This window comes from Osmerus mordax, chromosome 25 (assembly GCF_038355195.1).
Source record: "Osmerus mordax isolate fOsmMor3 chromosome 25, fOsmMor3.pri, whole genome shotgun sequence".
Classification (NCBI taxonomy): domain Eukaryota; kingdom Metazoa; phylum Chordata; class Actinopteri; order Osmeriformes; family Osmeridae; genus Osmerus; species Osmerus mordax.
The window spans coordinates 7,382,098-7,670,455 of NC_090074.1; the positions used below are offsets into that span (position 1 = coordinate 7,382,098).

General features: G+C 45.5%; 7 protein-coding genes across 19 annotated transcripts; 5 read left to right on the forward strand and 2 right to left on the reverse strand.

The window, feature by feature from the left end:
* Positions 1-661: 661 nt before the first annotated feature.
* On the reverse strand, positions 662-6,590 carry hnrnph1l (heterogeneous nuclear ribonucleoprotein H1, like). Of its 5 annotated transcripts, none has more exons than XM_067229353.1 (11): positions 6,520-6,590; positions 5,843-5,939; positions 5,567-5,722; positions 5,321-5,464; positions 4,610-4,748; positions 2,982-3,169; positions 2,669-2,778; positions 2,311-2,446; positions 2,019-2,102; positions 1,821-1,916; positions 662-1,377 (listed from the first exon to the last, which is right to left on the reverse strand). In XM_067229353.1, exons 2-11 carry the CDS (start codon positions 5,925-5,927, stop codon positions 1,280-1,282), a joined length of 1,236 nt encoding a protein of 411 aa, XP_067085454.1. In that variant the 5' UTR covers positions 5,928-5,939; positions 6,520-6,590; the 3' UTR covers positions 662-1,279. The 5 variants fall into 5 exon arrangements, with proteins under 5 accessions (XP_067085454.1, XP_067085455.1, XP_067085453.1 ...); XM_067229354.1 differs by having other exon boundaries at positions 2,040-2,102; positions 2,973-3,169; XM_067229352.1 differs by having other exon boundaries at positions 2,973-3,169.
* Positions 6,591-6,896: 306 nt separating this feature from the next.
* zgc:110540 (deoxynucleoside kinase) lies at positions 6,897-16,273 on the forward strand. The gene is made up of 7 exons (XM_067228992.1): positions 6,897-7,027; positions 7,391-7,506; positions 7,821-8,014; positions 10,497-10,644; positions 11,254-11,369; positions 15,091-15,190; positions 15,472-16,273. Exons 1-7 carry the CDS (start codon positions 6,940-6,942, stop codon positions 15,496-15,498), a joined length of 789 nt encoding a protein of 262 aa, XP_067085093.1. The 5' UTR covers positions 6,897-6,939; the 3' UTR covers positions 15,499-16,273.
* A 698-nt stretch (positions 16,274-16,971) lies between these two features.
* ankhd1 (ankyrin repeat and KH domain containing 1) lies at positions 16,972-56,177 on the forward strand. 7 transcript variants are annotated; one of them, XM_067229332.1, is made up of 35 exons: positions 16,972-17,357; positions 21,520-21,673; positions 23,120-23,276; positions 25,795-25,957; positions 26,123-26,270; positions 31,719-31,952; positions 32,140-32,234; positions 35,621-35,858; positions 36,224-36,415; positions 36,649-36,758; positions 36,839-36,926; positions 37,068-37,195; positions 37,607-37,750; positions 38,680-38,782; positions 38,897-39,159; positions 39,427-40,132; positions 40,252-40,379; positions 40,476-40,587; positions 40,899-41,044; positions 41,232-41,374; positions 41,556-41,769; positions 41,886-42,061; positions 42,245-42,407; positions 46,588-46,683; positions 46,900-47,016; positions 47,191-47,601; positions 47,939-48,270; positions 48,385-48,540; positions 48,739-48,888; positions 49,622-51,216; positions 52,087-52,263; positions 52,373-52,627; positions 54,871-55,115; positions 55,321-55,482; positions 55,605-56,177. In XM_067229332.1, the coding sequence occupies exons 1-35, from the start codon at positions 17,082-17,084 to the stop codon at positions 55,662-55,664; spliced, it is 8,037 nt and encodes a 2,678-aa protein (XP_067085433.1). In that variant the 5' UTR covers positions 16,972-17,081; the 3' UTR covers positions 55,665-56,177. The 7 variants fall into 7 exon arrangements, with proteins under 7 accessions (XP_067085433.1, XP_067085438.1, XP_067085434.1 ...); XM_067229337.1 differs by having other exon boundaries at positions 54,904-55,115; XM_067229333.1 differs by having other exon boundaries at positions 38,897-39,153.
* A 246-nt stretch (positions 56,178-56,423) lies between these two features.
* eif4ebp3 (eukaryotic translation initiation factor 4E binding protein 3) lies at positions 56,424-59,591 on the forward strand. Of its 2 annotated transcripts, none has more exons than XM_067229364.1 (3): positions 56,424-56,852; positions 58,119-58,274; positions 59,136-59,591. In XM_067229364.1, the coding sequence occupies exons 1-3, from the start codon at positions 56,720-56,722 to the stop codon at positions 59,162-59,164; spliced, it is 318 nt and encodes a 105-aa protein (XP_067085465.1). In that variant the 5' UTR covers positions 56,424-56,719; the 3' UTR covers positions 59,165-59,591. The 2 variants fall into 2 exon arrangements, with proteins under 2 accessions (XP_067085465.1, XP_067085464.1); XM_067229363.1 differs by having other exon boundaries at positions 56,427-56,852; positions 59,133-59,591.
* An 11,020-nt stretch (positions 59,592-70,611) lies between these two features.
* On the forward strand, positions 70,612-78,389 carry mat2b (methionine adenosyltransferase 2 non-catalytic beta subunit methionine). 2 transcript variants are annotated; one of them, XM_067229012.1, is made up of 7 exons: positions 70,612-70,751; positions 72,182-72,376; positions 72,584-72,698; positions 73,196-73,351; positions 77,349-77,542; positions 77,715-77,828; positions 78,006-78,389. In XM_067229012.1, exons 1-7 carry the CDS (start codon positions 70,722-70,724, stop codon positions 78,180-78,182), a joined length of 981 nt encoding a protein of 326 aa, XP_067085113.1. In that variant the 5' UTR covers positions 70,612-70,721; the 3' UTR covers positions 78,183-78,389. The 2 variants fall into 2 exon arrangements, with proteins under 2 accessions (XP_067085113.1, XP_067085112.1); XM_067229011.1 differs by lacking the exon at positions 70,612-70,751 and adding an exon at positions 71,044-71,202.
* A 2,460-nt stretch (positions 78,390-80,849) lies between these two features.
* On the forward strand, positions 80,850-83,768 carry LOC136933635 (cysteine-rich and transmembrane domain-containing protein 1-like). Its single transcript, XM_067229106.1, has 3 exons — positions 80,850-81,330; positions 82,247-82,574; positions 83,074-83,768. The coding sequence occupies exons 2-3, from the start codon at positions 82,247-82,249 to the stop codon at positions 83,196-83,198; spliced, it is 453 nt and encodes a 150-aa protein (XP_067085207.1). The 5' UTR covers positions 80,850-81,330; the 3' UTR covers positions 83,199-83,768.
* Positions 83,769-86,831: 3,063 nt separating this feature from the next.
* tenm2b (teneurin transmembrane protein 2b) lies at positions 86,832-212,153 on the reverse strand. Its single transcript, XM_067229340.1, has 35 exons — positions 211,877-212,153; positions 201,121-201,165; positions 199,685-199,957; positions 128,476-128,701; positions 117,850-118,088; positions 111,409-111,531; positions 109,686-109,891; positions 109,262-109,457; positions 107,988-108,089; positions 107,669-107,863; positions 106,075-106,275; positions 105,805-105,990; positions 100,990-101,136; positions 100,399-100,609; positions 100,146-100,265; positions 99,217-99,478; positions 98,802-99,069; positions 97,787-97,927; positions 96,834-97,086; positions 96,651-96,671; positions 96,252-96,493; positions 95,722-95,876; positions 94,971-95,246; positions 94,315-94,716; positions 93,944-94,140; positions 93,194-93,369; positions 91,959-92,194; positions 91,457-91,753; positions 90,831-91,078; positions 90,378-90,516; positions 89,907-90,191; positions 88,734-89,303; positions 88,228-88,606; positions 87,671-87,798; positions 86,832-87,572 (listed from the first exon to the last, which is right to left on the reverse strand). The coding sequence occupies exons 1-35, from the start codon at positions 212,151-212,153 to the stop codon at positions 86,832-86,834; spliced, it is 8,163 nt and encodes a 2,720-aa protein (XP_067085441.1).
* Positions 212,154-288,358: the final 76,205 nt, after the last annotated feature.

Consider the following 288,358-nt stretch of genomic DNA (forward strand, 5'->3'; position numbering starts at 1 on the left):
CATCACTCCATTAATCAGAATATGGTGGCAACAGCCAGTGAAGAAAATCCTTTGCAAATTGGGCGGCAGACCGTATTCTTGCTCAGGTTCTCCGCATCACCCACATAGTCTGTGGGACTGTGAGCGCACGGCTTCGATGTGTCGCATTGGCAACATACGGCTCAAGAAGCTGGCAAAGATACGCAATTCCCTCTGCTGTGAATCTATATATTTCATAAAGAGACTCATGTGGGAATGCTAAAGGGTTTTATCGGTCTCTAAATGTTCTGGCTCTTCTGAGCGCACCTCTCACTATCAGCGCACCAAGCTCCACAGGATCTTCTATGAACGGTGACGGCATTATCCTCAAGAATGCGTTAATGGGCGGGGCTTTTATACCGGTTGATCTCTGATCTCCAATTTAACCTGCTCCCGACCAGGTTAGCCATTCAGCATGTGTTACCATGGCAATCTACCCCGGTAACAAGTGATCCACCGTCGTAGTACAGAAAACCCTGGGTTGAACCTGAAGTTACCTCGCTAACGCCAAATCTTGATTCGTAGTAAAGGCCCCTGGTCAAAAGGTTGTGCACTACTGTCGATTGTTACTCACTAATGCCAAAAAATATTTTTTTGTATTTTAGCATTGGCAGCATCTGTAAATAAACGAAAATTGACAGAGTTCTGTGAACAAGTTTATTTAGAACACCTGTAAGCAGAATCGAAACGAAGATTGTGGGACAGGGTCATACGACTATTACAACAGGAGATTTTAAAACACTTAACAGTTCGTAGTCAGTCAACCAAAACATCCGTTTATTTAAAAAAATGCCTTTTTCACATGCTCTTTCACATTATAAAAACCCTTCTTCATACCAAACATACAGAACTTACGGGGCAAAAGAAAAAAAAAAACAAGAAGCTGAAAATGTTCCCTGACTCTGAAGGAGTCTCACAAACTGACATGATATTTACAAAAAGCACCCCTGGCTTATTCTCCAATCCCCATCCAGTCAATCAGGTGCATGAATTCTACCTGTTTAGAAGTGGGGGAGGGGGTTAATAACCCCTGCTCCCTGTAATGTACTGGATTGACAAACAAAAACAAAACAAGTAACATCAACATAACACACTGACTCCAGTGTCAAAGGTCAGGAAACTTGATCACTCCCCTCTCCTCTCAGACCAACCACAGACTGAGACTGGTAACCTTATCCAAACAGAACATCTTACCCCCTCCCACCAGCCAAAAGGCAGTACAGAAGTTGTTTAGCCCCTGTGGCGCCCCCCTTTGTTGCCCCTACATGCCCCACCCCCCTCCCATACTCATGCTGCCGTTCATGCCCACAGAGCCTCTGCTGTTGCCGTAGTAACTGCTGCTCATCCCGCTCTGGTTACCTGACAGGAAAGAGGAATATCAACGTCAGGATCAGCGACACACACACGCAACAAGAATAGACACGCACAGGTGAAAACTGCAGCAAGAGCACACTCTAGTGGCACAAAAGTGCCACTAGTGTGACTGTTTCCTGACTGGAAAAAGAGATAGTTATTTGCAACAATACCCCAACTGGAAGCCTACCTGAGCGAGTTGGCTGAACATGCTACCGGGTCCCAAAAATATTTCAAATATGCCTACCAGTCCATAGTCCAAAAAAGGTTGGGAACCTTTACACATGTTGACGTGTGGGAGTCGGTTATGTGATTATTCAACAGACATCAACGCAGCGATCACAGAGCTGAATGGATGATCACGTGATTCATCACCAGCTCTACGACCGCAACTCCAGTTTTTGGACCACGTGAGGCAAGGGTGACTGGGTGGTAGAGCTGAGACTCACTGTAATCGTTGTAGCCCCCCATGCTGGAGCTGCTGCTGTAGCCTCCAGAGTAGCCCCCGCCCATCTGCTGGCTACCCCCGTACGAAGACTGGTTACCTGGGGAACAAGGAGCACCGTCAGTCACACGCTCACTTCACCAGGAAAGGGAATGCCCTTGGGGGACTGTACTTGTGTGTGGATGGGTGGGTGGGGCCTCACCCATGGACCCCATCATCTGACCTCCGTAGCCACCGTTGCTGCCTCCCGATGTCGAGTTGAGGAACAGCTCCACGTAGCGGTGCTCTGGAGGGAGAGAAGAGGTGAGGTCAAACAGGTGCTAGGGGCCATGCTATAGAGCTCCATACTGACCTGCTCTGAGGGAGGGGGGGACACAGACAGGGAGACGGACAAAGAGGCTGACAGACATACATACGGGAGACAGACAGACGGAGACAAACAAAGGGAGACAGAGTAGAGAGAAAGAGTGTCGGGGCAGACGTTTAGGACTCACGCATGTTGGCCTTGTCTTTAGACATGGCGGCCACGGCGTCCTCGTGGGTGGCGAACTCCACATCTGCCTCCCCCGTCACCCTGCCGTCCGGCCCCACCTCAATGTGCACACGCACCGGGTTCAGAGGAGAGAAGAACTACGCACACACACAGTCAGGAGTATGTCTGGACAATCCCAGATTGATATTACATTGACTGAAGCATATATAGAATGTAAATGAGTAATAATTATTATTTAGCAGACACTTGTATCCAAAGCGATGCACAATACAGGGGGGGGGGGGGGATCTGAGTCTGCACTCCTTAAAATCAAATGCTCTACCGCTGAGCTACAGCGTTTGTGGGGGGGCAGGACTCACGCTGTAGATGTCGGTCTCTGTGGCGCGGTATGGCAGACCCCTCATGTGAACACAGTGGCCTGTTGTGCTCTGGAAGCTGGAGCCCCCGTCGCCATAGCGATCAGAGCCCCCTGGGGACCAGACAGACACGTCAGAGAGATGGAGGGGGAAAGAGATGGATGGAGGGGGGAAGAGAAACAGCAAGAGAGATGGAGACAGAGGGAGGGACAGGCAAAGAGAGGGAGGGGGAGAGGCAGATAGAGAGAGGAGACACAGAAAGTCACCCAGGGGAGGAGACCGATCACGGCGGGTTGTCTATCCTCACCATTCTCACCTCCTCCGTAGCCACCCCGGCGCATACGATCGAACGAGCCTCCGCGGCCCCCCATGCCGTTGTAGCCGCGGCCCCCGCCGCCCCCGGGCCGGTCGTAGGGCCCCGGGCGCTGCATGCCCATGGGCTTCCTGGGGGGCTCGTAGTTGGTCCTGACCTCCGCACGGCTGCTCTTGAATATCTCTATGTACCTACAGGCACACACACACGCATCAGACAGGGCCCCGGTATGGCGGGGGTAGACCACTACGGGGGTGTGTGTCTGTGATGGAGATATGGGCAGGGCTAAGGACAGCTATGACTGTAGCATGGGGGTCCTACAGCCATGCATGGCCATCTGAGTTTCTGCTAGCCTGGCTAAGTGCTGCCTCGTGGTCATGATGGTAGCTGGGACTGGGAGAGCTCAGACGGGCCCAACTGCTTGGAGGTTACAGAGCCCCAGGTGTGCTAGGACAACGTGGCCGTAGCTAAGACAACTACACTAAACTATCCAGGCACATACACAGTGCAGGACTCGTGAACAACTTGATTTGTGTGGAGGTTATACTGAGAGGAGCCAGAGATGGTCTGGTTAGGGGGGGCAATGTTGAGCCCAGCCAGAGAGCTTTCCTTGGGTCAGCCAGGCAGACACAGGGGCAGGCAGCTGGTTCCATGGTCCAAGGAAGACTGGTTCTGGGGCTCCTCTATGACAGCCTGCTGGGGTGTAGTGCTGAGAGATGTCTGGCGTTATGGTACCTCCACACTACGGACACTGCTTTTTGCCTTCCACAGGGAATTTATATAAATAGATGCCCGATTTGCAAAATGTAAGTGGAATAATGTACCATAGTGTCTGTAAAAGCAACACTTAAAATCTGATCATTTCGGTTATGAAGTTCATAGGATTTTCCAGACCTCTTTGGACAAGAAGTATACCCATAGCTTCCTTTTACAACCAGAAAGTCCCTCAGCACTACTGCCCACTAAAAGAGATATCTGAGGACTCTACCAGGGCTGAAGGCCACGATGATCTGATGTGTGCTAGCTACATGTACGATGCATGTCCTGGTAGCACGTGCTAGCTACATGTATAATGCATATCCTGGTAGTGTGTTAGCTACATGTCTGATGTGTGTCCTGGTAGCTTGTGCCATCTACATGTGAAGCGTGTTCTGGTAGTGTGCTGTCATGTTCCAGTTGTGTGTGCTGGCTACATGTATGATGCATGTCCTTGTAGCATGTGCTAGCTACATGTATAATGCATGTCCTGGAAGCATGTGCTAGCTACATGTCCTGGTAGTGCACACTAATTACATGTATGATGCATGTCCTGGTAGCGTGTGCTAGCTACATGTATGATGCATGTCCTGGTAGCATGTGCTAGCTACATGTATGATGCATGTCCTGGTAGCATGTGCTAGCTACATGTATGATGCATGTCCTGGTAGTGTGCGCTAGCTACATGTATAATGCATGTCCTGGTAGCATGTACAGAGATGGTCAGAGCCTGGCAAACGGTTACCACAGTAACAGACCAGACGCTGGTTTTGTGATCATTTGAACGTGGTGAATCAATCAAATCATAAAATCAATCAATCAGTACCAATGATATCTGAAAAGCAGCTTGAAGCCAGCCAACCATCCATCCCCACCTGTGCCCTATTCTTTCCTTGTGTTTCTTTAGAGCCTTTTCAGCTATATCCTGTGAAGCAAACTGCACGAAGGCCTCCCCCGTACTCCTCCCCTGGAAGTCCACCGGCAATGTTATCCCATTTGGCACGATTTCCAACCCTTCAACCCAAGGACAGATAACCCCAGCGGGGGACACATTAAATCACATGCCCACATGATGTCACTTCACGTTACAAACACTCCACTCTTCTCTTAAAAAAATTAATTAAAAAGGTTAAAAAAAATAAAAAACACAACAGGTCAAGAGCACGTTTTATAAACAGCGTACCAGAAAAAAGTGTCGAATGTTTTATTTATTTACTGATGTGGGAATATAGCATGATTTTATTAAGATGAATAGAAGCATTAAAGATGCGTAACTGGGTATCTTACGATAAACCGAGTCAAAAATGTGTTTAGATCGAGTCAAATATAAAAAGTTGGTCTGAATGTTGAACCGATTACCCATTAGTCGATCTGGGTTCCAACAATATTTACAGTTAGAAATAGGATAACTGTTAGCCATCCCTCATAATCAAGAGTTCACAGATAATATACCCTGATACTATTCAAGAGTGGTCCGTGTTGACTTCTCCACCCTACGAACCTGTGTGTCTACATCTGCTTACAGCAGGGTGGTGTTGAGGAGGAGAGCAAAGGAGCATGGTGAGGAGGGAGGTGGGAGGGCTTACCTGAGAAGAACTGGACGATCTCCTCCTTGCTGCAGCCAAAGGGCAAGCCTCGCAGGCGGACCAGGCCGTCCCCCTCTGTCTCTGGGCAGTTGGGGCCTGTGTGCTTCATCACCCAGTCCATCTCCACATTGTTGGACTTGAAGACTGTCACAGCAAATATGGGATTTTTTTATATAAACCACAACAACAAAGTGTGTAGGACAAACTTAAAACATGCCCTTCCCTCCCACACAAAGTGACCTGTACCTTCCACATATCTGTGTCCCAGGGTCTCTCTGTCCTTCTTAACTGCGATCTTCAGGTCTTCCTCGGTCTCCAGCTCCACAAAGGCCTCCCCGCTTGGCCGCCCCTCCCGTGTGTAGGTGAAGTGGATGCTTGTCCCATTGTTCGCAACTTTACAATCTGGAGAACCGAGAGCATTGAACGGTTTACTGCAACTACATCTGAATAGATAGCAATTTCGCAACAAGGCCTCGGCCCGGGCCTCGTGTGCTGTGGAGTTTGGAAGCCCGGTCAACCCACCTGAGAAAAACCGTGACACCTCGTCTACGGCGCAGGACCACGGCAGGCCGCGCACTCTCACCACGTATCCTTCACCGTCAGCCATGGTCGGTCAGCCCTAACACACACACACACACACACACGCGCGCTGGTAAGATGGGTTTTAACAAAAAATAGGTGCCTTCTGAGGGTCTAAGGCTATATTTCAACATTTGTGGAACACAAACTGGACAGTTCATTATAAAGTTTTTGGCGGAACAAAAAAGGCGTGCGTAAAAGCAATGAGGTCTGGCTAACGCAACCAAACCAGGCGCCATTTCAGAGTCTACGCATACAGCTAACTAAGCTAGCTAGCTAGCTAGTAAAACAATCAGATCAAATTAAGATCCATACAAATCAATTTGAAGTTAAACTGCCAAATTAGAATTAATAAAACCGCACTTATATTTGTCGACTTTCTAATATGTCTCATTCATTGTTTGTCTGAAACGAATAAGACAGCAGCTGGCTGGCTATCCTGACAAAGCATAGCCGCACGCAGACAAAGGCGCAGGCCTCTCCTGAATACAATACTTAAGACAAAAGAGGTTTGGCTAAAAAACATAAATTCGTGTGTGTATTTATTGGATTATGCATCTTTACAATAGCATACCCCACCAAATTGAATATAACCAAATTGCTTTAAAATATAGAATTACCTTTATTTTTCCTTCTCAAATAATCACGTATTCGGCGTGGTTGCTCACGAATTTGTTCCCCCAGGCCGGTTCTTAAATGTGCATGCGCAATGGCGCACTTTAGCTGTAGGGTTGCCAAGTTTCTTTACACGGTTTAGCTACGGAGGTGCCTAAAACCCCATTATGCAATTTTTTTAAGACGTCCTGTATTTCACCGATGTTTTAAAACAAATGATACAATATCATATCAATTATTTATAAGGCTAAAATCAGGACATTAAAACCGTTTTTACGACTATAGGTTTCAATATAAAATAACACAGAGGGGTGTTCTTGACAACATGGCAACCCGAGGTATAGTCCTGCCCTCGGAAAAAAACTGCAAGTTGAATTTCTGATCTCGCGTGCCTTTTTCAGATATTTGTCTAACTGTCCGTCAGAATGGCAACCCCCCCTAAAAGAGTATGTTCAAGCTTAAACAATAGCTTTGAGAAGAGAACCAAGAAAATATCAATTGAAGGAAATATTGGTGAGTTTCTAAACTTCACAACCATCTGTCTTGTGTCATATCTAAAGTTGACCAACGTTGATCGATATACAAGAAACAGTTCATGTTAACAACAATTAACAACTAAAGTTAATGTTATCTAGCTGGCTGACCTCTCCTTCTTAGTTGTGTGTGTAGGTGCTTCGGGAAGGTGTCAAACTTCATCTGCTAATTTCCCTCCATATCAGCGTTGGCGCCAAATCTGTTGTAACCATGTATTTCCGACAGCTGCACTGACAACAACCCAAGTGCTTTGATAACTTGTCATTTATGTCAGTTTTTAAATAAACTATTGGGAAAATCTATACACCTAGAAGCATGAATGTGCATTTGTGTGTATTTTAGCTGCGGGAAAGTCAACCTTCGTGCGGCTGTTAGAGAAAGCCTCCGAGGAGTGGGGGGTGATTCCGGAGCCGATTGGAAAATGGTGCAACGTTCAGAATACCAAAAACGATTACGAGGTACTAAACTCTGCATCATGCAGACTGCAGACCCTTGTACTGAAGACTGCATATATATTATTATTTTTTTTTTTTATTGATTCTGTTTGACTATGCATATAGTCTGTGTGTATGAATGCTGTGTTCATGTATGCAGTGTGTGTGGTGTGCGTGTGTATGTCTGATGTGCGTGTGTATGCCTGTTGTGTGTGTCTAGTGCGTACGTGTGTCTGGTCTGTGTGCGCTTGGTGTGTGTGTATGTGTCTGGTGTACGTCTGGTGTGTGTATGCTCGAGACCCAGCCCCTGACCACCATGTCTTCCTCATCTCCCGCAGGAGCTGAGCACCTCTCAGAAGAGCGGAGGCAACCTGCTCCAGATGCTGTACGACAAGCCCAGCCGCTGGTCCTACACCTTCCAGAGCTACGCCTGCCTCAGCCGGGTCCGCTCCCAACTGCAGGCCCCCTCCTCCAAGCTGCTCCAGGCGGAGAGCCCCGTGCAGTTCTTTGAACGCTCCGTCTATAGCGACAGGTGCGGTCAAGTCCGGCATTGCTGCTCCCATCACCGTACATCACTCTGCAGCTACCTGAGCTGTAGCTGTCACTGCTCTCACTGTTACTCTAGCACGTGTTTGTGTGTGTGTGTGTGTAATATATATATATATATATATTACAGTTAGGTCCATAAATATTTGGAGAGTGACACCATTGTCATAATTTTGGCTTTGTATGCCACCACAATGGATTTAAGATTAAAGAACAGAGATGCAATTAAAGTACAGACTTTCAGATTTAATTCAGGTCAGAATCAGAATGAAGTTTAATTGCCAAGTAAGTGTACACAAACAAGTAATTTACTTTGGTGGGCAGATGCATAGAGTAAACATATAAGAATCTTAAAGGGGTTGAACACAAATATTGTATGAAATGTTTAGGAATTGCAACCCTTTTTATACACATTCCCCTTATTTCAGGGGCTCAAAAGTAATTGGATAAATGATCTTAACCATGAATACAATTTTACTTTTTAATACTTTGTTGAGAATCCTTTACAGGTAACGACTGCTTGAAGTATGGAATGGAAGGAGTTTCCTCCTTTGTGATGCTTTGTCAGGCCTTTACATTTAGTCATTTAGCAGGCGCTCTTATCCAGAGCGACTTACAGTAAGTACAGGGGCATTCCCCCGGGGGAAGGTAGGGTGAAGTTCCTTGCCCAAGGACATAATGTAATTTTTCACGGCCAGGAATCGAATCGGCAACCTTCCGATTACTAGCCCGATTCCCTAACCGCTCAGCCACCTGGCTCCCTATTTTTACTGCTGTCTTCCGTTGTTGTTAGTTTGTGGGTCTTTCTGCCTGAAGTTTTGTCTTCAGCAAGTGAAATGCATGCTTGATCGGGTTGAGATCTGGTGATTGACTTGGCCAATGCAGAATATTCCACTTCTTTGCCTTAAGAACAACTCCTGGGTGTTTTGGGTCATTGTCCATCTGTAAAGTGAAGTCATCCAGTCAACCTTGCTGAATCTCTGCATACAATATATCTCCATACACCAGGCCGCGTTCTAGCCCACTTTAGCAGGGGGGGTGCAAATGAGACATTTTTGGGGGGCAAAGAAAAGTTTTTTTATTTGATTTTTTATGCGTTTTAGCAGTTCAAAGCTTCAATTTGGTGCAATCTGAGGGAAACTTTGATCTGCTAAAACCAGCGTGGCGACCAGAACAAGCTAGCAAATGGATTTTAAAACAAAAAATGTCAAATGCAACTCTTTTCTCCTTGTTTCGTTCAAAGACTCAAAACACAATTTAGCTAGCTAACCACCAGATGTGACAAGAAGCTGTCAACTGTCCAGAAACTTCGCAGCGCACCTCTCTCACTGCGGTCCTTGACTTTTATTACACCCAACTAACCAATCAGCATTTCGTAAAAGTGTTATTTTTAACAAGACATTTATATGATTGGAATATAAAGGAAACAAAATTCATTTTGGTAAGGGTGCACAAGGAACATCTGGGGGGCAGTGTCCCCCTCAGCCCCCCTTGAAGTCTTCTCTTTATGGTAGACTTGGATAATGATATGCCTACATCCTGGAGAGTGTTCTTCACTTGGCTGGATGTTGTGAAGGGTTTTTTCTTCACAATGGAAAGGATCCTGCGATCATCCACCACTGTTGCCTTACTTGGACGTCCAGGCCTTTTTAATTGCCAAGCACACCAGTGCATTCTTTTTCTCAGAATGTACCAAACTGTAGATTTGGCCACTCCTAATTTTCCTGCAATCTCTATGAAGGATTTGTATTTTTTTAGCAGCCTAATGATGGCCTGTTTTACTTGCATTAAGTGCTCCTTCGACCGCATGTTGTGATTTCACAGCAACAGCTTCCAAATGCAAATACCACACCTGGAATCAACTCCAGACCTTTTACCTGCTTAATTTATTAAGAAATAACAAAGAAAAGCCCACACCTGTCCATGAAACAGCTTGTGTGTCAATTGTCCGATTACTTTTGGTCCCTTGAAAAACGGGGCTAGAGCTGTAATTCATAAACCCTCCAATTTGGATATGAATACCCTCAAATTGAATCTGAGAGACTGCACTTGAAGCCCATTTTCATTATAATAAAAAAGAACATTAATTGTGTAACTGTCCAAATATTTATGGACCTAACTGTATACTTTCAGTATATAAATACAGTATATTATTTATTTTAGATTTTGCTAGTTTTTAAAGATTAAATCACATACTACGAGTGTGTGTACACACTGTGTCAAGCCACAAAGACTCAGGGATGAGACCCCAGAACCCACCAAAATCAAAATAGAATATAAAACTTTATTGTCCATCCAGGATAGAGTTTTCTTTATTTGGCATTGCCTTCCATTAAAAAGACAGACATACAGTATATTGTCCATACACTAAATAAATGATGTTCATTCTGTATATTCACTAACAACTTAAAAGACACAAAATGATCAAATATATCATGTCTGTTGGTGGCTACCTCTTGTCTCCATAGGTATGTGTTTGCCTCCAACCTGTTTGAGTGTGGGGACCTGAATGAGACAGAGTGGGCCGTCTACCAGGACTGGCATGGCTGGCTGCTGGCCCAGTTTGAGAGCCAGATCGAGCTGGATGCCATGATCTATCTGAGGGCGGACCCCCAGGTGAGCCCCCTGCAGGGAGCCCTGTCCCCGGAGGGTATACGTCCAGGTTGAGACCACAAGAATGTTCTGATTTCAGTGGGACCCTAAGTCGGCTAAACGCTAACTGTTGCTTCTTAAAATATGTGATTGATCTTAAAACCTAGTTATCATAATTCGTTATAGAAAGTTTTTTATTCTAGTGAAGTTATAAATGATGACAACCAGTGATGTTAATCGTTTGCCAGAGCTGGCACCATGTTAGTGTGCATGAGCAGTTTACCGCCGCATAATATGCAAAGGCTCATGGGTAATCAGTCGACTTGTCTCCTTGATGTATCGTTCCCATCACTGTCCTGAGTCAGACCTTCTGGACCTCCTTCCCTGTCATGCACTTGTGGAGAACTGTCTAGATGCAGTGCCTCAGTTAAAGCTGCTATCTTGCTTTGACCTCTCGAATACCACATAACATTTGCCAATATGCCAATTAGCCTTGTGCTTGACTTCTGTCTCTCCGTTTTCTCAATTGTGTGTCTGTGTGCTTGCACACGTGTGTGTACCTGTATGCGTGCGTTTGTGTGGGCGTGTGTCTCTGTACACGTGTGTGCGTGCCTGTCTGTACACATGTATCAGAGGTGCATGCAGAGGCTGCACCTGCGAGGACGAGAAGAGGAGCAGGGGATTCCATTGGAATACCTGGAGCAGCTCCACTACAAACACGAGTGCTGGCTCCACCATCGCACCACACAGTACGTATCCCCAGTGTCTTCACAGTAAGAGTCTGTCTCCACACAGTAATAATCTCTCTCTCCACAGTAATAGTTCCTGTCTCCACAGTAATAGTCCCTGTCTCCACAGTAATAGTCCCTGTCTCCACACAGTAAGGGTCCCTGTTTCCTGAGTAATAGTCCCTGTCTCCACAGTAATAGTCCCTGTCTCCACAGTAATAGTCCCTGTCTCCACACAGTAAGGGTCCCTGTCTCCACAGGAATAGTCCCTGTCTCCACACAGTAAGGGTCCCTGTCCACACTGTAACTCCCTGTCTCCACAGTCAGAGTATCTTACTCCACACAGTAAGAGTCCCTGTCTCCTCAGTAAGAGCCCCTGTCTCCACAGTAAGAGTCCCTGTCTCCTCAGTAATAGTCCCTGTCTCCTCAGTAATAGTCCCTGTCTCCTCAGTAATAGTCCCTGTCTCCTCAGTAATAGTCCCTGTCTCCTCAGTAATAGTCCCTGTCTCCTCAGTAATAGTCCCTGTCTCCTCAGGAATAGTCCCTGTCTCCACAGTAATAGTCCCTGTCTCCTCAGTAATAGTCCCTGTCTCCTCTGTAATCAAATCAAATCAAATTTATTTGTATAGCCCTTTTTACACGCACTGTCACACATGTCACAGAGGGCTTCACATATGCCCATAGAACTGCCCCTCAACCAACCTAAACCCTCAAGGAAGACAAGGAAAAACTCCCAAAAAAACTCTCAACAGGAGAAAAATGGAAGAAACCTTGGGAGGAGCAATTCAGAGAGGGATCCCCTCCTCCAGAGACGGTTGGTGAGAGAGAGGAGCAGAACACAGGCTAAACATAGTCATACAGTGTCGGTGGGTTTTTAAAACACCAAAATCCATTGTTCAACTTTATAGATGTAGGACAGGACCGGGAGACTCGCGACCAGGTCCAGCGTTGGCTGACCGACGACCAGGCAGGTGCTGACAACTCAAACCCCCCACACCACAAGGGATGTGTGTGGGGGGGGACAGAGAGAGGAGAGCAGGGATTAGAGGATGCCAGGAGCAGATAACAGTTACAGTCATAATAGAATGAGATCCCCACCGGTCAAGTGTGGACTGGTGCAGCAATTTAACAGAGCAAAAAAGGGGAATTTGATGCAACCCCACACACCAAGACAGCGACAGCCCCCCCCATTTGGAACATGAAATCTGTTCCAGGGGAAGAGAACTCTAAAATAAGTTATACTTATAGAATAAGGATGGAAGCAACCCGTCCCCCATTGCCTCCAACTAGTAACATACTTACCTTTAACAGTCGTAGAATTGACTAAACAATAACGTTTTTAACCTAATTTTAAATGTCGAAACAGTATCAGACTCCTTAATTGAGACGGGTAATTTGTTCCAGAGAAGAGGTGCTCTATATGAGAACGCCCTACCTCCAGCTGTCTTTTTCTTAACTTTGGGAACCACCAGATAGCCGGCATCTTGAGATCTAAGTGTCCTTGCGGGGCAATAGGGTGCAAGGAGACCGGAGAGGTACAGTGGTGCCAATCCATGCAGAGATTTGTATGTTAGTAGTAGAACTTTGAAGTCAGCTCTGGCTTGGATAGGGAGCCAGTGTAGAGAGATAAGAGTAGATGTTATGTGATCAAACTTTCTTGATCTGGTCAATAGTCTAGCAGCAGCATTTTGCACCCGCTGTAAATTTTTTAGGTGGGTAATTGGGAGGCCAGAGAACAACACATTGCAATAGTCCAATCGGGACGTAACAAATGCATGTATTAGTTTTTCGGCATCATCCTTTGAGAGAAATCTTCGTATTTTGGCAATATTACGTAGATGGAAAAATGCAGTTCTGGTAATTTGCTTAATATGGTACTCAAACGAAAGGTCTGGGTCCATTGTGACTCCTAAATTTTTTACTAGCTGGCTTTGAGAGACTTTGACGCCGTCTAGGTCTAAGGTCAGATTGGGAAAATTATTTCTATATTTTTTAGGACCGAAAATTTGAACCTCGGTTTTATCCGAATTTAGAAGAAGGAAATTTGCAGTCATCCAAGCTCTCAACCTAGAAACACATTTTTCCATAGCATGTGGAAATTCTCCAGACTTTATAGACATATATAGCTGAGTATCATCTGCATAACAGTGAAAATTTACCCCAGAGCTTCTAATTATGTTTCCTAAAGGCAGCATATAGAGAGAGAATAACAGAGGGCCTAGAACTGAACCCTGTGGTACTCCGTATTTTACAGTGGAGCTCCTGGATGAGCAGCCATCATAGTGGACATATTGTAATCTATCAGATAGATACGATCTAAACCACTGAAGTGACGTACCAGAAATCCCAACATAGTTCTCCATACGTTCCAAGAGAATCTCATGATCCACCGTGTCAAAAGCTGCACTTAGGTCTAAAAGAACCAGGACAGAGATAGAACCCGCGTCAGAAGCTAACAGTAGATCATTGACTACCCTGGCTAATGCAGTTTCAGTGCTGTGGTGGAGACGAAATCCAGACTGGAGAGGTTCATAAAGCTGATTTGAGGAGAGGTGCTCAGTGAGCTGTTGTGCCACAGCCTTCTCTAAAATTTTTGAGAGAAATGGCAAATTTGAAATTGGCCTGTAGTTGCTAAGACAACCTGGATCCAGGTTTTTTTTTTTTTAGAAGGGGCTTAATAATAGCTTGTTTGAAATTGATGGGGACTTGGCCAATTACAATAGATTAATTAATAATACTAAGCATGGGTGGTCCAATAATAGGGAGAAGTTCCCTACAGAGTTTAGCAGGGAGGGGATCGAGAAGGCAGCTAGTGGGTTTCGAGGAGTCTATCAGCTTGATGAACGCTTCCATAGAAATAGGGTTAAAGTGAGTGAGAGCCTCAACATGCAGCATGCTTGGTATAGGGGAAAGTTCAGTGTTGATAGCCACTCCTCCAGGACTAGTCTGTAGTTTGTCCATTATTGCATAGATTTTTTGGTCAAAGAAATCTAAAAAATCATTGGGAGAGAAATCTGAACTAACACAGAGTGTACTTTTCTTAGTGAGACTTGCAACAGTATCAAATAGGAACTTAGTGTTGTGTTTGTTCTTACTAATCAACCTAGAGAAATAATCAGATCTGGACCTGATGAGGACATGCTTGTACTCCATTAGGCTGTCCTTCCAGGCCAGGCGGAAAACCTCCAATTTAGTGGTACGCCACTTATGTTCTAGTTTTCTAGTGGACCTCTTAAGAGTGCGGGTTTCCTCTGAATACCATGGAGCCAGTTTCTTGTCCTTTCTTTTCCTTGGTTTGAGAGGGGCAACAGAGTCTATAGTCTAATAGTCCCTGTCTCCACAGTAATAGTCCCTTTCTCCACACAGTAAGGCTCACTGTCTCCACAGTAATAGATCCTGAAGCTGCTTCTGCTGTTACAGCTATCATGTACGGAACATTTCATGTGTGGGAGGTTGCACTGAACTGGTCTTTCACCCAGGTAGTCAGGACTGGCTCCTTGGTTAGTGTGACACTGGAGCAGCTAACATGCTACCTCCTCTCTCTGGGTCTATGTCCAGGATGGAGCAGCTAACATGCTACCTCCTCTCTCTGGATCTGTGTCCAGGTTGGAGCAGATAACATGCTACTTCCTCTCTCTGGATCTGTGTCCAGGGTGGAGCAGCTAACATGCTACCTCCTCTCTCTGGGTCTGTGTCCAGGGTGGAACAGCTAACATGTTGCCTCCCCCGTCTGTCTCCCCAGGGTGGACTTTGAGTACCTGAAGGACATCCCCATCCTGATCCTGGATGTGAACGAGGACTTCAAGAACGATCACATCAAGCAGGAGGCTACCATAGATAAGGTTAGTGGTGGAGGAGGTGGAGGAAGAAGGGGGGGGGGTGGAGGCGGGAAGAGGTTGAGGAGTAGAGAAATAGGAGTGTGAGGGTGGGGAGAGGGAGAGGAGTGTGAAAGTGAGGGAGGTTGGTGGTGAAAGAGGAAGGTGGGGCAGGAGCAGGGTTGACGTCCAAACGTATAAATGACCAAGGGAGGCCCCAGGTTATTCACTCCATAACCAGCATGTACCAGCTCCTGCTGGGTTGTCAGGTACTCACCACCATGTTGTTTTCCTGTGTCTGTTCACAGGTCAAGGAGTTCCTGAGTACTTTGTGACCTGGGGCAAAGAGACACTATCAAACCCAGTGAGAACGCCACCTCCATCTTCACCTCCACCCAATGAGACTGTTCCATCTTCACCTCCACCTAAAAATAACCCTCCATCTTCACCTCCACCCAATGAGACTGTTCCATCTTCACCTCCACCCAATGAGACCGCTCCATCTTCACCTCCATACAATGAGACAACACCACCTCATCTGTTGACATGCTGACCTAACTAAACCTGTGGTTGACAACTGTCACAAAACACGTGATGAAGCTCCCTATCACCACTCTATTAACACCCTTTTCCCCTTTGGCCATCACATCTTGTTACATAGACTATCCCACATTCCAACCTTATAGCACAACCTTGTCTCTCCTCTCAGACTACCTCCCTCACCCTCCATAAATGTGGAGCAAACTGCGTTCGCAGGTCTACTTGAAGTAAAGTAATTTTGGTGAAATGTCAGGTTTAAGTGGGGGATTGCAAAGTTTCCTGACTAGTTATTATAACATGACATTGTATATGTTATCAATAGAGGTTGGAATTGTACTTAGTCTAGACTTTTAAAATATAAACATGAAATGTGTTTTATTTTAGAAATTTGTTTTTCGGCTGGGATACAGATTCTTTTTAAATGTAAGCCCAATTTTTTTTATTTAATTTAATTTTTGTACAGAATTTAATAGTTATGATCTTGTGGGAATGGACATGTTCACAGACTGTGTCCAGAGCAGAAAAACAATGCTTGATATTGAGTCCTGAAAATCACAGTTGAACAATAAACCATGGTATTTCATAAATCAGAATCAGAATTCGGTTTATTCGCCATGTATGTTATACAAACACAGAATTTACTGTGGCAGGGAGGTGCAAACACTAAACATATACGAATCTTAAATTAGGTGAAGCGTTCCTCTAAGCACAAGTTGATCATGCCATGTTCTTTCATTACAGCCATACGTTCTTTTGTATGTCAACCAGTTTAGTTGTACAGTTTTATTTGTCACATCATGGCCTTGGGGATCTTTTAAATTGCTATTACCACATTGCTTGAAAACTTACCAACTAATCTTGGCTCATAATCATAGTGCCGGCATAGAGATATTGTGTGTAAGGTTGTTTTCAAACACCAACCCCTAACGTCTATTGATCTTCTACCTAATTCTACGTAACATTTTTATGGGTAAATACAGGCGTTATCTTAGGGGTGGGACTTCACTTCATGACAGGCAGGCAAGGGCCCAATCATCAACTCGCCAACCATTAATCGCCAAGCCCTCTCGTAAACCTATCTTGACGTCGCTTGCCTTGGCTTGACACGCATTCATTCAGGCCAACCGTTTTTCACTGTTCGGATGCTCTGTCCAATAGCGTGTATAGAAACCAAATAGAGGTGGGTAATCGGAGAACTGGGACGAAGTAAGTTAGGTTGTTAGAAAGTTAATGGCTTGGGGGAAAGAGAAGCTCTTCTCGCTTCAGGAGAGTTACAGGATTTTTCTGAAGTGTAAATATAATATCTAAATACAGTCCAACCTCAAAGAAAGTTAACGACAACATTGAGACTATTGGTACACAATTTAGACAGTGAAGTATGCAGGATGCAGTAGCCGGGACAGCAATGCTGACGGACGGTTTCGAGGACGAGATTGACTCGGTGACTCCGCGTTCCCCTGCCGTAGGAATGGGGGTCGGGGCCACATCAGGATCCGGACTCGGGGGCCTAGGTATCGGAGTCGGTGGAAAGAAAGTCCGCTTGTTCGGCGAGGCTGGTGGACCCGTAGCAGACAGACTCGATTTTAAACTCGCTGCGGCCGCAGTACTTTCCTCCGGACATGGATCTGGTAGCGACGAAGACGAGGTATCTGAGGTGAGCCTTTCAGACAACTAGTACTAGTAGCTACGACTCGAGTACTACGAGACTAGCCCGTGTAGCTTCATGCTATCCTAGCTAACCACTGGCAACGAGCGGGCTAGCTAGTTCAGCTAACAGTTAATAGCTAATGTTAATATTGCCTAAGATCGTCTCCTTCGACGATAACACGAACTGTTCAAAACATAATGTTATCAGAATACTAAGTAATTATCCGATCTTAAACATTTCCCGTATAGCTGGTAGGCACACCTGGGGCTTAAGTAAGGGGTTTATTACGCAATTTGGCTTAAGAACAACAGTATTTTGCAAGCTAGCCAAGTTAGCTTGCTATGCTAGCTCTGTCGGAGGCTTCTATCCCAGGCCTAGCCAGCTAATGTTAGCAATTTAGTAAGCTAGCTAGCCTAGCTAGACTGGCAAGTGCACGTCGCAGTTCACTTACTGATATTTAGTTAGCAAGGGAAGCCACAAGTTTCAGCCGGTGCATGGCATAGCCGTGAATATCTTAAATATAGATGTATAACGTGGAAAGCAAATGCAATTTATCAAGAAAATACTTAAAATGGTAATGTGGTTATCAACTTAATTAATGTGCACACTTGGTATGTCAGCGTACTCATTAGTGCCCACGTCCTCATTAAAACGGCAGTCAGTCCAGTTTGTCATTCAGCTTCAGCTGTCATTACAGACTCGCCCAGATTACACGGCTAAGTAGCCAGAACGCCATCGATGGACTTCACACGCAGTTCATGTAACCAACGGCCAGTAACCCAGAAGCATTCAAGAGTTCTTTGAGAAAATACGTTGTGTTAAAAATCTAGTTTTTATCAAATGTAGGCACAGCAGCGATGTTCTGCTTGTTTATGTTGGAGAGACCTGGAGATGTTGACACTGAGAGACCAGCGTGTATGGGCTTCACACTGACCTGCCTTATTCAGCCTTTCCTGACCAGACACCAGAGAACTTCCTAGACTACAGTCTGCCTTCACACCCTCTGCTGCTGCTACACTTGTGTGTGTGTGTCTGTGTGTCTAAGGCTTCAGGTGCTCAGGAGACGGTTGCTACTACTCAATAATAGAAGTGCTGGTGTGTTGGAAACACAGCGGCTTGTGGCTGTCTTCAGGTTCAACCTCATTGTTATTAATGTGGACTCTGACTCTGTTCAGCCTCCTAGCCAATCACAGGACACCATGTTGATGTTTTCCTCGGTTAAGTACAGTGGAGGGAAGTGTGCTATTGAGATTAGATGGCACAGGTGAGCACTGGAACAGCAGCATCACGCTAGGGTGACCACACTAGCGCAAGGGTGTGGGAGGCGTGCCAATATTTGGACTTTTTGGACAGGGTCTGCAGAGATCTTTAAACAACCATAGCTAATGAGTAAAGCTGGATGGAAAGTCTGTTTAGGTGTGGAATGCCATTGTTGTTCCATGTGCTCCTCAGGGAAAAGAGAGATGTTTTAAAAGAAGCTGCTCCAGAGGCATGGTCTAGTAGAGAACTAACTGGAATGTGACAGAACTGTCTCGTTTTAGGTAGTATCTGGTGTAGGGTCAAGTCTATAACTTGAATGTACTCTCCCTCTCTCACGCACACCCACTCTCTCTCTCTCACACACACACACACACACACACACCCATTGAGACACATGGATGAAGTAATGAGAGTCACTTGTTTTCACATCTGCTGCGCCACACTTTCTGTTTCAATCCAGCTTCTGTGTCAAGTCTCCCTCTCCCAGCCTTAACCCCAGCCCTAGTCTCCCTCCCAGGCTCAGCCCCAACCTCAGCCCCAACCTCAGCCCCAACCTCAGCCCCAACCTCAGCCTCAGGCCCAGCCTCAGGCCCAGCCTCAGGCCCAGCCTCAGGCCCAGCCTCAGGCCCAGCCTCAGGCCCAGCCTCACCAGCCTCATTCAATCCCCAGCCCCACTTTCAGCCTCTGCCCCAGCTTCACTCCCAGCCTCCAGCCTGGTTTTCACCCTGCTGCATGCTCTCCAACAACGTTTCAATATGGTTTCAATTACACTCACCACCGCATTCGTTTCATTCTTTTTTTCTCTCCAAAGAGATTTTTGTGAAAGAAAAATGAACATGGGAGAATTGCTGTTGTTGACCACACCCTTCTTCTTTCTCTCACTCTCTCCCTCACACTCTTTCTCCTCTCTCATTACTTCCCTCCTGTCGTTCCTGGGGTCAGTTCATGATGGGAATACTCGGAGGGGGGGTGGGGGGGGGTAGTAGATCAGTGACATCATCCAGCTGGGGTCCAAGACCCGTCTGATCTTCTCTGCATTCAAGATCAAGTCTCGTGTTGAGATGTCTGGCAGTCCTGTGTTTTTGTGCGTGAACAGATTGTGATACTTAAACTCAAGTCTACTCCTGTGGTCTCACACGCGCACACACACACATTGTTCCCGGCAAGGAGGCTGCTGTCGGTCTGCCGCTGACACGAGCCTCCCCATCCTGAGAAGCAGCAGGGTACCGCCCCCTTCTCTTTACCTAAAAGGCTCAAGACGCACTTGTTCCGGGAGTACAACGGTACTTAGGAATGGTTCGCTTGACCCGATGTTAGTTTCCTCAAGGATCACAATGACTCTTGCTTAGAGACTTGTTGCTCTTTTGGTTAGTGGTAACTGACTAAAATTTTTGTACTCGCTGTGATATATTGTTTTTATTATTGTTGCTTGTTTTTTTCTAGGTACACTTGCACTTATAGCGGTTCATGTTGTTTAATTGTAACTTGTTTAACTACATGCTCTTATGGTTCTTCCCTTTGGCACTTACTTTGGTTGTTCACAATGTGTGCTTCATGTTTTGGCTACGTTTGGCAATGTTTTTGTGGCTATCTTGTTGTTATTATCAGTGACCTATGCACTTTGTAAAGCTCTCTCTTGGAAGTCGCTTTGGATAAAAGTGTCTGCTAAATGAATAAATGTAAATGTACCTTCAAGCACTTTAGGTGGTCTCGATTTAGAATCTTTTCAAAGGCAGGGTGGGCAGAGAGGTGAAGGGCTTTAATCTTGGGAAGCCAGATCCAGTGCACTTAAAGTAAGCCTTTGTAATGTAAAAGCCCTGTCTACTTGTGGTGTGTGCTTGTCCATGTTTGGTGTCCCTGTCCAGCAGGAGTAATAGAGGGCTGGACTGCCCTTTCAGCAACAGGTGGATGCAGGTCAAGGTCACACTGGCAGAGGTGGAGAGAGGGGGATGAGATTGATGGAGAGCTGGAGAGGGAAGGACAGGTGGAAACGGAGAGAGGGGGAACGTTAAGTGAAAAGTGAGGGAGGAGGAAAGACAGAGAGGGGAAAAGAGAGAAGGAACGAGAGAGCGAGCGGGTTGAGCTGAGCTGCTCATCTTGGTGCTTAGCGACTGCAAATCCACCCAGGCTCAGGCCCTAAGCACCACTACGTCTCCTGGCAACCACCAGGGGGGTGGGGCAGGGGGCGTGGCACGGGAGCTGTTAGAACTTTGTGGTTGGTGCCCTGGTGGGACAATTATCTCACCTTTGGCCTGCTAATGTGCTTGTAGATCCATTTCTCTGATTCGGTGAAGTAAGTTACTCGTCATAGTACTGTACTGTACTGTACGCCCTTGACTGCTGTAACTTCACTAGAGTTAGTATTTGGTGTAGAAACAAAACACAAGTGGTTTTGTAACTTATGCATTATGATGTTTGTTGAAGAAGTATGTGTTTTAATTTGGTACAAATATTAATCAAATGGCATGGTGAGTGCTCATTTCTGTAAGTAGTCTGTTGGCTGAGTGAGGGAATCGGGCTAGTAATCCGAAGGTTGCCAGTTCGATTCCCGGTCATGCCAACTGACGTTGTGTCCTTGGGCAAGGCACTTCACCCTACTTGCCTCGGGGGAATGTCCCTGTACTTTCTGTAAGTCGCTCTGGATAAGAGCGTCTGCTAAATGACTAAATGTAAAATGTAAATGTAAGTAGTGACTGAGCCAACTGTTCTCGTCCACATTTCTGTTTCGGGTCCTTACACATGTTGGCTTTCACTTATTACATTTGGTAGTCGGCAGTGCTCTTCTAAATACTAGCTAGCCTGGCACTAGCTGACCAGTTCCTGGTAAAGATAATAAACAGGTTTTCAAAACATCACCTGACAGTTTTTTTTCGATTTCCTTCCTCCTGTTGTTCCTCCCATCCACCAGGTGGAGTCGTTCATCCTGGACCAGGACGACCTGGACAACCCCATGCTGAAGACAGCCTCTGAACTCCTGCTGTCCAGCGCCACGGATGGAGCCGACCTCAGGACGGTGGATCCAGAAACACAGGCCCGCCTGGATGCCCTGCTGGAGGCCGCCGGTACTGAACGCACACACTCACATACACACACACGCACACACGCGTGTTGCTAGCACTCCTGTCAGTCAAGGAAGGGAGTGTCTTTAGCCTAGCAGAGCCACAGTGTATAGACTTGGCTTGCATACAGAGTGAAATACCTTTTTATATGGAAAGCTTGTGCTCAGAATAGACCCCCAAATCCCTGCTGGCCAGGGTTATTTTTACTGGCCCTACATCCTTTTGTGTTTTGGTGATGGAAGGTCACTTGCTTCCTGGTCTGTCTGTCAGTAGCCCACTGACCAGTAGATGATCAATAACAATCCCAGTTATAGTCAGGCCTGGTGACCAGTATAACAGTAGAACTCAGGATTGGTGACCAGTTGAACGAAAAGACTCAGGGCTGGTGACCAGTATACCAGTCAGAATGATCAGAAGAGCATGGTTTATGCCTGTGTGACATGGTTCATCTGCATGTTGTGGATGCTGGTTTGGTGTGGAACGGCATGGTGAGCTTATGAGTTAGCCAGCCTTGAAATGGCTAGTGTAACACAGCTAACCTGTTGCCTAGCTAAGGGTTAGCAGAGGCTAGGTTAGCACATCATTTTCTCAGTGATAAGTGTAATTTAGCCTCCATGCTCCTATCAGGCTAGCCCATATCAGTATAATGTATATGGGTGTGTTAGCTAGCCGCTAACACGCTAGCCCCGCCTAATCCACATGACACTGGTGGAAGCTAGCTTGCTAGGGCACCGGCAGGGAGATTAGTATCAACAATGGATTTCCATATAGGATCAGCAGCTCCCATCATGACTCAGCAGTGGCCTTTAGTACACCCTGTGTGTGTGTGTGTGTGTGTGTGTGGGAGACTACCCTGTCTCTGTGTTTACACTGTACGTCTGTAATATTGTCTGCGTGTGCTTTTGTTTAGACTACTTCTGAGCTAAGAGTGTCACACACTGGCTAATCCTGCCGACTGTTTCCCTAGTTCACCCGCCTCTCTGTCATGGTCGGAATGATGAAAACAGTCAGTTAACTCTGTTTCGTCAGAGAACTCTCCTCCGATATCTATGTCCACGTTGGGTTTAGAGTTCAGACTGAGGTCAGGACTGGAAGGGGAAGTGGTGTAGTGTGATCATGGCTAATCTATGCTTGCGTGTGTGTTTTCTGTGTGTTTACTGCATGTGTTTACTGTGTGTGTTTTGCGTGTGTGTTTACTGTATGTGTTTCCTCTGGCCTGGTCCTAACTCTGGCACTATAATGTGCCGTGGTACCCGTATGCCTGTCCGTCTGTCTGTCTGCCCACCTGTCTGTCTGCCCGCCTGTCTGTCTGCCCGCCTGTCTGTCTGCCCGTCTGTCTGTCTGCCCACCTGTCTGTGGCTATCTGTCTGCCCTCCTGCCTGCCTGGCTGCCTGTTTTCCCACCTGTCTGTCTACCTGGCGACCCGTCTGTGTGTGTGTGGTGCTGAAGGGATAGGTAAACTGTCCACTGCCGATGGTAAAGCGTTCGCAGACCCTGAGGTCCTCCGCCGCCTCACCTCCTCTGTGAGCTGTGCCCTGGACGAGGCTGCCGCCGCACTCACACGCATGAGGGCCGAGAACACGCTCAACGCCAGCCAGGCCGACAAGTATGTTTCTCTGCTCGCACGCACACACACACACACACACACACACACACAAAGGCGATCTCTGTCACACACACACAGGTAATTTCACACACCACACACATCCACACACACACAGGGTCTCACACAGACACACACACAGGGTCTCTCTCACACACACATTCAGATACTGATACAGTGTTGTGGGTTTGGTAGCTTATGTTGTTTGCCTTTTTCTGTCTTTTCCTTTCTCTCTCTCTGTCTCCCCCCACTTTCTCTCACTTTTTCTCTCAATTTCTCTCTCACTTTCTCTCTCTCTCCTTTCTCGTTCACTCACTTTCTCGTTCTCTCCCTCTCACTTTATCTCTCTCTCCACTTTCTCTCACTTTCCACTTTATCTCTCTCTCACTTTCTCTCTCTTCCACTTTCTCTCACTTTCTGTCTCACTTTCTCTCAATTTTCTCTAACTTTCTGGTTCTCTCACTTTCTGGTTCTCTCTCCACTTTCTCTCTTTCTCTCCACTTTCTCTCTTTCTCTCCACTTTCTCTCTTTCTCTCCACTTTGTCTCTCTCTCTCTCTCTCTCTCTCTCTCTCTCTCTCTCTCTCTCTCTCTCTCTCTTCTCTCTCTCTCTCTCTCTCTCTCTCCACTTTCTCTCTCTCTCCACTTTCTCTCTCTCTCCACTTTCTCTCTCTCTCAAATAGAAGTCGTAACATCAGTAAACAAAGTATCTAAAATGGTGTTTATTCAACCAAAGCTTGTATGACAGGGAGGATGAGTGTGAGTCTGAGAGTATATCAGCTTCAGAACTTAGCTATCATTGGAAAAAATATATTACTCATCAGATCTTGTTGGTCTCCTCTGTCCTGTCTTTTGGAATGCCTTTAATCCTTGTGCTGCCTTCGGGTCACATGACCCAAAGGTTCACAACGAACCATCGTTGTGTTTACCCAATTTTACCCAATACAAAAACAAATAAATAGCATTTTCTTTTAACCTTCGCAATGTGGGGGGTCTGAGACAGCCCGACGGTTAAAAGAAAATTCCTCACTTTGTTTTTGTATGCGGTAAAGTTGTCGCAATACAGTGGCTCACAATGACTGATGGATCAGAATGACCCGAAGATAACACAAGTTAACATTTAGTCAGTTGGTGTGGTGTGTAATACAGCAGGTGTCTGTATTAATTTCGTGTATTTTCCTTAAACGATAGTTGAACACGTTAACAATCGATAATTGATTAATAATTAATAAGATACAGAAAGCATATGTGAAGCATTGATTCACAAAGCACAAACAATTTAAACGAACAGAATAATAAAACAAGGCTCTATAAAAATGGCAGCTCTAGTCCTCTATCCTTATTCAACTAATGGATCCTTCAAACGGAACAATGTGAAAAGGGGCCGGTGCAATTAGCATATTATTTGAAAAATTAGCCGCAAGTCACACCCCACCAGAATTGGAGCTTTGTGTTTATAAATCTGAGTATAAACCACACTGAAATATAGGCCGCACTTGATAAGGGAAGAATGATACCAAGCAATGCACGAGTATAGGCAATCTTACAGCATGCCGTTGTGTAAAGGCCGATTTATACTACTACGTTTTCACGGAGACGGACACAGGGAACGCCCTCCGAGCACCTCCTGATTTTCCTGACTATCCGACCGCTAGTCCGTCATTTTATGGATACCCCTTGGCTGTGATTGGTCCGCAATTGGTTCCACACACAGACGTCATGTGGCAGGCGTCAAAAACGTTGCTCCACCTACTTTTCTGGCGGTGAATTGTTTTCAGCACCTACAGCCTTCAGTGTACTATAAATTCAACGAATCCGTCCGACTCCGTCCGTCTGTCTGTCCATAACCGAGTTGGAGTAGTATAATTTGGCCTTAACACGCTTCGAAAAACGAAAATAAGTGCGTAATGTATGTTTGCTATTGCCTGGGAATTAACTAATTATTTACCTTTAGACGCGTGAGTTCTAAATATTTCCGACGGCCCCCAAAGCTTAAGTTATTTTTCCCAAAAAGGTAGCTAGCTAGCTTTAGTTAGCTTCTGGGCTAAGTTAGCTAGCATAATACTTGTTGAATACTACTACCATGCTAGTGTTACTTGTAAAGGCCGATATATGCTTCTTCGTTTTCCAAAAAACGGACACATGGGAACGCCTTACGGGGAACGCCCACCCCGGAGAGCTCGACGTGCACCTCCTGAATTTTCTAACTATCCGTCGTAATTTCGGATAGTTACGGATACCCTCTTGGCTGTGATTGGTCAGTATTAAGAACCGCTTGCATCAGGGGCGGGGTTGCCGTGATAAACAGGACAAACGGAATCCTTTGAACGCCATTGCTGTAAGTTTTTACACCAAAAAAACTTACACAACTTGATTAAGGATTAATGATTAACATCCCTACTCTGTGTGTATTTGTGTGTGGTTGTTTGTGTACTGCAGGCAGGTGTGTTTGTGTACTGTAGCTGTGTCCACACTGTGTGGCTGTGGTGGTCTGTCCTGCTACAATGCCAGTAACTGTAGCAGTCTGGTTGTTTTCAGCCGGAGCTTGGCGGAGGCGTGCTCGGATGGCGACGTGAACGCCGTCAGGAAGCTGCTGGACGAGGGCCGCAGCGTCAACGAGCACACGGAGGAGGGAGAAAGTCTGCTCAGCCTGGCCTGCTCCGCTGGATACTACGAGCTAGCACAGGTAACACACACACTCACTCAATCACACACTCACACACACACTTTGAGCTAGCATAGGTAACACATACACACTATGAGATAGCACAGGTAACACATGCACACTATGAACAAGCACAGGTAGAACACAGACACACACAGCGGTTGAGGGCGTAGTGTTGTCCTGCAGGTGCTGCTGGCCATGCACGCTAACGTGGAGGACCGGGGCATCAAGGGTGACATCACGCCTCTGATGGCGGCTGCCAGCGGAGGCTACGTAGACATTGTCAAGTTGCTGCTGGTGCACGGAGCTGACGTCAACGCACAGTCCTCCACAGGTACGCAGACTCATATACACACACAGTCCTCCACAGGTGCTCATACACTCACACACACACACAGTCCTCCACAGGTGCTCATACACACACACACACTCTTCACAGTCCTCCACAGGTAATCACACAGTCATATACACACACATACAGTCCTCCACAGGTATGCACACTCGTGTACACACACAGTCCTCCACAGGTACTCATATATACACACACATACCGGTTATTGAACCCATGTGAGGACCTTGACTCAGACCCCACGAAGTGAGGTCCACCCTATTTGGAGGAGCAGGGAGCCTGCAAAAATATATTTCAGCGCTAGGTGGCTCCCACGAGGCCAGAAGTCACCTCAAAATCACGATGCACTCTTTAGAAAAAATATGTCCACAGACCCGTGTTAGTGGGGACCACTGGTTACCACTCGGTTACTCGGCAGATTTTAGATCACATAACTTTTTTTTATCCACCGGATCTCGATTTTTGATTTATGCCGCTCAAATACAGACTATGGCTTTTACTTTAGTTGTCGACAAACCAAATTTAAATTAAACTGTTTAGTGTAAAAGCAGATTGTGGTATATGAGTTTTAATTGACTTATTTTGATAATGTATTTGTACTACCGAACTATTACAGATGCGTTAGCAATTTTGGCATGAAATTATTTAGGTCACGTACGCGCACAAAGATTATTTCAACAATGCAGAATGCAAATGTATTTATCTACTTATATAATGAAGCAGATTAATACCGTAAAGTCACTCACAAAATCCAATACTGAGCACTTTTCTAAGGGCTAAAATGAATTATATGTTTGCCTATCAAATGCCACACAGACCTTTCTCAGTTCAGAGCCACCAACGCAACCTTGTTTCTGTTCATCATACAAAAAATCACAAAGAAATAATTTAATGTACGTTAATGTATCTGTTGATAACTGATAGCTAAAAGATATTGAGTGATAGCTAAAAAGACATTGACTAATTACGACAGGCTCATTTCTTATGTTGGCAAACTTCTTTAATACCTCGCTGTTTAAGTCTTGTAGAGAGCTAAACAGCAAAAAAAGGAGCCTCACATAAGCCCACATGTTTTTACATTATTTTGTAAACCTGGTTTATTCCAATGGGGATTTTTTTTGTCCACGCAATTTGCACAAACCATATTTATTAATTATGCTACTGACATTCAATAGCATAATGCAAAAGCATTCATTATAATCAGAATCCAGTTTATTGCCAAGTATGTTTTCACATACAATTAATTCTCTTTGGTGATGTTGGTGCAGACAAAGTTATATAAAGATTGATAAATATTGCCAAGTACTAGGCATACATATGCATCCAGACCCCCCAGCACTACAGCCTGACTCCTGTTTGAAAATTCTAGGCATTGGAACACCCTAAACATCCCAGCAAACATTCTTGCTGGGAAACACACCACCAACTTCCACTAGGGGTGGAACGGTACATGTATTAGTACCGAACCGTAGGGTACGGGCGTCACAGTTCGGTGCATGAAATTACACGGAGAATACACGGTATAAAAATAAATAAAACTTGCGTGCAAATTAATTAATGTAATGCGGAACTACTGTTAGATACTCGTGTTCTTTAGGGACATCTAATCTGTAGCTCTGATTAGCGCCGCCGTGAGTCAGAGATAGGCTAGCTAGCAGCACTAAGGACGAGTATAGCGACCCACGAGAGATAGAGGACCCGCCGGCCTTTTTAAGATTGCAAGTTTGGGAAAACTTCGATTTCCCATTCAGTTACAGTAGTACAGGTGAGAGAGTGGTGGATATGACAAGCACTGTGTGTCGGCGTTGTTCAGCAGTTGTGGGCAGTGACGTGCAGTCTGGGTAGGCAAGGTAGGCACTGCCTACCCTGCCAAAATTCAAACGTAAACATTTTTAAATCATTTTATTTAATAAATTTGTATTTTTACTGTTTATTCTTGTGATTTATATATGCAATGTGTGTTATTCCAATTGTTTGGACGTTACGATGACGAATGTCGCAGTTACGCATAATCAAATACAAAAAAAATGGTAGAATAAGCAGTGCTTTTACTGTCCGTTCACTGCGGACGACAAGCGAAAAACTCACTTGCGCACTTCAATTCTGTATTCTTCAACATGTATAGTACCAGTCAAAAGTTTGGACACATTTTCCCATTCAAGTGCTTAGCCTCTTACTGACATCACCGCACGTCACTGGTGGTGGGGTATGTGAGTGGAAATATATCTAACATGCTAACGCATATAACGCATCTGGCGTTTGCTAAATGACAAAAAATATCCGACGCCATCACCCAGGTGTGCCAATCAGTGGAACGAGACAAAAAAAATAATAATCTACTTCTCCCTACAGTGCTTAACCAAATAGGGCCAACAAAATTACTGACACAATCGGAATTTACATGTCATCTTCAATGCGCCGTATTCACTCGTACAGGAACCTGGTTTGTTTTGCTTTTCCCTCTGTTGTACTAAACTCGTACCGAACCGTGATGTATGAACCGAACCGTGACTTCAGTGTACCGTTCCACCCCTAGCTTCCACCTAGATGACCAAATGACCCTGTGGATAATGGACTTTACCAACTAGTCAGAGTGCTGGTCCACACCTTCTTTGACCTCCAACACACTTGACCCGTTTCCCCAAAGGGCTGTGTCCTCTCACCCCTGCAGTTCATTCTCTGCACTGTTGACAGCAGGTGCACACAGACAGTTCAGAGATCCCAAGGAATCTTAAGGCATGCCGTGTGCTCAGTCTTTCCTGGCTGTCCTTGTCATGTATATGTATAATATATATTAGGAAGGTTACTGTTTCAGTTGCCAAACTTTACCTTTATTAGAATTTTCTCAACTTGTCACATATGCCCAAAGCTTGGATGAACAGGGGGACCACATTTAATGAACAGAACTTGATCAGTAGTCAACATATAAAACAGAACAATGAACCCCAATGCTCCCCATCCCCTTACTAACCATCTGTAGCCCTATAACTTTAACCATCACCAGACATCTCATCTATTGTCCTGCTTCATCACAAGCCATTTTTTTCTTCATGCTTTGAATGGAATTGTGAATGACATTTTTTTACATATTTCCAATAACTTCTGTGGAGGGTAGGCTCCTTCTTGAGGCATGCCATGCACTCCGTCTTCCCTGTTACTCTTTGCAAAGTAATGTATTTCCCCAAGTGCTGAAAAACTGCATCCTTTTCTTCTGGTCTCCAGGGCATCTTTTGACCTTTCACAGCTCCTACAGAAGGGACAACAAAAATGAATACAAAGTCAATTCTTTACATGATTAATGGTGTGCTTAGCCCCTTTACAACTCTCACTATGGATGTCTCGAAATTGCCTTAAACTTACCGGGCTCTTCATTTGCGACAGTGCATGAAGTTCTGGGTTGTTTCTTTGGTGGAACAGCACTCTTTGGATTCAGCTTACTCTCTGTGTCTGAAAAACATTCAAGCACACAATTATTATTGAACTATTTGATGGTGTGCTTAGCCCCTTTACACTAAGGATGTCTCGAAATTGCCTCAAAACCCACCACAATTTAAAGGACCCTAAATATGCAGAGAGTAATACGGAATGCAGTGCATTAGGATATTTGCCAGATGAAAGCACTTCGGAGGACTCGTGCATCCCCCTTTGAAAAAGCTTGCCTGTGCCTCAAAGCAGCCAGCCAGCCAGCGCCTAAAAGAAGTCTGCCTGCACCTCAAAGAAGTCTGCCTGCGCCTCAAAGAAGTCTGCCTGCGCCTCAAAGAAGTCTGCCTGCGCCTCAAAGAAGTCTGCCTGCGCGCTTGAAAGCAGCCAGCCAGCGCCGTAAAGCAGCCAGCCGCCGCCTCAAAGCATGCTGGTGTGGACCTCCATCAAAACAACAACTGATCACTCTGCTACTCCCTAACTGGCCACACAGGTTTGACCAGGAGAGCACAAGACCACAAGTAACTGACTATTAGGATCTTAGTTTGTTGCATGGGCTGATTCACTTAACTATAAAGTAATTAAAACAAAATAATAATATATCTTAAAGTGACCAAAACACATTTTCCATCAACAATCCTTAAAACAGTTTTCCTCCCTAAATTGGCCTCTCCCCTTTTGAGTCCTCTGACTTACACACACCACTGACCACCTGTCATAAACATCACTTGAACCAGCTATGCCACTCAGAACCTAGTGGGGGAGGGGTGAGTGAGATGTGCTGGAAGCCAAATAAAATGTATCAAACTGCCACTTACCAACCTCTCCCAAGGCCGTCTCAGGTTTTGGGATAAGACTTTGCGGAACATCAACTAACCTACCGCCAAAATCAAACATTGACCCATGCCTACTTAAGAATTTAGTTTGTTTGTTTAGAATTGTATTTGGGTGCAAAATACAGTTGAGTTTTTTGTTTTTATGTACACACACACACACACACACGAGACACATGTGATGTGTACTTAGGGACACATCTGTGGAATATGGAAAGATAAGGCACCAACTAAGCATAGATGGGCCAAACGTCTTGCGACGTTTGGAACGGCCGTGTTAGACTGCAGTTTCTGTCATCAAGATGACGGCCAAATGTGTCATCTTAACACAAACCGTAAATTGCAGGTTTTGGGATAAGACTTTGCGGAACATCACATAACACAAAATCAAACATTGACCCATGCCTACTTGAGAATTTTGTTTGTTTAGAATTTGATTTTTTTTACATTTAGTCATTTAGCAGACACTCTTATCCAGAGCGCCTTACAGTAAGTACAGGGACATTCCCCCCAAAGCAAGTAGGGTGAAGTGCCTTGCCCAAGGACACAACGTCATTTTTGCAGGGCGGGGAATCGAACTGGCAACCTTCAGATTACTAGCCCGACTCCCTCACCACTCAGCCATCTGACTCCCTACATATTTGGGTGCAAAATACAGTTGTTTTTTGTTTGTTTTATGTAACTTAAACATTACATTGGACTCGTATTGTTATTCTATGCAGTCAGACATGAATTTGTTTGTTACATGTCTGGTTTGCTTACTGTGCAATTCAGTGTGGGAGTGATCCTCATCATGGCTCAAACAAAATTATTTATATACAGTCTATGCTCAAACCTTGCCAACTTTGCAAGGGTTAGCTAGCAAGCTAGCTATGACCAAAAAAAACTATACTGTGTTGGCGCATACCTCTTGTGAAATGTGGGACTTGAATTTTTAAAGGGGTCAAATAGATTACGGTAGCTTGTAATCTTAAGTCGCACACTGCTCGTGAAAAGAAATTCCGGTTCGCACATATCTATTTTTAGGGGCAAATGCGAGTGAAATACTTGCATTTTAGAGCCCTGCATATATACACACAGTCCTCCACAGGTACGCACACTCGTATGCATGCATATATACACACACCTCAGAATCCTCGACAGGTTCACACTCACATCCGTGTCCGTCCCGGTGCTCCAGGTAACACGGCCCTGACGTACGCTTGTGCGGGAGGCTTCCTGGACGTGGTGCGCGTCTTGCTGAAGGAGGGCGCCAATATCGAGGACCACAATGAGAACGGACACACGCCGCTGATGGAGGCGGCGAGCGCCGGCCACGTAGACGTGGCACGTGTGCTGCTCGAGTACGGAGCCGGCATCAACACGCACTCCAACGAGTTCAAGGAAAGTGCACTTACCCTGGCTTGCTACAAAGGTATGACCATGCTAGCTTTCATTTGACAGCAATTCATTTACATGACATTTTTTCCCCATTTTGTAGAGAGAACCTTGTGATGGTTAGCTACCCCTGCTAGCATTGTCCCTCAAAGCCCTACTATCATTAGCATGGTAAACCTTGTTCCTTTTAGCATTAGCATGCTAAGCCCTGTTATTCTCCCCAGGGCACCTGGACATGGTGCGCTTCCTGCTGGAAGCCGGGGCCGACCAGGAACACAAGACAGACGAGATGCACACAGCGCTCATGGAGGCCTGTATGGTGAGTAAACTCACACTTAACCACTAGACACCTAGCCTGGTCCTAACCAGACTCTCGTACATTGCATTTGTACAGAGAGTCTGGCCTCGCTCCATTGACAAGCGTTGAGTTCCTTGAAGGCAGGTACTATGTTGAAGTTTAAAACTATTGGATCTGCCCAGAGCCACTCTGGATCTTCCATAACCAATCGCTAGCGTTCGCCTTAGCCAACTCCTTCACCACGGAGCTAGCTGCCGTAGCTGGAAAATCAAACTTTTCCCGAACCCCGTGGGGAGGAGGGCCACAACATCATGACCACCAACAAAACTCAGCAAGGATTGTTCTTACTCCGGCTTTAACTTATGGATATTCGGCAGCGTTGCCACAACCGCAGAATAGCTTCGCTCGCATTTTTCTCCGCCGCCATTACTGAACTACAACTCAAACTAGTGCACGACATCAACGTCATCGTTCTCAGCCACTCCCTCTGTTCGCTGATTTGCCGGTATAAAATCAACTTGAAAAATCTGGCTTACATACCTCATGGCCAAACCTATGTACAGAAGCAAAAATAAAATTGAGCGGAAGTACGTAGGAGGGCAGAGCCAGGCTACTAGACACCACCACAACAGCTTCTTTACATAGTGTCACATTAGTCTTCATAACCGCTTATAGCATCCTCAGGGCTCTAGTGTGACCAATTTGGTCGCACATGCAACCAAAATTTGTAAGGGTGCGACTAAAAACGTTCTTGCATCCGCTGCCTCTCCACGAACGAAGCGTTTGTTCTCCTTTGACGGAACTCACACTCATGGTTGGATCATATCGTGGTCTGAAGTTTAGACCACGATATGATACTCTAAACCAATCAGACAGAGATGGGGTGGGTCTTTGCCTCTGATTGGCTGTGGTCCAGATATTTCTGTAGGCCTACACCGCTCCGTGCTGTGCGATTGAAAGTTACGGCAATCAACATCATCAAAATAAACGCAAGAAAAAACAGACGACGAACAATGAAAAGAAACATAATTTTTTTTCTGAAAAGTAGGCATGCCTGTTCCCCCCCAACACTCTCCCCGGTCAATGCTCCGACAACAGCCCAGACATGGAGCTTCTTCAGCCACCAGTCTCCCCAGTCCCTGGTAAGATGCCAAGCCCTGGTCCTTCGTCGGAGATGGCATCCGACTTGGAGTTAGGGCCTACCGAGCCTGAGCTAGAGACTCAAATTAAAAAGGGAAAAACATACATTTCGTAAAGACTGGTTAGACCAGTTTCCCTGGTTAAGGTTTAATAAGAAAGAGAACGTAATGCACTGCATTTATTGTACAGTATGTGGCCAGAGCATGGCAGGGAACAGTGCATTTGTAAGCGGATCAACAACGTTTTGAATCGAAACACTGAAAAAGCACAATATTTAAAAAAATAATCATGCTGAGATGTGTGTGACTAAAGTGGCCCCTCTCCGGGCTGCATTTCAGCGGCAGACAGCTGCTATCAGGTCCTCAGAACAATCAGAGATGATAATAAAATTCAACGTCGTTTATAACATCGCAAAAGAAGAGCTGCCATTCCCAAAATTCGAAAATTCTTCTGATGAAGAAAAATGGATTAGATGGGAACGCGACGTACAGCTATGATGTTGCATGTGCCCAATTTATTTGGGTAATAGCCCAATAAATGTTTTCTTTTGCTTAAAATGTTTTAGTCTGGCAGCTCAGTGAAGCACTTAAAACATTTTTTGTTTTTGTTTAGTTTTTTGTGCTACAAATAATTTTTTTTATTTACCTACAACTTATTCTTGTTTAAAATCATTTACATAATATATATGAATGTATATGGAGCGTGATAAAAAGGTGACCTTGAAATTGTGGCGTTAAAGGCGATGCGAGAAACAATTTGGGTGCACCAAAATTTTGTTCTGGTGCACCTAAATAAAACATTTTGCCGCACCAGTACAACCAAGGCAAAAAGTTAGTCTGGAGCCCTGATCCTATAACAGTCCATGACCGATGACTTAATAAGTTTAAGGCTGCCTATAATTTTTTTATCTCTTGTAACAGTTTATAACAGAACCTGTAGCAGCTGTCTGCCGCTGAACAGTATATAGTGGCTCCTAAGAGCTTATAGGTTTTCTTTGGCTCTCGACGAAGGCGGTCGCATTTTTCTCTCCTCCCCTCCCTGACCTTTCCTGCTTGGCTGTGTCTTGTGTCTTGTCTTGTCTCAAGATACTCTCTCATCATCACTCTACGAAACTAGAAGCATGGAATTAATTAGCTGGTCTCTCAATGCTATTGACACCATCTTCTCGAAGAGAAGCTCGGGTTCGGGGGAACCCAACTGTCGGGACGGGAGAGTTGGCTACACGATGGACGCGTGGGAGAATTGGCGTGTCGTGTGTCTAGCGGCGCTTTCCGTGGAGGACGTTGAAGATTCATATTCGGAACCATGATTACAGGCTTTCTGCTGTTTGGAATAGGCGCTGGCTTTGTATATCGGAAAATTAAGGAAACGGTTGCAGCCATCAAAAGCCCCGTTAGGCTGCCCAATATGATTATCCACTTTCGGCCCCGTAACCAGCACAGGCCCTGGCCAAGGCCGTCGCTGGAAAACAACTCCCCTGGAGAGTGCTGAAGCAAGACTATCTTGCTCCTCCCCCCCCCCCCCCCCCCCCCCCCCCCCCCCCCCGACATCTGTGGTTTGGTCTCTGCCCGGGTCATGACCAAGGATGTCTCCTGGCCAACACAATCTGCATAGGGAGAATCGGACTGATTGTGGCCTCGGTCGAGGGCCTACTCACACATTAACTTTCACCTACTACAGATATCCCCACCCCCATCCAACGCCTTCGCCTGCTTGTTTCCCCAGGGTGGCTGGCGGGTCTGTGTCCAGCGCCTACCATGGCTGCAGGTCCAGATGCTGCTTGTCTACCCCCCCCCCCCCCCCCCCCCACTCCCCGTTGCAAGTCACGTGTTTTTGTAAATGTTGTTGTGCTTATGTGCTGAGGTTTTTGTCTGTTCCCACACTGTACTCCTCTAGGAGCATTGTCTGGATGTTGCCTTTTTCTCTCCTCCTCTCTCCTCATGTTATGCTGTAACTTTCTAGTTGGCGCCGAAAATGGCTGCCTAGGTAGGCTCTCCTGCCAAAGTAAATTCCTTGTCTGTGCAAACTTTCATGGCGAATAAAAACCCATTCTGATTCTGATAACAGTTCATGACCGATGACACATAATACGTTTTATAGCTGTCTGTAATGGGTTGAGTGATTGCAGCAGCTTATAACAAACAGCATAACCGTTTCTAACGGCTAATACAAGCTTTTAAGGGTTCAAGAAAGAAGACAGATAATAACCCTTAACAGTTTATTACAACTATTAGCGTTGCCAGCTGGTAACCCTTGTCCCCCTGCAGGACGGCCATGTGGAGGTGGCACGGCTGCTCCTGGACAGTGGGGCGCAGGTCAACATGCCGGCTGACTCCTTCGAGTCACCGCTGACCCTGGCGGCGTGCGGGGGCCACGTGGAACTGGCGGCGCTGCTGATCGAGCGCGGCGCCAACCTGGAGGAGGTGAACGACGAAGGCTACACACCCCTCATGGAAGCCGCCAGGGAGGGACACGAGGAGATGGTAGCCCTGCTGCTGGCACAAGGTAGCGCCGGTCCACATCCTGTCTCTCGGCTCTTTTCCTTTACCACTTCCTGTCTCTCTTCTCCCTCTTCCTGTCCTGTTGTTCTTCCAGGTTTTTTTTCATTTACCCTTCTCCCACTTGCTGTCTGTCTTCCTGTCACTGTATTTATTTACTTTAACTGGGTTGGTCCTGTGGACAGCAGTACGTTTTGTAAACACTTTAGATGTGTAAGTTAATTTCTTGTGACCACTGTTACCTTGTCGCTTTCCCCTCTCCTTTTCTCTTCCCCTGCGTTTGTCCCCTCCTTCCCCCCCCCCCTTCCTGCTCTTCCTTCTGCTCCTCCTCCTGTCGTCTCCTCCTTCTCTGACCTCCTTCTCCTCCCCCAGGAGCGAATATCAATGCCCAGACAGAGGAGACTCAGGAGACGGCTCTGACGCTGGCGTGCTGCGGGGGCTTCCTGGAGGTGGCTGACTTCCTGATCAAGGCGGGGGCGGACATCGAGCTGGGCTGTTCCACGCCGCTCATGGAGGCAGCCCAGGAGGGCCACCTGGAGCTGGTCAAGTACCTACTGGCTGCAGGTGAGGAGGAGGGGGGGGGGGGTTGTGAGAAGGAGGGAGAGCGGCGGAGGAGCAAGAGAGGGCAGGAGGGAGTAAATGTAGTATTAGTAGCAGGAGGAGGGGCAGGTACCTGCTACCCATAAGAGAGGAGAGTAGGGGACCAGAGGGTAGAGAGGGGAAGAGGGGGAGGAAAGGAGGAGTAGGGCCACCTGGTCGTGTTAAGGGTTGTTCAACTGTGACCCCACCCCCCCAAGGAGCCAACGTCCACGCTACCACGGCAACCGGGGACACGGCACTGACGTACGCGTGTGAGAACGGACACACTGATGTAGGAGACGTGCTGCTGCAGACTGGAGCTGACCTGGTGAGAACTGACCCCTGACCCCTGACCCCTGATGGACACAAGCTGTCACTGACTATCTCTCTCTGTGTGTGCGCGCGCAGGAGCATGAGTCAGAGGGAGGCAGGACTCCTCTGATGAAGGCAGCCAGGGCAGGTCACCTGTGTACCGTCCAGTTCCTCATCAGCAAAGGTATGACCCCACTCTGCTCCCTGGCTGTCCAGTGACTGCGTAGAGAGTAGGACTGAAGGCTGTATAACAACAAGGACTTTGACTGTCTCCCTCTCCTCCTCCTCTTCTTCCTCCATCTCCTCCCCTCCCTCTCCCTCGCAGGTGCGAACGTGAACAGAGCCACTGCTAACAACGACCACACCGTTGTCTCACTGGCTTGCGCCGGTGGTCACCTGGCAGTGGTGGAGCTCCTATTGGCTCACGGGTCTGACCCAACCCATAGGCTCAAGGTCAGCTCATCTGTCCAGGAAAACACATCCTGATTGGCTAACAAGAGTCAGACCAACACAAAATACTATGTAACAAAAAACGATGTACTGTACAGTAGAATAGAACTATGTACAGTAGAGCCACATGTTTCTACTGTACAAAGTAGAATAGAATAAGTTAATAAAATATTTTCTTCAGTCATGGCAGAGCATTTGGTGTTTGGCCTCAGTTATCTATTATCTCACACATAGAAGACGACGTATGAGAATGGAAAGATTTACGAATCGTCTGTTGATCACAATGTGCACCACTCAGCTGACTGATAAAGTGGTACCTAGACAGAAGCCACTCTGTTGGTGAATCATTTAGTTAGTCATGGCTGCAGTTTGTAGTTGGTGAGCCTGACACTGTGTTTACCTGTCCCCCCACAGGACGGCTCGACCATGCTGATAGAGGCAGCCAAGGGGGGGCACACCATCGTGGTGTCCTACCTGCTGGACTACCCCAACAACATCCTGTCAGTGCCCCCCCCTGACTTGGCACAGCTCACCCCCCCCTCGCACGACAACTCCCAGGCATGGAGCACACGCACATGCACACACGCACAAACACACATTGATTTCTCTATTTGTCAACTTTTTTGGGGCCTGCGCCCCGCTATCCATTCTCCAAGTCCCTTGCCGCCCCCTATCCTTAAAAAACAAAGAAACATTTTTATTGAATGCCAAATATCATATTTGATTTAGCTAGACAGTTGGACTATGATTAAAATCCATTTCCCAGGAAGCAAAAAATGCCACGTGAATAGAAATTATATTTATTGGTGTTAAACAAATGCAACAATTAGAAAATTTACATTCAAACTTTAATTCTGACTCGTTATTGAGCAGAAACGGCAGCCAATCTGAAAGCTAATTTGGTGTCTGTGACCAAGCTAAAAGCAAACGAGAGCAGCCTACCTAGGAAAACGTATTTGCTTACTGGGGGGAAACGCAGAAGGATATTTAGGCTATCCTATATTAAAAAGCCAATTTATCTAATCTTTTGGAGTAAATTAGCTAAATTGCTCTGAAAGTTGGTGTGAGCCCTGTGCCCATGTTTGTCTGCCAGTTTCTTCACAGTGGGTTGCAGAGAAGTTAGTTTGAACCTGGAAACGAGCATTGCATGTTAGATTGATACTAGGGGTGGACCAGTACACTGAAGTCAAGATTTGGTTCATACCGCGGTTCAGACATCACGGTTCGGTACGAGTTCGGTACAATGGAGGAAAAAGCAAAACAAACCAGGTTCCTCTACGAGTGAATACGGGCGCATTGACATGAAAATGTGTAAAAAAAATACTAACACACACACACACGTTGCATCCGGTACTCCTTGATGTACTCTGAACCCCCCCTTGGGGGTGGTACTGCCCCCGTTGAGAAACGATGATTTAAAGGAATGTTTATTATATGAACATGTTTCACACGTGTGTGTGTGTGTGTCCCCAACCCCCCCACTCCAGGCTCCCAGAGTCCCCTTCCAGGCGCTGGCCATGGTGGTGCCCCCCCAGGAGCCCGACAGAGCCCCCTCCAGCCTCGTCGCCCCCCCTCCAGTCATTGGCAAAGGTTTGTTCACCCTGCCTGACTAGCTGGGTCCTCATGTTAACTAGCATCCCAACTAACTAGTGAACGTGTGAGTTAGAAACTTTGCTAGCCAGTGTTATACTTCTCCCTCCCCAGGTGTGTCCAAGCAGCGTCTTGGCCCCCTGCAGGCCAGCCCCGGTACCGCGGCCAGCCCCGAAGGGGACCCTCTGCCCCCCTTCCACCCGTACCAGCCCCTGGAGTGCATCGTGGAGGAGACGGAGGGCAAGTTGAATGAGCTGGGCCAGAGGATCAGCGCCATCGAGAAGGCTCAACTGCAGTCCCTGGAGCTGATCCAGGGGGAGCCGCTCACCAAAGACAAGATCGAGGAGCTGAAGAAGAGCAGGGAGGAACAGGTGAGGGTGAGGAACGTCAATCTTAGGGGAGATGGGGGGGGGGGTGACACTCAAGGCATTACAGATACACCGTGTACACATATGTATGTATGTATATACACACACAAATGCTCTTAAACTTGAATTACAGACACTTAACACTGATTTAGGTGTGATGGGAGTATGGGGGTTCCATACAGGACTGATGGGATGGGTTTTGTGAGCTAAACTATCAGATAAATGGCTATCGAAGTGTGCAGGTAGCTGTAGTGATTGTGCTCCCTACCCCCCCAGGTGCAGAAGAAGAAGAAGATCTTGAAAGAGCTGCAGAAGGTGGAGCGGCAGCTGCAGCTGAAGACCCAGCAGCAGTTCACCAAAGAGTACATGGAGGCCAAGGGGCTGAAGGATGACCCAGGGCAACCCGCAGGGGTGGGGCAGCCCGCAGGGATGGAGTCACCCGCTGCCGGCCCGGCCAATCACCCGCACACCGGGCCCCTGCCCAGCGACCGCGAACAGGAGGTGGAGGGTTGTTGTGACGACGAGGACGGCCCTCCCCGCTCTCCAGCGGGGGAGGAGGGGGAAGAGGAGGAGGATTTTGATGATGATGAGGAGGAAGAGCTGGACTTTACTAAGCTGCCACAGGTGGACACCATCCTACACAGGGAGGCCCAGCTACAACCCCCCCCCCCACCCCTGCCCTCCCACACCCCGCAGTCCCACCAGAGCCCCCCTCCACCACCCCTCCAGCCCAGCTTCCCCCCCCTCCAGCCTCTCGCCTCCCAGCAGCAGTCTACAGACTTCGGCTCGGCGGGCTACTCCGACCCTGGGCCAGGGCCAGAGGGCTTCGGTTCCAGCCCCGAGCTGCAGAGGGCGCTGTTGAGCCAGCAGCAGATGCTGTGTCAGCAGGCAGGGGGGTTCGTCACTCACACCGCCCCTGCTGGGCTCCTGGTGGCCACGCCCGCGCAGACACTCACAGACACGCTGGACGACATCATGGCAGGTGTGTGTGTGGGTGTGTGTGTCGGAGAACTTATGTCGGTAATCATAGCTCTTTTTTCTTGTTGTTCTTGATGTTCTTACTAAAGTTGTTTTATGAACTCCTGTCTCTCTGGACTACAGCAGTGAGCAGCAGAGTACCTATGATGAACACTACCACGTCCCCCCAGCCACCCTCCCAGAGTCCCCCCACCTCGTCTACACCCCCTTCCATGCTCCCCCTCTACCCCACTGTGGACATTGACGCTCACGTGAGTCTACTCTACTCTCCCCTCTACTGTACTCACCTCATTTGCTCTACTTACCCATCTACAGATTAACTAGTGTCCCTGTCTTTGATTGGCCAGACGGAGAGTAACCACGACACGGCGCTGACTCTGGCATGTGCTGGAGGACATGAGGAGCTGGTGTCTGTCCTCATTGCACGAGGAGCCAACATAGAGCACCGCGATAAGAAAGGTAGGGAACAGGACGCACACACACATATTTACATTTTAGTCATTTAGCAGACGTTCTTATCCAGAGCGACTTACAGTAAGTACAGGGACATTCCCCCCAAGGCAAGTAGGGTCCTTGCCCAAGGACACAACGTCTTTTGACACGGCCGGGAATCGACCCAGCAACCTTCTGATTACTAGCCCGATTCCCTAACCGCTCGGCCACCTGACTCCCTATAACATATACACAGACACACACGCAGTGGTATTAGATGGTGATGAAAAGCCTGCCCCTCACCACCACCTCTCCTCTCTCCTCTCTGTCCACTCCAGGCTTCACTCCTCTCATCCTGGCTGCCACCGCTGGCCACGTAGGTGTGGTGGAGATCCTATTGGACAAAGGAGGAGACATCGAGGCCCAATCAGAGCGGACCAAAGACACGCCCCTCTCCCTGGCCTGCTCCGGGGGCAGGCAGGAGGTGAGTTCAACTGTGTGTGCGTGTCAGAGTATGTGTATGCTTGGGAGTGTGTGCAAGAGTGTTTGTAAGTACTAGCTCGGCATGACTCCGATTTTAGTGTGAAGTGACAGTCAAATGGTGCTCTGTTGTACCGAGGTGTCCTGTGCTCTATCCTGCTACTCTGAGCTGCTGTTCCCCTCCCTGCCAGGTGGTGGAGCTGTTGCTGCTGAGGGGGGCTAACAAGGAGCACCGTAACGTATCCGACTATACGCCCCTCAGCCTGGCCGCGTCCGGGGGCTACGTCAACATAATTAAGATCCTCCTCAATGCCGGCGCTGAGATCAACTCAAGGTGGCCCCCCAATTTCTCCTTGCTGTGTCTGGTAGCTTTTTCTCCTCACTTTGCCTTCCCTCGCTGTCTCTCCCCTCACTTTGTCTTTCTCCTAGCTATGTCTCCTCACTGTATCTCCTAACTGTGTTTCCTCGCTGTCTCTCTTTGTAACTCATCTCACCCTGCACGTCTTGTCCTCCAGGACGGGCAGTAAGCTGGGGATCTCTCCCCTCATGCTGGCGGCCATGAACGGCCACGTCCCTGCTGTCATGCTGTTGTTGGACATGGGCTCTGACATCAACGCGCAGATCGAGACCAATCGCAACACGGCGCTGACGCTGGCGTGCTTCCAGGGGCGTGCTGAGGTGGTTGGTCTGCTGCTCAACCGCAGGGCCAACGTGGAGCACCGCGCCAAGGTAACCCCCCCCCCACCCTCACACACACACACACCTACAGAACAACCCCCTTACCAGACACTGACCCAGTCACACGCCAGTGACTCCTGTTTGACATTTGACCCTGTGTATGTCAGACGGGGCTCACCCCTCTGATGGAGGCGGCATCTGGGGGCTATGCTGAGGTGGGTCGTGTCCTGATGGACCGCTGTGCCGACGTCAACGCCCCCCCGGTCCCCTCGTCCAGAGACACCGCCCTCACCATCGCTGCCGACAAAGGACACCACAGGTTCTGTGAGCTGCTGATCATCAGGTAGGAGATACTATGTCATAACTGTACCTTACCTCTGATGCCATAACCGTACCTAAGCTATGATGTCATAATCATACCTGCAACTTTGCTGTAATCTTATTTGCGTTATGATGTTGTACCTGCAACTATGATGTCAGAATTCAACATAACGTCAAACCTACTCTCTGATGTCCTGCCCACCAGGGGTGCACACATCGACGTACGGAACAAGAAAGGGAACACGCCACTCTGGCTTGCAGCGAACGGTGGCCATTTCGACGTGGTCCAGCTGCTGGTGCAGGCCGGAGCTGACGTGGATGCCGCTGACAACCGCAAGATCACCCCGCTCATGGCCGCCTTCCGGAAGGTACTCTGTCACTCTCACTCACAACTAGGGGTGCAAAACCGAACCGCAATTTTTTTTTGTTTGTTTAAAACACAAACCACGGTTCGTTTTTTGTACATGTAAACCACGGTTTTTCGGCTTTACGAGAAAACACAACCTAACACCCTTTGTCCAATGAACTGTCAGTATATCAGTGACAAGTCACGTAGGGAACTGGAGAGCAGTGTTGCCAACTTAGCGACTTTCTCGCTATATCTGGTGACTTTCCAAACCCTCCTGGCGACTTTTATTGTCAAAAGCGACTACCGACAAATCTAGCGACTTTTTTCGGTGTTGTTGGGGACTTGCTGGTGTTTTAGAGACTCTGACATGAAAGCACGGACCGTTTTGCAGTACTGTCCTTAACGAGCAGTGATTGCTGCCGTCCCAAAACACTCACAGGCCGTCAGTCGCGCAGCACTGCTACTTTCCTTACTGAGGAGTTGGCAAAACTGGAGAGAGGCAAATCATACGAAGCTAGGCACGTGTAAAGTATGCCAATGGTAATACATCTAACACAATGGTTCTCAAACTTTTTACACCCCGTACCACCTCAGAAAATCTTTGACTCTCCAAGTACCACCATTATGACCAACGTTAAAATACAGAAGCCTACCCTATTGAGCTACACACAGTTCACGCAGGATGTTTGCATGCGCCACTACCCAGGAACAGTCAGGTAGTAGCGCGTGCCAACATTTATTTTTGTTTTGAAACAAAAATATTATAGGAAAGACAAAACTTTTTTTAAATCACATTTTAATGATATCATTTTAATTATTTCTTTTTTGTAGAAAAAGAAAGCAACAATAATATAATTCACAGCGAGTACAAGAAGTTAAATCAGTTACAACTAAAGGCCCCGTCACACCATAAGGTTCTGGTCGACGTTCTATGACGTTAAAAGAAACGTTGATAATCGTCCATGGTCGCTGGTATAGCGCTGGTATAGCGCCAGAAGAGCGTTGTGTGGACGCTGGTAATCGTAGGTGATCGGCGTTTCATTTAACGTTTAATCAACGTTTCATCAACGTTTAATTTAAAATACTGGATAACGCTGAAGAACGTTTGTGGAACGTTTGACTAACGTTGCACACGTTTGGCTATCGTTAATTCATGTATCACAGTCGTTACCCTAGCGTTACTTGGTTGTTATTCATAGTTTGCTTTGAAGTGAACAACTGACTCGCTAGTAGCAGAAGCCCCCCTCGCACCCTTATGTCGTCTAGGCGGCATGATGTTTACTGTTCGGAACAACTGAATCCACTGATTTTCCAGTGTTTTATACCCGTTTAGTCATAAAACCCACACACCAGCAAAACGTTACTCTGTCGTTATTCACACGTTGTGTCCACCTCGCCCTAGAACGCTCGAAATTGAACGATTAGAACGTTCAGAGAACTTTGACCAGAACGTTATGGAGTGACGGGGCCTTAACCAACAAGAGCAACAAGTCCCTCAATAAGAGTCATTGTGTTCCTGGAGGAAACTAACATCAGGTCCAGCAAATCATTCCTAAGTACCGTTGTACTCCCGGAACAATCAGAATCCAAATGGGTTTTAATCGGCATGAAAGTTTGCACAGACATGGAATTTGCTTTGGCAGGAAGGTGCATACATTAAACATATAGGGATCTTAAAAATTAAATATGAGGTCCAACTATACTAAGGGTACATAAACTATCAGTACTACGTGGATTTAGAATTAAAATAAGAACAAAATAAAATATAAGTTGCCGTAATTTACAATTTAAAAATACAAATATTACAAAATATACAAATGGCTGAAGAGATACAATTTTGGAATGCAGTGCAAAATGCAATGTGTTTAAGACATTAAAGTTAATTGAAGTCAGTGTGAACCCTTGGCCTTGTTGAAGAGGCCAACAGCGGATGGGAAGAAACTGTTTTTGTGGCGTGTGGTATCGGTCTTGATGGACCGCAGCCTTCTGCTGGAGGGGAGTGACTGAAACAGGGAGTGTCCAGGTTACATTTACATTTAGTCATTTAGCAGACGTTCTTATCCAGAGCGACTTACAGTAAGTACAGGGACATTCCCCCGAGGCAAGTAGGGTGAAGTGGGCACTTCAAGTAGGGTGAAGTGGGCACTTCAAGTAGGGTGAAGTGCCTTGCCAACTGACACAACGTCAGTTGGCATGACCGGGAATCGAACTGGCAACCTTCGGATTACTAGCCCGATTCCCTCACCGCTCAGCCACCTGACTCCCTGAGGTTGGGAAGAGTCGGCCACAATCTTCCTCCCGATTGCAAGTGCGTCTTAAGCCTTTTCTTGAAGGTAGGGAGACAGTCAGTGTCTCTGATGGAGGTGGGGAGTCTATTCCACCATTGGGAGGCCAGACAGGAGAAGAGCTTGGGTTGGGAGCGGGCGCTCTTGAGAGGTGGGACCACCAGACGGTTGTCAGAAGAAGACCGTAGGTGGCGGGTGGGGGTGTAAGGCTGGAGGAGAGACTTGATGAAGTCGGGTGCAGTCCCGTTCACCGCTTGGAAGATCAGTACCAGGGTCTTGAATCTGATACGGGCCATGATGGGAAGCCAGTGGCGGGAGATGAGGAGTGGGGTAACATGGGAGCGTCTGGGTAGATTGAAGACCAGGCGGGCTGCTGCGTTCTGAATCCTCTGGAGAGGGCGGGTTGCGCATGTCTGTGAGGCAGGCCTCGATCCTAGCTGAGATCCCCGGATCAGTCAGGGGGGGGAACGAGAGGTACAGCTTTGTGACGTCAACCTAGCAGTGGTAGGAGAAGCCATGGGAGGTGATGATGGGTCCAAGTGAGGTGGTGTACAGGGAGAAGATGAGGGGTCCAAGGACAGAGCCCTGTGGGACACCAGTGGAGAGCTGGCGAGGGCCTGACACTTTGCCTCCCCAGGAGACCTGGTAGGATCTTCTCGACGGGTAGGATGAAATCCACTGAAGTGCAGTGCCAGTGATGCCCATATCAGAAAGTCTAGCGAGCAGGATCTGATGGTTAACCATATCAAACGCTGCAGAAAGGTCCAGCAGAATGATGACCGATGACCTTGAAGCTGCTCTGGCAGACTGGAGGGCAGTTGTGACTGACAGGAAGACGGTTTCTGTGGGGTGGCCAGTCTTGAAGCCTGATTGGTTGGGGTCAAACAGGTTGTTCTGAGAGAGAAAGTTTGACAGTTGGTTGGATACAGCACGTACAATTGTTTTTGAAAAGAAGGGTAGCAGTGATACTGGTCTGTAGTTCTGGAGGATGACAGGGTTAAGGGAGGGTTTTTTGAGTAGAGGGGTATCTCTGGCCTGTTTGAAGGCAGAGGGGAAGATGCCGGAAGTAAGAGAGGAGTTAAGGACATGGAGAATAAAAGTTATGATGGAGGGAGAGACGGTTTGAAAGAGAGGAGAGGGGACTGGATCAAGGGGACAGGAGGTGGGGCGATGAGAGAGAATGTCAGAGATCTCTGCCTCGGACAGGGGAGAGAAAGAGTTTAGACATTTAGTTAGTTCAGTCATAGAGGGTGAGTGGGTAGGAATGGTGGGCACAGGGAACTGGCTGCTAATGTCAGCAACCTTTTCCTCAAAGGAAGAGAAGTCGTCTGCCGTCAGGGAGGAGGAGGGGGTGGGGGGGTTAAGAAGAGTGGAGAAAGGTTTGAGGGAGTTAATTTTGTTCAGGGAGTAGTGGGTTTTAACACCAGTTATGTGAGCGGAGAAGGATACTTATCAAGGTCCAGACCGTTTTTGGACTTGCGCCATCTCCTCTCAGCTGCCCGTAGGGTGGACCGTTCTTCACGAATAACATCCGTGAGCCACGGGCAGGAGGGACAAGATCGTGCAGGCCTGGTTGACAGGGGACAGAGAGTGTCAAGTGATGCAGTTAATATGGATAATAGGGTGTTGGTGGAAGTGTCAATGGGGTGGGACGTGAACTCGTCAATGGGAGGGAGGATGTTACAATGGAGGGGAAATGGGAAGGGGATAGGGACAGGAGGTTGCGATGGAAAGTTTCGAGGGATGGGGAGACAGGAGGAGTTGGGGGGGAGAGAGACAGAGAACTGGATAAAGAAGTGCTCCAGAGAAACATACCGCCCCTCTACCACACGTCCTCTCGTGATGCCAAAACACACGCACACACACAGAGACACTGATAGGGTCCCAGATTGATCTCTGACCTCTGTTCTCCAGGGTCATGTGAAGGTGGTTCAGTACCTGGTGAAGGAGGTCAACCAGTTTCCCTCTGACATCGAGTGTATGAGATACATTGCCACCATCACTGACAAGGTGAGAACACACACACACATACATCCACCCTTGATCACATTAGGCATTGAAACAGGACGTGTCTTCAGTGACTGTTATAGGTGTAGATGAGGGGTTGCTAGTTATTTAAGCAGCTTATAGGTAGAAAAGAAACTTACTTGCCTATGTCAGAGTTCCAACTGAAGTCTCTTGTATTGAATAATAATCCTCATAATAATAATAATGTGCTGTCCTCAGGACCTGCTGAAGAAGTGCCACCAGTGCATGGAGACCATCGTCAAGGCTAAGGATCAGCAGGCAGCAGAGGCCAACAAGAACGCCAGCATCCTGCTGAAGGAGCTGGACCTGGAGAAGGTAGGGCTTCCTATATGGACTTAGGGCTTCCTGTATGGACGTAGGGCTTGCTGTATGGACGTAGGGCTTGCTGTATGGACGTAGGGCTTGCTGTATCGACGTAGGGCTTACTGTATGGACGTAGGGCTTGCTTAATGGGTGAGCCTGGTCCTAAGCCCTCGGTTTGCTGTCCAGTCTAGGGAGGAGAGCAAGAAGCAGGCCCTGGCTGCTAAGAGGGAGAAGAGGAAGGAGAAGAGGAAGAAGAAGAAGGAGGAGCAGAAGAGAAAGCAGGAGGAGGAAGAGGAGGAGGAGGAGGAGGAGGCCAAGGGGAAGGAGGTTTCTCCTGAGAGCCAGGAGCAGGACAAGGACTCAGACTCCGAGGGGGAGGAGGACCCCAGCTCAGAACCGGAGGTTCCCATCGACCCCCCCAGCGCCACGACCACCACCACCATCGGCATCTCAGCCACCTCGGCCACCTTCACCAGCGCCTTCGGCAAGAAACGCCAGGCCGCCGCGGCAAACACACCCAACGCCAACCGCAAGAACAAAAAGAACAAGACCAAGGACCCCTCGGTCAGCCAGCCAATAATACTCCAGGATTCCCAGGTAGGCCCATCTGTTGGGTACAGTCATGTTGCTTGTTGATGTTTTAGTAGTAAATTTACATAAGTGCTTTCAATTATTTATTTTCATGAAGCTTCTTCCTCCCTGCCTTTTTCTCCCCTCCTTTCCTCCTTCCTATCTCCCTCCTGTCTCCTCCCTCCTGTCTCCTCCCTCCTGTCTCCTCCCTCCTGTCTCTCCTCCTTCCTTTCTCTCCTCCTGTCTGTCTGTCTCCCTCCTGTCTGTCTCCCTCCTGTCTGTCTCCCTCCTGTCTGTCTCCCTCCTGTCTCTTTCCTGTCTCCCTCCACCCTCCTACCATCCTTCCCTGCCTCCCATCCTGCAGGTGGCACTGGCGCAGCAGCGGGCTGACAAGAACAAGATCCAGGGGGAGCCCCGGGGTGGGGGGGCCCCTGGAGGGGGCAGCGACTCGGACCCCCTGGACAGCACCGACTGTACCAGTGAGAGCAGCGGGAGCGGGGGTGGGGGCGGCCGCAGCCAGGACCTGGCCTTCCTCCCCGACCTGCCCTGCTTCTCCTCCTCTTCCTCCTCTTCCTCCTCGTCCTCTGCCCCTCAGACTCTGCAGAAGGCCCCCGTACCGGAGAAGAGGCAGTGCACCTCGCTGCATGGTTTCCGTGACGACAAGCCCCTGGTCAACGTCTCCAAGCCACACCAGAAGTAAGAGGACGTAGAGAGCACGGTTTAGTAGAACAGAGAAGAATGGAGTAAAAGCAAAGCTCTCAAACGGAATGTGTGTGTGTGCACACGTGTGTTACACTCTTATTCTCCCAGGCTTCATGACATGCTGAGTGAGCGCCCCCCCAGCATGCTGGCGACCCAGCTCAAGGCCATGGCCCTGCCAGGGTGCTCCCCCAGCAGCAAGCCCAGCCTCACCAGCCCCAAGAGGGGCCAGCGCAGGGAGGATGGCTGGAAGGAGGTGGTGCGCAGGTGGGTCCCCATGCTGGCACCCTGGGACATGAGACTTCCTGTATGGATGTACAGCTTCCTGTATGGGTGTAGGACTTCCTGTATGGATGTAGGACTTGGACACACCTAGGAGATGGGGGGTGAGACAATCTGTATGTGCAGCAATTTTAATTATGTGTGTGTGTGTGTACGTACGTGGTGTGTGTCCACTGCCCCCAGGTCTAAGAAGCTATCCGTCCCGGCCTCCGTGGTGTCCCGTATCATGGGGCGCGGTGGCTGCAACATCACCGCGATCCAGGACGTGACAGGGGCGCACATAGACGTGGACAAGCAGAAGGACAAGAACGGAGAGAGGATGATCACTATCAGGTACACCTCACGCCTCCCTAAAGGCCGCAATATGCTTCTCCGACTCCGTTTACGGATGGGCGGGCTTATGGATACGGACGGATACGGATGGATAGACTGCGTTTATGGTATCCGTAGGCTGTGGGTGCTGAAAACAATTCACTGCCAGAAGAGTAGGTGGCGCAACGGTTTTCTGTAAGTCGTCGTCGAGTGTTTATTTACCTAGGTTATCGAGAAGTCGGAGCAGATTTACAACAATTTTCATCATTAAAATACGCACATTTTCAGCAACTACACTGCCCATTTCTCGTCCCATTTCAGTTCAGATGCTGATTTACATGTACTGTTTAGCTGGAATATGAATTGTAAAAACTTATAGCAATGACGTTCAAAGGATTCTGTTCGTCCTGTTTATCACGGCAACCCCGCCCCTGACGCAAGCGGTTCTTAATACTGACCAATCACAGCCAAGGGGGTATAACTAACTATCCGAAATTACGACGGATAGTTAAAAATTCAGGAGATGCACGTCGAGCTCTCCGAGGGCTCTCGGAGAGGGCGTTCCCCGTAGAGGAGGGCGTTCCCCGTAGAGGAGGGCGTTCCCATGTGTTTGTAAAACCGAGAAGCATATATCATCCTTAACCCTACCCAACACAACCTAGTATACAATGGGTTGCTGTGACAGGATTTCAGTGGCTCGCCTTGTTCCAGAAGTGTTTGAGAACTGGGGTATTAACGTCCTCCCATCCTGCAGGGGTGGTACCGAGTCGACCCGCCACGCGGTGCAGCTGATCAACGCTCTGATCCAGGACCCGGCCAAGGAGCTGGAGGACCTCATCCCCCGGACTCACATCAGGGCCCCGGGGGGCTCCTCCTGCAAGCTGGGCCCCACCTTCCCTCCTACCGCTGGGGCCCTGGCCTCCACAGCCTCCTTGGGCCCCAAGAGCCTGGCCCCTGCCGGCCCCTCCTCCTCTATCCCCTTCCAGACCTCCAGCAGCCAGCCGGGGATGAAGCCAGGGAAGGGGCCGGGTGCTGGGGTGAGGCCCCCTTTCGTTTCCCTGCCCCTGGCCTACACCAACCCCCATCTGGCCCTCTTAGCGGCCCAGACCATGCACCAGATCCGGCACCCCCGCCTGCCCATGGCCCAGTTTGGGGGCACGTTCTCCCCCTCCTCCAGCACCTGGGGGCCCTTCCCGGTGCGGCCGGTCAGCCCCGGCAGCTCGAACGGCTCCCCCAAACACAACGGCAGCGTGGCTCCCAGACCGTCGCCCGCCTCCTCCACCCCCGCTCTCCAAGATCACATAATCACCGCATCCCCGGCAACGCCCTCCTCGTCAGGCCCTGCCCCTGGCCCTGCCCCTTCCTCCGCCAGGAAGCAGCTGTTCCCCGAACCAAAGACTACAAACATGGCCGCCCTTGTTTCAGTAGTTGGCTCTGGCCCAGCCCCTCAGTCCATCCCAGCCCCCCTTAATGCAGCCCCGATCACCACTGCCTCCCCATCCCCCCCGGCGCCCTTTGCCCCCCCAGCCCAGCTGCCCGTCTCCAGAACGGACCCCCCCAGCTCCTCCGCTGCCCCTCCATTGAGAGAGAAGCCCTCCCTCGACACTGCCGCCCCTCTTATTGGTGGAGCCAACGAAAGCCCCGCCCCCATGCACTTCTCGGCCCCTCCCCCAACCGCCCCCCCCTCCCAGCCAGATCCCCAGAGGAAGCAGCTGCCCCTCCCCTTTCCCCCCAGCGCTGACCCCGCCCCACTCTCTGCCCCGCCCCCCAGCTCCCGGCCACAGCCAGCAGGGGGCAGCCCAGCCAGCGCCTCCACACCTCACTACCCCCCCTCGCCCCAGGGAGCTGGAACCCGCATGCCACCCTTCTATCCCCCCATGACACACCCCCAGGACCTTCCATCTGTGTATTCTCCCCCCTCGCAGGAACACCCTCTCAAACATCAACAACAGCATCACCATCACCACCTTCACCATCATCATCATCAACAACAGCAGCAACAATCAACACAAGCCCAACAGCACTCAGCGCTACAGATGCCCCCCCCCTCCATGATGAATGGCACCCAGATGCCCCCCCATGGGCCTAAACCCCAGATGGCCCCACCCAGCTACGGCCACTCCCACTCCTCCGCCGCGCTCTTCAACCACATCAGCAGCATGTTCGACTCCGCCCAGGGGGGCAGTAGCCAGGTGTGGGGCTCCTGCCATCTGCCCCCTCGTGCCCCCCCTGAGCAGCCCTACAGTGCCCCCTACCTGGGGGGGCAGGGGGAGAACGGGATGGGCCCGGACGGCTCCAAGGCCCCTGGGTACCGCTGCCCCTCTCAGAGGATGGTCCACAGCCCCATCGGTAAGGACACACACAATATATTTATTTACGTACTAGGGAATTGGAATCCTTTGGTATCTCACGATTCGATTCTAATCGATTCTTGGGGTCACGAATCGATTAAAAATCAAAACGATTTTTTGCTGTTGTTAATTAACAAAAAATACATGTATACCAAAAAAAGAATTTTTACATTTGTGAATCGCTAGAAGACTGAATCGAGATTCAAATGTGAATCGATTTTTTCCCCCCACCCCTAATATATACAATACTGTGCAGAAATCTAACTAAAGATTTGACATGACATTTGTCTTTTGACATTTTCTTCTGTGCAGTAGTACAGAAATGCAATTTCATAAAAAAAATATTGTTTTGTCTTTTATTTTTTCTTGCAGCATTTTTGCTTAACTTTTTACATTTATTTCATTGTTCCTAAGACTTTTGCATATTACTTAATATCCCAACAGACATGCAAGCATACAGATATACAGCCGGGCCAAAAGTATTGAGAGCGACATACATTTTGTGTTTGCAAAGCTTGCTGGGCCTTGGCATAAAATGACTGCTAACATAATTTCAGTAAGTCATATCTTAAGCACAGCGGAAAGTGTAAACTAGTTCTAGCCAGGTGAAATCACTATCATTCTGATTGGATTTTAAGAGCAGTTTGACTGCTGTAAAAGAGGGGACTATTTGCATATATTTAAAAAAGCTTTATAAAATATGAAATGTGCCTAATTGTATTCCAGTATTCTATAGAAACATGTGAAAACATTTTCCTCTAATACTGAACCAGCAAACTTAGCAAAACACAACATTTGTCTTTGCCAAAACTTATGGCCACGACTGTACAGACACATCAGTAACGTCCAGTCCCCTCTGTGTTTCCAGGTTTGCACTCTCTGGACCCCTCTTTGAGCTCCATGTCGTCCTCTGGACCGTCTCTGACCAGTTTCTCTTCCTCCATACCTGGCAACCCAGTCTACCTGCAAGGACACGCCCCCCTGGGAACACCTGCCTTCAGCAGACAGCACTTCTCCCCCCACCCCTGGAGTGCTGCTTCCTCCTGTAAGCACACACACACATACAGCCTCAACACAAACACATCACAGATACAGGTTTGCATAATCATTGTTATACTTTCTTCTTCTCCTCATTTCTTCCTCCCATCCCCCAGGTGAGTCTCCAGTTCTCTCCGTGTCATCTGGTAACTCCTCCCCTCTCTGCGCGTCTGCGGTAACTGCAACCATGGGCCAATCCAAGCCCAGTGGGGGTGGGCAGCAGCCCGACCGGAAGGTTCCTCCACCGATCGGGACAGAGCGTCTGGCTCGTATCAGGCAGACGGGCGCAGGCAGCCAGATGATGCACAGCAGCTACACCCCGTCGGTGGGGCAGGGGGGCATCTGGTCGTTCAGCCTGGGGGGTGGATCTGGTGAGGACCCTGCTCCACCTGGCCCCTGTCCATCTTTAGGACAGTTGTAGAGGTTGTAGGTTGTAGAGCCTTGCAGAAGTATTCACACCCCTGCGTCGGCTAGGCCTTTTTCCTATTTTAAATTTACATTTAACAGATGCTCTTATACAGAGCGACTTACAGTAAGTACAGGGACATTCCCCTGAGGAAGGGTAGGGTGAAGTGCCTTGCCCAAGGACACAATGTCATTTTTGCACATCCGGGAATCAAACTGGCAACCTTCTGATTAATAGCCCATACTAATAGCCATCTGACTCCTGTCAGATTAATAGTTACTAATTACTAGTGCAGTGCCTGTGATGCAACCTGTGTGACTAAGTTGTTGGTTAGTTGATTTGGTGATATACAGATGAACACAAACGCAGATTCCTGGAATTACAGTATGATGGTGTCAGTGATGCAGCAGGGGATTCATGGGGTGAATAGCATGCTCAAGTTTGGTTTGTTTTACGATCAAATATATTTTGCTTCTTCAAAGTGATAGACATGTAAATCAAATGATACAAACCTCCCCAAAATATATTTAAATTACAGATTGTAATGCAAACTAAATAGGAAAAATCTTAAGGGTCAATGTATCACACAATGTATATGGAAGCAGTAAACCAGAATAGGGTGTGATGTACAGTCGTGGCCATAAGTTTTGGCAAAGACAAATGTTGTGTTTTTCTAAGTTTGCTGGTTCAGTATTTGAGGATTTTTTTTCACGTTTCTATAGAATACTGGAAGACAATAAGGCGCATTTCATATTTTTTAAAGCTTTTTTGGGTGAAGATTTTCAATATATGCAAATAGGCCCCTCTTTTACAGCAGTCAATCTGCTCTTAAAATCCAATCAGAATGATAGTGATTTCACCTGGCTAGAACTAGTTCACACTTTCCCCTGTGCTTAAGATATGACTTACTGAAATTATGTTAGCAGTCATTTTATGCCAAGGCCCAGCAAGCTTAGCAAACACAAAATGTATGTCGCTCCAAATACTTTTGGCTATGGCTGTATGTCAAATGTACCTGGGGTTGTACTGGGGACATACATGAGTGCTGTCTACCACCACCCATGATTTAGTTGTGATGCATCATATGCTCTCATGGTTTATTGCCAGTCACGTCATCTGGATTTTTGTTTATTTAGGATTTTTGTTTTTTATAATGAACGTTTGTGTGTTTAGCATTGATTTTCTTGAACTCCAAACAAAAATATCGTGCAGTTAGCTTTGGGTCAACTTGTCCCTTTTATCGTTATCAAATGAGGATTATAATTCCTGGAGAGCAAACGATGCCATCCAATAGCTAACATGGATTTGTTACAGAACTTGTAATTGAACATACATACGACAATATAAAGTGGATATACTTTCAGAATAGATCAGTGAATTTTGTTACATAAATTAGTGTTTACTGATGTCAGAACTGCCAGCATATTGGAAATCTACATGCTAAGTGCTGTACGGTGAATTAGGCCTACAATTATGACAACTGTCTCAGTCATTGTGCATGTAATGACTTCTGTTATCAACTAAATGTTGAGATGTTTGTGGTAGTAAGACAATTTAACAGAGAACCAAGATAGTACATTTTGATCGACATAACCTAAGCAATTTATTACGTAGGAAACAGCAGACAAATGAAGGCTACATAATCATTTGCCTGAATGTAGGCTACCACAGCATTGGCAATTTGACTAGAATAAATGTGGAGGTTGAACAAGAACTTCAGAGATTACAGTGAATTTTAATTGAGATCTGAGAGATATAGGTACCAAAACCACTGAGAAGAACTGTCATCACCAGCTGCATCACGGGCACTGCACTATCAATCTATAATTCCAGACGCGTGAGTCACCGACATAGTCACAGGCAGTTTGCACTATCCATAGTTCAAGGAATCTGTATTTGTGTGTTTCATTGACATTGTAATCACCGACTGCATCATGGGCACTATGCACTAGTTTTATTAATTCTACAGGATAGTACAGTAGAAGACCAAGGATCATAAGTTTATAGTTCTACAGTATTACGATGGCCAGAGTCAAGGAACATATACCATCCCTTTTTGTGATATATATATAATCAGTCTGTTTGTATAGACGCTGTCCTAGTTGTTGCTGTCTTGTGTGTAGGCTGTTGTGGGTTGTGTGTATGTGGTGTGCTTGCATGCGCTGTTCCGTGTTTGAGTCGATACTAACTGGCCTCGGCCCGTCTCAGTCCGCCCCTCCTCTTACCCTCCTCCCCCTCCAGAGTCCATCTCCGGCTGGGCCCCGCCCCTCATGGCCGGACACGTCATGCACCCCCACCACCACCAGGGGGAGCCCTCCGCCTTCTCCCAGCACCAGGCCCTGGAGAGGGACGACAGCGGCATGGTGACCCCTGCCAACAGCTTCCACCAAGGGCAGCACCAGCACCAGGCCCAGCTCCAGCCCATCCCCTCTGGCTTCATGGACTTCCCCAAGGTGAGGGAGACTGACCATAACACCTGGGGGAGTATTCTAGACAGTAAATCAAATCAAATTTATTTGTATAGCCCTTTTTACACGCAAGCATGTCACAGAGGGCTTCACATATGCCCATAAAACTGCCCCTCAACAGACAGTACTGTGGAGAGGCCCACACTAGCATGTAAACAAACTTTGCTGTGACGTGTGTGTGCGTGTGCAGGGTCTGCCCATGTCCCTGTACGGGGGTGCGATGCTGCCCCCCCACCCCCCCCTGGGGGACGGTCCTGGGGGGCCGGTGTACAACGGCCTCCACGCTGCTGACCCCTCCTGGAGCCCTGTCCTCAAGGTCGTCTCCAACACAGACAGCACCGACCCCCAGCAGGTAGTGCGGGTGTTTGTTTTCTGTTATTGAGGTGTTCTGGGTGTTTGTCTTTTTGTGTTTGTGATTTGAGTTTGTCGTGTGTGTGTATTTGTATTCTAACTCCTGTTCCTCTCTCTCTCCAGGTGTGGCCAGGGACTTGGGCTCCTCATATTGGCAACGTACATCTGAACCACGTCAACTAAACACACACACACAAACACACACACACCTGGTGCTGTAGTGGACCGATCACAGTACCAGTAACACAGATAATAATATAGAGATATTAACCTAGACATGTCCCTGACCTGAGAGAGAGAGGGGGGACACCATGCTGATGTGCCTAACACAGGGAGGGATAGAGGGCTGCAGCACTCTGTCCACCTGTTCAACAGGATCCTGTCTGCCTAGCTAGCGTAAGCATAACCATGACGACCACTTCTAAACCTTCCCCTTAAGTTCTCCTCCCCGGCCCTCTGGGGTCCACAGTAGGGTCTGCTACTGTGCTATTTATCCCAGCCTAGGCACGACTTGGTGATAACCGATACAGAGAGAAATCTGAACCTTTTAGAGTGGTATAAACATGTATAATTGTTTACATACTAAAAAAAGGGTTCAAATGAGAGTAAATTTCATGTTGTGTAGTGGCTCTACTTCACGTAGGCTGTATCCATGTGAAATATCTACCTTAATATTCAATAAAAATATTAAACTGGATCAAATTGTCTTGTACAATCACTTTTCTCGTCGGGAGTTGTATAGTACACAGCATTTGGCTGGGACACGCTAGTCATATTTGGGGCAATGACGTTTATTGTTTACAAGTATGACGTTAAACGATGTGAAACCAAACACCTTTGAGCGGCTTAAGCCGCTCATCTCTGATAGGCGATGATGTAGTCTGTCATGGTGCTGATTGGTTGGTTTGATGCGCAAAGACGCATGAAGGAAAGTAAACAACTGGAGAAGACAACCTAGCAGTGTGCACGTCAGTGTCTTAAATTGAGATTGTGATAAAAAATATGCCACTCCCACCAGCTGCCTGTACATAAACATGTGCACGTGGCTGTCAGTATTCGTCGTGCAACTTCAATCTCGAGACTGAACGGTCGACTAGCAATCCTTTGCTGCCCCGCTTCAGCTTTGGTCTTGGTTTTACTGCAACCATATCAGAAACAGAGCGTGCAAACTTTTCTATTTTTACGAGCGAGTATTTTATCCCCAAACTAGTCATATCACTTCTGTGTAAATTGCAAGTATGTCTGTTAACTGCCAGCAGAGCAGCAGCTGTCCTATTCCCAGCCGCTTCGGTAACTCAAAGGACTGGCCCCTGCTCCCAGACTCCTACAGCCAGACTCCCGAGGGAACGTTCTTCTCCACCACGCCCGGAGGTGAGCTACGCTACCGCTACCGCTGCAGTTACATACTATGCGCCGGTTGTGTTTTTGTATTTTAATGCTGTTAACGATACCAGAAATAAGCGTTTGAATCGCTTCTTCGGTGCATGGTACAAAAACCGTAGTGGAGCGCATTGCGTACACGTGCGTAATGGCTGTTCCAGCCAGGATAGGGTGACCATATCCTGGCTTTCTAAAAAGAGGACACCTTTTCTCTCGTCGTGGGGGGGATGATGGGGTTCTAAACAGTGTTAGCGATAAATGCAAACTTTAAGCAGTAAATATATATATATTTGCATAACATAAATATTGAATATGGTTTGGGCACTGTTTCAACTCAGCTGTCATTTGCTGCAGGCAGGAATTTGGTCAGTAGTTGCTACAAGCCTCTTATCTACCAATTGGTGTGAGAGAAGGCGAGACTTCTAAAGAGGTGTTTAATTAAAAGCAATGCAAATATGCGCACGCACACAATGAAGTATTAGACCAGATGCACATCATAATATAACTAAAACCGAAATTCCGAAAATGAGGACAAATGGTCACTGTATTCCAGTTTCTTTGGGTCTTGTGTGGGGAGAGAGGCCATTAAGGGGGGAGACAGTAAAAGTGAGAGGCCAGTCTCGGGGGAGTAAAGTTGGAGCACCAGTTTGGGGGTGAGAGAGGGGAGGAACTGCCTGTCCTATGGTAAGAGGGGGGAGGGTGTCTGGGAATGAGGGTGTTTTCAGTGAAGTGAGGAAAGGAGAGGGAAGTGAGGAGATGAGGAGGGAGCATGGACATGACAGCTGCTGTAACCTAAGGAAACAGTGGTCTGAACTGCAGAAGTAGGTCAGCCTTGTAGTCCCATGGTGACAACTCCATATGATGTGTTCATTAAACAGACGCCTTCACCTCTTGATCCGCAGGTCAAATGCTCTGTCACTGACGACACAGACTAGCTCACACACAGACACACACCCTCATTCACAAACACATTCACAGATGTTGCTTTAGTTGTTTTTGCTAATTCGTATATGCTTTAGTTGTTTTTGCTAATTCGTATATGCCTTGAAGGAAGCTGTAACACGCAGCTTTTTGTGCCTCTGAAACACACACACACACACACAAAACCGTAAGTCAATATTGTGTCCCTCGTGACTAAAGTTGTCTTAATCCTGCTCTTCATGCGAGGTGCTCACCTGATATGCTTGCAGCTAGTTTAGTGTGCAGTCCTTTTTACTTCAGTGACATCACAGGAAATCCCCCCCTCCTTCGTTCCAGGAACTAAGATAATCTACGACAGGAAGTTCTTGCTGGAATGTCGTAACTCTCCCATTGCCCGTACCCCCCCCTGCTGCCTCCCCCACATCCCCGGAGTGACTGTGCCCCCCCTGGGAAAGTTTCCTGAGGGGATGGAGAATAGCCCCCACCTGGCAGGTGATTCTTTACCCCCGAGACCTAACACCTGAGTCTGGGTCAAGCGTCTTAACTGTAGCCCTCATGCTGTTTCTCTGTGTCTACATTTCTCTCATCTATAACTTCCCTTCCTATACACCCCCACTGCCTGCCTGTTTCCATATTCCCTCTCTCCCTCTTTATCTTTTTCTTTCTCTCTCCCTCCATATCTCCCTTTCACCTACTAACCCAAACACATGACACTGTTCTCACATGGCTGCAGGTGTGTTTAGCTTGTCACGTTCAGCTCTCCCTCTCCTCCCCCTCTTCCTCTTTCTCTCTTCCTTCTCTGTATCTCCTCCCCTCCACATCGTCCTCCTCGTCCAGGAGGAATCTTTGCTTTGTCCTCGTCCAACCCTAGTGAGAGACAGCACTGCCAGGGCCGAGCCATTCAGGGCTACCCAGGCACATTCTCTCATTCTCAAGGCAGATGTTCTATGCTGAGCAAGCAAGCTGAAAACAAACAGTATGTTACCAGTTACCTCAGGGCATAGGATCAGGGACTATGATAGTACCAGGACTAGGACCAGGAGCAGACTGACCTGCAGATCACATGCTGCATTACTCAGCCCTATCACGGATGTTGACTTCTGGAGGTTTAGAATGAAAAAAATGTTTGCTTTTTTGGGGGGGGAAGTAGAAAGCACACTTTAGTGCACACACACACACACACACACACACACACACACAGGATGGGCAGGTTCAGTGAGTTCAATTTGCTCAAGGGCACAACAACAGTGAATGTTGCAGCAACCTACAGTCTAATCCCCTTCTCCCTCCTGTCATTCAACCTTTCCTGTCTCCTTGCTTCCTGGGGTATAACATCTCCTCTCCTCACAGCAGATGATGACCAGTTTATGATCGACATCTGACCCTCCAGACCTTCTCCATGGTCGAGGTTTGGTAAAGGTTGACCACGGCGGTTGACGGTCTCTACAGGGCCTGCAGACACCCCTCCAGCATTTTAATTCCCATGATTCTAGAATTTACCGTTAGAACCCTCAGAGAAACACGGTTCTCTGAGGTGGAACAGTGGCAGTTTTCTGTGAGAGCCCAGAGAGCGGGAAGGAGGGAGGGTGATACAGACTGTTCATCTGCCTTTATCTTGATGTTCTTTGTCTTTAGTACATTTGGTACTAGGCCTTGCCCTTTTCCCAAGATAAAGAAATGTATGGTTTCTCATTGTGGGTGGTCAGAATGTGTACGAGTTTTTCTATATGTCTAACTGCAGGCTGAGTTCCAGGCCAGTGTCTGCCAGTGAGAGCAATACAATAAAATAAAGTGACGTTTGTTATTAAAGCTCTCTGCAGTGGTCTTCTTTTAAAGTGTGTGTGTGTTTGGGTAATCCACTAAGTATTCCGGTTTAAAGGTCAAAGCCCTATACCATAAAGCAAGTTCAACATGCCTGGGATAAATTCTCTCACTAGCTTCACTAACCCTAACAACCGCAATCGCGGAAAACGGTATCACGATGGTGGTTATTAACTCCTTAACTCAACCCAGGTTTCCCCACTTGAGCGATGAACGTGTTCACATAAAAAGGGGCTTGTTTGCCAAAAATGACCAATTACAAACATGGACATGTCTAGAGGTCTGTACTTCACACAAGAAGAGCAAACATACATTTTAAACAAATTCAAAGAGTTTAAGAACATAATTCAAGTGAAAAGCAACACTGTTGCTACTGAAGACGTCTTAGATAATACCCAATTGCTCTAAAAGTACCAAGTCAATGAAGGGAATATTTCGGGTTCGGGGGAACCCAACTGTCCGGACGGGACGTTCGCAGCTGGCTACACGATGGACGCGTGGGAGAATTGGCGTGTCGTGTGTCTAGCGGCGCTTTCCGTGGAGGACGTTGAAGACATCTTCATATTCGGAACCATTATTACAGGCTTTCTGCTGTTTGGAATAGGCGCTGGCTTTGTATATCGGAAAATTAAGGAAACGGCTGCAGCCATCAAAAGCCCCGTTAGGCTGCCCGATATGATTGATGCGGTGGGCAGAGTTGTTGGAGCTCAGACTGTGAACTTACAACGCAGCATTGATTACAACAGGGATAAGTTTGCGGCTCTGCAAAGGAAGATGGAGGACATGGAGACCTTCCTGAAGGGTGGACGTGAAAATTGAGTTGCGGCTACTCGTCAAAACAACTACCCCAATCTTATCCACTTTCGGCCCCGTAACCAGCACAGGCCTTGGCTAAGGCCTTGGCTGGAAAACAACTCCCCTGGAGAGCGCTGAAGCGAGACTATCTTGCTCCCCCCCCCCCCCCCCCCCCCCCCACCGACATCTGTGGTTTGGTCTCTGCCCGGGTCATGACCAAGGATGTCTCCTGGCCAACACAATCTGCATAGGGAGAATCGGACTGATTGTGGCCTAGGTCGAGGGCGCCAACCCAGACCTACTCACACATTAACTTTCACCTACTACAGATATCACCACCCCCCCACCCCCATCCAACGCCTTTGCCTGCTTGTTTCCCCAGGGTGGCTGGCGGGTCTGTGTCCAGCGCCTACCATGGCTGCAGGTGCAGATGCTGCTTGTCTACCCCCCCCACTCCCCGTTGCAAGTCACGCGTTTTTGTAAATGTTGTTGTGCTTATGTGCTGAGGTTTTTGTCTGTTCCCACACTGTACTCCTCTAGGAGCATTGTCTGGGTGTTGCCTTTTTCTCTCCTCCTCTCTCCTCATGTTATGCTGTAACTTTCTAGTCTCGTCCTGTCTACCCCCTTGTCATGTTTGTGTATTAGAAACTGCAAGTGGCAGCTCGGATCTAAGATGGATTCGAAAGACCGCAGATAGAGTGCGGCTAGTTTGGTTAAACGTTTTAGATCAACACTTGTATTATTGTTTTTGTTGATTTTATGTAAAGCACTTTGAGCTGCAATTCTTGTATGAAAAGTGCTATATAAATAAAGTCTTACTTACTTACTTACTTAAGACAAGTTCAAGACAAAATCAACGTATTTATTACACATATGTAAGGTGCAGGTGTCTGTGACACTCAAGTTGAGTATCACAGAAGACTGGTCAATGGATACAGGAAATCAAGGGAGTATATGGTATCACAATATGGGAGGCTTCAAGATGATTAGCATAGCCTTTGCATGCACTGAAAAAGGACACTGTATGCTAGATAGCTTGTGTTTAGGTCTTTAGATAGGGCTACTACAAAATGGCCTTGTCGCTCCTTTTTTCCTCATTCAAAGTTGCTTGGCATTATACACTTATATTGTGACCTCTGACTTACATTAGTGACACAGGCCTTTCCTAGTCGCACCTTACAAAGAACTAACTTATGGCTATGCAGGCATAAGAAAACAGCATAATGACAGTTTATCAATGATACAAGAAACTAATTAATAGATATAGGGTTATGTGCTCATGAACTTAATATAGCAAGGTATAGATCAAACATTGTTTATTATATTAAGAACATTTTAAACTGTATACGGGAGTACAACGGTACTTAGGAATGATTTGCTGGACCTGATGTTAGTTTCCTCCACGAAAACAATGACTCTTATTGAGGGCTGTTGCTCTTGTTGGTTAGTTGTAACTGATTTAACTTCTTGTACTCGCTGTGAATTATATTATTGGGTGTGCTCAAGCCTTCGGCGAGAGCACAACCTTTGTTCTCTCACATATATATTATTATTATTATTATTTTTATTTTTATTTCTTTTTGCCCCCCTAAAACTCAGTCAATATTTGGCCTACATAGACAACGTAGGTGTCAAAAGTTTCGTCTTGGTAGCGATTGAGTTGCTTCTATTGGAATTTACGTTCCGTTGCATGGTTTAAGCTTCAGTTAAGTTTTTGTGGCGAAAAGTGAAGCTAACGGTGGCTAATTTGCTAACCACAGTCACTGACGTTACTAACGTCACTGCGTCACTAACGTCACGAAAACACGCGTGACTACCTTTGCCAGAACATTCGTTTAGCATCTGTTAACTTGGGGATAGCTAGGCTAACTATAGCTTTACTGCAAGGCAGCTGCAGAAACGCCACAAGAAAAGAGGCCAGGGTGATAACTATTTACTCATTTTACTTTTTGATATGACACACAATTGTGATGTGTAATGTACAATATAAGCTGATATTATTAAGGAAGTACATCTACTTTCGGAAACAGTAGTCTACTATTTCACTGAAGTATTAGCATCATGACATTAGCCTGTGTTTCCCGGGCAACACATACTACAGTGGTCTATGATGTAGCGTTATCTGTTTTCAATCCTTAAAATAAACATTCCTCACATATACATTTTCGTTGTAGGATTTATTCTGACATTAGAAAACGATTTGTTGGTGAAATTACCATTACCTGTGGTTTCAAACCAGTGTAGCTCACTGCAACGCTGTAGCTTACGCGAGACACACTACAAAAACATCTAGCTACAGTACACAGCTGTTTAGGAAGTCAAACGGCGACAGAAAATGTTCGGCACTCCCCTTACTTAAATCAAAAGTCTAACTACTAACCTGAACTTCATTGCCACAGCCTAAACGTTGTCAATCTGTTCATGAAAATAATTAATTTCAGCCTAAACCGTACAACGGAACGTTAAATCCAATTCAACCAACGCAATCGCTACCAAGACGAACACAGCGGTAGTCTAGTACTGTACCGTAGTAGTACAATTTACCGGGGCAGCTTCTCCACACAGGGCTATATCGCATTTTGCGTTGTTACTGACAATGATCGCTACCAGTGAGCTTTTTATGAATGAGCAATTTTCCACTAAATAAATGTCAAGCTTATTTACGTTTTGGGGGGCATATTTTCAGTTAGCAGATGGTACCGTTTGAATCGCGATTCCATCTTCTACTGCCGGGTAACGTCGTAGAATAATCTTCAAAGGGGTTGTTTATTCATGAATGAATGCAATATGAGTAGGCTAAATGCCTGAAAATATCATGAGAAGGGAAAAACTTAAAATGACGTTTAAATCATAGAGATTAGGTCAATTTTTACACCGTTCTGCACTAATGTCACGAAAACACGCGTGACTACCTTTGGCAGAACATTCGTTTCGCATCTGTTAACTTGGGGGATAGCTAGGCTAACTATAGCTTTACTGCAAGGCAGCTGCAGAAACGCCACAAGAAAAGAGGCCAGGGTGATAACTATTTACTCATTTTACTTTGTGATATGACACACAATTGTGATGTGTAATGTACAATATAAGCTGATATTATTAAGGAAGTACATCTACTTTCGGAAACAGTAGTCTACTATTTCACTGAAGTATTAGCATCATGACATTAGCCTGTGTTGCCCGGGCAACACATACTACAGTGGTCTATGATGTATCTGTTTTCAATCGTTAAAATAAACATTCCTCACATATACATTTTCGTTATATGATTTATTCTGACATTAGTAAACGATTTGTTGGTGAAATTACCATTACCTGTGGTTTCAAACCAGTGTAGCTCACTGCAACGCTGTAGCCTACCCGAGACACTAGTCTGAGTAGCTAACAAAAACTCCTCAGCTGTTCAAGTCAAACGGTGACAAAACATGTTCGGCACTCCCCTTACTCAAAAGTCTTTCAATAGTTGAAACAATCTGACTACTAACCTGAACTTCATTGCCACAACCTAAACTTTGTCAATCTGTTCATGAAAATAATTAATTTCAGCCTAAACCGTACAACGGAACGTTAAATCGAATTCAACCAACGCAATCGCTACCAAGACGAACACAGCAGTAGTCTAGTACTGTACTGTAGTAGTAGAATTTACCGGGGCAGCTTCTCCACACAGGGCTATATCGCATTTTGCGTTGTTACTGACAATGATCGCTACCAGTGAGATTTTTATGAATGAGCGATTTTCCACTAAATAAATGTCAAGCTTATTTACGTTTTTGGGGGCATATTTTCAGTTAGCAGATGGTACTGTTTGAATCGCGATTCTATCTTCTGCCGGTAAAGTCGTAGAATAATCTTCAAATGGGGTTCTTTATTAATGAATGAATGCAATATGAGTAGGCTAAATGCCTGAAAATATCACGAGAAGGGACAACTTAAAAGGACGTTTAAATCATAGAGATTAGGTCAATTTTTACACCGGTCTGCCAAATGTATTCGTTTTGATTCAGCCTGTCAGCTGCCTCTTGCAGGGGAAATGAGAAGACATCATATTTCATTCGACACTTCACTCGTATTTTGAGTTGTAAATGAGCAGCAAAAAAAAGATGCTTTTAAATCTATGTAATCTTTATAAATAATAAGTAGGCCCGATGCATTTTTATATAAAATATACAGACCCCTGTGCAACCGACGCAAGCAAGCACACCCTACAATTTCCCCAGAAATTGTATCCTCTCTAGTTGTTGCTTGCTTTCCTACAGGTACACTCTTGCACTTTTGAGGTTCATGTTCTTTAATTGTAACTTGTTTAACTACATGCTCTTATGTTTCTTCCCATTGGCACTTATTTGCTTTTCACAATGTATGCTTCATGTTTTGGCTACCCACAATGTTTTTGGGGCTCGTTGTATATGATCATTGACCTGTGCACTTTTGTAAAGCTCTTTCTTGGAAGTCGCTTTGGATATAAGCGTCTGCTAAGTGAATAAATGTAAATGTAATGTATACAATAAAGTAATTATTATCTTTAATTGTTGTTAACTGATCAGTGGTTTAAGGACAGACCTCTTCACTACTTCCAAGAAAAGAAAGGATTGTTGGGAAAAGGAAAGGAATCAGGAAATGTGGCCAAAACCAAACCCAGGCCCCTGCGGTAAGGCTTTAGCCTTTGTGGTATGTGCTCTATCCGGTGAGCCTCTTACGATTGCTTAAAGAATATTCAGGTGTATTGTTACTAGTCTGTGTGGTATTATTGTTAGATTACATTGTCATGGATTTGCCTGGGCACTCATCAGAGAAACCAGGACAGGAAATGAACAAGTATTTTTCTGCTTAGTAATTATAGTCACTCATTCCACATGCTGGCTTACTGAGCTGTAACTGACTAGGAGAGACACAGCATCAGGATTGGTACTCTAAACTGTCTCTCAACCCTCCCCCTGACCTATTCTGGGAGAGGTGGACCCTCTGGCATATTCAGTAGAAACGCAGGGGCAGAGAGAGGTAGAAGGTTTGGCAGAGTGGGACTAAAGTCCAGCAGCAGGATTCATCACATCACCTGACTCCTGGATGGCTTTTCCTTCTCCTCTCTAGTTATCTAGATACTGCTCCTCTCTAGTTATCTACAATACTGCCTCTCTAGTTATATAGAACACTGCTCCTCTCTAGTAAACTAAAAAGGGGCAGTATTTTAGTTCTCTAGAATACCGCTCCTCTCCAGTTATAATACAGTCAATGATCCACTAGGTATCAGAAAACATTCTGTGCATCAAATCTGTGAACCAACCCGACCCTAAATTTGCTACACAGACCTTACCTTAATGACTTATATAATAAGTTATATAATTCTGACTTGCAGTCATGCCACATGTACAATGTTCATGTGAACCATGTGACTTGACTTCATTCAGAGAGCTGGTTGTTACACAACCTCTAGTGGCCCCTCAATACTTTGCCTGTCCATGACTGTGTATATATACCTGTCTATGTATATATCCCTGTCTGTGTCTGTCTATATATTCATGACTGTGTATTGTGGCAACCAAGAGACGTAGACAGGGGCGAACAGCACAGCACTACGCGAAAGCAAGATTGTTGTTCTAAATAGCAGATTATTATAAACGACCCAAAAAAACACAAAAGAAATGTGGTTCTTCCTCGGTTGAGGGAACGGTCTGGACTGGTCCGGCTGGGCTGTTTGGACCCGCACTCCTTGCTGAAAAACCACACACAGTAGGAGTTGGTTAGACTACGGCCGTCAGCATGTGTTGGAGTCCAGCTCCTACTCACTTCTAGCGATCTTCCCCCTCCGGCAGGGCTGGCCTGCCTTTTATGGTGTGGCCGCCCTCCAATCCACTCATGAGCCACACCTGGGCAGCTCGTTGTCTCCCTTGGGAGCGGCACCCAGACATACATGCCTCCGATCACCTGACCCTGGGCTTGCCGGTGACGCGGTCTATGTTGCTTCACCCCTGGGTTGCCACAATATATGTCCATGTCTGTGTATATATCCCTGTCTGTGGATATATCCATGTTTGTGTCTGTGTATATATCCATCTGTGACTGGATAAGCCTGTCTGGGTCTGTGTATATACCTAATGATCCAAGATGGTTCCGCAGGTCGATTTGTTTTCTGTCACTAACTCACGCATAAAGTACTGAGCGTTACATTAATGCTCCTCTGGCACATAGCCTTACTGCACTCTTTTACTTCATATTTTGTTTTATATTTTATAGTATTGTTAGTATTTTTCTGTAAATTTATTTCATTTCTTACTTTTATATATATTTAACCCTTGTGTTATCTTCGGGTCATTGTGACCCTGCAGTCTTTGTGACCCCCCCACGTGTTGCCACAACTTTACCTCATACAAAAATAAAGTGAAGCATTTTCTTTTAACCGTCTGGCTGTCTCATACCCTCCACAGCGTGAATGTTAAAATAAAATGCTTTTTATTTGTTTTTGTATTGGGTAAAGTTGTCGCAGCACAACGATGGGTCGTTGTGAACCTTCGGGTCATTGTGACTCGAAGGCAGCACAAGGGTTAAGGACCACTTTAATATTTTTAAGATTCTTATATGTTTACTGTATGCACCTGCCCACCAAAGTAAATTGCTTGTTGTAGAAACTAACTTTATTCTGATTCTGGTCTGTAACTCTGTGGATATACCTGTCTTTGTCTGTGGTTATAGCTGTGACATTGTCTGTGGTTATAGCTGTCTGTGACATGTCTGTGGATATACCTGTCTGTGGTTATAGCTGTGACATTGTCTGTGATGTGTCTGTGGATATACAGTTAGGTCCATAAATATTTGGACATTGACACAATTTTCATCAGTTTGGCTCTGTATACCACCACAATGGATTTGAAATGAAACAATCAAGATGTGCTTTAAGTGCAGACTTTCAGCTTTAATTTCAGGGTATTTACATCCAAATTAGGTGAACGGTGTAGGAATTACAACACATTTGATATGTGCCCCCCCCCCCTTTTTAAGGGACCAAAAGTAATTGGACAATTGGCTGCTCAGCTGTTCCATGGCCAGGTGTATGTTATTCCCTCATGGGAGTATTTCATTGACAAGGAGCAGATAAAAGGTCTAGAGTTCATTTCAAGTATGGTATTTGTGTTTGGAATCTGTTGCTGTCAACTCTCAATATGAAGTCCAAAGAGCTGTCACCATCAGTGAAGCAAGCCATCGTTAGGCTGAAAAATCTAAACAAACCTATCAGAAAGATAGCAAAAACATTAGGTGTGGCCAAATCAACTGTTTGGTACATTCTTAAAAAGAAAGAACGCACTGGTGAGCTCAGCAACACAAAGACCCGGAAGACCACGGAAAACAACTGTGGTGGATGACAGAAGAATTCTTTCCCTGGTGAAGAAAAACCCCTTCACATCAGTTGGCCAGATCAAGAACACTCTCCGTCGTAAGGGTTGAAGCTAAGTTAATCAATTGTCCCTTGAGCCCGTTAACATTAGCGAGATGAGTGAGAACAGCAAATATCGGTTCGTCAACGGCTGATCCGCATCCAAATCTGTGGTTAATTTCAATCAGGCTAAACTTATCAGGGAAATTGCACGTGCACGTCCTACTTCGAAAGGCAGGAAAGGTCGATCACCAAAACCGTAATTTTTTAACGGTATGATGGCGGAAAAGACCAAAGAGAGAGCGGTGATAGGCTATTGTCGCCATCCGAGCAAACTATTATAATGAGTCAGGGGAGTCAGGGGAGTCAGGTGGCTGAGCGGTTAGGGAAGCGGGCTTGTAATCAGAAGGTTGCCAGTTCGATTCCCGGCTGTGCCAGATGACGTTGTGTCCTTGGGCAAGGCACTTCACCCTACTTGCCTCTGGGGAATGTCCCTGTACTTACTGTAAGTCGCTCTGGATAAGAGCGTCTGCTAAATGACTAAATGTAAATGTAATGTAATAATGAGTCTCTAAGAAGACAATAAGCATATTGTCATGGCTAAGTCAAACACCGCCACCGCTGCCAGAGCAAGACAAGCAGCTTGGCAAAAAAATTGCCGATAAGCTAAATGCGAAAGTTTTGGGGAAATGTATAGGCTCATCTTAAGTGCCTCATTACCCCAATCAATCAGATCACATTTCTTTAAATGTGCCTGCTGGTATAGACTTAATGGAAATTAATAATCGAATGAGATCTTGCTAGCGAAAATAATGATCTCAACTCTTTCAGAATAAGTAGGCTAGATAAAAACAAGGCCAACGAGTATCTAATTGATACGAATTCATAGACAATTATGAGGATATATGTAGGCTACTGCGCTTATATCATGTACTATATGTGTATATGCATGTAGGCCAATGTGTAAATCCCTCTTTGATTTCATTGACTGGGACATGGCCAGGGAATATGATTAATTGATTCATCAGCTGGTTAAGCGCCAAGTACACTTTTCTTACAGCAACGCATGCTGCGGCTTTGCCAATGTTTTCTGCATCGCCTATACTGTATAAAAATGTAGCCTATAGCCTACCTGACGCAAAAAAACTCAAGGCTATGCAATCTGAAGCACAGTTAAAGTGTCAAGTAGCTTTATTGTCAATTTCTTCACATGTCAAGACATAAAAAGGAATCGATATGACGTTTCCCACTCTCCCACAGTGAAACATATAAAAAGCACAGGCACAACAGATAAGACAAGACATTTCGTAAAACAGCGTTACATATTCACATACAGCAGCACAAGCTCATAATAAAGCATAAAGCTTGCTGCGGCGTGTGATATATTTGCAATGTACGGCCCGAGAAGGTCTTGCAAATAAATGAGTCCTTGTCGGCTGAATCGATATCGCTCAAACAAGAACTCATCCGTGTGAAATAAAGGATCTTGGCAATCGCAAAGAACTCTATTGGTATGGAAAGCTAATCGAACTAAAATATAGCTCCTTGGTCAACTGGGTCTCTCAAAAAGGGAGCTGCCATGTTATTTTCCGGGGGTGTGGCAAGCTTATCCAGCTACACTTAAGTTAGCCTGCTCTGGAGCAGGTTAGTGCTAATTGATATGTTACTATAGTGATTTATCGAAAGTTGCTTCCACGAACCAAAAAGAGGGGCGTTTTTTATCTTAGCCTGAAAATTAGCTCGCTAAACCGCTTAGCGAGCTACGACGAATACTCCCCAGGAGGTAGGCGTATCTGTGTCAAAGTCAACAATTAAGAGAAGACTTCACCAGAGTAAATACAGAGGGCCTTCACTCCCTCCTGTTAACTTGACTCACCAATGGCTCACTCCCAAATCAACACCACAGCATTTAAATCCCGGATTGTCATCCACTCATCAGCAGTTTGTTGAATCACTGACCTCACGTTCGTGATCTTGGCTCTTTGTTGTATTCCTAGTTTCCTGTTACGTGTGTACTAACGCTTGTCTCCATCTGCCTTCAGGTCAACGCTCCCTAACCTCTGTTTCTCTGCTACCGGTACCCATCAACCAGAAGACACCATCTTAACCACCTGCTCTCTCACCAATAAAAGGGGCTTCAGCCCAAGATCAGACGTGTGTGCGTGTTGTGCGTTTGGGTCTTACAGTTATACATATAAATGTGTACATCGAAAGTAGTATGGAAGTATGTACTAAGTATACTTGAATTAAGTGTACTTCAGCATACTTTTCCCTCTGAGTAATTATATTTGAATTACATTTACAATGTATTTTTACACATTTTAATTGAATTACTAATACATTTCTTATACATTATAAGTATTTACAGTAATATGAAAACCCTCTTGAAATATACTTTAAAAGGTAAAGGTATCGTAAAAAAGTATATTTAAAAAAAGTACAGCATTAGTTTAAAAGTATATTTAAAAGTAATATTTAAGTATATTCAAGTGCTTCTTAATGGTGTCTCCAAATAGTACAGTCAAGTATATTTAAGTGTATTTAAGTTTGTCATTAGTAGTAGGCTACTAATGATATATGATTAGTATATTAAGTACATTGTTAGAACAGCGACAATAGTACACTTTAGTATAATAAGTATACTTATTACCATTTTTTTACCTGGGTTTATCCATGTCTGGCAAACCGGGCCATAAACCTCTTGATTGATCAAAGCTTTCTGGTTCATCATAGCGCGGGCCCTGGCGCCATCTAGTGGCAATGTTTTATACATTTGAAGTAGCTCAGTAAGGCAACAACCTCCCCTTTAAGAATTTATCTTGTTTATTTGACGGACAAATATTCAAATAAAGTCTCTTTCAGGACTAGCTGGCTAGTTGCTCCTGGTGGTTATTGTGGTGGTCAGCAAACTAACAGACAATTGTATTTATTTTAACGTTAGTTAATTCCTAAAGAAGATGCCAGGATTTGACTATGGCGATTATGAGGTAAGATATCTAGCTTGTCAAATTAGATAATGTAATTCCTTGAGTCTTTACGAAGTCCATTGAAGTAGTAGCCTTGTCTTCTGATTATTGACGCAGTCCAAGCCAACCTAACGGTGCGTGTATATCATTCGAGAATGAGATGGCATTATTGATGCATTTTGGACACTAAGATGGTAGACATTTGTGTTCTACTAGTGCATGATTTAGCTTTGTTTCAATTAATTGGCGCTGTAACGGTGATGTTTCATTGTGCGACAATTGTGCATGCTTTACGGCAAAGCTGCAGGAACCATCTGCTAATGAGGAACAAACAGAAGTTGCGCATCTAGATAGACAGTTGCAGCGACAGAATGAGCATATTCGACGCATAATCTATATTGGCGTAGAAATGACCTATAGGGAAAAAGAATTTAAAATCAATTTCACCCCAGGACACGTGGAGCTGGTGGAGGTAATTTAAGGAGCGAGAACGTGCCTTTTTCAATGACTGAAAGCATCATTTGCTAGACATTTAGCGACTAACAATTTAAGTAAATACACAATATAAGTAAATTCGAGGATAGCCGGATGACTAACACCTGTATATGTATAGTTAATTGTGTATTTTGACGAACTAGTCGAGTACCTTTGCTGTAAGCGGTTTAGGCTCGTGTTAAGGACACCCATTTTGTCTTTGGTCGTTATCATGTATATGCCCGACAGCCGTGTTAAAAATACGATTATAACAATCTAAAATGATTCATGGAACAAGTTGAAAAGTAACGCAATGCATGTAGACGACAGAATACTCGTGTTTCCTAACCTCTTTGCTTTGGTAGGATTACATTTAGCACGTATGATGGTAGGATTACATAATAACTACTGTTCTTACATTGACCTGGATTTGACAGGTTTGTGTTGGGATGAATGCATGCTTGGTGCACGGTGTTGCTGGAATAAGTTGAAGATGGTGATCAATTAACTAACATGGTCTACTCGTCATATTCTGATGTGGCTGATGTGAATTTCCGGGAAGGAAGTGATCAGAATGAGGAGGAACTGAATTTGTTGATGGGGAACAGAATATGAGATAAGGGGACAATAACATTGTCCAACTTACTGCAAGTTTCTCTTCTCTGCTTTCATTACCCCGGACCGTCCCCTTGATAGATGTATTGATCAACAGGTTTATAGACTGATCTACATTTGTTAATTTAGCAGATGCTTTTATCAAAAGTGACATACAATAGGTGCAAATAGAAAAGAGCAGAAGATCACGGATCACAGGTGCATAGTTCTAACCTTATTTCACTGGTCAGAGTCTAGGAACAGTCTATACCAGGCAGTGTTCAAAATATCATCTCAGCTACCAGGCATGGTGCAACAGTAATCTACTGATCTACAGAGTGAGAGATGAATTGATTGTCGGGTATGTTGGGCTGTTCCCCCAGGAGGATGTGTCCATCCCCTACCGTCGTGTTCTGGTGACGGGCGCCACAGGCCTTCTGGGCCGGGCCGTGTACAGAGAGTTCCAGAAGAATGCGTGGCAGGCGCTGGGCTGTGGCTACAACCGCGCCCTTCCTCGCTTCCTCCGCTGCAACCTGCTGGACGAGGACGCCGTCAGGACCGTCATACTGGACTTTCAGGTGTGGTGCGGGCGTGTCTAGGGAGCCATGTACTGGATCTGTGGCTAGATTAGCTGTACTTTGCAGCCTGATGTGATAAGTCTCTCCCCAGCCTGATGTGATGGGTCTCTCCCCAGCTTGATGTGATGGGTCTCTCTCCCCCAGTTTGATGTGATGGGTCTCTCCCCCCCTCCCCCCAGTCTAATGTGATAGTTCTCTCTCCCTCAGCCTGATGTGATAGTTCACTGTGCAGCGGAGCGGAGACCAGACGTGGTGGAGAGACACACGGAGGCGGCAATCAACCTCAATGTCCACGCCACGGGGAACTTGGCCAAGGAAGCAGGTAGGAGGCCCACAGTCTGCTGATGTAGAGGTGAAGACAGGGAGATGTTGCAGGGATACACTGAAGACAGGGCGATGTTACAGGGATACACTCTGGTGAAGACAGGGAGATGTTACAGGTACACTGGTGAAGACGGGGAGATGTTACAGGTACATTCTGGTGAAGACAGGGAGATGTTACAGGGATACACTCTGGTGAAGATAGGGAGGTGTTGCAGTGACACTGGTGAAGACAGGGAGATGTTACAGGTACACTCTGGTGAAGACAGGGAGATGTTACAGGTACACTCTGGTGAAGACGGGGAGATGTTACAGGGATACACTCTGGTGAAGACAGGGAGATGTTGCAGGTACAAGCTCCAAGGTTACTACAACTACATCTAGTGGTAGTTGTGTGTATTACAGTAAGACTGACTCAAAATGTGAAATGTTGTCTATGGGAACTGTGCGAGTTTGCGTCAATGCTCAGTGTGTATGTGTGTTTGCGTGCGTGAATAGCATCCAACCAGGGCATCTTCCTGATCTACATCAGCACAGACTATGTGTTTGACGGGAGGAACCCCCCCTACGGAGAGAATGACACCCCTAACCCTCTCAACCTGTATGGCAGGTCCAAACTGGAGGGAGAGAGGGAGGTTCTCCGACACAACCCAGGTAACATACACACCTTTACCTACCTGTACCCAGGCAGGGATCTACGCTAACTTTTTTTTGCTGGAGCACATGTGCCCCAAAGTGACAAACCAAAGTTTAGGGGCACAGTCAGTTTCTGTTTTTAAAAACTTTAAACATTACATCATTATTAGACTATTAAATGAATTACACAAAATTTACCGGAGATAGGATAGGTTACTTATTCATTCATTACATATTCATTTATTACTTTTTCTATTCATGGTAACATTGTTTCAAATTGAATGGCTTGGCCAAGCTTTGTAGCATGGGAGTCTTGATCTTTTTTCAGCTGACAGCCAGATTTCAGCACATTTAGAGGCATCAAACATTTCCAGGGAGGGCGCCTCTGTACTGATCCGAATGAGGGCCTCTGTGGTGGATGGGTTCAAACTTCTCATTATTGGGAAATTTAGTTTTTATGTTGTATTTGCACCGGTGTTCATGTAGGGTCGCAACTGCGCTCTTGGTTTTCAGCATGGCTTGCTGTATAGAAGGGGACTCATTTGGGGGGTTAATTTTGTTGACGGAAGCATTGTTTAAATTTCTATTGTTAAACTCGTGTTTATTTTGGTATGTGTCGTGTTGGAAGTTAGTTTGCTTAGTTCTATTCACACTGAGTGTGAATGTCAGCTAGCTATATCGCTAGCCAGGCTGTTACAGCGCAGGACAGATGCAGTAGGCTATCGCAGGACGCAGCCTATGAGGTTTATCCGAGTCACAATTATTAGTAGTTGAAATCTCTCTTAAAAAGAGGAATAATCGTTTCCTGTTTGCATGTTTGACCATTTTCGGGTTCCATCATCTCTTTTCACGTAACTGGCAGCTGCAATAGGTTAAAAACATACACTGTATGTCTATGGTTAAAACTCGCTCGCACCCGTGCGCCCAAATACTTTAACATGCTTGCACACGTATTTTTACTCACTGTAGAGCCCTGAGTGGTGGCTTATTTAGTAGTTTATTGATGTTGTTGTGGTGGCAGTTATAGCAGTTTTTGACGTCAACTTGTCTTTCTCTCAGTCTCTGGAAGGTAGCTTTGTCTTCCGATTTATTTATTCATCTTTTGTGTGATTTCTCCTAAAAGGCTTACGCCTGGGACACACTGACTGTGATTAGCTGCGATCTGCTGCGAAGGGCCTGGAAGCGCCGCCTTTTTTTCTTTCGGCGTCCATGTTATCAAATGGGACCCGAAAAAATTCGACCAGCTGCCGAAACGATCGCTGCAGATCGCAGGCAATCGCGCGCCAGCTGCCGAAACGATCTGCAGCGGTCGTTTCGGCAGCTGGTCGAATTTTTGCGCGAGACGCTTACGAAATCGGCTTCAGGATGATAAAATACACCATATTAGTTGATATATTTGAACAAAATAACATTTTATTAAGATTTTACTACATTATTGTAGACTACGGTAAACATTTGTAAAGTTGTAGACTTTAAAATAATGTTTTTAATATTACTTGAGGCCTACGTACTTTACCAATATTCACCCTATATTAAACCTAACTACACAATGTTGTTAACAAAGGCCTTTCCATGTGTTTACCCTAATGAAAACGAATGAAAATAAACGGATTGATCTGTTGAGCTAGCATGCCCGTAGTTGTTTTGTTTGTTTGAGAGAAACGAGTTGTCACGCGTTCAGTGGCGGATATAGAACATTTTACATGGGGTGGTAAAGGGGTGGCAAGAGGTCTTGGCAGGGTGGCATGGGTAAACAGTACGTGGGAATCCCTATATGTGAATGGCTTTAACAAAAATACTTTTAAACTACGGTAGTTATTGTTTAATCATGCCCGTATACACTACAAGTGTTTTTAATTCACAACAGGAATAATCCCAGTCAGGGCCGGAGTGGGACCCATTTTCAGCCCGGAAGTGTAATGGCCCAAACCAGCCCATCCCCACCAGGGGCAGAGCCATACGTTGAACATTCGGGGCTTAACCCGAACCTAGGACCTAGGCAAGGTTTTGATGTCATTTAAAATCGGAACTTCACATTAAAGCGCGCATAGCGCTCCTTTTTTTAGGAAAGCTTAAGGCGACGGTTGTTGTGCTTTGCAGCACCGAGGTGAAGTTAGTTTCATATTCGACATTCGTCTCACATTCAGAAGACGCCACTTTGCAGCGTCAAGTTAGGGACCGGGTCAAAATTACCCATACAATTTTGAAAAAGTATGACTTTTATAATGATTTTATGACTATAAAACCTCAAACAAACAGCAGAGTATTCCAAAAATGTCTGGTATACTTCCACAGCCTTTACTTTTTCAATAAAGTTTTGAATAAAATTCCAATAAATCGCTAATCTCTGAAAATAGCATTAAATCTTCACTAATCTCAATAACCTTTTCAGATTTGTGTCAAAAAATCTCAAATATAGACCACATTATTCTAATAATGTCTGGCCTACTTCCACACCCTTTACTTTTCCAATAAAGTTTTGAATAAAATTCAAATTAATCGCTAATCTATGAAAATAGCATGAAATCCTTGCTAATCTCAATATATTTTTCAAACTTGTTTCAAAAAATCTCAAATACACCAGATTATTCTAATAATGTCTGGCCTACTTCCACACCCTTTACTTTTTCAATAATGTTTTTAAAAGAGTTATAGAAAATCACTAATCTCTGAAAATAGCATGAAATCCACGCTAATCTGGTGTATATTTGAGATTTTTTGACACAAATTTGAAAAAGATAATGATATTAGCAAGGATTTCATGCTATTTTGCATAAGAGCGTCTGCTAAATTACTAAATGTTAAGTATAAAATAGCTATAATGTTCAATATAAAAAAATAGAGTGTTTAGTGCAAATATGACCATGGTTGCAAAAATGGCAAGGGTGCAATATATGACAATGGTTTAAAGTCTGTGTGAACCCTTGGCCTTGTTGAAGAGGCCAGTGGTAGATGGAAAGAAACTGTTCTTGTGGCGTGAGGTTGTGGTCCTGATGGACCGTAGCTTTCTGCCGGAGGGGAGTGGCTGGAACAGAGTGTGTCCAGGGTGGGAGGAGTCGGCCACAATCTTCCTCGCTTCAGGGTCCTTGAGGTGTGCAGGTCCTCGAGGGTAGGCAGATTGCAGCCAATCCAGCCAGCAGTGCGGATGATGCGCTGCAGTCTGCTCTTGTCTTTGGCAGTGGCATAATTATCCTTGACTATTTTAGTCTAGTTTTAGTCGATGAAAACTGATGACATTTAGTATAGTTTTATTAAATGAAAACTGTATTTTAGTCTCTTTTTTTTATCAAAACAGAAGTAGTCTAAGCAGTAGTCTCGGGAGGCATGTTAATGCCAATAGCCTACCATTTGTTTAAATGTATGTATTGGTCTAGAATAAGGTATTCAAAGTCATGTTGTTAATGCCAAATTCAGTTCAGTGTGATTGCTATGTGAATAACAAAACTAGCTACAGTATTTGGCCAACAAGGGATGCTTAGAACACATGCAGTCACTCAGATAGGAACTAAGAACCCACTTTACACTTTCTTACACAAACAAATACACACACACACACACAGTACACATCACAGATGTTAACCCACTTTATACTCTCACAAACATACACACACACACACGCTAGTCACACACGTTTGTCTGTCGTTTTCAGCTCCAGTGGCTAACATTTAAAGCTAACGTCTAAAGCTAACAGACACATTAACCACAGCCTCATAAGTTGGCTAATAATAATAACGTGACTAAACAAGACGAAATAACTTTATAACATTTCATCTTGTCTCGTTTTGGTCAACGAAAATAGAGACATTTTAGCATAGTTTTTATTTTGTAAATCACATTTAGTCTCGCTTTTATTTGTCAACAATATTGCATTATACATTTAGTTATAGTCATCGTCACATGACCAGCATTTATGTTGCGTCTCGTTTTCGTCACATGATAAAGGTTCGTTGACAACGATATTTAGTCATAATTTTCATTGACGAAAGCAACACCAGTGAACACCCCACCCCCCCAGAAGCTGCAATTCTGCGCGTGCCCATCCTGTTCGGGGAGGTGGAGCGCGTGGACGAGAGCGCCGTGACGGTGCTGTGGGACAAGGTGCAGGAAGGGGCGGAGAGCTGCACCCTGGACCACTGCCAGCAGCGCTACCCCACATATGTTAACGACGTGGCCCGCGTCTGCAGAAACATGGCCGAGAGGAGGATGCAGGTGTGTGTGTGTTGGGTTAGGAGCATAGGAGAATGATACCATCCATTGAAATGAAAAAAACAATAATGTAATTGTGCTGAACTGTTATGTGTTGTCCTATTCTGTTGTGGCTGTGTTTCTAGTCTTGGTCTAATTCCGTTCTGTTATTTTCTGTTGTCATGTTCTCCCCCAGGACCCATCCATACGAGGGATCTTCCACTACTCGGCCAAGGAACAGATGACCAAGTATGAGATGGCGTGTTCCATCGCTGAGGCCTTCAGCCTGCCCAGCGGACACCTCATCCCGGTGGGTTCACATGACACGTTGTCACACAGTCTGACACTTCCCTCTGCCTCCTAACTCAACCCTTCTCTCCTCTCTCCCTTTCTTCCTTCCCCTCAATCTCTCTCCTCCCCCCTCCCTCTCTCCTCTTCTACTGCTACTGCTCCCTTCTCTCCTGCCCCCCTCCCCCCTCCTCTCCAGCTAACAGAGCAGCCTGCAGGTTCGGGGGCCCAAAGGCCCCAGAATGCTCAGCTGGATTGCTCTCGTCTGGATCTACTAGGCCTCAGCACCGAGCCCCACCCCTTCAAGATGGCTGTCCGAGACTGCCTCTGGCCTTTCCTGTACGACAAGCGCTGGAGGCAGACCGTCTTCCACTGATCACACCCCCACCAAGCCACGCACCCCACACCAGTGACCACACCCCCTGATCCCAGCCTAGCCACACACCCCACACCAGTGACCACACCCCTGATCCTACCTAACCACACCCACACCACTGACCTAGCTGTAAAAACAACATACAAATACACCTGTGTTCTGGTCACATTCCATGTCATCTGGAATAAACCATGTTGTCACGTACTAGACCATCTTCTGGAAGATTGCGAGTTAATTGTCTTGTCCTGGTGGCTTCTGTGTGCACAAAATTGTGATTGCTCGCCACATCAACTTCTGGTTCTTTCCTTCCAACATTCCCCTGTTCTGCTGTTTCAGTGGAAAGATTAGGAACCAGTAGTCTGGTTGATATGACAGTGAGTGAGGTTGCCATGACAACAAAATGGCATCATTTAATTTCAGTCCAGAACATCCTGGTCCATGGACCTCTTCTTCTCTGGACTGTGTCCACAGAGGAGGGAATTCCCATTTATTTCTGTCTGGAATGAAGAAATAAGAAATTGAATTTGATTGTGATAAAAGTAATTAATTTAATGAACAAGATACATAATTTCTTCTGGTATGTCAATTACTCTACTACTGAAAGCACAGGAAAATTAGTTTATAGGTTACGTTAATTAGGTCATGTGTGCTCATTTGGGAACTTAAACCTTTTATGCATGTTAAAGGTAAATTAAGAAGCACTTAATTCAATAACTTGCATAAAATATCCAGACTTAAAACGTGCACTGTAGGCCAATAGAGACTGTTGTAAAGTATTTTTTTGATTATCTGTTTTAGCTAGCTAACTGTGACAATCGATGAAAGTATTGGTGGCATAACAATGTTGCCATGTTAATCAGTGACTGTAAGTTAGAAGAAGATTGAATGCATTAAACTAGTGTGCAACTGCACTTTGCAACTGCACTTAAATAAAACCTCTGGTCTCCTATCCCTCTGGAAAACCTTGAAACAATTTGTGATTCCTTATGTGAAATCATGATCTGGTAGTAACTCACCTTTATTAATAAGAAAATGTTGTAGCGACAGAAAACCTTCCAATGGAGTTAATGCTGCTGATGATCTGCATTAGTTATTGATGGTCTATGTCCTACAGACCGGGAAATGATCTGGAACGCTTTAGTGAGCGTCATTTTGTTACAAACCGCACATTGTTTTTCCCCACGCAAAGATAGGTAGGTATGATAAAGGGATTTAACCACTTGTTATGAAACGATTCACAATAACATAAATCTGCTTACACCTATGGCAGAAGCGTTGTTAGACATAAAACTACTGGGGCGCAGGCCCTTATTCATATCCCTTTTTTTCCAAGTTTGCCGCGCACAATGCACTAGGATATAGAAACTCCCCTTGCTTAACCCACTAAAGAGTTCAGGGACCCAAGTTTGATATCAGCTTTGGCAGGGACATCAATAGTTAATGCTTGCCCGCACATTTCTTGGCATTCATTTGAGCGCTTCAAGTAATTTCGTTTTTATGTTTTAGTCAAAATAATATGATCGGTAGGCCTATTTAGAAACTATCTTTAGTTTTGTAATGTTTTCTTAGCCTACCTCAATTCTGACTTGTGTGCCGAGTCTGACACCTGGGGCCTCGTAAACGTTGCGTACGCACAAAAAGCTTGCGTACGCTGGTTTTCACGCACACGGTGTGATGTTTAAAGATTTACTTGACGTGAGAATGTGCGGGCCGTCACGGAAACTTTAGAGCAGACGTGAGAATGTGCGGACCGTCCGCAAAGTCTTGTCTGGCTCTGTAACATGGCGAATTCTAACTGTGTCGAAACTCACCAAACATTACAAAATAAAGTTTCCACTACAGTTTCTGTAATACGTAGGCATAACGTTAGTTATTCAAAAAAAATATTTGGGCTACCTAATACAAGTTTGATCATTAATGTGGATGATCACATCAAAATGCCAAAACGGGAAATGCTATATAGCCTTCTGTTTAATCCGCCACCACTTAATAACTTCTGTTAAACTTTAGGGTGTCAAACGAACGACAAAATCACTCTGGAAATGCATGTCACGCTAACCCTATAGTTGCCATGCTGTTACGATGCACCACCACTCGTTTCTTAATTTAAAGTTTTACAGTTTTGCTCTGGATAAGAGCGTCTGCTAAATGACTAAATGTTACATCGGACCATTTCTTCTTAATTTCTGCCATGGTCCTTGGACTTTGCGGACGGTCCGCACATTCTCACGTCTGCTCAAAAGTTTCCGTGACGGCCCGCACATTCTCACTTCAAGTAAATCTTTATACATCACAAAGTGTGCGTGAAAACCAGCATACGCAAGTTTTTTGTGCGTACAACGTTTATACACGAGGCCCCTGGACTTCTGTGTGCGTGCTGCAGTGACTATTTGCAAGCTCAAAAGAGCGCTCTGACATGGAATTCTGCATGCATCGGTTTGTGTTTTCGGTTAAACACTTTGTACAAGCGATGATTGGGATACTGCGTTAATTTTTTCAGGGATTCTCAATATAAATGAATGCACTGACTAATAAAGTAAATTGTTAAAACTCAAACTTTTGATTTTACTGGGGCACGTGCCCCAGTATAACGACGCCCCTGACCTATGGTTTAATCATTCGTGAAGGATGAGGGCGTGAGGTAGGCTAACGGGAGTCAAAAGGCCACGAGGTGCAAATTTAAAACTAAGTCAGGTGACAGAGGCCTGACACGGCGTCCGGTACATTCACTTCGGTTTTCTCTTCTGTTGAGTTGAGCTAGTCCTCATTATCGTTTGTTTAATTGAATGATAAACTTTGTTACTATACATCAGTAGACCAGTAGGCTGGGCTACAATTTACACCTGACCGGTTGAACCGGAAAGAGCAGCGGAAGAAACGCTACTTTTGCGAGTGTTCGGACGGAGTCTGTCGTTTGTCTATCAACTTCTTTCCCACCGTCGCGGATCAGCTGTCTCTCCGTCGTCGAGTTACCGATCAGCAAGTTACGGCAACAGAACTCCCCTGAGCGACTGGGATTAAAAAACGCAGTCACCTGTCTTCTGGAAATGTTTATTTTTATATAATTCAAATCAAGAAGAGTAAAAAAGGTTATCTTGTCTTCAGTCGGAACGAGGGGACACCCCAATTCAGTTCTCCAGCCCCTAAGGTAAATTGTGATTTATTTATTTATTTATGCATTAGCCTATGTATTTTTATAGACAACTAAACTAGGTTGTTTCCAACCTATCGGCCGTGTAGGCCAACTTATGTGATTGGTTTTGAGTGGTGTTTTAACAATCGGGAGATGGGGTTAAAGTAATAGGAAATATCTATCCATGATGATAAGTTCTCATTTATGGCAGTGAACATGAGAATCAGATGCCATATGGAGAGCCACTGAAACAGTCGCAAAATTTCTAGCGGAGCCGCTGCTGTAATTTTACACATGTTCGGTCGAATTAGAAGCAGGAATGTGTTCTGTTTATCCTCCTCTCTCTCTCTTGTCCTTTCTCACACATACACTCACAGTGTTGGTCACAAGGCAGAGCAGGCAGTCTCTGTCTTGGCCTCCACAAGGCGTCCATTCAGACCGTTTGCAGCCGTCAGCAGAGGCGCTCAGCTTATACACATCCAGCCCAACGACTCCTAGTGACAATAAACCATACAGATTTACTCCTGAATGACTGTGGTGAGCAGATAGAAGATTCCGTCAAGCTCCAGTAGTTATCTCTGTCACCAGATAAAGTAATTCCATTTAAAGGCCTGGTTGTGACCAGTGTTCCAGTCTCATGGTGTTTCTGGCACATGACAGAGATTATGGACACTGTGCCTTGACTCATCACATTTATGTCTGCTGTCTGTCTGTATGCCTGTCTATCTGCATATTTTTGGTGCCCAGAACAATATGTAGATGCAAGACTCCTGACGGTGACTCCATGAATGAGAGAGAGAGAGAGAAGAGGGCCAGAGAAAGAGGGAGTGAAGGATGCAAACAAAATATTTACCTGCTTGTTTTATAAATGAAGGCTGAGAAATTCCCCCCTTGTTTCAACTACTCTTCCTCCACATCCCTCCCTCCCCAGATGAACTACGAGCAGCCCCCCCCCTACGGGGGTATGCCGCCCCCCACCGCCCCGGGCTACCCTGGCCCCATGGCCCCAGCCTACCAAACCCAGCCAGGGTACCCAGACCCAGCTTACGCCCCCCAGCCACAGGCCTACCCCACCCAGGGATACCAGACCCAGGCCTATCCAGCCGGCTCCTTCCCCCCCGGGCCCCCAGGAGTCTACCAGGCCCAGCCGGGGTACCAGGGGTACCAGGTGCCCCCCCCAGGGCCCCCCCACCCCCAGTACGGCTGGCAGGATGGCTCCCCTGGGGCTCCCATGTACGGAGACCCTGCTAAGAACACAGGTGAGCAGAATGCCTGGAGGATGAACGAATGGACAGATGAGAGGAGAGATGGCGAAAAAAGAGAGATGGAGTATTAGGAATAAAAAAGACAGGGTAGAGAGAGGAAGAGGAGGAAGGGCAGAGAGAGGAACAGGTAGAGGGAGGGGAGAGTTGAGCCAGGGGCTGGGGAGACGAACAAATGAGAGGACAAGATGTACTGAAGAGAATAAATTAGAGGGGAGGAGAGAGAAGCGAGAGATGGAGGGATATAAGTAAACAGGAAAGAGGGCAACAGAGAGAGAGACAGAGAGAGAGACAGAGAGAGAGACAGAGAGAGAGACAGAGAGACAGAGAGAGAGACAGAGAGAGAGACAGAGAGAGAGAGAGAGAGACAGAGGGAGAGAGAGAGAGCGAGAGGAAGCAGGAGCCAGGGAAGAGAGAGGAGAGGAGGATGAGAGGAGTCCCAGATGTGTGAGGTAGGAAGCGGTAGAATATTCCTGTCCTCCTTTGTGTTCCCCAGTGTACGTGGTGGAGGACAGGCGGTCAGAGGGAAGAGGAGGAGGAGGAGGAGGGGGGGGGGAGGCGTGTCTCACCGCCTGCTGGACAGCCCTCTGCTGCTGCTGTCTCTGGGATATGATGACCTGAGATACCATGACCCCTGACCCCCACCAAGACCATTGACTCCTGTCATGACCCTACCATTAACCCTGACCCCTGAAACCTGACCCCCACCAAGACCCTAAGATTTTACCATGACCCCTGACCCGACCCCCACCAAGACCCTAGACTCCTATCATGACCCTATCATAAACCCTGGCCCCTACCATGACCCCTGAACCTTGACTTGAACCATGAACCATCACCCTTGAACCCTGACACCATCATGATGCACCATCATGCACCTTGAAGAGTTTACAAGATGGATTTCCTGAATGGTCCATTACCGTGACCCCTGACTCCAACCCTCAACAAGCCATCCGTTCTCAAGTGTCCGTTCTTTCCTTTTTATTGTGACTCACATAGAGACCTGTTGACCTCTCAGACCTGTTGAATGTGTGAGATCTTACATGTGATAATGTTAACAAATTGTCCATCTAGATTTTAACACCTCATATTGATGTATTTCTGTTTTCATGTAAGAGGTGTGTTTGAATTATAACATTGTGAGATGTTTTATGGTTTTCTGCCAGTAATAAAAAATATTGTTTCTCCCTCCATGGAATCTAGTTTACAGTTGTAAGTATAGAGAACTTAACAGTACATGGGCAGCCATGTTAAAAGAGTGGGGTCAGTACTGACAGTGTATTAGACTTATCAGTTAGACTGGGAGGTTTGTGCTGAGTTTGTCCAGCAGCTAATTTTGGTCTGTAAATTCTGCCCCCCTCTTCCTCTCCCTCAGAGACTAGCTTATACAAGAGGGAGGGGGGGGGGGGGGGTTAGGATGTTTGGTGGTGGGAGGGCCCGGTTTCTATTTCTGAAAGGTCAGATGTGTGTAGCAGCAGCAGATCTACTAGTGGGAAACAGCTGCTGTCTTACCATACCGACAACAAGGCTCTGCTAACACAAGTTTGGACAGACAGACGGGTAGACAAACAAACAGGTAGAGAGAGACAGGCCTTGCCAACACACAGGTAGACAGGTCCTGTAGACACACAGGTTCTGCTAACACAGGTCCTGCTAACACACAGGTAGGCAGACAGACAGGTAGACAGACAGACATGTCCTTCTAACACACAGGTAGAGACAGGTAGACAGAAAGACAGGTCCTGCTAACACAGAGGTAGAAAGACAGACAGGTTAGTCTGTCTAGTGCTGCTAGAACAGGTAGACAGGAACCTTTTTCCTCTCTACCTCCTCTCCCTTTTCCTGCTGACACCAGATAAACACATGCTAATACGTTCCTCCAGTCATGGACCTTGTTATCCAGGCTGGTTCAAGGTCCTAGGTGGGTACAGCTCTCTTAGAGCATTTAACTGCAGATCAAGAGGTTGTACGTTCAAATCCCCTTCTGTACGTCTCTTTGGATAAAAGTGTCTGCTAAATGAACACATTATGAATATATTATTAACCTGCCTCACTTTACACTTCCCAAGGAGCAGGTGTTATAGCCGCCCAGCCTGCCGTGTGTCTACAGGGGTCGGAGGTCAGAGATGTCGCTAGCAGATGCTAATTACGCTAGTAAAAATAAACCTGACTGCCATGACGACCGTGTGCATTTATCACAGATGGGATCCTCTAAACAGAGAGGACAGCACCTCTCACAGTCTCTCAACACCAGCCCACCCGGAACACAATCACCACTTGTTTAGGTCAAAATAACAATAAGAATTATTCCCATAGGCTACATAGGTGGTTTGGTTTCATATTTCAGCTGTAGGGGGGCGGGAGAGAGTAGAGGTGACGAGAGAGTAGAGGGCAGGGCGAGAGTAGAGGGCAGGAGGAGAGAGGAGAGGGAAGGAGGAGAGGAGAGAGTAGAGGGCAGGAGGAGAGTAGAAGGCAGGAGAGAAGAGAGTAGAGGACAGGAAGAAAAGAGATAGGGCAGGAGGAGAGAGGGCAGAAGGAGAGAGTAGAGGGCAAAAGAGGAGAGACTAGAGGGCAGAAGAGTAGAGGGCAAACGAGAGTAGATGGCAGAAGAGGAGAGAGTAGAGGGCAGAAGAGGAGAGAGGGCAGGGGGACATTTACATTTTGTCACTTAGCAGACGCTCTTATCCAGAGAGACTGACTTACATTAAGTACAGGGACATTCCCCCAAGGCAAGTAGGGTACAACGTCATTTTTGGCACGGCCGGGAATCGAACCAACAACCTTCTGATTAATAACCCGACTCCCTAACCGCTCAGCCATCTGACTCCCTAGAGTAGAGGGCAAGGGGGAGAGAGAATAGGGCAGGAAGAGAGGAGAGAGTAGAGGGCAGGAGGCGAGAGGAGAGGGCAGGGGGGGAGAGGAGAGAGTAGAGGGCTGGAGGAGAGAGGAGAGAGTAGAGGGCTGGAGGAGAGGGTAAGGGGGAGAGTAGAGGGAGGAGGAAAGTGGAGGGAGGAGGAAAGCGTAGAGGGCAGAAGAGGAGAGAGGGCAGTAGAAGAAAAACACGACCAGAGCATCATGGAAAAAAAGTTTATTCAGAATAAACTTCCCACAAAGTCCTCTTCACCCTAGACTGAAGAATCGTCATGACAACAGCAGGTATCATCATTATTATCATCATGTACATATGGATGCATGGACCGACCGAGGACACTGGACAGACTTTATACACAGATGAGCAGTTACACTCATACACAACTAGAGGGAGCAAGAGGATCAAACAATGTCCTCTTCACAAGGTGATGAATGAGTGAAGAACAAGTGGTCAGTTACGGATGCCTGATTACAGACGCCCTGGGACCAAGTCACACAGGAGAAAGGTTGCTTCTTTTGAGAAAGTTGGACAGTGTTTTACATTTATATTTAGTCATTTTTTTGTAGACATTTGCAGACATTTGTAGACAGTGCTTCATGTTTCTGAGTTATGTATGGTGAAGGTTAAAGCCACATTAGAACTTGGTCTTGAAAGGACCAGGAAATATATAAACAATATCAAAGCACGACACATTGGTTTTACATTAATTTTCAATATCTGTACAGTAAATTAAAGTCAATAAAAAAAACCTTGAGATCACTTTTAGAAGAGAGTATTTTACAAAAAGAAAATTTGTCATATATACAAACTGTTCATGATTGTCGTTTAGTGCAAACTAAGAGAACAACTACAATAACCTTGGAGTCCATTCACTCGTTTTTTTCTTCCTTCTAATTAGTCAGAGTTTGTAGGAGTCTTCTGCAGGAACATTATGTACATGCTATCCCCACCCTCACCCACCTGGTCACAGCTGGACAGACACCTGCAGGTCTCCAAAGGAGTTCTAGAACCTTCCAAGATTCTTTCTGAAGTCATTTGGATTTGAAGGGGAGGGGGCCGCCAAGTTTAAGTGAGGAGGGTGGGTGGCACTTACCTTCACCATTTTCAAGAATGATCCCTCCAGAACAAAACAGAAAAACCGAGTGAAAAATTATTTTGAAAGTTTCAAAACGCCATATAGTCAATAGTAAATTCAGTAGTAGACAGCAGTAGAGGAATTCCCCCCTCCATAAGAGTTTCCATCTGTCAGGATAGTCGTCTCAACATGACATCACGTCTCTGACACGCTCAGTCCTCCCAGGATCCCCTATTCCCCTCCAGGTGTCCCAGTACTGAGCCCAGAGCCAGCCAGGCCTCAGGGGGTGCTGTGGGCCCTGGCCCTGTTACCTCCTGCCCATCTCGTTCTGCCTGAGGAACTGGATGTTGTTGCTGCTGTCTGCCAGCTCAGGGTACTGTTCCACCGGCAGGATGTAGTAGCCATCGTACCCCGGCACCCTGCCTGTGGCCAGCAGCTGCTGCCTCTCCCCCTCCGCCCACACTCTCCCCCCCTCCCTCCCCTCCCGTGCTTGCGTCTGCTCCCTCCCCCATGCCCCCGCCAGCGCCCTCTGGTGGGCGGCCTCCAGGAGGCGCACACGCTCCTTCTCCAGCACCTCCCCTGCCAGCCCGTAGCGCACGCTTAGTGACATGGCCGGCGTGTGGATCTCCACGGTGACGCCACGGCGGGAGCGGCCGCTCACCGTCACATTGACGCCATTGTCCAGCGTCTTGCGGCCGCTGCTCAGCCCCAGCGCTTGCAAGTCTCCCTCTGCCGTGCCCAACTTCACCAGATGGTGGCAGTCACGTCCATCCAGCGTGTAGTGCAGCCCTTGCAGGTAGAGAGCGCCGTTGAGAACCTGCGCCAGCTTGCGGCTGTCCTCCCCCGCCAGTGCCGACACGGCCGCAGTCACGTGACCCTCTCGGACGGCCAGCTGCTGGCCCCGCCCTATGATGGCGGGGGCCCGGGAGCCGAAGCTGAACCCAGGTTTGTCTCTTCCGGAGGAGAGCTGCTTCTCCAGAACACGGCCCTCCAACGCCATGAAGGCCTGGTTGAGACGCTCCACAGCATACTGGACCCCCGTCTGGGCCTGCACACACACACACAAGACGAGTGTGGGACGTATGTGTTGTGTGTATGTGTGGTGTGTGTGTGTGTAAGTGTACGTGGAGTGAGTGTGTGACCTACCTGTACGGACTCATGCTGGGTGGCCAGCAGCTCGTAGGGAGGGTCGGAGAAGTAGAGCGGTTGCCGTGGGAACCCTGGGATGATGTTGCTCAGCTGAAACCCGAACATCACCAGCCAGCTCTTCACATCTGCAACACACAAACACACACACAAAATCATGTACATCAACTATGCACAGACAAGCTATGTGATGATGATATGTGATATAGCTGTTTGCTTTATATGCTTTTCATTTCAACATTTCATCATGTTGATTTGCTGTTTAAACCAGCTCATGTAACTGACAGAGCAGTAAACAGGACAAGGCTGGCACAACAGGAAACAGGAAGAGCTACGAAAAATGAAACAAAAAGAGCTGCGAAACAGAAGTGCTGGGAAACTGGAAACCGGAAGTGCTGTGAAACAGGAAACACAAAGTCCTGTGAAACAGGAAACAGAAAGAGCTGCAAAACAGGAAGTGCTGTGAAACAGGAAAAAGGAAGTGCTGTGAAACAGGAAAAAGGAAGTGCTGTGAAACAGGAAACAGGAAGTGCTGTGAAACAGGAAACAGAACATACCCGTGACGTAGCTGCGCATGTCCGCCGGGTCACTGAGCGGGTTGTTGTTCTTAAACATGTACAGGTTGAAGGGGGCGGGGTCTCGGCCCACCTTGGGCAGAAGGGCGTGGTCGGGGGCAGTCCAGCGGCCCGCCAGCACGTCGTAGTCCCGGCGGGAGAAGTGTACCAGCTTGGTGAGTGGGTCGTACAGGCCGCCATGGAAACCGATGACCAGGGGGAAGTCCGGGTTGGAATCGTGGAACAGCTCCCCGTACGCCGTGTACTGCAGCTGCTTTACCATCTGCCCGTTACTGCTGAAGATGGCGAGCGGCGTGCCCGTGTTGTCTGAGGCAATGTAGTACTCCTCGCCACCTGTCACCTCCATGGCAAACAGGTGACCCTGGAAGGGGGGGGGGGGTGACAGTGTTAGTTTATACATCTGGATGGGTAGATAGAGAGAGAGAGCGAGAGAGAGGGAGAGAAATGAAGATAAATAACCAACCAGCTAACCAGCCAGCCAGTCCTACCTGCAAGTCGTAGTAGAAGGCCGTGATCTCCCCTCCAGAGTGGTTGTACAGGTGAGTGATGCATGCTGGATAGTTGAGGTCGGCGTAGAAGAACTGCATGTGCTCCCCGTCCGCGGTCCTCCGCGCCACCCTCCTCCCCAGGCCGTCGTAGCGGTAGCGGACGCTCCACCCCCCCGCTGCCCGACTGTACGCCCGCTCCAGCAGGCCGTTGGAGTTGTAGTCAAACACATCGGCGCCCCTCTGACTCAGCACGCCGTCCTCATCCAATCGGTACTGGACGTCGCCCAGCCGCGTGATGCGGTCACGCAGGTCGTAGCGGAGGGGGAGGAGCCTGGCACTGTTGCCTGGGTTGAGCAGGTGTAGGTTGCCGTTGAGATCGTAGCTGTAGCGCCAGGTGGACCAATCGTTGACCTTGACGCTGACCAGCTGTCCATCTCCGTCGTACTCGTAGCGATACTGCGTGGTGTTGGCGTACGGGCCAATCTTCAACTCCCTCTTGATGACCCGGCCCATGCTGTCATACTGCACCGTCATCCAGTACATCAGAGAACGGAATATCTCATACTGCACCTTTAACGAGGAAGGAGACCACGCAGAGGGGGTTACACAGCAAAACTCGCAACCGGCCTTGATATTTCTTTCTTGCCTGAAGTAAATTTCATTTGTTATTTGTTTAGACTGTTGTTTTGTTTTGTACTCTCCAGTGGGGGTTGACATTTATTGATTCATGGATGGGTTGCTAGGCTACCTACATACTCGTCTATCAGTCATCTTTAATTTCCTTCTGGATTAATAAACTGACTTTAATTGAACATTGAACTGATCTGTCATTGGGACCAGCAGTTGTAGAACACATGGCGTCTGGTAAAGCTCCCGTCTAAAGGGAGAGTCCGTCAATAATTACACCATAAATAAACCAAGAGGGACAGCAACACCATGTGGCCAATTATGTAAAGTTTCAAATACAAGGAGCGCTAAACATTTCTATGGTAACAGTGTCTTATATTGTCCTCCTCTCCAGCCACGTCTGTCCTTCCTCTTCTCCTTCTTCTTCATATTCATGTTTATCCTTCCTCTCCTCCATATCTATCCTTCCTTTCTTCTCTCCTCCATATCTATCATTCCTTCCTTCCTCCATATCTATCCTTTCCTCTCCTTTTCTTCTCCCCTCACCTCCTTGATCCTCCCGTGGGCGTCAAAGTGTTTGGACAGCGTCATGACGGCCGTGGTGATGATCTGATTGACGTCGTAGTAGATGATGCCGAACTTCCCAAAGTGCTCCACTTTCCCAGAGATGTCATCGTAGCGATAGAGGTCGACAGGAAGTGATGTCTCTCCAATGACGGGCTTGAGGCTGGCCACGCGGAAGCTGCTGTCATGGTAGGTGTAGTCAAAACGAGCGTTCACCATGCCCTCCTCTGAGAAGCGATACATCTGTTTGTCCACCAGTGGACCCACCTGACGAGGAGAGCAGGACCTGTTAGTGGTCAGCCAGTCAGCCAGCAAGCCAGTCAGCCATCCAGACTGAAAGTCAGCAGCTAGACAGACAGCCAAACAGCCAGCTAGCCAGCCAGCCAGCTTTGTGGTGTCTACAGTAACAGTGTGTTAACCACGGGGGATATCCATGGTGATGGGTATCCGTACCTTACGATAGCGGATGGTGCAGGAGAAACCCCCGCTCTGCAAGTTGACCATCTTTAGCAAGCCTGACGTCTCATCGTAACCAAGGGTGACCGCTGTCCCATCATATAATATCTCTGTAAGCTTCGACAGTTTCCCATACCTGGAGGACAGGAAAGGAGGATGAGTGGAAGATAGGAGAGGATGGAGGAAAAAGAGAGGAGAAAAGAGGGGAGGGATGAGGAAAGGTGGGAAGACGGGAGGAGAAGAGTGAAGGACAGGAGGGATAGGAGATAAGGAAGAAAAGAGGAGTTGAGGAGAGGAGGAGGGAGAGGAGATAAGGAGGAAAAGAGGAGTTGAGGAGAGGGGAAAACCGGACAGGAGAGGAGGAGGGAGAGGAGATGTGGTGTCATACATACACATATTTATTAATATAATTGGATGGATTTTATCATCCAGATAATCCAGGCATCTCACCTGTAGAGGACCCGTCGACCGGTGCCCAGGTAGAGGGTGGCGCAAGGCCGTCCATCCTGGATGAAGTCATGGATAATGGTGGCGTTGCTCTCCGGGGGATTGTAGGTGTTGCGGATGAAGCCCAGAGACACGTGTGTGGACATGGTGTGACGCGCCATGCTGGGGACGGTTACCGAGGTGACACGCCCCAATGGGTCAAACTCAAACACGTACTGCCTCTGACTCTGCTGGAGGAGCAGGACCATGGACTGGAGAGAGGGGGGGCAAGGGGGTAGAGAAAGAAAGATACATTTTGTCACAGTGTTTGGTATTGTGTGTAGCTGGTTTTGCTGGACATCAGTTTATTTGTTTAGTCTTTTAGCCAAAGCATAAACCAATAGTGCTTAGATAGTACAGCTTATAATCAAACATCAAAACATAATTGTAAAAGTAGTTCAGGGGTCAGAGTCAGGGAACAGTCTGTATTTACCAGGCACAGTGCAGAATAACCACATCTCAGCTACCAGGCAGAGTACACAATATCTCAGCTACAATTGAACAACTAAAGGATGGATTTCCATCCTTGACCCCAGGTGGCTCAGGGTTTGATTGACAGATGAGGCTACCAGTCACATACTCTATCTCACCTTGTCCAGGTAGCTGAATTTCCAGACCTTTCCGTCTACGAAGGAGCGTGAGACGATGCGTCCGAACGTATCAAACTCGCTTCTCTGGCTCATGCTGCCGCGCTGTAGACCAATCAGACGGCCTGTAGAGGAGTATGACACATTCACCACCGCCAGGCTGCTGCTAGGCAACCAGGTGACGGGGCGCCCCTGGGCATCGTAGATGATCCTGAGGGTGAACTTCCTGTGATCGTCGTAGATCTTCTCTGTCCTGGTGGTTCGGTCAAAGTCCACTGACAGCAGGTTCCTCCCATGGGCCTGGGGGGGGGATAGGAAAGGGGTAGCAATGACAGAAATTATTAACAAACTGCAGGTGAGCACAGTCTTAGTCTCTATATCTCTCCATCCCATACCTCCCTCCATCCATCCATCCATCCATCCATCCATCCATCCATCCATACACCCACCACCCCCTCTAAACCCCTCCCCCCTTTCCCACTCCCCATCCTCCCCCCAGCCTCACCCTGAGCTTTCGTCCGAACACGGTGACCTTGTTCTGGACCAGCTCTTTCCGCGTGCGCCACTCCAGGGCGTTGAGGCCACTGTCGGTGGGCAGCGAGATGTTCCGGCGGCCCACGCTGGAGCCCAGCGGCCCTGCCACCACGTGGGGCTCCATGTGGAAGCTCAGACCCATCCCACTGGCGTACGACACACGCACGCTGCCGTTTGAGAACATCTGGTAGGTGTTCCTCACCTGGTCTAGGGGGGGGGAGGGTGATAGGAGCCAGAGGGGAGGAAGAAAAAAAAAAAAAAAAAAAAGGAGAAAAAGAATAAGGTGTATAGGAAAGATTATTATAGGTAAAGAAAGGGAGATTAATAAAGAAAGATTAAGAGAGATAAATAAAGAGAGAAAGAGAGAGATTTAAATAAATTGAGTGAGATAAGGAGGAAGTGAAAGTGTGTGGGAGAGATTATTATAAAGACAGAGTAATAAAGAGAGATTAAGAGCAATATTAATAAAGAGATATAGATTGAAAGTGATGGAAGGAGAGGGAGGGGGGAGAGAAGGAGAGTGATATTGGACAGTTTTCTACACAAGAGAACAACTACAAAGAGATTAAATTAGAACATTCGACCTGATGGAATGTAGCAGTGCATTAGGGGAGAAGAGATGGATATACGTAGTTTGAAACAATACCAGTTTCCTCGGACAGACTGGGAGAATTAGAGGGCTTTAAACACCGAACAAGAACTTCATATCACATTAGCATCCCATAATGAGATCAGGTACTCCATTCTGAGGGAGAAAGGTATCTCCCAACCAAATAATGAACCAATCTGAATCTCCGTAGAAGGTTCCGGAAGAAATTTAACAAGAGGGGAGTAGTCAGCTCCCCGTTCCTGCGTTTCTCAAACTGGTTTATCTGTATGAAACTGGAGAGGCCAGTCCTGCCAGACAGATTTACTTATAGGGGGAGGGCTTTCTGAGTCAAACCCCCCACATTAGAGGAAATAAAGTGCTCATTTGGAGCGAGCCAAGCTCGTTCAGGAGACCCCAGGGCAGCTTTCTAGATAAATCTACCCAATATTCACTTTCACTCCATCCTCTATTCTCCATCCTCCACTGCTTTTCATCCTCCCCTTCCCTCTCCTCCCCTCTCCTGTATTTCAGATCAGAGAGCGGTTCCTACAGACACACTCTTGACCAGTTACAGCTGGGCGTGGATGTCACGACTATCCCGCGGCCACCGTAGTTACCTTGCACCAGGGTGTATGAAGACTCGGTGGAGGAGAGGTTGGTGATGAGCGTGATATCATCGTCGCGGCCCGAGCTCTCCATGTCGATGCTGGTTGCTGTGTCAACCTGGCGTCGCAGGCTGGTGACCACGCCCGTAGGGTAGGAGACATTGGTCACATGCCCCTCGCCATCGTACCTGGGAGAGGGGATGAACTGGCTGGTTACTGGCTGCTTATACACCCTGGTTACTGACTGGTTATACCATGGTTATTAGATGGTTATACTCTGTTTACTGACTGGTTATACCCTGGTTACTGACTGGTTATACCCTGATTATTGACTGGTTCCTGTCTTGTTATACCCTGGTTACTGGTGAGTTATACCCTGGTTACTGACTGGGTATACTAGTTATTACTGGCTGGTTACTGACTAGTTTCCAGGGTTGGGCAATGTAATGGTAGGACATACTACTGACTGGTAACTGGCTGGATATACCATGGTTACTGGCTGGTTATAGGATGTTTGAGGGACAGTAATTAAGTACACTCTAAGGGGCGTTTGTGGAGCATGAATATTATTATCTCTCGAAAATGACTAATTCCTCCATTCATTCTGAATGAGTCATTAACCATTCTTTCCTCTCTCACCCAGAATCACACTTCTTCGTTTCCAACCTGTCATCTCTCTCTCTCTCTCTCTCTCTCTCTCCCACAAACACACACACTCCCTCTCTCTTTCTTTCACACACACATACACACACACACACTTACTGGTAGAAGTTGGTCCAGCCTGTCTCGTCAGCCTTGGAGGCCAGCAGGCCGGAGGAGGCGTGGTAGCTCATGAGCGCCACCTGCTGGTTGAGGGCAGAGACAGAGCGGAGCCAGCCTGCAGGGTCCAGCCCCAGAGACAACACCTGGTTCTCAGGTAGAACCACCAGACGCACCTGGCCCGAACCGTCCCTGCGCACCTGCAGCGGAGCACACAGTGCAGTCTACACTTAACACACCATGCTGTACACTCTACAAACCACATTTTACACTTTATTCTTTACCACCTAACCATCCCTTCCCTTTCCTCCTCCCCCATCCTCCCCTCCTCTGCCCTCCTTCATGCCCCCCTCCTCCCCTCCCCCCCTCCTCACCCTCAGGCTGTTGTTACAGTTGTCGGTGACAGAGGCCAGCTCAGTGTCGGGTCCGTATGTGAAGTTGAGCAGCGTGTCCCCAGTGATGAGGCTGACCGTGTGCCGGTGACGCCCCTCGCCGTCAAACACGTACAGCTCCTGTTCCCGCGGCGACCCTACCTCGTACTCCCCCCCCGTGGCCGTCAGGGGCCGCTGGGGTCGGACGGCGCGCACACGGATGTTGTTGAGGTCGGAGATGAACAGCGTGCCGTCGGGCGAGGCAGCGAGGGAGGACGGGGCGTTGAGGAGGGCGTCGGCTGCATAGCCGTCGTCGCCATAGTAACAGTTGCAGTTGACGTCGTTCTTGCAGTCGCAGTCGGAGGGGGCGCCGGCGAGTAGAGAGATCTCTCCAGACGCACTCACCTGGAGGAGCAGGGCACCAGTCAATCAATTATTATTATCAATTTATCAATTTATCAAAGTTATTCATTAAATTAGTTAATCAACAAACCAATTAACCAATCCTTCAGTGGATCCATCAATTTGTCAATCAATCATCCAATTCAAAACCAATCACTCAATCAACTAATGACATTGATTATCTGCTGCCTCTTTAACAGTTTTGTCGAGGGATCCACGATGGCTTACAGTCCTGAACCCCGACACCCGACCCTCACCTGTCGCACGCGGTTGATCTTTTTCTCATCGGTCTCGGCGATGAACAGCGTGCCGTGGTGGTTGAGGGCAATGGCGGTGGCCCCCTCCAGGGCGGCGTGGATGGCAAGGGGGCTGAGGGAGTAGTCGATCCCGGGGACCAGGCAGTGCATTGGACGGCCGGCCATGATGCTGACCTGCAGGGTCTGGCTCACCCTCAGGACCACGTTGTTCTCCAGCACGTACAGGGAGTTGTCACTGGGGTCCACCGCCAGGTCTGTTGGCCACTCCAGGCGCACCTGCACACACACACACACACACACACACACACACACACACACACACACACACACACACACACACACACACACACACACAGACAGACACACAAGTTAACAGACACATACACACCCACACACAGGTACACCCACAGATACACACACACTCACAGACACACAGGTACACACAAACACACACATGTACACACACAGGTACACACACAGATACACACACGCACACACACATGCAGGTATATGTCAGAAATATTAACTTATCAAGCATTGCATAGTCAGTCGGTGAACAAGTTACACACACACACACACAGAGAGAGACACACACACACAGATATACACACATGCAGGTCACACTCATACACATGAAGGTACACACATACAAACACATGGTTAACAACAGGTCTGGCTTCAGATGTTTAAGACGTGTGTACCAGTGTGTAAGTGTACTTCTCCTTCCCTGCCTCCCCCTCCCACCCCCCACCTGGCTGACGTCCATGCTGGTGTCACAGCTGAGGGGTCGTACTGCGGTGAGGTCGTTGGTCCTGATCACCGTGGAGATTATGCCATTCCGGTCCACCTTGCGGATCATGGTGGCGTCTACAAAGAAAAGCAGCCCCTCCTGGTCTACCGCCACACCTGCTCACAAGGAGGACAGGGAGGGAGGAAGGGAGAGAGGAAGGGAGAGAGGGAGGGAGATGTCAGATTATATTTCTGCTCTCCCTACAGTACCCTAGCCTAAGCCTCCTCTCTTACCTCTCCCCCTCCTCTCTTACCCTTCCCCAACCTCTCGTACCCCTCCCCCTCTCTTACCCCTTACCCTCCTCTCTTACCCCTCCTCTGTTAGCCCTCCCCCTCCTCTCTTATCCCCTCCCCCTCCTCTCTTACCCCTCCCCCTCAAGCCATCCTCTCTTACCCCCTCCCTCTCCTCTTACCCCCCTTCTTTCTTACACCCCTGCCACTCTTACCCTTCCCCCATTCTAACCCTGGTTCTCTTGCCCCCCTCCCCCTCACCCCGGGGGCTCATCAGGGCGGCCTGGGTGGCCTGGCCCCCGTCCCCACAGCGGGCGTCGTCAAATGGCACACACTGCTCGCCCGTCCCCGCCACCACCGGGGCGTCCTTCAGACGCTGGCGATCGCCCGCCGCCCCACCCGCTGCGCCCACGCGGTAGATTTTCCGGGAGTTGGTGTCAGACAGCAGCAAGTCCCCCGTCACTGGACACACTGCCAGGTAATACTTATGGCTGGGGTTGTTGCTACGGAGACCGAAGGATAGGGGAGGGGGGGGGTTACAAGTTTGCCAACCATAATGTCCATGATGATGATGATGATGATGATGATTTTTATGATAATTAGGATTTTTATGAAGACAATGAGAATGATGATGAAGATTAAGATGATGACGTTACCTACCCATGTCTTAGGTCCTTGTTCCTAAAAGAAGAGAAATCCAAGTTTCACATATATATATATATATGATAATACAAAACTGGACAACAGTGAACAGAGACAAGTAACTGGGGGAGGGGAGGATGTTGCAGAGTGGTTGTGGGAGAGAGGGGAGGAAGGGTTAGTTAAAAACAGACACACACACACCTCAGCTCCAGGATGGCGGAGGTGTTATTCATGGTGGGGTAGATGCGTCGTACGAAGTTCAGGTCACCCACGTAGAGACTCCCGTCGCCGCCGCAAGCCAACGCTACTGGCGCTAGCAGCTTGTTGCCCTCGGCAACACCGCTGCAGCTGGGGCAGGAGATGCTCCGCCTCCGGCCATTACCCATAATGCTGCTGATGAGCGGGGGCTGCTGGGACAGGAAGATATTCTCTCCACTTCCTTTATGCAGGATTCCTGAGGAGAACACCGACACTGTTTACAGGTGTTCAACATGATCAACACTGTCTACAGGTGTTCAACATGATCAACACTGTCTACAGGTGGTCAACATGATCATCACTGTCTACAGGTGTTCAACATGATCATCACTGTTTACAGGTGGTCAACATGATCATCAATGTCTACAGGTGATCAACATGATCATCACTGTCTACAGATGATCAATATGATCATCACTGGTTATAAGTGATCGTTATGTACACAGGTGATCAATATCAACAGTAGAGAGAGCTATTGTGATCAATATATCTACAGGTGTTCAGTATCTAAACATCCCTTTCCTTCTTTCTTTAATCTTCTTTCACTAAATTTTGAGACTCACTTTGTAGTTGTATTTTTCTTTTTCCCATGAGATATTCAATTTTCTCCCTTCCTCCCATTCTCTATCTCTCCCTTACTGTCTCTAGCTCCCTCTCTCTATCTCCCTTTCTCCCTGGGACACAGAACTGGTATGGTATCCAATCCCGCTATTCCTCGTTGCTATAGGAACAGCTTGGGTGTGTTATTAACTGCTGTGCTGCAGCTGTCTGTCACTGCTTTAGCAGGGGTATTAGTAAACCCTAAACCTGTTGAACAGGAAAGTGTGTGTGGAATGTGTGTGCGTGTGTGTGAGTCTGCGTGTGGTGTGAGTGTGTGTGTGTGTAAGTGAGCGTACCGCTGCGTGTGTTGAGGGCGTGGTGTTTGTCCAGGGACCAGCCCCCCAGGTTGGAGGGCAAGAGCTCGTACCCCTGCAGCACCACCACCCTCCTCTCCCAAAGCACCCTGGGACAACCGTCATACTCGTACCCCACCGACACTGAGGAGGAAGAGAGAGGAGGAAGAGCACATGTCCCACCATGTTGTGCTGATGAGAGAGGCTCCGCTGCTCAGCTATCCCAATACAGACACCAGAGGAGACCATGCTCTGGGCCGTCACCCTCTACAAACAGCCCACAACAACATCACTGGTATGGGAGCAACTGTGTGTGTTCCCATTGCATTAATAGCTATCATATGTTAACTCCCTGAGTAGGTGGGAATATCCTTAAAGACTTGCGATCTAGGAGGCATTATTAAAGAAAGAGAGACAGAGAGAGAGAAAGAGTGAGAAAGAAACATGTGAGCCACCTCAGGGTACAGATAGATTTAATCTGTCATACATTCCCACCAGTAATGCATCAAATATATACTACATTGTCATGCATTGTAACCCCCCTAACCCAGCCCCTCTGTTCTTTCTCTTAATCCCACTTGTCTGTGCTGCCCACAAACCCCTCACCTCACTGTTGTCCCTTAACACCTCCCCTCTATGCTGCCCCCCCAACCTCTCCCATCTGTGCTTCACCCCCTAACCCTCTGTGCTGCCCCATAACACGTCCCCTCTGTGCTGCCCTCTTAATCCCTCCCCTCTGTGCTGCCCCCTAACACGTCCCCTCTGTGCCACACCCCTAACCCTTCCCCCTTGTACTGCCCTCTTAACCCCTCCCCTCTGTGCTGCCCCTAACACATCCCCTCTCTGCTACACTCCTAACCCCTCCCCTCTGTGCTGCCCTCCTAACCCCTCCTCTCTGTGCTACACCCCTAACACTTCCCCTCACTGCTGTCCCTTAACACCTCCCCTCTGTGCTACACCCCGAACACCTCTCATCTGTGCTACACCCCGAACCCCTCCCCTCTGTGCTGCCACTCACCCACAGCATCCGTCAGCCCGTACACCCTCTGGCGATACGCGTCGGTCTTGTCCCAGACATAGGAGAAGGCCAAGTTGGGCGAGGCGTGGAAGCCCTTCTGGAGCAGCTGGCCCTCCACAGCCACCATCAGGTGCACCCTGGCCAGAGAGAGGGGCACCTGGGCCGGGGTCAGGGTGACCCGGAGCAGGGCCTGGTAGCCCTGGGTCCTGGAGCTCAGGTAGCTCAGCTTCAGGCTGGAGCCTGGGAGATCCAGCTGCTCATGGACCACCTGGAGGACACAGAGACGGATCTCAGGTTTGTGTGTGTGTGTTACCAGGGTCTCAGGTGTGTGTGTGTTACCTGGGTCTCAGGTGTGTGTGTGTTACCTGGGTCTCAGGTGTGTGTGTTACCTGGGTCTCAGGTGTGGGTGTGTTACCTGGGTCTCAGGTATGATGTGTCTCAATGCAGGCTTGGAGCTGAAGAAGGAGGAGAGTGGTGATGTCACAACCAGGGGGTCGGGTCGGGTGGAGCTGCTAAGGTCACATCCTGTCACGCTGGTCTCCTCTGTCCGCAGCACCACTGTCTCCACGGCGACAAACCGGTTCCACGGCAACCACATTGTGCGTTCCTGGCCGAGGAACGGAGCACGCTCAAAGCGGAGTGTCAAAGACATGCCGCCATTGGCTACCAGGTCAAACCTGTACAAATAAGGAGGGTGGGGTTAGCCTCTGATTGGCTGATTGGGTTAATTGTTAACTTGAAGGGGCCTATCAGCATGACTCATTGTAACTACACTGAGGCTGGGCCCCAGTGATACAGCTGGCTGGTGTTGTAATGGCATCCCAGTGGAACAGCTCTTCACTGTCCTAACAGGAACATCCATCCTCATCAGCATCTCTCTGGGATCCATTGCTTTTCAGATCAGATACAGCTGTGCTCATTAAGGCTGCTCAATCAAACGCTGTGATGAGCTGAGTGCTGACATGTTGATTTGGGACTACTTATGGAAAAAACCCTGTGTGGCTGTGTTAGTGTGAAAGTGTGTGTGTGTTGTCATGTTGACTGCAGTAGGAAAAGGCTGACGGGCTCGTTAACATCTGTCATCATTAGCAGACGTAATCAGCTGTTTAGCACGTAAATAACTCCTCCAAAATCAGTTGTTTCAATTGAGCTCCTCATAATTGATGTTTATAATTGATTATTTTCTTATGTGACGACAGTATCGTTAGCATTGTGTGTCTGTGCACGTGTGTGTGTGTTTGTGTGTGTGTAGGTGAGTGTGTGCAGGTGTGTGTCTGTGTGTCTTTGTGTGTGTGAGTGTGTGTATGTGTGTGTGTGCGTGTGCAGGTGTGTGTGTACACATACATGCCGTCGGGCCTTGTGAGTGTGTATCCGTAATGAGGGGATCGGAGGAATGTCACGTTGACCCCCACCAGGGGCGTTCCATCTGATGTCACCACCTGACCTCGGATCAGACACACCAGGCTGGGGGCAGGGTAGAGTAGAGCAGAGTATAGTAGAGTGTAGAGTATAGTATAATACAGTAGAGCAGAACACAGTACAGTAGAGTAAAATACAGTTGAGCAGAGACCAGTAGAGTACAGTAGAAACAAGTTACCTGGCGTTAAAGGGGTTGTTTCCAGGAATTATGTGAGTGGCGTCCTTTCCCACCAATGACCTGACACGTTCATAGAATGACCTCATTTTCTGGCCCCCTGTTTGGGCCTGCTGGATGATCTGGAGGGGGTCCCGGGCACCTTGGCACAGTGGATTGGTCAAACAGGGAGTCTGGGTGCAGCAGTCAGGGTCCATGCAGTCTGTCAGGCCATCTGGGAGAGGAGGACACTGTTAGCACACACACACACACACACACACACACACAAACATGCACATGCACTTGCAGACACACAAGTTTGTTTTTATATCGTAGTGGGGCTCAACCTTTCACTTCCATTCAAAATTATGTCTAACCACTAACATTAACCCTTACATCTTAACCTTAACCTTTAATGTAATTCAAACACATAAATCCCCCTGAAACAAAGTTATTGGGCGCAGCAAAAAGGCCCCACAAGGTCATGTTTTCATGTTTCACTATACTTGTGAGGACATTTGGTCCCCACAAGGGTAGTTAAATAAGACCACACACACACACGCAGACAAATATACACACATGCAAACGCACAAACACACACGCACAGAAACAAACCTCCTTCGTTGTCCTTATTGTCGGAGCAGGAGATCTCCATTGCGACGCTACAGCCAGATCCCCTCCAGCCTGTGTGACAGTCACAGCGCCACATGTTCTGTCCCAGAATGCACTGGCCATTCCCACTACACAAGCCTGGACACCCGTCTGGGGGGGAGACAAGGGGAGGAGGAGGAAGAGAGGGAGGTAGGAAGGCAAGGGGAGTGGAGGAGGATGGGTTTTCAGAGGACAGGAAGGAGGAGATGAGGGGAGGTGGGAAAGGGAAGTAGAGAGCGGGAGAGACAGATGAGGAGAAGGAAGACAGAAAGATAGATACGTCTTTAATGAGCGTGATGCGAGGGTGTGGGATACAATGAACCTTAGTAACAGTCTTAGTAACCTGTGTAGAGTATTCTCCAACAGCCCATAAAAACCATGCTAATGAGCAGAGTATTGATTCTACAGTGGAGCTGTGGGGTTGTTGCTATGGGCTACAGATCCAGGAGAACTCTCCTCTGGGACACCAGCCTGCTATCTTCAATATCCACTCACTTTGAAAGAGTATTCAATAAACGATATACATCCACTCACTGTTACTGAGTGTTTGATACAAATATTTATATCCACTCACTGTTAAAGAGTACTTTTGAGTGGATATAATGTATTTCACACAATTCATTAGTGCTGGATGATGTTCCTTCTGGGGCTGGGGTGTTTGAGCAAGAAGTGTGTGTGTCTGTGTAAGTATAGTTTGTGTAGCGTGAGTAAGTAAAGCTTGTTTGTGTGTTTGTGTTCAAAACACAAAAATGCTGCCGGAAGAAAAAGAATCCTATCGAGGAAATGGGAGCAGAAACTCATAGCTAACCCTAACACATTTTCAAGGTTTTCATATGGAGGACTAAATGTGCCAAAATTAAATAAAGAAATACATAAAGAAAAGGGACGGGACATAACCAGTTGCTCAGAGCTGTCCTTATTGGACTGCAATGTTTTACTCTTGGAGCACTGTGATTGGACACTGTGATTGATAGAAAACTGTCAGACCTGAGCTGTCAATCAAGTAGTAGACATATTCAGTCTTATTGAAACACAAATGGGCCACTTTGAAAACGATTTAACCAGATATGTTATTGTTAAAGGGAACTTTAGGGAACCTTCAATGAAGGTGACTGAGAACAGGCCAAATGTTACCAATAGATTTGAAATCGGCCCATTTGTGTTTCAATAAGGCAGAATACGTCTACTACTTGATTGACAGCTCAGGTCTGACAGTTTGCTATCAATCACAGTGTCCAATCACAGTGCTCCAAGAGTAAAACATTGCAGTCCAATAAGGACAGCTCTGAGCAACTGGTTATGTCCCGTCCCTTTTCAAAGGAAAAGAAATGTGCATTTCATATTAAATGAAAAGAGGCGAGCTGTCCTCATGGAACTGCAGTGTTTTATGCTTTATAAAACACTGTATTTTCCTGAACATGTTTAAATGGCCCTAAAACGTAACCTGTAAAGGTTTATGCCTGGTATTGAGCTGTTGAACGGTGCTGGCAGCCTGGCACAACCAAGACACACACACTTCTCTGACCCTCTACCTGATCATGCGCTTGCTTCAATGAACGTGAGTGAGAACAGGCCACATGTTAACAATAACATAACTGTTAACATAAATGTTAACATCACTTAAGAGATGTATATTTATTTATTTATTTATTTATGTATTTATTTATGTATTTAATTTTGGCACATTTAGTCCTCCATATTTTCAAGCCTTGCTCACGCTTTCAAGGTGGAAGATTTTGGGACAAGTGTTCGAGCTAAATAACTCAAGGTTCCTGATCGGAGGCACACGAAACCGGCGTATTTGGCCGACATTGTTAGGTGTCTGCTTGTGCATCACAATGAACTGAATGCTAAAATGCAAGGTCAATTAGAAAATCTTCTCACCTCGTCTGACATATTGCGTGGCATCTGATCCAAGCTCACACTCTAGCAGGGAAGGCTTGAGATGTTTCCCTTCATTCAAACAGCAGCAAACGTTTGTACCTTATCTCTCAGCATGTGAATATTCTCAATGAGAGATTTAGTCAATACTTTCTGACAATCTGAGTTCTTTTGCACAGTTTGACTGTGTCTGTGACAGAGTCCTTGTGCACTGGAAAGCTCAATATCCTTGTCTCACTGCTGGCTGGGGAACAACTGGCAGAGATCATAGTAGATCATACATTAAAAATAAAACTTCAAGACATGGCTTTGGACAGGTTTTGATTATCATGGGAAAAGGAGAACCCAATGGTTTTGAGTAGCGCCATTGCAATCTTGCTAGCCTTCTCTATAACATACTTGTCGGAACTGAGTTTTTCGAGCCAAGCTTACATCAAGATCCCTGACAAGACGGTTGTGTGCATCGTTCCAGGTATCCCATTGCTAACAAGTCACATTTGTCCCCCCTCTCTTTCATAAACCACTTATGGTATGTGTGTGTGTATGTGTGTGTGCGTATGAGTGTGTGTGTTGGCCATCAGAAGGATATAGAGTGCACCCTTTTTAATACATTTTTGACTGTTGTGACTTGAGATGTTGCCTACTTTTACATGGTGCCATGGCTGAAATAGCGTTGAGAAATGCTAGTCTAGAGCTCCCTTGTGTATATGATCAGAGGATGTCGATGAAATTACCAGCCTGATGAGATCAACTCTGAGACAGAGGAGAGTGCTGGTAGCACAGAGAGGTGGCACACACATGCACCAACAAGCTTTACTGACACACACACACTGCTAACTGACCGCTAACTCACAAACCAGCACACCCCTGTCTCACACACACTGACACACAGACACACCCTGACACACACAGACATACTGACACAAACACTGACATACACACACTGAGACACACACACAAACTCACACACTCACACACAGCAGTGTGTCCCAGTCTCATCAGTATTCTGGGAGTCAGTGGGAGTGTATTAGCAGTGCGATCGTGGCCTGCTCTGGTTAGTTAGCATGCTGCCCAGCTGGCTAGCCTCCTCAAAGGCCAGGGACATTCAAATTCCTCAGGGGTCAGACACACACCACCACCCCGACCACTAAAACTCCCCGGTTCATCTCTGCCTGTTTAACATGGTGGAACACACATACACTCATGCTCACACACTCACAGACACACACTTGCAGGCAGCTTGCTGAAAACACAGAGAGATAGACAGAGGACACGATATGCAACGCTATGCTAGCTTTGACGAGAGGAAACATTTACACATGGGGGACTTTGTAAAGTCTAAAGGAGACACTTCAACATGGTGTGCTGACACTAGCACAGACGCTACCATCTCTAATAGCGCTATACAGTGCAAACAACGCTAAGTTTGCTAACAACTCTACAAATGCTGGGGGAGTCAGGTGGCTGAGCGGTGAGGGAATCGGGCTAGTAATCCGAAGGTTGCCAGTTCGATTCCCGGTCATGCCAACTGACGTTGTGTCCTTGGGCAAGGCACTTCACCCTACTTGCATCGGGGGAATGTCCCTGTACTTACTGTAAGTCGCTCTGGATAAGAGCGTCTGCTAAATGACTAAATGTAAATGTAAATGCTACCAGTGACGATAGTAATGCTGTTCATGAAGCTAACAATTCTAAGAGTGTTAATAATGAATATTAGCACTAAAAGCAGATGAAAAACCTGTTTCCATTACACTGTAGTAAACAGGTTTGACTAATGCTCTTTCCACAACACTAGATGGCCCAGTGTCGTGGCTTAGACAGGAAGTAGGGGGGGGCTTTACTGGGAGAGGAATATGTTTACCTGGCTCAAGGTTATCCCAGTGGTCTGCAATAAACACACAAACACAGAGCATGCTGAGAGGGTGTGTGTTTGTTAAGATGGGTTAATACAGAGCCCTGGAAAGAACAAAAGGAAGTAGGAAGCAGATTCTCTCTCAATGAATGGGCGCAGAGCAGAAGATAAATATGGAGCCCTTTAGCCACGGAGAGCCCTCGTGGATGACGAGGGTGTGGGGATGGTGTATGTGTGAGTTTAATTGTGTGTGCGAGAGTGTTTGTGTGTGTGTGTGAGTGTGGGTTTGCCTCAGAGGAGATGGACAGGTTGACATGCTGAGTGACAGTCTAGTAGAGTGAAGAGCCTCTCAATGAAGTGAGTGTTAGTTCACTGTCTATGTGTGTGTGTTAGTCCAGTGGGTGTGTGTTAACTCAGTGTGAGTGTGTGTTAGTCCAGTGTGTGCGTTTTAACTCAGTGTGTGTGTGTGTTAGTCCAGTGTGTGTATGTTAACTCAGTGTGTGTGTTAGCTCACCAGGGCTCTCAAGTTCTGTCAAAAGTTTGGCGTGAGATTACCATACCTGTGAACGTTTGTGTACTAAAATCCTGGAAACGGGAGGGGGGAGGGGGCTGGTGTTTCTGATTGTCTGATAGGTGGCATTTAACTCTGTATAACTCGAGACAGCTCTCAACTCGGCAGAAAACTTACCTCGGTATGCCTGCGCCTTGTCCATTAATTGTATATAGTGGGACAAGTTATTCCTTACTTCTCAGTGTGAGAAATACAAGGTGTTGCGTAAGAAAAGGTTGAAATGCATCTCACGGCGAATGCGTGAGGCTTGACAACCCGGGCTCACTGTTTGTGTGTGTGTGTTAGCCTGATGCGTGTGTATGTGTGTTTGTCTGATGTGTGCATTTTAACCAGGTGTGTGTGCGTTAGCCCAGTGTGTGCGCATTAGCCCACTGTGTGTGTGCTGAAGCGAGGGTTTACGTGTTAGCCTACTGTATGTGTATCGGTACGTGTGTGTATGTGATAGCCCAGTGTGTGTGTGTGTATGTGTTCATACCGATAGAGCAGTGCTCTCCGTTCCAACCCTGCTGACAGAGACACTTCCCGTCGCGGCAGGTGCCGTGCTGCACACACAGAGGGTTACACACACGCTGGTCACAGCCTGCGCCCGTCCAGCCCTCCTCGCAGCGACAAACTCCACCGACACACACCCCGTGGGCACCACAGTCCGATGAACACACCTCTGGGGAGAGAAGGAGGACACACATACACACAGGCATGAGCGTCCGGGTACACTGTATAGTGTGTGTGTGTGTGTGTGACCTACCCATGGAGCAGTCAGGGCCCGTCCAGTTGGGGTCACAGCTGCAAATGCCCGTGTCGGGTATGTAGGCTCCATGACCATGGCACTGGTCAGGGCACTGGGCCCGCGCATGCTCACACTGCAGCCCTGCCCAGCCCGGCTTACAGTGGCACTGCCCGTTCACACATGTCCCATGACCAGAACAGCCCGGGTCCACACAGTCCACTGAGGGGGGGGAGAGATAGAAATGGAGTGAGAGACATAAAGAGAAAGGGAGAGAGACAGAGTGAGAAAGAGAGGGAGAGAAAGATAGAGGGTGACAGAGAGATAGAAATGGAGACAGAGATGGAGAGATAGAGAAGGATAGAGAGATTGATGGGTGGGAGAGAGAGAGATTAACACACTGGCACAAACAGAGAGAGACAGATTAGCATATGCACATTTGTGCATGGATGTGTTAGACACACTGGGACACACCAATACAGATGCATACACAAACACATACACGCAAGTACATACACACACAGACGCACACACACACAAACAGATGATAATGGGTTCTATTGGATAAGAGCCTTGTAAGAGGGAAGAATAAAACAAGAGAAACGAGTTAGTATGAAGTCCATTATCTCCTTTGTTCTTCCTCTCATCACCTCTCCTCCCCCCCCTTCCCTCTCTCTACTCCCTCCACCCCTGCCTCCCATCTCTCCTCCTTCTTCCCCCTCCATCCCTGCCTCCCCTCTCCTCTTCCTCCCTCCATTGACACCTCCTCTCTCTCCTCCTCCTCCTCCCTCCATCCCTTCCTCCCAGCAGAGTAGAGGGTATAAGAAGGTAAGTGAATGATTTAGCTGCAGAGCTATTCTTTAACTGGCAGATCAATACTGCCTCTACATCTCCTTAATATCACTTCTGCTGTATGCTGTGTGTACTGATGACTGACTGGCTGGATATCTGGGGAACTGACTGACTGGCTGGATGAATGGCTGGCTGACTGACTGGCTGTCTTGCTGGGGAACTGACTGACTGGCTGGATGAATGCTGGCCAACTGACTGGCTGACTGGGTGGCTAACTGACTAGCTGGCTGGTTTGCTAACTGGCTGGCTGGCCGGCTAGTTGGCTGTCTAACTGACTGACTGATTTACTGGATAACTGACTAGATGGATGACTGGCTGGCTGGCTAATTGACTGACTGGCTGGCTAGCTGGAGAACTGACTAACTGGCTGGCTGACTGGATGGCTAACTGACTAGCTGGCTGGTTTGGTAACTGGCCCGACTGGTTGGCTGGCTAATTGACTGACTGACTGGCTGACTGGCTAGCTCACACTTCTTCTAAATTAATCTGGCTCCCAGGAGGAGAAAGCTGAGATCCTCCCTGAAGACATGTTCACAAGTGCGAGTGAGAAAAGGAAGAAGTAAATGTGTGTGTGAACAATAAGTTCTGTTAAAAAGAGATAGGGGGTAAAGAGTGAGTGAGAGACACAGAAGAGTGCACGTTTGTATGAGTGTGTGTGCACATGATTGTATGTGTGTGTACATGTCTGTATAAGTGTGTGTGTACATGTTTATATAAGTGTGTGTGTGTATGGACATCAGCCGTGACCCCTGACCAGTCTCACCCTCCTCGCAGCTGTTGCCTCGGTAACCCGCAGAGCACGTGCAGGAGCCCTTGGAGCAAGTCCCGTGCCCGTTGCATTCTGGGTCGATGCACTGGCCGACAGGAACGTCACATTCAGGCCCCTTCCAGCCACTGTAGCAGATACAGGTGCCCTTGTCATACTGTCCGTTTCCCCCACACAGCACCGGACACGCCGCTGGGGGGGCAGGGCGTTAGGGGGGGGGGGGGGGGCGGGGGTAGAAATACAGAGACAGTTACAATTTGGGTATACTCTGTGACTTCCTGTTTAGGAGGCGGGTGGAGCTGGAAGTAGGATGTACCTTTGGAGCAGTCCATCCCGTGGAACCCTGGGAAACAGTGGCACACACCAGACATGCACTCTCCGTTGCTGTGGCAATTCTGTGGGCACTCCTGAACGGAATCTGCAACCACATGGAGTAATCATGATCAGGCTTTCATCCAATCAACACAGAGATAAAGAGAGTTAGAGAAAGAAAGACAGAAACAACCAGAGAGATAATTTCTGAATCTGAATCAGAATGGGCTTTAATGGGTGTGTTTTCCTTTTGGCAAGGAACAACTTTGGATCTCTCATATATATTTCATATTTTCCAACCCTTAAAAACACTTTTTTTGTGGACAAAAGTGAAGCTAACGGTTGCTAACAAGCTAGCCACAGTCAGAAACTTCACTAACTAACATCATGAACACACGCGTGACTACCTATATTAGAACATTAGTTTAGCAGCTCGTTAACTTCTGTTTATTTTATTGTTTATTTTAACGTTTTCAATCGTTAAAATAAACATTTCTTCACAAATAAATGTTTGTTTTAGGATTTATTATAACTACAAGTAAAGGATTTGTTTGTGAAATTATCATCACCTGTGGTTTAAAACCATTGTAGCTCACTGCAATGCTGTACGCAAGACACTTCACTTGGTAAGAGAAACTATTCCACTGTGGTTTAACCTAAACTTTATGAAGCCAAATGGCAACAGAATTTTCGGCACTCCCCTTACTTAAATCAAAAGTCCCAGATTAGTTTTTCAATTGGTGAAACTATCAGATGTTTTTTATGCAACTGTTTCAACTATGTGAGGCTGCCACATAGACTATCACCATCCCCTCCTGCAGGGTATGAGAAGAATCACAGGGAATTGAGAACAGAACACTTTCATTATACACTTCACACTTATTATTTTGAAGTATAAATGAGCAGCAACTAATTTAAACTTTTTAATCTATTGAATCTTTATAAATAGTAAGTACGCATTTATTTAAATTACCAAAATAGTACAATTTAAGTTTAAAAAAACGCACCCATCTGCAACGGACGCAAACACACCTCACAATTTCCCAGGAAATTGAACATAAGTTCACACAAACAGGGAGTTGTATGTGGCAGGAAGGTGCATACGATAAACAAACTTACTTAAATGTAAAAAGAGGTAGAGAGAGAACCAGAGAGAGAGAGAGAGAGAGAGGGAGAGAGAAAGAGAGAGAGAGACAGAACCAGACACAGAACCAGAACCAGAGAGATAGACACAGTGAGATAGATAGATTGATAGATATATATAAAGAGAGGACCCACCCAGAACCACAGTGCTGAAGGAGACAGTCTCTCTCTCCCTGCCGTCATTGTAGAAGGCCAGGTGCCAGGTGCCAGGGTCCAGGTACTGGACGAACACGGCCTCGTTCAGAACCACCGTCTGGATGCTCCTCCTCTCCCGGGGAGACTCCACCACGCTCCACTTCTCCTTCCCATCCAGACGCTCCATGAAGTCATACTGGGAGAGCAAGAGCAAGAATATGAAGTCATACTATACTACTGCACGATACCCCATATGAATTCATACTATACTACTGTACTCTACCCCATTTGAAGTCATACTATACTACTGTACTCCATCACATATGATGTAATTCTGGGTGAGGAAGAGCACCTAGTTACCTGTGCGTGTGACAGGGATAGGCCCTCGTTACCTGTGCGCGTGAGGGGGGCAATCCCTAGTTACCTGTGCATGTGAGGGGGGCAGGCCCTTGCGTATGTAGACCCCAAACAGGGCGTCCTTCCCCAGGGAGATGTTGAACTTGAGGAAGAGGGGCTGGCGCAGGTGCAGCAGGGTCCTCCAGAACACCCCCGGGGGAACCTCCTGACCCACTCTCCTCCCCACCTCCAGCTCCCCAGACACAATGCTGCTGTTCCTGTACACCCAGGGCCCTGGGGGGTTGGTGAGAGAGGGGGTGAGGGAGGTGAGGGGGAGGAGGGTGAAGAGACGGCAGGGAATCAAACCGGCAACCTTCTGATTACCAGCCCGATGCCCTAACCGCTCAGCCACCTGACTCCCTAAATCTAAAATCATCAGAAGCCGAGAACATTTAATTTCTTAATTTCATGGTCTAAATATAGTAAACCGTCTTAGCCTGGACAAGTTGAGCATGTGGGTGTTAATATTTATCATGTGTCTGCCTCTGTATGTATGTAACTGAGTGTGTGTTTGTGTGTGTGTATATAGAGAGAGAGAGGTTAGCACCTCCTCAAAGATCCCAATCACAGACGTTGGGCTGTTGGAACAGCACTTCAGAGGACAACATCCCAGATCCCTGCTCCTTCCACCCACCCCCCTCCACCCCACATCCTCCTCCACCGCTGCACATCCTCCTCCACCTTCCCACATCCTCCCCTGCCTCCCTACTAGGGGTGCAGCAATTCAACAAGCCCACTGCTCGGTTTGTATTGCGATTCATGGGTCTCGGTTTCAGTTGGATATGTTGACAGGTGACTTAAAATACTTTTTCGCCAGCGCAAGGCGCAATGTGCCTATTGAAAAGTCTGATGTTTTCGTATCGCTTCAGAATCCTCAATACATAACATTTGGTTGTCATTACAGTTTACTTAAGTCTTCTAAATTAAATAAACCTCATAAGGTCTGCGAAAAAGTAGTATTGCCATGGCAATACTGACAGCGACGGCAATGGTACATCCTCAAACGCTAACCTTTCGCCTCCACATGCCATCTCCATTCTCCACACATTCCTATCTTGCCTAGCTTGGTATGATTTGCCTCTCTCCAGTTCCTTCCAGTACGTGACTCGTCATTGATATACTGACATACTGACTGACAGGTACTCTCCGGGAAAGGTTACGGAAAAGGGGAAGGCCAAAGGGTCCTTCCCCTTAACTTCCTAGGTCCTCCCTTACCTCCCTACATCATCCCCTAACTCTCTTCCTCCCATACTTCCCTACATCCTCCCCTAACTCTCTACATCCTCCCTACATCCTCCCCTAACTCTGTACATCCTCCCCTACCTCCCTACATCCTCCCCTAACTCTCTACATCCTCCCCTACCTCCCTACATCCTCCCCTACCTCCCTACATCCTCCCCTAACTCCCTACATCCTCCCTAACTACACACACCCTCCCGTACCTCAGTACATATTTCCCACCTCCCTACATCTTCCCCTTCCTCCCACATCCTCCACCACCTCCCCACATCCTCCTCCACCTCCCTCTGTCCCTCCACCCTCCATACCTTCTCCCTAACTCCCTCCACCCTCCCCTACCTCTTTAAAGTGACCACTGTGTTCTGAGCAGATGTGACAGAGCTCAGGCCGGCCCCCAGCCCCAGACGGGCTGAGCTGCATTGTCATGTGATGCTACACACAGCACATCTCTTGATGGGACAAGACTTTCAAACCAGTCTGTCATGTTCACTGTGCAGGCTGTCAGTTCCTACCTCTGCCTGTTGAGGGCACTGTCGCCACATCATTGTTGCCAGGGAGACCGGTGCTCAGCGCCGTGGTGACCAGGTGGCTGTCAGCTGGACGGAGCTTCCAGGTTAACCCCAGCACGTTCAGAGCTGTGGGGGAGAGAGCATGAGAGAAAAAGAGAGACAGAGGGTAGAAGGGAGGAAGAGAGCGAGAGAGAAGAAGACATAGAGAAGGGAGAAAGAGTGAGAGAAGAAGGGAGAGGGCAGAAGGGAGGAAGAGAGAGAGAAGAAGGGAGCCAGAGAGAAAAAAGGGAGATGATAAGGAATAGAGAGAGAAGGTAAAGAGAATGACCCAGCAGTAACAGTATTTAGTTATTCAGAGGCACAGCAAAATCTAAGGGACAAGCTCTAGATGCACTTCACTAACTGTGCATTGAGTGTGTGAGTGCATGTGTCTGTGTTTGCCTGTGAGTGTGTATGTCTGTCTGTGAGTGTGTGTGTGTGTGTATGTGTAAGATATTAATATTCTGCCCAGTTACTCATAGCTGACTCCACATGGATACACTCCAGCACACACACTCTGACATTGCCATGTGCCCTCACATAAAGTATGCATATGCACACTCACACAACACACACACACACACACACACACACACAAACACACACACACACACACACACACACACACACACACACACACACACACACACACACACACACACACACACACACACAGACACATCCACACAGACTCATACACACACACACACATACACACTTGCACATACAGAGCAACAGACGTGGCCAGTCCCCTTCATCTAAGATGTGCTATGTGCTGCTAGGACTCCTTCATCTCAACCCAGAAAATCAATGGTCTCTCAGTCCCCTGCTTCTGTCTCTCTCTTTCTCTCTCTCTTTCCCTCTTTTCTTTCTTTCTTTCTTTCTTTCTTTCTTTCTTTCTTTCTTTCTTTCTTTCTTTCTTTCTTTCTTTCTTTCTTTCTTTCTTTCTTTCTCTCTCTCTCTCTCTCTCTCTCTCTCTCTCTCTCTCTCTCTCTCCCCTCTGTGTCTCTCTCTCTCTCTGTTTTGCGTTCGTATCTGTCCTCTCCCACTCCTTCCCTCTGTGTCTTCTTGTCTTCTGATACTCCTCGACACATCTCCTCTCTTCTTCTTCCCCCTCTCTCTTCATATCTCCTCCTCTTCTCTTCCTCCATTCTAAACTCTCAAGGCCTAGTCTGATTATCAACTGCTGATTGGTCAAAAAGGCTGCCCAATGAGGCTAGGTGACAGGAGGAATGAACACCAAACAGGCCCCTTGATTGATTCTGACCAATGAGGCTCCGTCTCTGGGGGGAGCCTGTGAAGGGAGACTATGAGATGTCTACTGTCTGGTCACCAGGCCCCAGACAGAAGTCAATATCCTTACCCATCACATACACACTGATTTTATACAATCTGCTTGATTGTCCTACAGTATGTAATCACCAATATGGGATTAGAAAGAAATCAATGGGACTCCTACAAATGACGCAACAACCTTTTCTGGTAAAGTAGAGACTAACTATATTCGCTACCTGGCTTCAGCTGGGAAGCAACAGAGGGAAAAGCCCAAACATTAATCACCTTGTAGTACAGCTGTGAGTGAGTGTGAGTGAGAGTGGTTGCGCTAGGTTGACTGCTGGATATTTCAGAGTAAGCGTTAGGGTTAGAGGCCAGGGCTAACGCGGGGTAGCTGCTGCTCCTGAGGTCAGCACAGCTGTGTGCTCATTAACTCTGTTACAGCTGTCAGGAAGCCTCTGCACAGTGCCAGCCCACCTGCCACGAGGGCAGCTGGTTCTAGATAGGGTTCCACACCACCAACCCCAGCATCAGCAGGTTCTGATGGTTCTAAATAGGGTTCTGATGGTTCTAGACAGGGTTCTGATGGTTCTAGAAAGGGTTCCACACCACCCACCCAAGCAAGACAATGTTCCACACCACCCAGCACAGCATCAACAGGTTCTTATGGTTCTAAACAGGGTTCTGATGGTTCTAGACAGGGTTCCACACCATCCACACCAGCAGGTTCTGATGGTTCTAGACAGGGTTCCACACCATCCACACCAGCAGGTTCTGATGGTTCTAGACAGTGTTCCAAACCACCCACCCCAGGGTCACCAGGTTCTGATGTTTCTAGACAGGGTTCTGATGGTTCTATACAGGGTTCCACACCAGCAGGGTTGAACATAAGGGGCCCTGGCGTGTCGTTAGGCCCAGAGGGTTAGGGGTTAACCAGCCTCGGACGCTCCCAAGCTCCTTGATGTCTTGAACAAATTAGGAAGAGATCTTCCGCAAACCGCTCCGCCCGGCGCAACAAGTATGAATAATTTAAGAAGGAAATGCGTTGGATGAGAAATTCATGAGCACTTTATGTAATCTGAATGTATAATTTACTTATTCAAAATGCTGTATAATGTTATCTATGAGTGGGGAGGGGGGCAGTGGAGATTTATGGGGAGGGGTGGTGAGGGACGGGGGGAGGGGGATGGGAGGCAGATAGAGACTGGAGGATCCACAGGTCTACTGCACAGAACATCTGTCTGGTTTACAGCACTACCCTAGCTCAACTACAGAACCCTGTCTGGTTTACACCACTACCCTAGCTCAACTACAGAACCATGTCTGGGTTACACCACTACACTACTTGACCTACAAAACAGACCAGTTGCAGGATGGAGAAAGTGGAGAGGGAGGGGGTAGGGGATGGGTGTGTGTGTGTGTGTGTGTGTGTGTGGGGGGGGGGGTAGATAGGAAGAAGGGCAGGTTGGGGGACTGAACTGTACAGCGGTGTTTCCCCAGATAACATCAACAGCTCCTCCATCTGCAAGCTTTGAAGCTCAACTACAAAGAGGGGTGGCTCTGCAGTGAGGCCAGGGGCCACACTAGAGGCTAGGGTGAGGCTGGGGCTAGAATGAGGCTGGGATGAGTTTGGGATACGGCTGGGATGAGGCTGGGATACGGCTGGGGTGAGGTTGGGACTAGAATGAGGCTGGGATGAGGGTGGGATACGGCTGGGACGAGGCTGGGTGTGTGTGTGTGTGTGTGTGTGTGGGGGGGGGGGGGTAGATAGGAAGAAGGGCAGGTTGGGGGACTGAACTGTACAGCGGTGTTTCCCCAGATAACATCAACAGCTCCTCCATCTGCAAGCTTTGAAGCTCAACTACAAAGAGGGGTGGCTCTGCAGTGAGGCCAGGGGCCACACTAGAGGCTAGGGTGAGGCTGGGGCTAGAATGAGGCTGGGATGAGTTTGGGATACGGCTGGGATGAGGCTGGGATACGGCTGGGGTGAGGTTGGGACTAGAATGAGGCTGGGATGAGGGTGGGATACGGCTGGGACGAGGCTGGGATACGGCTGGGGTGAGGCTGGGACGAGGCTGGGATGAGGCTGGGACTAAAATGAGGCTGGGAGATGAGGCTGGGTTATGGCTGGGATGAGGCTGCGGTGAGGCTGGGACTAGAATGAGGCTGGGATGAGGCTAGGATGAGGCTGTGATACGGCTGGGGTGAGGCTGGGACTAAAATGAGGCTGGGACTAGAATGAGGCTGGGATGAGGCTGGAATGAGGCTGGGCATAGGATTAGGTTTGGATGAGACTGCATATGTGGCTGAGATAAGGCTGGGTCTGTGAGAGCGTACCTGCAGCCTCTAACAGCTAATTAGTCATCAGGTGGAAGCAGTCTTTAAAGCACCCACTCCACATCACCTGGAGAGAGAAAACAAGCTGTGTGTGTGCTCCACAGGGGAATCTCCTGTGTCCTGACAGACTGATGCAAGGCTGCTTCTCTTCACAGTAATCTCAGGCCAAGATTACAATAGTCAGACAACAGGTGGAACAACCCCCCGCCTCTCTCTACGCCATTTAATACCCCCCAGGGACCAGGCGCCTGTGCAAACACTGATGTTCTGTTCAACACACGTGCACACACACACACACAAGTTTAAAAAGAGAAAATGTTCCTTTTATAACCCTTGGACATGTCTCTTCATAAAGCTGTGCACCTCTGCTCTCCTCTCCTTCCCCCTTCTTGCCCCTCCCCTCCTCCTTGGACCTTCCCTCCCCAATCTTCTCTACCACCTCTCTTCTCCTTCCCTCTCCTCTCCTCTCCTCTTCCCACGCTCTCCTCTGCCCTCCTCCTCTCCTCTAACCTCTCTCTCCCTCTGTCTCTCCTTCGTTCTCTCTTGCACTCTTTTCCTCTTACTTTTTGTCTATCTTCGCTCCTCTCCTCTCTTCATCACATCATTATGATGCCACCCTGGCTTCTCTTGCATCAGGACTGCTCAGTGCAGTGGTGTCCTAGCAACGACTTCCCCCCAGCCCCAGGCTACTCCAGGAAGACTGAAGTAAACGAACAGATGGGGGTGAGAAAAGAGGAGAGGAGAGGGAGAAGAGAAGAGGAGGGGATGGGAGAGGAGAGGAGGGGTTAGGAGAGGAGAGGAGTGAAGGGGAGGTGAAAGGAAAAGGGGGGACAGGAGTCTTTCACACACACAGATTGTCAGACAGTCTTAGCATGTGTGTGTGTGTGAGCTTATGAAAGACATGTAGACAGAGATGGGCAAAAATACATCAAAATGTATTTTGATACAAAATACCCCTCAAATAAATTTATTAAAATAGACTACAAAATACTGGTGCCATAAAATGTAACAAAATACAATAGGAAATACTTTTTCTGGATTTTCCGTTTTCTAACAATTTGGTATAGCAGAGCATTCAGATTGCATTCAGAGATGTACAAAAAGCTCTGGTGAACCCCACAAAAAGAAAGAACAGTCACAGAATGTCAGTGTAACTAAGCCAAGCTATTAAAAGACAACAACTTGATTGATTATGTTACATAATCAATACATACACATAATTTAAATTCTAAAGTATTTTGTTACAAATTACATTAGATTTTTTATCCGCCCTATCAAATACAAATGACAAAATACTCAAAAGACTTGAAATGTGTATTTCAAATACAAGTAATTGAAATACTGCCCATCTCTGCATGTAGATACAGTATGTGCTGGTAGCAGTGTCTCCCAAGGCATAGCTACTGGGGGTGGGGCTTCTACCTGTGACCACAACACATCTCAGCCTGCTCAACCCAGACCCAAACCCACAGACCAGGTGAACAAACATTTATAAGCAAGTTCATGTCTGATTCACACTCTATATATATTGAACAAGCTCTTACTTCAGTATGAGGACCGTGAGAGGGAAGCAGGGAATACAGTGTAGATAGTGTGTGTAGTTTTATACTATATTCATTGTGTAAACAGAGTCTAGTATAGTGTGTCTATAGTGTATTCAGTGTGTATAATGTGTATTCAGTGTGTATATACTACTGTATATAGTATGTAGAGGGAGTGACCACCACAGTACCAGCTAAGGGTCTGGGGTACAAGCTGTCATGACTAAAACCTCACGCCACAAGAGAAGTTTTTTTTCAATCCACAGCTGTCCTCATCAACAAGGCCAGGACACCCGCTGACACTGACATGATGTTTTATTCATGTGAAACCAATAGACTTCGAATGTGTTAAATTAACACACTTCTTCTAGTTACTATCTTGCACATTGCTTCTTCTTTCAACCTCATACTGTGACTTTGTGCATATCCCTGCACAAACGGTACTACGCAATATTTATTTAAGTAACAGTGACATTGTACACATTTTATAGAATTCTTTATTAATTTTCTTTTGTATCTTATTGTCAATGTTTCAATTTTATATTATGCCTTTTACTTACAGTGCTTGTTTTGTCTTTTTAAATATTTCTACTTACTATGTTTATGCACCAACCTACCAAAGCAAATTTCTCATATGCGTGTTGCCTAAACTTACTTGGCAATAAACCGGATTCAGATTCAGATTCTAATGCTAAGGCACTGAAGTAAAAAAATTACAATAATTAATTATTTTGCTCTCGCAATACTCTGGAATGCGGTGAGACCGGCTCCATCATGTGGGTGGAATATTTTCATAAATGAGTGGCTGGTGCCTACAACCAAGCAGTTGTCCGACAGTATAGAACGCGGGGTTGTGTGAAACGATGTTAGGGACTTGTTGCACTTGTTGATTAGTTGTAACTGATTTAACTGCTTTTACTCGCTGTGAATTATATCATTGTTGCTTGCTTTCCTCCAGGTACACTCTAGCACTATTGTAATTATGAACATGTGTAATAAATACTGGGGTTGAATTTAACCAATGAAATAACCGTTTTCAGATTTTTTTGGTGCAGCGTTTATCCAAGGGTGCCGTTTATTCGAAGAAATACGGTAATACAGTACACAATGATTTAACCTCTTGAGTCGCAAACAACCTGAACATTTACGCAACAGAAGCCCTATAGTGTATTCAGTGTGTATACGTGTGTATATAATGTGTGTTCATGGTCTATTCAGTGTGTATATGTGTGATCCAATATGAGGTGAATACCTATGAAGTAGGCCAGCAGCAGCCCCAGCAGCAGAGCGGCAGTGATGGCAGACACAGCAGCACACTTCCAGCTGCAGTACTTGGAGGGCTTGTTCAGCTTGAAGGAGCCCCTGGAGAAGGTGCTCCTGGGGAGGAGGCGCGGAGGGGGGGAGTACACCGTACCGGGGGCTAACGGGTACCCTGGGGATGCACTGCTGAACAGGGGTGTGGAGCCGGACGGAGTTTTGAACAGGAAGTGCCTAGAGAGAGAGAAAGGGAGAGTGAGAGAGGGATAGAGAGAGAGGGAGAGAGACCAAGATAGAGAAAGAGATCTTTACGTTAAGAACATAAATAAATGAGTGAATTCCAAATCACACACACTCACACATTCTCTGTCTCTCTCTCTCTCTCTCTCTCTCTCTCTCTCTCTCTCTCTCTCTCTCTCTCTCTCTCTCTCTCTCTCTCTCTCTCTGTCTCTCTCTCTCACACACACACACACACACACACACACACACACACACACACACACACACACACACACACACACACACACACACACACACACACACACACACACACACAACCTCATTCCTTCCCAGAGTTGCCAGGACAGATGAACAGAGAGGGTTGGAGAGAGAGAGACAGAGAGACAGAGAGCAGAAGATGAGTGGATGAAAGGATAGCTGGAATCAAGATGAGTCTAAACTAGGATGAGCAGAGAACAGAACAAGAATGTACATCAGAGAGGAGAGAGAGAGATTACAGGGTAGCCTTTCGAGAGAACAGGATTTTCAAGATAAAGATCTCTTTAAAAAGGAGCAAATAATATAGCTGACAGCTGGAATACGGACTTTCAAATAGAGAAAATATACATGACAGGATATGAGGAGAAGAAAGAAAGTAGAATCAGTTTCAGACAATACCACTAGGATCTGGCCACAGATGGAATGTGGACATGTATCATTGAAACAGATTTGAGAGAATTACATTCTCTTCATTACTTTCTTCTTTGATCTTTATTTATTCAGAGTTCCATAGACCAAGATCAGTGTGATGAAGCTGGAAGTGTAGATCTGACTCATGGTGGCTCATCTGGAAGAGCGAGTACCACATAGGCTAAGGCCTTAAGGCAGAGGCCTGGGGCCGGTTGCAAAAAACACCTTAAGTTTGTTCCTTAATTATGACACTTAAGGGTAAGTTACTCCTTAGCTAAGGGATTTACTTAAGGGTGTTGCACAGAATCCCTTAAATGGTTGCCTTAGCTAAGGTGAAACGTTAAGGAATTTACTACATTGAACGTGATTTCACAGCTGTAAAATTTGACCGTTTCCACGGAGACTGCGTTTGTTCAGTTGTATCACTTGTGCATCACCTTAGTAGCTAGAGCTAGTTAGCTTATAGACCTACAAAAAGAAGGCAAGAAAACCAAAATGGTCAGAGGAGGAAAATATTGTGCTTCTACAGGAATTAAAAAAAGAAAGCACATACTAAAACGTACATTTGATCCACAAATAACTGCAAACAAAAAACAACGAATGTAGGACGAAATTGCATCAAAAATAAACTCCAGAAGTTTGGCAAAGCGGTCAATTCAAGAAGTAAAAAATATAGAGCTAGCTATGTAGCCGGCGCATAAATAGCCTTCATGTTTAGACTGCAGCACAGTAGTCTAACAGAGTGCTATAGGTGTGGGATGGGTTCATTTATCTCCATAAACTCAGCCATGTTGCGGTAAAGAATAAATCAGAGCCTCAGAGGTACCTTACATTTACGTTTACATTTATTCATTTAGCAGACGCTTTTATCCAAAGCGACTTCCAAGAGAGAGCTTTACAAAGTGCATAGGTCACTGATCATAACAACAAGATAGCCACAAAACATTGCGAGTAGCCAAAACATGAAGCACACATTGTGACCAACCAAAATAAGTGCCAAAGGGAAGAACCATAAGAGCATGTAGTTAAACAAGTTACAATTAAACAACATGAACCGCTATAAGTGCAAGTGTACCTGTGGAAAAAGCAAGCAACAATAATAAAAACAATATATCACAGCGAGTACAAAAATTTAAGTCAGTTACCACTAACCACAAGAGCAACAAGTCTCTAAGCAAGAGTCATTGTGATCCTTGAGGAAACTAACATCGGGTCAAGGGGTGGAGCTGCATTCTGTAAAGGCATTCCATGCTTGGTGAAGTAATCTTCCTCTCTCTCTGTCTCTCTATCTCTGCCTGCCTTGCTCTCAGCCCCTTTCTCTCCCTCTATAAATATGTACTGTATACATGTCTGTCTCTCCCTCTCCCTCTATATATATGTACTATATACATGTCTCCCTCTCCCTCTCTGTTTCTCTCCCTCTCTCTCTGTGTTTGTCTTTTCCTGCCTCTATGTTGCTCTCTCTCTCTCTCTCTCTCTCTCTCTCTCTCTCTCTCTCTCTCTCTCTCCCTCTCTCTCTCCCTCTCTCTCTCTCTGTAAGCCTTTTTACACAGAGATCCTGCAACATTGTCGTTAAGAAGACCCCTCTTTACAGCGGCTTTGTGTGTTTACTGTATACTGAACCAAACAAAGGCAGCATAATGCCCCTATGTGTACTGCCGGCAGTCCGAATCAGAGGTGTAATGTCAGTGTCTACCTTCCTGTGACTACCTTAATGCCGGTGCAATAATCACCACCCATTCCGTGTCCGTACCTTTTATACAGAACTGCAAGGCGGAATAAAGGTGCAACATTCTGTCTATCTCTCCCTCTATGTTGCTCTCTCTGTCTCCCTCTTGGAAAAGTCTATACAGTAACCCCTGTGTCCTGACCTGCCCTCGCTGTCCCAGTGCCAGAGGGCAGATGGAAGAGCAGGGGGAGGAGGGGATGGGCAAGGGGGAGGCAGCATGAGAGGAGGACCAGGGGGCAGATGGAAGAGCAGGGGGAGTAAGGGGGGCAGAAGGCATGGACAGATGACAGTTGAGCGTGTGGTGAAGCTTTGATGCCGTCAGACGAGCTCACAAGCTGCCTCCCTGCACGCCATTACCCAGAAACCCCTGCTCCCCTCAGATCTCTGTCCATCACGGCTGCCCTGACAAGCAGGTCCAACACACACTCTCACACACACACTCTCACACACTGGCACACACTCACACACTGACACACACACTAACACACTCAAACTCCCAATTCTCTCCTCTGCCACCTAGTCCCTCAGGAGTCAAGCTCTAACATGCCCTGACTGACCTCTCTCTTGTCATCTCTCAACACCTCTCTCTCCCTCTTTCACTCTCCCTCTCTCCCTGATTTCTCTCTTTGCCTCTTCTCTCTCTCTCTCTCTCTCTCTCTCTCTCTCTCTCTCTCTCTCTCTCTCTCTCTCTCTCTCTCTCTCTCTCTCTCTCTCTCTCTCTCTCTGTCCCTCTGACTCGCTCCTTCTCTCTGTCTACCAGCAGGAGCAGCAGACCAAATCAGAAAGGTGACTGGTGGGTGTTGACCAATTGAGCTGCACTCCTGAGGGTATTCCTGGAGTCTTAACAACCAATAACAAGAGAGAACTGACAGAGGACTGTCTGTCTGTCTGTCTGTGCCTGTCTGTATCTGCCTGCCTGCCTGTATCTGTCTGTCTGTGTCTATTTCCAGTGATTATGAGATGGATGGGGAACGTGGGAGTCAGGAGTAGAGGAGGGAGGCAGGGGAAGTCAGGAGTAGAGGGGAGAGGCAGGGGAGGTCAGGAGTAGAGGGGGGAGGAGAGACAGGGAAAGTCAGGTGTAGAGGGGAGAGGCGCGGGAAATCAGGAGTAGAGGGTAGAGGCAGGGGAGGTCAGGAGTAGAGGAGGGAGGCAGGAGAAGTCAGGAGAAGAGGAGAGAGTCAGGGGACGTCAGGTGTAGAGGGGTGAGGCAGGGGAAGTCAGGAGTAGAGGGGAGAGGCAGGGGAGATCAGGAGTAGAGGGGGGAGGCAGGGGAAGTCAGGAGTAGAGGGGGGAGGAGAGGCAGGGGATGTCAGGTGTAGAGGGGAGAGGCAGGGGAAGTCAGGAGTAGAGGAGGGAGGCAGGGGAAGTCAAGAGTAGAGGAGGGAGGCAGGGGACGTCAGGTGTAGAGGGAAGACGCAGGGGAGGTCAGGAGTAGAGGGGAGAGGCAGGGGAGGTTAAGAGTAGAGGGGGGAGGAGAGACAGGGGACGTGAGGTGTAGAGGGGTGAGGCAGGGGAAGTCAGGAGTAGAGGGGAGAGGCTGGGGAGATCAGGAGTAGAGGGGGGAGGCAGGGGACGTCAGGTGTAGAGGAGTGAGGCAGGCGAGGTCAGGAGTACAGGAGGGAGGCAAGGGAGGTCAGGAGTAGAGGCGGGAGGCAGGGGACTCAGGTGTAGAGGAAAGAGGCAGGGGGAGTCAGGAGTAGAGGGGGGAGGCAGGCGAGGTCAGGAGTACAGGAGGGAGGCAAGGGAGGTCAGGAGTAGAGGGGGGAGGCAGGGGACGTCAGGTGTAGAGGAAAGAGGCAGGGGGAGTCAGGAGTAGAGGGGGGAGGCAGGGGATGACAGGTGTAGAGGGGAGAGGCAGGGGAAGTCAGGAGTAGAGGGGAGAGGCAGGGGAGGTCAGGAATACAGGAGGGAGGCAAGCAAGGTCAGGAGTACAGGAGGGAGGCAAGGGAGGTCAGGAGCAGAGGGGGGAGGCAGGGGAAGTCAGGAGTAGAGGGGGGAGGCAGGGGAAGTCAAGAGAGACATTGTATGGGAAAGGCAGAGCAGTTTTCTCATTGCACTAAATTGCCCGGCTCATGCTGCTCATTCAAATTCTTATTCTTATTTTTATATAGCCTACCCTATATTTTATTTTTTTAATTGTTTAGTTCTTGGAATTAGTTTAACTATTGTACTTTTTTACTTAATTTAAGACCTGTATATGTTTATTGTTTGCACCTTCCTGCCACAGTAAATTCTGTGTTTGTGTAACATAGGCGACATGGCGAATAAACCGAATTCTGATTCTGATTCTGATGGAGATGGGAGAACAAAACCCACCCAAATTAGCTTCGGTTAAACAGGCGTGGGAGAAAATTACCACAATTATTACAAATCATGTTCACATTCATAGAGATTTCTCATGAAAATCTTTTTATAAACATTGAAGAAATGTAACACGCCATAAATCAAAACAATGTAACGTAGCTTCGCAGAAAGAAGACCCTGGCCTCGCCAGCAGTGTGCACGGACCAAGCTTGCGCCCTTAAAATAGCATCTGAATAATGCGCCATTGACTTTAGACCACGTTTTTCCTGGTCAGTGGCGGAATTGTTTTTCGGAAACTGCAAAATAGCACCAGGGAACGTTTGCGCCGGAACACGCCTCCTTTTTCGCTGAACCGCCCACGGGAGCGCAAGGTCATTTCGATGTGCGTCTGTAGAGGGAAAAGTCCGCTTTACGTCGAGTGCAAACTAGGAATGATACTTGAGTCGTTGACAAAGTAAATTGCGCTGGGTGCAAGATCGGGCCGCAGTGTTTGAACTGGAGCGGGATGGTTGCGACCCGGGAGCTGTCTCTGAGCTGGCAGCGGCATTGGGGATAACTAGGCTGGGCGTGTGCTTAGCCACCTGCAAGTGTGACACCGGTGAGAGTGCCCCCAGACTCGAAATACCACAACCAGTATCAAACTCACTGGTGCTTCCACTTTTTGGCTTCAGAAGACAAATCAAAAACCTATGCATGGCTAAAACCAGCAAGGTGAACAGAGCAAGCTAGCGAACCTGACAAGAGTGCTGCTGCAACTGTGTACGTTAGCCAGATGTAATACAGAAGCAAATTGATTCTCCTTTTATGAATGGCTGAACCGAAATAGACAAAATACATTGGAAAAAGTCAGGTGGCTGAGCGGTGAGGGAGTCGGGCTAGTAATCCGAAGGTTGCCAGTTCGGTTCCCGGTCATGCCAACTGACGTTGTGTCCTTGGGCAAGGCACTTCACCCTACTTGCCTCAGGGGAATGTCCCTGTACTTACTGTAAGTCGCTCTGGATAAGAGCGTCTGCTAAATGACTAAATGTAAATGTAAATGTAAAAAAAACAAAAAGAAGGAAACAAAATCTGATTTTTTTCTTTCATTTTGGAACATCTGAAGGGGTCAGGGCCCCCCCTTAGAACCGGGCCGATGTGTGCTCTGTTAGGCCTTTTATGAACTACATAACACTACTGGGGTGAAAGAACTGTAGAACAACTAGGCTGTTTCACTCACGAGGAGTACAATGTGATGTAAAGATGTGGAAGTGTTTCTGCAGACAGAACAGTGTCAGCACTAGGGTCCTGTGATTGTGAGAATGTTCGGCCAAGCAGACCGAGTTAAACCAGTCTCTATTGAGGGACTATGAAGGATGTCAAAACTGTGTAATGAACTGTTGTAACATGGAGAATACTTCACTTCTTGGCTTCTGCCCTCCTTGCTGCTATGCACTGTGCTACTGTATACTCTGCAAGCTGTTAACTAAAACCATTGAAGAAAAAATTGACAATTCCTGAACCTGTGTGAAAACTGAAAGTCTGAATACTCAATCTGACACATACAAACATGGACCCCCCCACACCATACAGTCGATACACTTACAAATGCACACATACATGCACAAATACAACTGTGTTATGTTGAAACGGTGAGTGATTATGTACTGGAGTGAACAGCTATCATTCAATCATATGTGATAACACGAACCGAAGCATACCATCACACACACACACTCACACACAGTCAGAGGTAAGGACATCAAAGGGATAGCATCAAAGGGAGTGTTTGAAGTGAGTTAGCTAGTTCTCTGTCCTCTGGTGTGATAAACAGGATTGTGTCCAGCAGGGAGGGGGGGGGGGGGCGGTCCACTGCCTGATGGTCAAGGCTGTGTGTGTGTGAGGGTGTGTGGTTACTAGGGTTGGGTATCGTTTGGGTTTATACAACACCGGTGCCAAATCAATACTTTAAAAACGTTTCCGGTACCCAAACGATGCCTGAACCGGAAAAAAACCCTGTGTGTGAGGGGGCAGACAAGATTGAGGCCTCACCTCTCAATCCTAGTGACACACGCCACACACTCACAGACACACCACACAAACACACACCACAGAAACACACACAGCCAGACACACACACACTCACAAACACAAAGTTAAGCAGGTGAATAGTATAAGCAGAGAGCTCTGTGCTCCACACTAAAGCCCTCCGCAGGGAGAAGCAGATGAAGCCAGAGCAATTAACCAAGAAATGGACATTCAACTGACACAAGAGACCCCAGACAGTCTGAATCCATTAATACTGTGAATATGCCAGGGCAGAGAACAGTGTGATAGTGTTTATGTGTTTGTGGGTGTGTATGTGGTTGTGTGTGGGTGTTTGTGTGTGCGAATGAGTGTTTGTTTTGAAGCTGGTATCAGGACTAAAACAGGATTGTTCTGTTTTCAGGACCCAGAGGTGGAGAAGGAAAGAGGAGAGATGAGAGAGGAGGGGGAGGAGAGGAGAGAAAGCCCAGGGCAGTACAGTAAGTGCTGTCACTGCAACATGCTTCTTCCAGCACCAGGTGAAAAACAAAGAAATGCAAAAAGTATTTGTGTGTGAGTGTGTGAGCATGTGTGTGTGTTATTATGTGTGTGAGTATTTCTGTTTGTGTGACAATGTGAGTCTGTGTAATTGAGTATGTGTGTGTCTGTGCGTGAGTATGTGTGTGTTTTAAAAAATGCATGTGTGTGAGTCTGTGAGGACTGTATGTGTGTATGGGTGTGTGTGTGAGAGATTATGTGTGTGTGTTTGATTATGCACGTGTGTTTGTGAGTACTGCATGCGTGTGTGTGTGTGTGTATGTTAGGTCAGGTCCATATGCCCTGACAGAAGCTTGATTAATCTGCCTGGTGGGACCAGACAGGGAGAGGGGAGGGGGAGAGAGGAGGAGGCTGGGGGTGGTGAGCAGAGGGAGCATAGAGGGGAGGCCTTCCTGACCCAAGCCCAATGGGACTCAAGGAACGCATCATCTTGAAAATAGAAATGTTGGAGAGGCCTACTTGACATGGTGCTTCGACTTCTGTTTAGAGAAAATATAGTAATGATAAAGATGGTTCAGTGCTTCAGCTTATATTAACTGGGTTGGGGGTCAGGTTGGGCTCGATTAGAATACCACTCATATTCGGGTTTGGACAGAAATATGCGGCACTACAACCCAGTATAACAAATATTTGGGTAACACTTGAGAATAATGGTCCGTTGTTAACGAGTAGTTATGAAGGAAGTAATAGGTAGTACAACATTAACACCAAACTTAATACTATTAACCAATATGGAACCAAGATTAACTAAGCAGTAAGTAATAGCAAATTTAGTACAAAGGTAGTTCCTTGGTAGGTATTTGATTATTACTAAATAAATATATCCTCATTGAGAACTACTTGTGAACTATGACCAATTAAGAACGAATAACCAACTAATTACTAATCACAAAAGTAACATGTCTAAAAAGTGAACTTTTTTTTTTTTTTTACTCTTAACATGGTCATAACATTTCAGAAGCTTTTGCCTCAAATGGGTTCTTTGTGGAAACAGTTTATGAATATTACATCCCCCCAAATACGTTAGCTACAGGTTGAGATTGTGACTAGTACTCTTACCAAAGGATGGACATATGTTCTCTGTTTATTTCATTGTTGCTCAACATTTTATAGCTTGGCCTAAATACGTCCATATTTATCATATTCTCATGTAGGCCTATATGTTAGTGCATGTAAACCAGCAGATACTATTTTAAAACAAATTCCTGCATTAAAATAATGCATTATGACAGTTTGTAAGATTTGAAATCGTCATTTATTATCACACTACCATTTAATTATCACTGCACACAATTACACTGCACTGAACTGTAAGTATATTACAAAAAAGTTAAAATAACAAACCCTAAAGAAACCCAGCGAAAGTGAACGAGGTAAACAAATCCTTTCTGTTTCCTCTTCTGAGCCTATGCTCGTCATGTGAAAAGTGATCCAAAGACCTGTACCCGAAGACACTGTCAAGATGAACGAATCATTTCTGTTTTCTCTTGCTACCAGTACCGAGCCTATGCAGGGTTAGGGTTAGGGTGAAAAACAAGTTAACACCTCACTAACATGTCACCCTGCAAGATCTACAACATAAAAGAACTGCAGTGATTCTGTCTAACATTTTTTTTTATTATATGCACCGGAAGATTTCCATGAAAGTATAAAAGAAAATCCTACATAATACAAGAATGCACATGGGCATGCAAGAATAAAGCACTTTGTAATATATGTCGGAATTAAACATTGTTTGTTTGGCACATGGATGAAACCTAGCATTTAAACAACATTTTTTTGTTGTTGAATGAAACATTCAACACATTCAACAAACTGTGATGAGAAACTGAGTCAGACATAATGGCTAAATAAGTAATAAGTAAGTACATGGCTAACCCTCACCCAAACCAACGTATAGGCCTACTCACTCTATAATGAGTCTAGCATTGGCCACTACTGCGAAATACAACAGCAACACAATTCCAAAAGAATGAAAATGCTGAAGGAAGAAAGAACAAATGTCAGGACTCTAAAATAACTTGCTAGATAACCCAATTCAGAGAACAGTAACGTGGCCCAAAACGCTAGCTACAGTTGTTGCTAGCTGTAAAGCAAGGCTAGCTGTCGACTAGCTTGTAAAAAGTCCCATTCATACAAGCTGTATAACGTTAATATTCATAAACTGGTTTCCACAAAGAACTCATTTGAGGCACAAGCTTCTGAAATGTTATGACCATGTTAAGAGTTAAAAAAAACACAATTGCTCACTTTTTAGACATGTTCCTTTTGTTATTAGTAATTAATTGGTTATCTTTCTTAATTGGTCATAGTTCACAATTAGTTCCTAATGAGGATATATTTACTTAGTAATAATCAAATACCTACCAAGGAACTACCTTTGTACTAAATTTGCTATTACTTACTGCTTAGTTAATCTTGGTTCCATATTAGTTAATAGTATTAAGTTCGGTGTTAATGTAGTACTACCTATTACTTCCTGCATAGCTACTCGTTAACAACGGACCATTATTCTAAAGTGTTATCAATATTTGTATAACATATACACTTTTAAACACTGCAGCTAAACAATAGGGAAAAGCAGAGGGTGGCCACCACTTCCCACATCCCTGGGAGGAGGAAGAGGATGATAAGGAGAGCAGAGGAGGATGAGGAAGGAGAGGAGGAGGGAAAGGAGGATGAGGAGAGCAGAGGAGGATGAGGAGGGAGAGGAGGATGAGGAGGGAGGGAGGAAGAGGTGGATGAGGGAGGGATTGGAGGAGGAACAGGAGGATGAGGGAGAGGAGGAGGGAGAGGATAAGGAGGGAGAGGATAAGGAGGGAGAGGAGGATGAGGAGGTAGAGGAGGATGAGGAGGGAGGGAGGAAGAGGTGGATGAGGGAGGGATTGGAGGAGGAACAGGAGGATGAGGGAGAGGAGGAGGGAGAGGATAAGGAGGGAGAGGAGGATGAGGAGGTAGAGGAGGAGGGAGAGGATGAGGAGGAAGGAGAGGAAGATAAGGTGGGTGAGGAGACTCCTGCAAGCGTGTGTGAGTCTGTTTGTGTGTGTGTGTGTGACTCCTGTGAGTGGGTACGTGGGTGACTACGTGTGTGTGTGACTCCTATGTGTGTGTGTGTCTAACCTGGTCTCCAGGGGAACACTGCTGTTCAGGGCCCAGCTGTCCTGGAGCTGGACCGACTCAGGAGTCGACGGGCCCTCCCCGGGGGCGGGGCCGGACGGGGCATGGGCGGGGTTTCGCCGGCTCGCCAGGGTGTTCCGGTTGAGGCTATTGGCTGAAGACTGGTGGTGGTTGAGGGTGGGTGGGAGAGGGGGGCGTAGGCTGGTCTGGCTTTGGTGGTTGGGAGGACCTGAAAGAGACCACGGGAAGTTAGACAGCCAGACAGATGAGCCGAGGAAGCAGAAGAGACAAAGCCACCGGGCGGCGACGGGGAGGTGGAGGGTCACGAACAGTGGTAGCATGGACAAACTAAGCAAAGAGAGAAACATATTTAAAGGCATGGCAGCAGTAGGATAGGCTAGTAGAGGAGGCATGTCACTGTGCTAATTGGATAGAAGGGAGCAGCTTATCGAACATAGAAACCCTGATGACAGCCCAGGTTTTGAGGTAGAGAGAGCGCGCGTAGCGGGGGGAGTGTGTAGTGAGACATAATGGTTACGTGGCAGGAGCGTGGTCATCCTGACTTAACTTGTGCTAAGCCTCATCTGTGCCTCATCTGTTTAAAAGAGCAACATTGAGAAAATGTTTAGTGCTTTTATTAAATTATTTCCTAAAGCATTTGATTTTTCCTGTTATTTTTTTTAAATTGGTGCCAAAGACGTTTGCACACTAGGCTAATGTACATACTAACACACATACACGCATACAAGTACACATTTGTTAACTATGTGAATGGGTTCTTGTATTAAAAAAACTCTGATGCAAAACCCCAGTTCAGAGGAATAAAAAACAAACGTTGAATGCAAACTCTGCCAACAACGGTTTATTTTTCATAGTTCGACGTTGAATATGATGTAGCCTACCACCTGAAAAACGTAAGTTGGCCTCGCCCTACTTCGCTCATGCTAACGCGCTGGGTTGAAAAATGAATATGCCAATTATAAGAATCACATCCAAATCGAATTACATTATCTTGTCCGGCCAAGACAACAAAAGTCTTATTCACATTTACATTTAGCAGACGCTCTTATCCAGAGCGACTTACAGTACAGTGACATTCCCCCCGAGGCAAGTAGGGTGAAGTGCCTTGCCCAAGGACACAACGTCAGTTGGCATGACTGGGAATCGAACTAGCAACCTTCAGATTACTAGCCCGATTCCCTCACCGCTCAGCCACCTGACTCCCATTAGCGTCTGAATCTGCGATGTCCAGCAGCCATTGAGTCAGATCGGGAAAACGTTTGTACGTTTTTTTTTTGTGTGAAAAAAAAAGCATTTCAAATTTCTATTAGTCGATTTTCAGACGTTTTAGTCGAGTCTTGGTCGACCAAAGAAAATCTTAGTTGGGGACAACCCTACATTACATTACAAAAATATTTATTACTGGTAAATATTTTTTTTAAATAGTTAATAATTTACATAGTAATTTCAAATCATAATATAATAACTAAATAAGTATTAAAATGTTTTTTTAAAGCTCTGTAGGGTGTAAGATATCCTATTTCCACCTCTCTGCTTTTCACAATGTTTGATTCATGTCTTGGCTACCTGCAATGATTGGGGCTATCTCGTTGTTATGATCAGTGACCTATGCACTTTTGTAAAGCTCTCTCTTGGAAGTCGTTTTTTGATAAAAGCGTCTGCTAAATGAATAAATGTAAATGTAAAGACTGGAGTTGCATTTGCATGACGGTTCTCTTGTGTGACTGTCGCATTGCTAGTCATATGTTGATAAGTAACGGTCAAAATTTGGTGTGATTGGTTGTTTGTTTTGGTTGTTCTTGTGTATAAACGGAATTGTGAAGCACTGTTCTGTGGATTCTTCATCATGATAGAGTAGGTAAGATCTTAATTTTGTAAACATGTTTGCCTTTTCATTGATTTAATGTGTTTGGAATGTTATTAAATATAAATGTCATTCAACTTTGTGACCATTCTTGCTCTGATTAAACCATACAGTCAAATAACTGCAATTTCAGCACATTTGGTTAATATTAATACTCTGTCCAGTTTACCCCTCTTCCATTAGATCTAGGTTATAGTTTTGGTTGTTTGGCCAATATAACAACCATTACATCTACTTCCAGGTTCAATATTTCTAACAAAGCAAACCAAAGAGTTCATTCCTCAATGAACCCTAACCCTAAACCTGTTAACTTGATAGCCTGTTAATAATACGACTAAAATGTGTCATATACTGTAGATATGGACCAAGTTATATTATACTAATCATATAATGTAGCAAATTTAGCACATACTCGTCTATGCAATCCTGAAATCAAGTTTTAGATTGAAAAAATAAGCTATTTAAACACATACACCATTTAGACATATTTAATAAAATACTACGGTTTTGACTTTCTGCGTTGCTTATTATTGTGTCAGGTATTTTTAGTGTGTTCTATGTGATATATTATATTTGATATTGCTTAGCCACACTAGCGTAGCCTTGCAAGATTAATCATGCAATAGATACAGACAACAACAACAAAATCCAAATGTTATGTTAAGACTATTAGAAAAGTAGAACTTTTAATTGCTTGTTATGGATGAAAGTAAAAGTTTTAATCACAGGCAAATTATCAAAATGATCCAATCTAAATATTTTCTCCCCAGTTAATCCTTATATCAAATTATGTAATTAACCATATTTTTGTATCTGCATATTTGTAGCAGCCATAGATTTTATCCTTCAATTAAAAGATTAAATAGTTTAGGTAAATGATTTACTTTCCAGTAAATTAAAGTAAATCTAGACACATTCATTGAACTCAAACTTCACTTTCTGCAAATAATAGCATAAATAATAGAATATAATGTACAAAAACATTTTCATTGACTAAAATATATTTAATATCATAATTTAATTCCTTACAAATTCTCCAAAATACTTTATTTCTTAGATTGTCAACAGGCCAGATGAAACAGTGGACAGCTTTTCACAGAGAAAAGTAAAATTCTGCTATAAAATGTTTAATCTTGTTTTGACAGACTCATTATTATCTGCTTTCACTGAAATAAAAATACACAGAGAGCTGCCTGGTGCACGCACCCACGCACACATACACACACACGCTTCCACAGACAGTACTTAGTGACCCAGATTCATCAAAAAATACAAGACAGACCGACTGAAGCTGAGAAAGGAAAAATTCATTCTAACCACCTACACCCGCCTGTATTCTCAGACGAGAGAGATTGAGAGAGGAAGACAGGGAGAGAGCTATGGAGAGAGAGAGAGACAGAGGGAGGGAAGGAGAGAGAGAGAGCGAAGGACAGAGAGTTAGAGGTCTGTGCTGCTATGGATAAGAGGGCCAGATAATGTAATCTTCCCCACACACTGACTCTGAACAACCAGCGAGTCAGACAGCCTACCAGCCAACCAGTCAACCAGCAAGTCAGCCAGCCAGAAAGCCAACCAGGGTCTGGGAAGGGGCCGGAGCAGGTGGGATGCCGAGGCAAGGGGAGGGGGGAGACAGAGCTAAAGTGAGAAAGGGGGGAAGAGAGAGAGGGAAAGAAAAAGAGGGAGAGAAAAGGAAGGAGAAAGAGAGAGGATTACTGGTCTTGAAGTGTCCATCTAAGCCTCTGCTCTTCACAGCTCCAGCTAAACAACAATAGCCGGTCTCTGTTGCTTTCCAACATTAAAGCCTTTTAATGGGCTCTGATAACCTTAACCTGCCTCTGTTAACATCCCCTCCTTTCTCCCCTCCCTCTTCCCCACCCTTCTGCCCTCCCCTCCTTTCACCCCTCCCCTCCCTTCTCCACTCTCCTTTCTCTTCTCTCCTCCCCTATCCTCTCCCTCCTCTCCTTCTCTCTCCTTTCCCTCCTCTCCTCTCTCCTCTCCATGCTCCCTACTCCTCTCCTCAACTCCTCTACCTCCATATCCCTTCCATCCTTTTCCCTCCCTCCCTCCCTCCCTCCCTCCCTCCCTCCCTCCCTCCCTCCCTCCCTCCCTCCCTCCCTCCCTCCCTCCCTCCCTCCCTCCCTCCCTCCCTCCCTCCCTCCCTCCCTCCCTCCCTCCCTCCCTTCGCTTCCCTCCCCTCTAATTTTCTCTCCATCCACTCTCCATTCTTCTCTCTTTCAGGCCCATGGTTAAACCCTCTAATCGCCGTGACAACTGTGGAGCTTGTTTACCCTGCTCAGCTCCGAGCCAGATCGGACCTGACATCGCCACGGCGACACTCTCGACTCCTGCGGCTCTGACTGAGCATGCTCACTCTCGCCAGTGTGTGTTGTGTGTGTGTTCTTCAGCACGTCCCTGCGTGTTTGTGCCTATGTTTGCTTGTGTCTGTGCGTGTGTGTGTGTGTAAAGCTTCCTGATCAGAGATCAGAGCTGAAGTGAGTGTAGGGGGGTAGACAGAGTGAGAGCAGTAATACTGAGATTACAGCTGAAACCAGCATGCTGTCTTTATAGACCAGTACAGTAGAGGAGTCCAGCACTCTGTGTCTGTCCTCAGCTGTGTGTGTGTGCGATCTCCAGTTGGTGTGTGTGTGTGTGATTGCGTGTATACTCCAGTGGTGTGTGTGTATGTGTGTGTGTTTTTGCAGAGACAAAGTGTGTGTAAGCAGCATCCTGTGAGTTAAAGCCACACACAAACACATAATTTATGCTCTAAATGAAGTAATGTCTATTCAGACAACACACTTGATCTTTAAGACTTTGATGAGCTATGTGGAGGCATGGAAGGATGGATGGAAGGAGGGATGGCTGATATGAGAGAGGGAGAGAGAGAGAAGGAGGAATCAAGGGATCGAGGGAAAGAAGGAGGGATGGTGGGATGAAGATGGAAGGATGGATGGATGGAAGGAGGGATGGCTGATATGAGAGAGGGAGAGAGAGAGAAGGAGGAATCAAGGGATCGAGGGAAAGAAGGAGGGATGGTGGGATGAAGATGGAAGGATGGATGGATGGAAGGAGGGATGGCTGATATGAGAGAGGGAGAGAGAGAGAAGGAGGAATCAAGGGATCGAGGGAAAGAAGGAGGGATGGTGGGATGAAGATGGAAGGATGGATGGAATAAGGGAGGGATGGAAGGAGGGAGGAAGAAGGGTTGCTTAACTGCTCCAGTAGAGAGAACAGTTTTTCTCAGAGTGGATGATATGGAGCTTTACCTCTAGTACGACACACTCACACACACACACACACACACACAGTCCTTGAGCAGGTCTGCTTTACGAGCGAGCAGAACAATGATCCCAGAACCAACAAACACTGTGGTTGTAGGAGGAGGAGGGGGAAGAGAAGAGGAGGAGGAGCAGGAGAAGAAGGGGGAAGGAGGAGGTCAAAGCAGGAGCAGGAGGGGGAGCAGGGGGAAGCAGGGGGAAGGAGGAGAGGGAGGAGGAGCAGGAGAAAGAATAGGAGGAGGAGGAGGAGGAGCAGGAGGAGGGGAAGGCCAGCTCCAGATGATCAACTCATGACTCATGCTCAATACGAGTCGGCCATCTTGGTAAAAAACCAAGGACTACCCACTGAAAGAAGGAAACTTGTAAAGGTTAATTGCTTCTGTGTGTGAGAGGCAGCTGGGTAGAGAGAGAGGCGGGGGAGGTTGGGGGATGAGGGGGAGGCTTAGACTGTCATCTGTTTTCTCTCTGTATGAAACACTCGCATCACTCTCCCATTACAAACACAGGTCTGGAAACAATGGGAACCAACAATTCTCAATTAAGGACATGAAAAAGCTAATTTTTATGAACAATGATAACAATAAAAATACTAACAATAATTTCCCTCTAAAATCTCGAGGGCGTTAGAGCAGTGTAATCAAAGCGACATTCTCTGTGTGGTATTACCTGTCCCTTTCTCTGAGGAAAATCTGACCCAGTCTTTCTTCTCTTCTTCCTCTAAGATCAACACCTATTCTCTCCTCTTCTGTCTGTCTGTCTTCCTCTCATCCTCTCCTGTCTGGCTGTTTGTCTGTCTGTCTGTTTGTCTGTCTTCCTCTCTTCCTCCCCTGTCTGTCTGTCTTCCTCTCTTCCTCCCCTGTCTGTCTTTCTGTCTTCCTCTCTTCCTCCCGTCTGTGTCTTCCTCTCTTCATCCCCTGTCTGTGTCTTCTTTTCTTCCTCCCCTGTCTGTCTGTCTGTCTGTCTGTCTGTCTGTCTGTCTGTCTGACTGTCTGACTGTCTGACTGTCTGTCTTCCTCTCTTCCTCCCCTGTCTGTGTCTTCCTCTCTTCCTGCCCTGTCTGTGTGTCTTCCTCTATTCCTCCAGTGTCTGTGTTACGGCCACATGTGTTGTGCTCTTTGTTTGTCACCTCCCTTCCCTTTTCTGTAGCTCCGCCCAGGTTGTGTTCCCCATGATTGCCAGATGAGATGCACCTGGCCAGGTGATCAAGCAGCAGATAAAGACTCCAGTTTCCTGCTGCAGGAAAGGCTTCTAGCTTGGGGACTGCTGGTCTTGCTGCCTCTTAGCCTGGGAGTTTGTTGTGCTGCTATGTTTGTCTTATAGTTGTGAAATGATGTATCAATAAATCACATGGATTTGGTACTTTTAAAGGTGTTCTTAGTAGGTGTTTTGGGTCAGTGGCGGAATGTTTGTTCGCCCCATAGGGCCACTAAAGTTGGGGCGTAACAATTGGGGGCTCGTCCGGGATTGAACATCCATGAGGTAGATGTTTGTGAGTAGCTAATGGCCTTTGTGTTGCGTAGTGGTCATCTTTTGTTAGATAATTTGTTGCTTTAGTGCTTTTGACTGGTAGTCACCTCAGTGACCTGGAGTTTTGAGAGCATCCTACTTAAGATAGCCGTCGGGCAGACAATAGCGTCTTGCCACTTTGTTATTTTGCCTTTTTTATTTTTGGTGGTATACCTGGACGTGGGTACGTTTTCTGGGTGTGGCAGTAGGCTTTGTATTGGGTCTGCTACCTGCTTACAGAGCTTAACGTTTAAAGGAGCCTCCCGGGGTGCCACTGAAGACTAGCTAGGAACATTAACCATCTTGGTAGACAGGTTGGGGTGCTTCTCTACAGGTTCAGTCATTTGCACTATTCACAGCAATGGGTCTATCTTTGAGTGGCTTTCTATTTTTATATGGTCATTTTGTCTTGTGCAGCTGTAATTTTTTATATGGTATTGAGCAGTAACTTGTGGTGCGTAACCTTTGAGTTGTGGATACTGCACTTCACATTTGTTGGGTCACTGTTTGGTTGCAGCTTAGGTGTAAGTTGGCAACATTTTGTGTGTAGTGATGACTACTGTGTGACCCATTTGTGCATTGTGGTTGTTGCAGTCCACGTTTGGTTGGGCCACTTGTGTGTTGATGCTCTTACGTGTTTGAATTGCAGCTAATTAGTTGTGTTGTGCCCTTTTTGTTTGTGGGATGTGGTCGCTCCAGAGATCAGTGGCTCTTGGATTGGAAGGCCACACCCACTACATATATAGGTCACTGTGTTGCTGGTTTCTTGCATCCATCACGAAGACCACGTGGTGTCCACTTTGTGTTGTGGTGGTGGCAGTTCACTTCACATGGGTCGTGTGTGTTGTTGTTGGGATAACAGCAACTTTGTAGGTGGTCTAATTGTTGTGACCCTTGTTGGTTTGTGTCTGTTGCACTCCACTTTGTGTTGGTTGCCTGTGGTGCTGTGTATGGTTGTGGGTAAATGCAGTAACTTTGTTTGGGTTTTGTTTGTTCACCTCATGGTGGTAGCCATTTTGTGTCTTGTGGGAGTGGGACCCACTTTGTATGGCTACGTATTTGTTTGGCTGCTATCCTTGAACCTAGTAGCAGCAGCTTCATTGTCCATTTTTGAATGAACTTTGACCTTGTTACCCTTTGTTTGTCATAACGGCAAGCTTTTTGATTCCCCTCCGACTTTAAGTTAACACCTTTTTGTAAGAAGCAGTCCCTATTTTTGTTTCAGAGTACAATGATTAAACATTGGTCAGTGAACTTGTTAGTATTATCGTATGTGACTCACTGTTTATTCATTGTTTTAAGGGTGGGGGTGTTACGGCCACATGTGTTGTGTTCTTTGTTTGTCACCTCCCTTCCCTTTTCTGTAGCTCCGCCCAGGTTGTGTTCCCCATGATTGCCAGATGAGATGCACCTGGCCAGGTGATCAAGCAGCAGATAAAGACTGGAGAGGCTTCTAGCTTGGGGACTGCTGGTCTTGCTGCCTCTTAGCCTGGGAGTTTGTTGCTCTGCTATGTTTTTCTTATAGTTGTGAAATGATGTTGTATTAATAAATCCCATGGATTTGGTACTTTTAAAGGTGTTCTTAGTAGTTGTTTTGGGTCAGTGGTGGAATGTTTGTTCGCCCCATAGGGCCACTAAAGTTGGGGCGTAACAGTCTGTCTGTCTTCCTCCCCTGTCTGTCTGTTTTCCTCTCTTCCTCCCCTGTCTGTCCCCCTTCTCTCTTCCACCATGTCTGAACAGGGCTGCTCAATAATGGATTTCTTATTTCCTGTACAAACCCCCCTGTATGTGACACAGAGACAGGCTGTCTGTTTGGACAGACTCTGCATGTTAGCCCTGTATTAATATTGACAACCAGAAGCATGTGTCATAAATAGAACACTGGAATTTGAAATCAAGCATGTAACTTCACATGGATGCTAGGCTCTGTATGTGTTTAGGGTTGGAGAGGAGAAGGAGGGGGAGGAGAAGGAGGACAGAGAGCCAAGAGAGAGAAAAGGAGGGAGAAGACAAGGAGATAGGGGAGGTGAAGGAAGAGACAGATTGGAGGAGAGATGGAGAGAGAGGGAGGAGAGATGGGAGGTGGAGAGAGGGAAGAGTGAGAGAGGAGGAAAAAGAAGGTAAGAGGGGAGGTGGAGGAGAGGAGAGAGAAGTGAGAGAGGGGAGAAGGAGAGGAGCAGAGAGAGGAAGGAGAGTGCAGAAGTGAAGGAGAAAAGGGGAGTAGAGGAGGAGAGTGGGGGAGAGGAGGATAACAGGAGGGGTAGCTAGCTGGCTGTGTTAGCTGTGTTTAGTGGATCGTGGAGGCAAAGCAGCTTGCTGGGGCAGGGTGACAAGGATTAGAATAAATAGCCCTACATGAACGCTGGGAACCTTGGAGAAACAATACGAGTAAAAGCATAAACGTCAATTTAGAATGATAAAGGACTCAATCTAGCACAGGCAGGGGAGATGAGGGAGAGGGCGGCAAGAGAGGGGGGAGGAAGGGACAGGGGGAAGGGGGGAGGGCAGGAGAGATGAGGTGTGGTGGCGGGTGGAGGAAATAAATGGAGGGAGAGGGGGAGACTGGGGAAGAGGGAGACAGGGGAGGAAGAACAAGGAGGAGGGGGGAGCCAGGGTAGAATGTCTAGTGTGACAGCCAGCTTAGATAAATAAGTTAGAATCTGGAGAGTGGAGCATTTTTCCTGCCCTCTCTCTTTCTCTCTTTTCTCCCCCATCGTTCTCTAGAGGACGAGAGGAGGTGGGGAGAAAGAGGAGGAGAGAAGAGGAGAGATTAGAGGAACAGAGGAAAGGAGGAAAGGAGAAAATGGAGGGGGGCTGAGAGGGATATAAAGGGGGAAGAGATGAATATTTGGACCACATTCTGAGTCTGGTCTCATTCCTCCTCTAATGACCTATCCATCGGTGCAACTTCAGCTTGGAAACAAGCGCCTGCGTGAGTGTGTTTGTGTGTGGGTGAGTGTGTGTGTTTGTGTGTGGGTGAGTGACTGTTTGTGGGTAACTGTGTGTGTATGTATGTATGTGTTTGTGTGTGTTTGTGTGTGTGTGGGTGACTGTGTGTGTGTGCCTTCAGACATTGCACTACTCACTAACCGCCTTCAAACTGAGCTCCGCAGTGACAGGACCATCTATACTCCAAACACTTTACAATGCAACAAATTAATATTTATTTCTGTAGCAAGAGTTGGTGTGAGAGGGGCTACACTCTAGGCACACAGTGTGTGTGTGTGTGTGTGTGTGTGTGTGTGTGTGTGTATGTGTGTGTGTGTGAGTACAAATCTGCATGCTCTCTGCCTGATAGAATGTGTTTTCTAAGACACCAGAAATAGCACTGTAGAGAGGGAGAGAGAGGGGGAGAGAAGATGATGATGAGAGAGAGAGGGGGAAAGGGAGGGAGGAATGGAGAAATAGAGGAAAGGGAGGGAGGGATGGAGATATTGAGGGGAAAGGGAGGGAGGGAGTCGACAGAGAGGGATAGGGAAGCAGAGGGAAAGAGAGGTAGAGGAAGAAGAACAGATAAATAATTCAGTGGCAGCATTAGTGTGCTAAGAGCCCTCCTCTCCTCCTCTCCTCTCTCATACGTCTCTTCCATCCCCTCACTCCTCCTCCTCTCCTTCTCTCCTCTCTCATACGTCTCTCCCATTCCCTCACTCCTCCTCCTCTCCTTCTCTCCTCTCTCATACGTATCTCCCATCCCCTCACTCCTCCTCTCTTTCTCTCTTTCACTCCTCCTCTCCTTCTCTCCTCTCTCATACGTCTCTCCCATCCCTTTTTCTCCAATACTCCTCTCCTCTCCCATCGTTTGCTCTCTTCTTTCTAGGAACAGTGACTGTCTGCCGATGCTCATATAGGAGATACCCACACGGGCACACACATCCAGCAAAAACACACAGAAACTTTCTTAGGGGAAGGTACACGCAAAATAAATAAATACAATTTCTGTTCAGTTACTGGGGAACAATGTTTCCTGACATTACTACATACACACTCACACACACACACACACACACACACACACACACACACACACACACACACGAGGTGACAGAGCACACACACACACATATCCGCTCTGGCATACAAGCTTTACCTTCAACTCTAGTCTACCTGGTTGTCATGTTTTCCACATAATTAGTAACATAAATATTCACACTGAATAATACACATACTGTATTATACACTAACAATTTAGACAAGAACAAAGGCTTCAGGTTCAGTTTTCAACTCGAATACCTGTGCTGTGTGTGTGTGTGAGCACATGTGTGTGTGTATTTGTCTAATAGCAACAAAGGCAGGAGAAGTCAGCCATGTTTCCTCCCTCATTTTATATAAGAAATATGAGAGATATGAACCAGATGAGTGGTAGAGCATTTGACATCAGATCAAGAGATTGCAGAAACAAATTCCCCTGTTTACGTCACTTTGGATGACATAATATTTAACACATTATTATTATTAGTAGTAGTATTGTATACCTTCAGCATTGGCCTTAAAAACGTCTCAGCCTTCACACCGTGACATGAGTGATCACATACACGTCATGCTAAATGCGTGCTGAAATGAAATGATAAAAAAGCCATATGAGTTTCATTCTATGAATTGATTATGTATTTTGTCTGATTGGCTCGGCAGCCATCTGAGTTCCTCGTCAGAGAGGAGAGTCGATATCCAGGCGTCTCTGGGCGTAACTGCCGACAACACACCCTCATCTACAGTCAAACTCAATCAAATATTTAACATAAAAAATATATTCAATGGGCTGCAAAACCCTCTTAGTCAGGGAAAATATAGTTATAATGCAGAATAACCAACAAAAAAAGCTGGGTTTACATCTAACAATTGTTGTACATTTCATGTAATTAGCATATGTTTTTATCCAAAACGATTCAGAAGATCAAGGATCAGAAGTGTATAGTTCTACAGTATTTCAGTGGTCTGAGTCAAGGAATAGTTTGTATCTACTAGTTGCATCGCAAAGTAGCCTGGATTAATTAATTTAACAGAGAATAATTTAGTCAATAATGAAGAATAATCTAATAATAATGTAGAATAATGTAGTGATGATGAGGAATAATCTAGTAATAATGTTGAAATCTAAGTATAATTCAGACTAATCTAGCAATAATACAGAATAATTTATTAATTCCCGCCCCACAACGCATTTACTTTAAAATCCTTCTTCTCACTCACAAAGCCCTTCACAACCAGGCCCCCCGCTACCTCACCGACCTGCTCCACCACCACATTCCCTCCCGCTCCCTCCATTCCTCTGATGCCAACCTCCTGTCCACCCCACTCAGGACCAAACACCGAACCTGGGGTGACAGAGCTTTCTCCATCGCCGCTCCCTCCCTCTGGAACTCACTCCCCAAACCCATCAGAGACTGCACCAACCTGTCAACTTTTAAACACACCTTTTTAGATCTTCTTTTAATGTGTAATTAATGCTGTGATTTTATATGATATCCTTGTTTTATGCTTATTTTAACCATGTACAGCGTCTTTGAGAACTTTGAAAAGCGCTATATAAATAAAATGTATTATTATTATTATTAATGATGTGGAGTAATCTAGTAATAATGGAGATTGAGGTTGTCATACTGCAGAATAATCTACTAATAATGCAGAATATTCTAGAAATAACGCAGAACAATCAATTGACAAAGCACAATAATCTAGTACTAAAGTAGAATAATCTTAATAATAATACAGAACAATCTAGAAACAATGCAGAATAATCTAGTAATAATGTAGAATAATGAAGTAATAATGCAGATTAATCTAGTAATAATAACCATTGTACAGAGAGGGCTGTGTGGAGACATATACATTTCAAGTAAGCTTAGTCACACTGTACAAAGTCGAATTCTGTTTCAACGAAACACTGAAAATCCAAAGGATCAGTCAAAAAAATATACATTTAGAACTACCATAAATATATTCATGGCTGACATAGTCAACATTTGAATTTTGTGCCTTTAATAGAACAGAGGTGAATAGAATTAGCAGAGCTACACCTATGGTCATAACCACTACTCATGAATGATTGGTGTCAAAGTCAATCTCATTAAGACCCCAGCCCACAGCGCCCTAACTCTAGCACTAGTCCACACAAACAATAAAAAAAATAAAAAATAAAAACTTGAATAAGACTAGAATTCCAATTATTAATTATTAATTAAATGGAAACAAAATTAACTGTGAGCTGCAACCACTGCAACCATGTAATTATGCCCAAACTTTCCTCAGTACACAATAGTACAACATCAAGGTTTTGACTCTTTTCTTTTATCCACATTTGTTTCTGCAGTTGTTTTTGCCGTTCCCTAGCGTACTGTCATCCATGCTTCCTGCTCACTCATGTTCTCCTCCTCCCTCACCTGCTCCCGCTCTCTGCTCCTCCGGCTCTACCTCAGCCAACAAGAGAAACACCCCAGCCCAATTAAAACACCCTCCTGCCTTCTGAGGAGGGAACAGAAGATGAAGATAAAGGAGAGGAAAGAAAGAAAGAAAGAAAGAAAAGAAGAAGGAAGGAGCGAGACGGAGGAGGAGAAACGGATGTGGAGCCTCAATGGAGTTGTCAGGGAGAAGAAGGCAGCGCTCTCCTCAGATCGGCCCTTCTCTTTCCTCACTGCTAAAAATACTGCAGCAGTGAGAGAGAGACAGAGGAGAGAGAGGGGGAGAAAGAGAGAGAGGAGACAGAGGAGGTAGAGAGGTAGAGGGAGGGATATAGAGATGGAGAAAGATGGGGAAAGGGAGAGAGAGGGAAAAAAGAGAGGAGAGATGGAGGGATGGAGAGAAAGAGGAATGGTGAGAGAGAGATAGAGAAAGAGGAGGAGAGATAAAGAGAATACAAGGAGAATGAGAGAAAGAGAAAAGAGAGCAGGAGAAGAGATAGAAAGAAAAGAGAGAGCAGAAAGAGAGAGAGTCTCGGAGGAGGCGCTGGGCTCGCTGTCTGAGGAAAACAGCCTGCCTCATATCTGTCTGACAATGTAGGTTAACAGTCTGCAGTCATGGCACAAAGTCTGATTCTGAATAAATGTGTGTGTGTTTGGTGTATGCGTGTGTGTGCGTGCCTGTGTTCATATCAGAGCTTGTTTTGAATTAACTGGACAGAAACTTGACACAACATAGGCATGTCATAGTATTACTCTGTATCACACACACTGAGCATCTGCTGAAGGGGACCAACACGTTGCCTGAATGAAAAAATCCCTTTATTCACTTCCATGACTGCATCTATGGGGTCCTCGAACAAATGGTTATTAAAAATGAATCATGAATCATGCTACAGATATATTTTTTTACACATTGTTAAAATCCTAGTTATTTCATAATTATTATGGATATTTCTCTTGAGTTTATTTTAATAATAAAAATTAAAAAAAGGGATCAAGCAATGCACAAACAGAGCTTCTGTTAATATACTAGATTAGCATTTTAAAGATTAAAAATATTATTTTAAAATGTATATACAATTTTGTGCATAAAGCAAATAAGAAGAGTAAGTAAGTAAGTAAGACTTTATTTATATAGCACATTTCATACAAGAATTGTAGCTCAAGGTGCTTTACATAAAATCAATAAAAACAATAATACAAGTGATAAACAATTCAAACAAAAATAAAAATCCCAATAAGATCTCTGTTCAAGAGAGAAAACAACTTTAAAAGTAGGAAAACTTTTTGAGATAAAAATTTTAGATAAAATTACTTAAATGCTTCAGTAAAAAGGTAGGTTTTAAGCTGTCTTTTAAAAATGTCTAGAGTGTTTGCTTCCCTAATATTTATGGGTAATTTGTTCCATAGTTTTGGGGCGTAATTGACAAAGGCCGAATCACCAATCTTCTTATGACTGCTTCTGGTGACCTCTAATAGGCCTGCATTTGATGATCGCAGTGTTCTAGCTGGTGTGTAGTTTATAAAGGAGTTAGCAATGTAGCTAGGTCCTTAAAGTCAATTCTTAAGGTAACAGGGAGCCAGTGTAAAGTAGCTAGGACAGGACTAATGTGTTCTCTCCTTTTAGTTTTGGTTAATAATCTAGCTGCAGAATTTTGAATGAGCTGTAGTCTTGAGAAATTGATTAAGTGTCACCATTAAGCTGAGCTTTTAGAATAAGTCTCTTTCAGAATTAAAGTAAACTGAATGTATTTGATAATCTGAATAATTTGATAATATTATCTGTGCAAGGGATAATTAAATCATTCATATTGTTTCAAATGTAAGTTTAAATATGAATACTTTTTAATAAATTCTAATTTTATATTTTTATGAAGTTTATTTAATATTAGGAACAATTCATTTCAGAACTTTGCAGAAATTGTATTTCAGTTCTAAGTAGTGTGTTTTTTTAAAGTTGTTTTCATTTAATAACAATTTTATTAGTATTTCTTGTGTTTCTACAAGAGTGATAACTACATAAACTGTTACAGTCTCTAACACACTGTATTTAACCTACATGACATGGAGTGACACATTTGAAAATATATATGTATTGAACAATTCTTCATTGCTATTTAATACATTTTAACATTTGAATAATTTCAATATACAATTTGGTTTAATTATACTACTGACTGCATGCCCGATTTCAAATAACAGTCCAGGGATGGAAGCCAAGTTATCCACATACCAACCCGAGAGTTACACAACCTGTACTCATCCACACCAACCCGAGTTACACACCCTGTACTCATCCACACCAACCCGAGAGTTACACAACCTGTACTCATCCACACCAACCCGAGTTACACACCCTGTACTCATCCACACCAACCCGAAAGTTACACACCCCTTGCTGTCATCCACACACCAACCCGAGAGTTACACACCCCTTACTGTCATCCACACACCAACCCGTGTGTTGGTGTTGTTCGCTACGTTACCATACACAGATCTGTATCAGGAGTCTGTATGACCCCCTGACCCCCCTGCCCTCCCTTGTGAGACTCTCTGCTCACACCAACAGATAAAACGGCAGGGTTTTAGCAGGCCCGCCTCTCCCACCTCAGATCTCCCGGCGGTGTTCATCACCGTGTCAGACGCAGGAGACTGAAGGAGAGATACAACCTCGTCAGCTCATCCGTTAGCGGATGATGGATGCCTTCTCCTGTGACAGGTAAACCAATTTGGGGCCGGATGCAAAGTCGCTCCAGATTGGGCTGTAATCATGTTGCCGCAGAATTAGCAGAGCTACACCGACGGTCATAACACTACTCATGACTGATTGGAGTCAAAGTCAATCTCATTAACACCCCAGCCCACAGCGCCCTAACTCTAGCATTAGTTCACACAAACAACTTTTTTATTTATAAACAAAGAAATCTAAATTCCTCCTGCTGCTTCATTATGTTGATCACTCACCAATTTGGATCGGTCCAGGAGAGAAGGAAAGAGAAGAGAAAAAGAGACGGAGACAAAAAGACAAGGACATAAAAGAGAGCAGGAAAGAAGGAAAGACATAGGGGAGGAAAAAAGGAGAGAAGAAGAGGAGAGATAGTTCTGGGGGAGTCTTCCACTGAGAGATCTCCTCTGTTCCAGATCGCAGCAGAACCCCATGATGGCTGTTTATTCCTAGCAGAGCGACTAAGCACACTACCACGAGAACCATTACTGAGGAGGAAGAACACAGACCCAGACACGGAGAGACAAGACCGAGACCCAGCCAGGCGGCACCCCAATCCCCTTCACAACAAGCCAACCCCTGACCCCTGGACAATGGGAGCCTTCGGCACGGTAACTTCAAAGTTGTTGTCAGGCAGAGCAAGGAGGGCCCCCGAGAGAAGACAGGTCCGCTTCAAGCGGAGAACTGGCCGTCATCCTGACAGACAAACCCAAACCCCGGCTGAAGCACAAAACCCTCCTTGTGTCACCGTCGCTTAACGTGACGACAATTTTAATTAGAAATGTTTCTGTTTAAATGGAGGAAATGTGGCAGGTATCAGTATTAAATAAGGTTGTGTATGTCAAAAGGAATGTTCTAGTGACACAAGGTTGTCTATCATCTCCTCCATGTAGCACGCCAATTTTGAATCATCATTTGGTGAACTAAATACAACGATATAGTGAGATGTTTAATGATTCAAATCCACAGGATGATTTGATGATGGTGTGGTACGTAGAGCAGCTTTAAAGGGGTCTGACAGAAATATGTTTTTAAATAACTCCCTATATCATTGTATATTGTTTTCTTAATAAATAAAACACACCAAAAAATAGATATACATAATATTTTGAAATATTTCCTTTAATTTCATGTCAAATTTAGTTTAGAAAGATTTCATTTTATGTTCCCGCTATTTCATGCCAATAACAAGGGAAAGAGAGAGTGAGAGAGGACGGAGAAAGAGCGAGATAAAGAGAAAGAAAGAAAAAGGAAACCAAGACAAAGGCTTCTTCTTGTCCTGTTCTGCCTCAAGCTGAGGCTCAGTGTGACATCCAGGTAATCGTCTTCAATCCCTTCCTCACTCGCTCCTCTCCCACTGTGCCCAGCACCGACCAGCTAAGCACCAGCACACCTAGAATTACACTAGCCCAGCCTAGCCCACAACTAACCTAGCCCAACCTAGCCCACAACTAACCTAGTGGGAACCAACCAAATTGAATTGGTTAAACTCCCTCATCAGCATAAACACTGCCCACCCGTTCCATCAAAGAGCTAGCATTTTTGGTGGCGTAGCTAGTTTACATACAGTATTTACTGTATGTAGGTGTTTGGTAGTACATTTGGTCCCAAATTCAGATCCTGGTTTGAGAGGAAGCCATACTGATGGGAGCAGCGACTACCCCTGTCACACTAGCTCAGTCTAGAACCTAACCCAGCCTGGAATTACTCTAGCCCAGCCTACGTACAGTCCCTAGTGAAGGCTTGTCTCATTATCCACATCGCTGCCTTTACACCCATCTAACCGTACACTGTGTGGTGTCACACACACCCTTACACACTCAAACACACACAGGTTGAGGTTTGCTCCCTGTTCGCTACTACAGTCTGGGAGAACAATCTAATAAACAGAATTACTTTCCCCAAAATCATTTGAGGAAATTATTTATTTTTAATTAGGGTTTGAAATCTACTTTTTGACTGGCAGATGCCATCTTGTAGCTACAGTCAGTGGCAGTCTTACTGAGTCAGACTACATTGTGTTTCTCCTCTCAGTAAAATGCCTTCAATTTCCCATTTCACCAGAGCTCTCTATTCCACAGCATTGTGTAGCAGTGCATTCATTTCAACCCAATTCTAGAAAAATATTTTATCCATATTTTCCTGTTGTGATTTCTTTCAATTTTACCTCAAAGTACCTGTGGCATATTTAGTACTGTTTCTTTAAGGGTTTTAGGAATCCACAAAGAAAATTAGTTTTTAATTATAATGAAAAGATAAAAGAACAACTGACATACAGTAGATTATGTATTTTATTTACAGGTTTATTTAAACCTGCTGTTGAATAATACAATCATGGTTAATCCAACACTGTTTAAAAAACGTTTTATTCCAGTTAAAATGGGCAACACTGTGACACTGCCCCCGCAGTAACTAGGAGCTCCAGCACGGTGAGCATTGCTGCCTCTCCAGCTCATTCGGGTCCATTAAAATGTGTTTTAATGTCTGATTTAAAGTGGTACTTAAAAATATGGTAATACATACTCATGATTAAAATTACCTCTTTGGAGATGGTGGTCATTTTAGTGACAAGATTGGAAAAGAGTATGGAATTTCCATTTTCAAATGACAAATACCCATTATAATCCTGCCAAACGAATGTATTGAAAGTTAGGATCTTTTACATATTAAAACAGGATAAGGCCTATTACAAATACCTATTGTGTCAAATAACCGATACACGTTATCAAATGAGAATTATGTTTAAAAAATGTGTGTAGCTGAACACATTCATACAAGTACTTTCTTAATAAATAATACATAAATGGTATATATATATAAAACACATATATTTTGCATTAATTACAAATATTATATTATATTAGAATGATATTCTAGACAGTTGTGTGGTTTATTACAGTTGTGTGGTATATTTCCTGGTCAGTAGTGTGGTACATTACAGTGGTGTGGAATATGTCCAGGACAGTGGTGTGGTATATTACAGTGGTGTGGTATATTTCATGGACAGTGGGTCTTACCAGAGGAAGAGGGGGGCTGGGATGGAGGGGCGTAGGCGCGAAGGAAGTAAGAATTGGGAGAGAACTCGTCGTCCGAGGGGGGCTCCAACATGGCGTGGGGGGGGCCACTGTCCAGCAGGGGAACCTGGCACTCTCGTATGGCCGGGGGGGCGGGGGGGGGCTGGCCGCCGGAGGAAGAGGGTGCAGGAGGGAGGAGGCTGGGGGGCGGAGGGGGGGCGGGGGGGAGGAGGCTGGAGGAGGGTGTGGGAGGTAAGGGACGACCTGGAGAGGGGGGAGAGGTAGATTTCATTCACTATGAATGATTCAATCCAAGCACACTAGGTAGGATTCATCTTGGCACATTATAAGGGGTTTGTATGTGCACACTAGGAGGGTTTTATATATGCACACTAGGAGGGTTTTGTATACACACTAGATGGGCTTCATCTAAGCACACTACTGTAGAGTCTTAACTGAACTATACTGAGTGAACAGTTTGAATATGTGTTTGTGTGTCTGAGTTGAACCATAGAAATGCTTGAGGGAGGAGCACCAGAGGACAAGTGCATAGAGAGAGAGAGAGTATGGAGAGACAGGCATAGAGAGAGAGAGTATGGAGAGACAGGCAGAGAGAGAAAGAGAGAGAGAGTATGGAGACAGGCAGAGAGGGAAAGAGAGTATGGAGAGACAGGCGAGAAAAAAAAGGAGAAGAGAGAGAGAGAGGCAGAAATAAAGAAAGCTATTTAAACTAGAATTCTATTTGGATCTGAACATACAATACACAGTTGGAGACTACCTGACCACTGTGTCTGGTCAAAATCTAAGGAAAACGTTACTTATATAAGATAGTGAACAGATTCAGTGAGCCCAGCCTGGCCGTAGAAACAGGCCGTCAAGGGCTGACCTGCTATTCAGGGAGGAGAGGCTGTGCTCTCTCTGCTCACAGGGAGGAGAGGCTGTGCTCTCTCTGCTCACAGGGAGGGGAGGCTGTTCTCTCTCTGCTCACAGGGAGGAGAGGCTGTGCTCTCTCTGCTCACAGGGAGGAGAGGCTGTGCTCTCTGCTCACAGGGAAGAGAGGATCTGCTCTCTCAGCTCAAAGGGAGGAGAGGCTGTGCTCTCTCTGCTCACAGGGAAGAGAGGCTGTGCTCTCTGTGCTCACAGCGAGGAGAGGCTGTGCGCTCTCTGCTCACAGGGAGGACAGGCTGTGCTCTCTCAGCTCAAAGGGAGGGGAGGCTGTGCTCTCTGCTCACAAGGAGGAGAGGCTGTGCTCTCTGCTCACAAGGAGGAGAGGCTGTGCTCTCTGCTCACAGGGAGAGGTGGAGACAGAGCTCCATTTCCTAACCAAATGTGACCATTAGAAAGAAATCCGTACTACATATTCTGAACAAAAACTAGCAAATTTGTAACTAACAAATAGTTAGAAAATGGTTTCCTTATTAGGAAATAAGCCTAGCTGTTCATTTTGGTAGAAAAGTATCAATCTTCCTTGACCTTAGGAACTGCCAGTGGAACACAATGCGTAGGGCATGGCATTTTTTCAAATTGTTTTCTATTTTAATCCCAATTCCTCTGTTTTATTCACACTATGTAATGAAATGTATACTGTACAGAACGTTTGCTTTGGAACTTAAAGCATTTAGCTTTAAGTTCCAAAGAGAGACAGGCAGAGTGAGAGAGAAAGAGGCAGAGAGAGGCAGAGAAAGACAGACAGGCTGAGAGACAGACAGAAAAACCGGTAGAGAGAATAGAGAGACAAGAAGAAAGAGAGAGAGAGAAACAGGCAGAGAGAGAGAGAGAGAGAATCGAGAGAGACAGGCAGAGTGAGAATATAGAGACAGTCAGAGAGAGAATACAGAGACAGACAGAGAGAATATATATATAAAGACAGGCAGAGAGAGATAGTGTAGGGAGAGACAGGCAAAGTGAGAATATAGAGAGAGAGTCAGAGAGAGAGAGTATAGAGGCAGGCAGAGAGACTAGAAAGACAGGCAGAGAGAGTATAGAGACGAGCAGCGAGAATAGAGAGACAGGCAGAGACTTGGCTCTGAAGCGCATCCACTCCCTCTGATAAACCTGGCTCTTTCACAGCAGATCAACTGAAAGCAGGACGGCTTTGATGTCTAGCAGCCTTTTAAATTAACCATCATGTAAGCTCTTTTATTTGTGTTGGAAAAGAAGAAGTGGAACGTTTGATGGTGACCTTGAGGAACACAGAGCTGTAAACCAGGGGACGTTTCCACTTACATACTTTTGAGTTTGTACTGGAGTTTATTTATTTTTAGTGTTTGTTGAGCTACAGCAGTATGACCTAACTCAGAATGGCCTTCCTGTAAGTTTTTACTCCGATCCCAGTCTAGCACACTTATTCCAATTATACATGTTATGTCTAGATAAGTCGACAGTCTAAAACAGGTTCAGCAAAATGTCTGACAACAAGCAACATATTATATAGTCATCTAGCCCAGGTTATAAGAAGTTGTACCGAGTCTACCAACTGAAAGCCAACTGAGTTCATAAATGTATAGACGGATTTATCATTTATAATAATTTAGGAATGTTTTTTTTTTACAATCAATGATCCATTTCTAATGTAATACTTGTTGGTGATAAACTCAGCACATATTTGTACCCATTTTTACTTAATTAAAATTGTCAAAATATCCAAAATAAGCTTTCACAGTCAGTGATACTAACTTGGCTCTTGGCTCAACAGAAATGCAAAACATATTTTAAACTAAATGGCCGACTGTATGCTCATACAGATCTGCTGCAATCTAACCGACTGCTTTTTAAACCGCAGAAAACAAAAGAGATTTCCTCTCAGATATTTCAACAGTTGCCATGTGACGAAGCAGCAGACTAGAAGTTCAATTTCAAATAGGGCTGCAACAAACGATTATTTTGATAATCGACTAATCTGATGATTATTTGAAAGATGAATCAACTAACCGTTGAGAGACATTCACCCATGTCATTCACCATTTACTGTATTAACAAGTAACCTATTGACAGATGCAGTATTCTACCTAATATATCCTTTTGTATGTCATATTAATATGAAACCAAACCAGGGTGAGTGATAAGACGTTTTATTTTTGGATAAATAATACATTTTTTAAGTCACAACATTTCTATCATACCGTAGCAAAATGTCCACAGACAGCGGTTAGACAGCAGCGCACAACCATTTTAATGACACTCGGAAATTACGACTTCAAGTACAACTGGAACGCACCTAGTGTTGAATCTTTTTTATAAGTGAATGGAATAAGAGCGAGAGAAAAAAACAAAAAACATTATTTTAGTAACGTGATGGTTTGCATAGATTAAAGCGATGTAGCTTAGGAATCGGGACAGGTTTGATTATCGTCACACTATGGTGTTAAAAGGCCTATGCGTGAAGTACGAGAGGAAACATGTAACCAGGGCCGGATGCAGCCTGCTTTGGCTGGGGGGGCAGTGAACATTGGGGGTATCATGATTACGGAAAGGGATCGTATTGTTTTTTATATTACCATTATGTTACCATTTTTGAGTCTGCTTAACGATCCAAGTGTTAATCAGGCCAGACGTTATAAACATTCGGAGCTTAGCCCAAATCTATGACGTATCCTGGGTTTGATGTGATGCTGGATATGGACCTCCACAGTTTATGCGAGCGCGAACAGCGCGCGACCGAATTTTTGGGGCATTCATTTGAGCGCAAAATAGTTGTTTTTTGAGCTTTATGTAAAATAAACATAGCCGTTTTCCAATTGGTAAACCCGTGTCTAGTGAAGGTGATGTCTTGGCTCCAAATTGTCGACAGGGGAAGCAGAAACATGCATCTAGCTTGGCTGAGTACTCTAACCAAGTTCGAGAGCGATGCCCTAGGACCTTTGTTGAAAATGCGCATGGGGTACGTTTGTAGAACAGGCTGCATTGGAGTGCTGTCAATCAAACCATGCTCGCCTTCACACACAGCAGCGGTAACGTTGGTACCTAGAGACAGGGAAGTGCTTCCACTAGGACCAGCACGCTCTGCCTGCTCTGGAGTATGAGTTTAATATACCTTGTCGCAGGGGCAGTAGTAGATGGTTTGGGGATCAGAAATCGATGCATGATAAGTTATTACTTTGCACAAACACGCACGCAAAGAACAATCGATGGCTATAACCAAGCTAAAAGACTATTGTACTGTTAACGTCTTACCAACCCGTGTATCTTCTATAAAAACAAAAGTATAACATTCCAGGGTTTAACATTAAACACCAATGCTACACTTTACTATTCGTCCAAAGGCCTCCACAAAAGACCACAAAAAAAGTATATACAATAACTTCGAGAACAAGTGAGTGGTAAGAGATTCGAGGTTGATTTCACTTTTATCGGTAAACGTGGAGGCGGAGCTACGTTGCCCATTATCAACCAGACAATCACTGGGGAATCTTAAAAAGAAGTATATTACTGAAAGCACTAAAAGACTTTTTCATAGCTTCAACAATCAACATGTAACCTTTTTGGCTTAAGTCAGAAGGAGCTAGGGGGAGCCCGTTTTATCAACTCGTGTCGATAACAGTTGTATGTGCCCTCTCATGCTTGATGTTTCCACTTTAAATGCTCCAACATGCACATTGTGCTCCCATGAAAGACATGTTCCGCCCTGCATGTATGCATAGGAAAGGCCTGCTAGTTCGGCTTCGTTTGCACTCCGACATTCTTTAGCGTTACAGTCTAGCGCTAAAGTGCCGCTCTGATCAAATGGCGTTATTGCAGGCCCTTAAAATTGTTCAAATGATATCAAACGACTAGTCGACAACGGAAATACAAATCGTTTCAGCCCTAATTTCAAATGCGAGAAGTTGGAGTGCGAGGCTAAAACAACAAGTGTCGACTGCATCCCTTACAAAAAAAGAAGTATATTAAAGTATACTATAAGTATACTAAAATATGGATAGGACACTTTTAGTTCACTTTTGATATACTTTTAAGAAGTATGCTTTGAAAACAGTTCACTTTTGATATACTTTTAAGTATGCTTTGAAAATAGTTCACTTTTGATATACTTTTAAGAAGTATACTTAGATAATAGTTCACTTTTGATGTACTTTTAAGTATGCTTTGAAAATAGTTCACTTTTGATATACTTTTAAGAAGTGTGCTTCGAAACATAAAATTGTATACATTTCTTCTGGAGTAGGATGTACATTTTCTATTATTATACAGCAAAAACAGTCAAAATAATTTTTAAGTACATTACAGGTTAAATTCTTTAGATCCATCTCATTCTAATTATTCATGTCTAGGAAAATCTATTATGCATTGCACATTGAATCTTTTTTCGTACTGAATCTTTAACCTTAATTACTGCAAAAACATTTTGAAGCCCTATACTCTTATACTAATAATGATCAATTGGAGTATTAATGGAAAAAACGAAAAAGCTACTTGAGAAAGAAGCAGACAGAAGGGTTGCATTGTGCATTTGAAGGTTATACTGTCAAACTGACTGAAGAACGAAATAAGGATGTGAAAAAATGAAGATAGCGTGGCTTACTGGCTGGTCAATTCACATGATGCGAGGCGGTAAATAATGTAAAAATTTGCCGATAAATTTGCCGTTTGTTCGAAATACAAATGTAACGTCATGAATTTCGTTTTTTTTTCTGTCTGCTTAGAATGTAGTGTTTTGTTGCGTCGTAATTGGGTGTGCTCAAGCCTTCGGCGAGAGCACAACCTTTGTTCTCTCACATATATATTTATTTATTATTATTTATTTTCGCCCCCCTAAGGAATAGTCAATATTTGGACTACATACACAACGGCGGTGTCAAAAGGTTCGTCTTGGTAGCGATTGCGTTGGTTGTATTTTTATTTACGTTCCGTTGCATGGTTTAAGTAGAAATAGCGTTTTTGTGTTGAAAAGTGAAGCTAACGTTGGCTAATTTGCTAGCCACAGTCACTGATGTTACTAACGTCACTACGTCACTAACGTCACGAAAACACGCGTGACTACCTGTAGCAGAACATTCGTTTCACATCTGTTAACTTGGGGGATAGCTAGGCTAACTATAGCTTTACTGCAAGGCAGCTGCAGGAACGCCACAAGCAAAGAGGCCAGGGTGATAACTATTTATTAATTTTACTTTGTGATGTGAAACACAATTATGAAATGTAATGTACAATATTAGCTGATATTATTAAGGAAGTAGGCCCACATCTACTTTTGGAAACGGTAGTCTACTATTTCACTGAAGCATTAGCATCATGACATTAGCCTCTGTTGCCCGGGAAACACATACTACAGTGGTCTATGATGCATCTGTTTTCAATCTTTAAAATAAACATTCCTCACAAATACATTTTCGTTGTAGGATTTATTATGACATTACATTACAAGTAAACGATTTGTGGGTGAAATGATCATTACCTGTGGTTTCAAACCAGTGTTGCTCACTGCAACGCTGTAGCCTACGCGAGACACTACAAAAACATCTACACAGCTGTAGGAAGTCAAACGGCGACAGAACATGTTCGGCACTCCCCTTACTTAAATCAAAAGTCTATCTAACTACTAACCTGAACTTCATTGCCACAGCCTAAACGTTGTCAATCTGTTCATGAAAATAATTAATTTCAGCCTAAACTGTACAACGGAACGTTAAATCCAATTCAACCAACGCAATCGCTACCAAGACGAACACAGCAGTAGTCTAGTACTGTACCGTAGTAGTACAATTTACCGGGGCAGCCTTTCCACACAGGGCTATATCGCATTTTGCGTTGTTACTGACAATGATCGCTACCAGTGAGCTTTTTGAATGAGCGATTTTCCACTAAATAAATGTCAAGCTTATTTACGTTTTTGGGGGCATATTTTCAGTTAGCAGATGGTACTGTTTGAATCGCGATTCTATCTTCTACTGCCGGTAACGTCGTAGAATAATCTTCAAAGGGGGTTCTTTATTAATGAATTAATGCAATATGAGTAGGCTAAATGCCTGAAAATATCACGAGAAGGGAAAACTTAAAAGGACGTTTAAATCATAGAGATTAGGTCAATTTTTACACCGGTCTGCCAAATGTATTCGTTTTGATTCAGCTATGAGGCTGCCTCTTGCAGGGGAAATGAGAAGACATCATATTTCATTCTACACTTCACTCGTATTTTGAGTTGTAAATGAGCAGCAAAAAAAAGATGCTTTTAAATCTATGTAATCTTTATAAATAATAAGTAGGCCCTATGCATTTTTATTAATATACAGAAATATCAGTTGTAAAAATGTCATTAAAAACGGACCCTGTGCAAACGACGCAAGCAAGCACACCCTACAATTTCCCCAGAAATTGTACCCTCTCTAGTTGTCATTGTTGTGCCGGTTTACCATTGTAAAGATGAGTTAAATGAGTGTTACGTTTCATAAGAGGAGCTGGATTATTTCATCTATAGTGTACACACAATTATTAGCTTCTTTCAGCTAAGGATCTGCGGTGTTACTTGGCGACGCAAGATCAGCGGCGTGTGAAGGGCCCCTAAACATTTAAATATATTAGCAAATCAGAGTAAATTTACATTTATTAAGTTTACTTCTTGACGTACTTACATTAAATGAAAGTGCACTTGAAACTATTGCTTAGTATACTTTGAGGTACTTTAGGAAGTATACTTCATGAACTGAAAGTGCACTACACAGGTTACTTTAGAGTATTCCAAAGTATACTTTGAAGTACTTTAGGAAATATACTTTATGAACTGAAAGTGCACTACACAGGCTACTTTACAGTATTCAAAAGTAAACCTCAAATACACTATAAGTGTACTTTAAAGTGTACTAAATGACCTAAAAAGTGGGCCAATTCAGTTTACTTAGTACAAAAATAGTATATAAATAAGTAAACTTTTAGTACACTGCTAGTATACTCTTAAGTACAAAATAAACTTGAAGTATACTTCTTTTTTTGTAAGGGATCGCATATGAGGGATACATGTTTTGAGCCTTAAATGCGGTTTATGGGAGTTTCACAAAATGATATGCTGTAAATAAAACTTGCATGGCCTCAAGCAACCAAATAAAGTAACAGCTAAAACTGCAACATCCGTTTATTTCTAAAAAGAAATTTCACATACATCCCTTCCTCTTAAGTGAGCTTGTGTGGGGCCGTGAGACTGGCTTTTTAAACCACATGTAAAAAAAAATTAAGAAAAGGTTTCCTTTCAGACATTTCAACTGTTAGGTCAGGGCCAGTAAGTGACGGAGGATGGTGTGTGGGGCGGTGAGAGAGAGCAACGTGAGGACCAGGAGGAGGGGCAGGAGAGAGGTAGGTGCAGCTGGATCTGGGACGGGACGTTTGATGTTGTGAGAACGGGGAGGGTGAAACAGGAAGTGGCTGCTGAATGGGAGGAGCCACGCAGAAGCCCAGAAGATTGGCCACACTGAATTAACCACAAAGACTTGAAAGAGAAAGAGAGGGGACAATAGAAGGGATGGGAGAGAGGATGGCGGGGGAAGCAGGCGGGGGAAGCAGGGCGTGGTGTCACTCTTTATGCTTGACATTTTAAACTATTAAATTCCTCCTTTCAGCTTTGACTGAATCTCATCTCATCCCGTGCTCTGCGGTCTCTGGGTCTAATCCAGCTGAGACCCGCGTACCAACAAGGCTCCCTGCACACCCACCCAACACCCAACATCCAAAATGCAACGAAAAACATCAGACGGGGATTTGCCTTTTGTCACATGAAGCGCGTCGCCTAGAATCGGTTAGCAACGGGGGTGGACACAAACACACGCACACCCCTCCACACTCACGCACAAACGCCCCTACACAAACACACTCCTCCACACACACACACACACACACACATGCTAGGGGAGGGTTAGGTTTGAAGAGCAGGTCAGACTGGTGTATCAGAGTCTCTATCAGTTACCTTAGTCTGGGATACAGTATCACACTGCATGTGTCTAGAATATAATGATAAATATGCTGTATATATACACATATAAACGTTATGACAGGGATCCATTCTAGCTTCCAGCTCAAACAGTCTCCATCTCATCTCCATAGTTAACCTTCACATACAGCCATCACCCTCAGCTCGTCGCCAAGGGGACAGTGAATGAGGTGGATGGGATAGAGGAATGAGATGCCTTCCTCACCCCAAACCTACTTCTCCTCCCCCCACTCTCCCGTCTCCTCCTCCTCTTCTCCATCTCACCCCCTGAGAAGGCATGCCTGGTCCATCCCTGACTATCTTCTGCTGACATGTCCAGGAAACCAGCTTCCATTGCTTCCAGGAGGGAGCAAATTAGTCTTTGTTTTGATAGTATCTAACGTTTTTGATTTGGAATATATTTCCATATTACTGTACAAATGTAGTAAATTGCTGTCTATTCAAGTTTGTGTTATGTTAGGTTTAGAATGTAAGTTTTTCAGTTTTGAGTATGTAAACGTGCAAATGAGCTTGTGGGTACATACAGTTTTAGTGGTGGTTGTGTCTGAGGGAGAAAATAATTCATGTGATTCAAAAGATGTTGTGTATGAATGTATTTTGTCCCAAAGCAATGAAAAATTATCCACAGTTTAGCCGACATCGATTGCTGTTGTGCTCACTGTATCAAGAGTTGACAATGTGAACTAAGTATTGAAAAATAGGTCCTAGCGATTGTAAAAAACTGTAATATCCTATCCTCCTTCTCCTCCTCTTCCCCCTCCTCTGACCCCTGTGGGGTCACTGTGCAGTCTCTCTAAACCCAGCAGGTTCTAACAGTGACATTTAGAGTCATCACAACAATGTTCTATTGAATCACACACACACGCACACACACACACACAAAATCGCTGTTCCTGCAAATTGTACCCTAGCAATACTGTCAGCATTCCACATTTATCCCTGTGGAGGCAGTTGTCTCTGTGTGTGTGTTTGTGTGTGTGAATGTGTGTGTAAGTTGTCTAAAAGCTGGTCTGGTAACAAGCCCATGTTGAGGTGATGTATTTATGTGTGTGTGTGTGTGTGTGTGTGAGTGTGTGTGTGTATCTGTGAGTGTGCGCTATGTTGATCGATGACTGGACAGTGCAGCAGAGTCAAAGGAGTTTGACCTCGTCATTCAAACAACACCCCTGAGTCGGGGCTGTGCGAGGCTGTAAAACAAGGGCCTCGCCTTTGTCTAACAAGGAGGACAGAAAGGCTGGGGGAGAGAATGATTTATACCTCCTCCCAGCACCAACAAGCCCCTAGCCACCTCATGAAACCCACACACACACAGTAACAAGGCCACCTAGAGAGCTTAATACAGGTGGAGGGAGGATGGTAGACTTGGATCTAACAGGCCTCTTACTATGTCTTTACCCCTTGCGGTGCATGTAGCTACCTGCAGCCGAACCTGCAGCTGCAACGCAACACCAAAAGAGCTAAACACACCATGATCAGTAAGGGGGCAGCAGGGTGAGTCAAGGGGGGCAACAGGGTGGGTCAGGGGGGGCAGCAGTGGGGCAGTCGGTGGCAGTAGGGTGGTGGGGCAGGGGATGGTGCAGGGGGGGCACCATGAAGGAAGAAGGGTGGGGAAGGGGGGGCAGCAGGGGGGTGGCAGGGGGCAGTAGGGGTGCAGCAGAGAGGCTACATTGGGGCGGCAGGGGGGGCAGTCGGGGGCAGCAGAGAAGCTACATTGGGGCAGCAGGTTCCACAGAGAGGTACAGCACCTGCAGTATCAATCTGTCAGCCTCATTAGGAGACAGGGTCTGGAGGAGACCTCAGGGTTCATTAGTGTCTCTAGCCCTTCCTCCATCCTTCCTGACATCTCTCCATCCCCCTCTTCCTTCTCTCCTTCTCCTCTCAATCTGCCCCTCCCTCCTCCTCTCCTTTTTTCCATCCCTCCCTTCTCTCTGTCTCTCTTCTTTTTATCCTCCTTACTTCTCTCCATTTCTCCCTCCACCTCTACATCCTCCCTCCTTCCCTCCATCTCTCCCACTCCTTCCACCTCTCCATCCTCCCTCCCTCCTTCCCTCCATCTCTCCCCTTTTTCCACCTCTCCCTCCTTCCCTCCATCTCTTCCCCTCCCTCCACCTTACCCTTCTACCCTCCTTCTCTCGGTCCATCGTCTCAGAGCACAGACTAATCCTGCCTTTCCATCAGCAGTCTGTTCTCTGTAATATATGTGGAGTATAAATTACTTATCACATTACGTTCCATTCCACTGCCTTTGAAGTAGAGTAGGCTACACACAGACACTATTTATATCTCAGTCGGCAATATGTATCAAAACTGGCCTACTTTTTTTCTAACCCCCCCCACACACACATACACACACTGTTTGGGTTCTGTCCACTACACCCCCATACAGGCGCTCCATCTCTCTTTCCTTCCTTCTCTCTCAAACTCCCTTTGTCTTTTTTTTTTCATTTCAAACTCAGTTATTGGCCTCTCCAAAGATCAAAGCTGTGAAAAACAAGCTTCTTACAGACCAATGAGAGCACAGTTTTTCGGATCTTCACAACTCGTTCCGTCTCCGATCACCTCCCTTATTAGTTGGTTGTTTTGTGTTCTCAGGACCGTCGAATCGGCGAGCCTCTTGTCTATCTCTCTTTCTTGCTCTCTATCTCCATCTATCTATCATTCTAACTTTCTGTATTTCTCTCTCTCTCTCCCACTCTATTTCTCTACATTTCTCCATATCTCCCTTCACATTCTCCATCTCTCTCGCTCTTACTCTTTCCATACCTCTCTCCCCCCTTCTCCACCCCCCCTCACTGTGTCTCTCTCTGTTTCTCTCTTCCTCTCTCTCAGTCAGTCTCTCTCTCCCCCTCTCTCTCTCCCTCTGGAGTGAAGGACAGAGGATCACTCTGGAGTGTTTTATCCCACATCACTATTAATCCCCAGATGTGGGTGTGACTCGAGTGAACATCAGCCTTTGAAGTTGGGCAGATACACAGGTGCCAGGCATGTTGTCTCCCCCAGCGACGCCGCTGAATCACACACCACCCATAATGCATCTCCTCTATCGCAAATTCTCCATCGTTGCTTCTCATTGGTTTAAATGACAGCGTGCAGAGAGCCAATATGTAATTTGAGACATAGTAGTGACATACCCCTGGACACACACACACTCCTGTCCCTACCCCTCCTTAGCTCTCTAATTCCATAACTGTCAGCTTGTTTTAGCTGGCACCCAGGGGGCAGACAGAATGCATGCTGGGAGGTAAACTCCTGTCAGTCACCTGCCACTCGCATGACATCCGCAGGGCATCAGCCTGAGTTTGTCTCTCTGTGTATGTCCCTGTGTGTGTGTGTCCCTGTGTGTGACCCTTTGTGTGTGACCCTGGGGGCTACTCTGTGGTCATCAGCAGACAGAGGCCGGGGCAGATTAAAGCATGCAGGACAAACTTTATGACACCCTGCGCATTACTACTTGCTCATGTTGTCTATCAACACTGCCTAACAACAATACAGAGTATGATACTATGTACAGTATGGTATAGGATAAAACTGTAGAGTATAGTATCATATTCTATAGTATTGTATAGTATAGCACTGTGTAGTATGGTATTGTTTAGTACTGTATAGAATAGTATAGCACAGTATATTTTGGTAAAGTATAATATAGTCCAGCAGAGTATCAGCACCTACAAATAACAATCATTGAGTTTGGTCTCATCACCGCATACAGGCTGTTTATAGCCCTTAAAACGGATGTGTGTGTGTGTGTATGTGCACGCGTTAATCAGAGTTCAACTTGCTGATGTAAGGGCTGCAGGTCTTTGCATCATCTGGCCCCGAGGAGCAGGTGTGTGTGTGTGTGTGTCAGTACATGCTGCTAAGCTGAGGCCCACTGTGACTAGACTAATACCCTATAGCACTGATGCAAGCCTTACATATACAAACACACACACAAACACACAGACAAAAGCACGCATATAAACACCTGTACAGATGCAAATATACAGGTTATACAAGGGCATTCCTTGATGTGAGACACATTGGGCTTACATGGATGTTCACAGACTGACACAGACAGACAAGCAGGCAGACAGACAGATTGGGGGGCTGGGCAATGTGCGCCTGAATCAATCCCAATCTTTTTTACTGTCAGGAGGATAACTATATAATAACATGATAATATACCGTACTGTAAAGTGTAAAGAAAGTAAACAAACTGTTTCTCACAGCACATGAAGTTACTTCAAACTGTAAACTGTCACCTTTCCAAACAACTTTAACCTTCAGTATATGTTCACCACTATATTAACCAGACTAACCCTTACCCATCAGAAGTATTGAACACATATAGTGAGTAGTGTTACCTTTGATCTCGTCATGTTTTTAAATGCAAGTTGCTGTGATTTATCTCCACATTCTCACTATAGCGTATTTTTACTGACTGTGTGAGCTGTTATAATGCATTTCCTGTCTGCTGCTGCCCAGACTTGTTTGTTGTTTTGAAAGGCAAGCAGCATGTGTGCAACATACATGCTGCTTTGAGTAAAACGTTTTAATTAAAGAAAAGAAAATCCAGCTCAGTAGATTGGAATAAAATGTTTGTTTTAAATGTGTACATTTTTCATGATATATATGATATGGCAAGTAGACAGACAGACTGACAGACAGACAGACTGACAGACAGGCAGACAGGCAGACAGGCAGGCAGGACACCATGCTGCTAGCTTGCAGATCTTCACAGCTTTGAGTGCTGCAGATGTGTTTCTGTCTCTGCCGTGGTGGCCTATATATTCTCACAACAAACAAGTCTTATCTTATAGCTGCAATTGGGCCTACTACTCTCTGTTTATCTCCCTCCCTCCCTATCTCTCTGTCTCTCATTCACCCTCTGTCCCTCTCAATCCCCACTCCATCCCCCCCTTTATCTACCTCTCTCTCCACCCTCTCTCTTCCCTCCCTCCATTAGGGTTTATCAGGAGGACTTGTCAGGGAGAGCAGCGATGGCTCTGAGGCGAGCGATGGGCCAGTCTCAGCACACTGTTGTGATGGAGAAGTGTTGGGCTTCACCACGACAATCAGAAATGACTGATCACCACAGAGACGAGGAGAGGAGAGGAGGAGGGGGTGAGATGAGGAGAGGAGTGATGAGAGGAGGAGGGGAGGAGAAGAGGAGGAGGGGAGGAGGAGGTGAGATGAGGAGAGTAGAGGAGAGGAGTGATGAGAGGAGGAGGAGAGGAGGAGAGAAAAGGGCCAGAGAAACGGGAGGGAAAGTGGAAAGCGAGAAAGTGAAAATATAGATTTTTCCTAGACCTCCTACCAGACGTTTATGAATATAGGTCAGGGAAAGACTGATGCTTCCTATAAGAAATCTAAATGTTAGCCAAGTTAATGTTAGTAAAAACAGCCACCCACGTCCTACACACACACACACACACACAGATTTTGTCTGATTCTCTGCGGGTGATACAAAATATTTTCGTCAGTTTTGTCCTTAACATTTGTATCTAATGTGTTTCAAGAAGACACTCCATGTTGTAAAGTCAAGCTCATCTCGTGGTGAACACACAATCTGTTTTCACTACAATTCATATTTGCTGGCATCGAAAAACAGACCGATCAACATGAACACAAACAGATGTGTACCATGAATATGTAACAGGTGGGTTTGTTTGTAATTGATGAGAGATTGAAAAAAAGTCAAACTTTTTTTCAAAGTGTCTAGTTTGATTGCAATCAGGGAAGTTCAGGGGGTTGGCAGAAGGGATTGAAATGCCAAAACCTCGAGAATATAAATCGAAATTATTCACACTGACAAGTTTGTGTCTAGACATCTGGTTGAGTTTGTGAAACACCAATAGCTTATTAACACACACACATACTCAAACGCATACACGAGTCTGATTTGCTCAAATACATAGTTTCTTGTTTTTATATGCAAAGCAGCTCATCAAGGGATATCAAGTTATTGTTATCTCTATTGCAGTACTGCAGACTGTCAGACAACAGATTTCACGCGGATCCCCGAGGCCCCGTGAATGGAGCTTCACAACGACGGGGGAAACAAGCGCCCCAAACGCTAAACCCCCCCCCCCCCTCCAACACATGTTATATAATTACGCTGCATGCTTTACATTTACTTGCTGTGTTTTTTTTAAGGAGTGTTAGGACCGCATGCTCTTTAATCTCGGTTCTCTCTCAGATCTTCAAAATATTTATATACTGTCCGGGAAATAGCTATCAGATTATTACTCTCCGGTGAGAGGGGCGCGCTGTCACTATAATATAGTCAAACCCCGGTCTTTGATATAGCCCCAAAAAAGCGGGAAATAAAATGAGCGTGCGTCGGACACACTACCCTATCTGCCAACTTTAGTAGGCAAAACCGTTGTCAGAGGGAGTGCGAGAAACCGCCCCGGCTGTTTTGAACAGCATTCACATTACATTCCTCGTTGCGCCAACGGCACGGTATAGCCTATAACGGACACATAAAGACAAACGGTCCACGCTTACCTTTACTCTTCACCATGCTGGGTTTTAGGTCTCCGTCTTATTCATCCGAGGTTGCTGAACACGTTTCCAGCATTGCTGCTCGTTTCTCCGGAGAAACCCCCCCCCACAAACGGTGTTCGTCTGACCAGGCTAGACACGCGCGCACGGCTCGTGGACAGAGAAACGCAGCGCGAGGAGAGGAGGAGAGGAACCTGAGGCGCTCGCGGCGGAGGCGGGGAGACAACGAGCTCTGCCACAGCTGACGGTGCTGGAAGGGTATATTGATTGGTTTCTAAACAGCGATCTAGTCTGTCAAGCCTTTAGGCTGCTGTCTGCACGAACAGTGACGGCTGGCAGCGTAAAGGGATAAACAGTGCGACCTCACGGACAAAGGCGAGGGAGGCAGTGAGACAATTAGCGCACTGACTGAGGAGAATGCAGCATTAGAAACGGAGAGGGGCGGGTTGGCAGTGCGCTAAGGTGAGCTCATAGAGTCATAGGGCTACACACTTGTCTCCGCTCTCCTCCACTTTCCTCCAAAACTCCTCTTTCCTTTTCTTTCGTTCCTTTGAGAGGTAAATCGAGTGATCAGTTTAACCCTTTATCGGTTAAAAAGTTAAGAACGTCAAGACAACACGCAGCGCGGATATTTTACCAGTAGGCAACCTCTCTCTCTCGCCCCCCCCCCTCTCTCGTTCTCTATGATATATTTCTGATGGTAGGCAAGAAGTGTAAGAAATGTGCCGAGAATTAACCGCTATCTCTTTAGAACAGAACCCCTTGTCAAGCGCCAACCAGCTAAGAGAACAGCAAAAGGTCTGGCTCCAAAAGTGTTTGTGTAAGTGGGTCATGTTCTGATGTTTTAGTGCTACAGTACTACTGCACAATTCCAATGACTGTATAGGCGTCAACGCCCATCAACGTCAATTAAGCATTTTAACATCTTCATCACCAGCTAAACACACATTACAGTATCCCCCGCAATATCTCATTAGCGATTTCATCACACTGGGTCATACATTAACAATCAAGCCCAGACAAGGCAATGGGGATATTTGATAGTTGCTCAACCGAACCAAAGTACCTCACAATAATCAATCACCTTGCCTGTTAAACACCCCCCTTTTTCCTTTTTTTATCTAAACATTATCACATTGTCACACATTAGTATGAAGAGATGGGAGGAGAGAGAAAAATGAAAAGAGAGGTGGAAAGAGGAGAAAAGGAGAGAAGGAAAAGAGAAGGAAAGGAGGAGGAAGGAGAGAGAGGAACAACAAGTGATCTAATTAGCATTAATACAGAAACAAACTGTCTCTGCCACCCATGCCAACTCTATTTATTAACTCCACATTACTAGACTAGCTGTACAGATAGAGGTAAGGAGGGAGAGACGAGGGAGAGAAAGAACAACAAGAATTAGAAGAGAAAAGGGGAGAATAGCAGAGAGACAGAAACTAAGAGAGATAGCAAGAGATGGAGAGCAAACACCCAGAAGCAGAGACAGAAGAGAAAGGAAAGAGGGAGCCTAGCGGAGAGATGGAGAAACAGATAGAGAGAGAGAGAGAGAGAGAGAGAGAGAGAGAGAAGGATGAGAAGTGCCAAGCTGTCTGCAAGGTTCCATCCAGGCTCATTAGAGCAGGCAGTCCTGTATGCCAGTACGTCACCAGCAACACCAGCACTGACGCCAAACAGACTGTCTCTGCAGTGCGGGGGGGGGGGGGGGGGGGTTGACAGTGAAAGAGGGCGAGGGAGTTTAAGAGAAAACGAGGAGAGGGAAACAAAAAAAAGCAGGAGAAAGTGCAGAGAAAGTCAGAGAAATTGTGTGTGTGAGTGACTGGGCACTTGAGGGCTGTGTATGCGTGTGTGTGTGTGTGAGAGACTAGTTGTGTGTGTGTGTGCGTGTGTACAGTATGTGTGTATGAGTGAGAGAGAGAGCAGAGGAAAGAAAGGAAGGGAGGCAGACAGACAGAGAAAGGGGAGATGAAATAAGCAGGCGAAGCTTCAGTCTTTGTTTTCCTGACAGTATAAGAAACAAGAAAATGGATGAAAATGTGCAGCCTACAGCAAAACAATACCAACTTCAGCCCATGACACTGGACAGGAGTACACACACACACCGAGACACACTCATGCACAATCACACGCATTCACTCGCATACTCACACGCAATAGTCGTGACGAATGAGACCCATCTGTGTCACAGTGTTTTCAGTTTTCTCACCTTGACCTGTCATAGCTTGCTCCATAATAGCAACAAACAGTTCAACCCTGTAACCCCCTCCACCACACACACACACACCAGGAAGGTGTATGCATACACTCCTACAGATATGGACACAGCCACCCAAGAGGGCCATTTATCAAAACTGTCATAAAATCCATTTAAATTCTATTACTATCTAGTGGAATATGATACTGGGAGCACACACTGTCCCTATTCCCACTCCTCCTTTGTCTATCCCTCTCCACCTCTCTCTCTCTCTCTCTCTCTCTCTCTCTCTCTCTCTCTCTCTCTCTCTCTCTCTCTCTCTCTCTCTCTCTCTCTCCATCTATTTCTCTCTATCCCTCTCCATCTTTCCCTCTGTCCTTTTTTCTCTATCCCTCTCTCTATATTCCTCTCTCCCTCTTTCTCTAGAGGGACTCCCTCTGTCCCTCTCTCTATTTCCCTTTCATTCAGTCCATCTCTCTATTCCCCCTCTCTCTATTCCCCTTCCTTACTCTTACTGTCCCTCTTTCTCTTTGTATCCCTCTATCTATCTCTCTATTCCCTCACTCTATCCCACTCCTCCAGACTCTATCCACCACTCTATCCCCCTCTCTTTCATTATCTCCAATTACCTCTCTCTTTCATTCTCTCTCTCAATTCCCTCTCCTTAATATTTTTATCATTATCTTCCTCCTCTTTCTCCTCTTTTTTTCTCTATCTAACTTCCCCCCTTCCCATCCAAGCCCTGGGACCCTCTAACCCTCTTGGTCTGAAGGTAAGTCTTGAGGCTTGGTGTGGATTTGGAACAAAATTAACCCTCCCTCAGGGCACCTCTCTCTCTCTCTCTCTCTCTCTCTCTCTCTCTCTCTCTCTCTCTCTCTCTCAACATATACAAGTGAACTCTAACATGCACTCATCTTAACACTGCACTACAGGAAGATAACGACTCCAGCCAATCAGAGGAGAACAAGGACACTGCTGTTAGGAGCAGCTTAATGACAGTTTGTGTGTGTGTGTGTATGTGTTTACATGGGTTTGTGTCCCAGGTGGTAACAGTAGTATAGACATGGGCCTTGTCCCCAGGGTTATGGGTTTGTATATAGGGTGGCGAGTGAGAGTAGAAGTAGTGTGTGTGAGACACACACACACACTCAGTCTTACCAACAGATCTCCCTGATCTGATCACACCCAGATTAAACCTGGCCAACCCAAGCTCTGCCAAGATCGGCTATCCAGCCTGACAAATGCCTCCACTCCCCTAATCTCTCCCCCTCCAGCAGCTGTCCAGGCTTACCAGCCGAGCGCAGATACACTATGTAAATCAACTCTCTTTCATGTAAATATATGCAAATTAGAGTCAGGCCTGGCCACACACCGACAGGCAAATCTTTAACCAATCAGACATAAACCAGCTCATGTTTGGTCCTGCCCCAGCTGGGACATTCGGACCAATCAGTGAGCAAGACTGTCTAATGGCTACAGCAGTGTTAGGGCCTATAGAACATCTCTATGTGTTGACATCACTCTAGAGATGGCTACAAAGTACAGCTGCAACATTACAGACACCGTCTAATGCATACTGCCTACACATTTACAGTGTGTGTCTACAAAGTGTGTGTATGTGTGTGAGGTGTGTATGTGTCTTTACAGTTTGTGTGCGTGTGTGTGTTCATGAGCGTGTCTGTGTCTACAGTGTGTGTGTGTGTGTGTGAGGCTGGGTGTGTGTGTGTGTGTCTACAGTATGTGTGCGTGCGCGTGTGTGTACAGTATGTGTATGTGTCTCTACAGTCTGTGTGCATGGGTGTGTGCACGAGTTTGTCTGTGTCTACAGTATGTGCGCGTGCGTGTGTGTGTCTGCAGTATGTGTGTGTGTGCGCGCGTGTGTGCGCGTGAGAGTAGGTGTGTCTACAGTATGTATGTGTGTGTGCTTGGATGCGTGTGTGTGTCTACAGTATGCGAGTGTGTGTGTAGGAGACACAGAGGGGAGCCGGGCAGTGGGGTGATGAGATAGGATATGATGTGCCCTTGCCAGCTGTGAGAGTTTAATTAAAACCTGCAGCAGTCTGAGAGAGAGAGGGAGACAGAGAGGCAGGCAGAGAGGGGTGTGTGAGAGAGGAGTGGGGTAAGAGAGAGAAGGGGGGTGAGAGAGAGAAAGGGAAGAGAAAGGAGAAAGAGAGATGGGTAAGGGAAAAAGAGAGAGGAAGGGAGGGAGGGACGAGGAGAAGGAGGGGAGGAGAGGAAGGAGAGGAGGAGGCAGTGAGAGGTGCATCTCAGAGCAGAGACAGTCACCTAGCATCTTGTGGTTAACTCCAGAAAGCTAACGAGGGGGCGGGGCTAATGGGCCTCGTTTAGTGTCTTAACGAGGCGTGTGTGATGTCATCCCCCCAGACCTACACATCCAGCTAAGCAGACAGAAGGACCAGGATGCAGACAAGCAGCCCGGAAATATTACACATAAACACATAACATTACCATTAAGGGTTTTATTAAAGAATGTAATGTAAGTTAAAACACTTTCCATGGAGGAGGTACACGAAGGCAACTGCTGTAACTGACAGCAGGAGAGAGGGAGATAAACAGAAAGAGAGAGAGAATGAAAGAGGGAGAGAAGGAAGGAAAGAGAGAAACAGAGAAAGGAAGAGAGAAGATGAATGGAGGAATTCCAGGACAGTGTGGGTGGATGTTCTAATGAGAGAAGTAACCTATTGATTGTGTTTGTGTGTGTGTGTGTGTAGAACAGAGTGAGTAGTAAGCCCATCATCTCCTCTCATGACACTAGAAGCGTCAAGCTGTTTTCCCTACTTATAGTGCCATTAGGGGTCAAATGAGTCTTCAGACAGGGACATCGTTACTGACACGTAATGGTCGCTAGATGGTGCTTGTTGCACAGAACTAAAGGCAAGGTCGTAAAATGAACTTGCTTTCATCAATCAGTCATTAATTTCCGTGTTGTTAGTCTGTGATTATTTCATTACAACATTTGTTGTCAATTCCTCCAGTCATTCAGCAAAATTTTATTTATTAGCTAAAGGATGTCACACACCTTGCGGGTTAGACTGCAGTTGGTCTTTAGTAGTAGGGTGAAGTGCCTTGCCCAAGGACGCAACGTCATTTTGCATAGCCGGGAATCAAACCGGCAACCTTCTGATTACAAGCCCGATTCCCTAACCATTCAGCCATCTGACCCCCTTATAGTATAGCGATTTTTTGTAATAAATGCATGAATTTTCAATATAGCACACCGTTGTATATTTCAATGTCTTTGGAATTCTTTTTATTTTCTTGTGATTCTTGTGATTCGATTTATTTATTTACCCCCAACACATAAACAGAAAAAAATACACTGGCCTTCTCACCTTTCACTATACTAGTCCCGAACTTTTCGCCTAGACAGACGGGTCAAGAATTCACTCCAGTCTCACTCTGTCTAACGTTTTGTCAAGACCAATCCATCGGCATTGGATCCTTCCCTGTCCCTGCCTCATACACATTAGCTATACATCCCGTCTCCGTTCGTCACCATCCAACTATCTATGAGGGGGCAACATTGCCATGGTACATTTACATTTAGTCATTTAGCAGACGCTCTTATCCAGAGCGACTTACAGTAAATACAGGGACATTCCCATGAGGCAAGTAGGGTGAAGTGCCTTGCCCAAGGACACAACGTCATTTGGCATGGCTGGGAATCGAACCAACAACCTTTGGATGACTAGCCCAATTCCCTAACCGCTCAGCCACCTGACTCCCATGGTAACACAACCTAAAATCCACGATCCTCTACCCTAACACAACAAGATCAACAGAACTGCAAAATTATAGGTAATAGTCAACATTAATACTCAATCCATAAGTTAATAAGCTATTAGAAATAGCATTAAAAGCAAGGAATTTACAATTAATAATAGTCTGTTTGTGGTTAACATTTGTTGCGTTCCCTAAATGTACAAATTTAGTTGGGGATAATCCACGAACATGCTTTAATACACATTCAGATGTGCTAATAATATACAATCTGATTCTTTAAACGTCTTATCCTTTAACAGTGCATCACAAATGCTCTATTCCACTGCAACTCTATTGAGTTGATAGTATTTGCTGCTAACTTCCGGGAACTATAAGGAGAGGCTCCATGATCCGCCATTGCTGTAAAAAACTGGTCCACTGGAGTGAACGGTTGATGCGACTCTCTCTTTACGTGGCTCTAGCTTAGCCTATTCAATTTAACAACGTTCAGAATGACAAGACAGGCATTGTATAATGTACAGTGGATAATATCATAATGGTTGAGAATGTCTATTGTGGTTTTATGTAGGCGATTAGCCTACTGTAACGCTCCAGTTCCAAGTGTGGGTGGGGGGGTTACACAAGAGTAGTAGCGCATTATGTGTAAAAACAAAGTTGCATTTGATAAATCAAGTAGGTTGCCTCTCTACTACAACTAGCCTGACAGATAATTTAGAATATGTTTTGTTCCGTTTACATCTACGGACTAAATATGATAAATAGGCTAATCTCGGGCATTGCCTTGTGCACAGGATTTATTATTTTTATTTAGCTGGTAAATCATGAATGCATCTTTCAGGCTGTTTGAATTATCCCATCCCCCCTTCTAAAGATCAATTGTGTATCAATAGTGTACCAGTGCATGTGTCTTAATGCATTTGGTTCCTTTCAACGTTGTCTACTCAAATCCATTTACCCAACATTCCATTTTGATACTTACAGCTCAAGAAAACATGTAATTTAGCTTACTGTTATGTTCTCGCTCTATTTGTACAGAATATGGGCATTCACTGCAGCCAGATGTATGAGGTTGAAAAATGCTAATTTACTCATTTATACCTCTCGTTATTTCAGAAAAGCTATTATAAGCTATTTTATTTAGTGGGCTGTTATAATGTTAGGCAGGAATTAGAAAAGGGGGGACTTTGATTGTAAAGGAGGAAGTCGTTGCGAAGAGAGTGGACGCAATAAAGTGTGGCCGGCCGAATCAAGGAGTCACGGAGCCCAGTAGTCTGTCCGTGTCTCCAACTATTATAAATTATAAGCCTTCAAGAAATATCGGTTACACTATTGTGAATCAAATCAAATCAAATGTATTTGTATAGCCCTTTTTACACGCAAGCATGTCACAGAGGGCTTCACATATGCCCATAGAACTGCCCCTCAACCAACCTAAACCCTCAAGGAAGACAAGGAAAAACTCCCAAAAAACTCTCAACAGGAGAAAAATGGAAGAAACCTTGGGAGGAGCAATTCAGAGAGGGATCCCCTCCTCCAGAGACGGTTGGTGAGAGAGAGGAGCAGAACACAGGCTAAACATAGTCATACAGTGTCATAAGTCATAAGTGAATACAATGATCATAACAGCCCCCCGCCCATGCCATCATCTCCTTTTATTAGACCTACCTTATGATATCCATAAATGGTTTAGCCTACCATTTGCAAAATAGTTGCAAACTATCAGTCATAATATGATTTGTTTTGCTCATGTGTGAAAATGCAAAACACCCTTATTAGTTATGTTTATCCGCTTTACAAAACATCTTAGCCTTTTAAGATTGCTATTATTGTTCCCGCTATCATGACAAACGCCCATGTGAAGCTAATACACTTACATTTTTGTCATAATTTTCCACTTAATTATAGACTATATAAAAAACAATACATATTTTGCCAGACAGATCTTCTTTATCCTGAATAACCTTTGTCTGAATGACAGACTTGTGCAAGGAAGGCAAAATTGCCAAATGCGCAATTAAACCAAAAATAGCCGTAAATTAGATTTTCCTGGTGTGATTTAGAACAAATTTAAATACTGGGTGATAAAACACACCTATGAAAAGTCAAGAAAGCAGGTTCCTGGCATTTGAGAGTTTTTTTTCTTTTCACTGGGGTCAAATGACCCATGCTTAGAGCTAGTATTAAACCTGACTCTCATGCCAACCTCATCCTCATTCCAACCTCATCCTGGTTTGTAAACAGCTGTGGTCATAGGGACCCAGAGCGAGGAAAGAGTGGAGAGGAGAATAGATGTATATTATATCTACATGAAATGGAAACTCTTAGGTTTAGTGACACATTAGTTCTCTCAAGCCGTGTGTGTGTGTGTTAAAGTGGTGTTCTCCAGAGTATGTATTTAATGCTACTGGGCCCAATCTATGCAATCCGAAATCACTGCAGCAGTGTGTGTTACCCCGGTGAATGTGTGTGTTCGTGTCCACATTGGTGTGTGTGTGTGACAGGAGATAAACACAGCTACATACACTAATATATAATTCTCTCCTTTGGATAATATTGACACTTCCCTTTCCCATCACAGTACCATACACAGAGAGAGAGAGAGAGAGAGAGAGAGAGAGAGAGAGAGAGAGAGAGAGAGAGAGAGAGAGAGAGAGAGAGGAGAGAGAGAGAGAGAGAGAGAGAGAGAGAGAGAGAGAGAGAGAGAGAGAGACAGGTTCTCTGCTTGCTGACAAGGTGATGACCGCTATCGCTATGTTAATAAGGAATGAATAAAGTTTTGTTGGATTGAACTTTAAATGAGACAGTCTTGGGAAAATGAGAGAGGAGTAGTTTTACCACATACATACTCACACACACACGAACATTCACTGGTAACCTCTAGCTCCATCAAAAGCCTGTACTCTGACAAGGGCCCCCATAGCCTATCATCAAATGATTTCACCTCCATCCCACACCCCTTCTCCCTCCCCACACACACACACAGCGCCGTAGGCCAGGAGAGAGTAGCTCTATGAAGTGCTGCTTGGTAATTAGAGTGTTTCTGGTGTTTGGCAGGAGGAGCTAATGAGACCTTCCAGTGATGCTCTCTCCTCTACTCACCTGGACAAGGTGAGCTGGGCGGGGAGTCCAACCACACACACACACGCATATTAACCACACACATACACACAAACACACTCGGACAGAAAACACACACATAGACACACACATAATACACAGAACCACACACACACACACACACATGTAACGACACACACAAAGCCACACACAAAGCCACGCATTCATACACACACACACGAGCACGCACACATACACACAACCACACACATGCACGCACACAACCACAAATACCTGCACGCGCACGTACACACACACACACACACACACACACAAACACACAAACTGTGTTACTTTTGTCAAGAATTTGAATCTTAGCTTTAGTCTTGGTTGCTTGGTTTAATCACAAATTGTAGTCCTTTTTTAGTTTAGTGTCAAGTTTTTTGTCAGAGGTGCTCAGACTTAATTTTTGTCTAATTTCAGTCAATGTTTTAGTCATAATTTGCCTCGGGTGAAGATGAGGCCTCATCATTTGAGAGGTCAGCTAATGGTTTCGTTCAGCACTACCTATATGTATTAGTAGTTTCTGACAAGGTTAGCATGTTTACATTAGTTATACTGGATGCTGGCATTTGCATGGACATTCATCGAGCAGGATAACAAATTATCCAATGAGAAAGATGTATAGAGCAAGGGAGAATCTGTATTTACACTTGCAGTGATGCCATGTCAATGACAGGTAAAAAAAAAAAAACTATCATTGGTTAACCCTTGTGTTATCTTCGGGTCATTCTGACCCATCAGTCATTGTGACCCACCGTCATATTGCGACAAATTTACCTCATACAAAAACAAAGTGAAGCATTTTCTTCTAACTGTCGGGCTGTCTCAGACCCCCCACATTGGAATGGTTCAAAGAAAATTATTTTTATTTGTTTTTGTATTGGGTAAAATTGGGTAAACACAACGATGGTTCGTTATGAACCTTTGGGTCATGTGACCCGAAGGCAGCACGAGGGTTAAAGATGGCTACTGTGATCTAGGTTGTCTGTTTGAACAGACCCATCAGGACATGATGAACAGAGATTTTGCCACAGAATTAACACTGTACTCACACACAACCACACACACAAACACACATCACAGTTGTAGAGCATGTGGTTGCATCTACATAAGTTTATCAGGGGTGTGTGTGTGTGTTTAAGAGAGTGGTTTTGTGTGTGTGTGCAGGGGGGAGGAGGGGGTAGACATGTGTGTGTGTGTTTATGAGAGAGATCATCACCATCACCACCGTCATTACCATCATCATCACCATCATCATCACCACCACCATCATCACCACATCAAACAAAGCTGCTGCCCCTCTTTACTCTTTCATGTCTTTGAACTTAGAGATTGGTATTCACACCATCTAAGCATCCATCCATCCATCTCTGCTTTCATGTTGTGTAAGTGTGTGTATGTGTGTTGGCTTGTATGTCTGAACATGTGGGAGGTGGTTCCTGGATGCTAGACAAAAGAGTGAACAGTTACCTTCATGTGTTAATCAATAAGTGAGACCTCCGCCCAGAGACACCATGGACAGGATAGGTTCTAGCCAAAGCTAGTTTAAAGTCTTTCCTGTACTTCCACCTTCTTCCTTCCACTATTCTCCCTCTACCTCTTATTTGGTGTTTTTTCCACTTGTCTTTCCACTTTCATCTTTGTTCCCCCCCCCCCCCCCCCCCCCCCCCCCTCTCTCTCTCTCTCTCTCTCTCTCTCTCTCTCTGTCAGGCAGGGTAGAGCTAGCTAGCAGTGTCACTAGGGAACATCCCTTTGCCATTACAGCGTCTTCTCTCCGCTTCACGCATCAGAACACAGAGATACAGGAGACCCTCTGGGACCCCAGAGAGACCTCCTCTCCTGTCTTCCACTCATCCCTCCCCTCCTCTCCTGCCCTCCCCCTCTTCACTTTTCTTATCTTCACATTCTTTACTCCACTCAAGGAAGACAGACAGACAGACAGACAAGAATAGTAACAGAAGGCAGGTCTAGTAGCAGACAGACAGGCAGGCAGGCAGGAAGGAAGGCATAGAGGCAGACAGACAGATAGGCAGGTCTAGTAGCCGACAGGCAGGCAGACAGGCAGACAGGCAGGCAGACAAATAGGCAGGTCTAGTAGCCGACAGGCAGGTCTAGTAGCTGACAGACAGCCAGGCAGACAGACAGGCAGGCAGACAGATAGACAGCCAGGTCTAGTAGTCGACAGGCAGGCAGACAAGCAAGTCTAGTTGCTGACAGGCAGGCTGTGCTATCCAGTGGGTCTGCAGCAGCAGCAGACAGATGGTCGTTTTCCCCTGCACAACTTAGCATGCAAATCCTGAGGGTCAATGAGGCGACAAACAAGGCCATTAGAGGCTAGCGCCTGGCTAAACAAACATATTAGCCCCACCCAGCCGGCACGCACCCGTGATCAATCACGTACACCCAATGACTATCTGGATGTGGCTAACAGCCGAACACAGGCCTACCCAATTGCATGTTCACATGCTGTGAACAGAGCAAGTTTTGAAAGCCGTATGCTGGACGTCAACACATGTGTATGTGTGTGTGTGTGTGTGGGTATATGTGTAAGTGTGTGTGATTTGAATAATAACCATGTCTTTCACTTGCAGTGAGCCATGAGGAGAACAAAGCCAAGCACACACACACATTCACACACACTCACATATTTACATACAGCTCTAAAACCTCCAGCTGAGAATGGCTTTTTGCATTTCATCCTTTATGAGCACATATACAAACTCATACAAATGTGACCACACACATTTCCTCTCTTCCTCTCTCCCTCTGTCGGTCTCTCCCTCTATCTATCTCTCTTAGAAGTGGGGCTGAGTGAGGGAGTCTGTGCGGGAGTGAGTGAGTGTGTGTGTGTGAGTATGTATGTGCGTGTGTGCGCGTTGTGATCATTGAGATTCCAGGCGTGGTTGTCTAGGTTGCGCCCATTCTTCTGATCCAGTGATGTTCATGTTCTGCTTCCTGTTCCAATAACACCTGCTCACGCCTCTCTCTCTCTCTCTCTCTCTCTCTCTCTCTCTCTCTCTCTCTCTCTCTCTCTCTCTCTCTCTCTCTCTCTCTCTCTCTCTCTCTCTCTCTCTCTCCTCTCTCTCTCTCTCTCTCTCTCTCTCTCTCTCTCCTCTCTCTCTCTCTCTCTCTCTCTCTCTCTCTCTCTCACACACACACACACACACACACACACACACAGACAGCAGTGTTCTATAATTACAAAGTGTTTACTGGAAAACCACTAACTGTAATGAAGAGAAGATGTTGAATACTGATACTGAAAGGATGGAGAGATAGATGGAGAAGGGCTACAGGGAGGAGGGATGATGGAGGGATGATGGAGGGAGGAGGAAGAGAGGTGGTTAAGTGGTTTATCTCATCAGACTGGGGTCTTGGACCACAGATCAATACTGAGCAAACTGACAGGACAGTGTCCGAACAGCATTACACACACACAGATGTACACATACACCCACCACACACAGATGTACACATACACCCACCACACACAGACGTACACTTACACACAAACACTTAAATGCAGGCTCACACCTACACATACATACACACACACACACACACACACGTACACCTTCCCTCACCAGACAATAAAAGACAGCAGAGAGATGGCTTCTGGGATATCGCTGCAACAGGCTCAATGAGTGAAGTCTGAAAGTGATTCATGGCTGGACGCTGGCTGGACGAGGTTTGGGTATTGTTTCAATTTTTTCAATTCTGATTCAAACTCATTCCACCTCCATTACAGCTCATCAAGTACGGTTCTTATCGAATCTCAGTTCCAAATCTCGATTCCAATTCCAATATGTTTTGGAGAGAAAAAAAGAAAGAATATTTCAAGAACCAAAATGAGCCTACCTTTATTCCTAGCACATTTAGGCTCTAATCCGTAAACTGTCAACTGTGACAGGAAGGTTTCTTTTTCCTTCATTTATTGCTTCTCCTGTTTTCCTTCTGTACAAAAGGGTGAATGTCAGCTCAACTGAGTTTAGTACCTGAGTGTGAGACGTTGTTTAAAGTTAGCTGTATCTGGGACGTTATTGCAGCTAGGAGAACGCGACATGATCTCGAACACAATACATTCCTTCAGATTCAGGCAGTAAATGCTTTGTTGTATTAGAGGTACTTCCTCCATTGCACACAATATCCTTACTACAGGTGTTTGTGCTTTGGCTGGACATTGGCTGGACCATGAACAGCTGTGGACTCAAGGTTGTTCCCAGACAGAAGCCGTCAGGAATGTTCTGGAAGGTCCCAGATCGTCCCAGATTGTCATCGTGGCTCTGTCTGCTTTATGATGGCTCCTTCTGAAGAACACAGACAGCTAACTTCGTGTAATTACCTATCGATCTATACTTGGTACACACACACACACATCCTATACACCTCTATGACTGTCCTTCACACACACACACACACACATATTTTCCATTGAGAGTACAAGTCATACAACTGGTTGTGTGTGTTGGCGGTGGGTTTATGTGTGTGTGTGTGCATGGGGTCAGTGTATGTGTGTGTGTGGGAGTGTGTGTGTGGGTACATGTGTGTGTGCACTGGTAGGTGTGTGTGTGGGTATGTGTGTGCCTGTGTGTGTGTGAGAAGCACCGATGGTAGTTCTCAGATAATTAAAACTCTATTCAAGCTGTCACAGTGGATCGATACACTGTCCTTTCACCCTGTTCTCCTCCTCTCTGCTCTCTCCTTCTCTATTCTGTCTGTCCTTCCCTCACTCTACTTCGGTCTCTCATCTCTATTCTTCCTTTACTCTCCTCCCCTTTACCTCTCTCTCTCTCTCTCTCTCTCTCTCTCTCTCTCTCTCTCTCTCTCTCTCTCTCTCTCTCTATCTGTCTATCTATCTCTCTCTCAGTTTTTGAGACATGCTTTATCTGGGTATCTGGGTGCCTGTGAGGAGGAGGAAAGGGGGGAAGAAGAGTAGGAGGTGGGAAGCAGGAGAAGAGAAGGTGATGTCTCTTCACCTGACAGGACCCTGTCCCTGGTCAGCAACATGGGGGGCAGAATCTCAGATACTGGGCTTGAAAACGGTGTTGAGTCTAAAAGGTTTGTTCATCTGATGTATTCATTTGTATGTATTTTTAGGGGATGTATTATTTTTAAAGGGCAGATTTGACTAGCATTAATTATCTCTCCGTCTCGACCTCCCTCTCGACCTCCCTCTCTCCTTCCTCTCTCTTCTTCCCTCCATGCTTTCCTCCTTCCATTCTAAAAGACAGGCCAAAGAGGAGAGCAGAGAGGACAGGCAGACACTCTGTAACCACAAAGGTAGCTCCCTGCCGCTAAGCTCCACCCAGGGAGGCCTCCAGACAATTAGCCTGTGTGAAGCGAATCAAACGTGCCCTTGCCTGCATGTCAAATGCAGATCAGTGTGATGGTGCAGTGCTGCTCCTCAGGGGTGTGTTTTATATGCTTTTTGAAGGCGTGGGGTCTGCAAAGCCCCACGGAACTGCCCTTCCCGGTCTGGGTGGGGACACAGCGGGTGTGGAGGGGGCGCTTCCGGCAAACCACAGGACACCGATGAAGGCTGTGGAGGACACAGCAGGGTGGGCGAAGGGGCTGAACTACCAACTAACTACCAGCACAGCAGTTGATCGAACACAACTAAGATAAACACACACACGTTTACAACACCATACACTAAACTACTGAAATACACACACATTTAGGGAACGGAGAGTTCAGTTGTAATTAAAACAGGCCCATAACATTTTGGATAATGAGTGGAGCTGCAGGCTTGTTGACATGGAAACATAACAGCATGGATTGTCCCCCCCCATCCTGTATCTACTCAATATGTGCATACTGTACACACACACACACACACAGAAACATCCACAGTCGTCTCTCAATGTGTCTGAACGACAGATCAAGCCATACATCACTGGAGCTGTTAGGAGAGCTTGGCAGTCTCTGACGCTTGTCAGAGCTCTCCAACCATGGTAGAAAACACGGCTTTACCTCCCCCCCCACACACACACACGGGCACACACATACTCACTCACAAGGACCCACACACACACTCACTCACGCACAGGGACCCCCCCCCCCCCCCACACACACACACACACAGGGAGCCACACACGCACACACTCTCACTCTCACGGACCTACAAACACACACATGGACGAACAGACTCACACACACAAACAAACACACACACACACACACAGGTGAAGGCACACACAAGGGCTCAGATACACGACCAGTCCAGTCTCAGTTGTCTCCAGGTCAGATGAGGAACAATTAAAGAAAGAAGTCTCAGAGAGGGCCCATGTGAGGCCTGTGACAGAGCTGCACTGTGGGGTCCATGTTAGGCCTGTGACAGAGCTGCACTGTGGGGCCCAAGGGGGTTCCACTGCTCACCATCAGAGGGAGCTGGAACCAGTCATCCAGGTCATCAGAAATCTATGTATGTGGTGCTACTTGTGGTGTGAACCAGACAAGACAAGACCAGTATGTATTATAGACACACACATAAATCCAGTATAGTACTGGGGCCTCTGGCCTACTGAGTATGTCTGGAAGCCGGAGGGTTCAAGGTTGATGGTTGTCATGGCGACAGATGAGATATGACCCTGCCCGGTGGCCTTGTCACTAGGGACATGACATCATCTGCCAATTGCCCCACACAGCTGTCACCCACAGAAGACTGTAGTTACGTCTGTGTGTGTGTACAAGCTCATGTTCCCCCCCCCCATACACACACACACAAGTTGGTATTATCAGTTCCGACCCTGCCCATTACCAGTCTGTCAGCTTATTAAAACAATAACAGTGTTTCCTGTGTTGTCTGTTCCCTAAGGCACTAATGAGCTCCAGACCTCCACTACACAGGTTAATGGAATACACATTACTACCCAGAAAACACACGCACACACACACACACACACACACACACACACATACATACATACATACAAACACTCACACGTCCACACACACAGAGGTTCACACTCAGTCAGAAGTACACACATGTACACACACACCACTTGAGTAATAGGTGTTTAATAAAACTCATTAAGAACATGGTAAGTAGCTGTTCTCAAAGTATTGACAGTAAACCCTGTCCACCTACCACCATTCACCTGTTTTATCACACACAGACAGACACACACATTTGCAAAGGCTAGTGACAGAATTGTTGGTGTAATACAGCCTTTTCCATCCCCCCTACCTCCCCCTCCCTTCCCCACTGTGCAATGAGTATGAGAATGTATCTTCCAGAATTGATCTGAACATGCTTACTGAAAGAGAGAGAGAGATGGAGACATGGAGAGAAGGAGAGAAGAGTCAGAGAGAGAGAGACAGGGAGAGGGAAAGAGAGGGGTGAGACACAGGGAGAGAGGTTAGAAAATGAGACAAAGACAGACAGAGAGCGAGCAAGAGAGTGAGGGCAAAAAGAGAGTGGCAGAGAGAGATGGAGAGCTGTCTGTCTGCCGCTTTGGAAGGGCTTTCAATCATACCACCTCTCTTCACACAAACCCTTTCTCCGCCGCCTTGCCCTCCCTCCATCTCCAACCCCATCCTCTCTTCTTCCCATCCACCGCTTTTTTCCCCTCCATCCACAGCCCTCTTTATCACTCCTCCTTCCCTCTCATCTCTCTCCTTCCATCCCTCTCTCCTGTCAGTTAGTGGGTTATGGTCCAGGGCTGATAGATTGCTTCTTACAGGACTAATGTGAAGACACTGATCAAGCTCTGGACTTACACTCCATGCATGCAGCTACCCTCCCCTTCTTTCCCCTGCTCTTCTCCCACCCTCCCATCCCTCTCACCAGTGCAAAGGGGAATTGAGCTTTAAACCCTGACACACACACACCAACAGAATTACTGGCCAAAATGTTTTCAACACAATTCCATTTCCTCTCTTCTCTCACTTTTCCATCTCTTCCCCTCTCATCTCCTCTTCCTCTCATCTCCTCTCTCACCTCTCCTTTCCCCTCCCGTCCAGCCCTCCTCATGTTTTATTAGAAGTGTTTGATGTGGAGGAATGCCACAGCCCTAGCCTCTCATATGGAGATGTGTGCCACAGCTCTCAGTCTCACATAAATATATGGTTTAGCCCTAGAACATGGCTGTTCAGTGAAAAAAAGAAGCTTGACTCAAGCCCATTTTCAAAAAAAATATATACAAAACAACTATAATATATTTTATATAGTAAACTAGAGAGGATACAATTTCTGGGGAAATTGTAGGGTGTGCTTGCTTGCGTCGGTTGCACAGGGGTCTGTATATTTTATATAAAAATGCATCGGGCCTACTTATTATTTATAAAGATTACATAGATTTAAAAGCATCTTTTTTTTGCTGCTCATTTACAACTCAAAATACGAGTGAAGTGTCGAATGAAATATGATGTCTTCTCATTTCCCCTGCAAGAGGCAGCTGACAGGCTGAATCAAAACGAATACATTTGGCAGACCGGTGTAAAAATTGACCTAATCTCTATGATTTAAACGTCCTTTTAAGTTGTCCCTTCTCGTGATATTTTCAGGCATTTAGCCTACTCATATTGCATTCATTCATTAATAAAGAACCCCATTTGAAGATTATTCTACGACTTTACCGGCAGAAGATAGAATCGCGATTCAAACAGTACCATCTGCTAACTGAAAATATGCCCCCAAAAACGTAAATAAGCTTGACATTTATTTAGTGGAAAATCGCTCATTCATAAAAATCTCACTGGTAGCGATCATTGTCAGTAACAACGCAAAATGCGATATAGCCCTGTGTGGAGAAGCTGCCCCGGTAAATTCTACTACTACAGTACAGTACTAGACTACTGCTGTGTTCGTCTTGGTAGCGATTGCGTTGGTTGAATTCGATTTAACGTTCCGTTGTACGGTTTAGGCTGAAATTAATTATTTTCATGAACAGATTGACAAAGTTTAGGTTGTGGCAATGAAGTTCAGGTTAGTAGTCAGATTGTTTCAACTATTGAAAGACTTTTGAGTAAGGGGAGTGCCGAACATGTTTTGTCACCGTTTGACTTGAACAGCTGAGGAGTTTTTGTTAGCTACTCACACTAGTGTCTCGGGTAGGCTACAGCGTTGCAGTGAGCTACACTGGTTTGAAACCACAGGTAATGGTAATTTCACCAACAAATCGTTTACTAATGTCAGAATAAATCCTACAACGAAAATGTATATGTGAGGAATGTTTATTTTAACGATTGAAAACAGATACATCATAGACCACTGTAGTATGTGTTGCCCGGGCAACACAGGCTAATGTCATGATGCTAATACTTCAGTGAAATAGTAGACTACTGTTTCCGAAAGTAGATGTACTTCCTTAATAATATCAGCTTATATTGTACATTACACATCACAATTGTGTGTCATATCACAAAGTAAAATGAGTAAATAGTTATCACCCTGGCCTCTTTTCTTGTGGCGTTTCTGCAGCTGCCTTGCAGTAAAGCTATAGTTAGCCTAGCTATCCCCCAAGTTAACAGATGCGAAACGAATGTTCTGCCAAAGGTAGTCACGCGTGTTTTCGTGACATTAGTGCAGAACGGTGTAAAAATTGACCTAATCTCTATGATTTAAACGTCATTTTAAGTTTTTCCCTTCTCATGATATTTTCAGGCATTTAGCCTACTCATATTGCATTCATTCATGAATAAACAACCCCTTTGAAGATTATTCTACGACGTTACCCGGCAGTAGAAGATGGAATCGCGATTCAAACGGTACCATCTGCTAACTGAAAATATGCCCCCCAAAACGTAAATAAGCTTGACATTTATTTAGTGGAAAATTGCTCATTCATAAAAAGCTCACTGGTAGCGATCATTGTCAGTAACAACGCAAAATGCGATATAGCCCTGTGTGGAGAAGCTGCCCCGGTAAATTGTACTACTACGGTACAGTACTAGACTACCGCTGTGTTCGTCTTGGTAGCGATTGCGTTGGTTGAATTGGATTTAACGTTCCGTTGTACGGTTTAGGCTGAAATGAATTATTTTCATGAACAGATTGACAACGTTTAGGCTGTGGCAATGAAGTTCAGGTTAGTAGTTAGACTTTTGATTTAAGTAAGGGGAGTGCCGAACATTTTCTGTCGCCGTTTGACTTCCTAAACAGCTGTGTACTGTAGCTAGATGTTTTTGTAGTGTGTCTCGCGTAAGCTACAGCGTTGCAGTGAGCTACACTGGTTTGAAACCACAGGTAATGGTAATTTCACCAACAAATCGTTTTCTAATGTCAGAATAAATCCTACAACGAAAATGTATATGTGAGGAATGTTTATTTTAAGGATTGAAAACAGATAACGCTACATCATAGACCACTGTAGTATGTGTTGCCCGGGAAACACAGGCTAATGTCATGATGCTAATACTTCAGTGAAATAGTAGACTACTGTTTCCGAAAGTAGATGTACTTCCTTAATAATATCAGCTTATATTGTACATTACACATCACAATTGTGTGTCATATCAAAAAGTAAAATGAGTAAATAGTTATCACCCTGGCCTCTTTTCTTGTGGCGTTTCTGCAGCTGCCTTGCAGTAAAGCTATAGTTAGCCTAGCTATCCCCCAAGTTAACAGATGCTAAACGAATGTTCTGGCAAAGGTAGTCACGCGTGTTTTCGTGACGTTAGTGACGTTAGTAACGTCAGTGACTGTGGTTAGCAAATTAGCCACCGTTAGCTTCACTTTTCGCCACAAAAACTTAACTGAAGCTTAAACCATGCAACGGAACGTAAATTCCAATAGAAGCAACTCAATCGCTACCAAGACGAAACTTTTGACACCTACGTTGTCTATGTAGGCCAAATATTGACTGAGTTTTAGGGGGGCAAAAAGAAATAAAAATAAAAATAATAATAATAATAATATATATGTGAGAGAACAAAGGTTGTGCTCTCGCCGAAGGCTTGAGCACACCCAAATATTATTTTGATTACAGTTTCAGGTATAAGTTATTTAAAAAAAACCTAATAATAATCCTAACTCTGAGAGGGGAAGACCCCACCACCGAGAATAAACAAAATGAAAAAGTCTGTCTTTTCTGTTCTGAAATAGTATATTATGCTATATGATAATGGGCTAAGAGCCAGGGACATAGGTAATTAGTAGGGCTTTGGAATCTTAAATATCTTGTCACGAGGAGGGCACTAGTAGGACCTGGAGGTGGTAGCTGCATGCCATATTGTTCCTGTTTGGTTCCTTGGCCGAGTTTAGTTCTGAGGCTGTCCTGCTGACAGAAGGATTTTACAGACTTTGGTCATGTAACAGACGCTACGAGCTAGCAAACTAACCTTTACAATGTACTTTAAATTTGACATAAGTTTTGTGGCTATGATATTAATTTGGAAATACCTTTGGGGAGACATTGCTGGCAGTGTTTTTGGAAACAATGTGTATTCGCCTTGCATGTTGTTGATAGCATGATTATTATTATTTTATTTTTTTCTATTGGTATACTATGACCTACATGTATATATCTCTCTATGTCGTTCTTTTTCTCTCAGAAGAAAGCCCAAATGCATGGTATGGATGGATGGGAACAGAGTGGGCTTAAATGTCTTTATTTGGGTAGATTCATAGTAGATCAGACTCTAACATAAACTATGAGACAGGTTTAGTCAATCTTGACCAAAAATAACAATATATTTATAGATTTTATACAAATTGTTAGCCTACTCCTCACATCTCGGGCATGCCGAGACCCACCTGGAAGAGGGTTCTCTCATATCCATTAATCTGTAGTGACGTCCCTGTTAAGAGCACATTGAAATAACTATGAACCTCATGCTCATGAGGATGAAACTCATGGCTCAGAGAAAATAGGAGCTCCTCCACACTCGATGCCATGAGTAATGTGTCACAGGCTGACAGCTGAGCACAGAAGTCCAATTACTTTCTAATCTGTGATTCCGTGGCTTGTGAGACATCATTTGCTGCAGAAAGGATGACTGTCTACAGTAACCCACAGACCTTGTATCCTCTTTGAATATACACAATTTTATGTTAGCCACTTAGTTCGGCAGCGCTAAGATCACCATTAATTTATTCCCATTCACACCTTGTCATTTCAGCCGCACACTCTTTCTGCCACAGTGGTGTTTAAAGGACAGAGCCTAGCGCGGATTCCGCTTTCTCCCTTACCTTGCTCGTGCAGCAGCCGTTTAGATCGCTGTGTGCCAGAGTGGTGCGCCGCTCCCCGCATGTCTGCTCAAGTCCCTATCAATCCACTCTTTCCGCGGCCAAGATATAAATATATTTTGAAGCCAATAAGTCTCCAATGAATGGGTCAGTTGATTGATCAAATGATTCTGTGTCAACCAGAAGTTGACCACGGCAGAAAGGAGTGATGTGATGTCGCTACTCTCCCGCCTTCTAGGCACAAAAGATTGTTCGCGTTAATGTTAGACAAGAAAAACGTGAGGGAGAGTGAGCGAGCTGTGAGGAAAATAAAAAGGGTAAAATGGGATGGGCGCTATATAGAAAGAGAGAGTGCGAGAGAGAGACAGAGCAGGAGGGAAGGAGGGAGGGAGGGAAAGAGAGAGAGACGTTTTCGGGCTCCGTGTTGGAGTGTGGATGGGAGCAGAGCAGGCATCCTAACCGCCTCGTCTCATCACGGCTCACACGGGCTACCAGCTGGGAACAGCGGGGGATGTGTGTGTGTGTGTGTGTGGGGGGGTGGGGGGGAGAATAAGAAGCGTGTCTGCAAATGTATGTGTTTATGTATGAGTGTGTTTGTGTGTGTGTGTGTGTGTGTGAGAGAGAGAGAGATAAGGTGAGTGAGAGAGAGGGTGAGAGTTTAAGGGTGAGAGAGTGAAAGAGAGCATAAGAGAGTTTTTTGCATGTCAGATTAAGTCAATTGTGAACATTGTAAAGCTCATTTTAAAATCATATACAGTAAATCTCTAAAATAACTTTGAAAGGGAAGAATACATTGATCCCAGCTGTGTCACATTGCTGCTGCTCAAGATGTAGACTAAATAGTGAAGAAATGAACTGAAATTTGACTTTCAGCACTAACTCTTTCTGCCTTCCCCCGTCCCAGCAGCTTGTCCACATAAATTCTGGCTGCTTGAATTGTGTGGAGGGAGGGGGGGGGGGGGAGATGAGGGGATGCGGGGAGAGGGAAATGGTTTAAAAAACCACCAGTCCTGTCACTCACCTCTGCCAGTGTGTATGTGTGTGTGAGTGTGTGTAGTTTAAAGGGTGGATATAGCCTACAGTGTGTCCATGGAAACAGCAGTGGATGAGCTATGTGGCTGGTGTAATCACGGTCCTGACCTAAGAGTCTATAAACCAGCATCCTTCCCATGAAGCCACAAGCTGTCGCCCCCTACCCCTGTTAGTGGGGAAACAAGGTGCCAAGTAACCACAGGTAACTTCCTGTCCACCCTGCTCTCCCACCTGTCTGACTTCCTGCTCCAGCAGGGGCAGGGCCAGAGCTCCGGCCCACAATGAGGGCAAAGGATGCTGGGATTTATTCTGGAGGCCAAAGGATCCTATTCAGGGTTTCATGGTTCTATATTTAATGCCACAATCTGGAGGTTTTGGACAGGCAGGAGAGTGGGTTGTGTTGAGACTATAATGTATGTCTTCATTTAGAAGATGCTTTTATCCAAAGCAACATACAGGGTGTGATTTGAACCTGCAATTTTGATCTATAGTCTCTACCCCCTGAGCTATACCCATCCCCTGGGTCCACTGGGCCGTGCTGTGACCCAGAGAGGCAGTCTGGTGACCTGCTAGAGATCTCTCCTCTTCCTGAATCGCACCGCTGTGAGAAACACGACCACCTTCAATCCTCAGAGTCAATTAAAATCCCACCACCAGCGAGGAGCTGGAGCAGTGTGGAACATCCACAGAATGATTTGGATTCCACCTCAATATCAAAAAGCCCACCTGCCGGACGCGTCCCCTCTCTCTTTCTCTGTCTCGATTTTGTTTCATTCATCCCTCTCTTTTCTTCTCTCTTGTTCTCTCACCTCCCCTGTCTCACTCCCACGCACCCTGTTCCTATCTCAAACCATCTCTCTCCATCCAGTCCTCTCTTCCTGACCCTCCCCCCTCTGTCTGTCTCTCTCTCTCTCTCGGAATGGATGGATATCACACAAATTGCATGATTTGCTTCTCAGTACATTGTATACGTGTGAAATGAGTTGCTGAAAGCATGTGCAAAGCTCTAAACCTTTGTTGCACTGAAATGTGGAGTTAGACCGTTGAACAGTTTCTCACCCGTTTTCAGCTCAGGTTTTGTATAGGCGGGGCAAAACCCAACCTATCTACGTCACAGCCACCTATCTACATCAGATCACAGACGGTTGCATTCTGTTACTCAGCTGGTACGATGCAAAGACAAAGTAATTAACACATAAAACACTCAGAGACTGCAGGTAGGTCTGTTCTGATATCTGCAATTGATTTAGCTAGTGTTGCTGTTGTTGCTAAATTCAATAAATTAGATGGGGCGGAGCTCCAGCTCCTTCAGGCGACACGCCCCCCCCCCAGTCTCAAGCAGAGAAGACTGCTGATTTTCTCACGATTTCAAGCCTAATTTAACACACTTGTCTATGTTTTTTTTCATTTGAATTTGGATGGGTAGTTAACAACACATTCTTCTGTGGTGTGATGAACTTAAATCTCATTTTCAATTCCACTTTACAGCATCTTTAAAGATGTACCGTATTTTCCGGACTATAAGTCATACTTTTTTTCATAGTTTGGCTGGTCCTGCAACTTATAGTCAGGTGCAACTTATATATCAATATATATATAATTTAACATGTTTTTAAATGTTAATTGTCATACTAGTTAATTCACACCAACGAGTTCAGTGATGTGGAATGAGATCGTGAGCTTGCTATACTAACTAACTACATTTACATTTAGTCATTTAGCAGACGCTCTTATCCAGAGCGACTTACAGTAAGTACAGGGACATTCCCCTGAGGTAAGTAGGGTAAAGTGCCTTGCCCAGGGACACAACATAATTTGGCACAGCTGGGAATCGAACAAGCAACCTTTTGATTGGGAGCCCGATTCCCTAACCGCTCAGCCATCTGACCCCCGTTAGGTAACTTTCTTGTTGGACTCGCTAGCTTGTTATGTTAATTTATCCTATTCAGCCTGTGCTATTTTGTAGTTAAATAACTTGCCTTCCAGATTAAATGTCTGTTCTTGGTCTTGAATTTTGTGAAATACATTTCTAAATAAATGCGACTTAAAGTCCAGTGCGACTCATATGTTTTTTTCCTCTTCATGACACATTTTTTGACTGATACGACTAATACTCCGGAGCGACTTATAGTCCGAAAAATACGGATTGCGGATGCTACTGTTTGATTCGCGACTCCAGCTAGCTAAGATACTGCCGGTGACAACGTTGTTAGAATCAGCTTGTTTCAAAGGGGGTTCTTTATTAATGAAATGCAATATGAGTAAATGCTTAAAACTATCACTAGTAGGAAAAAACTTGAGGGGAAGTTTAAGTCATAACAGTCGTTTTGATGCAACTGTTTATACATGTGAGGCTGCCACAGCCTATCACCTCCCCCTCTTTCCCTAAGGGAAATAAGACAACCCTGTTTTATTCTACACTTCACTCTTAGTATTTTGATGTAAAAATAAGCAGCAACTAACGTATGCACACTTAGGCTATTTAAAATATAAAAAAATAGCAGTCTAAGTAAAAAACTGACCCATCTGCAAACAATGCAAGGACACCTCACAATTTCCCCAGATATTGTACCCTCTCTAGTTTTAATTAGTAATTTGCTAATTTAGAAGAGAGGGTAAAAGGATTTGGACCAACAGAGGTATGGAGGACAGAAAAGGAGAGATGGGGGGAGAAACAGAGAAGGTGGGAGAGCAGCAAACATGCAAAGTAATTGGTTAAAAGTAAGCTCTGTAAACTACCGGGCTCACTGAAAATCATCATCTATGCCCCCTTCTCTCTCCCCCACCTCTCATTTTCTCTCTCTCTCTCCCCCTTTCTCTCTCTCTCCCCCCAACTCTCTCTCTAAGGCTATTCATCTTCCTGTCAGTACTTAAGTAAAGTTTGGTTAACCTGTATGTTACGTCCCGTGACTACTGTTTGGTTGGCTCTTTGTTTGTTTGTCTCCCTCTGTCCATGACTGTGTTTCCCAGGTGTTCCAGTTCCTGCCCTCCTGTTGAATGGTCCAATCAGTGACTACAGTTCATCATCTAACCTACCTGTTCATCAATTACCCATCTGCCCCATTTCACCAATCAGAGCTCACTTCCTGTTATTTAAGTTCCTTTGTTTTCCCTTGTGTTAGAAGGGGGGATGTTTGCTATTGCTGCATTGATTGGGTGATGTATGGTTTATATTTTGTTACTCAGTGTGTACTATAGTTTGTTTAACCCTGGGGAAAGGGGGATCCACATGGGAGTCAGGTGGCTGAGCGGTTAGGGAAGCGGGCTTGTAATCAGAAGGTTGCCAGTTCGATTCCCGGCCGTGCCAGATGACGTTGTGTCCTTGGGCAAGGCACTTCACCCTACTTGCCTCGGGGAGAATGTCCCTGTACTTACTGTAAGTCGCTCTGGATAAGAGCGTCTGCTAAATGACTAAATGTAAATGTGTGCATGTAGGTAAGACGCCCATGGGCTTACATCCCACCCGTAGGAAAACTTTTGTCTATACACCCTAAGCAAGAAACTGGGCGGACCACCCCTTGTATTTTTGTTTAGTTTCAGGGCGCCCTGATCATGTGCCAGATTAATCTAAGGGTGTTGTGCTAGGAAGTTAGGACGGGTTAGGGGTGGGGATGTTACATATTTGATATCTTTGTTTTGGTCCTGCTCAGCCCCTTTCTCCCATCATCATTATTATTATTGTTGTACCGTGCGTTTGTGATGAGAAAATAAACTCCCCTTCTTTCTGTTACCACGGTTGTTCTGTGTCCATTTCCTCTTCCCCCATTTTTCACCCTGGTTCATCGTTTGCAGTGGCCCGTTACATTTCCCTGCCCACCAGGGATTCGTAACACTCTACAAGACACTTAGCAGGAGACAGGTAGAGAGAGAGAGAGAGAGAGAGAGAGAGAGAGGGGGAGGGAGAGAGAGAGAGAGAGGGAAGAGATAAAGAGAGCAAGAGAGAGGAGGGGAGAGAAAAAGAGAGAAAGGGGGAGGAGATAGAGAGAGGGGGAGAGCAAGAGAGAGAGGGAGAGAGGAAGCTGACAATTTGAAAATTAGGAAGGAAAACAAAAAGCAGCAGCAGCTAAGCTGATTCTTCCTGATAGAGTAAATGACTAATCTGATGAGCCAACACTGACAGGTAATCATCCATCTATCCATCGAGATAGCATCCACATGTATCCATCATAACATGTACATAACAATAAACACACAGCTGATTTTCACTAATCTTCAAAGCCCTGCCCTGCCCCGCCCTCCCCTACACACACACACACACACACACACACAGCTGCAGTAACAATTGTCCACATATTTGCCACACAGCTTTTACCAATGAGAGGGGCCAACAGGGGTCCCATGTGATTGGAGTGTATTCTTTGCACACACGCACACACACACACACACACACGCACACACACACACACACACACACACACACACACACACACACACACACACACAGGTGTGTAGATGAGACAGCATGCCTTTAGGGGGAGGGGGGTCATGTCAGCCAATCACAGACAGAGCTCGAGGAGACAGTGCAAGCCAATTATAACCCCCCACCTCCACACACACACACCATCGCCCCATACTGCATACCAACGAGAGTTGGCCTGTATGTGTCTTTTAGGAATCGAATATTTGTACAGACAGAAACTCCTGGTCAAGGAAAGTCTGTTCTGTCTATTTTCTCCTCCCCTCACCTCTCTTCACAAAGTCTGTTCTGTCTATTTTCTCCTCCCCTCACCTCTCTTCACAGCTATGTACATGTGTAACAATGTACCCAATACTGGGTTAAGTATTGTTCCGGGTATAATTGAGGTCGCACACATTCCCTCTTGTGGAAGTTTGTGCCAGGCAGTGATGGGAAGTTCAATCATTTTACGGACTCGGTTCTTTGAATCTCGTTCTTTAGCAAGAATGAATTATTTTTCGAGTAATACGTTAATTTCAACGCGGGGGTGGAGAGAGAATTTAGGTGATTGTAGCCGGTGTTGATTGGTTAAACTCACTCCTCAGGTATGTAACAGGCCACCCCCGCCAGGGAATTGCTAGCTATTTGTTGGCGTAGTTGGTAGTGGTCGCGTTTGGGATGTCAGAGGTGGCGGATTCGATCCCAGTGAGGGGCAAACATCGGCCGAGTGTACCTCTGATGGAGCACGGCCATGTCTGTTACACATGCACTACAAAGGTGAGAGTGTAGAGGTAGTATTAACAGGAGCAGACATGCATGCAGATTCACGGTGTGGTGTCTTGCTGTGGTCAATCAGGCTGGTACTGTATCATCCAGATTCTTTCCAAAAGTAAACAGTACATTCATTGATCTGTGCGTCACAGTTCAGAGTGTGGCGATAAGTGGGTGCAATCACATACCAGTGCCTATTCACACAGACACACCACACAGACATACACATAGATACACACACAAGCATTCGTCGCAAATAGAGTCAGCTGTTCCGTTCTTGCTACCACATGTTATCTCTGTCTGTGTGTGGGGGGTGGTAGACTGGGGGGGGGGGGGGGGATGGGTGTGAGGGTGGGAGCAGAGGCACAGTGAGGAAGGGGTTTTTTCCCCACGCAGGAGCTAGAAGAGTCCCTTCACACTCCCTCTTCCCCTCCCTCTCTCCTCCTCTCCCTCCCTCCTCATTCTCTATCCCCAGAGTGATTAATCTTCAGACACTAATTAGATGGTTGCTAATTAGCATCTGACATGTGGGGGAAGAGGAGGGGAGATGGAGGGAGGTAGGTTGAGAAACCAGGCATGGCTGGCTCCACACTAGCATCCCAGCTCAACACTGTCTCTCTGCTACACTAGAAGGGGGAGAGAGGGGGAGAAAAGAGGGAGGATAGGAAGAGGGTAAGGTGTGATGGAAGGTGAGAGGGGAGGGAGAGAAAGGAGGAAGGGGGAGAGAGGGGATGAAGTGGATGCTAAGAGGAGAGAGACAGGAGGGAGAGAGGAGGAAAAAAGGGTGGTCAACACTGGTTGCAGGTGATTCTAAACTTATAGGTATCTAATTGTTTACACAGACCTGGGGAGAACAGACCCTGCTCCACAACTTCATGACAATGTTAACTTGTTACTGTGTGGGGTAGTTGTGGTATGGGGTCCTTTCCTCCCCCTCTCCTGTCCTGTCCTTTCCTCTTCTTTCCTTTCCTCCCCCTCTGCTCTGCTCTCCTCCCCCTCTCGCCTCTTCTCTTCTCCACTCCTCATCTCCTCTCCTCTCCTTTGCTCTCTCCTCTTAAGAAGACGGCAGAGACACAGAGATGAGTGGGAGAGAAAAAGAGAGACATGAGAGGGACATTGAGTAAACGAGGGACAATTCCTCTCTACGGAGTAGAGAGGAATTGTGGAGTAAGAAATAAAGATCGGAAGGGAGGAACAGAGAAATGAGAGAGATTAGAGATAGATGAAAGGGAAGAGAGGAAAGGAGGGAGAGAGAGAGATGAGAAGGAAAGAGAGAGAGATGAAAGAGAGATGAGAGGGCGAGAGAGAGAGATGAGAGGGCGAGAGACGTGTGTGTGTGATTACAGCCCTGTAAGACAGAGGGACAGTATAACAATCTGTTTGTCACACAGCACTATTCTTCTCTCATTAGCAAGGCCAACATAGTTGGCTGCTAATATGTGGCCATCCTCCTGTTGGGGGTGCCAAGGGTGAGTTTCACTACTCTCCTCTCCTCTCTTCCTATACTGTCCTCTCCTTTTCTCCTCTCCCTTCCACTTATCTCTTCCTACCATGTCCTCTCCTTCTCTCCTCTTTTTCACTACACTGTCCTCTCTTCTCTCCTCCCCTGGGGGTGCAGTACCTTATAAGATCCCAGGAGATGGAGGGATGGAGGGAGAGAGAGAGAGATAAAGAGAGAAGCCTTGCAGAAAAATCTATAATTTATAGGTGACAATGTTATTTCCTGTCTGAATGTTGTCAAGGTGAGCTGGCAGTATGTATGTGTGTATTTGTTTGTGTGTGTGTGTGGGTACTGGTGTGTGTATTTTATGTGCATTTGCCTGTGTGTGTGGGGTGCGTGTGTATTTCTGTGTGCGGTTTGTGAGCTGGCAGTGTGTATGTGTGTATTTGTTTGTGGGCCTGCGCCTGTGTGTAATGATGCGTGTGTGAGTTTGCTCTCTAAGACTGGTGAGTGACAGTCACAGTTCTGCATTTTGACACGAAGAGCATATCAGCGTGCACATACACACACGCACGCACACACATGCACACACACACACACACATAAACCCACACACCCACATTCCGACAAGGCAAACTATTTAGTTGAAATTTGCCCTATCATATCCTGTGTTCCAGGTTGAAAAACACTCTAACCTCTGAATGATTCGGGTGTAATGTCTCTTTTATTGGACGCACGTGGACACAAATCAGGCCAATTCATGATGGTATCCATGGCAACCGGTTGACTCACACAGCGCTTCCTGTGCCAGGTGGCGGTGGGCAGCGCGCCTCTTACCTGCAGGGTGGTTATTATGGTCTGAGCTGGGTGTAAACATGCAGCACTCAGTCCTGGCACTCAAACACTGCAGAGGGACACTGAGTCAACCAGCACTGTTTGGTAGAGAGACATGATGAAGAACGGTCTGATGTAGGAGAGAGAGAGAAAGAGAGGAGTGAGAGAGGATTGAGAGATAAAGAGAGAGGAGAGGAGTGAGAGATAGCGAAACAGAGAGAGAAAGGGGCGGTGAGGAGGAGCGAGATGGGTGGCAGAGAGAGTGAGGGGGGAAAGAGAGAGGGATGTGAGAGGGATAGAGAGAGAAAGAATGAGGGGGGAGAGAGATAGGAGAGAGGTTTAGAGAAAGACAAAAATGAAAGTGTGAGTGGGGGAGGGAGGGAAAGAGAAAGAGAGAGGAAAAGAGTGAATAAGAGAATGGGTGACACAGAGAGAAAGACAAAGGGGGTTATAGAAAGAGAGAGGGAAGAGAGAGAAAGTGAAGGTGTAGAGAAAGAGAGAGAGGAGAAGAGTGAGAGAAAGTGAGGGAGTAGAAAAAGAGAGGGAAAGACATAGCACAGTAAAGGCAGGATCGAGTAAAACAGATAGCAAGGTTTGTTGTTGCCTGACTCCAGCTGACTTCAACTTCAGACCGGTCATTAATTACATCTGTTGAAAACACTCCTGGTGTGTGTGTTCCTTCTCTCCACCTCCACCTCCACCATCCCTCTCCATCTTACCAACTCTCCCCTCACCTTTTTACACCTCTCCACCTCCCCCCTCTCCACCTCTAATCACCTGGTACACGACTGAAAGACAGTTGTCTTTTGGCAGGATTATTAGACACATTTAGAAAGAGAAGGGTGAAAAGTGGGAGAGAAAAACAGAAAAGAACAAGAAAGATGCAGACAGAAAGGGAGAGAGGAAGAGAGAGGGGGAGAGAGGGAGAGAAAGAGAAGGAGGGAGCTAAATTAGCATGCAGCTGTTGACTGGACCAATCGGTAATCATACGTGCATTTGTTTACTTTCACAGCTGTACTGTGTATGTTAGGAACGCAGCAAAAGGCAGTAGTGGAAGATTGTTTGATGCTGTATCTGTGTAGTGCTTCTGGAAGTGTGCTGCTGTGGAGTGACCACTTGAGGAGGTTCCAGCTGAGAGCAGCCTGGAGAGGCCCTCACTGTGCCTGCGGACCCCACAACCAACTACACACTCATACATGGGTGCCATGGCAACCCAGGACGATGCTGCGTTATGTGTTTGTGTTCATTTACCTGGAATGGAGAACGGTGAAACCACGCAAGCACACACACACGCACACACACACACTCCTCTCTTATCACTGGTATAAATACCATACACCAGGGAGGTCTGGTAAAACTGTTTTAGTGCCTTATCACACTACACAGAGAGAGATGGATGGAGAGAGAGAGAAATAGAGGAAGAGAGAAAGAGAGAAAAACAAAAAAATATAGAGGGGGAGAATTGGCATGGAGAATAAAAGGGAGAGAGAGAGAGAGAGAGAGAGAGGGAATGAGAGAGAGAAGGAGAATTGGTAAGGGAGATAAAAGAGGGAGCAAGAGAGAGAAAATAAAGACAGACAGGAAAGAAAGAACTGGAAATAATGGTATGTTCTCTTCTATGATTAAATTAATTGTGTTCCAGTTTGATTTATGATTGCAGTGTTTCTCTGTCATGTCTGAATTCATGATTCTATAAATTATTGATCGCAAGGACTAGAAGAGAGAGAGAGAAAGGATGAAAAGATAACAAGTAAACAATTGAACGCGCTGTATCTATGTGTCAAACTTTCTCTCAGAACAACCTTCTTGACCCCAACCAATCGGGCTTCAAGACTGGCCACTCCACAGACACTGCCCCCCAGTCTGCCAGAACGGCTTTGAGGTCATCCGTCATCAACCTGCTGGACCTTTCTGCAGCATTTGATACAGTCAACCATCAGATCCTGCTCGCCAGACTTGCTGAGATGGGCATCACTGGCACTGCACTTCAGTGGATCTCATCCTACCTGTCGGGAAGATCCTACCAGGTCTCCTGTGGAGGCAGTGTCAGGCCCCCGCCAGCTTTCCACTGGTGTCCCACAGGGCTCTGTCCTTGGACTCCTCCTCTTCTCCCTGAACACCACCTCACTTGGACCAATCATCACTTCCCATGACTTCTCCTACCACTGCTACATTGACGACACGCAGCTGTACCTGTTGCTCCCCCCGACTGATCCGGGGATCTCAGCTAGGATCGAGGCCTGCCTCGCAGACATCTCCGCCTGGATGACCAAGCACCACCTCCAGCTGAACCTCGCCAAAACAGAATTTCTCATCATCCTGGCCACGCCCTCCATCTCCCACGATCTATCAATCACCCTGGGATCTGCGACGGTGACCCCTTCATCCTCTGCCAGGAACCTCGGGGTTACCATAGATGATGTGCTCTTCCTCACAGCCCACATTGCTGCAGTCTCCCGGTTGTGTAGATTCACCCTCTACAACATCCAGAAGATCAGGATATACCTGTCTGAGCATTCCACCCAGCTGCTAGTCCATGTATGCTTCATGTTTTAGCTACCCGCAATGTTTGGGGCTCGTTGTTAAGATCAGTGACCTATGCACTTTTGTAAAGCTCTCTCTTGGAAGTCGCTTTGGATAAAAGCGTCTGCTAAATGGATAAATGTAAATGTAAAAGTGAAATGAGAGGATGGATGGTCGGAAGGAATGAAGAATGGAGGGATGGATGACGAACGTAAGACAAAGGTATCCTTGAGAGATAAACGAGTTAGTCTGTATGGAGCCTGTATGGAGTTAGTCACATGACACTGGTCAGCACCACATCTTCATTGTGTCTTTACAGACCCAGTTCTGAATGGAGACAGAAACTTCAACTGAAACTCTCAAGAGAGAAACACACACACATGCATACATACAGAAAAACTCACACCAAATCATAACCCTTTCTAAGAACATTATATTTCTCTAATATACTCCTAAAACTCAAATGCGTTGAGAGTTATTTGTGCTGGGTAAGTGGAGGGCACCGACAAACACACACACACACACACACACAGAGACTGCTGCCGCTGAGCACCATCATACCAACAATACAGACATGTCAGAAAGGAGGGCGAGGGCAGGCATTTGGTGACCGCAGGCGAGGGCAGGCATTTGGTGACCGGTTGATTGAGTGCAAAACTGGATAATTGTCTGTGTGCAAGTGTGAGTGTGTGTATGAACAGTGATTATGGAATTGTTGATGAGAGATGTATGAAGAGAGCGGTATGTCCATGTCGAACACAGGCACACACACACAAACAAACAACACCTACACACAGCAACGCGCACACACATCCACGTGGCTCTAACAAGGACAACACTTACTGCAGCGAGGACAGCTGTACAGATCAACATCATCATCGTCAAAGCAGGCTGAGAGACAGAAAATGTGAAATAAGAAATAAATAGGACAAATGGATGTCTTTCCACATGGAGACCTGAAACACGCAAACACACACACTCACTTACTGACACAGACACAAAAAGAAAAACCACATCCACAGACATATTTAGCAATATTTAGCATTCATAAAATGTCAGACTATTTTATTTCTATTACATTCCATTCCAAAAACATCAAAATGTTTGAATCATTCTAAACACATAAAAGAACAACATTGCAACATCTTAAGATGACTTGAAGACTGTTTCTAACTTCAACAAAATGGTCTGTCAAAAGGCTAACAATGGCAAATACAAAGAGCATCAACCCTTATTAGAAACGTAAGTAGAAAAAGAATTGTGCACACACATACACACACACACACACATATACACACACACACACACACACACACACTCACACACACACACACACACACGAGTGAACACAGATACAACTAAACACACACATCCTGCACACACATGTATGGAAAGTCATTATTGCTGAATCAATTTCTCCATTACCATCACTGCCGAGCCTGGCGACACGTTAAATAAACATTCTGCACCGTCACATCCCACCGCGCTGCACTGTGTATGTGAGCGTGTGTGTGTGTGGCTAGGGAGGGGTATTTGTGTGTGTGTTTCTGGAGGCTAGTCAACCACAAAGCCATAGGTAATGGCCTGTAAACAATGATGAGACAACAACACCCCAGACACACACACAGAGAGAGAGACACACAAAGAGAGAGAGACAGAGAGAGACACAGAGAGGGAGAGAGAGAGAGATAGAGAGAGACAGAAAGAGACAGAGAGAAAGAGACGGGGGGAGAAAGTGAGAGAAGCAGAGAGAGTGGGAGTAGGAGAGAAATAGAGAGAAAGATTTAGAGAAAGAGAGAAACAGAGAGAAAGAGAGAACAAGAGAGAGAGAGGAAGGGGAGAGGGGGGACAGAGGACTGTGGAGGAAAAAGAATCCATTAGCAGAATCATTAACAACTGTCACACCTGTGGACAGGAAACGCATCACTAGTCTCCGGCTTCCTTTTCCTGTTCCTATCATGGTGGTGAACATCAACTCAGGAAACTCTCTCCTGGAGTTTTACACACACACACACACACACACACACACACACACACACACACACACACACACACACACACACACACACACACACACACACACACACACACACACACACACACACACACACAACCAGGAGTTTGCCAAATCTCTCGGGGTAAATTGGTTGTCTTGGCAACCATGTAGCAACAATTGGCCTCTATAGACAGGGCTGTGTCTAGTTTGACAAGCCCACCTGTCCATCCTCTCACTCACACAGCTTCTCTCTGGGCTGTCAACTCCACATTCCATCTGAACCAACTACAACCAGCATGTACTGATACACACAACGGAACATGTCACTGTTAGTTGATGACTGGAAAACAAACTTATTGACCCATTTATAAAGTTGAAGCTTTCTTTCTTCCCTTTAGTACACATCGTCATAAACACACACACACAGTCAGAACACAGTCAAAACACACACCCAGTACTTGTACAGTCAGTATACAAATGTACAGTGTCTGTGGCATAGTGGGACAGTGTCTTGTGCATGTTCTCCCTGTGCTCACATGGGTTTCCTCCACAAAGAACCCCAATAGAAAAACAACCAGAGAAGATCTCTCTCTGGTCCTGTCCCTGACCAAGACATGGGCTTGAGCGCTTGGAATTGGTCCCAGAGTACAATTGATATGACTGCCCACTGCTCTGGCTGCCCTGGGAGGAAGGACAACATGGATGGAGAAAAGGGCGGCGGACTCTCTGGCTCGTGTGTGATCCGTTGCTTCCTGTCGTGTGTGTGCCACAATTGTTGAGATTGATAAAGGCACACACTCACACAGTCAGCAAAGAAGCAGTCAGTACAGATATAGTCAGTACACACACACACACACACATGCACACACAAATCATTCTGACACCTCTAGTCAAATGCTCCTGATCTAGTGAGGGCTTCTGAATGCTAATATCTCTTTTGTTATTCTACACCATTGTGGTAGTGTGTGTGTAAATGAATGTGTGTGTGTATAGATATATGTGAGTGTATATATGCATATGTGTGTTGGGGGGGGGGGGTTGTGCTGCTCTCTATCAGACAGCAAGCTCCCAGAAGGCCATGGGAGGTTGCCATGGAGAGCATGGAGGCTCAGATGTGTGTGACTGAGTGACAGCACGGATGAACCAACACTGGGATGGTGACAGGTTACGCCTGCGCTGGGAGTTTGTGTGTGCGTGTGTCTCTCTCTCTCTAACAGACAAAGACTGAAAGAGGTGAGAGAGAAATAACGACAGTGAAAATGCGTGGGAATGTGAGATTGTGAGTCAGAGTGTGTGTGTGTTAATGAGTGTGTGTGTATAGCCCATCTGTGACCCCAGAACTACTTGGAAATACAACTAGGTGATAATGAGATGGGACAGGACTGCCCTCAACACACACATAAACACACATATACACACACACATGTGCACACAAATACACACGCCCTCAGTTCTGTCCTTATTAATCAGCTCCCATGGTGAGAATGCATTAGTGTCTGAAGCTCTGCTGAGCCCGTCTTTAATTCACTCAACACACACACACACACAGGCACACAAATACACACACACACACACAGGCAGGCACACATATACGCACACACACAGGCACACACAGAATGCACGTCTTGATGGATTACAGCATGGCATTTATTAGGGATAAGCTCTGGATCTTTTCATAACTAATACTGTACATGGATGTAAGAGAAGTGTGAGTGTGTGTGTGTACATGTTTGTGTGTGGAGAGTCTGGGTATGTGCGTGTGTATTTATGTGTGTGTGGTGTGTATGTGTGAATTGGCTAAACTCACTCTTCAAGTATGTACACAGACCACCCATGCCTGAGGATTGATAGCTTTTCGTTGGTGTAGTTGGTAGTGGAGTAGCTGGTAGTGGTATAGCTGGTGTAGCTGGTCGTGGTTGGTGTAGCTGGTAGTGGTGTAGCTGGTGTAGCTGGTAGTGGTTGGTGTAGCTGGTAGTGGTGTAGCTGGTAGTGGATGGTGTAGCTGGTAGTGGTGTAGCTGGTGTAGCTGGTGTAGCTGGAAGTGGTTGGTGTAGCTGGTTGTGGTGTAGCTGGTGTAGCTGGTAGTGGTTGGTGTAGCTGGTAGTGGTGTAGCTGGTAGTGGTGTAGCTGGTCACGCTTGCAGATTTGGAGGTGCCAGGTTTGAGCCCAGGTGTGGGCAAGATTGTCCGTGTGTAACTGCCGACGACTACCACAACCACGGCTGTTGCACCACAGTGACGTGTGAACTGTGTGTGTGTGTGTGTTAGCAACCACGTAACTCCACTTTGCCATTAGTCGGCCTAACAGAATCAAGTGGCGGAATCATTCTGCGCTGCCGGGACAACGGCCAGCGTGCACAGCATCTTTCTAATTAGACACACAACCATCTCAGTCTCCCACAGCAGCGCCCCTGGGATGATAGCCATCACTAACCTCCTCCCTGGAGATAACACCTAGGGGCCTGGCGGGTGTGTGGCTGTGTGTGTTGTGTGTAAATAGGTGAGATAGCAGAGGAGAACAGCAGTAGCAACACTCTACACAACTCAAGAACACCACTTGGATACTCTAGAACCCACTAGAACACCACTAGTACATTTACATTTTAGTACACTCTAAAACACACCACCACAGTGGGACACAGCAGAACACAGCTGGACACAGAAGAAGACACCAGGACACACCAGGACACAGCAGGACACACCAGGACATAGTAGGACGAACCAGGAAACACCTGGACACACCAGGACATAGCAGAACACACCAGGATACAGCAGAACACACAAGGACACAGTAGGACACACCAGAACCACGACCCAGCAGAACTTCTCTCCTACCTGATTCGTCGTCAGTCTTGTGCTCGTTATCCGAGTCTGTCAGCGTGAGGGCAGAGTTAGCTCTGGACGACAGGCTGGAGCTGAGCCGGGATTTGAGCCCGTGACCCCCTGCCCACAGTTGGACGGCTCTCTCCGGGGTCATGACCCCCTCGGGGTCGGAGTCTGGGTCCTGGTCGGAGGCGTTGCTGAGGGCGTAGCTGTGCTGCAGCAGGCTCAGGTCCCCCTGCAGGCCTGGGGACTCCCCCACACCCAGCTCTGCCAGCGTGAAGCTCCCTGACACACAAACACCACACCAGTCTGGGTGAGTGTGTGTGTGTATACTTGTGTTGTGGATGAGGGTGTGTACGTGTGTCTGTGAGTGTGTGTGTCTCTGGCGTGTGTAGTTTGTGCGAATGTGTGTGTGTGAAGTGTAGTTTGTGTGCATGTCTGTGTGTGTGCAGATGTCCACTCCCTCTCAAACACAGTCACCGGAAATTACAGTCTGAATCTCAGATTCTCAATAAAACAACCTGGACCAATTAGCTTTCAGCAGGAAAGTGTAATCAGCCAATCGGTTTCCTCTTCTGATTAAAACTACTTCTGGGATATAATCCGTCCACCAGCATCAGCTGACGAGGAGGAAGTCAGATAATTAATTGATGTATAAATGAACAGATTGGCACAAATTTAATTAGATCAAAGTTAATGATTTAATAGCAAGCAGCTGTAGAACCAGTGGGTGTTGAGCAGGCATTACAAGACAAAACAACAACCCAGTTCTAGAACATTCTTCATTGAGGGGAACACACTCCTCTCAGAATGGGAAGCAGGAAACAGGGTTCTGTCCTGGAGTCAGGGGAGGTCAAACCAGACAGGTCAAAGGTCACATTAGGAGGGTGGGGATTACCTGTATGTGGGGAACTCCTGGTAGGAAAGGGGGGGGGGGGGGGGTACAACTGTATGGACAGGTAGGAGGGGGGGGGGGGGTACACCTGTATGGACAGGTAGGAGAGAGAAGGGGTACACCTGTATGGGCAGGTAGGAGAGGAGGGGTACACATATATGGACAGGTAGGAGAGAGGGGGGTACACCTGTATGGACACGTAGGAGAGAGGGGGGTACACCTGTATGGACAGGTAGGAGGGGGGGTACACCTGTATGGACAGGTAGGAGAGGGGGGGTACACCTGTATGGACAGGTAGGAGAGAGGGGAGTACACCTGTATGGAGAGGTAGGAGGGGGGGTACACCTGTATGGACAGGTAAGAGAGACGGGGTACACCTGTATGGACAGGTAAGAGAGGGGGGGTACACCTGTATGGACAGGTAAGAGAGGAGGGGTACACCTGTATGAACAGATGGGGGTGGGGTACACCTGAGGTGTGAGAAGGTCAGGTCTCTGTGCAGGTCTGAACGTGGGGGTCAGGGGTCACGGTGACGTACCTGCACAGTGCATGCCAGACAGGAAGTAGCTGATACCAACAGGAGCCAGCTCCACATAGGCTGGGGAAGCAGAACACACACATGCCACAGGTTGTGATAGCCATGAAAGTTCTGGGGATGAGTGATCTGAAGACCTGATGGTTTTGAGGTTGTGAAGGTTCAAAAGTTCTTTTTAGGTGCTGAAGATTCAGAAGTTTCTGAAGTTCTGAATGTGCTGGGTTTCTCAGAGTTCTGAAGTTCTTAGGGTTCTGAGGTTGAGGTTCCAAATGGTTCTGAAAGCTTTGAAAGACCTGAGGTTCTGAGGTTCTGACATTGGAGGAGGATGAGGCTAATCCCAATCCCTTCCCTCTCCACTCCGTACTGTGTGTGTGAGCGAGTGTGTGTCATGGGACGGTGTCCCATTAGGGTCAGGTTCTAGTGTGAAACCAGGCTGCTGGTCTGATGGAGGAACATTTGTCTGAAAGTATTTTATAAATGAGAACACTGCTTTGTCTCTCCCTCGATCCTCTCTCTCTCATTTCTCTCTATATATGTATGTGTCTCTTTATCCGTTTGACTGGCAGGTTGAGTGACTGGTTAACTGGCTGTTGGACTGGTTTATTGACTGGTTGACTGGGTAACTGACTGGCTGGCAGGCTGTTTGACTGGTTAACTGTCTCTCCCCCCATTCTCTCCATCCCACCTCTCCTCCCCTCTTCTCCTTTTTGCTCTTCTAATCTTCTCACCTCAGCTTTTCTGGTCCCCTTCTTGCCTTCCCTTTTTTCTCCTTCCTCTCCTCACCTTCCCTCAACGAGCAGTTAGGGAATCGAGCTAGTAATCTGAAGGTTGCCAGTTTGATTCCCGGCCGTGCCAAATGACGTTGTGTCCTTGGGCAAGGCACTTTACCCTACTTGCCTCGGGTAAAATGTCCCTGTACTTACTGTAAGTCGCTCTGGATAAGAGCGTCTGCTAAATGACTAAATGTATCCCCTCTCTCTTCCCCTCTTCCTGTTATACTTCTACCCTCCTGCTCATCCATATTCCATCAGTCGACCCAGACAGAGCCCATCTCCAGCCCCAGCAAACACACACACACCCACACACAACACACAGAGACAGAGCTCCAGCCCCAGCAGCATCAATATTACATCCTACTGGTAGCCGCTCTGCCTGCACACTCACACACACACAAATGTTTACTTTGCAAGACTGTGGTTTAAAATGCGTATATTAAATAACTTTGGTGTGTGTCTATCACGCTACTGGGTTACAGTTTAGATCCCAAAGTCTGCTAACCCTGTTAAAATGACTACAAACTTGTGGAGCACATACACAAACACTCATACACGCACACACACATACACACAGACTCTTTGGTAATGGTGGGCTCTGGGGCTGACCTGGGGTGTAGGAGTGGAGCCGCAGCTGTTGCTGGGAGCAAGGGAAGGACCCTAGGGGGTGTTCTGCAATGTGTGTGTGTGTACGTGTGTGTGTGTGTGTGTGTGTGTGCGAGCGAACGAACGTGTGTATGTGTGTGTGAGCGTGTGTGTGTGTATTCATGCATGTGTGTGTATGCGTGTGTGTTTCTGTGTGTGCACTGAGCATCATTTCCCATCAGCCAGGGTTGTTACATTTTTTCCTGGTTCCCCTTAGATCACCTACCATATGGTCCTCTCTCTCTCTCACACACACACACACACACACACAAACACACACAAGAGCAGTCCGGAGCAGGGAAGATAGTACATGTTGACAGCTTTATGTCCTCATCCATCTGACTGAGACATTACCTACATCACTGACCAGGGAGTAGCCACACTGCAGTGCAGGGCTAGAGTTTGAAACAAGTGCCCCCGCAAAAAAAAGCTAGAAAGCCCAGCAGCTGGGGCGTGTCAGGCACGGGTTTATGTTCTGCTGCGTTCCCTTTCATTTCTACCTGGACCAAACCATTTGTCTCTTACAAACTCTCACCTTCATGGATAATTATCTCTGCTCTCTCCCTGTGTTTCTCTCACCTTGCAGAGGAGAAGGTGGGAGAGGGGATAAAAGCATAGAGGAGGAGAGTGTAGGAAGCGAGTAGAAGGGAAGAGAATAGGGAAAAGGAGAGAAGGAGAGGAGGGAAAACGATGGAGGAGGGGGGGAAATGAGAGGAGGGGAGACAAGGAGGGGAGGAGAGGAAGGAGAGAAAAGGGAAGGCAAGAAGGGGACCAGAAAAGCTGAGGTGAGAAGATTAGAAGAGCAAAAAGGAGAAGAGAGGAGGAGAGAAAGAAGAACAGAGGAGGAGATGAAATGAAAGGAGGGAGGAGAGGGAAGAGTGGGAGAGGGGGGAAAAGGAAAGGAGATATGTTTTGAATATTAAAGCAAGACACACATGTGTTACAGCACATATACATGGGTTACATATCTTTTATTATGTTGTATGTTTGTGACAGCCAAGCTGGAAAGCTGGTGCGCACTCAAAATGAAATCTAACGCATCCAATGGCGAAGTGGAGCTGTGACATCAGACCACACCTGAATTATATTAATGATTTACTTTCAGAGGGATTTGTGGGTTTTCTTTAGAATGTTTGGTAAAACGAACCTGAGCTGTATACCTCCAATCTGGAAGAAAGTTGACGCAAAGAGAAGTGTCTGGTCGTTCCTGTCCTAAAGGAACAACTGCAAAAATTGGTGCCAAAACCAGGGATAACGGAACTGTTTACATGGCCGTGGAAGGGAAAAGTTATTGAAAGTTTGCAAGAACAAAGAAGACAATGGATATACTGGTGCATCTTAAGCCTGGTTTATGCTTCGATGTCAAACTCGTCTGCGTGGGGTTTGCGGACGCCACAGAGAGCCGCACAGCAAGGTCGCACAGCAAGGTCGCACAGCAAGATCGCACCAGCTAAAACATCTCAAAGCGCGCAGTTACGCGTACGCAGAGCCGCAAAAACAATGATTAGTCGGATGGCAGAGGGAGGAGTTACACAGTCAAGTCAAGTCAGTTTATTTATAGAGCACATTTAAAAACAGCCAATGCCGACCAAAGTGCTGTACAAAATCATCAAATAGGGCAAAACAACAATAAGTAGGAACAACAGACAAACAACACCAGTACAATAAGCACCCTAAACTGACTCGAAAGCCAAAGAATACAAATATGTTTTAAGACGAGACTTAAATGTCTCGGTGATGGGGGGATGACCTGATAAAAATTGGCAGTTTATTCCACAGAGTAGGGGCTACAGCTGAAAAGGCACGATCAACCTTTTATTTTTATCCGAGTCTGTGGAATGGCTTGGGGCCTGGAAGTGTGATACAGCATAAGAAGATCTGAAATATACAATGGAGCCAATCCATGTAAAGCTTTAAAAACAAGTAATAACACCTTAAAATCAATTCTACTATATTTGACTGGCAACCAGTGAAGAGAGGCCAATATCGGGGATATATGGTCCCTCTTCCTGGTACCAGTCACAATTCTAGCAGCCGCATTCTTGACAAGCTGCAGGCGTGATAATGATGATTGACAAATGCCATAATTGTCATATCCCTGGCCTGGACCTGCCCTTTTCGTTTTCTGTCTGTCTGTTCTTTCTCTGTCGGTCCCTTTTAGATTTCCAATTACAGGCTCCTGCATTCCTGTCCACACACTCCGTCTATTAACCAATCACATCTGCGGCTCATCAACTCATCTGGATATTAACACCGGTTCCACATCCACTCTTCGCCAGTTCAACGTCGCTATTAGCTCACGTTAGTCGGCTCCTGTCTGTATTCCGAAAGAGATTTAGATAATCGAATTCCTGTCAGTAACCTTGTTTTCTGTATGTTTTAGACGCGATCCCTACCTCTGCCAACTCCAGTTCTGACCAGTATCATCCGACCAGTCTCATCCATCCATCATCCCCCCCGGATTCTCCGCTACGACCAGCCCCTGCCTATTATTATTCTACAAATAAACACTGTTAACCTATTCCGTGTTCTGAGTCTTGCGTTTGGGTCTACCTACCAGCCAGCCATCGGGACAATAATACAGAGAATTATAATAATGAATTCGAGACGATATACGTGCATGAATAACAATTTCCAAGTCCTTGAAAGAGAGGAAAGATTTGAGTTTTGCAATAGTCCTTAAATGAAAGAAACTACCTTTGACAACAGAATTAATTTGTTTGTCAAATTTTAGTGCTGAATCAAAGGTAACACCCACATTGGTGGACAAGGGCCCCATTAAAAAAAAAATATCATCAATTGATCTGGGGGTACCAAATACAATCATTTCCATCTTACTCTCATTAAGTTGGAAAAGTTTTTAGCCATCCAGTACTTGATATATTTAAGGCAATCAAAAAGGGACACCAGAGATTTGGTATCACCTGGTTTTAATGGTAAGTATAACTGTGTATCATCAGCATAACAGTGATATGGTATATTATGTTTACGGCGAATGGAGCCCAGAGGGAGCATATACAAAGAAAATAGAATTGGACCCAGGATTGAACCTTGTGGTACTCCACATGTAATCGCTGCCAAAGAGGAGGAAATATTTACAATATTAACAGAAAAGGTTCGATCTTCCAAATAAGAGTGGAACCACTGTAGAGCCACACTATGGATACCAACCCATTGCTGGAGGCGATCCATGAAGATAGCATGATCACAGAGTTAGGATTTCCAGCAACATTTTAAATGCATCTCTTCATCCATGTTTGCATCTGCCGAACAAGTACACTGTATTCTCCCTTATCTGCTCGAGCCATATTCAAAAGCCTTGTTGCGTCTTCTGTCTCTGTTTCTAAAATGTAATCAAATGCTTCCAACTCATCGTCCATCTCCTCCTCATACAGTTTCACTGGTTCTCTAAGACGCGTAATACCAGAAAGTTTCTTTGCGTCTTTCCTCATATAGCTAGGTAGCTATAGATAGTAGATAGATAGCTACCTAGCTATATTGGGGATGATGCAAAAATATTCTGACATAAATGCCCACATGATCAAATTGTTGAATTTCAACCCTGTAAGCAGCACTAGTGACATCAGGGCACTCAGACAACTGTGATGACAGCTTGGCCTCCATGGGAGTGGTGTCCGACACCTTGGTTCCTGATGATAAGACGCAAGAGTTTAGTAAACAAATTGAAGAAGACGATGTCTGGAAAGTGGAGGACTTGATGACTTACATCCTACAAGTAAGCAGACTGCAGCGAGTGCACTGCCAGTACAAGGGCCAAGGATAGCGCTAAAGAACACACCAAATGGGAGAAGCACAGCGTATCAGCACTGCGCAGAGGAATGGCCAGTATGCCGTTAGCTGCCACTCTCTCTCTTACATTTACATTTAGTCATTTAGCAGCAGTGTTGGGGGGTTACAAAGTAACGTGGAGCTTCAAGTCCCTTCCTTTTGGCAGCTAACTTTCGAAAGCATCTAAAAAAATAGTATAAGTATCCAGAAGTTACATCTACTCTGAATGAGTACCTGTACGTAGATGACCTGATATGCGGTACATAGAATGCACAATCCGCAGTAAACTTCCAGCAAAAACCCATGAAGACGAAAGAGATACTCCAAGATGCAGGAATGAATCGGAGTGGACAACAAACTCACACGAACTAAAGTATTTATGGAGGGAAAACACAGAAGCTGTTAATGTTGAAATAAAGAATCAAAACATTGTACTCAAAGTTCTTGGACTGTCATGGCGAACTGAGCCAGAGGATTTCGTATTTGACCTGAGTAATCTACTTGAATTCTTACTGGTAAAAAAAAAAGACGAAAAGGAGCATGTTGCAATCAGAAGCTTGTATTTTCTTGAGCATCTCTTCCAATGAATAAGGGGACATGGATTAGAATGGGACGAGGAGCTACCAGACAATCTACACGGTCAATGGCAGCAATGGTGTGCACAAGCAATGGCTGCCAAGCATCAGAACACCGTCAATACACAGAAAATATGACTTCGCAATCGGTACAGAGGGTGTAACAACAGAACTTCATGTATGCACAGACGCCAGCAATAATGCAGTATGTCTACATGCTCACCATCTCAGCAGACGGTGTGTGTGCAGTTAGTCTTGTAGCATCAAAGACCAGAGTGGCCTCCTAAAATCACCTTGCCCAGATTCGAGTTTTTAGGAGTTCTTATTCCTATAAGAACTCCATATACAGCACCCGCTGCCATATTTCTGCCCTTAAAAACCGCAAGGTTTTTATATATGTGATGACTGTGATATCATTAGTGTAAACTAGCTAACCCCTCTCTCTCTTAAAAAACGGCTAACTATTCAAACGGAAAGTCAACTTTTCCTTTAATTTTTACTTATTACAACCTCAATCAGTCTTAACACAAGCCTCACACAATGTCTTTGTTTTACATTCAGTTGAGTATCGGTGTAAAGGGATTTCAAAATCATTTAATTCCAAACGCATTTTGAGTTTAGTTGTGCCTAACACAACAACCCAACTATTTAGCTAACTAGCTAACTTTAACTCACTACGACCACAGCAGTTGGTCGCCTCGATACACAACAAACTGTCAAACCGATTACATAAAGATGTGTTTTATGGCAAAAAATACCATCATTAATATACCTGTATATTCTTGTGTTTAACTTTACTTGAGCTTGATGAAGTGTTAGCTGCAAATACGTGTATATTTGGACGGCTGGCATTGTTTGCCCTCCCTGGAGAATGGCACAAATCCACAATCTCCTCCTCTCTGGGTTTTCTTCATCGGACGAAATTCTAAAGAAACACAGCCCAGGCTTGTCTCCTCTTCGATTACTGCATCTGATAGAACAACTATCCGGAATTTTGGCAACACAAAGGCAACAGACTCCAAGAAAATGTATGACTTTATAAAGGGTGGCGGGCAGCGGAAAGTCTTTTTTGCCCTTCAAGGGGGCGTGCCCCTTGTAACGTGACGTCACGTGAAAACTATGAATTGAATTCTAATTCATGGGGTAGACTGGTCCACAATTGCTAATAGACGTCAAGGATGAAACTGAAAATAAACATGAAGTAAGGCAAAACTTCCTGAATACACAACAAGCATTGTCAACTGAGGAAATCCATGCTTCTGAATGATACTGGATACAAGTAACCCAAATTCAACACTTCTGCCATGAAATAGAGCAAATAACGAAGGGAAAAGAAATTAGTCAACCATTGAAAATCAAAGCACTAAGTCCCTTTCTTGACGAAGAAGGAATATTGTGAATAGGAGGTAGAGTACAAATGACTTCCTGGAGTTTTGAGCAAAAACATCCTTGTATTCTCCCAGCTAAAGCCAATTTTTCTGAATTACAGGTAAAGACACGAAGACAAAGAAAGAAAAGTGTATGGTCAATCATGTCCTTTTGGAACAACTGCAAAACATGCAGCAAATACTTGATGGTGTAACACCAGTAATGAAGGAATCAAAAGTAAGCCTGCTAAAGTGTGCTTTGCTGAGAGTAGGAACAGACTGGTCACATCACTGAGACTGAGGGCCTCATGTACTAACGCTTTTGCGCCCACTTCAGGCGTATTTGTTTCGCAATTTGCGCGTAAAAGCATGGCGAGGTATGTACAAACATGCCGCACTGAGGTAAAAGCGCAGACTGCCTGTCGCGGGAACTGAAAATGGCAAATTGCGCTTTTCCGTGTCATGCATATGCATTCACGGGAGGGTCAAGGCGAAAGTGGGAGTTTCCCATAAAGAGATGGGAGGGGATGCGTAAAGTGCGCCTAATTAGTGAGTCAGGTGAGTCAGGTGGCTGAGCGGTGAGGGAATCGGGCTAGTAATCCGAAGGTTGCCAGTTCGATTCCCGGTCAAGCCAACTGACGTTGTGTCCTTGGGCAAGGCACTTCACCCTACTTGCCTCGGGGGAATGTCCCTGTACTTACTGTAAGTCGCTCTGGATAAGAGCGTCTGCTAAATGACTAAATGTAAATGTAATTATGTATTCTGCGGTATGTACAAAACCCGCTTGTGAAAGCGCAACTCTATTTTGCGGTGAAAATTCTCCGCCTGCTAAAAGCAGACGTAAACCAGGATGTGCATATGCCTCCTAGTGAAATGGCAGCCGTAACCCGAGCAAGACGAAGACATAGGCAAAATAATTGTTGCCACAAGGATCACACTTTTTGAGTTGAGTGAACACAAAATCATTACGCGTTACAGATTAAGCAGCCATGCAAAATTACAGTTACTGGAAGAAATCAAAGATTACATCGAATCTCCGACTCAGCGTTCACATTCCATTCCAGCAGTTGTTAAACTCTTCGCTACATTACAAATATTGGCATCAGGATCACTTCAAACAGTCATTGCTGTTTTGACTTTGGTGGCTGATCCATGATAGAGAAAGAAGGAGGCCCATTCAATTGCGCGTTTAAATGCTCGCAATGTACGGTATAGTGGGCGGAGAAAGGCGCTGATTACCTGATGACCTGCAGGTTTCGTAAATACGACGTAAACTGAAGTATCACAGCCTGCGCAATCTGCGGGTTGGCCATGGCGCTAATAACGCTACGTTTGCGAATGTACGTACATTCGCAGAGTCTTCAGTCTCCAACATAACAATAACATGAATCTGCTACATGCTACAATCTAAATCACGTGAGAGAGGGAGACAGAAAGAGAAAGAGAGAGAGAGAGTGAGAGAGAGGGAGGGAGACAGAGCGAGGGGGTGAATGGAGAGATGATTCACTTCATCTGCTTCAACATGAGTCATATAACTTGGGGGGAGTGAGAGAGAGAGAAATAATTCCCTTAATCTGCTACAATATGAGTCATGTAACTTGGGGGGGGGGGAGAGAGCATGAAAGGGATAAAAAGAGAGAAAGACCACTCTCCTAACAATACTATGTGAACAACGCTACATTTTTACCATTATGTTTGAATGTTTCTGATTGGATTCCTTTTGGGTTTTAACGGTTTCACAGCATGAGGTCAGCATGAGTTTAGACCTGCTGGAGGAAACTGGGAGCAGAGCTGTCCTCCAGCCCTCCAGTCCCCCAGCCTTCCAGTCACCCAGCCCTCCAGTCCCCCAGCCCTTCAGTCACCCATACCCCCAGCACTTCAGTCCTCCAGCCACCCAGTCCCACAGCCCTTCAGTGCCCCAGCCATTCAGTCCCCCAGTATCCCATTCCTACAGTCACCCAGTGCCCCAGCCCTCCAGTCCCCCAGCCCTCCAGTCCCCCAGCCCTTCAATCACCCAGTCCCCCAGCACCCCAGTCCTCCAGTCACCCAGTGCCCCAGCCCTCCAGTCCCCACGCCTTTCAGTCCCCCAGTCTTCCAGTCCCCCAGCCTTCCAGTCCCCCAGCCCTACTAGTCACTTTACACACTGTCACTTTCAGCTACTTGTTGCACTATCAGCAATATTGCACTATTGTACTTCACTTGTCTTAGGTTAGCATAGGTTTATAAGGTTAGTATAGGTTATTATGTGTATTATGTGTATTTAGAGGTTTAGTATACTGTATTGAATATTGTATATTATTTGTATATTAGGAGGTTTACTATATTTTAGCTTATCATAGATGTAATCTATGTTCTGTGTATTTATGTTATGTTATGCCAGGTTGCTTTGCGTTGTCTTGTCCTAAGAATTTCAGTGTCCAGTCTGACCCTGTGTTGTTCTGTGCATCTGACAATAAAATACTTGAACTTCAGTCCCCCAGTCCTTCAATCACCCAGTGCCCCAGCCCTCCAGTCCCCCAGCCCCCCAGGACCCCAGTCCCCCAGTCCTTCAGTCACCCAGTGCCCCAGCCCTCGAGTCACCCAACCATCCAGTCCCCCAGCCATTCAGTCCTCCAGCCCTCCAGTCACCCACCCCTCCAGTCCCCCAGCCCTCCAGTCCCCCAGCCCTCCAGTCCCTCAGCCCTCCAGTCCCCCAGCCCTCCAGTCCCCCAGCCCTCCAGTCCCCCAGCCCTCCAGCCCCTCAGCCCTCCAGTCCCCCAGCCCTCCAGCCCCTCAGCCCTCCAGCTCCCAGTCCACCAGCCCTCCAGTCATCCAGTCCCCCAGTCCTCCAGTCCCCCAGTCCTCCTTTCCCCCAGTCCTCCAGTCCCCCAGTCCTCCTTTCCCCCAGTCCTCCAGTCCCCCAGTCCTCCTTTCCCCCAGTCCTCCAGCTCCCAGTCCTCCAGCCCTCCAGTCATCCAGTCCCCCAGTCCTCCTTTCCCCCAGTCCTCCAGTCCCCCAGCCCTTCAAGATGGAGACAGAAGAACAGCTGCTACAGCTTTTGTTCAACTGGTCTTTGATATGAAGGCTGACAGCTTGGTGGTCATTGGTTCACACCAGCACCACAGCACCAGACTTCAGAGGAACATACTGGGTCAGGTAGAGACTTGGATACGTCTAATCTAGACTGGAAGGTTGTGATCCCTACACTCTTATCTTCACCCGCAGTCTGGCTGGTATTCATATTTTAATATATTATTACATAGTTTGTAATCTGTGTGTGTGTGTGTATGAGAGAGAGAGACGAGAATAATGTGTGTGATGTGTGTGTGTAGTCGACAGATAAGTGTGCTGGTGTGAGAGCATAGAATGTGTGAGTATGTGTTTTATGTGTGTGTAATGTGTGTGTATGATGATGCAGCTTATCTCTGCTCTCCCAGATACTAATAAAGCCAGCAGCCATCTGACAGTGTGTCCTTCAGCCCAACTCCACCCTGTTTGATCTGACTGCCCAAAGCACACACACACACAAACACGTACTGACAGATATATATACACCAGTAATTATGCAGCCTGCCTGCCTGCGTCTGTCTGCCTATCTGTCTGTGTGTTTGCCAGTCTGGGGGGGGGGGGGGTGGTGGTATCTCACCTTGTCGTACGTACTCCTGATGCTGGTGTTGAACCAGCTGAGCCACGCAGCCTCCATATCTCAGGGGGGGTTGGGGGCCGGTGTGGGAGTGGGGGCCTGGGTAGGGGCCGGGGTGGGGGCGCTCGAGGGCACGCAGGGTCTCACTGGTGCTGTACGACATTTGACCCCCACACACACCCTCCTCATCATGTTCCACACAGGAAGTGGCGTGATGGTACTCCTTCCTGTACATGTCACTGCGAGACAGCGAGCGATGGCGCCTGTCCTTCAGGTCCATCTCCACGGCAACCGGGGGGGGGGGATGCTTAGCTGTGATTGGTTGAGGACAGGTTCAGACTGTTGCCTAGAGAGGGGCTGGGGGAGAGAGAGAGATAGAGAGACAAAAAAAGGAAAGATAGAAGGGGCAAGAGTGAGAGAGAAGTAAAGAGAGGCAAGAGACGGGGAGTGAGAGGGAGAGAGGAGACAGACAAGGAGAGAGAGCGAGAGAGAGAGAGAGAGAGAGAGAGAGAGAGAGAGAGAGAGAGAGAGAGAGAGAGAGAGAGAGAGAGAGAGAGAGAGAGAGAGAGAGAGAGAGAGAGAGAGAGAGGGAGGGATAGAGAGCAAAGGAAGGGGAGAAGGAGAGAGAGGTGAGAGGGGGAGACAGAGGGAAGGAGAATGAGAGAGAGGGAAGGAAAGGAAGAGAGGGGAAAGAAAGAATCAGAGACCGAAGGAGAGAGAGAGAGGGAGAAAGAGAGTTTGTAAGTACATGCACTTCTGTGGGAAAGTTTAAGAGAAGCTATTAAACCTAAAAGACAGAAGTGTGACGCAGTTCAACAGTTCAAACACACAAACAAAAAACAACAGCATTGGTTTCAGCTTAGTATGCGTTCAATGCTTCCATGTTTAGTCGAAAACATTTCTTGACTACATTAAGATGAACATTTAAATCCATGTCTGGTCGTTTAGCCGTTCCAGTGAGAGAAGGTTCCAGACTTCCTGCTGTGATTTTGTTAACTCAGTGTGGATCTGCACAGACGTTGGTCTACTACACACACACGCGCGCGTACACAGGCACACATGAAAGCACACACTCACACACATATATATATACACACACACACACAGATGGATGCGGACATGTACTCTATCTCACACACACTCTCTCACAGACACACACTCTCTTTCTCTCTTTCTCACACACACACCGTCCCACACAACACCTGTGAGATCTCTCTTTCTAGGCAGCTCTCAATCTCAATTCCTGCTCCCCCATCCTCCTCATTCTCCTCCAGCCCCCCTCCTCTTACTTTTCCTCCTCCTCCACCACCACCTCCTCCTGCCCCATCATGCCCCCTCTTCCTCCACCTCCTGCCCCCCTCCTCTTACTCTTCCTCCTCCTCCACCACCTCCTCCTGCCCCCTCCTCCTCTTGCCCCCCCCCCCCCCCCCTCTTGACCACAGCATGTGTTGAGGGTGGTTCTGTCCTCTGTGAACCCTGGAGAGGATCTGGGGGGTATTCCAGGTAGCGGGTTTAACAAACTCTGAGCCTAACCCTGAACTCTGAGTTGAGTTACTTTAAAATTGGAAACTCTGAAAACTCGTTTCAGAAAAGCTGATTTGAATTTGTTAACTCAACTCGGAGTACGTCAACTCTGAGTTAAGCGCGCGCATGAGAACTATTAAAAGCCAACATCAATGGAGCTCTGATACTGGGATCAACCATGGCACCCAGCAACAAAAAACCTTGTCCTACTTCACCACACTTCAGATATAAGTTTTATTTCGTGTTCAATCTGAGCACATATTACGGAGAAAAAGCAACACGGCTGTAGCAGCGTATACAATTGGCGTGGGAGACAAACTGCCAAGTCAATGCATACATTTGATGTAATAGCCAGTCCATACCGTTAATATTACAGAAGACAAAGTGGGAGACTTAATAAAATAGCATGTTCAATGTTATATTAAATATAAAAACATACTACAAACAGGTAAGACATATTTTGCTTAAGCTATACGCTTGTGATTGTAGCCTCGAAGTCACCTTGGTTTTAATCATATATCGACATGATACAAAGTAAATATCAATTGGTGCCTATTTCAACTTGTAATAGCAGTTTCCCCCAACATAAAGCTTTTCAAATCAAATCAAATTGTATTTGTATAGCCCTTTTTACACGCAAGCATGTCGAGGGGTTCACATACGCCCATTGTGTGGAATTGTCAGTTACACTGACATTATGAGAATAATGAATATAAAAAACGATTTGCACATTCTGATCCTGTTGAACAGAGCATGGATGCAGTATACAGTGATATGTTCATTTAATGGTAGGTGAATTCTGCATGTGGAACTGTGAAATGTAATGCAATCCCATGTATTCCCAGTTACAAGTAAATGAGTTGTACAAATTGCACCTCATGAAGAATTGCCAAAAACTGACCAAGAGATGGTGTAGGCCTACTTAGGGTAGAAGAATAAAGGATAATTTACTGGAACACCAGTTACAGGAGGATGCATGTAACAGGTGATGTTAATTGTAGAAACAATAATCTATATCAATATTAATTGTTGAATTTGCTGAATTTCTATTTTGACCAAGAGATGGTGTAATTAGGGCAGAAGAATAAAGGCTGATCTTGTAAGGCTATCAACCTGCCCCCACCTCTCATATGGTAAAATATGGAGTTACTGGATGGAGTCTCAACTTGATGGCTCTCACACATCATTGTGTAACTTACTGTGGCATTGCTAGTCATGTTGATAAGTAAGGGTCAATATTGTGGTGTTATTATTTGTTTTGGGTATAAAAGGAATTGTGAAGCATCTGTGGATTCTTGATCTCCTGAGACCTTCTCCTCAGCTCTGGCTTGTCCTACTCCTTCTTCCTCACCTCTTGCTTTCTATCTCTAGTTTACAATAATCATGGTAGAGTAGGTAAGAGTTAACCTTCATTGATTTCATTCATTTGCAATATGATTAAATTATTATATTATTGAACCTTACTTTGACCATTCTTGCTCTGATTTAACCCATAGAGTCGAATAACTGTAATTCCATTGGTATTGGCATTATTTGGTTAATGTTAATACACTGTTCAGTTTCCCATCTTCCTTCAAACCATAGGGGAATTAGTTTCAGTTGTTTGGCCAATATTGACCCCCTACAATGTTGAAATAGATTTGCTGAAACACCAGTTACAGGATGGTACATGGTCACAGGTGAATCATGTAAATTATAGGAACAATAGCCAATAAACATACTCATTGTTAGATTTCTATTTGTAGGCAATGAAGAAGACTAAATACAATTTCAATTATTTGTCTTTATTTCAGTGCCAAAAAGCATTTGGTCAGTTCTGAGTGCATGTCCACAGCAAGTAACATTAGCGATGTTGGCCTAAGGGCTGACAATGTTGCTAAAATACATTACAGATTGTGACGGGAAACGGTAACGTTAACCTAGGTATTCATCAGGGAAAAAAGCACATCGAATCGCAGTCTTAAAATCCTCTCCCGGCGTATAACTAAGCGAATTACATTTTGTTCGAGATCGGTTGGCTGAACCAGGAAAGGATATCCCTAGTCTGCCAACGCTATCAGGCTCAGAAAGAGGGAGGGGATGGATAAAAACGCAGAGTTTGGCATGGAAAACCTTCTAGCGAGCAGGTTAGTTTCACGGAGTAAGTTACCATGGAAACTTACCAAAAGGTTTCGTTACCTCTCTTTCTGGAACGGAAACCTCGGAGTAAGCCTCTTTTCAGGGTTAAACAACTCAAAGTTTTCACTAAACCTGCTACCTGGAATACCCCCCTGATCCATGGGAAACAGATGTAGACTATAATACACTGTTTTCTGTTCCTGGTGGTCTGCCCAGGTCGATCCTCTTAAATGAAGATGTTTATTTGAAGGCTTTTATATGAGGAGGAACGGCAGGCCAGCTAATCAATCCGCCGGCATAAATAAGGTGGTTAGGCACTCTGCTTCTTTTCACTGGCAATAAGAAACTCATTAAGAGGGCGTGGACTGACATGTATGGTGGATTGATTTGTCTGAGTTCATGCTTTTGTGTGTGCTCATCTATGTTTTTGTTGCGTGTAGGTGTGTGTTTGTCAGTGTGTGTGTGTGTGTGTCTGAGTGTGTGACAGTGTGTTTGTGTGTGTTTGAGCGTGTGTGTCTGAGTGTGTGACAGTGTGTTTGTGTGTGTGTATGGAACAGCTCCAGCACCACTGCGGAGCCAGTAGTGTTGTATCAGCGTGGACACAGCTCCACTATCTCCATTATGGATAATCTGTTATCCACCGCTGGCAGGATGAGCCTCACTCCTCTAATCTGGCCTGGGACAAAGGCACTGGCTGGACTGGGGGCCCAAACGTGACCAACACACACACACACTTTATGTACACACACTAAACTGCCTAAAACACACACACAAGCACACATGAATGGATGCATGCACGCACGCACACAAAATTGCATACAAATGTTTGTTGTATGTGAACCTGGCACAAGTTCTGAAAAGTTCAATTGAGCTTTGGGTAAAACACGATAAGAACGTTTGGCATATCTTAACAGGACATCGCAAAATGTATTTCTAAAACTGCTTAGAATACCGAGTATAAGACTGCTCTCTGAGTCTACCACATCCTCTCCCCTCCCCTCCTCTCCTGTACCTACCACAGCCTCTCCCCTCCCCTCCTCTACCTGTGTCTACCACTTCTCCCTCGCTACCACATCCTCTCCCCTCCTCTCCTCTACCTACCACAGCCTCTCCCCTCCTCTCCTCTACCTGTGTCCACCACTTCACCCTCGCTATCACAGCCTATTCTCTCCCCTCCTCTCCTCTACCTGTGTCCACCACTTCACCCTCGCTATCACAGCCTATTCTCTCCCCTACTCTTCTCTCCTCTCCTCTCCTCTCCACTCCTCTCCACCTCCCCCTCCTCCTTCACTCCCCTACTTCTCTCTCCTCCTCCACTCACCCACCCACCCACACCCACCCTCTTTCACAGATCAAATTCATAGCCAACTTCACCCCCCCCCCCCCCCCGACACACAACCCTCAATCACACACACACAGGTCCTTCAGACCCTCTAGTGTAGATAACAGGGTATCTCTCCAAAGCCATTAGCTTGTACTAAACTGACAAGTGTCTGGAGTGGTCTCTCATCCAGGCCTCTTGTGTTTGTATGTGTGGTTAAGTGTGTGAGTGTGTGTGTGTGTGTATGTGTGGTTGTGTGTGTATGTGTTGTGTGTGTGTGTGTGTGTGTGTGTGTGAGTTTATGCCTCTTTCTAATCACCTGCTCTGTCTACATCTATATGGTGCAGAAAGGGGTGAGGGTGAAGAGGATGCATAATTTAGGTGTGTGTGTGTGTCGGCGGCGCCTGGAGGGTAAGATTTAACCACTCCCAACAACCAATCAAATCATCCGGTGTGCCCATCACCCAATCACATTGACCGTTGGAAGCGCTAATATTTCAGTCACAATATTAACACATCATCTCTGGTTAGACTGTGCTTGAGCTTTGGTAAGAGTACACACTGACACACAAAACCAAACCCCTCTTCTCCACACACACAACCACACCCCTATTCTCCACATACAAACCACTTTTCTCCACACACACACACACACACACAAAACCAAACCCCTCTTCTCCACACACACAACCACACCCCTATTCTCCACATACAAAACACTTTTCTCCACACACACACACACACACATAACTCCTCTTCTCCACACACACAACCACACCCCTCTTCTCCACACACAAACCCCTCTTCTCCACACACACACACACACACACACACACACACACACACACACACACACACACACACACACACACACACACACACACACATACATCACCCCTCTTCTCCACACACAAACCCCTCTTCTCCACACACACACACACATCACCCCTCTTCTCCACACCCCTATTCACCACACACTAACCCCTCTTTTCCACACACATCACCCCTCTTCTTTACACACAAAACCACAGCCCTGTTCTCCACACAAACACACCCTTCTCCACACACACACACGCGCTTGTATATAGTGAGCTCTGGCAGGTTTGACCTGGGCAGCGGCCCAGCATAGATAAATGAGAACCAGGCTCTCTGCTCCATGACCTTTCTAGAACATGTCCTTGCAGAGAAGCCATTATCAGCAGCTACAAGATGAGAGAGAGAGAGAGAGGTATGTTCTGGTTAGTTAGAACACATAGGTCAGGGAGGTTAAATAAAGAACTAATTATAACACTTATTTTTCTTCCGAGAATAAGAGAGGAGACGAAAAGAGAGAAGGTTTATTGAGCGTTAGTGTGTATTGCATAGTGTGCTAATGTGTTAATTAGGGCTGCAACTAACAATTATTTTAATAATCGATTAATCTGTCGATTCTTTTTTCGATTAATCGATGAATCGGATAAAAAAACAAAAACAAAAAAACATTATTTCCAACCTTTTATTCAAAAACAGAACTGACAGTGCAAATTCACAGTGCTAAAAATCTTCAGAATGTGCACAAACAGGCACACAATTTTGAAAAAGGTATTAATATTAGCGTGGATTTAATGCTATTTTCCAAGATGAGCAATTTATTTGAGTTTTGTTTAAAACTTTATTGAAAATTGAAAGGTTGTGGAAGTAGGCCAGACTTTATTAGAATAATCTGGTGTATATTTAAGATTTTTTGACACAATTTTGAAAAAGGTTAAGATTTGCGAGGATTAAGCTATTTTCAAAGATTAGTGATTTTCTATCATTTTATTTGAAACTTCATTGAAAAAGTAAAGGCTGTGGAAGTATACCAGACATTGTTAAAGGTCACATGACATGAAAACTTCACTTTAGGAGGTTATTTAACATTAATATGAGTTCCCATAGCCTGCCTTTGGTCCCCCAGTGGCTAGAAATTTCGATAGGTGTAAACCAAGCCCTGGGTATTCTTCTCCGCCTTTGAGAAAATGAACACTAAAACGTTCGGTTTTGAAATCAGCTCCTTGTGACGTCACAAGGAGGAAGGTTACCTCCCCTCTCTCTGCTTTGCCCGCCGAGAGAATCTGGCCTGCCCATAAGAAACTGAGCTACGACCATGCAAGTGTTTTTATCCTCGAGAGACATCATGGCTTGCAAACGTAGAAGCATTACATTTGCTCAGTTTGGATTGTACAAAGGAAAACAAAAGTCTTTTTACAGTTATTCCATCATCCGAGCCTCTGAAGATCCAGTGTCTTCATTTTATTTTCTCTGGAAATGCGCCAACAGAACTTCCCAAAGTTTTGTATGTTTGCACCAAACATTTCAGCCACTACTGGTCTAGCTTAAATTAAATTCTGGATCAGTACTAACTCTTTTAAGTCCAGCTACAAACATCGGACAAGTAAGTTAACTAACGCTATATCACTTTGTTGCTTTACTGTATATGGTTCCTAGCTTGCTACCCTTAGAATGTGGCTGTAATTAGCTCTGCAGCTAAAATCTGAGTTACTGTCGCTAATGTAAAGGTAGATAGCTAGTATGTGTGTGAATACACACGCTCTAACGCAAGTGTTGTACACTTCTTTGTTATTTGGATATCTGTTCTGCTGTTGGTGTTATGGCGCACGCGATATCCGCCTTTCCCCTCATTAAAATGACTGAGTGTGCACCTCTGCAAACCAGGGTGATCAGATGAGAATGGGCAAATTCAAGGCCTCTTACAACAACGGCGCTATGAGCCATTGCGATACATCCATTGTAAACATTAGCACATGGTGCCGCCTCTCTCCTCCTCATTAGCATTTAAAGCTACAGACACAGAAACAGAGCGTCTTGAGGAAAGCTCATTGTGGGACTGCTCGTAGTGGCTGTATGCACCAAGGCTGAATTTCGGGAAAGAGATTTCAGATACAGTATTAAGGGACCACTAAGGCCTATATAAAAGCATCCCAAAACAGCATGTCATGTGACCTTTAAGATACTCTGGTGTCTGAGGTTTTATATTCCTAAAAATATTATAAAAGTATGCTTTTTTTTATTTATGGTATGGGTTGTTTTCACCCGGTCTCTAACGCGATGCTGCAAAGTAGTGTTTTCCGAATGTGAGACAAATGTCGAATATGAAACTAACTTCACCTTGGTCAATTAACACACTGTTTCGATGTATTTAGTGTGAAATGCTCCCACACCTTGGATGACTGATTTCTCTGCCTCCGCCATGTGTTTCAGAACAATGTTACTCAACAACGTCTCTCCGACGGCCTTTCCTCTACCTCGGCTCCGCTCCGCGCTCAACTAAACTTTTTTTTTAAATACTCAAACATCTCCGGGACATATTGAGTGGCGTGATAATCGCGCGACACAACCAATCGTTAAGGACATTCGTTGCCAACGCTTTTAATAATCGATTTTAATCGATTTAATCGATTCGTTGTTGCAGCCCCAGTGTTAGTATAATGTTACTGTGTAGTGTGTTGGTGTGTTAGTGTGTAGTTGTCATGGTGACTCCAGGGGTGGACCCTAAAGCAAGGAGTCAAAAGCAGCAGGGACGTGCACAGGTACAGGGCTGTTTGCCCTGATTGGCTGATCTGCCCCTCTGGAGAAAGAGCCTAAATAAAAAAAAAATGTGGCTGCATCAATATGATAAACCCATCATTAGTAAAGTTAAATAAAATTGCGATATTATCCAGTCCTGTTTTAATTTATTTTCCCACCATAACGTCAGTGTTATAAAATCACATGACATTGTTTGTATTCTCACGCTGGTGAACTGCGAAAGGGAAAACCCCTTCCACTTTCACGTGACTTTTTGAAGTAATGGAGATAATGCTCTTTTTTGAGCTTGTATTAGAAAGAAAGTGACTGCGGTGGGGGGCGGGGGGTCAAGAATCAAGACTTTACAAAACAAGACAGGACCACGGCAGGATCCTCATATTAACACTGACAACGACCGACAGGCACTGACAAAGGGAGCAAACATATATACAGGGCAGGGTGATTACACAAAAGACAACAGCTGGGTGGAACGAGAGACAGGTGGTGCAGTGAGTCAAGAGAGAGGAAGACAAGACCAGGACCGGAACACACCCAGGGAGACAGACACTAGGCCTGGGAAAACCAGGAGGACTTAAACTACACTGAGGCAAACTGATCCAGACCTTTAACAAGACACAAGTGAACAACATAAACGGAATGAGTCTAGAGGTCTGGGAAGGAGGGACGTCACAGTAGTTTCCCACAGAATGTGATTATATTTGTGGCGGTCGTAGCCAGACATTGTAAAAATGTGGAGCTCAGCTCAAAGCTATATCTTAGTATTGGTTAGATGAGAGTATTGTAAGGCTGGGTGTCAAACCAGCCCCCACCTCTCATATGCTAAAGTGTGGAGTTTCTGGACAGTCTCAACTTGATGGCTCTCACACCTCATTCAAGATTTGGTCTGATTGGTTGGTCTTGTGTATAAAGGGAATTGTTATGCATTGTTCTGTGGATTCTTCATCTCCTCAGTTATGCCTTGTCCTACAGTCCTACTCCTTGCTCACCTCTTGCTTTCTCTCTGATTTACAATGATCATGGTAGAGTAGGTAAGATTTAAAGCCTTCATTTTGTAACATGTTTGCCTTGTAATTGATGTCATTCATTTGCAATGTTATTAAATGCGTATTTCATTTTAACCTTACTTTGACCATTCTTGCTCTGATTTAACCCATAGAGTCAAATAACTGTAATTCTATTGGTATTGGCATTATTTGGTTCATGTTAATACACTGGTCAGTTTCCGATCTTCCTTTAAACCATAGGGGAATTCGTTTTGTTTTTTGGGCCAATATATTTAACCCCCTACAGTTTAGATATGGACTTCAACAAGTAATGCGAGCGGCAATTTATTTTGCACTAATTTGAGCGCAAACGTTGTTTGAGCTTTATGTAATATAAACATTTTGTTGGACTATTGTGATATTGGCCGAATGTATTTAACTATAAATATTATTATATTTAACTTGAATGTATCAGTTTTGGACACATTTGCGGAGAGAATTATGATAGGCCTACTAACCGTTCGTATACTCCGGACGCCGTCTTCTCTGAGGGAAAAATTAGTTCATCCCACATCACATTTATTCAGAGCGCGCACGGAGAGAGAGGGCTATTCACAGATGGGTCCGTTGTAGTGAGAGAGAGAGAGAGAGAGAGAGAGAGAGAGAGAGAGAGAGAGAGAGACAGAGAGGGGCAAGAAGGGGCTGAGCGCATCAATGCGCTGTGTGCAGCTCTACAATGAAACCGCCACAAATAAATCAGTGTATGGGAAACACTGTAGTGTGTTTTGTTGTGTAGCATGTTGAAGTGTGTTGGTGTGTAATGTGTTGGTGTGTAGTGTATTGGTGTGTAGTGTATTGTTATGTTGCTGTGTAGCATGTTGGTGTGTGGTGTGTTGGTGTGTAGTGTATTGGTGTGTAGCGTGTTGGTGTGTTGGAGTGTAGCGTGTTTGGATGCCACCGTGTTAGTAGTCTGTTAGTGTGTTAAGATGAACATCATAGTGTGTTAGTGTTTATGGAGCTGAACAGTAGAGTGTGTTAGTGTTTATGGAGCTGAACAGTAGAGTGTGTTAGTGTTTATGGAGCTGAACAGTAGAGTGTGTTAGTGTTAATGGAGCTGAACAGTATAGTGTGTTAGTGTGTTAGTGTTTATGGAGCTGAACAGTAGTGTGTTAGTGTGTTAGTGTTTATGGAGCTGAACAGTAGTGTGTTAGTGTGTTAGTGTTAATGGAGCTGAACAGTAGAGTGTGTTAGTGTTTATGGAGCTGAACAGCACAGTGGGGGGTGCTTCATAAGCACTTTACCCAGAACAGGATAATCCAGTCAGTAAAATTATTCAATACTAGACCCCCACCACTCCTACCCAACAGGAGGTTGAAGCCAGGCAGGGGGTTTGGGTGAGTGTGTGTAAGAATGTGTGTGTGAAGTATGTGTGTGTGTGGGGGGTCTGAGCTAAGCACAGTGCAAGCAGCATGATGGATTTAGATCATTATATTTCCTGTCGTCATAGCAGCTCAGATTATGGTTGACAGGAAGGGAGGAGAGGAATGGAGGAGGAAGAGGAGTGGAGAGGAAGAGAAAGACAGGAGGAGAGGTGAGCTAGCTATCGCTCAGATGTCTAGCTATCAAATTCCAGCCCAGCGTGAATCATCCCAGTCTCACCAGGTTGGGAACAAGCACCGTGTCTCATCTGGAGACACAGATTAACTCCACAATGAAACAACAGGGCAGTCACCATGACAATGTCTTGAGAGCCAGCTGACCTGCTGTCTAATCATTCTCTTGTCGTCGCCAGGGAAACAGATTAGTGTAACGCCGTAATAGAGTTCTGAGAAATACAGTGCAGACCAAACGGCCAATCAGACGACAGCTGCAGGCACAGCGGAACTCCACACTCTAATGAAGACCTTTTTGGCAGAACAGCTTCTTACTGCACTACACAGAAAGACAGGCTGGCTGACTGACTGAGGCTGAGAGACAGACAGGCAGGCAGGCAGACAGGCTGAGAGACAGACATGCAGGCAGGCAGGCAGAAATAAGCTTTTCTCTAGAGCAATTTCTATTGGAATGAAAGACAAATGTTTCTGCTGTTATCTTCAGCTATAGAATGATTACTGGATGAAATCACAATGAGATCTGGAACAATCTTGTGATTACAGATTTCTCAAATCCAGCCTCACTGACTTAAATAAAACGAATGAGTCAACTTTTCCCTGGAAGTTAGGATCAGGGCTGAGGCTGGTCTCCAAGATCTCAATGGAACGAGATAAACAAGCTGAAGATCTCTTCAGGTCAGTCAGTTATCAGACAGACTCTTCATCCAGCTAGCTAGTGGTCGTTCAGGTCGACAGCAACATACCCACAGCACAACACGTCTTTTGACAGAAGCAGTGGGACACTCATTACTACGAAGGTATCGAATATTTGCACTTGTTGCACTTGTTGACTATTTTTGCACTGTGCCTCGTAAATATAGACCATTCCTTGACTCTTACCACCGAAATACTGTTATATACTGGACTATGTACTTCTGATACTTGATGTTCAGCTGTACTCTCTCATCAAATCAATGTTCACACTCTACTTTAACACAAACACTACTGAAAGAAAAAGGGTGAAGAGGGAGAGAAGGGGGACAGGAGTAAAAGGGGAAGGACTTTGAGGGAGATATAGAAACCTGCCTCTCTCATGTCAGATCTACATATCTGTAATCAGAGTTACTGTTCCTCCAATCACAGATTGTTTCAGAGAGGGAGATAGAGAGAGTGACAGATGAAGAGAAAGAGGGAGAGGAAGTGTGAAAGATGGGCAGAAATAAAGGGAGAGAGAGGAAGAGAGATCGAGGGAGAGAGAAAAAGAGAGAGGGAGAGGGACAGAGAGGGAGAAATAATGAGAGGACGAGGGGACAGAGAAAGAGAGGGAGAAAGAGGGTAAGAGGTAGAGAGAGGGGGAGTGAATAGTTCTGATGACTGATCGCTTATTCAACCTCTCAGAGATTCCCACTTCCATTTTAACATCACATTCTGGAACTTCTCCATTAAAATCCAATCCCATCAAGGTCTAGTTCAACAAGAACTTGTAGCTTTCAAGGTCCCTTATCCATTTATGTGGAAAACCATCAAGGTCTTATAACATTTTTAAGATTCCTTATCAATTTTAGCTATTTATGGCCTTATCCATTTATGTGCAAAAGTGTCATTTGGGTACGGAAAGTGTCACAGGTTGCCAGGTCAACAGACCTGAGCACATACAGGACCTTATAGTTAACAACTTCAAATAGAGCATACTGTTTGTCTCAGCCTCCATTCCTCTCTTCTTCCATATCTCCCCTCCCCTGCCCTGACCTGCTCTCTCCTCATATTTCCAGCAGATGATCATGTGATTGACAGGTCTGCACTGGGAGTCAGGTTTAGAGTATCAGAACACAATCATCAGGAGCACCTGACCTATCTTACACACACACACACACACACACACACACACACACACACACACACACACACACACACACACACACACACACACACACACACTGACCAACCCACACATACATACACACACACACACGTCCATACACACAGATATACCCCCACATACAAACACATTTACATTTAGTCATTTAGCAGACGCTCTTATCCAGAGCGACTTACAGTAAGTACAGGGACATTCCCCTGAGGCAAGTAGGGTGAAGTGCCTTGCCCAAGGACACAACGTCATCTTGCACGGCCGGGAATCGAACTGGCAACCTTCTGATTACAAGCCCGCTTCCCTAACCGCTCAGCCACCTGACTCCCATGTCCACACATACACTCACACAGGGTTGTTTTTCTATCCAAGTAGGGGCCAACCATTCACTCCCATTCAAAATGGTGTTTTCTCTAACCACTAACACATAACTCCTGGCACTAACCTTTCATGAAAATCTAACACTGATTCTAACCCTAACACCACCCCCCCAAAAAAATGAAATAATAGCACGAGAAGTTGTGGGGCCTGTGACTTCTGGTCCAAACATTAGAAGTTCAATAAGACCATACACACACAAACACTCACACGCATACACATAAACACACACACTTGTCTGGCTGGTCTCCATGATTTCCAAGGTCATTTTCTGACAAGTGTTGTCTGACAAGTGTTTCTGCCTCAAACATCGGACCCTCATGTCCTTAGTCAGTCCCTCCATAACTCTCTCATTAAGACTGGCTGCTTGCTGCTCTGCACAGTGATAAAGATAACAGCTGTTAATCTGTATGTGTGTCTTTGTGTGTGTGCGTGCTTGTGTGAAAGTGTGTGTGTGTATGTGTGAGCATCCAAGCTCCCAACAGGTGTTTCTTCATTACTGAGTATATTGATTAATCACTTCAGTGAGCTTGTTTTATGCTTCTCTTTCTGTACCTCCCATATCTGGAGGAGATATGGGATACGGAGAGGAAACAAGGGGAGAGGAGGGAGGGAGGTAGGGAGAGGAGGGCAGGGTGGAGAAGAGGAGCTGAGAGACTGAAGGAGGAGAAGGAGAGAAGAGGAGAGAAGAGAGGGAGGGAGGGAGAGGAGATGAAGGGAGGGAGATGAGAGAGAAAAGGAGGAGGAAGGGAGGGGAAGAAGGGAAGGAGAGGTATACCTTTTAGGTGATGCACAGCACCATAGGAAGAAACTAATTTACAAGACTCCATTTACTCAGCAATGAGAGCTTGGTGGCACCACTCTGATGTAAAGCAAAAGCTTTATCAGCCTGGGGAGGATGAGGGGAGGTGGAGGGGGGCAGCGTAGCCTCCAACCGAAAGAGAGTGACTCCATCACCTCAGAGAGAGACACGCAGACTGTTAATTGGATCTTCTAACCCTCAAGGGACAAACAGAGTGTGTGTGTTTGTGTGCGTTTACATGCATGTTTGTGTGAGTGAGTGCGTGTGGGTGTGTAGGTATGTGCGTTTGTGTTTGTTTGTGTGTCTGTGTGTATCAGAGAAAACAGAAGTAAGTGAGTGTGTGTATGAGAGAGAGAGCAGAGTTGAGTGTCGAGTGTTGAGTGAGAGAAATAGTGTGTGTGTATGTGAAGATTCCGAGTGAAGTGTTGAGTCTTCTGGAGATTTTCATAGCTACCTCGAGCCTCATGTCCCATGCAGACCACATACTTAGGACTGGATAACATAACAACTAGATGTAAAACACATCCCAGTCGCTAAAATACCTGCTATCGTTTCTGCACATACAGTACACACCCCCACTCACATATACACTGGCCGGATAGGGCGCTGCACTCAGCACTATGCCAGGGATTCAGGGACAGCTCCAGTCAACAGGATGCAGCTGGCTGTCCCTGATGAGGGGTACACTTGGGGGGGTTCAGAGAGCAGGGTTAACATCTCAGTTCAGACCACAACTCTGGGTTGACTGACTGTGCTGTCAAGACAGTTGACTGTGCTGAGTTGACAGTTTCAAAACAGGTGATAACATTTAGTTCAGTCAACTCTGAGTCTAATTAACCGTGATAAAAGCTTGCGCACAAGTATATAAAAAGCGATCATCAATGATACACAGATAACACTGTTCTTCATGGCAACAGGAGAAAAAAGACTTGAACTGCCTACTTCTGCCCAGTGGAATCAGAAATATTAACGAGAGAGGGTACAATGTACAGTGTCCGTTTTTTACTTACATTTTACAACTAATATTTCTGTATATTTTAAAAGTAGGAAGATTGCATTGATAAACATACAAATAACATGCAGTCGTTGCTGCTCATTTACATTTAGTCATTGTCCTCGCATTGCGAGGTATGTACAAACATGCCGCACTAAGGTAAAAGCGCAGACTGCCTGTCGCGGGAACTGAAAATGGCAAATTGCGCTTTTCCGTGTCATGCATATACATTAACGGGAGGATCAAGGGGAAAGTGGGAGTTTCCCATAAAGAGATGGGAGGGGATGCGTAAAGTGCGCCTAATTATGTATTCCGCGGTATGTACAAAAACCGCCTGTGTCTATTTTGCGGTAAAAATGTTCCAAGCAGACGTAAACCAGGATGCGCATATGCCTCCTGGTGAAATGGCAGCCGTAACCCGAGCAAGACGAATACATATGCCAAAGGTTTTTTGCCACAAGGATCACACTTTTTGAGTTGAGTGAACACAAAATCATTAAGCGTTACAGATTAAGCAGCCATGCAATATTACAGTTGCCGGAAGATTACATCGAATCTCCGACTCAGCGTTCACATTCCATTCCAGCAGTTGTTAAACTCCTCGCTACATTACAAATATTGGCATCAGGATAATTTCAAACCGTCATCGCTGTTTTGACTTTGGTGGCTGATCCATGATAGAAAGAGAGGAGGCCCATTCAATTGCACATTTAAATGCTCGCATTGTAGTGGGCGGAGAAATGCGCTGATTACCCGATGACCTGCAGGTTTCAGAAATACAATGTAAACTGACATCACAGCGTGCGCAATCTGCTGGTTTGCCATGGCACTAATAATGCTACGTTTGCGAATGTATGTACATGAGGCCCTGAGAGTGAAGTGCTGAATGAAATAGGCTTCATTTATCATTTCCCTTGCAAGAGGGCATGGTGATAGGCTATGTGGCAGCCTCACAGGTTAGGACCACAAATGGTCCTAACCTATATTATGACTTAAAGATCCTGTAAAGTAAATTCCATGTTTTGCTTCTAAGTACATTATATACGTGTGAAATGAGTTCCTGAAAGCATGTGCAAACCGCTAAAACCTTGTCGCACTGAATTTTGGAGTTAGACCGAAGAACAGTTTCTCTTCCGTTTTCAGATCAGGTTTCAACGGGCGGAGCCAAAAATGCCCTATCTACATCATTTTGCCCCATCTACGTCAGATCACTGAATGGCTCCTCCTGCTGTACTGTTATTGTAGCTTACATCAGCTAGCTAGCTAGCTTCAGGATGTCTCCCACCACCCGCAACTGCATCTTCCCTGGATGCAAGAACTCCAGCTGTGCTGCAACGCCATTTAAGTTCCCTGTTGATAATGAAAGGAAAAATAGGTGGATAGATTTTGTGAAGAGCCACGCTCATGGAAAGCTTCGGATAAACTCCAACAGCCGCCTCTGCGCCACTGACCATTTCACGGCGGACAGTTTTAACATGGACCAGACGGGGTTCACCAACACACGGCTTCTCTTGCAGCGCGGAGCCGTACCGAGCATCGCCCCCCCCCGGCCGTTCATCCTCCGGTCGCACCTGGACCATCCACCGCCGCTAGCAGTTCATCACTCAGTTCTGTGTGCTTGTTATAATTATACTAGATAACTTTTCCAGAGGTATCTCTGCTATAATTAGTGCAAACCACTAACTTGATATTAGGCTACTCGGTGTAGAATGATGGTATTTTGGTGAAATGGTAGCTAATGTGCTAGAAGTAGCCTAGTTGGAGAGCTCACTGTCTGCTGTCTCTGCTGTAAATGTTTACTCCTGTGTTACAGCTCAGGGGAATATTTCATTTATATGCATGTTTTGCTCATTGAACAAATACATTCTAATTCTATACTGTTTTGTTCGGCTTGACGTAGCGTCCATTATCTGGGTCGTAGGTAGCTTACTTGAGAGAGGGGGCCGAGCTTCAGCTCCTTCAGGCGACACGCCCCCCAGTCTCAAACAGAGAAGACTGCTGATTTTCTTACGATTTCAAAGCCTAATTTAACATACTTGTCTGTGTTTTTTTTCATTCGAATTTGGATGGGTAGTTAATAACACATTATTCTGTGGTGTGGTGAACTTGAAACACGTTTTTAATTCCACTTTACAGGATCTTTAAACTTCCCCTCAAGTTTTTTCCTTCTTGTGATATTTTTTAACATTTACTCATATTGCATTTCATTAATAAAGAACCCCCTTTGAAACAAGCTGATTCTAACAACGTTGTCACTGGCAGTATCTTAGCTGGAATCGCGATTCAAACTGAAAATATGCCCCATAAAACATAAACAAGCTTGAAACGTATTTCTGGAAAACTGGCTAATATAACAAGTTTACTAGAAGTGATCATTATGTGTCAGTAACAATGTCCCAAGCTGTCTGAAAACTAAGGGGTCATGTGACCGGCTATCCGCGCTGTTAGTAGGGAAAACCGCCTCTCGCTTATCCACTCCAATCGTTTGGATATTGAATGGCATCGATTGCTCTATAGGACTTATGATCATCATTTGATAGCCCTCTCGTGGTTAATTGCTTTAATAATCTATCAGTCCCACCACAATACCAGCTCAACAGCGCAAATACTGGGAAAACAAAGCTGACAACAAAGTGTTTCCCATAAATCCCAAAAACAATTTTGCGCTCAAAATAATGCAAAACAATGTACCTCGCTCGCCTTCGACTCGTGCTCGCATTACTTGTTGAAGTCCCAATCTATACTCATATCTAACCAATACTAGGACATAGGTTTGGGCACAAATTTATTACGTCTTGCTCCGCCCCTGCCTATCGCCACAAATATAATCACATTCTGTGGGAAACACTGCTAACTATTAGCTAACTAACTGGTTGGTAGATAGTACTTTAACTTGCTACCAGCTTGCTACATCCTGTGCTTTGGAGAACTGGATTATCTGCTACAGAAGAGCACACCCTAGCAGGCATAATGTACCATTTCACTCACCTGGAGAAGCCAGCTGTGCTCTGTTTTGTTCCTAGATTCAGACCCGACCACTGGATCAGTAAATTGTACAGCTGAGCTAACTAGACTACCATCCGCTGTGTGGGATTGCAGGAGCAGCTAACCAGTTCGAATATACTATTATTCATGCTCACTTGGATGAGGCAGGTAGGTAGAGAGTCAGCTAACTACGAGTACTAGTAATGACTTGTGTGGGACTGCTCACCAGAAGAACAAAGGGGACCAACTTGTATTTTACAGTTATAGAGCTGTGCGAGCGCTAGCGGTCATTTTTTACTAGCTCTAACACTGACAAAAATTAAGAATGTTGATATCACAGAAAAGCATATCAAGCATATCAATACTTAGCTAGAGCTACATATGAGCCTTCTCAAAGGCAAGAACACCAAATGACTGCTTCTCCCGAATACAAACCGACATTTAAGAAAAAAAGAATACCACAGCAGCAGCAAGAGAACAAATGTTGGCGTGGCAGAAAATTGCTGACCAAATCAATAAGTGCATATCATTTGGAAAAAATTAAGGTTTTATCTTGAGTGTTCTACTTATTCATTTATCTGCGTCTGAGTATATTTTTATATCTATTTAGGTGCAACCCAACAGGCACCAAACACACTTGGCAGCCAGCAACTGAATATTAAATACAAAAATACATACTTCAAACCGGTAAGGTATAATTGCATTACAGGCAATTGTGATGTTGTTATGCTTCATTAAACAGCATTCAGTGGCAACATTTTCTGATAAAAACCCTTCATAATTGTAAGCCATCTCCACACTGCCAGTATTTCATTTGTACTTTTGTCCATTTGAAAGTAAATGCTTTTATACATCCAAGTCTCAAAATGTGTGCTTACTGATCATATTCAAATTGGACATCCATTATAGACAATTGGAAAAAGGTTGAGAATATTGTTCAGATAAATGATTGTGCAGAAAAACGGTTCAAAAATATATTCATCAGGGAATGATAAAGAATCTAATCGGATTCTGTCACGCTCTCCTGACTGTGATTTCTGCAGAGTATTTGTGCTTCAAGGGCCCTTCGAGGAAAGGACACGCCATGTCTGACATATTCAGATGGCAGGTTTCAGTCAAAGAGTTGGACAAACTCAGGGTTAGTTGAATAAAACATTAGGTTAGCTTTGCAGAGTATATTGCCGTGTTAACTGACTCAGAGAAATGCTGAACTGGCTCTTTGAAACCATAAACCCAGAGTTTTCATCAACTCTGAGTTGACTAACTTTACATTTTCACCAAGCCTGCTTTCTGAAACACCCCCCTGAAAGTGATTTCTAATCCTGGGAGCATGAAGGGGGCTGGGGAGGCAGCCACATGGATGATGAGGTAGGAGAGATGCAGTCCTCCCCGTTACTCTACGTCCAGAGGCGGGGGACTGGACCACCAGCTCCCATCCAGGGCTCCCCCTCTGCATCCAGCCAGACCCATCACGTTTAGCTGCCAGTGTAAACAGCGACGGAGAACTCTTCTTGGTTTCTTTTGTTTCTTAGTGAATAAGACTCACCCTTCCTCTACGTCGACCAGGGACAGGATAGCGACGTAACTTCAGGTTCAACCCAGGGGTATCAGTGTCACGATGGTGGTTCACTTCTTACCAGGGTAAACGGCCATGGTAACTTATGCTGCAGACCTAACCAGCACAGGATCAACATGTATGAAAGCATCGCCTACTGACCAATATATTCCCTTGGAAAATGGCTTCATTGTTCCGAGAAGATCCTGTGACCTCGGTGCGTGAGTTTTCCCAACGAGTATCTCTGTAGCTTATATAGTCAACTGATATTATCCTAAAACAGCACCAAAAGCCGTGTACCCGTTGGCTTTATAATATTTGCAAGTAAGCCTATTTACCGGTTTGAATCATGTTTTATATGTTCTTTATTTGCTACCTGCACTGTTGTAACACTGACATGCAGCTGAAAGAATAAGGTTAAACAGTCTTAAACACCATGTGAATACACCTAAGGAACTCGTTAATTTTATGGCATACATAATTGTAATTATAGTGAAAGATTTACTCGTACCTTAATGATGGGGTAGTAATATTGATAAGTGTATTAACTTATCTTGTATTGCTTTTAGCCATGATTTTAACCTTCGCAATGTGGGGGGTCTGAGACAGCCCAACGGTTAAAAGAAATTGCTTTACTTTGTTTTTGTATGCGGTAAAGTTGTCGCAATACGACGGTGGGTCACAACGACTGATGGGTCAGAATGACCCGAAGATAACACAAGGGTTAAGTGAACGCGCTCATAACCTAATTGGGTAAACCTGGGGTGAATTAACAAGTTGATCACCACCGTTGTGACACCAATAATATGGAATTGCAGTTGTTAATATTATAATAATTTAGTGAAACTAGCTAACGAAAATAAATCCTGAGCATGTCGAACTTGCTTCGTAGTACAGGCCCAAGGTGTCCTCTGTCTCATCACACACTCACACACACACACACACACACACACACACACACACACACACACACACACACACACACACACACGCACTCTCTCACACACAGTCTGATTCCATAACCTAGTAGTCTGATCCAAGCAGCCATTGGTCCCTTGAGAGGGATGGAGCGTATTTGTCTCCAGTGAAACCAACAAAACCAGGACGGCGGCCATGTTTCCTGCGTCCAGATTAATCTGGCCTGGGCAGGCGGGTGAGATTAAACGTGGGATTTAGAAGCAAATATTGAAGTGTTTTAATCCGCCTGTCATTTTTTCTGTGTTCTAAAGATAGCAAAGCCCGATTATCACATTGAATTGAATACAATGAGTGGAGCAGACGTGGGTCACACACACGCATACACACACTAAATCCTGATCCAATCTGTGGACTTCCAATGAATGAGATGGCTCAATGTTATTCTCGAGCTAAAGTCTACATCAGCCACTACACAAATAAACTACAATCCACTACACACATACTTCAACCACTACACACACACAAACTACAATCCACTACACACACACTTCAACCACTACACACACAAACTACAATCCACTACACGTACACTTCTACCACGACACAAACTACAACCACCATAACCCTCTGAATAAATCTACAGAATTAGATTTAAAGTCATCTCTGTGTATCTGTCATGTTATCTCTTGTGTATCTCAGTTATGTTATCTCTGTGTAACTTAGCCATGTTGTCTCAGACATTAATTATCTGTCATGTTATGTCTGTGTATCTCTATCATGTTATCCCAGTCATGTTATCTGTGTGTTTCAGTCATGTTATCTCTCATGTTATCTCTGTGTGTTTCAGTCATGTTATCTCTCATGTTATCTCTGTGTGTTTCAGTCATGTATCTTTCATGTTATCTCTGTGTGTTTCAGTCATGTTATCCCTGTCATGTTATATCTGTTATGTTCATCCATAGCAGCTGTTTGGCATTCTTCAGAGGGACTCATGTTGAAGCCTACAGCAGACTGGAGCAGTTCAACCATGCTGGCTCTAATCTCACACACACACCTATACACACATTCACACAAATATGCACACACACAAACACTCAAATACAGACAAATGCACACACAAACACACACACACACAAACACAGTCAGCATGATGATGGTAAGAGTAGTTAGACTGTGAAATAAGAACAGACTACAACAGCTGGCTATCTCATGTAGCAGATCACCATCCCTCAAAGTACACTGGGACCAAGACATGGGCCCTGTTGCTGTTTTCCTGTTGCTGTCTCTGTGTGACCAGGGGGGTATTCCAGAAAGCAGGTTATGCAAAATAACCAGGTAAGTTAACCCACCAGCTGATTCACAATGTTGCAGCAACCTACTGGCAATGTTGCTACAACGCTGGGTGTCAGCTGGGGAGTTAACTTACCCGGGTATGTCACATAATCTGCTTTCTGGAGTACCCCCCTGGGGGGTATTCCAGGTAGCAGGTTTAGTGAAAACTTTGAGTTGTTTAACCCTGAAAAGAGGCTTACTCCGAGGTTTCCGTTCCAGAAAGAGAGGTAACGAAACCTTTTGGTAAGTTTCCATGGTAACTTACTCCGTGAAACTAATCTGCTCGCTAGAAGGTTTTCCATGCCAAACTCTGGGTTTTTATCCATCCCCTCCCTCTTTCTGAGCCTGATAGCGTTGGCAGACTAGGGATATCCTTTCCTGGTTCAGCCAACCGATCTCAAACAAAATTTTATTCGCTTAGTTATACGCCGGGACAGGATTTTAAGAATGCGATTCGATGTGCTTTAATTCCCTGATGAATACCTAGGTTAACGTTACCGTTTCCCGTCACAATCTGTAATGTATTTTAGCAACATTGTCAGCCCTTAGGCCAACATCGCTAATGTTACTCGCCGTGGACGTGCACTCAGAACTGACCAAATGCTTTTTGGCACTGAAATAAAGACAAATATTTGAAATTGTATTTGGTCTTCTTCATTGCCTACAAATAGATATCTAACAATGAGTATGTTTATTGGCTATTGTTCCTATAATTTACATGATTCACCTGTGACCATGTACCATCCTGTAACTGGTGTTTCAGCAAATCTATTTCAACATTGTAGGGGGTCAATATTGGCCAAACAACTGAAACTAATTCCCCTATGGTTTGAAGGAAGATGGGAAACTGAAGTATAACTGTGTATTAACATTAACCAAATAATGCCAATACCAATGGAATTACAGTTATTCGACTCTATGGGTTAAATCAGAGCAAGAATGGTCAAAGTAAGGTTAAATAATATGATAATTTAATCATATTGCAAATGAATGAAATCAATGAAGGTTAACTCTTACCTACTCTACCATGATTATTGTAAACTAGAAATAGAAAGCAAGAGGTGAGGAAGAAGGAGTAGGACAAGCCAGAGCTGAGGAGAAGGTCTCAGGAGATCAAGAATCCACAGATGCTTCACAATTCCTTTTATACCCAAAACAACTAATAACACCACAATCTTGACCCTTACTTATCAACATGACTAGCAATGCCACAGTAAGTTACACAATGATGTGTGAGAGCCATCAAGTTGAGACTCCATCCAGTAACTCCAGATTTAACCATATGAGAGGTGGGGGCAGGTTGATAGCCTTACAAGATCAGCCTTTATTCTTCTGGCCTAAGTACACCATCTCTTGGTCAAAATAGAAATTCAGCAAATTCAACAATTAATATTGATATAGATTATTGTTTCTACAATTAACATCACCTGTTACATGCATCCTCCTGTAACTGGTGTTCCAGTAAATCTTTTTCAAGATTATCCTTTATTCTTCTACCCTAAGTAGGCCTACACCATCTCTTGATCAGTTTTTGGCAATTCTTCATGAGGTGCAATTTGTACAACTCATTTACTTGTAACTGGGAATACATGGGATTGCATTACATTTCACAGTTCCACATGCAGAATTCACCTGCCATTAAATGAACATATCACTGTATACTGCATCCATGCTCTATTCATTATTCTCATAATGTCAGTGTAACTGACAATTCCACACAAGCCTGTAATTAAAAGTACATGGGGAGAAAACTACCAGTAGCTACCATACATAATTCTCTGCATCCATTTTCTGCGGCAGCAGTCAATGTCTCTTCGTCATCTTAATCATCATCGTCATCATCCTTTTATGAAAATATTAAGCAAATTACCAGAACTGCATTTTTCCATCTACGTAATATAGTCAATATAGACAAAATACAAAAATTCCTGTATTTTGTAGCAATTCAATGAGGGGATCCCTCATTTAATTGCTCCTCCCAAGGTTTCTTCAATTTTTTCTCCTGCAGTGGGTTTTTCTGGGAGTTTTTCCTTGTCTTCCTTGAGGGTTTAGGTTGGTTGAGGGGCAGTTCTATGGGCGTATGTGAACCCCTTGACATGCTTGCGTGTAAAAAGGGCTATACAAATACATTTTGATTTGATTTGAAAAGCATTCTGTTGGGGGAAACTGCTATTACAAGTTGAAATAGGCACCAATTGATATTTACTTTGTATCATGTCAATATATGATTAAAACCAAGGTGACTTCGAGGCTACAATCACAAGCGTATAGCTTAAGCAAAATATGTCTTACCTGTTCATAGTATGTTTTTATATTAAATATAACATTGAACATGCAATTTTATTAACTCCACCACTTTTTCTCCTGTAATATTAAAGGACAGTGGGGTTAAATGTTCAGTGTATGGACTGGCTATTACTTTCAAATGTATGCATTGACTTGGCAGTTTGTCTCCCACGTCAATTGTATGTTGCTACAGCCGTGTTGCTTTTTTTCCGGAATATGTGCTCAGATTGACCATAAACACAAAATAAAACTTATATCTGAAGTGTGGATAAGTAGGAAAAAGTTTTTTGTCGCCAGGTGCCATGGTGGATCCTAGTATCGGAGCTCCATTGATGTTGGCTTTTAATAGTTCTCATGCCCGCTCTTAACTCAGAGTTGACGTACTCAGAGTTGAGTTAACAAATTCAAATCAGCTTTTCTGGAACCGAGTTTTCGGAGTTTCCCATTTTAGACTAATTCAACTCAGAGTTCAGGGTTAGGCTCAGTGTGCGAATTACGTGGGGAGGGGGGGGTCTAACCCCCCTAATTAAGGCTCGGACCCCCCCAAAAAAGATCACAGGTTGGGGGGGTCGATACATTTATATATCGTTCTTACCTGTAATCGTAAATATCACAATATAGTTACCATATTCATTCAATAACAGGTTGGCGATACACAGAAATGTTGACTTTATGGCAGGGAATATCACACACTATTACACTGACTGCCATAGTCAAAATTCACTCAATAAACACAGCGCGAGTGACCAGTGCTCAATAAAACTCAAAAATCACCTCAGTGTAGCGGTGTGTTCTGCGTCATGAGAAAGTGCAAGAAAGATAAAAGATAAAAAAGATTAAAGATTAAAAGATAGCTATCGCTAGCTCTATATCAAGCAAGATAGCTTCATTTGCATTTGTCTCATTGCTTGTCAGAATCTGGAGAGATTTCCAACAACTTTATTTTGTGATGAACAGTCATAAGTTCCTCTGGTAATTTTGTAAAGATCAACTTTTTTATTTCATAAAGAAATGACTACAAACAATAGTGTTTGTAGTTTTAGTAGTGCGTTTGTGTGTGCCATTGTCGTGCCGTTTACTTGGTTGGGGCGGCGGCAGGGGTGAACTTCGTGTGTGCATGTAGGAGTGTGTGTGTGTTTGTCTGTGTGTAGTCTTATTTAATGACCCTTGTGGCGACCAAATGTCCTCAGCAGTATCGTGAAACATGAAAACTTGACCTTGTGGGGCCCTTTTGCTGGCCCCCAGAACTTCAAATGTTTTGTTTGAGGGGGTTTTAGAGGGTTGGAATTACATTAAGGGCTAAGGTTAGGGGTTAGAGAATGGAAGTCAATGGTCGGGTCCAGCAAGTTAACAGTAACAAACACACACACATGCTCCAAAGTTGTAGAAATGTAAGTCAAACTTGATACCAAGTTGATACACGTGTATTATCTCTCCCCTTCCTACCCTCTCCTCTCTCTCCCCTCTCCCCCACCTCTCTCCCTTCCTCCTTTCTCCCCCCTCCCCCACCCGTCTCCACCCCTTCCTCTCTCCTCCCCCCCCACTTCTCCACCCATTCTTCTCTCCCCCCTCCCCATCTCTCTCCACCCTCCCCCACCTCTCTCCCCCACCTATCTCCACCCTCCCGTCCTCATCTTCTCTCCACACTCCCCGTCCTCTCTCCTGCATGTTGGTATCTGTCCATGGTCCTGATTCCTCTGTCTGTAGAATGACAGAGCTGTCCATGGTGCTGATCTCCTTCTCTTTCATTCTCTCTCCCCTCCATCCCCTCTCTCTTCCTTCCATCCGTCCATCCCTGTGAGTGAGCAGAGGTTGAACGATGTTGACACCATGTTCCAGAGAGGAGGGCTCTTCCAGACATGGATCTGTCAGCTGGGCTGGAACAACTGAAGCAGGCTGGAACGTTACACTTGTGTGTCTGGCACTCTTATATGGGCCAGTAGAACAGATGTGATGGAGGGAGGAGAGAGAGGAGGTGGGAGAGAGGGAAGGAGAGATAGAGATAGGGCTGGGAGAGGGGGAGAGAGAGGGGAGAGAAAGAGAGATAACAGAGGAAGAGAAATAACAGAGAAAGACAGAGATAACAGGTATAGAGAGAGATAGAGAAGGAGACAGAGATTGATGATGAGAGAGGAATGACAAAGGCAGAAGGAGAGAGAGAGTACAGATAGTGGTGACTGGAGTGTGTGTGCGCGTGTGTGCTGGCGATGCATTAAAGATATTACACAAACCTCTACATCTCTTAATCCTGTAATCTAGTCAGCCGGGAGCTGGTGAAAGACTAAAATGACTGGGCCACACACACAAACACACAGATACATTTACACATTGACAGACACACACAACACCCCATTCAGCCCAGCTGCACAGGAGACAGGAGAAGTGGTTATGCAAACACACTCACAAGCACAGATAACTACAGCTGACCTGCTCTGCTGTGGATTCGCCACGCAGTTTGCATCGGGTAGGTGTGTGTGGGGTCAGCTGTAATCTATGTGTGTGTGTGAGGATATGTGTGTGTGAATATGTGTGTGTGTATGTGTGAGTGTATGTGTGTGTGGGAGCATGTGTGTGAGTGAGCGTGTGTAATGTATGTGCAGGTATTCATGTGTGAGGATGTGAGTGTGTGTGTGAGTATGTGTGTGGCTGGAGCCACAGTGGGGCAACAGCCTCAGTCCTGTGTGTGTTACGGACGCTGACCATCCCTCTGCTACACACATCACACATACTCCTTCAGCCTCTCCAGAAACACAAGAGGATTAGGAGGAGTGGGGGGGAGCCTAATCCTAACCCACACACCCCACCCCCTTTCATCCCTACAACCTCCTCTGAGCACTTCTGCAAATGAGACCCCTCCAGGTTAGACTAGGGTATAAACGGTATAAATACCATGAAGGAACACACAAGCTACAATCCATCTACTTCCGATGGATGGACTTCCGATATATAAGATATTCAACTAAAGACAGATTGCTGGCCTCTAGTGTGTGTGTAGGAACCACTTGAGTGCTGTTTGCGTGGGGGGGGGGGCACCTGAAAGAACTGTGTGTGTTTCTGTGTTTGTATTTTTGTGTGCATGTGTGTAACCCGAGGGAGCTATGTGTGTGTGGGAGCTGTCTGAGAGTTGCTAACAAGAACAGACGGGCTGGGGGAGGTATGTGTGTATAGGTGTGTATAGGTGTGTGCATGTGTGTGTGCATATAGGTGTGTGTACATGTGTATAAGTGTGTGTGCCATGCATGTCTGTGCACTATGGAATGCCATGTGCCAAAACATGTAATTTAGCGTTCACGTTAAAACAAGCGGAGCTGGTTCATGCAGGAGACGCGAGACATAGCGCGTCACTAGCAGCGCATCACAAAGCAACTCGTCATATCACGCAGTCGGGCCACACCTTCTTAGCAGGGCGGGCTATTTCATCAGGATATCGCTGCAGTCTGCATTGCTTACGGTGCGTGTCCACTACAGCGGAGCAGGCGGCACGGGGCATCGGCTTCCAATTCATTTTCAATGAAACCAGGCGTTGACGCTCGCGTAGGGCATTGTGGGAAGGCGAGCGAAGTTGGATTTTCTCAACTTTATGTAAATGAGGAGCGTGAAACGCGAGCGTTGGCCAATCGGATTGGTTTTATTGTTTCTTGTAACGTGGCAACTGTTGGTCATGGTAAACATTTCTAGTTTTTACAATTTCAAGATGGAGAAACTTATCGTATGTGTCTGCACACCCAGTTCTGTTCAGAACAAAGTTACGTAATGTGACAAGCCTGAATTTAAAGATTACATTAAACTAATAATGCATGGTGCAGGGTTGCCGACGTTGTCAGTGTCCCTAGTGTGTTTTTATACTTTTAAATACAGTCTCGTCACATAACGTGACTGTTCTGTGCCACTGCTAGCTTGCTAGCCCAGCCTACAAACAACTGGTTGAGTGACCAGTGGTGAAACATGTATTCTACTGTAATCTTGCACTAGTAAAAATTCAGTATTTTTACACAAATGTTGTGTAAAAGTGGTATTTTGATTGATATTGTGAGTAGATGAACCCAAGTCTGCATACTTGGCCATGACTACAACAGTGACCTTAGAGAACTACAACTCTGTATTAACTTGTCTAACACGCCCCTGAGCATGGTGTACTGTGTGAATGCAAGCGGTGCAGAGCGTTAAAAAACGCTGTAGTGGACACGTAGCGTTAGTACGACACAGGATGCTCTGTTTAATCTGCTGCCTCCACCTCCCCGGCCTCCACCCTTGGTTCTGTGTTCATTTCGTAGGTGGGAATGCGTTGCTGCTCTCTGCTCGGATGTCGAGAAGGTGTCTCCGTTGGGTGCGGCAGGGAGCAGGCAAGCAAAACCATTATGCCAAATTCAGTTTTACAATCATGTATTGTACCGTGTGAAATAAAGTATCAGGTAAATACTATACTGAGTCCTCCTGCCTGAACCTACACTTTTGGCCGTCTTAAGACGTCAGAAATTGCCATTTTAACACTGCCGTTTTGAACGTCTTATAGATGTTTGGACCATATAAACTTCCATGCTATTGGTTGTCGTCAACATACCCACCCCCTTTTTGACAGGGTCTGTGTTGGGCTGTACGTAAGCCTACGTTGTGATCGTGTGGGGTCTTACGTAGCTATTATGTTTCTTACATGCACATGTGATTTAGTATTTGGGACAGTCAATTTATGTGGGGGAGAACAACTACAATGATCAGTTTCCACTCAAAAACAAATGAAGTGGTAGCACCCAAATTTAAACGTATTAAGACATTCAAAACGATGGTATTAAGATGGCAATTTCTGTTGTTTTAAACGGCCAAATGCGCCATCTTAATCTGAAATTACATGCTTTGGCACATCAACATCATTGGTGTAGTGCATGCATGTATTTGTGTGCTTTTGTGTGTGTGCATGTGTATAGGTGCATGTGTATGTACATATGTGTGTGTTTACAGGTGTGTTTATGTGTGTGGATCTGCAAGTGTGAGTGGGTGGTGGATGGCAGGAGAGAAAGAGACAGACAGGGAATTATTTCAACAAAAACATTGAATGAGAGAGAGAGAACTAGTGAAAGACTGCAGAGGGATTATAGACGACGTTGCTGGACCAAGACAATAATACCCATGGTGTATTGTTTAACTGGAAACTGTACCTCTCCCCTCTAACCCAACCACGCACCCTGGCTAGCAGACAGCGTTCGCGCTGAGCAGAGACACGGTGAGGACTACACCACGCCAAACGACCTTGTGAGATGATTGATGATCGAGGGGCTCTGTGATTCGTGGTGCAAGATCGCATCATGAATTACAAACACGCGGGAGGGTCATGAGGACGCTCGAGTCTACGAAACAATAACTGTCTGTGTCTCCGCTCAGGATTAAGTTCCGACCAAGCACGAAAAAAAATCACGCCTAACGATATGCCTGAATGCATTCATCTAGGCGGTTTATGAAAGTACATTAGTATCCGGTAAAGGTAACAAGGAGTGCGGCATTGCTGTAGAGTTACACAGGCGGTTTCACCGGCGCTGCATCATCAGCACCAGTCAGACAATGTCGGTAGGCAGCCTGTACAGCGCATTCCGGTACTAATTCTCTGACACAATAACAAACAGCACTGCAACAGTCACGTAAAAAGAGGCACTTGTGATCCAGCTAACTTTGCTCGCCTTGACCACTTCTGAATTCTCGTGACGTTTTCGAATATATTCTTACCGTATCTGGAAAGTGATTTACATCATCATCCTCGCAAGTCTCTGATGAAGTTTACCATCCACTTTGAATCTAGTTACCTTCGTTCTTCTTCCCTCGCAGTCTGCAGTCCAAATCAGCTTTAGCCAGAGTTAATAAAGCAATCTAGCAATACCAGGTACAGTGTTAAATTAGGCCAAAACCGGAATCCACTGTAACAAGGTGACAGAAGAGTGTAGATTGAGCACACTCGAACACCCCTCTCGTGCATGTAAACAGACGCTCGAGAGAGTCAGAGTTGTGTTTAGAATTCCACGCAGCACGCTCGTGCAGAGCAGCACGGATTCGACCAGCTGCAGTGAGGGAGGGGATTATTGACCGTAACACGCTACGAGAGAGAGAGAGAGAGAGAGAGAGAGAGAGAGAGAGAGAGAGAGAGAGAGAGAGAGAGAGAGAGAGAGAGAAAGAGAGAAACCAAACCGAGAAACCACAGAGGGTGAGGAAAAGAGAACGAGACAAAGAGAGAACAATTTAAAACATAAAACGGCACATACCCCAAACTCTTTCCCGTATTTCTCCAATACATAACCTCTCAATCAGTCGTTTGGCAGCTCATCAGAACGGTTTTCTGAGGTTTTGTAAGAGTGATTATCTGCTATGGGCATAATCAATAGGCCTAATAGGCAAACTCATCGTTTTAAGTATTTTTTTTCAGCGCTGGCCTGACCAGCTGCAGAAAAGAACCAAGCAGGAGTGTGCTGCAAATAACATTGCCTCACGGAGGTGTCAAACCAGGAAATAGACAGTACGAACTGTAGTTCTCTGTACTGTAAGTTTATCAGTACTGTTAATGTTTGGAGCCACTTCCCACTAGAGTTACCCAGACACTCCATCACGCACAAGGAGAATCTATTCAGAAAAGTTCAAACATACCCCCTGTGGTTCCAGGTAGAACTCTGAGGTTCCAAGTACTGTAGAATTTACCTTCCAGATTACGTAGACAATGTGTTGGAACCTAAATGGCTCTTTCCTGGTCTCCACTCTGGGAGGACAGTCCCCCATGATACTGGACATGATATAAATGTGTTATTGAGTTGCTGCAGTGTACAGAAGATCCATGAGACAGCAGCCATAGCCCTGGGTGGATCAGATATCGGAGAAGGAACAGAAGCATTCAACTGGTATTGATTAAAGGGGATTCTTAAAAGAGAGAGGAGAGGAGGGAGAATCCCTGGCAGACACCATGGATTCATAAATAATCTCCCTTCCCATCCTCCTCTTTTTTCTTTCCTCCTCTCCTGTACGCTCTTTTCTTCACCTCTCCTCTCCTTTCATGGGAGTGAGTGTCTGTGTGTGTGTGATAGTGTGTGTGTGAGAGAGAATGTGTGAGAGTATGTGAGAACAGTGTGTGCGTGAGAGCGTATATGTGTGAGAGTGTGTGTGTGTGTGAATGAGTGTGTGTGTGAGAGTGGGTTTGTTTTGGTGGTGCTGGGTTTGCACATGCACTCAGACAGCTAGCAGCATGCGTGTCATTAGTGGGCCCTGCCTCCCAGTGTCTGGCTCGCTCTGGTAAGTGTGCAGTCATCCCAGCCTCTAATTAAAGTGGTGACAATGAACACAGAGAGTCTGGGTGCACTTGTTTTTCTTTTCAATTAGACCAGTCTCAAACAGACCAAGCCAAGGGGCTAAGGGGCTGTTAGCCAATCAGAGCTTGTCTAAGAGGTATCATTGAGATTCTGTTGTGATGTGGGGGGTGGTGGGGAAGGGGGTGTCCAATCATGCTCTCTAGAACCCTGTAAACGATTCCACAGAGAACCCAGATAGATCCTGTCTGGATAGAAACCCTTTCTGTATTGAACCCTTCCAGATAGAACCCATCCAGAGTTTCTTAAGGTTCCACACTGAGCTCATCTAAGCTCCTTAACTTGATGTTTTTGTTTAATTTTGGATTCTGTTACAGTTCCAGCATGCACTCTAACAGTAACGAAAACAGAAGCCCTCGCAGGAATTTAAATGACAAAATTAGTCACACAACAAAATGAACCACAGATCTCCTAATCTGATCTCTCTCTCCGTCTCTGTGTGTGTTTATCTGTTTGTACACCCACTGTGTCTTTGTCCTTAGAGATACATAGTCATATCCAGATTACACAGATATATATCTGACATGCTGCAGCTTCAGAGAGATCAATATTACAACCACAGTCTGGCTCCAGTAGAATCAGTTTGTAGTGCTCCGGTAAGCTAAATCGTCTTTGAACCGCCATCCTGGCACATCACATCAAAACCATCCAATCAAGCGGTGTTCCACAGGGTTAGCGTGGCGGTAGCATGCGAACGTGTTTGTGGGTAGGTTTCTGTTTTTCAAGGTGTTGGCTCCAGGTTTCCTGCCACATACTTGGGGTCAGATAGCTGAGCGGTTAGTGGGTTGGGCTATTAATCAGAAGGTTGTTGGTTCGATTCCTGGCTTTGAAAATTATGTTGTGTCCTTGGGCAAGGCATTTCACCTACTTGCCTTGGGGAGAATGTCCCTGTACTTACTGTAAGTCGCTCTGGATAAGAGTGTCTGCTAAATGAGTAAATGTTCAACCCCGGTTTTCCAGTCACTCATCGTCAGTTCAACGCTTCTCCTACGTTGTTGGTATCGGCTCCTATGCTATGTTTAACCCTTGTGTTATCTTCGGGTCATTGTGACCCCCCCACGTTTGCGACAACTTTACCTCATACAAAAATAAAGTGAAGCATTTTCTTTTAACCGTCTGGCTGTTTCATACCCCCCACAGCGCGAAGATTAAAAGAAAAGGCTTTTTGTTTTTGTATTGGGTAAAATTGTTGCAGCACAACGATGGGTCACTGTGACCCGAAGGCAGCACAAGGGTTAAATAACTTACTACACTCCTAATAATTGTGTTTTCTTTCTGACCGTGCCACATCCTCCTGTTCATCTGCCTGCCTGCCCCACCGGATCTCCTTCGTTCTCCTTGACCTTTTTTCAATAAACATCAACCGTGCCTTCAGTGGAGTTGTGCATTTTGGTTCACCAGCCAGTAGCCAATTGGTCCATCTTAACACCGGGCCAACCCGAAAGCCTGGTGTGTCGCCTTTAACTCAGCTACAATCTCCTTGTTAAGTTTGCTGACGACACAACCATCGTGGGCCTCATCTCTGACAGTGAAGAGTCAGCTTACAGAGAGGAGGTTGATAACCTCTCTCTCAACGTCAGCAAGACTAAGGAGATGGTTGTGGACTATAGGAGGCGGCAGGAGGAGGAGCATGCACCCCTACACATCAACGGATCCGAAGTGGAGAAGGTCAGCTGCTTCAGATTCTTTGGGGTGAACATCAGCAATGATCTCACCTGGTCTGTTCACACGAACAAGGTGTTCAAAGCGGCCCGGAAACGCCTCTTCTTCTTGAGGAGACAGAATAAATTTGCCTTCTGGCAGGCGATACCGCAGTCTCACACACGCAGACAGTTTCTTTCCAAGGGCCATCAGGCTTCTGAATGGACATTGATATGGACACTGATACACTTCTCACTAGTCACTTTACACACTGTCACTTTCAGCTACTGGTTGCACTATCAGCAATATTGCACTATTGTACTTCACTTGTCTTAGGATAGTATAGATTTATAAGGTTAGTATAGGTTATTATGTGTATTATGTGTATTTAGAGGTTTAGTGTACTGTTTTGAATATTGTATCTTATTTGTATATTAGGAGGTTTACTATATTTGAGCTTATCATAGATGTCATCTATGTTCTGTGTACTTATAGTATGTTATGTTATGCCAGGTTGCTTTGCGTTGTCTTGTCCTAAGAATTTCAGCGCCCAGTCTGAGCCTGTGTTGTTCTGTGCATCTGACAATAAAAGACTTGAAATGTATGCATTGACTCGGCCAGCAATTGTCTGCCACGCCAATTGTCTCTACGCTGCTACAGCCGTGTTGCTTTTTTGAGGAATATGTGCTCAGATTCACCATAAACACGTATTAACACTTCTATCTGAAGTGTGGTGAAGTAGGACAACGTTTTTTGTTGCCGGGTGCCATGGTGGATCCTATTATCGGAGTTCCAGATCATCCAGAGAGTCCCACAAATGTAATATTTTCGGCTTGAATAATTGATTGAAAAAGATTTATCAAAATTTTGCACGGCCAGGAATTGATCCGGCACCCTTCTGATCAATAGCCCGATTCCCTAACCACTCAACCACCTGACTCCCCCAGACCCCTAACTAAACTATGAACTGAACCGTTTGTGTGTTGAGCGTGTTGCAACGTCATTCACTGGTCCAACTATTCTCCCCACTATTCTCCCGGGGTTGACAACACTCATCCTACTACCAGGGGAACTACTGTCAGTGGAAAACTGCATGGAGATTGAGATCTCTGATCGGCACAATGACTGGCAGGCACACGGGGTTCACACTGACTTTTATGACTTAATGTCCTTAAAACACATTGCTTTTTGCACTGCATCACACAATTGTATCTTGTACCATTTGTAATTTTTGTAAATATTTGTATAATTTAGGGAGTCAGGTGGCTGAGCGGTTAGGGAATCAGGCTGGTAATGTGAAGGTCGCCGGTTCGATTAACGGTGGTGCAAAATGACGTTGTGTCTTGGGCAAGGCATTTCACTCTACTTGCCTCGGGGGAATGTCCCTGTACTTACTGTAAGTCGCTCTGGATAAGAGCACCTGTAAAATGTATTTTTATATTGTAAATTACGGCAACTTATATTTAACTTTATATTCTATTTTATATATTACTTTAAAGGGGTGATTGACTCGGGTTTTGGGGTATTTCACACTTTTCCTTAATGTCTCCGAATAGGGTATGTAGGTTGGGCTGAAAATGGCCCGGGTGCTGTTCTATGCCTCCTGATGCTTCCAGTGAATTTGTCCCGGGAAAAAACGCTAGGTTTTCTCCTTTTATGGTATGCTCATGAATATATAGATGAGCTGCACGCTGATTGGTTGGTCTACAACGAGTGAAGCTGCGGAGCAAAGACGCAACACGGCCAGTGTCTACACAACACTGTTTTCAACAGATTGACTAGATATCATTTGAAATGATTACGTTAGTTTTTTCCACTTCTGTTGTCGAAGCAAACAGGATCGACTTAGGTGGGTAACGTTAGCACTACAGCTTTGCAAACAAACTATCATGATTCAACTCAGCTTCAGTTAGGTCTAGCTATCTTGCTGAAAAATAGATCTGGACAAACATGCACCTTGAATTGTAGATTTATATGACAACACAGGTAATTTATTTGAATGAAACACCGTCAGAAACATGAAATAACGTTAGCCCCATTGCCAGTAAACAAAATCATCACACATTCTACCGATGCTAGATACAGGCAGGATACGTTAGCATTGCTAATAACTGTTAGCGACAACATCATACTACAGCTTGCGGCTGTGATGAACATAACTTAAGGTCGGAACAGCACCTCTTTTCAGCAACAGCTTCATAGCAAATCCTGCTTTACATTGTCCTAGGTTTTATGAGTCCTCGGTGAAATGGTTCGAGCAAATGTGTAATTGAGGGTCGAACTGCACAGGGATCTTCTCATAGACAAACATCACAGCCCGTCGAGTGTTTGGTTCCTTGGGAAGACTCTGAAAAGTGTCAGCATTCCCTGTACAGGCTGGAACATTGCATTTACGACCGTAGTCCATTTTCAATATCCTTGAAAAACACCAGGTACACACCAGAGCCAAAAAAGGTGGAGCCACCGAACCAGTTTGGTGGATTTTTCAAAACCTACCGTTTAACAGCTAAATTTTATTATTGTGATATTTGCATAGGAAAGAGTTGTCAATGGACTTTGGGGTTCACTGTATGTCCATTTTACCCACTGAACTGTCGTTATTCAACTGTGACCAGGTAAATTCGGTTCTGCAATCAATGACCCCTTTAATTCTAACTTAGTATTGCTAGTTATGTACCCTTAGTATAGTTATTACTCATATTTAAATTTAAGATTCCTATATGTTTAATGTATGCACCTTTCTGCCAAAGCAAATTCCTTGTCTGTGCAAACTTTCATGGCGAATAAAACCCATTCTGATTCTGATAGGGATTACTTTGCTCACCAGCTTCTCCTGGGTTCAACTGCACCCCCAAGTCAATGCCCTGTGTATCAGAACTGTCCGACAGCTCGATGGAGGCAGAGGCCTCTGCCACCCAACTGGCAGTCCAGACTGTCCTGTCAAAGAGTCCGCAACATGTGAACCTTCTGAAGATAAGGCGTCCCGTTGATTCTTAGCCTCACACGACTCACTTATAAATGATTCATCAACCTCATTGTCCGTCGAAAGTGGGAGGAAGTTAGCCAAAAGAAGCAAGTTGCAGTGAACAACACGGTCCAGTCCATTGGAAGTGTTCCTGACACAATAAGTATGGAACCTGGGGTCAGCAGAGATTACGACATAGGGGGTCGACACCCACCCATCTTCTATTTTTCTGCGTCCACGGTCCCCTTTGTTCGCCAACAACACCTGGTCACTTTCCACAATGACGTTGCCTTTCATCTTCCTGTTGTACAGTTCAGCTTGACATTCTTGGCTAGTGAGAGCATTGGATTGTGCAGTAGCCATAGCCTCCTTGAGATCTTGCCTCATCTTAACAACATACTGATCATAGTCTGCAAGGTCACAGTCCCTGTCAGCACCCTGGAACATAACTTCAACAGGTAGACATGGTACTCTTCCATACATTAAATAGAAGCATACCCCGTTGACTCATGTGCAGTGCAATTGTATGCAAATGCCAGAGTCTGTAACATCTGCAGCCATTTCTGTTTTGCTCTTGGAGGGAGGGTTCTGATCATACTGCCCAAGGTTCTGTTGAACCGCTCAACATTCCCGTTTCCCATCGGATGGTATGCCGTGGTCCTAGACTTCTTTACTCCAGCAACTTGCAACAACTCTCTGATCAGTTCACTTTCAGAATTGGCACCCTGGTCAGAGTAAAAATACACATAATTGAAAAAAACAGCTTACCCCTGTCACAAACTTCCACACAAGGGAAGTCTAAATGTGTGCAACCTCAATTATCGCCCCACCCGGAACAATACATAACCCAGTATTGGGACCACATATTTTTTTTAGACTGAGATTTGGGGAAAGTTCACTAAAAGCACATGTTTCCCCTGGATGAACACATTCAGCGGCATAGAACTGCAATGCACAGGACGATTCTAATCAAGGAATGATCAAGGCAGCTTCCATCATCTCAGTAATAATACCTCCGCTTTTAAGAACATTAAGGAATGGGCTGCGGGAATCTGAGGGTCAAATACTTAGAACAATTTATGTTTTTCCAAGGACACAGCACAACAGCAAGACTCTCAATTCAGTGCTCAAAGTGGTTTCTTTCCACATTGGTTTCATCAACATTTTGAGAATACTTTCTGGAAAACATTACATTCCCAACTAGGACTTGTTTTTACGATGTGTTGAGTCAAGTAAGTAAAATTTGAAAGAGGGTACAATTTCTGGGGAAATTGGGAGGTGTGCTTGCTTCGGTTGCAGCTAGGGCAGTTTATTCCTATCTTTTTTTCCTATACCACCTCAAAACCTATTGTTTAAACTAATATCAAACATCCAAACATTTTGAAAATGTCAATGGGTGTACTTTACTGATATTTCTGTATAAGTATGCATACTTACACAACATATTAAGAGTGTAGTGTAGAATGATGAAAGGTTTAAGTCTTGCTCTATCTGCAAATCACATGGAACAAACATGTCAATATGAACTCCTATCATTTATACAAAACTTGTTAAGTTTTTCAAATTACAAACCACAATCACTCACCAGGCCTGGTACATCAAGGAATAGTGGTTCATCTTCTGGCGGTAAATGAAAGTGGTCTTCATGTTTTCCAGATTTATCTGAAGTATACTTCATGAGAGCAATGTTCTCTTGACACTGATCTTCACTCAGAGGCTCATTGCTGGACACTGGCGCTCTCTTGGATGTAGGCCCACCCTCTTCGAAAAGAATGTGGTTCAATTCATCAATACATTTTTTACTCACAGCAACGGCTGTTTAAAATGACCTTTAAGTGGTTGAGACTGCTTATCCCTGTCTTCGGCAGTTTTCCTCTGAATAGTCTCCAGCTAAAGTAATCAATAACACTCACAATGTCATTTTAATGCTCTTGGAAAACACATCAAACACATCAAAAGTATGACAATTAACCCTCGTGCTGCCTTCGGGTCACATGACCCAAAGGTTCATAACGAACCATCGTTGTGTTTACCCAATTTTACCCAATACAAAAACAAATAAAAATAATTTTCTTTTAACCATTCCAATGTGGGGGGTCTGAAACAGCCCGACAGTTAAAAGAAAATGCTTCACTTTGTTTTTGTATGAGGTAAATTTGTCGCAATATGACGGTGGGTCACAATGACTGATGGGTCAGAATGACCCGAAGATAACACAAGTTAAGGAAATGACTATAGGCACATAAGTATCAGTATTAAGTCAATGACCACCCTTTGTTAGCCTACCCATTTTGCTAATTGCTCTCAGCCAGGACCCTATGGAGGGGAGGCAGGTGCAAAACTTGTATTAAATACATTGCTCAATTTGAGTAATAACAAAAACTTTTCTATACTGATCATAATCTAGAATAACTAATGAATATGCCTGCATCTTCATGCAAAAAGTCTTTGTAGGCTCTACTGAATTTGACATACTTTTGATTGCATTTGACTTTCACTCTAACAAGCGTTGTTTTGGGGGAAACATTAGGTGTGTTCAACATCGGCTGCGGCTGCATGAAATGACTGGTGAGTTGCCGCTTGCAGTTGGGGAGGAGTTAAAAAAGGCTCTGTAAAGTCGGACATTCCTAGCCTGGTCCTAACCAGACTCTCGTACATTTCATTTGTACAGAGAGTCTGGCCTCGCTCCATTGACAAGCGTTGACTTCCTTGTAGGCGGGTACTCTGTTGAAGTTTAAAACTATTGGATCTGCCCAGAGCCACTCTGATCTGCCATAACCAATCGCTAGCGTTCGCCAATTCCTTCACCACTACTGTAACAGAGCTAGCTGCCGTAGCTGGAAAATCAAACTGTTCCCGAACCCCGTGGGGAGGAGGGCCACAACATCATGGCCACCAACAAAATTCAGCAAAACTTGTTTTTGCTCTGGCTTTACCTTAATGGATATTCGGCAGCGTTGCCACAACAGACCGAATGGCTTCGCTCGCATCTTTCTCCGCCGCCATTATGGAACTATAACACAAACTAGCACACAACATCAACATCAACATTCTCAGCCACTCCCTCTGTTCGCTGATTGGCTGGTAGAAAATTAACCTGAGACATCTGACTTACTTACCTCATGGCCAGACCTAGTACGGAAGCAAAATCAAAATTGAGCGGAAGTACATAGGAGGGCAGAGCCAGGCTAGGACATTCCTGCTTCTCGTGGTTTGTTGAGTTGACTTCAGTCATGGCCGATCAAGCACTTGCTTGCTTTATTGCTGACGAACTGCATGGTCGCAAATGTAATTATTTTTGCATTAGAACTTCCATGAACCAGTTATGGCAGGTTTGGTCCTCCATACTAGTGCACTGAAATTTGTCATTTTATGTATTGGGCTTGTTGAACAACCATAACTCAACTAAACTTAGTCATTCCGTTAGTGAAGAGGCGGACTAAAACACTTTCTTCAACACTAGAAGGCTATTGCAGTCTGTCAATAAAGGCACATATTTTATAGGGCTGCAACAACGAATCGATAAAATTGATTATTAAAAGAGTTGACAGCAGGGCTGGACTGGGACAAAAAATCGGCCCTGGCATTCTTGGCCCAGGAGGCCCACACCCTCCGTGATTGGTCAGACACATTCACTGCAGACAGTCCTCTTAAAATAGGCATGCATTCTATGATATGAGTTGCCTAGTGTTCTGCGTTCATGTGATAGTTTTGGATCCTTCAAGAGGGGTCTCAAGACTTATCTGTTGATCTTACACTTAAATAGTTAATTAATTCTTAGAGTTATGATTTGTATGTTAATGGTATTATTTTTTTAAACTTATTATTGATATTTGATCTTGTATTGGGGTTATTCATGTCTTGTTTGGGATTATATTTTAGAAATGTTTGCAGGATAGCAGGATCAGAACGGGCAAAGTAGTCTATAGCCTGTTCTTCCCTGGCTGTCTCCTCGACTTATATCTCAACAACCTGGCATGACTAGACAGACAGAGAACTAGAGGTGATTGGCTGGGAAATACCACAACCAATTACTTGCAAGATATATACCAATTTACAATTAAAACCATAATAGTAATAAGCAAACTGTTGTTTACTTCATGGAGTTTTTTCATGGTACATTATGTTAATCCTAACTTCTTATATTCAATACCATACAGATACCTTTTGATACAATTTTACCTATGCTTGGTGGCGGCAGTGGTTAAAATAGGGTAACCTAGTAATACTGTGTCCTCCAATTTAGCTAGATAGATCATTTATTTTATTTCTCATTTAAATGCTAGCCTATAACATATCAGTTGTGTGAGCGTGGTATATGCAGAACAGAGCAACAAACAAAAAAAGAGTTGAGCAGAGCGGAGGTAGAGGAAAGACCCGTAACGTTGTTCGGAAACACATGGCGGTATCAGGCTAGGTCTGAAGCACAAGCGCAGAATGCAGGTGAAATGTTCAACAAGTTTATTGATCCTGAGTTCTCCTCGGAACAGAGCAGGCAATATAATCAACAAAGGGTAATCCACACTGGAAACAAAAACAAAGGAAAGTTTGTATCTGGCTACTGTGAGCTTTACAGAGCGGAGCAGTCAGTATAGTCCATGAAATCAGTATAGTCCATGATATTATCCATAACAAAAAAAGGTATATCCCCAAATCAGACAAAAGAAACAGTAGTCCACGGCAGCGGCGTTTTCACCTACTTCAGTTCACATGCGCTCACGAGAATCCATGACGGAGTGAAAGGGGAGGGCCTTCCTGTCCTTAAATAGGAAGTCAGTGACAGGTGAAAGGGGTGTCCTAAGATATGCATCGCCCTCTGGAGGAGCGGCGGACACGCACAGACGTGACAGGCGGAGGCAGAGAAATCAGTATGACCTTAGTCATCCAAGGTGTGGGAGCATTTCACAGTAAACTAGAAAGGGTACCATTTCAGCGGAAATTGTGGGGTGTGCTCCTGTATTTTTGTAAGCCCTTAGACTGGTTAGCTGCTGTGATTCCCACTCAGCAGAAGTATAGTAGACTGGTTAGCTCCTGCGATTCCCACACAGCAGAAGTGTAGTAGTTAGTTAGCTCTACAATTTACCGGGCTAGGTCTGAATCTAGGAGCAAAATGGAGCACAGCTGCCAGCTGTAGGTATATGCAGGTAGTAACACTAGTGCTAAATAAGTATTTAGCTGGTGGGCTCCATGACGCCGAACTTTCCTAGACTTTTAGCTACGGTACTAATGCTGAGGGCTCGCTGATATAGCTGTCTGTCTTACTAGAACGGCGTATCTATGCGTTGCTGCTAACGTGTGTTGTGTTAGGCTAGCACTGAGGTCCCAAGCTTCTGCCACATAAGGCACTTTTAGCCACAAAAACTTAATTTCAGCCTATACCGTGCAACGGAACGTAAATATAAAGGATTATAGGGGCCAAAACTAACTAAATAAATAATTAAATAATAGAATGGTTAAATACTTGAATAAATAAATAATTATAAAATACAAAGCTTAAATAAATGACAAATTATATAATTTAAAGCCTAATTGACATGCAAAATTTATAAATTACAGATTAAATGAGACACTAAATATATAAATGTTACATGTACTTGTGTGTATATATATATTTACGTTTTCATTTGTTCACATTTATTTATTTATACTTTCATTTATCCACGGTGTAATTTGCTGCAGCTAAATAAATCTGTCGTCACCCGTCAAAAGTCAGGGGGCGGGTTAAAGCCTCTGATTGGTGGTTAAACTTGAATCGACTGCTTTTGACTGATTGAAGATGGCAGCGCCCAGTGCGGATTCAATTAAAAACATTTTTTTACATCATATTGAGAGCTTTGCTGAAATTATAGCAATGATATCGGCCCTGACTGACACAGACATCAATGAAAATGTGTTCACGATCCTCAGCAAGATGGTACAGCATAGGGGTGGGCGGATCGATCTAAAGTAGGCTATCGATAGTATCGATACCAACGTTGGTATCAGTATTGATTGATACTGGCGTGATGAGATCAATACTTAAGTTTCAATTTCTTTTCTCTACATTCAGTACACAACTCCCTTTACATCATAGTGGTTGTGCAAACACCGCTCCTCTAACTTCGCTCAAGCTCACTTTGCCCCTCCCCTGCTATGCTGTGAGTTGTTGCCAGTCTGCACGTGCAGTAACACGACTCAGCAGCACACTATACTAACAGTATTTTGACAAAACTCTTTGTCCTGTTTTATAATGATCATAATCATGAACAATTAATTAAAGGAAAATTCACAAAATAATTCATGAAAGTTCTAATATGATGCATTCACTTCATAAATCATGAGGTATTGCTTTCCCCGACACGAAAGTACATAAACTGCTTTTCTAAGTAAAAAGTATTGGTATTGGCAATACTGGCCCTGTATTTACTTGTTATCGGATCGATACCACATTTTTCAGTATCGCACACCCCTATTGTGGCTACAGAGTGAGATGATAGAGGATCCCTCTGGATCTAAGAGATTTTTTAATTTTGTATGTTAATTAGGCATTAAATTATGCAATTTGTCATTTATTTAAGCTTTGTACTATATAATTATTTATTTATTCAAGTATTTAACCATTAAATTATTTAATTATTTATGTATTTTTGTATTTATTTAGTTTGGGCCTCCATATGTAAATCCCTATACAAGAAACGCAATCGGGACCAAGACGAACATTTTGACACAGACGTTGTCTATGTAGTCCGAAAATTGAGGGATCCTGAGCGGTGGGAAAATAATAATAAATATTAGTGCTGTCAGTTAAACGCGTTATTAACGGTGTTAACGCAAACCCATTTTAACGGCGTCATTTTTTTTTGGCCTAGCAAACTTTTTAGTTTTTTTCACATGCTGTTGCAACAACTATTGACGTTAGAAAAACACCACACCGGATCTAGCTAGACCGGAAACAAAACAACAGGCACGCCGCACACACTTGTTTGGGCTTGCGAGCCGGCTAAAGAGTATTAGGCTAACGTTACGTTTTGAGTGGATGTCGACCGCGAGACGCCGAAATGTATGCCAATAAGATTTTGAATGGAAAGTTTACTTATAAAAAGTTGCCAAATGGTTCCATTGACAAGACCAAAGGGATCTGTGTGTTTTGTCGTTGTGAACTGAGCTATCATCGTACCACGTCCAGTCTGAAATACAACTTGATGGCCAAGCACACAGCTGATGCGAATTCTCCGCCCCTTCGTCAAAGCCAGTTGATTGCGATGTTGTTTTCAATTTAAAAAAAACATTTTGAGAAAACTTTTTGGAAAAGACGTGCTATGGACCCAACCAACTCTATTTGAGAGGGGAGAACTCCCTCACATGGTACAACCCATGCAGAGGCTGCGATGTCAGAATGCAGAACGTGTGTAGCCTATTTTAAGAGAAGATAGACTAACGTCGACTGGCCCAAAAGTGAAGCGGCCCATCGGGAACTCTCCTGATTCTCCCGATTACCCACCCCGGGCCTGCTGCTAGACATTGTAAAACCACAGAAGTCATTACTGTTCTTGGAGTAATATAACTGTACTGTATTTCAAAATGACAAACACAAATTTACCACGGCAGGTTTGACTTTTCTTAATCAACACCCAGCTCCGGGGGCCAGACTTTCTTTGACAAAACGGAAGTACAATTACAGTTGTTTTGCTGCTGCAAAACGAAAACGGAAAGTAGCAGAAAATAGCCAGATTTGTGGCTAGTCACTAGATTAGATTTTCTCTAAACAAATCCTTGGATAGTGGGTGGAGCTTTATGTTAACACTAGGATAAATTATAATAAAGTTATAATAACACCCTGGATTTTTTTTACACCAACACGAAATGGGGGAAAATTAGGATACAGTGATTGTTTCAATAACTATTGGTGTTGACAACATTTTACACAGTTTTTACTCTTCAGATTTGACTGAGTATGACAAGGTACGGTTTTGTATGACTTATTTTTACAAGATATTGTTTCTCAAATGTCTTGTTTTGACGAGGTATTGTCCTGTATGGTCCGACTATTAAAAACCACATCAGCTGGACCAGAACAGGGGCCTCAGTTATAAAACTGTGCGTAGAATTCACGTGAAAACGTTGCGGACGACCGAAACACAGAAAGCATGCACATCCCACTCTTTTTTTTACTCTCTGCTCTTGCTCTTGACGAAGGCGGTCGCATTTTTCTATCCTCCCCTCCCTGACCTTCCCTGCTTGGCTGTGTCTGTGTCTTGTCTTGTCTCAAGATACTCTCTCATCATCACTCTCCGAAACTAGAAGCATGGAATTAATTAGCTGGTCTCTTAATGCTATTGACACCATCTTCTCGAAGAGAAGCTCGGGTGCGGGGGAACCCAACTGTCCGGACGGGACGTTCGCAGCTGGCTACACGATGGACGCGTGGGAGAATTGGCGTGTCGTGTGTCTAACGGCGCTTTCCGTGGAGGACGTTGAAGACATCTTCATATTCGGAACCATGATTACAGGCTTTCTGCTGTTTGGAATAGGCGCTGGCTTTGTATATCGTAAAATCAAGGAAACGGCTGCAGCCGTAAAAGCCCCGTTAGGCTGCCCGATATGATTGATGCGGTGGGCAGAGTTGCTGGAGCTCAGTCTGTGAACTTACAACGCAGCATTGATTACAACAGGGATAAGTTTGCGGCTCTGCAGAGGAAGATGGAGGACTTGGAGACCTTCCTGAAGGGTGGACGCGAAAATTGAGTTGCGGCTACTCGTCAAAACAACTACCCCAATCTTATCCTCTTTCGGCCCCGTAACCAGCACAAGGCCTGGCCAAGGTCGTTGCTGGAAAACAACTCCCCTGGAGAGCGCTGAAGCGAGACTATCTTGCTCCTCCCTTCCCCCCCCCCACCGACATCTGTGGTTTGGTCTCTTCCCGGGTCATGACCAAGGATGTCTCCTGGCCAACACAATCTGCATAGGGAGAATCGGACTGATTGTGGCCTAGGTCGAGGGCGCCAACCCAGACTTACTCACACATTAACTTTCACCTACTACAGATATCACCACCCCCCCACCCCCATCCAACGCCTTCGCCTGCTTGTTTCCCCAGGGTGGCTGGCGGTTCTGTGTCCAGCGCCTACATGGCTGCAGGTCCAGATGCTGCTTGTCTACCCCCCCCCCCACTCGTTGCAAGTATCGTGTTTTTGTAAATGTTGTTGTGCTTATGTGCTGAGGTTTTTGTCTGTTCCCACACTGTACTCCTCTAGGAGCATTGTCTGGGTGTTGCCTTTTTCTCTCCTCCTCTCTCCTCATGTTATGCTGTAACTTTCTAGTGGCGCCGAAATTGGCTGCCTAGGTAGGCTCTCCTACCGAAGTAAATTCCTTGTCTGTGCAAACTTTCATGGCGAATAAAAACCCATTCTGATTCTGATTCTGATTTACACCTTACTGGAAATTAAGCGCATGTCCGTGAGCATCTTGTCCTATCCAAGTAATGCCCATAATTGCCTATAAATAGTCACTGACACGCCCTGAATTAATATTAATAAGGTTAGGGTTATTAACACTTTCAGGTGTGGTAATTGCACTGATTATTATTGACAATGACAGGGCATTTATCATGTTGATAGTTATGCGCAACGAACATGTGAAAACATACAGTATATGGCCTTACTGAAGCAACAGCATCAGTTTTAACCAAATTTGTCCTCATTATTTATGAGAATACAATTCATAACATGCAAGAAGTGTTGAATGATTATAGATTAAATCAAATATGTTTCACAATTAAACTATACAAATATTTGAGGGGTATTTTTGCATAAACACATATCTCCGTTTGTATTTATTGGAAATCATGTATTTTGTGCGTTCACTCCAGTGAACTCTTCATATGTAACACGTTTGAGGTTGTATTTCGATTTATTTTTTACAATGCTATCTGTTGTGTCCAATGATGTATTGCATTGTTCTATGCATTCACAGGTGTATTATGGTGTTATATGCACTTGCGAGTACAGACACTAGGGGCGCTAGTACTAGCGGAAGTGTTGTGTTGAATATACTGTATGAAGTTAAGAGACTTACGGTATGTGTCCACTACAGCGTTTTTTAATGCTCTGCACCGCTCGCCTTCCCACAGTACACCACGCTCGGGGGCGTGTTAGACAAGTTAATACAGAGTTGTAGTTCTTTAAGGTCACTGTTGTAGTCATGGCCAAGCGTGCAGACTTTCATGTACTCACAATATCGATCAAAATACCACTTTTACACAACATTTGTGTAAAATTACAGTTACAATTGTAAAACCTAGAAATGTTTACCATGACCAACAGTTGCTACGTTACAAGAAACCAATCCGATTGGCCAACGTTAGGGTTTTCACGCTCCTCATTTACATAAAGTTGAGAAAATCTAACTTGCAATGCTCCGCTCCGCTTCCGCTTTTGCTGAAAAAGAAGCTGAGTTGATGAAGCAGAAAGCTAAACTAGAGGCCAGTCTTCACATTCTCCAAATTAAGCTGCTGCTGCTGCTTCAGCCGAAGCTGCAGTGTATGAAGAAGCACCTCATGTTCTAGAACAGCCAGTAAGTACAACTCAACGGACTAGTGAGTATATCCAACAACACTCTAAACTTTTCTTCAAGGAATCCCCATCGAAAGACAGGTCTATGGAGTTACTCAAGACATCCAGGAAGCATGTGGAAATGTTCAACACTGGATCAGCTATACATCATAGCGTACACAGTAACAGACACCCTGGTTTTGGAGACAATGAAACTACAAGGAAAGAAACAATCAATAAGTATCCAAATAGTACTTACCTGAGCCACAAGGTGCACCAGACCTCGCAAAGTACCTCATTCGCAGAGAGATGGTGAGTTCAGGGCTTCTAAAATTGGAAAGCATCTTTTCTGAGTGCTACTAAGGATTTGAACCTGTCAGATAGGGAAGAGCTGGATTTAATGACAAAATGGCTCGGCACTGAGTCATCAGAACAAGCAAAGAGAATTCGCTCAGTACACGTCCTCGATCCCACAGCAGGCCGCAACATGGTTTGGCAACGTCTCGAAGAGTGTTATGGGACACCAGAAGTCATTGAACACGCTCTGCTCAGGAAGATTGAAGACTTTCCTAAGCTGACCAATAAAGACAATGCAAAGCTACGAGAACTAGGTGACCTTCTCCTTGAGCTAGAGTGTGCTAAAGGAGAAGGGGTGCTGACAGGCCTCTCATACTTCGATACGGCTCGTGGAGTGAACCCAATAGTGGAAAAGCTGCCTTACAATCTGCAATACAAATGGATAGCCCATGGATTCAAGTACAAGGAGGACTACAGAGTGGCATTTCCGCCATTCTCTCTTTTCAGCACGTTTGTACAACGTCAAGCGAAGATCAGAAAGGATCCATGTTTCACTTTCACTACCTCAAGCAGTAGCACCCCTCCCAAAGCAGATAAGCCTGAGAAGTACAGCAGCAGAGCCTCTTTGAGCGTGCATAAAACAGATGTTCTACCAGAACACTCAGACCACCAAACTGGTCCTGCCTGGGAGAAAGTGGATGATCCAGATCGCCAATGTCCAATACACAAGAAGCCCCATCCTCTCAAGAAGTGCCAAAGCTTTAGAGGCAAGTCTTAAGAAGAGCGGAAATCATACTTGAAAGAGAATTACATATGCTATAGATGTTGTGGGTCAACTCGGCAGCTCGCAAGAGACTGCAAAGCGACCATCAAGTGTTTTGAGTGTAACAGTGAAAAACACATTGCAGCCCTGCACCCAGGTCCTCCTCCGACGACGACGACAGAGAGTGTTGTGGTTGAGAGCCGAGAACAAAGAGAGAGTGTATCTTCTTCAGTCACCTCCATGTGTACAGAGGTCTGTGGAAACGCTGAATATCCACGGTCATGCTCCAAAATCTGTTTGGTCAGAGCATACCCTGTAGGGAGAAAGGAAAAGGCTATCAAGATGTATGCAGTGCTTGATGAGCAAAGTAACAAGTCTCTTGCAAAAACAGAGTTCTTCAATCTCTTTGATGTCAAAGCCATCTCAGCTCCATACAGGCTGAAAACCTGTTCGGGAACGACAAAGACTTCAGGTAGGAGAGCTGGTAACTTCATCATAAAGTCTATGGATGGGACACTACAGCTACCTCTACCCACCTTAATAGAGTGTGACATGATGCCTGATGATAGGACTGAAATTCCCTGCCAAGATGTTGCATGCCATCACCCCCACCTACTGCCAGTTGCCAACAAGATTGCAGCTATAGACTGTTGGGGAAAATTCTAGTGGCACTGTGTAGATTTGAATAGTCAAGAGATGGCGGTTTCAATAAATTTATTTAGCTTGTACAAATTAAGAATTAACTACTAAGAATTAAGTACTTTTTGATCAGTCATAATGAAGGGGTGCTAGCCACAGATCGTTCGCAAGAGTGATGCAGAACAACCCTAAAACCCTGCCTTATATAAACTTAGAACAAATGATTCTTCTGATGGTCAATCCATCAATGTAGCAAACTGTGATTGGTCAGCACTGCTCAGTGACAGTTTGACTCCATACCAAGTGTCCCACAGTTCTTTGATGTGGCATCTCTCCCCAAACCAGTAGATACTAAAGCCACAGGAGTTCACCAGTCAAATGGTCAACTGTCCTTTGTGTGGACATCTTCAAACAAGTATTTAATTAACACTACCCATGCAACAGGAAGGGTCAGAGCAGCTTTATCAGTTCATCTATCTTAAACTGCTCCCTCAGATCACAATAACAATACAATTCATCCTCCCCAGGTGTCATAAACTGCAAATGGCATCTCTACCAAATTGAGTTGATTCAACATTCATTGTATCAAGCTTCTCAACCAACTTTAGACTTCCCTTAAAACACATTCCTCATATATAAAACACACACATTATAACTGTATTCCAAATTTCCACTACAAGACCCTGACGCTCCAATTCTCCTGCTCTTAGGAAGAGACATCTTAAGGGTGCATAAGGTACGGGAGCAAATCAACGGGCCTCATAATGCTACTTACGCTCAGCGTCTGGACCTGGGATGGGTTGTTGTGGGTGAGGCTTGTCTGGGAACAGTTCACAAACCGGCAGAAGTCAACGTCTACAAGGCGAACATGCTGCCCAACGGTCGCACATCTTTTCTCAGCCCATGTTACATTTACATTTAGTCATTTAGCAGATGCTCTTATCCAGAGCGACTTACAGTAAGTACAGGGACATTCCCCCGAGGCAAGTAGGGTGAAGTGCCTTGCCCAAGGACACAACGTCAGTTGGCATGACCGGGAATCGAACTGGCAACCTTCGGATTACTAGTCCGACTCCCTCACCGCTCCCTCACCGCTCAGCCACCTGACTCCATGTTCAAACGGTATCCTGGTGAAGGAAGACTTCAGTGGGATAATACAGCATCACAGATCAACTTCCTCATCATCCTATCAGATGTAGGCCTCACGGTGAGCACAGACGGTCTAGGGTGCTCAGTGTTTGAAAGATCCAAGGATGATGACAAACCAGCACTATCCATAGATGACAAGGCCTTTCTGAACCTCATGGATAAACAGGTTTACCAACATGACAGAAACAGCTGGGTGGCACCTTTGCCATTCCGTTCTCCCAGACGCAGCCTTCCCAGTAACAGAGAGCAAGCTATGAAGCGTCTCCGTTCACTACGGAGGACTCTGGAGAAAAGGTCACAAATGCAGGGTCATTACATTGAGTTGATGCAGAAGATGCTGGACAAGGATCAAGCCCAGCCTGCTCCACCTCTGGAGGAAGGTAAAGAATGCTGGTACCTTCCAACACTAGGTGTGTATCATCCTCAAAAACCGGACCAGATAAGGGTTGTGTTCGATTCAAGTGCTGAGTGTGAGGGAGTGTCTCTGAATTGATGAAGAAAATCAAAGTACTAAGTCCTTGGGTTAATTTTTCTAAGTTTGAAAACAGCACAAAAACTTCCAGAGTTTGATGCAAAGTGTTTAATCAGAATCCAATACAAACATGGTGATTCCTTTCAAACGTGAGCCAAATTCTGCAGAATCAGACTGAGAAATATTCTCCGGACATTACATTTTATATCAAAACCTTATCAGTTCTGTAATTTTGCTATTGGTACAATATTGTTTATCACAAATGCATAATTCATTTTACACTCTATTGGTCTCTCTCTCTAGAGGCTTCAAGTTACAGGTGCAAAGAGAAATCCCCTATTTTTTTTTTGACTTGCTCTGACCTTGATGGCCAGGCACACTGGGCGCCTTGTTGTTTACTATGGTGGGAACCTAATCTTGTAGCCTTCTTTCACACCCAGCTCCAATCATCAAAAATAACACTTTTGGGGCTTCATTTTCCTTCTATATCTTAGGGGAAATACTAAACAATCAAAGTGCATCAGGCTTTTCCAGTAGTGTAACATATAAAAGTATAAAAGTACAAAGGTGATTAAAAGGCATACTTCAATAATATAATCCATACTCATTCTCCATCTTTCATAATTACAGCAGTGTGATATTATTCCACTTCAGAATAGTGTGCTCCTCAATGGCCCAGACTTGAACAACACCTTGCTGGGAGTTCATCTACGGTTCCGGAAAGAACCTGTAGCTTTGACAGTGGACGTACAGAAAATGTTTTGTTGTTCAAGAGGAGCACAGAGATTATCTTCGGTACCTCTGGTATGAGGACAATGACATCAATAAGAATGTGGTAGAGTACAGGATGAAGGTCCACGTTTTTGGAAACAGCCCTTCACCTGCTGTAGCTATCTACTGTATGCGACGAGCTGCTCAAGAAGGTGAACAAGAACACGGATCCGACGCAAAGCAGTTTGTAAAGAGACAATTCTATGTTGACGATGGTCTCACTTCATTTGACACACCTGAAGAAGCCATAGATGTCCTGACAAGAACCAGAGAGATGTTGGCAGAGTCCAACTTGAGACTACACAAGGTAGCATCAAACAGTGCACAGGTGATGAAAGCCTTCCCTGCAGAAGATCGTGCAAAGGATCTGAAAGATTTGGAGCGGAATTGATCCTCTCCCTCTTCAACGGAGCCTGGGGCTTTCTTGGAACCTAGGAATGGACAGCTTCACATTCCCGGCGTCTCATGAGGAAAAATCATTCACGCTGAGAGGTGTCTTGTCAATGGTCAACAGTTTGTATGACCCTCTTGGGTTTGTTGCACCCATTACAATGCAAGGAAAATCATTGGTCTGGGAATTCTCATCTGAACAGAGTGAGTGGGATGCTCCACTCCTCCCAGATAAGGAAACTGAATGGAACACATGGAAGGACTCTTTGAGGGCTCTTGAAGACCTACAGATACAGAGGTGCTACGTTCCCATCTCACTGTCTTCAATCCAGAGGAGAGAACTATGCATTTTTTCAGATGCATCTACAATAGCTATAGGAGCCGTTGCCTACTTAAGAGCTGTTGACACTGAAGGACAATATCATGTTGGATTTTTCATGGGAAAGTCCAAACTGGCACCTCGACCTGCTCACACCATTCCACGTCTCGACCTGTGTGCCGCTGTACTGGCTGTTGAACTGTACGAGCTAATCAGAGATGAGATTGACATGGATGTGGACGCTGTCAAGTTCTTCACGGACAGCAAGATCGTGCTTGGTTACATCCACAATTCCACAAGAAGGTTTAACGTGTATGTTTCCAACCGGGTGACTCGTATCAGACAATCCACTCACCTTGACCAGTGGTGCTATGTCTCTACGGACCAAATCCCAGCAGACCACGCCACCAGGACTATACCAGCGGTTCACCTGCAACATAGTACCTGGTTCTCAGGCCCCGCCTTCCTTTGTCATGCCAATGCAGAGGAGGCACCTGAGTCACGTCTCTTCATCCTCGTGGAGCCTGAAACTGATGCGGAGATTCGGCCTGATGTTACGACTCTGGTCACCAAGGCTTCTGAGTCTCAGTTGGGTTCTCATCGCTTCGGGCGATTCTCAAGTTGGAAAACTCTGTCGGACTACAGCTCGACTCATCCACATTGCTGCATCCTTTCATGGGAGTTCAGAGAATGCAAAGGCTGGAAATGTTGCAAAGAAGCAGTCAGCACAAGTGAGCTTTCACAGGCCAAAGTTGTGATCATCCCCCCCTTCCAGTATGACGCCTTTAATGAGGAACTCAACTGGCTTGAGAAGAGAAAGACTTTCCCTAAGCAAAGTCTACTCAAGAAGCTCAACCCTGTTCTAGATGAAGATGGTCTACTTCGGGTTGGAGGTCGCATATCATCGGCAGACCTATCAAAAGAAGAAAAACACCTTCTAATCATTCCACGGACAAATCACGTTGCCACGCTACTAGTGAGGTACTATCATGAGCAAATGGCACACCAAGGACGTCACATTACAGAAGGAGTCATCCGAGCTGCAGGCTACTGGATTATCGGCAGCAAGCATCTGGTTTCTTCTGTTATCCACAAGTGTGTCATCTGTCGCAAGCTACGACAGAGTTTAGAAGGCCATAAGATGGCAAACTTGCCAGCCGACAGACTCTCCAGAGCCACCATTCACCAGTGTTGGACTTGACATCTTTGGGCCATGGACCATCATGACTCAACGCACAAGAGGTAGTGCGGACAGCAAACGCTGGGCTGTGCTTTTTACGTGCATGTCTACCAGAGCTGTGCACACTGAGCTCATTGAATCAATGACAACATCCAGCTTTATCAATGCTCTGAGGAGGTTTTTCTCGGTTCGTGGTCCAGCCAAACTTCTACGCTCTGACAGAGGGCCTAACTTTATAGGAGCTTGTAAGGAGTTGGACATCAGTGCGGACAATGCAGCAGTAAAAAACTACCTCCTGGAGAAAGGGTGCTCCTGGGTGTTTAACCCCCCCTACGCATCCCACATGGGTGGTTCATGGGAGAGGCTCATTGGTGTAGCTAGGCGCATTCTGGACGCAATGCTGCTTCAAACAGGACCTAATCGTCTTCCACATGAGGTCTTGAGTACTCTGATGGCAGAAGTCATGGCTATCATGAATGCGAGGCCTTTAGTGTCTGTGTCAACTGACGCAGACATGCCAGCAGTCCTTACCCCATCGATGCTCCTTACTCAAAAGATGAGTGCTATTTCAGCCCCTTCTGGAAAATTCGACATGGCTGAGCTTCATGGGAAGCAGTGGAAGCAAGTCCAGTGTCTTGCAGACACTTTTTGGAAGAGATGGAGAGGAGAATATCTGTCGACACTACAGTGCCGAAGGAAATGGACAGAGGAGAAGCCGAATGTCAAGATGGGAGACGTTGTCTTGCTGAAAGACAGCCAAGTCCACAGAAATGAATGGCCGGTGGGACTGATTGTTAAAACTCTGCCGAGCAGTGACAAGAGGGTCCGTAAGGTGGAAGTAAAGATTGTCAAGGATGGGACTGCCAAGGTGTTCCTGAGGCCAGTCTCAGAAGTTGTAGTCCTTCTTTCTGAAGGAATTTGTGGAAGGGACTGAAGTCGCCTGTGGCCCGAGGGGTTTTCTTTGGGTTTAGTCGTAATTATAGTGGTACAATGGTATTATACCAAGCGGGGAGTGTGCTGCCTTCGTTTAATTTGTTTTGCATTGAGGTACATTGTGTGTGTTGCCTCCTACGGGCTGTATTTGGTACCTAGGATGCAAGGGCGTTAAATGATAAACGTCCGCAGTTGAAAGCAAGACGCGCATCTAAACTCAACTGTTTTTGGTGGTTATTGTCTTATGTTTTGCCTTGGAAACTATTTATCTGTAAGTACAGTATGGATAATTGGTTATATTACGTTATATTATATTTGCAGGAAATGTGTTTTGGAACATTATTTCTTCGATAACGTTTTTGTCAGGACACGTTCCAAGCAGCTAACATTTTTAGTAGCTAGCTCTTTGTATAGGATTCGCAGTAAGCGTTCATGTTCCTTTGATGGAATGTCATATTGTGTTGTACTAATGTATGCTTCCATTCTTGTGTTGTATTTTCAGTTTTACAAAAAAGTATCAAGAACCAGTAAACTGTAAGAAAAGTAAAGCCTTGTCGTTACTGGAGTTGAATTGTTAGCTACCTGTCTAGCTCTGCATAGATGCGCACCGCAAGGGCAGAATAAGTGTAAATTTGGAATGATGGAGCATGAAATGCTACGTGATCAGATTGTGGAGAAAACCAATAGCTGCCGGATACGTGGCGGATATACTGCCAGAGAATATTTACAGCGCAGTTAAACTAAAAAAGCCTGGAGTGCAGCTGGTGACATACTCTAGAGAGAAACTGAATGTATTAGGCTGCCTTAGAGCTAGCACTACTTATCATGGCAGGAGTGCTGTGACAGACTTCTTTGTTGTGAAAACAGGGACACCCATACTGGGCATGGACCTGGTGACTGCCCTCTGGTTACACTTTAAAGGTGACTAGGTTATATCTGAGACTGAGACTGTCAAGATGTGTGCAACACTTCACCAACCCGACACCCACTGCAAACAGGAATGCGAGTCTCCAACAGCATTCGGGTGTGCAAAGGGCTTCGTACACAAGGTGAAGGTCCGACCGGAAGTGAAGCTGGTACAGCAAAAACTTAGACGTCTACCTCTCTCAGTTCATGATGTCGTCTCCCTGGAACTCAGGAACCTGGAGCAACATGGAATCGTTGAGAAAATTGATGCATCTGAGTAGGTCTCCCAAATTGTAGTCACTACATTTACATTACATTTAGTCATTTAGCAGACGCTCTTATCCAGAGCGACTTACAGTAAGTACAGGGACATTCTGCCCAAGGCAAGTAGGGTGAAGTGCCTTGCCCAAGGACACAACGTCAATTGACATCCAGGAATCGAACCTGCAACCATATGATTACTAGTCCACATCCCTAACCGCTCAGCCACCTGACTCCCTACATACAGGCTTGCACTAAAAAAAAGTCTGGTGATATACGCATGTGCGTGGATTTGAGAGAGCCAAACAAATCTATAATCACTGACAACCACCCATTGCCACTGATTGAGGACATACTGTCAGAACTGCATGGGGCTGTTATGTTCTCTACCCTGGACGTCAAATCTGCTTACCATCAGTTGACATTGCATGAAGAGAGCAGGGGACTCACTGCTTTCATTACACATGAAGGTCTGTATCAGTACTGCAGAGTACCCTATGGACTGCGTTCAGCTCCAGCTACGTTTCAAAAGATGATGACACAAATTCTTAGCGGCTTAAAAGGGGTGCAGTGCTATCTTGATGATGTCATTATATATGGAACTTCAGAAGCCGCTCACAAGGTCAATTTGCGTGCTGTGCTACACAGGATCAACAATGCAGGACTGCAACTCAATGTTGATAAATGTCAGCTACGTCCAACTACTCCAAAAGAGTGGTCCAGAAGGTCTGCTGCCGGATGACTATCATATTGCTGCCATTCTGAAAGCTCCACCGCCTACTGACCCTACTACAATGCGCTTGTTTCTTGGCCTGAATGCATGGTATAGCAAGTTTTTCCCAAACTATGCAACTGTCGTTGAGCCCATGAGAGCTCTGCTGCGAAAAGACTGTCCATTTCAGTGGAATAACACAGCTCAAGCCGCGTTGGATAGAGTCAAGCAGCTGATAGTGCATAGCCCTGCCCTAGTGTTGTTCGACCCCAGCAAGCCTGTAATAGTCTCTACAGATGCCTCAGACTATGGAGTAGGTGCCGTTCTGACTCAGCTGGACAATAATGGTGCGGAACAGACTGTTTCTTTTGCATCTCGCAGTCTGTCTGATGCTGAGAGGAAATACTCCATTGTAGAGAAGGAGGCGTTAGCCTGTGTCTGGGCTGCTGAGAAGTGGCGCACTTGGCTGTGGGGAAGAAGATTTCTGTTAAGTACTGACCATCAAGCCCTTACGACATTGCGTACGACCAAGGGGAATAACCGTGCTGGTCTTCGGATAGCCAGATGGTCAGCCCGCTTGATGGAGTTCGACTGTGATGTTGAATATAGGACTGGATCCTTGAATTATGTTGCTGACTGTTTATCGAGGCTTCCACTTCCGGAGACAGACACTGCATGTGCAGAAGAGTTCAGTTGCAGCCATCCTCACTGACCTGTATGCGGTGTCTGAGGGAGACTTTCAATCAGTGTGCCGTGCCTGTGCTAACAAAGCTACGTGCACAACTACAGAAAGGCTGGCCCTCACATAAAAAGCAACATTGGAACCTGACTTACAGCCATTATTCTCAATTCGCCATGAACTTGCAGTCATAAATGATTGCATCGTCAGAGTTACTCATCGATTGCTGGTGCCTGAGTCACTGCAGAAGAGACTCATTGACATTGCCCATGAAACGCACCAAGGTATTGTGCGCACCAAACAGTGCCTTAGACTCTAAGGCCACCAATACAATTCTCTAAGGCTAAGATAATTGTATTGGTGGCCTAAAATGGACTGTCACTAGAGAGGGTAGAATTTTGAGGGAAATTGTAGGGTGTGCTTTCTTGCATCGGTTGCAGATGGGTCCGTTTATTAACGGTAATTTTTACAACTGATATTTATGTATATTTCAGTCCCCCCAGGATTTTGCGGGCCTTTTTTGTGATAGTTGCCCGCAACTATCACAAAAAAGGCTCGCGAAATCCTTGCGGGAGCTTTTCCAAAAAGTTGCGATGAAAGTTGCGGTGTTTTTTAGGTGTTTGTTGCGATGAAATTGCGGGAGCAATAAAAAAAGTTGCGAATTTCCCTCTTTGTAATTTTAATTGAGATATTGGTTGAAAATTAAGTAATTAACAAACATTCTTCAAAGAATAAAACGGTATGGTCCCCTAAATAACCTTACCAACATGCCAATTTTCATAATATCCCATTTTTAATCCTTATCCAACCATGATTTACATTCGCATGAATTGAAGGGAGGAATCTCCCTTTTTTTAACAAAAAAGATTGAAATCTCTATCTGTCTGTAATACCGCTCTCGGCCTCTACGCAACTCGGCGCTCTCACGCTTGCCAGGCATAGACAGTAGAAGAAAGCACACGCAGCAATTGACTGGTTGGGCAACCCTGGATACAGGACTGTCAACGGTGTGTTTTTCGCCTGGAAGTCTCTAGAAATCTGGCACCTTATTGAACTAAATTAAAAATAGTGAAAGAGTTCACAGACACCAGAATGAATGCGTTCACAGTATCGTTCATCAGGCAGTAATACAGTACTTTCAGTTCACGTTCACCAAAATGATTAACGAGTTCATGAACTTTCGTTCAATGAACGCGTTCAGGCGCAACACTGGATTTAACCCCTACTGGAGAGAGTTGTGGGAGACGACGATGATTGGTCAAAGTTGCGGGGAAATTGCGGTAATTGGTTAAAATTGCAACGTCGCGCTGAATTCGCAGGGAATCGTTGAATTTGCGTGAATTGGTGCGACCGCAACATCGCGAATTCATGGAGGGCAGAGCGCTTCATCGGCTGCCCCCTTCCCTCCATCAAGGACCTTCACAGCTCCAGATCCCTCAGGAAAGCAATAAATATCACGGCAGACCCCTCACATCCTGCCAACAGTCTCTTTAACCGTCTCCCCTCTGGACGGCGATACAGGGCCGTTTTTTCATTTTTTCCCCCCAAGCTATAGCCCTCTTAAATAGCTCTTACACATGAACTTTATGGCACTTTATTTAACATTACTATTGTTGCACTACCTCCATTCTTATTTATTATGTTGCTCATACTGGTACTATCTGTCCTTGTATTGTTTTTCTGTTTTGTGTGCAAGTGTACCTGTGGAAAAAAAGACAAGCAACAATAATAAAAAACAATATATCACAGCGAGTACAAACAATTTTAAATCAGTTACCACTAACCACAAGATCAACAAGTCTCTGAGCAAGAGTCATTGTGATCCTTGAGGAAACTAACATTGGGTCAAGCGAACCGTTCCTAAGTACCGTTGTATTCCCGGAACAAGTGCGTCTTGAGCCTTTTCTTGAAGGTGGAGAGACAGTCAGTGTCTCTGATGGAGGTGGGGAGTTGATTCCACCACTGGGGGGACAGACAGGAGAAGAGCTTGTGTTGGGACCGGGCGGTCTTGAGCGGTGGGACCACCAGGCGGTTGTCTGAAGAAGACCGTAGGTGACGGGTGGGGGTGTAAGGCTGCAGGAGAGACTTGATGTAGACGGGTGCAGTCCCGTTCACTGCTCGGAAAATCAATACCAGGGTCTTGAATCTGATACGGGCCGTGATGGGAAGCCAGTGGAGAGAGATGAGGAGCGGGGTAACATGGGAGCATCTGAGTAGATTGTAGACCAGGCGGGCCGCTGCGTTCTGAATCCTCTGAAGAGGGCGGGTTGCACATGCTGGGAGACCAGCGAGCAGCGAGTTGCAATAGTCCAACTTGGAGAGGACAAGTGCTTGGACTAGCAGCTGGGTGGAGTGCTCAGACAGGTATCTCCTGATCTTCCGGATGTTGTAGAGGGTGAATCTACACGACCGGGAGACCGCAGCAATGTGGGCCATGAGGGAGAGCTCGTCGTCCATGGTAACCCCAAGGTTCCTGGCAGAGGATGAAGGGGTCACTGTCGCAGATCCCAGGGTGATTGAGAGATCGTGGGAGATGGAGGGTTTAGCCGGGATGATGAGAAGTTCTGTTTTGGCGAGGTTCAGCTGGAAGTGGTGCTCGGTCATCCAGGCGGAGATGTCTGTGAGGCAGGCCTCAATCCTAGCTGAGATCCCCGGATCGGTCGGGGGGAACGACAGGTACAGCTGCGTGTCGTCAGCGTACCAGTGGTAGGAGAAGCCATGGGAGGTGATGATTGGTCCAAGTGAGGTGGTGTACAGAGAGAAGAGGAGAGGTCCTAGGACGGAGCCCTGTGGGACACCAGTGGAGAGCTGGCGAGGGCCTGACAGTTTGCCTCCCCAGGAAACCTGGTAGGATCTTCCCGACAGGTAGGATGAGATCCACTGGAGTGCAGTGCCAGTGATACCCATCTCAGAAAGTCTGGCGAGCAGGATCTGGTGGTTAACCGTATCAAACGCTGTAGAAAGGTCCAGCAGAATGATGACGGATGACCTGGAAGCCGCTCTGGCAGACTGGAGGGCAGTGGTGACTGAAAGGAGGGCAGTCTCTGTGGAGTGGCCAGTCTTGAAGCCCGATTGGTTGGGGTCAAGCAGGTTGTTCTGAGAGAGAAAGTTAGACAGTTAGTTAGATACAGCCCGTTCAATTGTTTTTGAAAGGAAGGGTAACAGTGATACCGGTCTGTAGTTCTGGAGGACGGCAGGGTTAAGGGAGGGTTTTTTGAGTAGAGGGGTAACTCTAGCCTGTTTGAAGGCAGAGGGGAAGGTGCCAGAGGTAAGAGAGGAGTTTAGGACATGTAGAAGAAAAGTTATGATAGAGGGGGAGATGGTTTGAAAGAGAGGGGGGTGGGGCGGAGGTGGAGGTGGGGCGATGAAAGAGAATGAGGTCAGAGATCTCTGCCTCAGACAGGGGAGAAAAAGAGTTTAGACATTTAGTTGGGTCAGTCATGGAGGGTGAGAGGGTAGGAAAGGTGGGTTTAGGGAACCGACTGCTAATGTCGGCGACTTTTTTCTCAAAGAAGGAGGAGAAGTCGTCTGCTGTCAGGGTGGAGGGAGGGGGTGGGGGAGGTGGGTTAAGAAGGGTGGAGAAGGTAGAAAAAAGTTTGTGGGGGTTTGAAGCAGAGTTAATTTTGTTCAGAAAGTAGAGGGTTTTAGCACCAGTTATGTGAGAAGAGAAGGATTTGAGGAGGGAGTGATACTTATCAAGGTCCAGACCGCCTTTGGACTTGCGCCATCCCCTCTCAGCTGCCCGAAGGGTGGACCGTTCTTCAAGAATAACATCCGTAAGCCATGGGCAGGAGGGATAAGATCGTGCAGGCCTGGTTGACAGGGGACAGAGAGAGTCAAGTGATGCAGTTAAAGTGGTTAACAAGGTGTCTGTGGCAGTGGGGTGGGACGAGAACTCGTCAATGGGGGGGAGGGAGGATGTTACAATAGAGGAGAAATGGGAGGGGGATAGGGAGCGGAGGTTGCGCCGGAAAGTTACAAGGGGAGGGGAGGTAGAAGGAGTTGGAGGGAGAGAGATAGAGAATTGGATAAAGTAGTGATCAGAAATATGCAGTGGGGTTACAGAGGTTAAGTCAGTGATACAGTTACGTGTCAGGATGAGGTCTAGCTGTTAGCCTTGCCAATTTAATGTAGAGAGACAGGTTAAATAGAAAGACAGGCCAGTAGACAGACAGACAGGCAAAAAGACAGACGGACAAGGAGAGTGATAACCAGGCAGACAGGTTAGGGAGAGTGAGAGGCAGTTAGGGAGGCAGGCAGACAGGTTAGAGTGACAGGCAGACAGACAGGCTAGAGAAAGAGACAGGCTGACAGACAGGTTAGAGAGAGTGACAGGCAGGTAGACAGGTTAGAGAGAGTAACAGTCAGACAAACAGGTGAGGTACAGAGAATCAAAAGAAGTTCAGAATTGTGTTGTCCCATCGTGAAACGGACCTTTAGAACCAGGAAACGAATAAACAAGTCTTGTTTGTTTGAACCAGCCCCTCTAATAAGGAGTGTGTGGAGTCGGCAGAGACGCGTCCTCTCTGAGAGCCATCAGAGGGAGTCCGCCATTCCTTTCATGACTAAAGGAAGACAGGGGATTACAGAGCAGCCATCCGACAATCAGAGGAGCAGGCTGCTACTGCGGTATCGCTACGGCTCAACCTATTTCTCACACAGGAAACGTGCATGGAGCTGCAACGAACATGCAGTATACATACACACAGTAAACACAAATTATATACACACACAGCTGTGAAAGAGGTCTGTGTCTGTTGATTCAGGCAGCTCAAAGATCTCTACTTATTATCAGAGGGAAAGATGAAAAGAGAGGGAGGAGAGGAGGAGGGAGAGGACAGAGTGAGTAAGAAGAGGAGAGGAGGGAGAGGGAGGACAAGGGTGGAGGGAGGAAAGAGGAGAGGAGAGGGGGATTGAGCCTCCTTTATACTTGCAATGTTGTGTTAATGTCTTGGATATATCATGCTGTTGATTCAACAATGTTTTTCACTTTCATTGATTTCCATTTGAAGACTCTCATTCAGTTTGAACTGCAGCGTTTCAAATCAACAGTCTCCACGCACAGACATGAGTTCTGAATAACTACTTATATGAAAGTCCGGAGAGGAGACTGGAGAGAAGAAGAAAGGAGAGGAAAGGAGAAGAGATGGGAGGAGAGGAGAAGATAAGGAAGGAGAGGAGTGGAGAAGAGGAGGGAAATGAGAAAAGCAGAGAAGAGGGAAAGGAGAGGGGAAGGAGAGAGGAGAGAAAGAAAAAGGAGGGGTAGAAGAGAAGAGGGAGAGAAGAGGGAGAGAAGAGGGAGGAGACACACAGTACATGCACACACATATAACGTATTTCTTTGATTAAACGCCGCAGCGTTTATTACACAATGTTCATTTTTGGTACTGCGTTTATTCCAGGGCGGCGTTTATAAGAAATACCGTATTCTAGGCTAGCTGTGCTAGCATGCTAACTTGTCTTTACACAAGCTTGCTAGTTTGCTACATTAACCCTATTATCTTCGGGTCGTTCTGACCCATCAGTCATTGTGACCCACCGTCGTATTGCGACAACTTTACCGCATACAAAAACAAAATGAAGCATTTTCTTTTAACCGTTGGGCTGTCTCAGACCCCCCACATTGCAAAGGTTAAAAGAAAATTATTTTACATGTTTTTGTATTGGGTACAATTGGGTAAACACAACGATGGTTCGTTATGAACCTTTGGGTCATGTGACCCGAAGGCAGCACAAGGGTTAAATGTTCTTAGCTAATTTGAACAGTACGAATATTAAGCATGCAGTACATGAAACATGAAATACTGAACGTTAGGTTATTAGGAGGTAGGGTGGGTAGAAGCGATCCTCCTCTGGCCTTCCAGAACATCACTGGCATTCAGACTCTAATGTAACGTACCGTTGCAGATGACCAACACCCCAACACTTTCAGATTTGAAGCCAAGACCACTTGAGACCCCAACGTAGCCGCTCCAATTCAGAACGAGTGCGCCGTGTACAGTTTAGGGTCCAGACCACAGCGCCGGCACAGGATTCAGACGTTTAACTTGTTAATCAATGCCACAGAGGATCTACCCTTATTGATTATATTCACTGTGGCCTCATTATCACAAGACACAACAATCCTCTTCCTGCACCAATATTTACCCCACGACAGACAGGCTACAACGATAGGATACAGTTTGAACAGTGCTGTGGATTTGCAATCTCCCACCAGAAGCTCAAGTTCAACGGGCCACGACTCACTAACCCTTCATTTGCATCGAAACCCCCAAAACCAATGTACAAAGGTAGGGAGCTAAAAGCTTCAACCTCTTCATTATCGGACAAACCGTTCCACGCTCGCTCAGCACGGCCCAGAAACATAAATCGGATTGGCAACGCTCATCCACGAACGAGATCATGCAGCCCCGGAACCAATTTAGCCACGTCCAACAGACGGGAAACTAACAACCGACAGCGAGGAACAATGCGACCGAACGCCTCCTTCAAAACTGAAATGCACCGAGCCGGTCGCGAGGATGGAAAATCGATTACAAAAAAATTGGCCGGCAGGTGCAGCACAAATGGCAATCTTGTTCAGCAGAACCCAACACAGAGACTCGGATAGAGTGTCTAAAATGCGCAGACTGCTACGACAGCCAAACCAGACAAGCATAGAAATACATCCGCTATCGCCATTTAATTCCGAACAGGTGCCACTGCGACAGGCAGGGCCGGCCCAAGTCTTTATGGGGCCTTATGCAGAATTTATTTGGGGGCCCCTTGGCGTCGCCAATTGTTATTATTTTTTCTTAATTACTGTATTTCTTCGCTTAAATTTCAATTTAATCACATTGTTCATTTTTGGTGCGCCGTTTATTCGAGGGCGGCGTTTATTTGAGGGCGACGTTTAATCGAAGAAATACGGTATTCTAGGATAGCTGCGTGAACATTCTAACGTGTTAGTTCGCTACATTAAATGTTCTTAGACATTTTGAACACTAAATCACAGATTAAGCAACGAACAAATGTCAATGTTAGTTAGACTAGCTAGCTCTATCTCATCTGCTTTTTATTAAGGCTGATTTGCAAGGAATGCAAGAACAGCTGAATAGCGAAAACACCTACCTAGGCCTACTGTATCCATGTAAACTAGTTTAGCTTGCTAACGCAAGAGCACCTGCCTCTCTCAGTTATTTCAATAGATAATCTAGACAGGCATTAGCAATAGGCTAGACTGCTATTTGTTTTCTGGCCATTTTTCCGTAAGCTTCCATTTTAATGCCGACTAACAGCTAGTCTCTAGCTAGTTATTTGCTAAGGTATGTTGATGTGATATTTGAAACGTATTTAGCTAGCAGTGGGCCCCTAGTGCAACACCAGAGAATGTTCATTAAAATGACAAGCTGCTACTACCGTATTTCTGGGGCGCCGTTTATTACACAATGTTCATTTTTGGTGCAGCGTTTAATCGAGGGCGCCATTTATTACACAATGTTCATTTTTGGTGCAGCGTTTATTCGAGGGCAGCGTTTATATTACGGTACTTACACACAACACACTTTTTGATTTTGCTTCTGTACTAGGTCTGGCCATGAGGTAAGTAAGTCAGATGTCTCCGGTTAATTTTCTACCGGCCAATCAGCGAACAGAGGGAGTGGCTGTCGTGCGCTAGTTGGGTGTGCTCAAGCCTTCGGCGAGAGCACAACCTTTGTTCTCTCACATATATATTATTATTGGGTGTGCTCAAGCCTTCGGCGAGAGCACAACCTTTGTTCTCTCACATATATATTATTATTATTATTTATTTATTTTTATTATTTTTTTCCCCCTAATGACATTAGCCTGTGTTTCCCGGGCAACACATACTACAGTGGTCTATGATGTAGCGTTATCTGTTTTCAATCCTTAAAATAAACATTCCTCACATATACATTTTCGTTGTAGGATTTATTCTGACATTAGAAAACGATTTGTTGGTGAAATTACCATTACCTGTGGTTTCAAACCAGTGTAGCTCACTGCAACGCTGTAGCTTACGCGAGACACACTACAAAAACATCTAGCTACAGTACACAGCTGTTTAGGAAGTCAAACGGCGACAGAAAATGTTCGGCACTCCCCTTACTTAAATCAAAAGTCTATCTAACTACTAACCTGAACTTCATTGCCACAGCCTAAACGTTGTCAATCTGTTCATGAAAATAATTAATTTCAGCCTAAACCGTACAACGGAACGTTAAATCCAATTCAACCAACGCAATCGCTACCAAGACGAACACAGCAGTAGTCTAGTACTGTACCGTAGTAGTACAATTTACCGGGCAGCTTCTCCACACAGGGCTATATCGCATTTTGCGTTGTTACTGACAATGATCACTACCAGTGAGCTTTTTATGAATGAGCAATTTTCCACTAAATAAATGTCAAGCTTATTTACGTTTTGGGGGGCATATTTTCAGTTAGCAGATGGTACCGTTTGAATCGCGATTCCATCTTCTACTGCCAGGTAACGTCGTAGAATAATCTTCAAAGGGGTTGTTTATTCATGAATGAATGCAATATGAGTAGGCTAAATGCCTGAAAATATCATGAGAAGGGAAAAACTTAAAATGACGTTTAAATCATAGAGATTAGGTCAATTTTTACACCGGTCTGCACTAATGTCACGAAAACACGCGTGACTACCTTTGGCAGAACATTCGTTTCGCATCTGTTAACTTGGGGGATAGCTAGGCTAACTATAGCTTTACTGCAAGGCAGCTGCAGAAACGCCACAAGAAAAGAGGCCAGGGTGATAACTATTTACTCATTTTACTTTGTGATATGACACACAATTGTGATGTGTAATGTACAATATTAGCTGATATTATTAAGGAAGTACATCTACTTTCGGAAACAGTAGTCTACTATTTCACTGAAGTATTAGCATCATGACATTAGCCTGTGTTGCCCGGGCAACACATACTACAGTGGTCTATGATGTATCTGTTTTCAATCGTTAAAATAAACATTCCTCACATATACATTTTCGTTATATGATTTATTCTGACATTAGTAAACGATTTGTTGGTGAAATTACCATTACCTGTGGTTTCAAACCAGTGTAGCTCACTGCAACGCTGTAGCCTACCCGAGACACTAGTGTGAGTAGCTAACAAAAACTCCTCAGCTGTTCAAGTCAAACGGTGACAGAACATGTTCGGCACTCCCCTTACTCAAAAGTCTTTCAATAGTTGAAACAATCTGACTACTAACCTGAACTTCATTGCCACAGCCTAAACTTTGTCAATCTGTTCATGAAAATAATTAATTTCAGCCTAAACCGTACAACGGAACGTTAAATCGAATTCAACCAACGCAATCGCTACCAAGACGAACACAGCAGTAGTCTAGTACTGTACTGTAGTAGTAGAATTTACCGGGGCAGCTTCTCCACACAGGGCTATATCGCATTTTGCGTTGTTACTGACAATGATCGCTACCAGTGAGCTTTTTATGAATGAGCGATTTTCCACTAAATAAATGTCAAGCTTATTTACGTTTTGGGGGGCATATTTTCAGTTAGCAGATGGTACTGTTTGAATCGCGATTCTATCTTCTGCCGGTAAAGTCGTAGAATAATCTTCAAAGGGGGTTCTTTATTAATGAATGAATGCAATATGAGTAGGCTAAATGCCTGAAAATATCACGAGAAGGGACAACCTAAAAGGACGTTTAAGTCATAGAGATTAGGTCAATTTTTACACTGGTCTGCCAAATGTATTCGTTTTGATTCAGCCTGTCAGCTGCCTCTTGCAGGGGAAATGAGAAGACATCATATTTCATTCTACACTTCACTCGTATTTTGAGTTGTAAATGAGCAGCAAAAAAAAGATGCTTTTAAATCTATGTAATCTTTATAAATAATAAGTAGGCCCGATGCATTTTTATATAAAATATACAGACCCCTGTGCAACCGACGCAAGCAAGCACACCCTACAATTTCCCCAGAAATTGTACCCTCTCTAGTTATTAAAAAAAAAAATATATATTTTTGCCCCCCTAAAACTCAGTCAATATTTGGCCTACATAGACAACGTAGGTGTCAAAAGTTTCGTCTTGGTAGCGATTGAGTTGCTTCTATTGGAATTTACGTTCCGTTGCATGGTTTAAGCTTAAGTTAAGTTTTTGTGGCGAAAAGTGAAGCTAACGGTGGCTAATTTGCTAGCCACAGTCACTGACGTTACTAACGTCACTGCGTCACTAACGTCACGAAAACACGCGTGACTACCTTTGCCAGAACATTCGTTTAGCATCTGTTAACTTGGGGGATAGCTAGGCTAACTATAGCTTTACTGCAAGGCAGCTGCAGAAACGCCACAAGAAAAGAGGCCAGGGTGATAACTATTTACTCATTTTACTTTGTGATATGACACACAATTGTGATGTGTAATGTACAATATAAGCTGATATTATTAAGGAAGTACATCTACTTTCGGAAAAAGTAGTCTACTATTTCACTGAAGTATTAGCATCATGACATTAGCCTGTGTTGCCCGGGCAACACATACTACAGTGGTCTATGATGTAGCGTTATCTGTTTTCAATCGTTAAAATAAACATTCCTCGCATATACATTTTCGTTGTAGGATTTATTCTGACATTAGAAAACGATTTGTTGGTGAAATTACCATTACCTGTGGTTTCAAACCAGTGTAGCTCACTGCAACGCTGTAGCTTACGCGAGACACACTACTGTACAAAAACATCTACACTAAACAGCTGTTTAGGAAGTCAAACGGCGACAGAACATGTTCGGTACTCCCCTTACTTAAATCAAAAGTCTATCTAACTACTAACCTGAACTTCATTGCCACAGCCTAAACGTTGTCAATCTGTTCATGAAAATAATTAATTTCAGCTTAAACCGTACAACGGAACGTTAAATCCAATTCAACCAACGCAATCGCTACCAAGACGAACACAGCAGTAGTCTACTAGTACTGTACCGTAGTAGTACAATTTACCGGGGCAGCTTCTCCACACAGGGCTATATCGCATTTTGCGTTGTTACTGACAATGATCGCTACCACTGAGCTTTTTATGAATGAGCGATTTTCCACTAAATAAATGTCAAGCTTATTTACGTTTTGGGGGGCATATTTTCAGTTAGCAGATGGTACTGTTTGAATCGCGATTCCATCTTCTACTGCCGGGTAACGTCGTAGAATAATCTTCAAAGGGGGTTCTTTATTAATGAATGAATGCAATGAGTAGGCTAAATGCCTGAAAATATCATGAGAAGGGAAAAACTTAAAATGACGTTTAAGTCATAGAGATTAGGTCAATTTTTACACCGGTCTGCCCAATTTATTCGTTTTGTTTCAACGATGAGGCTGCCTCTTGCAGGGAAAATGAGAAGACATCTATTTCATTCTACACTTCACTCGTATTTTCAGTTGTAAATGAGCAGCAAAAAAAAAATGCTTTTAAATCTATGTCATCTTTATAAATAATAAGTATGCATTTTTATATAAAATATACAGAAATATCAGTTGTAAAAATGTCATTCAAAAACGGACCCCTGTGCAACCTACGCAAGCAAGCACACCTTACAATTTCCCCAGAAATTGTACCCTCTCGAGTTTGTGTTGTAGTTCCGTAATGGCGGCGGAGAAAGATGCGAGCGAAGCCATTCGGTCCGTTGTGGCAACGCTGCTGAATATCCATAAGCTAAAGCCAGAGCAAGAACAAGTTTTGCTGAGTTTTGTTGGTGGCCATGATGTTGTGGCCCTCCTCCCCACGGGGTTCGGGAATTTTCTGGCTACGGCAGCTAGCTCTGTTACAGTAGTGGTGAAGGAATTGGCTAAGGCGAATGCTAGCGATTAGTTATGGCAGATCAGAGTGGCTCTGTGCAGATCCAATAGTTTTAAACTTCAACAGAGTACCCGCCTACAAGGAAGTCAACGCTTGTCAATGGAGCGAGGCCAGACTCTCTGTACAAATGAAATGTACGAGAGTCTGGTTAGGACCAGGCTAGAGAGACAGAGGAGGGAGAGTAGAAAGAAAAAATTGTGGGGAGAGGATAAAGGAGCAGAGAAAGAAACGAGGGAGGGAAGAGAGAAGAGGAAGGAGGGAGAAGTGCGAGATGAGAGGAGAAGAGACAGAAAAGGGAGGAGAGGAAAGACAGAGGAGGGAGAGAAGAGGGATGATAGGAGACACAGAAGAGGGATGAGAGGAGAGAGAGAAGAGACAAGAGAGGAGAGAGAGAGATAGAGAGAGAAGAGGGATGAGAGAGGAGAGAGAGGAGGAAGAGAAGAAACAGAAAAGGGAGGATAGGAGAGAGAGGAGGAAGAGAAGAGACAGAAGAGAGAGGAGAGCGTCAGGACTTGGGACAGGAAGAGGGATAAATAGAAAACAGATTGTCGATGAGAGGGATAGAGTTTTGGCTTCAGTCCCTCTCTTTCCCTGCCTCCCCCCTTCCGTTTTTTCCTCTCCTCCTCCCCTGACTCTATGCTGCTGTCCTGAGATGTTGGTGCTGCCACAGTGCTTGGCTGCTGGTGGGGCAGAAAGGTGAGGCCAGGGGACTGCGATGAACAGATTGTTCACAACCCAAGATTACAGCTGGAGTCAGTCCTCTCAGCCGGCCCCCTCAGGATGGCCGTCGGAGTGGAGGAGGCCTTACCAAACTGGCTGGATCTGTGGAGACTTGGGGGTGGGGGCTGGGGGAGAGGACAGGGACAGTTGCAGGATGCTGTGGATGCTCTGCCTGGAGGTGCCCTTTCCTCCCCTCTCTCTGCTCCTCTTTTTCATCATCCACTCTCTCTATCCTCCCCTCTCTCCATCCTCTCCTCCCCACTCTCTCCATCCTCATCTCCTCTCCTCTCTTTTTCATCCTCCTCTCTTCAGTATCATGACTCAGATGTTGATGCCTACAGCCTGCTGTCACTGACATAACTAAATGTGGAATCTGAACTCTGGAGATAAGTTAAACCAACTCTCCAGTCACAGTATGTGTGTGTGTATATAAATGTAATGTATTCGATGTTTGGTTTAGTCTGTAAGCACTGATAGTCCTGTTGAGATGGCATTTGTGACTTGTGAGTTGTCACACACCCACACAGAAGCACGAGTGCGCGCACACACACACACACACACACGTGTTGTTCTGGAGTGAGAGTTTGGAGGTTGATTGACCATCTGTTTGGAGTTACCACAGCAACTATCACTGAATCTGATCTCCAGACTTGAGACAGTTCACACTACCCAGGAGGTATAGAGGGAAGAGGTGAAAGGAGGGAGGCAGGAAGGAGGCAGAGAAGAGATAGTGAGAAGGGAGGAGAGATGAAGGAGATGAGGGAGGAAGAAGAGAGGAGCAGAAAGGAGGAAAATAGAAAGGAGAGAAGAGAAGAGTGAGGAGAGGAGGGAGAGAAGAAAAGGAGGGGCGAGAACGGAAGAGGAGAGGAGGAAATGGGAAGAGAGAGGTGAGGAGAAGAGAGAGATCCACCAGGGGAAGAGAGAGGAAGGAGAAGAAAAAGGAGGGGGAGAGGAGAGGTAGGAAGAAGGGTAGGAATAGGGGAGAGAGGAGGAACAGAGGAGAAGAGAAGACCACCAGGGTTCAGACACTTCATTAGCAGAGAGAGCAGCACATAGAGAAGCGACAGCAGGCTCTACCTCACACACACTACATGGTCCTTAGCTGGGGCTGTGATAGAGCAGGTCACACACACTGAGTGTGTCAGCATGTGTGTCAGTGTGTGTGTGTGTGTGTGTGTGTGTGTTGGAATGTGCGAGTGTGTGATTGTGTGTGTGTGTGTGTATTTGTGTGCGTGTGTGTACTTCAGGCCTGAGCACAGCAGGACACACACACTCTTACACACCCCAGTGTGAAGGTGTGTGTTCCTCCATTACGTAGAAGATGATCAGAGAGGGTCAAACAACTAAGACCACACATTTATGACAGCATGAATATGAATACAATAATATTATTCATCTTAATTAATATAATAAATCTATGCATCTGCAGAAGGACGTTTGACAGCCACCCAACCCCGGAACAAACCCCCCAGCCTCTTGGTCCTGCTTGCTGGTTTAAGAATGTATGATTTGTCACTTTAGAACAGTCTGTTGTCCGCCAACACATTAGTAAATTCAGTTTTTCCTTGACTGAACCAAAACAGGAACGGAAGTTGGAGTGAAAGAGGGGAAGAGAGAGAGGGGGAGTAAGAGGGAGGAGAGAGAGAGAAAGGGAGAGAGAGGGGGAAAAGAGAAGAGGGAAAATATGAGAGAGAGGGAAAAGGAGAGAAAAGGGAGAGAAGGATGTGAACAGGGACACAGGAAGTGGCAGATGGGAGAACAGGATGTGTGCTAATTACACCTCAATCTGATGCAAACTTGACACACACACACACACACACACATACATTCACACAATTACACACACTCTTACACTTACACTTCTGTGTAAGTGTAAATGTAAATCTGTGAGCTTGCAGAACACACACATACACACACTCTCTGACACATGTGGGGGTCAGATGGCTGAGCGGTAAGGGCAGGGGTATTCAATTAGAAACTCAAAAGGTCCACTCACCAAATTTCCATTCAGTCCAGGGCCCGGAACAGTGATGGTTTATTTTTCTGGCCTTTACCTCAGAGTTCTGGGGGTAATTTTGTTAAAAGTGTCTTTGCTTTGTGTCATAGTGACGTTAGCTCTACCACTTTTGATAAGGGCAACCGTCTCATTGCAGATTAAACACATCGGTTTTGTGCTCCCCACCGGCAACACAAATGCATACTTGTCAGTCCATTCTGTCTGAAATTTGCGATTTTCTGAATCAACTTCGCTTTTTGCTGGGTTTTGTCACACCATGATTTTTGCTAAAGAAGAAACAGGTAGGCTACCGTTAGCAAATCGATTAGCCTGCGTTGTTGCGAATGATACACACAACCTGCGTGACCCACAGAGGTTGCGGCCAACGTTGAGTGAGTGAGTTGTCATGGTGATTACTATTACAGTTCCTGATTGGATCTTTGGATTGGACACAGACGATAGAAACCACATCTAGTAGGAAAACAAAACAGTCGTTAAATCACGCACCAATGAAAACTCGCTTGGACCATGACTAAATTAGAATGTTGATTTTGGCTTTGGTCCAAATTGTATTGCGTCTGGGTCTGGATCCGGACTGTGGTCCGCCTATGGAGTACCCCCGGGTTAGGGAATCGGGCTATTAATCAGAAGGTTGCCGGTTCGATTCCTTGCCGTGAAAAATGACGTTGTGTCCTTGGGCAAGGCACTTCACCCTACTTGCCTCGGGGGAATGTCCCTGTACTTACTGTAAGTCGCTCTGGATAAGAGCGTCTGCTAAATTACTAAATGTAAATGTGTTGGATGTGGGGTTTTGGATATTGGATGTGATTGGTCATGTGTGTATAGTGCTTGTGTGGAGCTGGGACTGAGACTATACTGTGTGGGTCATTTAACCATTCACACCAGACCTGGTCCATACATACACACACACACACACACACACCATGTGTCCACAATGAGACTCAGGCAGAGGCAAGGACAAAGACTATATGTGTACCGGGAGTCCAATCAGGGGGAGTGTGTGTGTGAGAATGTGTGTGTGTGAGAGAGAGAGAGGGAGCAAGAGAGAAAGAGAGAAAAAGAGAGAGAGGAAGTTTTTGCTTTACTGGGACCACTTACCAGGAGGTCTAAACAGGCAATTATACAGCAGTGAGTGTTCAACTAACAGACCTTGCTACGAGTGTATGTCGGAATTTATCTTCTCTTATCCTCCCCTCTACAGTCCCTACTTCCCCTTTCCTACCCTCCCCCCCTCTCTCCCCCCCTCTCCACTCCCCTCACCTCCATCCAGAGGGGAGGACATACCTGGTGTTGCTACTCTACTAGACCACATAGCTGCTTCTGATCCAGGTCAGTCCTGTATGACTGATCTCACATTCTAATGGCTCTATGACCTCTAAAACCAACCAAGGCCCTTGGTGCTGTGTTGCCACCTAGAGGAAGACCTGGTCACACAGGACAATCCATTATAGACCTAAAACCCAATGAAAGACAGATCGAGACAGGGAGACAGGGAGGGAGACAGGGAGGGGAGAGTTCTGAGTGACAGAGTGACATATAAAGGCTTTTTAGACAGGCAGGGGAGTTGGCTCCCTCTGTCTGCTTGGCTGGTCATGCTGAGGACCCCCAGAATGACAGGCAGACGTCTGGGATGTCCCGTCTACGACGTGGATGTGTGTGTGTGTCAGTGTGTGTACTATGCGCTCTCTGCTAGCCTTCACTACTCAAACTGTTTCTGCAAGAGAAGAGTGAAAGAGAAGAGAGAATGAGAGGGGAGAAGGGGAGAGGAGAGGGGAAGAAAGGAAGGAAGATGAGTGGAGAGGAGAGTAGGAAGAAGTGGGGAGGGGAGAGGAGAGGGAGATAGAGGCAAAAAGTGAGAGAAAAAGTCAGGGAGAGAAAGAAGGATGGTGAGGGAGAGAGGCAGGAAGTGAGGCAAAGGAAAAAGGGAGAGAGATAATGGGAGAGAGAGAAAAGGGGGGGAGAGAGAGAAATAGAGAGATAGGAAGAAAGTTGGAGAGAGGTAGAGAGAGGGGGAGAGAGAGTGTGAGAGAGGTAAAGAGAGGAAGAAGAAGTGAGGGAGAGAGAGAAATTAATGTGGGGTGGACAGGACAGAGAAGTCCAGCCTCAGGTGTACAGGTCAGATTAATATTCTTGCTCGACACCAGTCAGTCTCTCACACTAACTAGGCCATGTGGACTGGGAGACAGAGAGAGCTGTCACATAGGCTCCTGGTGTACCCCACACACTTATACAGATGCTCACACACACAGCGATACAGACACATGCAGACACTCACATGCAACCACACACACACACAGACACACCCACACATTTATGGAGCATATATCCAAGTCTGGCAAGCCAGTTAATCAGACAGACAGATATGCAGGGTCACAGATGACAGGCGTGTGCTCTCACTTGAACACGCTAGCATCACGGAGAAGCCTTGCGTTTCCCAGGGCCCAGTCAGCCAGCAGCATGTGCTGGGTTCCAGCCACCAGCCGGGCTAATGGATATGAAGCACTGTGATCAAGTCGTGGGACAACCTATTAATAAGGCTGGTACACAGGCATGTGTGCACTCATGCATACACACACATACATGCGCACCCACACACATACAGTACTCACTCAGGTTACAGACATGTGGCCCCAGTGGAATGTAAAAAAGAAATAAATGAATGAATGATTGACTAGATGGATTTGTGAATATTTGTCTTTTATACTCCTCCTCTTCTCCCTGTACACCACTTCACTTGAACCGATCATCACCTCCCATGGCTTCTCCTACCACTGCTATGCTGACGACAGGCAGCTGTACCTGTTGTTCCCCCCAACTGATCCGGGGATCTCAGCTAGAATCGAGGCCTGCCTCACAGACATCTCTGCCTGGATGACCAAGCACCACCTCCAGCTGAACCTCATACTAATAATTGTATAAATGTGAATAAACAAACAAACAAACCTCGCCAAAACAGAACTTCTCATCATCCCAGCCAAACCCTCCATCTCCCACAATCTCTCAATCACCCCTTCATCCTCTGCCAGGAACATCAGGGTAACCATGGATGACAAGCTCTCCCTCATGCCCAAGTCATGTAGATTCACCCTCTACAACATCTGGAAGTTTAGGAGATACCTGTCTCAGAAATCCATCCAGCTGCTGTCCAAGCACTTGTCCTCTCCAAGTTGGACTACTGCAACTCACTCCTCACTGTCTGGTGGTCCCACCTCTCAAGAGCGCCCGCTCCCAAACCAAGCTCTTCTCCTGTCTGGGCCCCCAATGGTGGAATCACCTCCCCACCTCCATCAGAGATACTGACTGTCCCCCCACCTTCAAGAAAAGGTTAAAGACGCACTTGTTCCGGGAGTACAACGGTACTTAAAAAAGATTTGTTGGATCAGATGTTAGTTTATTTCCTCCAGGAACACAATGACACTTATTGAGGGACTTGTTGGTTAGTTGTAGCAGATTTAACTACTTGTGCTTGCTGTGAATTCTATTATTGTTGCACACTTTTCTACAGGTCTACACTCTTGCACTTTTGAGGTTCATGTTGTTTAAATTGTAATTTGTTTAACTACATGCTCTTATGTTTCTTCCCATTGGAACTTATTTGCTTTTCACAATGTATGCTTCATGTTTTGGCTACCCGCAATGTTTTTGGGGCTATCTCGTTGTTTATGATCATTGACCTATGCACTTTTGTAAAGCTCTCTCTTGGAAGTCGCTTTGGATAAAAGCATCTGATAAATGAATAAATGTAAATATTATGAATGGCTGCTTGGCCTCATCCACAGACAAATGTACTACAACTGCAGCCAAATCGGATATAAATAGCTCATACCACACTCAACACTGAAAACAATGGTCTACCAATTAACCAGTTTAGCCATACAGAGTGTGTGTGGGTGCGTGTGTGTGAGGCTTAGGCCATGATTGATGCGAAAAAATCCCCAGAGACTTGGTCTGCTTAAAGCCGCTCTCTCTCCAATCACACGGCCTCAGAGAAGAGAGGGACTAACCAGTGAAAGTGTTTATCACCTCTTCATCAAATTACCCACTCCACTGCTCTCCTAATTGTTTATTAACGAACTTAGGAACTTAAGATACAATCACATAATGAACATTTTTTTAGGCTTAAGCAAGTTTTCCCATTAGGAAAAGCAGTCAATTATGTAGGACCTGGACAATCGCCTTGAGGGGATGGCTTGTCTGTCTGTTTGGCTACCTGACAGTTGGAGCTGACTAACCGATTGTCTGACTGTTAGCTAGCTATCTTGATGACTGACTGCTATGCTAGCTAAATAGCCTGATGACTGGTTGATTGTTATGCTAGCTAGTTTACTGACTGACTGATTAAATGACCGATGAGCTAGCTGACTAAATCTCACCCTAGCTGACATTACCTGACAGTTAAGTTAGCTAGCTAGCGACTGTTAAAGGCTTGTCTGATGGCCAAATGTTGTGTTAGCTATGATGTGCTAGGTAGTTTAGTTTGACTAGTCAATACTAAAGATGTTAATCGAATAATGCCCTAATAAACAAGAGACACACTCGTGTGTGAAGCTTTTTAATAATTGGAATCAGGACTGTGAAGCTGTTTATACAAACATAATCAATATCTTACTTGCTACAATAGCTAGGAACTTCTGACAATATAATAGAAAGGTGGAGACACATGAACATAGATGTACATAGAGGCCAATCGTTTGTTGCTCTATGACACAGTGGAGAAATGTGCATGCAATCTGCATAGAATAGGATTTGCTTAGATTTCTGGGCCTTTGCCAAATGGGTGCTAAATTTCACCAAGTGGTTTTGCTTCCAGTCTTAATGCTCTTAGAGCCATCAAACTTATCCCAACCACACATCACTCTATACTATAGGTCACCAGTGTGAATGACTAAATATGACTGACCTGAGGATGAATATGACCTACCTTATTTTCTTTGTTTACATCGTGAACGTGCTCTTGGACATCCTCTCAACCTTTCCGATAATAGTTGACATTTTCTCTTTTGACCCCCCCCCCCCCCTTCTCCATCTCTCTCCTGTCAGTCCTTCATGCTAGGCTGGACTTAATGACTTTTTAATGGCTCTATTATACTGTGCGCTTTTAACGATGTACTTACAACCGCTCTAATCATTTTATAGCAATGATGAATGATTGAGAAAAAGGCTAACATTAATTTAATTTACTGCTGTCTCACTGTGCCCAGTCTCTTAAAAGGCCTAAGAGAGACCGGCTAAATAAAGAGAGACGTACGGACAAGAGAAGAGAGATAGAGGGGGGGGGGGGGGGGAGAGAGGGACAGAGAGATGGAGAGAAAGAGAGAGGGGGGATGGAAAGAGACAGAGGGAGAGTGGGATAGACAGAGACGAAGAGATAGAGAGCTATTGCTCACTCAGCACATAGACATTACTATAATTGATGAGTGTAGCTTGTTGTTCCCTCTTATCTGTGATTATGCTGTGTGTAGAACAGGGTGGTGATGTGCTTTGTCCTCAGACATGGTGGCTTTTCAAGCAGACATACCAGGCCCTCCTCACTGCCCTACTCTTCTCCTCTCTGCCCTCCTTCACCGCCACTGTCCTCACCTGCTTTCTGCACTATTCTGCTCCTCTTTTCCTCCTGTCCGCTCTTCTCCTCCTCCCCTCCTCTTATATCCTGTCCTCATCTCTTCTCCTCCTCCCCTCATCTCCTCACCTGTTCCCTCCTCAAATCAGTTCAATCACACCCCATCAGACAGGATAAGCACT

What these genes read in the sequence shown, in the direction of transcription:
- LOC136933635 (XM_067229106.1), top strand. Translation starts at nt 82,247, where the DNA reads ATGAACTACGAGCAGCCCCCCCCCTACGGGGGTATGCCGCCCCCCACC. An exon ending in AGACCCTGCTAAGAACACAG is followed by an intron (nt 82,575 to 83,073) that starts GTGAGCAGAATG and finishes TGTGTTCCCCAG; the next exon opens with TGTACGTGGTGGAGGACAGG.
- tenm2b (XM_067229340.1), bottom strand. Translation starts at nt 212,153, where the DNA reads ATGGACCTGAAGGACAGGCGCCATCGCTCGCTGTCTCGCAGTGACATG. An exon ending in GCTGCTGGCCTACTTCATAG is followed by an intron (nt 111,532 to 117,849) that starts GTATTCACCTCA and finishes TCTCCCCCACAG; the next exon opens with CTCTGAACGTGCTGGGGTTA. An exon ending in CGGAGAGCACTGCTCTATCG is followed by an intron (nt 101,137 to 105,804) that starts GTATGAACACAT and finishes TCTCCCCCCCAG; the next exon opens with ACGGGTGTCCAGGCTTGTGT.
- zgc:110540 (XM_067228992.1), top strand. Translation starts at nt 6,940, where the DNA reads ATGGCAACCCCCCCTAAAAGAGTATGTTCAAGCTTAAACAATAGCTTT. An exon ending in CGCTCCGTCTATAGCGACAG is followed by an intron (nt 8,015 to 10,496) that starts GTGCGGTCAAGT and finishes TTGTCTCCATAG; the next exon opens with GTATGTGTTTGCCTCCAACC. An exon ending in CTCCACCATCGCACCACACA is followed by an intron (nt 11,370 to 15,090) that starts GTACGTATCCCC and finishes CTGTCTCCCCAG; the next exon opens with GGTGGACTTTGAGTACCTGA.
- mat2b (XM_067229011.1), top strand. Translation starts at nt 71,140, where the DNA reads ATGACCTATAGGGAAAAAGAATTTAAAATCAATTTCACCCCAGGACAC. An exon ending in CCGTCATACTGGACTTTCAG is followed by an intron (nt 72,377 to 72,583) that starts GTGTGGTGCGGG and finishes TCTCTCCCTCAG; the next exon opens with CCTGATGTGATAGTTCACTG. An exon ending in TGGCCGAGAGGAGGATGCAG is followed by an intron (nt 77,543 to 77,714) that starts GTGTGTGTGTGT and finishes GTTCTCCCCCAG; the next exon opens with GACCCATCCATACGAGGGAT.
- ankhd1 (XM_067229332.1), top strand. Translation starts at nt 17,082, where the DNA reads ATGCAGGATGCAGTAGCCGGGACAGCAATGCTGACGGACGGTTTCGAG. An exon ending in AGCCCTGCTGCTGGCACAAG is followed by an intron (nt 35,859 to 36,223) that starts GTAGCGCCGGTC and finishes CTCCTCCCCCAG; the next exon opens with GAGCGAATATCAATGCCCAG. An exon ending in CCCTCCAGTCATTGGCAAAG is followed by an intron (nt 38,783 to 38,896) that starts GTTTGTTCACCC and finishes CTCCCTCCCCAG; the next exon opens with GTGTGTCCAAGCAGCGTCTT.
- eif4ebp3 (XM_067229363.1), top strand. Translation starts at nt 56,720, where the DNA reads ATGTCTGTTAACTGCCAGCAGAGCAGCAGCTGTCCTATTCCCAGCCGC. An exon ending in CTTCTCCACCACGCCCGGAG is followed by an intron (nt 56,853 to 58,118) that starts GTGAGCTACGCT and finishes CCTTCGTTCCAG; the next exon opens with GAACTAAGATAATCTACGAC. An exon ending in GAATAGCCCCCACCTGGCAG is followed by an intron (nt 58,275 to 59,132) that starts GTGATTCTTTAC and finishes CTCTCCTCACAG; the next exon opens with CAGATGATGACCAGTTTATG.
- hnrnph1l (XM_067229352.1), bottom strand. Translation starts at nt 5,927, where the DNA reads ATGGCTGACGGTGAAGGATACGTGGTGAGAGTGCGCGGCCTGCCGTGG. An exon ending in AAGGAAAGAATAGGGCACAG is followed by an intron (nt 3,170 to 4,609) that starts GTGGGGATGGAT and finishes GTGTGCCTGTAG; the next exon opens with GTACATAGAGATATTCAAGA. An exon ending in CTACGGAGGAGGTGAGAATG is followed by an intron (nt 2,779 to 2,972) that starts GTGAGGATAGAC and finishes TCTGGTCCCCAG; the next exon opens with GGGGCTCTGATCGCTATGGC.